The 288,358-nt window shown below is 36.9% G+C and overlaps 4 protein-coding genes across 15 annotated transcripts; 2 read left to right on the plus strand and 2 right to left on the minus strand.

Annotated features, from left to right (window-relative positions):
* Positions 1 to 28,093: 28,093 nt before the first annotated feature.
* On the minus strand, positions 28,094 to 33,644 carry ZFP36L2 (ZFP36 ring finger protein like 2). The gene is made up of 2 exons (XM_039357756.1): positions 32,155 to 33,644; positions 28,094 to 31,578 (listed from the first exon to the last, which is right to left on the minus strand). The coding sequence occupies exons 1-2, from the start codon at positions 32,203 to 32,205 to the stop codon at positions 30,100 to 30,102; spliced, it is 1,530 nt and encodes a 509-aa protein (XP_039213690.1). The 5' UTR covers positions 32,206 to 33,644; the 3' UTR covers positions 28,094 to 30,099.
* A 2,356-nt stretch (positions 33,645 to 36,000) lies between these two features.
* THADA (THADA armadillo repeat containing) lies at positions 36,001 to 172,536 on the minus strand. Of its 9 annotated transcripts, XM_039357747.1 has the most exons (39): positions 172,444 to 172,525; positions 170,006 to 170,079; positions 169,802 to 169,898; positions 168,995 to 169,089; positions 167,285 to 167,415; positions 166,354 to 166,502; positions 166,229 to 166,261; positions 165,221 to 165,269; positions 164,659 to 164,849; positions 163,884 to 163,978; positions 162,694 to 162,914; positions 160,119 to 160,810; positions 159,262 to 159,413; positions 159,025 to 159,180; positions 158,723 to 158,845; positions 155,838 to 155,961; positions 153,898 to 154,049; positions 153,425 to 153,638; positions 152,345 to 152,474; positions 148,373 to 148,509; positions 144,409 to 144,555; positions 137,973 to 138,130; positions 133,104 to 133,213; positions 121,092 to 121,224; positions 119,324 to 119,437; positions 118,857 to 118,979; positions 113,691 to 113,782; positions 100,849 to 100,938; positions 99,998 to 100,129; positions 88,766 to 88,934; positions 80,465 to 80,580; positions 75,067 to 75,152; positions 62,128 to 62,534; positions 61,765 to 61,886; positions 60,660 to 60,732; positions 58,392 to 58,536; positions 56,949 to 57,080; positions 39,063 to 39,226; positions 36,001 to 37,602 (listed from the first exon to the last, which is right to left on the minus strand). In XM_039357747.1, exons 3-39 carry the CDS (start codon positions 169,875 to 169,877, stop codon positions 37,276 to 37,278), a joined length of 5,760 nt encoding a protein of 1,919 aa, XP_039213681.1. In that variant the 5' UTR covers positions 169,878 to 169,898; positions 170,006 to 170,079; positions 172,444 to 172,525; the 3' UTR covers positions 36,001 to 37,275. The 9 variants fall into 9 exon arrangements, 8 of the variants coding, with proteins under 8 accessions (XP_039213681.1, XP_039213684.1, XP_039213683.1 ...); XM_039357750.1 differs by lacking the exon at positions 99,998 to 100,129 and having other exon boundaries at positions 172,444 to 172,526; XM_039357749.1 differs by lacking the exon at positions 166,229 to 166,261.
* Positions 172,537 to 178,403: 5,867 nt separating this feature from the next.
* On the plus strand, positions 178,404 to 232,242 carry PLEKHH2 (pleckstrin homology, MyTH4 and FERM domain containing H2). 3 transcript variants are annotated; one of them, XM_039357743.1, is made up of 30 exons: positions 178,412 to 178,609; positions 182,456 to 182,585; positions 195,715 to 195,777; positions 198,554 to 198,703; positions 199,312 to 199,395; positions 200,323 to 200,404; positions 201,828 to 202,010; positions 203,807 to 204,774; positions 205,661 to 205,736; positions 206,175 to 206,236; positions 207,425 to 207,566; positions 209,066 to 209,202; positions 210,756 to 210,866; positions 211,907 to 211,993; positions 213,771 to 213,929; positions 215,926 to 216,006; positions 216,413 to 216,592; positions 217,755 to 217,863; positions 220,041 to 220,153; positions 220,334 to 220,513; positions 221,290 to 221,387; positions 222,474 to 222,651; positions 223,356 to 223,511; positions 223,944 to 224,041; positions 224,936 to 225,077; positions 226,535 to 226,680; positions 227,634 to 227,763; positions 228,800 to 228,886; positions 230,056 to 230,193; positions 231,013 to 232,242. In XM_039357743.1, the coding sequence occupies exons 2-30, from the start codon at positions 182,463 to 182,465 to the stop codon at positions 231,181 to 231,183; spliced, it is 4,434 nt and encodes a 1,477-aa protein (XP_039213677.1). In that variant the 5' UTR covers positions 178,412 to 178,609; positions 182,456 to 182,462; the 3' UTR covers positions 231,184 to 232,242. The 3 variants fall into 3 exon arrangements, 2 of the variants coding, with proteins under 2 accessions (XP_039213677.1, XP_039213676.1); XM_039357742.1 differs by having other exon boundaries at positions 178,413 to 178,609; positions 206,142 to 206,236; XR_005558470.1 differs by lacking the exons at positions 226,535 to 226,680; positions 227,634 to 227,763; positions 228,800 to 228,886; positions 230,056 to 230,193; positions 231,013 to 232,242 and adding an exon at positions 224,257 to 224,366 and having other exon boundaries at positions 178,404 to 178,609; positions 206,142 to 206,236; positions 224,936 to 225,073.
* Positions 232,243 to 236,386: 4,144 nt separating this feature from the next.
* DYNC2LI1 (dynein cytoplasmic 2 light intermediate chain 1) lies at positions 236,387 to 268,919 on the plus strand. Of its 2 annotated transcripts, none has more exons than XM_039357741.1 (13): positions 236,387 to 236,535; positions 239,329 to 239,446; positions 241,334 to 241,368; positions 242,280 to 242,349; positions 243,721 to 243,809; positions 244,441 to 244,627; positions 246,423 to 246,491; positions 249,074 to 249,151; positions 251,027 to 251,103; positions 251,553 to 251,623; positions 252,117 to 252,214; positions 259,590 to 259,682; positions 268,203 to 268,919. In XM_039357741.1, the coding sequence occupies exons 1-13, from the start codon at positions 236,522 to 236,524 to the stop codon at positions 268,263 to 268,265; spliced, it is 1,062 nt and encodes a 353-aa protein (XP_039213675.1). In that variant the 5' UTR covers positions 236,387 to 236,521; the 3' UTR covers positions 268,266 to 268,919. The 2 variants fall into 2 exon arrangements, with proteins under 2 accessions (XP_039213675.1, XP_039213674.1); XM_039357740.1 differs by lacking the exon at positions 236,387 to 236,535 and adding an exon at positions 237,148 to 237,284.
* Positions 268,920 to 288,358: the final 19,439 nt, after the last annotated feature.

The following is a 288,358-nucleotide window of genomic DNA, read 5'->3' on the forward strand; positions in this document are numbered from 1 at the left end:
TCATCCTAATTTGAGGCAAATTATTGGGTTTGTAGGGGGTTCTTGGCCTATTTTTTCTTTTGAGAGTAGGCATCAGAGTTTCATTTTCAATGTGTGCCAGTGTGTACATAGAAAAAGTGACAATAAAGGTTATCTTATTTTATATTATCTAATATGAAACGCAACTGCAGTTAAGGAGTTGCTTCGTGAAGAAAGCAAAACACCCTGCTGTGTTTTCACAGTTTATAGTTCATAGTCCATGTTAGTAAGACTCTATAGCATAGAATTGGCCTAGACTAGCATTAGCACTGGGATTTAGATTAAGTTAGTTTAGATTAAGGCCAAAGAGTTTCAGTATAATTCTGATTCCAAATCAATTAATTGGGCACTATGCAATTTGTCTGTCATAGTCTAGCCTACTTTTATTGTATGTTGCCCTGGATTCTTGAAAAAATGAGATATTATGAAAGCAGGTATGAAGAAGAACTTGCAGCTCAAGACCCAAATGTGGCTTTTGGCTTATTTCTATGCCATCTTCAGCTTCATTTTATCCAGCCTGCATAAATGGCATAAAAAAAGAAAAAAGTAGGTTGTTGAAGGAGAAATATTTGCCAATATTCTAAGCTGAGCCATATTTAAATCCTGATTCACTCAATTAATGTTTAGATGAGGGAATAGAAGGGGAACTCATCATATTTGCAGATGACACTAAACTGGCAAGAATAGCCAACACCCCAGAAGACAAGCTCTGGATTCAAAAAGATCTTGACAAACTGGAACAATGGGCCCTGTCCAACAAAATGAGTTTTACTATGGAGAAAAGCAAAGTTTTACATTTAGGCAGGAAAAATCAAAGATTTAAGTACAGACCTGGTTCAAAAACAGCAATTGTGAGAGGGACCTTGGAGTCCTAGTGGACAATCACTTAACTATGAGCCAGCAGTGTGCAGCACCAGCCAAAAAAGCTAATACAATCCTGGTTATATAAACAGATGCATACAACAAAAAAAGATGTTGAGACCTTGGAAAAAGTTCAGAGAACAGCAACTAAAATGATCAAAGGCCAGGCGATTAAAACATATGAAGAACGGCTGCAGGACTTGGGTTTGGCTAGTCTAAAGAAAAGAAGAAACAGGGGTGACATGATAGCAGTATTCCAGTATTTGAGGGGCTGCCACAAAGAAGAGGGTGTCAAACTATTCTCCAAAGCACCAAAGGGCAGGAGAAGAAACAATGGTTGAAAACTGACCAAAGAGAGAAGCAACATGGAATTAAGGCGAAACCTCCTTAAAGTGAGGACAATTAACCAGTGGAACAATTGCCTTCAGAAATTGTTGGCACTCCATCACTGGAAATTTTTAAGAGACCAAACAGTCACTTGTCTGAAATGATATAGATTCTCCTGCTTGAGCAGGGGGCTAGACTAGAAGACCTCCAAGGTCCCTTCTATTCTATTCTATTCTATTCTATTCTATTCTATTCTATTCTATTCTATTCTATCTCCATTTGTGGCTAGAATGCTGTGCCCAAAGAATGCTGTGTCAGAACAAAAACTAAGCAAACAGAAAAAAACTAATATTGTAAAATGTGTGTACAAGTAGATATATGCCTATGTATGTGTCTGTTTGTGTGTGCCCGCACGCAAGAAAGACAAAGAGAGGGAGGGGGGAGGGAAAGAGAGAGAGTCTCTCCAAATTAGCTTTACATTTATGCCCCATTCTAAGAGACTTTCCCTTTGGAAAAACTTCCCAAACATAAAGCTCATGGCTATTCAGAATTTCTCATAGGGGGCCAATGGCTTATTAGAACAAAAGAGTTTTCAGTGCTCTTCTCAATCACCTTTGCTAGGAAGGCAAGACTATAATAGTACTACAAGTGTGGACAATAGCTGTTGTCCAGTATAACTGGATTGAAAGAAGGCCTCTTCAGGAGGCGAATATAACACTGCCTCTTTCACAGGAGGTGGCATCATGCCCTCCCTCAGATAAGCATTGGCCATTACCCAAATTTAGCCAGATATCCTGCCCAGCTGGCTGAAGGAACCAAAGAAGTCTAGATCCAGCCTGCAGGTGGCAGAGCTCATCCTACAGAACACCCTACCTACTTCTTCATATTCTACCCAAGCTTTAAGTAGCAACTGAAATATTCCCCAAATATTTGTCAGCACTTGGATAAAAGGGAAGTGCCAGTTGAAATGGAGAGCTTAAAAATGCTATCAGCTGCCAATTTCTCCATATTCTGAAGGAGTTTTCATTGGGAGAAAACACATTAACTCCACACAGAAATATAAAAAGTAAAAAGATTATTTTTAAACAGAACATAACAGCATAACAAAGTTGGAAGGGACCTTCTAGTCCAACCCCCTGCTCAAGCAGGAGATCCTATGCCATTCCAGACAAGTGACTGTCCAGTCTCTTCTTAAAAGCCTCCAGTGATGGAGCACCCACAGCTTCTGAAGTCAAGCCATTCCACACATTAATTATTTTCACTGTTAGCAATTTTTTCCTTACTTCTAGGTTGCTTCTCTCCTTGATTAGTTTTCATCCATTGTTTCTTGTCTTGCCTTCTGGTGCTTTGGAAAATAGCTTGACCCCTTCTTCTTTGTGGCAACCCCTCAAATAATTGGAACACTGCCATCATGTCATCCCTAGCCCTTCTTTTCACTAGCTTAGACAAACCCAATTCCTGCAACCATTTCATATGTTTTAGCCTCCAGCTGCCTAATCATCTTAGTTGCTCTTTTCAGCATTCTTCTCAAAGTTTCTACATCTTTTTTATAATACGGTGACCAAAACTGGATACAGTATTCTACTGTAAGTGTGTGGTCTTACTAAGACTTTATAAAGCAGTACTAATACTTCACATGATCTTAATTCTATCCCTCTCTTAATGCAGCCTAGGATTGCATTGGCTTTTTTGGCTGTTGCCGCACAGATCAGCTTTTACATTGGCTTGTCTGCATAGCAAACAAGAGAAAGATGCTGCTTTCGCTGTATTTCTTTTTATGCTTATAATTCTTTTTATGCTTATAATACCAAATAGCAGCTAAGAAAGATGGAGCTAAGCAATAGATCCAGTAGATGCCAGTGAAAATTAATAGTTTAGAGCAGGGTGTCAAACTCGCAATGTCACGTGACGTGTTGCGACGTATTGCGACTTTTTTCCATTGCCGGCAATGAGGTGGGCGCGGTTTCGGCATGACATATCCGGCCCACAGGCTGGCAGTTTGACACCCCTGGTTTAGAGGGAGAGTACATAGTTTTAAACAGAAACTCACTCTTCATTCCCCAATACTATCTAATTTTAAGACTATTATAAATATCTGCATCAAAAACAACTGTGAAATAAGTGTGAACATAAAGGGAGCTTGGTTAGCTAAGATCAAAGGCTTGTTTAATCCAGCCTCCTGTTTTTCTATGACCACTGTAATGCCTCTAGGAAGCCCACAAGCAGGGCACATGGGCAAGGATCTCTCCTGCAATGTCTCAGTCATGGGATATAAAATTTGTGCCATTAGCTCTGAAGACTACTGTGCTTCCATTATACCCTTTAAAACTTAAAAAAAAAAAAAAATCCACATGCCTCCAGCCTAAGTGGATGCAAAGTTTCTGAATGAAGCTACTAATACAGGAAGTCTGGGAGTGCAGTATAAGCCAGCACTGTTTTACAGTTTCCTCTGAGTTTGTCTTCTGCCCTGCAAAGTCCCAGCTGTTTACCAGTTTTAATTCTTTCCTTGGCACTAAGTAATGTATCAGATCAGGTGAATTCTGCCAGATCATGCAGCAATTTTCAGATTAGGGGGGCGGACTTGAGACCACCAAAGACGATTTCTCAGTTCTGACCTGAAAGAAACTTAAGTATGAAGATTCAATAAAGTGACAAATTTACTCCCTGAACTTTTCATTCAAGAGAGAAATTATTTTTGTATATACAGTATCATTTTCTTAAGATCCTAATTTGATTTTATGGAATGATACTTTTATTTAGTATTTTTCCATCATTTACTTTTGACAAGGGACAGATGCTTTCATTTTACTCAGGATACAAAAATGAAAGCAAATTAGTCTATCCTTTCTATTCTTTCTTTTGTGCAGTGAAGATAGAAGTAGAATGATCTTAAATTCATGTGTATATTCCTTTAGTGTATTACACTGTATATATTGGGTAACTTAGAGCAATATGCCATTCAGCATAAATACATCACAATTATAAAACATGAATTTATACACTACTGTACTTACCTAATAGACTTAATATCAAAGTATAATATTCCAAGTTATATTACAAAAGCCTGAGTAAACAATGTCAATTAAAACTCAAGAGCAAATGCATCCAAACATTTATTGTTAGGGAAAGAATTTCATACCAGGATGTGGTTCTCAAGAAGACACTATCTTAGATTAACCCATTCTGAATCATAATTTCATTAGTGATTTCACAAGAAATTTTAAGTACAAGCTGACTAATACAGGTAGTCCTTGACTTACGACTACAATTGAGTCCAGAACTTCTGTTGCTAAGTAAGACATTTGTTAAGTGAGTTTTGCCCCATGTTACAATCTTTCATGCCACAGCTATTAAGTGAATCACTGCAGTTATTAAGTTAGTAACACAATTGTTAAGTGAATCTGGCTTCCCCATTGACTTTGCTTGCCAAAAGGTCACAAAAGATGATCCCAAGATGCTGTGACCATTATAAATTTGAGTCAGTTGCCAACTGTCTGAATTTTGATCATGTAGCCATGGGGATACTGCAACAGTCATAAATATGAAAAACGGTCATAAGTCAATTTTTTTCAGGGTCGTAACTTTCAACAGTCACTAAATTGTAAGTTGAGGACTACCTGTGCAATAAAAAGATATCTTTAAATACTTATTTCTACATCTTTTAGAGCTTGATATGAAGCCCCATCTGCTTGAACAGATATGGGTAACTTATAATAGAGTAATAGTTACTAATGGTAAACAGTGTTTTGAGAAACCACACTAAGTGATCCCACTATGCTATATCATTAGATGACACCTATAATTCACAACAATACTGTAATCTATTTTGGAGATTATTAAGATATGGACGATTTATCTCAAAATGATCCATTCTAATGACAGATTGGAGGCTATAATCCTGATTCCTTAGAGGGAGTGCAGTCCCCAAAAAACTGTGCTCCTGAATTCCCAGACATTCCCAGACTGCTGTAGGATCAGTACTGTTGGCACCATGCTTCAGGTGACAGTTACATAAACTTCATAAAAGTGTTGACTAACAAAAGAAAGGAGTCTTATGGAACTTTAGAACTCAAGTTCCATAGAACTGAACCACCTCCTTCCACCCATTGTAAATCTGTTAGTGAATCTCTAGATGACTAATTCCCAACTTATTAAACCACTCCAGAAGAATATAATCAATGGTATAAAAACAAACAAACACTTCAAGACAATGAATGAAGCATTACTTCCATCTCCCTAGTTTTTCTTCCAATAAATGTCATTAATCAATACTTATACATACTGTTTTGGTGTTCTGTCAGCCCTGAAGCTAAATTGTGACAGCAGATTCAGAACAGATGCAAGGAACTTAACCATTAGCTGCACTATAACTCCCCTACCACAGATTACTGATTAGTCAGCAAAGCTTTCTCCCATTAAGGATGCAAGTTGTTGTTGTTATTGTTGTTGTTGTTGTTGTTGTTCAGACATGATGAGCCTTCTCAGCAAGATCAGGTTTTGATAGGAATGTGGCTTGGAAAAATACTTTAAATGCTGCAATAAATAATTCCAGGAAATCAGTTAATGCCTTGAATATCTGTTATCTAAATCTTGGTTACGCAATTCTCCTCTTTCTTAAAACACAGTCTGCATGTGGAGGAAGCCTTTGAACATTAGATATCTCTGAAAATGCAGGTGAAACTGTTATGAAAACAAGTGACCATTATTACAGCAGAGTTTCTTAATCCTCATCATGACTGGGGAATTCTGGGAGTTTCTGAGATTCAGAAACACTGATTTACCTATGACTATCTCTTGAAATGTACCACATTAATATTCCAGGAGCATTCTTCCCAAACATAACTAATGACTGCAAGTTGAACTTCAGTATAGGAAATGATGTTATAAGAAAACTAAGAGCAGATCATTTCCAGGTTCTGGCCAAATGGTAAGCCATACTGGACTGTTTTTTTTTCCGCCTGTACTTATTCCCAATACATTGCTAGTTGCAAGGAAGCCAATGCAAGTGGTTCAAATTTGTTCATTCTAATTTTACAATCTAGTTTGATATAAAATGCCTGTGGTAATGTACACACTTTAAAAAAATTAAATGAACATAATGCTAGGACTTAAAACAGGTAACAGTCAATCAATCAATCAGAATAGAGCTAGAAGGGACCTTGGAGGTCTTCTAGTCCAACAAGACTGGTAAGTTTTAAAAAGAGCATTAAAATCTGTGAAAAAAATATTTCAAATGATAAACACCAAGATGGAGATGCAGCGTGGGAATTAAGAGAGATATATATCTACCGTTTGAAATATAGCAGACCCAGCTGTCTGAGTATCACTTCTGTGACCCATGCCTTGCATCCAGACCTTCATATCCTTGATGTCCTGAATATACCTCCCTACAAGTGTTTCTGCTATAATAGAGTAAATGTCTTGGTAGAAATAATGAAGGTCCTCTGAAGATATAGAGAAGTTTATGTAACAGCAGAAGTTTCTGATGAAATAGTCTACAACCCACAGGAGTTCATGCTACAATAAATTTGTTAATCTATAACATGTAATAAGCTTCTTTGTTGTTGTGCTGCAAAAGAATATTGTAGATATTCTTCTGGAATCATTAGAGACTTATGCTCCTTACCTCCTAGAGCTTTAAACATAAGTGTTTACTAGCAGAGCGCATTCTGCTCAGACATATAGCAGAAGCCAGTCATGTGCTGCTTTCTAACACTGGTGAGATAAGATCCTAGCATCTGTGTTGACAGATTTTCTACCCTGTTGCATCCAGAATGTATAAAAATATCTCCCTCCCCCCCCATTCAAATCAGTGTGTCTCTCTTCAGAAACCTAGCTGTCTCCTCAAATTGGTAAGTTATTGCTGCTTAAAATTTGCTTATTTATGAATAGGTAACATTCAGAAAGTTACTCAATAATTGCATTATTTTCCACTGGACTTTTATATATATGGGAGGGAGGGAGTCTGGTCGCAGGGATGGATTGACAGCCGCCCACCAAGTGCTTGCACACACTCTAAAAGAGCACTTGAGGATCGTAAAACAACCAGTGGAGCCAAAGACAATTTGCCTGATGCTGCGCGATATGGATTAATACAATCAATAGGCCGATGATGTGCTCAAGGAGGCGGGTGCAGAGGCAGGAGGCTATATGAGCTGCCTTCGCAATCTCCTTCTATTCTAACTCTGATGACACCGGCAGTTTTTGGCCGGATGAAAGCTTAGTGACTCTTCTTAACCACCTTATGAGCTGAGGTGGCGCAGCAGTTAGAGTGCAGTACTGCAGGCCACTTTAGCTGACTGTGTTCAGCAGGTCAGCGGTTCAAATCTCACCGGCTCAAGGTTGACTCAGCCTTCCATCCTTCTGAGGTAGGTAAAATGAGGACCCAGATTGTTGGGGGCAATGTAAATATATCTATACATTGCTTACTGGTGTACACCGCTTAGAGAGTGCTTGCACTTAAAGCGGTATATAAGTCTCATAAATAAATAAATAACCACAGGCTTGTTTATATTAAACAGGCTGGTTTATTATATCCCGGTGTTCGTTTTTCTTTTATTTGTTAATATATATATTATACTTTTAAAAAAAATTAAAAAAAAATTCCCATACATAAAAGGCACCACAGACAGAATTAGCAAGATCCTCAACAAACACAACATCAAGATAGCATTCTGCACAAACAGAAAAATATCCACCATCCTAAGAAACCCCAAAGACAAAATTGAGTTAGAAAATCAAGGAGTATATGAAATCCCATGCACCGCTTGTCCCACCACATACATCTGACAAACCAACAGAAGAATAAGTGCTCGCATTGAAGAACATAAGAAGACCTACATATATATATATATATTCTGAGGTTTTCGCGGGTGTTTGTACATAGGTCTTTGGTTATTCGGGTTTTCTCCTGCTTCAAATTGGAAGTGTCTTGGCAACGTTTCGATGAAGTCTCATTCGTCATCTTCAGGCTGGTGTTTTCGGCTTCGTGCTTCTAGGAGCAATGTGTGATCGTAGCTGTTTCTTCCTTTTAACTGCCAGTGGGGGTATGAACTGATTGGATGAGAGCTTGGCTGTGTTCTGATTGGATGGAGGTGTGTTCTGATTGGTTAGGAGCTTGGCTGTGCTCTGATTGGATGGGGGGTTGGCTGTGCTCTGATTGGATGGGGGTTGGCTGTGCTCTGATTGGTTGGGGGAGTGTTCTGTTTGGGTGAGGGCTTTGTTGTGCTCAGGTTAGTCTGAGTTGCACAGGGATGTGAGATGGTGAGCTGCATTGCTATTATTTGGCTTCGCGTTCGTGGTCGTGCCTCATCTTCATGGTGGGTGTCAGTTTGCTTCATATATGGATTGGAGGGGTTTAAAGTGGCTAATGATGCAGCTGTGTTCTGGCTTCTGGTTTGTGGTCGTGCCTCATCATTGGTGTGGGTTTGGGTTTGCTTTTTGCGTGGACATGTGGTGGTGACATCCTGTGTGGCTTTTGTGAGTGTGGGTCTGGTGTCATTCTTTGTGTTAGGGACTCATTTGTCAATAAGGGCGGGTTTCCAAATGGCTGGTAGGTAGGAGGTATCATCTTGTTTGTTCATGCTGTGTGGGCATTTTTCTATCTCAATGGCTTCTCTGATTATTCTGTTATTAAAGTGTTCAGTTTGGGCAATAGTTCTGGTCTTTTTAAAGTCAATTTCATGTCCTGTGATTTTAAGGTGTTGGACCAGGAAAGAAGTTGGTTCCTCTTTTTTGACTGAGTTCTAAGAACTTCATGGGGAAGCGTCAAAAAAAAATGGTTACTAACCTAGTTTGGCTTGGAACAAGGCCATAAAAAAACCCTGTAGATGTCTCCTTCCCTTTGAAACAAATTAAATCGAAACATACTATTTCTGCCTGATCATCCATGTGTTTGTTGGAGTGGATTCTGTGTGCATGAACTCGACAATCAGAAAATGGAAAAAGATAGGCTAATAACTGTTGAACCACTTATGACTACATATATAACTCTTTGGTAAAAGGTATGCACTTAATGTCTATGGGACTATAATATCTGGTGGAAAACAGTGGATTGTTCATATAGAAAGTTGGGACAAAGAAGCCATGACACCATGTTTCTATATCCACACTTCATACAAATATCCATGTCCAGTCACTTCCTTAGCTCAACTTTTGTTTTAACTGCAATTTCAATTTTCTAGGAAATATTTAATTTTATATCAACCCATTTTTCACACAGGATACTCATTATGGGCAAATTGGACCTGTTTGGGCAGAAGATAATTTGTCCTGTTTCTTCTTTCCATTCTGCGGTCTCCTGTACTTAATCAAACTCACTGCCTATTATCTGAGGGGCTCAAGTGGAATGAAGACAAAAGCACTGTCCCCAGCTCTCCTCCATTCTGTTGCAAATGGTGATTCCACAAGAACTCAAAAGCAGTGAACTGAGTTAGTGAGCAAATCACACAGCAGCTCATTTGAAAAGCCAAGCAAAAGTCTACATGCCAAGACTGACTAAATGCAAATCATGTCAATGGAGTAACTGGCAGTTACTTCTGCTTGCAAGAAAAAGTCTTCAGAGGGCTTTTCTTATAAATGTACTGTAAGGGTGAGGAGGACATGCAGTGAATGTTAAAAAAAAAGTAGGGAATATTGACATTGATATATGAAGTATTTCTGTATTTGTTTGTTAAATTGATATCCTGCCTTTTATTTGGGAGCTCAGAGCAGTGTGCATAGACAACCTCCCTCCACACACCATTTCTCCCAGTTGTCTCCATTACCATCCTGTTAGTCAGGTTGGCTACAGAGGTTTCTCAGCCCTGGTCCAATTCCTTCAACTATTACAGCACACTCTACAATATACCAGCCATATTTGTACACATTATAACAATTTAAAAGGCTATTGTTCATTCTGGTTAGATATAGATTTGCCAATAAATGCTAGTAATCAAATATTTATAGTAGTTGATGTAATTTTTCAAACATTCCCCACCCCTCTGCATGTAAATACCATTATTTGTTACCATTGAAACTGTTACACAAAAGATGTTTAGCTTTAGCTTAGTCATTTCTACTGTGGCTGCACACACAGTCAGCTGGATATTCAGACTGGATCTATCAAATCTTTCCCAAGGACCTGGGATACTGTATGTTGTTGTTTGACAATATTAAAAGTATTGTCACAGGATGTAAGTTCTTTCTCTTCTATTCTGCTGTCTCCAAGTACTGCCATGTCCACTATCCAGACATTTTTGTCTTTCTTATACACAATTGTTAATTTTGGGGTGCCTGTCTGTTTGAATTCTAAAGTCCCAGAGCACTTTAGCTACTTCATTTTCTATTATTTTGTCTATTTTGTGATATCAGTCAAATGGTATTTCTTGCAGATTTCTGATGAGCCACTGTTGCTATTTTGTCATGCCTAACTACATGTTTGTAGTTAGTCTGTGCAGTCTTGCAGAAACTAAATAGGTAGTCCACTATTTTTTCAGCTTTTTTGCAGATGTGCCATTTGCTGTCTGTTGCTATCTTCTTAATTCTGGCTTTGTGTGCACTTGTTCTTAAGGCTTGGTCTTGTGTACCTGAATTAGCCCCTCTGTCTCTTTCTTCAACTTTCCTGCTCCTAGCCATTGCCAAATTCTTGCTATCTGCTTGACCTGATACTTTTTTACTGTACTGCCCATGTAATTATTTACCTTGCCATGCCTCTTTTCTATTCTTTATTTGGCCTTACTTATAAGTCTCTTTAGTATTCAGTAAGCCTTCATGGTGTACTTTCTTCAGTGCATCTTCTTCCCTTTCCTCAGACATTCTTCCAATGCTCTTTTTTCTTCAATTTTCTGATGTAGTTGCAACATTCCACATCTACCTATGCTCCTTGTACAAGTGGTCCTTGACATATGACCACAGTTAAGGACTGGAACTTCCATTGTTAAGCGATGCAGTCATTAACTGAGTCACACCTGATTTTATGTCCTTTTTTGTCACAGTGAATCACACAGTTGTTAAGCAAATCTAGCTTCCTCCATTGACTTTGCTTTTCAGAAGCCCCCTGGGAAGGTCACAAATGGACCCCAGGACCCCGCAACTATCATAAATATATGCCATTTGTCAAATGTCTGAATTTTGATCAAGGGACTGCAGAGATACTGTGATAGTTTCAAGTGGGAGGGCCGGTTGCAAGTAATTTTCTCTGCCTTTGTTGTAACTTTGAATGGTTAAACAAATGATCATAAATCGAGGACTACCTGTAAATGGAGTCTGTAAACGTCACTGTGTGAATGATGAAGGGCATGATTCATTGTCATTATTTTTCTGGTCTTCTGTTTTGATCTGTAAATATTGCAACTCAGATAATGTGAGGAGTAAATAATTATTTAAAAGACATCAGAAAGCTTTAAGGCAGTGGTTCTCAACCTTTTTAATGCCGTGACCCCCAACCAGTCATAAGTCGAGGACTACTCAACCGGTTGTAAGTCGAGGACTACTCAACTGGTGCAGCACCGTTTGCAGAATGGGACTTTTGGCGGGCTCAGCAGGGCAGAGACAGCCTGGACAATTCCTATTGGCTTTTGAAAGCCAATAGAATTAGACTCTATTCAATAGAATAAAAGGGAGTAGCACAGCTAAGGAAAAGGGGGAAAAAATGGCGGGCTGCATTGTTTGGCGACCCCCGTGAAATGGTCGTTCGACCCCAAATGGGGTCCCGACCCACAGGTTGAGAACCACTGGAGTAGAGCATATCTATATTTAGGATCATATGATATGAGAAGCTGCATTAAGCTATTCTAGCTTTAATAGTTGGAGAACACTTCTGTAAGGAATAAGGACTGAATTTCAGAATAAACTCAGACTGTCCTGTTGCAGGGAGTCTTAAGTAAAAGAATACAGTGAAATAAGTCAGGGTCAGTGATATCTGAGTTACTTTCATCACAAAATATCGTGTGACTCATGTAATTGATTTGAACACATCAATATAGTTTTCTTTGCATTATATAGTTTCTTCCAGTGTGTTTTTCAATTTCCCAGTCTAGTCTGCAGCCCTGGGCCTCTGAAATGGTCCAAAAGCCAATAGAATAAAAGGGAGTAGCACAGCTAAGGAAAAGGGGGAAAAAATGGCGGACTCTGTTGTTTGGTGACCTCCGTGAAATGTTCGTTCGACCCTAAATGGGGTCCCAACCCACAGGTTGAGAACCACTGCTTTAAGGTACAAACTCAAGAGTGATGTTTTGCTTAAAACCTAGTATCATATAGTGATGTTGCTAACTATGCTAGAAGGTGAACTAGACAAATTGATAGTGGCCATATTTCTTCCTTATTTCTAAGCAGTATTATGTTTAGTATAATTGGTGCTAAAGAAAAAAGACAGATTAGTGGCATCAAGCCCCTTTGAAGATGAAGCCAATACGAATTGCAAGGGTAGGAACCACACAAAAAAAATGGTTTGCGGCTGGATTTACTCTTCACAGATAAGACCATAATAATAATAATAAAGTTGGAAGGGACCTTGGAGGTCATATAGTCCAACCCCCTGCTCAGTCAGGAAACCCTATACCATTTCGGACAAATGGCTGTCCAGTCTCTTCTTAAAAACTTCCAGTGTTGGAGCATTCACCGCTTCTGGAGGCAGATTGTTCCACTGGTTAATTGTTCTAACTGTCAGGAAGTTTCTCCTTACTTCTAGGTTGCTTCTCTCCTTGATTAGTTTCCATCCGTTGCTTCTTGTCCTGCCTTCAGGCACTTTGGAGAATAGCTTGACTCCCTCTTCTTTGTGGCAGCCCCTGAAATATTGGAACACTGCTATCATGTTGCCCCTCGTCCTTCTCTTCATTAAACTAGACATACCTGATTCCAGTAACCGTTCCTTATATGTCTTAGCCCCCAGACCTCTAATCATCTTTGTTGCTCTTCTCTGTATTCTTTCTAGAGTCTCAACATCTTTTTTACATAGTGGTGACTAAAACTGGATACAGTATTCAAAGTGTGGCCTTACCAAGGCATTGCAAAGTGGTATTAATACTTCACATGATCTTGATTCTATCCCTCTGTTAATGCAGCCTAACACTGTGTGGGTTTTTTGGTAACTGCAGCACAATTCTGACTCATATTTAAGTGATTGTCCACTAGGACTCCGAGATTCCTCTCACAGTTGCTATTATTGATCAATGTACCATATATACTATACCTGTACATTTGGTTTTTCTTGCCTAAATGTAGAACTTTACTTTTTTCACCATTGAATTTCATTTTGTTGGATAGCGACCAGTGTTCAAGTCTGTCCAGGTCCTCCTGTATCTTAAGCCTGTCTTCTGGAGTGTTGGCTATTCCTGCCAGCTTAGTGTCGTCTACAAATTTGATGAGTTCCCCATCTATCCCTTCATCCAAATCATTGATGAAGATGTTGAAGAGCACACAGAGCACTGGGACACACCACTACACACTTTCCTCAGTGTAGATGCAGTTCTATTGAGGGCCACCCGCTGAGTAATGGCTGATCAGCCAGCTACGAATCCATCTGGTGGTGATGCTGTCTAACCCACATTTTTCTATCTTATCAAGTAGTAGGTTGTGATCTACTTTATCAAATGCCTTACTGAAGTCCAAGTAAATTATATCCACAGCATTCCTCTGATCCACTTATTTTGTCACTTGGTCAAAGAATGCAATAAGATTTGTCTGGCATGATCTGTTTTTGGCAAACCCATGTTGGCTTTTAGTAATGGCTTTGTTTGCCTCTAGGTGTTGCTGATTTGTTGTTTGATTATCTTTTCCAGAATCTTCCCAGGTATTGAGGTCAGGCTGATAGGTCTGTAATTTCCTGGATCTATTTTCTTCTCTTTTTTGAAAATGGGAACTACATCAGCTTTTTTCCAGTCCTCTGATAGTTCCCCAGTGCTCCAAGATCTTTGAAAAATATAGTTCAGTGGTTCTGAGATCACATCTGCCAGTTCCTTGAGAACCTTGGGGTGTAACCCATCTGGTCTTGTGATTTGAACTCGTCTAGGCTGGACAATTGCTCACTTACCATTTTCTTGCCTATCTTAATTTGTGTTTCTAATCTATTTTTAATGGTACTATTTTTAATAGGTTGGACTGTTTTTTCCCTTTGTGTAAAGACAGATGCAAAAAACGAGTTAAATAGTCCTGCTTTCTCCCTGTTGCTTGTCACCTTCTTGCCACTTCCCCCCACTAATGGACCAATCATTTCCTTCACTTTTTTCTTGTTTTTACATGTTGAAAGAAGCTTTTTTTTTGTTATTTTTGACTTTGGTCGCAAGCCTTAGTTCATTTTGAGCCTTAGCTTTCCTCACTTCATCTTTGCAGGCTCGGACTATTTGCTGATATTCTGACTTAGCTGTGTGTCCATTTTTCCACTTTTTATATTTGTCCTTTTTATCTTTCAATTGATCAGAGAGTTCTTTATGCAGCCATGCTGGTTTCTTTTGAGAACTGTTATTTTTCTTCTTTGTTGGTATTGTGCTAGACTGGGCTTTATTATCTCACTTTTTAAAATTTCCCAAGCTTCTTGAGTTGTTTTCCCTTTGAGGATTCTCATCCATGGAATCCTTCCCAAGCTCCCTCTAGGTTTATTGAAATTAGCTCTCTTAAAATCGAAGACTCTAGTTTGACTGTATTTTATTGCGTGTGCTTTCATAATGTTGAATTCCAATATTACATGATCACTTCCCCCCAAGGTTCCTGTGGCTTCAACACCTTCTATCATTTTATCTCTGTTAGTGAGGATTAGATCCAATATGGCTAATCCCCTAGTTCCCTTTTCTACTTTTTGGGAGACAAAGTTGTCTGCTAGGTTTGTCAGGAATCTGTTTGATCTTCCACTTGGTGCAAAGTTTGTCTCCCAGTTGATGTCAGACTAGTTGAGTCACAGGCTTGATCAAGCAGTGCATTTCAGCATATCCTAATGCTCATAACTGTTATAAGAATAAAGTAGGCAAGGAGGAAAGAATCAGCACTGTCACACAATTATCTCTAGTCGAGTACCCTCTGAAAGGAGCTTTGATAGGATACCAGATACTGCTGGACCAGAGTTCTCAGCTTCCCGTCCACTACTGACAGGCTGGCTCCTGGAAACTTTAGTTCAGCAGCATCTGAATGGCCACAGATTCCTCAATCTGGTGTATTATATGTGTTCCTGGAAACCAATATAGTCAGAATACAATGGTTGCTGCGCCCAGGAAACATGTTTCACCAGTTTTACTGGTTTCTGGCCTGTTTCCTGATACAATACTATATATATTTTGTGTATTTTTGAAGCTGTATGTGAGTCTGGCTGTCTATAAAACTGCTAACTTGTATACAGGGTGATTAGGACCAGCTGATTCTATCCTTTGAGATCAAATAAGTAACAGCTAGAGATAATGAGCCTTTTGGTTTATCATTTCTCACATGTGAAATGATATTTTAATGAAGATGTATCTCGTACCTACTTTTATGTCGCTTCAACACCAGGCAAAGAATATTAAGAATCAGCAGAATCGGTTCTATGCTTAGTTCTATGGGGTTTTGTGGATTTGTGGAATATTGGTTTCTTCAATTGCTTCAATTCTCATAAACTAATAAGAAAGATTGGGTTTGTGCAACACACAAAAAAAGAAGTTAAAATGTGAAGAACAGGCTTATGGTTCACTTGGTGGCACTTACTGCAAGGTGACAGTGTCAAGGTGATAAACATAAAAGGCAGTTACAATCAAATAGGTGCCCTCATTCTGTGTACTCATGATATCATAGGTCTTGTTCCAGAGCAAACAGTACAAAGTTAAGTTGGCAGCATTTCCACTAGTGCTATGGGGCAGGTGTTTCCCACTGATAGGAACTCACATTATCCTGCCTCCTGGCTTCTTCCCTCTGATAGTTTGTAAATAGAGATCTTGTTCCAATCTTGCCAAGGAGTGGCTTGCTGCTCCTCGCACACAGTGTCTGGTTGGTTTGAGTCCTCCCATTGGCCCTCTGGAAGGAATCCTGCTGGCTCCATGAAAGGAAGTATTGCCCAGGGAAAGGAAGACCCTAACCCAGCACACAAAACTGCTGCCAAAGTTCTAAGGTAGGGCAATGTCCGAAGAGTCAGCCTCTTCTCTCTGGCATTTGCTTAATTCTACAGCCAGCTGTAAGATGTGAAGGTGGAATTTGGAAGCAAAGAAAACTGGTCTAAATTGGGCCTCAATGGGAATAAATGTTTCCTACAGATCTTTGTGAAGTAAGGAAATCTCTAGTTGTGAACATCAAATGGCAGCCATTTTCCCATTTTCGTACTGAAGTGGAGTATTTCTCAAGACGTCCTGTTAAGCATTGTTGCTGCTCCTCACCCCAATCACTGGCTGCCAAAACTATTTCATTTAAGCAAGCAAAATGTTCAGAAGATACTTCTCTATGAGCTCAGGAGTAAGGAATGTGAAATCAGCCAGCAAAAACACTTTTCTCTGGAGGAGTTCCTGAGAATAGCACAATCATGCCAGGTTGAAGTGTAGTTGTAATGCAGCTGATCACACACAGGGACTGGCATTTGGCTGCAAAACAGGGCAAGCTAAACTGAAAACTTCTGCCTTATCCTTTGCACAAGAAAACTTTTGCAAAATGCAGTGGCCTTCTAATGTAATTCCATTATTAAGGACACACTTCTCTTTACTATTGCTGAGTCATGCACTAGGATCACATTTTCTCCCAATTCACCCAGCAAAAATCCAGACTCCTTAATAAGATTTTATTATGCCACATATATGTAGTTGAACTATTATTTTATTTCATTTACTATGGTCTGAAATCTCCGGATACAAGTAGTTCTGGCTTAACAGCCCTAACTGGGGCCAGAAATTGCTTCACTAAGCAAAGTGGTCATTAAGCAAAATGTCACATGACTACCCAACTTAATGATGACAATTCAGACAGTCCCACTTGAGGTCATTTATAGCTACAAACAATTCATAGCTATAGCATTTGTTTTAATTTTTAACATTTCTGACTCTTTCTTGTCCGTTTTTTGTGTGGAATCTCAACCAGAGCCTAGTTCACTTACAGAGTTCTTGAAGGTTTGATTAATCAAAAACATAAATAGTACACTGATCTTCATTGTTTCTTTCCTTGCAATTTCCCCAAAACTCAAACACTGTTCATAGGTGACCTAGTCAAGATACTCCAGTTCAGTGGTCAGAGATATTCATTTGTTTAAAAAAATATATACTTGTATGTTAGCACATCTTGATTTTGCCTCCCAATTGCAGCCTGCCTTATGTTAGGCTGCTAGAATTCATTGGACAACATGTCTCATCATCCCATTGTATCTGACCTAGAGGGCATCAATTCTAGTGGACTAGCCAGTCATATTTGCAAAGAGCATACCCATCATGGTCACAAGTCATGAAGGTCTTTATGTAAGACAATTGCATGATTGTTCAGCACTGTCATAATTTCAAATGGCTGCCGAATGGTCATAAGTCAAGGACTACCTGTATTATCGTGGATAGTGTTGATTGTTACCAGATGTATCTATGGTTATAACAACACATAACCTTAGCAAACTTTAAACAATTGTTCTGTGCAAGTAACACTGTCAATATGCTCAAACTCTCTCAGCAATTGTGCCCTGGATAAATTAATTTAAGAGACTGGAAAAAACAAAAAAAGTATATGATTTATTCTCCAATCAAGCCCTGACTTCTTTTCCCTACAAATATTTAAAAATATTTGGATCTAATATACAGTTGGGATAGAGTTCAGCTGTTAACTAATCCTCAGTCATTACACTGGCCTGTGCAAGGTCAAAGCATTGGACAAATATTTACTAATCAATGAGGTGCTGAGCTGCTGCTAAAAGCATGGCTACAAACAAAAGAGGCCACTTAGATGATAAAATGAGAAAGGGGATGCTAACTTCTTAGAACCCCAGCATGGAGAGCTTTTGGCTGCACTGGCAAAAAACATATAGATTCTCTCTAAGATATAATTCCTGAAGTAGGAAGGAAGACAAAAACTTACATTGCCTTGTAAGATGGCAATAGTTCTGGGGATAGCATTCTTGGTGTTTTTAAATCTGATTTTTGTTACTCGTGAGAAAAAGAGTTGAAAACATTACATCACTTTAAGTGGGAGAAGCCTCAGAGATCAAAGATATCACAGCCACCTCAATGAATTAGCCTTGAAAAAAGAGACCCCAGTACTAGTAGTGCAGAAGACACTGAAGACAAAAAGCCAGGCCCCAGCATGGTGACTAGGGAAGAGAAAGCCAACCCATGGAAGCCCATGATTTACTTCTTTATATTCAGATTCTCAGGCTTATCTTTGAAAGCTACAGGAACGCAGAATCAAGTGATGATGCAGGGAAAGACATAGAAGCATTCAAATTGTAGGGAAGAGCTATTAGAAATATAATGGCCTTCTTTGTGATGGAAAGATTTATTTATGTAACCCTGCATTCTGAGCAAAACTAATGCACCATTAGCTGGGAGTACTGAAAAACTCAAGTGTTTTAAATATTTTTTATTGCAGGACAAATCCAGCATAAAAGGTGTGGACATATTCTCTGTTGAAACAGAGGGCAGGATCAGAACCAATGGTTTATATTGCAAGATTAGTCTAGAAGATTTAGACTAGATATCAGAAGGAAATTCCTGACTGAACAAGCTTCTCAGCCAAGGAATATTCTACCACATAAAGTGGTCAATACTGCTTAGATGATGGTTTTCAAACAGCCTGAATGAGGCATTGTAGTGGATTCTTCCCCAAACAAAGTGTTGGTTTAGAGTAGTGTTTCTCAGCTTCAGTGACTGAGGAATTCTGGAAGTTGGTCCACACATTTAAAATCATTTAGACTGAGAAATACTGGACTACAGGTCCTTTAATGTTTATGCCAGCTAAGGAGCCTATGATCCACTTTGTCTAATGCAGCTTACTCTTAATTTTTGGTTGTTTTAGAGCTCATCATTGAACTCCATCTTTTGAATTTTAGAAAAGTGGACTTTGGGCTACTGTGGAAATATTCTGCCTTTGCCTACCCAGGTAACAACAGCTAGACTGTCCAACTCTAAAAAGCTAAGCTTAGTTAGTACATGGATGGTGGACCATTTCAGAGGCCCAGGGCTGCAGACTAGACTGGGAAATTGAAAAACACACTGGAAGAAACTATATAATGCAAAGAAAACTATATTGATGTGTCCAAATCAATTACATGAGTCACACGATATTTTGTGATGAAAGTAACTCAGATATCACTGACCCTGACTTATTTCACTGTATTCTTTTACTTAAGACTCCCTGCAACAGGACAGTCTGAGTTTATTCTGAAATTCAGTCCTTATTCCTTACAGAAGTGTTCTCCAACTATTAAAGCTAGAATAGCTTAATGCAGCTTCTCATATCATATGATCCTAAATATAGATATGCTCTATTCCAGTGGTTCTCAACCTGTGGGTCGGGACCCCATTTGGGGTCGAACGACCATTTCACAGGGGTCGCCAAACAATGCAGCCCGCCATTTTTTCCCCCTTTTCCTTAGCTGTGCTACTCCCTTTTATTCTATTGGCTTTTGAAAGCCAATAGAATAGACTCTCTTGAATAGAGTCTAATTCTATTGGCTTTCAAAAGCCAATAGGAATTGTCCAGGCTGTCTCTGCCCTGCTGAGCCCGCCAAAAGTCCCATTCTGCAAACGGTGCTGCACCAGTTGAGTAGTCCTCGACTTATGACCGGTTGAGTAGTCCTCGACTTACAACCGGTTGGGGGTCGTGGCATTATAAAGGTTGAGAACCACTGCTCTACTCCAACCAAACTGATCTTTTTCTTCTCTCACAAAAGCTGAATAGTTTCAAACATTTCTTTAAATTCTCAAGGAAGTTAATAAAGAAAAAACATTGGAAAATGGCATGTTAGAGAGAGGTCTATCCTAGGTTCTTTCCTTTTACAGCTAAGGTTCTTTCTATATTTTTTTTAAACAAAAGAAGTTCCATTTATTAAGTTGATGAATCTTTACTATCAAAAATGAAAATTACATTGATTAAAATAGTTTCAAACTATTTAATTTATGCATAAGTCTAATTTGTTATTGTCTTTTTAAAAAATTATTCATGCATGCATATTTTCATTCAATTAAATTTATAAGGTTTATAAGCCCCTCCAATTAGAACATACTCTACAACTCCCTCTCCATAAATTGGAAATATAACCAAGACAATATGCTGCCACAGAACATAATAATATCACTTATATAAGTCCTGGAACAAAATATAATCAGCAAGACCCAAGTAATAAGGTCCAATAGCTTAAGGTGGAAAAATCAAAACAAAACAATCTTTCCAGTCTCAGGGTATGTTTAAATAACCAGATGTTAATATAGCCAAAAAGGAAGGGGTCATTCAAGGCTGGTTCATAGGATGGGAGGCATAAGCTAATGAGAGAGAATATTTATGCAGCCACTTCAAATGGTGCACCTTGACCTTATCTGACAGACAGATACACCCTGAACTATGAAAGGCTTTAAACCAAGGGTATCAAACTGCCAGCCCACAGGCCAGATGTGTCACACCAAAACTGCACCCACCCCATTGCCGGCAATGGAGGAAAAGTTGTGATACGTCATGACACGTCACGTGACGTTGTGAGTTTGACACCCTGCTTTAAAGGCAACCAGTATTTGTAATCAATTGTTCCTGGAAGCCAACCAACTTCAGCAGTAATGTTATATTTGTAGCTAAAATGCAAAGTGCCCATAACTACTTAGGCCTCTGTATTCTGAAGCAGCTGGAGCTTCCAAATGCTCTTCACTGTGGTCTTTAAATAATGATTTAAGCTAGGAATTAGTCTCAATCTAGCCAACTGAACTATAATTTATTCAACAAACCACAGTTAACAAATGCAAAATGTCAACCCAGCCATTGTGTCTTGGGAACTAAAAACTTGCACATATCAAGGTTCTTTATGAAATATACTATGCCTGGTAAAACAACAAAGGCACAGGGCAATATAGAATGACCAAAATCTAACTGTAGCTCTTTTGGCATTCTGGATTCTATGAAGTGCAAAACAGGAGCACAGTATGGAGTATTAATAAATGACTGTTTCCTTGATTTATCTGCACTGAGTAGTTCTACCATCCATGTCTATTAGGGAGCAAGTAGAGTTTCTTTGACCTGGGAGAAAGGAGGCTGATCATCACTACTTGTACACAAATGTAAATTATCAAGTTTCATTGCAGTCACCTCAATGGGTAGAAAAACATTTTGATGGCTTGTGAATGACAATACCATGAAGGAATTACCTCTGGCTGGTCAAGTGCTTAATAGGAGGCCTTCAGCATTTCCCCAAGCAGAAATTTTCAGTCTTGAGTGAATAATACTTCTACTATCCTAATAAGTGTGTGTGCGTGCAGGAGAGAGGGAGGGAGGGAGATGGAGAGGGAGACAAAGAGACCTTTTTGGACTGGGAGCAGATTTGAAAATGTTATAGAAGTTGTCCCAAATGCCTACCAGAAAAGGACTGATCCTTTCACAAAATAATTATTAATTAAGTAGATCATAATTATTACAAAGCACCAATTTAACAATTAATACTATTTATCACCTCTTCTATACTTTTCCCTTTGCATTTGCCAGGCAGCTAAAACACAGTGCACCACAGTTGCCTCCATCTTCCCTGGATTAGTGATAAATACCGGGAAGGAAAGAAGGAAGAAAGAAAGGAAGGAGAGCATTTATATTCTCGTTTCTGCCCCTTTTGTTTTGTACAAATTATCTGAATGAACTATTTTAGCAATGATGGGCATGTAGATTGCCTAGAGAAGGAATGTCCTGTAGCCATGACTGAACATTGATGAGTTTTCTTAAAATACAACATAGGACTTTACAGTATTTCTAACACAAATCTTTTTTTCCAAAAAAATGATTTTTCTGAGTTTTGAAATAACTTTATAAATTTTCCTGCCAATGTTCAGATATTGTACTATATTCATGTATATTCATATGTTCATGGTTCAAAAATCAAACCAATGGCTAAGATACTGTGAATGATGTAGGCTTGGAAGTTATGGCCTACATATGTATGGCCATTTGATGTAGAAGGGGAGAAGAATAATGATTAATTGCAATCTGCAGAGTAGTCTAGTGTTGTTAGCAGTCTGCTGGCATATTAGATTTTTTAAAAGAAATGTCGGAAGGACAAATTGTAGTTAATAGTTCTTTCAATGCATCTTGTTTTGACCAACAAGAAGCAATTCTATTTAATTTGGATTAAGTATTCATTGCAGGGGTTTTTCCTGCAATCCATAACTAATATCAAACTGCATTTGAGTTCTTAAATATCTCTGCTGAATTCATCTCCTGAATAGTTTAGTTAAAATATTAAAATGCTGTTTGGATTCAAAAGAAAGAACCTTTTGTGTTGATGCTGATTATTAGTGACTACTTGGACACATGCATTTTACAACAATATGGAAGCAGTTTGCCATTGCCCTCTTTCAAGAAAAAAAAATTTCAACTTCTCCATCTAGTATATAAAACCATCTAGTGTATAAGCATTACCTGGTGCTTTCCACTGAGGTATAAAACATAGCTAACCTTATTTTGCTTTTTTGGAAGTCAACCAAGGTTGAGCAGACCAAGGTTATTGGAGCTGGAGTTCTCAGATTTACCCACTGAAACATGTATTTCAATTTTTCAACATCAGCTATAGCTATGTTGGAAGACCTTGTGCTCAGTTACCAGACATATATGTCACTGGGAAGGGTAAAGAGAAGAAAAGGATAACCTGCAGGAAGTAGATGGATTCAGTTACATTAGTGATGAGTGTACCATTGAAGATGTGAAAAAACAGGTTAGGGACAGATCATCATGGAAAAAATCTATGTGGTTGCTAGGAACCAAAAACAATTTGATGGGACATAATCAATCAATCAATCAATTCCATGTAGAAGTTAGAAAGCGTTCAATGGGAAATCCTAAACAACTATTTCTAGCTATTACTTTCAACATTAGTTTAGATCAGGGGTGTCAAACTGCCGGCCTGCGGGCCGAATGCATCACATGGAAGCCACGCTCACCCCATTGCCGGCAATGGCAAAACCTGCTCGATACGTTGCGTGATGTCACGTGACATCGCAAGTTTGACATGCCTGGTTTAGATGGACTGAAGGGCTCATTTGTTGACAGTGTAAATTTATTAAGCTTATATAAAAGGTAGGATCAAATATATTAGTGATGCATAGTATTTCTTTCATGGAATATGACACTTAGCAAGAAAGCAGAAATAGCAGGAAACAAGCCACAAGTCATCATATCCTATACAGGTAAGTCCTCAATTTACAACAGTTCATTTAGTGAGTATTCAAAGTTACAACAGCAATGAAAAAAGTAACTTATGACCATTTTTCACATTTATGACCACTGCAGCATCTCCATAGTCATGTGACCAAAATTCAGACACTTGGCCACTGACACATATTAATGACAGTTGCAGTATCCTGGAATCATGTGATTCCCTTTTGCAAACTTCTGACAAGCAAAGTCAATGGGGGAAGCCAGATTCACTTAACAACCCTGTTACTAACACCTGCAGTGATTCACTTAACAGCCGTGGCAGGAAAAGTCATAAAATGGGGCAAAACTCACTTAACAAATGTCTCACTTAACAACAGAAATTTTGGGCTCCATTATGGTCATAAGTTGAGGACTATTTGTATAACAGCTTTGCCCACCCTTTAAATAATTTGTCTAAATGCTCATGTACCAATTGCATTATTTTATTTGTCTATTTGATTAAATAATTTGTGTACTGCCTTTATTATTTTTAAAAGTAATTCAAGCTGGCAAACATATCCAACATACCTTCCACCTCCTATTTTCCCTGTAAGAACAACCTTATGAGATGGGTTGGGCTGAAAAAGAGAGTGACCAGCCCAAAATCACACAGCTGGCTTTCATGGTTAAGGCAGGACCTGAACTCATGGTCTCCCACTTTCTAGCCTGGTGTCTTAACCACTAGTCCAAACTGGCTCTCAAATACTGAATAATTGCTCAAATACTACAATTGCTCAACAATCAATAAACTAAAATTACAAAGCCCTAAATTAAATATCACTAAACTATTAACATTTAAAAATGGAAGCAACTGATCTAGACTAAAGAACAGAAGTAGACAAGCTGAAGGATCATCTATGATTTTTTATGGAATAAAAAAAAGAGCAATGAATCCATTTAATCAGAGCTTTGTTGTCATACAGGTTACTAGTTTGAATCAGTATATGGCAACTTTGTGACTTTAGCTAATAAGATTATAGAGAAAAAATATGAACATAAATGTTTTGTATTTTAATATGATTAGAAGAGGATAGTACATAGACCTGATAGGATTAAACAGGCTGGGTTTTCAGACTGAATGTTGAGTCTATAATTCACTATTTAAAATACTAGCTAAAAGGAAATAGTTTGAAGGTCCACGACTGCTTTGGTTCCGAAGTAAACAGGCTATCATATTATAACTGAAGGCAAGGGCATATTTGCCTTTATCTATTGTAAAGTTTCTACTCAGAAATTTTGAGAGATGGATTTAGCATTTTTTTTAAGTCCAGTTCTGCAATTCACAAATAGTTAGCCAAGATCCAACACAGCTGCTGCATTCCAAGTTTTCAGCACTTAAGACAGAACAAACCAATATAACTTCAGCACAAACTCTGGCCAATGTATGCGATTAGCCAAAACACAAAGCAAAAAGACTTTCCACGAAATAAGATTTGGCTGCATTGAGCTGTTTTTCTTCTTCTTTCTTTGAAGAAGTCTAAAAGGAGAAAAAAACATATAGTATCTGATTATAGTTATGTTTCCTTTCCATGCTTGCTTGAAAAAGTAAGTTGAATATGCTTTTCCAAGACCTGTATCCTTTAAACCACTAATCTTCATGTGAAAGAAGTAAAAGAAAAAACTGGAACAGAGTACAATAATCGCTTCTAGGCTTTGCAAAGGCAAATTATAGAAGAGATCTAATGTTTTTAATACCTCTACTATGAGTTTTATATGCTCAAGCTGAGACAATCTCTTGGTTTTAAAGGCAGAAGTTCACTGCAAATAGTTCTAGCTTTACAGGCTTCGTGGAGGAGTTAGCTCCAATGTCTGATCCAATAGATGGATCCCCTTAATTTTACCTCCTTTCTTAATAATCTTCTTCCAAAAACAAAACTATGATACTATGCTTCAGGAACAGCATGTTTTCTATTATGGGCCAGGCTGTGTAGTATGCACATATTAATATGATCAAGCTCCATCATGAATGTTTTTTAATCTCAAATAGGAAAACTAAATATGCAAAGTAAAACATTTATTTTCAGGAATATCTATGGACTGAATACACACACACACATTCTGAGATTTTATATGGCTGTGCATGTATGTATGTATAAATGAGAAAGGATTTATACAAGAAATTATTTAATATAGAAGATAGCTGCTGATACCTTAAGATACCTTAAGCTGCTGACTATTAGATGTTTTAGCACAGAATGAAAATAACTGAACACTCGAATATAATATGAAACAGCTGCTTCTCAGACTTTGTATCAAAATCAGGAAATGCTGAACTGTACTGCTATGATTCACACCCAAAGCCAATTCATCAGTAAAAGGACAAGAAAGGAATGAAAAAGCCATTTCATCAGTAAAAGGACAAGAAAGGAATGAAAGATAAGAGATAATATACTTCAGCATTATTTGACTGCCCCTTATTGAGGGGTAGGGAACAAAACTTAAAAATGTTTATAAAGAATTTTTTAAAATTATAATATACTTAAGGAGCCAGCCTGCTATCAAATCAAGATTTTCAATCTTGCCAGGCTTCCAGTTAGTGTTAAGCCTTGTTACTTCCTGATTTTCATTCTGTTTATATTACAATAATCTTGCATGGTTGTGGTAAAGCAGCCTTCCCCGATTTGGCCAGTCCTTGATTCCCACAAGCTCATTACAAGGTTAAATAACTTGGTATTATGGGAACTGGAATCAGCATATCTAGGTCTCTAGGTTAGGGAAGGCTTCTGAAAATATAAATTTAATACGAGAGAAACCTAAGGTACATATTAATTGAGGAAGCTTAGTGCACTGGGCAAGTAACAAAGGCATCACTTTGTTCATTTAAAATAGGTATGAAAATCAGAATCAAAATGTGGCCACATAGCAGTAGCAAACCAGCCTCACGGAATGGCTATGTTCCAGAATGGTAGGCCACAGGTCACATAGGCCTGTAAGAGATGACTACATGAGTTTTGCAAATAATGCATGTTTGAGAATGTTCAAAGGTACAAAGACAGCCACTTCTAGGCTGACAAATACTACCAACACACCAGGTTACACTTAGAAAGTCCTTTTTTTCTCTCTCAGCAGGTTTTTCTTTCCTAACAAAAGTTACCATAAAAGCCATTGATTAATCAGTCACCAAATACGTACTTATAAAAACCATAGCAAAAAAATATATAAATAAAAATCACTAATCTGAGTGACAGTGGGAACTGATTCTGTGACTATTGTGCAAATAATCTGTGAATGTTTCAGTCCAAGCTTTGCTGACCTAAGGAGCATGTGGCAGCAGTGCTGTAATTGTAGCTAATATTTGTAGAAGTCAACCTCATATCCCAGATAAGTTGTATTAACTTCATGTACTGTATAATCAAAACCAAAAACATATATGATTGTGTTGAAATAATCATTTAAACATTTATCCTGACAAGGATTGATGCATTTATAAACTTCTTCTTGACACTTATATTAGAGAGGGCTACCAGTTCTTCAGAACAAGTTAATTCTATTTAATATTACTTATTTATATTCTGCCTCAATATTTACAAATAACTCAAGGCAGCGAACATGTACAACACACATTCCTCCCATTTTCCCCACAACCACCACCTTGTAAGTTGGGCTAGAGAGTAACTAACCAAGGTCACCGGACTGATTTTCATGGTAAGGCAGGACTTGAACTCACGGTCTCCAGCATTTTAAAAGGGCATTTTAAAAGGTACGTAAGACTTTCTACATGTTACCATATTCCCTTTTATATATACGACTTAATTTTAAGGCAAAAACCTTTAAAGCAGAGATCCCCAAACTCTTCAGGTTATCAATCCTTCATGTTTCAGATTGTTCAGCTACCAAACATATATAAAAATAATTTTAATACTACTTAATAGTACTATGATATTCCTATCCACCCTCATGGGCTTACTGACCACTTTGTGGAACTCTGCTTTAAAGCAGGTTCTATACCTACTAAGTCTATACCTAAGAGTTTGGGTTATTTCTCTACACCAATGAGAAAAATGAGAACAGGGATTACAAAGGGAAAAGGCAGCCATACATGGGGCGCAAATAATCTAATGTATACGGCTCTTCCTGAGGATGGGCAATAGTGAGCAGAAGGTGCGGGGTTCCTGGCATTTTGTCTGTTGATGTGGATCAACCAAATTTTCAACTTTAAGGATGTATGGACTTCAGCTCCTATACTGGCAGGGGAATTCTGGGAGATGAAAGTCCACACATCTAACTAAAAAGGTTGCCAAGTTTGAAAAACACTGTAGGTATGTAGCAAGAACAATCCTGATGCAACAAAGACTGCAGTCCATTGTTAAAAAAAGCTGTTTTGTATTACCTTTCTTCCTTCTAATCTGTAAACATGACAAATCTCTGGGAGAATGATTATACCTACAAAGAAATGCTATCTTTTCTCCCTCTCTCCTTCCCTCCCCCAGTGGCGTATAGGATTGTGTGTCTTTTTGCAGCAGTACTTTGGAACCTTCTGGAATAGCTTATTGCCTTTGGCAAGCTTCCAGTTGAAATGGAGCAATTCTGCAGTTCAATATTAATCTGTAGCTAGATACCATATTGGCAGGGGAAATCTAATAAAGAAGTACCAACTTATAGACATGGCTTTAATAGCTTGGGAATTTTTTTCCTCAAAAGTTTTATTGGGAGAACTACAAAACATTTACAGTACAAAGTTTACAGTCTCACACTTCGAATTTGTAGTGAACTGACTCTCCAAAATATATTACAACTCAAGTTGACTTATCTTCTAGTTACATTCAAAACATACTTCTGTTAAAGTAGTCCAAAGAGTACATAGTGCTGAACCTGTACCTATGTACATTAAAAAGATACTGCTCATTCATTCATCACCCAGAGAAGATTTGGATAACTCCTGATTTCCTACACAACAAAAAAGTTACATGTGTTGGAATTTTAATAAAGATATAATCTTGTACAAAAAAGAGGTTCAGATCCAAAAGGTGGCCTCCATAATAAAAATGAGTGGTACAATTTCTTGTAGTTAAAAACCCATCCCTACATTCAAATTCTCAAGCATTAAGAAAAAATACTCGTTTGGTTGAGGAAGATTTTTAAGGCAAGCATGGACCCTTACAAAAGGCACTGTGAAACATAATACTGGGACCCCCCCACCCCCACCCTTTTTATTGCTACATATTCTGAAACTATCACAGTGTGATTGGTGAAGTTAGGCAACAGAAATACATTTTGGTTAATTTTAAGAATAAGGTTTGCCACTTTAAATTTGGACTGATTGTGAAGTAATTTTAAGCTTGGACGGGTTACAACCATTGTACATTCTTTTTTTAAAAAAACCACTGAAATTTCTCAAACTACTTCCACAGCATGAGTCAGATTTCCATAAAAAAGCCAATGCAATTTTTCAATTTACGTAAACAAGGAAAGAAATTAATGAAATAAATATTACATACAATCTCTTAAATTAAGAATTTTACTCATTTACAATAAAATAACCAAGTGAAGTTACAAAAGGCATATATTACTGTGAAAAGAACACTCCACATTTTGCCGATTAATAATGGCAATCATAATTTAAACATAATAAAAGAATATATATCTATTGCTTTTCATCATACCCGATAAATACAGTATGAACAAATTACCAATGTATACTTTTCACAAGATAATAAATAAGTTAAATAGGTTCATATTGAGTTGTGCAGTGACTTGCGCAAACAACTCAAGCTAAAAAAATTTTAAAAAAATCAGCAGTTATTCATCAACAATTACAAACTAAACTCAGTTGAATGCTTCCAAATAAAGCAACAAAAATTGTTCTAAGCCAAACATCCACTAAGTGGTGGCAATGGAACCAATATTAAACTTTGGAATGGAAGTTTTAGCATGTTATAATATATATAGATACATAAAAAACTAGAGTGTTATCAAGGCATATTCTTGGCAGGATGTTGGATTTTTCTTTTAAAAGCTTATACATTTAGTATATTTACTTTAAATCTGATTGAAAGGCAACAAATTCCACTCTTCTTCTATTCTTTTGTTGTATTTAGATCTGAAGGGACCTGGAATGCAGAGTTCATGGGCCTCCAGATTGATTGCTGATTCCTCAGGGAGTACGATTGGATAGATTTGTTTGCTAAATACTCTTTACCCTTTGTATCCTCCCCACAAACACTTGAAAATGGAATGGCTGTTGCTGGTGATGCACATTAAACTAGTCTGGGAGGGCTGCAGGGGAGAGAAAAAAGGAAATCCCATCCTTCCAAAGTCTTTAGGTTAAAATAAATTGTTCTTTTGATGACATCATTTGCTCTTCTGCAAATTGATTTTTGTTCATCTTGATAAAAGAAAAAAAAAGCTTCTTTTGCTTTCTCCTTTCTGAATTTGCTCAGCAATCAAAGGATTTTTTTTAATTAAAAAAAAAGGAAAGCACACTGAAAAATAAATGAGCAACAAAAATAGTCTGTGCGAACTTGGCTAGTTTCCACTCCTGATGAATAGGATGGGAAGTAAGACAGGAAAAAAAGGGCAGCGAGTAAGTACCCCACGGGGATTGCCCAGGGGAACAGGACCCCCTAAAAAAACGGGAGCTTCCAAAGGCCTCTCCCCCCTCCTGACCTGACCTCCTTAGTCATCGGAGATCGAGAGGCGGCTAAAAATCGGCAGACGCCTACCCGAATCCAGGCCGGGGGACTCGGATCCACTGAGGCTGCCTGAACTGAGGGAGCCACTCAGGTAACTCTCTCGGTCGGAGAGAGAATCCGGAGGGCTTGGAGGGGCGTCGAAGACGGGCGACTCGGAGAGGCGGCGCAAAGGCTGGAAACTGAAAGGCGGGGAGGCGGGAGGACCGGGCGGTGGGCAGCAGCTTCCCCCTCCAGCGCTCTGCTGCTGATGGCAGCGGTAGAAAGCCGCCGCGTTGGCGAAGCAGCCCTGCTGAGCCGCGGAAGGCGGCGGCGGTTGAAGGGTAAGAGGAGCGATAAGGCTGCCCAGCTCCTGGCCGGCCGAAAAGGCGAAGGCGTTGTTAGCGCAAGAAGCGACCAAGTCGTCACAGTAGGAGCCGCCTGAAGGTGGCGGCGGGGTGCGGGACCCACCGGGGCTTTCCAGGATCAGGGCCGCCGCTTCCAGCCCGCCCTGCGCCACTGCCCCGCCGTGGTGATGGTGGGTGGAGAAACCGGAGAAGCTGAGGCTGTGGTGGAGTTTGGGCCTCTCCCCTCCTCCTCGGGGGTGTGGGATGCTAAAGTTGGTGCCGTTGCCGCCGCCAGGCCCCAACGGGTGGTCTCGGGCGGAGGGGGCGAAGGCGCGGAGGTCGCCGGTGCTGCCCGCGTGTGGGGGGTGCAGGGAAGGATGGTGGTGCGAGGGGTGGCTGCTGTGAGGCGGAGGGTTGGGCTGGAGAGGGGGAGGAGGCGGCGGGGGCGGTTGCTGCTGGGCCGCTGGCGGATTAGTGCTGCCGCTGGCGGGCGCTGGGCGGCGCTCGTCCGCGTTGTGGATGAAATGGCAGCGAGGCCCATAGGGGCAAAAGCCGATGGTGTGGAAAGTGCGGCACAACTCCGTCTTGTACTTGGGGTGGCGGGTCAGGCTGCGGAGCTCGTGGAAGCCGTGAGCGAACTGGCACTTTTCGCCGTACTTGCAGGAACCGCTCTCTTCGAACGGCCGGCAGAGCTCTGTCTTGTAGCGTGTGGAGTTGATCGGCGCTCCCCCTCCGCCGTTTCCTCCGCCTCCTCCCCCACTGCCGCCGCCGCCGCCCTTTCCCGCCGAAGCCGCTGCCACAACCACCACTTGCTGCTGGTGCAGCTGTTGCATGAGGTGTTGGCTTCGTTCGCCGTTCTCGCTGAGAGACCGGTCTCGAAACTTGTTCTCCTTGTTCAGCAAGGCGATGGTGGGGCTGCTGCTGCCGCCTGCCCCGCTGCCAGGCTCCTTAAGGCTGCCGAAGTTAGAGGGTGCGGACAAAGAGGCACTAGGAAACTTCACATTGCCGTTAGCCAGAGCCTGAAGATTACTGGTCGAGTGCCTTCGCAGAAAGCCCGGCGTGAAATTGGAGCTGGGAGAGGTGCCCACAGGGCTCCCCACTGCCTTCTTGTCCAGCATATTGCTCAAGGATTTTTCGGTCTGGGAACCGGAAAAAAAGGGAGGCGGAAAATTAGAACGGAAAAACGTGCATCGTGATTCCCAAATCTTGGAAGAAGACTTGGCAATTTTCAGTACTCCCTATGAGAGCTCGAGCCGTCCAGACCCTTTCCCACTAGCTTCAGCCGCTGATCCATGAGTCTAGTTGTCAAGAATCCCTCCCACTGCAAGCAATTTAAAACTTTTCGAGGGGTGGTCTGTAGCCCCACCCACTCGAATCAATGCACTTTAAAAGTTCCGATTCAATACAGCTGGAGCCTACCGTACCAAGTATGAGGCTCAATGTATCTGTCGTTTTATTTTAAAACACACCCACTTACATACGCACGCTTTAGTAAGCAAAAAAGTTGCTTGGCGTCCGTCAAAGTTTTACCTTCCCTCGAAATATCTTGCAAAACGCTACAGATCTTGCAGCTTGTCTCTCTACAAGATCACTAAAAAGTATAGTCCCGAGTTCAAACGAGCTCAGTCCTAGGCTTGGAAAATTTCTCGCAATAAGTTTTAAAAACTATTCCGACCGCCTCTCCTTTAAAAAAACCCCACGAACTCATCTCTTACCTTGCAGAAAAAGTCGATGTCGTAGAAGGCAGATAAAAGTGTTGTAGACATTTCTAGATCCTGTAATGGTCGGAAATGCAGGAAGGACCGAAAGATCCCACTTTCCTCGGAAGCTTTGGATGCGCCACGACTGAATAGGAAAAGGCTAACTGCTTGAGATCGGAATTAATCTCATCAGTTTCCCAGACAGACTCAACCAAAGCCACAGCTATCTAGACTGCTGGAACTTCGCAGCAGCTGCACACGCCCCATATATAAATGCCGGGATAACAGCGGGGAGGGACTGAACACTGACCCGGCCGGGGTCTCCCAGCAACACCACCCAACGATTCCCCTCCCTCCCAGCTTAGCTCCGCCCTTTGTAGTCTACGCTCTCTCATTGGGCGCCGCCAATTTTCTTGAAGTACCGCCGTGAGGGGGAAGGCCTGTACGGTTAACAGCGTACGAAAGCTGATCGGAGCAGCTTCCCCCCCCCTTCAGTCCTTCCTGTACTAGGCACGCGCTGAAAGCTTGTTGACTCGCATAGAGAAAGCACTGTTCTCTATACGCGCTGCAATGCATGCTGTCATATAGCTATAGCGTATAGCTCCTCTCGACAGAAAATGTTTTAGGGTAGCCATCGTGTGAAGACTTACTTTCGCACAGTGCACTTCAGCATACAAAAGGCTTAATATAATTGGTGGCTGGTTCCCACAAGAACTGTAATAACGCCATGTGCTCAGGAAACTCCCATGAGGTTAACCACTGGCAAAGTACAAACGCGACGTACAAGTATAGCGTGGCTGTTGCACCTGCTAAGCCAGACAGGGCAGAAAGTCGGTGGAAAAAGAAAAGCTATAGGGCAGGACTTGACTGAACTAAAGTACAATCCTGTGTATATTTACGAATTGGTCCTTTTAGCTCCAAGTTAGGAAAGATAGACCTATGAATAACAATCTAGGTTCGATAACTGCACCCAGTACTGTAGCACATTTGTCTTGTTACGTCATTTAATGTGGGGAGATGGGCGGTTGACGTAAAGAAACCCATCATTATTCAATACTTTTCTCTCTGCCCCGAAATCCGCCACTCCTTGCACAGCTCGAAAGTTCTCAAGTAAACAAAGGCCGGCGCGGAGATTTGCAGCCCATTTCACACCCTTGCTGGGTCGCTTGGGAAGATCGTAGAGAAGCAGGACAAACTTCAAGGCTCCTGCGAGTCAATTGGGACGCCCCTCAACACCTCCTCTTCCTCTCTCCAAGGAGCTTTGTGCCACGCGACGGGTTTTGGAAACGAATCCCTTTCGAGCCATCCGGTGGGGCAGGAGTTCCATTGGTGCCCACAAGTACATGTTAAGATTAGAGAGCGAACGATGGGCGAAGAGAGAACTCCCTTCCCCTTCGCTGGGCTCACCTTCCCTTCTGAAAAGGGGATCCCCCCGCTCCCTCTCCCTTAAACCGCCCCACAACCGTTTACTTGGCAGACTTGGCAGCCGCTCAAGGTCTTGTGATGCGATTGGCCAAGCCAGCTCTCTCTCCTTTGACACACAGCCTCAAGCTCTGCGCTGCGCCGGGCAAAGAGCAAGGGAGGTGGGGCGGTCTGACGCCATACAGCTGCGGAGCCACGTTCGGCCGCTCGCTGCCGTCAGCCCCGCCCCTTTGAGATTTGAGCGTCCGCCTATGAGGTTGGTACAGTAATGGGTCTTTCTTTCCTCTCCCAAATTCATCTCAGGTCTCTGACCCAGTAATGAATTCACGCTGGCTGTTTGTAATTTGCCGATGGAAACCTGTGCATGTTTATCAGACAAACGAACAAAAATGGTAGATTTAAACGGAGGAGAGTGCTGGGGAGGTTTGCACTGAGTTAAGAGACATAATTTCTTTGTTGAAGTTTGCCTTTCCAAAGGTAAGCTCGCTAAAACGGCGAACTCTAGAATCAGCCTATCTGCAGTGGCTTATGGGAGCTATTCATACGCCCCCGCGTAGTTGTAATTCTTTTAACGTCAGTGAAAGCAAAGCGCCTCTTTTTTTGAAGGAAAAGTAACATCAATCTTTCAATCCCACCTCTTTGTACAATTAGCCATACCCTAAGCGAATATATATAGAAACTAAATGTAGTTCGACTGGCGAATGGCCTAAAACGCTGGTAGGAATATACGGCTTACTCTTCTTCACACAAACACACCCGTCTACCCCCGATCGAATTGATCGGCGCAGAAGCACGTAGAATGACAGCCCTGCGTTTTACTAAATGGCTGGCGGGCGGGCGGTATCAGTAAAGGGAGCGAGGGTGGGGTTCCCATCTCCCCTCCAGTTTGCGAGGACCGTCTTTCCAAATGTCTTTTGGAGAAAAGGGGCCAGGCCCTCCAAATCCAGGGCTTCTCGGTGGCAAAGCCGTGCCGACTTCAAGAGTCCCTTGGATTTGGGTTTTGCACCTTCGCCTCTCCTTCCACGACCATTAGGTGCCCAGCTTCTCTTCCTTCCCGCCTCGCCCCGGTGCTCCCGGCTTGAATTTTCTCTTCAGCCAAGCAGGCGCTAACCCGCCGGGCGTGCGTCGTTCTCGTCGGGAGGGAGGAGAGGGCGCCTTTCAAGTAACTCCTGTTGCTAAATGGCTGCGCAGAGAAATGTCCTCCGAGCCGTCTCCAAGGCAAGTGAAAGGTCAGTCTCCGAGAGCTACACTAGCCGAAGTGCGAGCGTTCCCCAGCGGGCGGCCACTAAAGCGCAGCAAGTGTGAAAAAAAGAGCCCGGGTTAACCTTTGAGCTCAAACGCCTGGGCAGCTAGGAGGCTGAGGCTTCGAAATTGCATCGCTAACAAGCTGTGGACGTGACAGCTTCACGTACAGACGAGAAGTAGTTACGGAAGGTGGGGATGCCCCCTAGTGCTTGCATTCTGTACAGTGAAAGCAAGCTTCCTCAATCGAGGAAGTGGCGAGTCTTATATCCAAGGTTGCAACGCTGGGGAAATGGGAAGGACTCCCCGGGTTTAAAATAATTCTTTGATTTTCGGTAATAAAACCAAACATCGCCGGGATTTTGTTTTCTGGACCCCCACCCAGTGATTATTCAACAGCGGTCTTTTGTTGTCTATTGTGACGTAAAAGGCTACTGAACTCATGCAATTCACTATATAAAATTGCAGTCTTAAAAGGATTTTCCTAAAACATTTTTAAATACATTTATCAGATATTTTGTGCATCTGGTGAGACAAAATAGTTATCCAAAATTGTTAATTCTTATTAGGGAATGTCCCCTTCTCCCCTTTTCAGTTTAAGAGTTGCAGTGAACAGATACCTATAATCAACACTTGAACAACCAATAGGTAAGATAGCACACTCTGATTAAATTCTTTACACAGAAACCACTCAATAATAGACTTTTGTTCTTTTACAGCTGTTGTTTAAGGTTTAAAGGTTTCTGATTGAAAAGTTATACAGTAACTCATAGTATGATGAAATGTGCATAGAATTAATTACAATTATTTGCTATTCATAAACTAAAGGGATATTAGATGATTTAAAACATACTTTAAATCCAGTGATAAGGATGGTTCTTAACATTATTTTTGTTTACTAATTAACCAAGACTAGAAGTTGCTAATGCCACTTAGATTTGAACCATTGTGCTCTTTCCTGTTTTGTTAATATCTGCAATGCCAAGTCCATGCAGGGAGTGCCAATTATATGAAAGTTTAAAGCTTAGAAAATTCACATTCAGGGAATCAACATTACTTAACCGAAAAGAGTGTGTGTTGTATAACAATGGTTCACTATCTTTTGTTGCACTTTATATGCTTTCAAGTAAATCCTAAGACATCTGTGAATATACTTAGTTTCCTTTTTATTTTGTTAAGTACATGTAATACGTTATCTTTTTTTTTACTTGTATCATTGGAAACCAGCTGGACATACATTAAAGATAGTTAGAAAAGTCTATTGGTCCATTACTCATGGGAACTACTGGTAGTAATATTTTAGGAAAATATTACTGATAATTCAGATAAGGCACTGAAGACTTCATTTTGCCAGCAGGCCTGGAGAACTCAAGAGTGGGATGGAGCCCATCAAATGGCTTATTTGACTGGATAATGAGGGGGGTGTATTTTTTATTATTATTCTAATTTGTGTTTTTATTGTTTGTAAGCCACCTAGAGTCCCTGTGAGCAAGTAGGCGGCTATATAAATTTTCTAAATAAATAAATCTGTTCTCCACAACCCTGATATTTTTTACCCATGATATTGGGAATCAGAAGAGTGTGTGTGTATAAAACAATTGTTCAGAGTCAAGCAGTGTCATATTAGTCCACTGAAGATATATTTATTAGCATAATATTCCAATTTCTCAGTATTATCTTGAACTTAAGAAAACATCATCAGGTAGTGGTTGTATAGCAAAACAGTATTATAGCACCACCTAATGCCTGTTTCAAGTATTTATATAAAACAAAGCAAACTGCTACCATATAATAAATTAGAGCTGAGGTATTCTGCAAAGTATGAAATAGATTTATTCATTGAATGATTAGGAAAAATGAAAAGTTATATTTTGAGAACTATAGGTGACTATCCTACATTATAGCATTCTAGTGCACAATTGCTTATATCCAGCTGAATGAAAACAAAGCATATTTGACTGCCACTCTGTAGTTATTCCCCAATCAAGTCTTAAAAATCAATCATGATTTTAAAAAAGTAAAAAAAAAATCTGCTTTGATATAACATTCAGCTTTATTTTAAGATTCTTTTACAACTCTGATGCAATTATTAGTGCATAGACTGTGATATACAAATAAAAGAAGCAATGCAATCTGACATATTTCTATATATGAAAACAGGAAGAACAACTTACAGAATAAAATCAGTTTCACAGATGACCAGCATCTGGGCAAAGTTAAATCACTTCACTCCTTGCAATAGCTATAAAAATTTCTTGCCCCAAATGAAAATTACATATTTTAACAAGTTGATCTCTTTCTGTTAATTTGAATGAAGACTTCAGTGGATTTATGTACAAGAAATATCTAACATTTCTAGATACAGTTTTTTGTATGGGTATGACACAAAAAAATAACTGCACCCTCTCATGTTCACAAAGCAGTTACATTTGGTAACTGACAAAGAGCAAGCAGTTGTGTTTCAAGTTTTTCCTAACTTTTGCAAATTCCATTTCCAACTTCAAGCAAACTTAGTATCTTAAGGCAAAGTGATATTCTTTCATTCTGAATAGCTAACTTCGTAAATTCTACAGACTGTGAAAATTCTGGAGTTGGAGGCATTTCTTTAAGAAGCTGTGTCACAAGTTGGGCCTGATCTGATGCTAATCTTGCCAACTGACAGAGTTTTCTTTGCTCACATGAACTAACATGAATCACTGGTATGAGCAGAAGGAGATGTTTACTGAGCTGACGTACCTCTGTTAACTTCTCAGCCCAAAAATTTGTTTTTCCTTTGTCAAACAGGTAATCATTTCCCATCTTCAGAAAAAGAAAAAAAAATTGTTTACAATTACCTAGATCAAATAAACATGCAAGAATGAATGCCCATATGATATATAAGCAAACAAAGCAATGTTAGATGTACAGTACAATCAGACTATACTGTAATCAAATCAATAAAATTCACATCACGTTTGAACAACAGAATAACATCAAGCACCCCATTGTTCATGAAACCCAGAAAAGAATGATACCCGTTCCTTATGACCAACCACAGCTATTTTTTTGTTTCATTCCTTCCTTTCCTCTACTCTTCAGCCTGGCAATCACTTATCAAATTTTGTCACCCTTTCCAGCCGTGCAATAAATTTAGCATATGAGGTGATTAAAGGGATTGAAACTAGAAGGCGGAGGTGGAGTTTAACTTCAGCATCTAATGGGCGGGACAATCAACAAGTCTCTCCCTCCCAGCTTTTTTTTTCTTTATTGAAAAAATGTGGCTTTCTGGTGGGGGGGGTTTCTTAAGCAAGGGAAAGGTTTTGGAAAACTCATCCTGAAGCTGCTACCTTTGCATACAGGTAGTTGCCTTCCGCAAAGCCTACTAAGAGCCAGGAGAGGAATGCTGTTTCCAGAGAGCCAGCTGATTGGGGCAGAGGCCCAGTCCACAAGTGCAGCTTCATTGGCCAAACACAGAGGTTTGTTTGGAAGCCTCTCAGCATTGGAACACAGTGCTAGGCCCTAATCTAGCTGGGCTTTTCTCCCTGCTAGGCTGGGTTTTCAGCTTTCAGGATTTGCAAAGCTTTTTGCTGCGTATCTGCCTCCTTTATGGGCTCATCTGGGTGGGAGGCCTCCAAGGACGCGCCCCCCCCCAGGTATCCTATGCTCATTTAAGGACCTTTGCATTCAATTAACAGTGGCATCAGGGAGAGCAGGGAGTGGGGATCATTAAGCGAGGCTTACATAACAGTTCTCACCACCTGTGTCCATAATGAGCAAGCTCCATTATGATCAAGAATTACCTGTACATTCCTGTAGCCATATACTGTATCAGATATTCATTTGAAAAAGAAAGCTACCAGCAATTTTTTTTTTTTTTTGCTTAATGTCATTGATATAGTGGGCTTTTAAAAACCCAACTGATTCAAAAAATCTCTGGATTTTGACCAAACTTACAGAATATGATATACATAGCCCTGCTGAGTTAGTTTAATCCAATATTATTTGATAAATCAGAACAGAAGAATCATCAACAGTTTGAGATTATAAACTTTGGTCATCCAAGTCTGGATGCTAATTATATTCATAGGTGAATGATAACTAATTAAAAGTGTACTGTGCTAATGACGAAAGTGAATTTTCAATGGAAAAAACTTTTAATTTTAATATTGATTCTAAACTAGTTTCATATTTTAAAATAACATATCTTGAGTAATTTAGTATTAAATCTGATAAAACATCTGTGAACTATACAGTACAGAAGTACTGGCTGACAGACTTACCACAGTTGTAGATTTTAGATCATTCAAATCATCTTCTTTTAACAGCCACTTCAGTAAGACTGAGACTCCAGCACCTGTCTGTCCCCATAACTGTAGCAGTTCACAAAGTAAGGAGAATGCTAAATCCAAAGCTAAGGCTGCATTTACTACATGGAAGTCAATTTCTGATAAGGAAAATTAAAAACAAATTTTGAACTGTCTTATTAGATGTTATTTAAATAGTACAATATAATTATTAAAATGCAAATGTAATAGACATCTATTTATTCTTAATGTTAAATTATTGTTTATATCAGGGGTATCCATCCTTGGCAACTTTAACACTTGTGGATTTCATTTTTCAGAATTCTAAGGAGTTCTGAGAGATGAACTTCACAAGTCTCAAAAGTTGCCAACATTAGATAACCCTGTCTTACATCATCAACATTTCCACATGTTTGGATCCAACTGATAAATGTCTGACTACTATGGTTCTTTTTCTTAGCTAAAGTCAATCCACACAAATGTTGGTACTGTTTACAATACACCATCTGAATGCTAACTACATACAATACATTTCAGAATGCATAGGTTAAAAATTGCATGATTTATTTATCTATTTAAACTGGGGAATAAATTTCTTTTTTTCACAGATGTGAAACAAATTCCCTGAACCCTTCCAAAAACAGATCTTGCCTCCTTCTGGAATAAAGTCCATCATCACAACAAGAAAAGTGTGATGTGGTTCTCAAGTTGACAGAAATGGTGTATCTCCCTGCACGCAGCAGTGCTGTTTGTGTATAATCAGTGAGAAAATCCTGGTTGTCAACTACACAGAGACATACATTCAAAATGGATAAAGGGGTGGGGGAGGGGGAGTGCCATTAAAATTTTGTAATAGATTATTCAGTATAATTATAAAATGTCCTGCTCATCACTTTTCAGGATTGTAAAGAGTATGAATTCTAACATTTAATTAGTTAACCTAGAAGGTATATTTTGCTTCTTTAACCAGGAATTATATAGAAAGTCTTCGGATATATATTTTATGCTTATTGATTTTATTTGAAGATTATTATTCTTTTAAAGTATTTTTTTTATTAAATTTTTGAAATTTTACAAAAACAAAACAACCCATCCCCAAACCTCCCCAACCCTCCCATTCCCTCCCCCGACCTTCCCAGAGCTGAACATAGGCTTAATTACAATTTCTTCAAAAAGTCTTAAAAAATATATATATAAACCATGAATAAATCTAAATACTAAATACATTAATTAAACAAATTATAAAATAATTAACAGTAATATATATATAAAAAAACACAAATACCAAAAGAATACTTAAAAGAAAAAAAGAATAAAGAAAAAGAAAAAAAGATAAAGATAAAAGAAAATATAATAAGAGTAAAAAATAAAATTAAAAAAAAAGAAAATAAAATCTATAAGATATTTTAAATTTTAAATATAAGTTATTGAAAAACTAGATAATATTTTTTAATATCCAACTTATATTGTATAAAATCTATCCATTTTTTCCATACCGTAAAATACTTCTCCTGCGATTGATCCTTCAAAAAAGCCGAAATCTTTGCCATTTCCGCCAAATAAGAAACTTTAAAAAACCACTCTTGCAAAATAGGCAAAGATTCCTTCTTCCAACATTGCCCTACTAGCAGTCTTGCGGCTGTAATTAAATTTAACATCAATGTGGTCTCTTTAGTATCACAATCAGTTATAATACCTAACAAAAACAATTGTGGAGTAAATTTTACCCTCCTTCTAAAAATTCTTTGGATATTCCACCATATCTTAATCCAAAAGGCTTTTATATTTTTACACGACCACCAAATATGATAGTAAGTAGCATCCAAACAACCACATCTCCAACATTTAGGCTGTAAGTCAGGATACATACGAGACATTTTTTGTGGATCAAGGTGCCATCTGTAAAACATTTTATAAAAATTCTCCCTTAAGTTCTGGGCTTGTGTAAATTTGACATTCCTCACCCAAATAATTTCCCAGGTATCTAGTAGAACTGGTTCACCAAAATTTTGTGCCCATTTAATCATACATTCTTTAATTAATTCTGCCTCTGAATCCAATTCTACTAGCACCCCATAAATTCTCTTAATATGAGTTCGTCTTTGGTCTTTTACTTGTTTAAGAAAATTTTCATCTTCTCTAAGTAAACCCACATTACGGTCTAACTTCCATCTATCCACTATTTGTCTATACTGAAACCATGAGTATATAATATTTTCTTGTGCTAGATCTTTTAAAGTATTTTAAGTTTCAGAACAAGTGCTTTTTATAAAAGACAGGAACTAAAGTGTTCTGAGTCATTCTTTTTAATCCATTTACTGTACATCTAGCCTCCCACACATGTACTCATTTACAAGAAGGCCTTTAATAGTGCCAGATATAAATATGTCTCTTGTACACTATTGTACACAAATCTTTTTTCTCATGAATATATGAAGAAATTACTTCCTATTTTACTGACTGGTCATATATAAACATTAAAATACACAATCTGTAGTGCTAAGAATGGGGTATTATTAATGAAAAAAAATCTATATAGCAGATAAACTTTTATTTGTATACTATGAGGAACTAAACTGATTTTAACACAAAGGACAGTGTTGAATGCCGATATTCTAAATAAACAAACTAAATTCAATTACAGTAATTTCTCCAACTCTTAATTATTTGCTCCACTATTAAAGGAAGCCCACTGTATTTGATGGTGAGAGGGTGAAATATTTCCTCATTGACATCTGGGGTCAGTAATCTAGATGGTCTAAGACTAGAGTCAACATACAGTTCTGCTGTGATTTAATTATGCTAGTTGGTGTCCAGAACCCAAGTTCAGAATTTTTTTTCTTCTACAGCATTCTCCTATATATAATGGAAAGTACTCGCCTAGTTCTGGTACTGACAAGTATTTAAGACTGTATTCAAGTTATCTAAAGTAGAATCTTACCAGATTCAAAATCTAAAACTGGTATTTTCACTGCTTGCACCATTATAGGCATCTTAGGCATTTCACCATTTTCATCCACCTGCCTTCCAATGATTGAAGCAGTTTTATGCTTTCCCAGAAATGTGCTCACCAATGCTGTCCTCATTATAATAAAGCTTCTGGGAAGCAATCAGCAATTTAGTTCTTTTCTTGAATGGCCCTGTTACTCGATACACTGAAGTAAGCAGGAATTCCGCAGAGGATATGCTTGGAAAATTTATCAGTCGCTTCTTTTATAACTGTATATAAAACCTGCCTAGTTAGCAGCAGAAGAAAAATATTTTTTGTATGTTTGACTAGCTGTTAAAATATTTATTAAATTTCACTGGAAAGGAATTTCTGCAGTTCTTGTTTATTCAACTTGCTTCCTTCTGAAGTCTAGTGTTCATTGAAAGTTACATCAGGAGGAAGTACTTCACTATGGTTTGCAAACTCAAATGCTGGACAACAATAATGTTTAAAACAAAAAAAACACTGCAAAATATATAGCTCAAGAATTTAGTTACCAGTTTACTTCTTTATATTTGATGCTACTCTGACCAAAAGTCATTAACATTTGTAAATTCAAGTTCCAACATCATTTCATTAATACCACAGTAGTCATAGGGAGAATATATATAGATGTGCTGAAGTACTTTCTATATTCCAATTCAGTAGCTTTTTATATCATAAATCAAAAAAGCTGGAAAGGACCCAATTGGTGATGTCCCAATCACTTCCAGAATGTTCTGCCTATTGAGTAAGCACAAACTTGTAGTAGAAACAAACTTCTGATTCTACAGGTAACAGAAATTGTTTGCTGTTGTCTCATCTATATCCAAAGTACTCACTGCTGGGTAGCCATGATAGAAGTATTAATAATACAAGCCTGCAAGTGATAATCATATCAAGTGTGTAAAAATGTCATGATGCCAAGAGCTTTGTGTACATGTTTCTGCACCTATATAAATAATAAAAATAATTTAAAACAAAATTCCACACTGTTCTGAATTACCTTTATTCGTAAAGGCTAGCTCAATAATTTTTAGGTCCTTGGTTATGTCTTGAATTACTATGTTTTCACCTGTCTTAGACAGTGAATCTAATTGTAAATTACCTATAGATAATAAAATATCAATAAAGCAATCAAGGGTAGAATTAAAAAAATCATCAAATGATTCAAAGAGCAGGTTGTGCAAAGAAGCAGAAAAAATAACCATAAATTAGCATGTATAAGAGTGTTGCACAAACTGACTACAAGCAACAATATAACATAGTCACCAAAATAATTCACTGGAACATCTGTAAAAATTATCATGTGCTAGTAATGAAAAATCGGTGGGAACATATAATTGAAAAAGAAATAAAAAATGAGCAGATTTAAAATAATGTGGAATTTCAGATACAGACTGATAGTATCTTAGTTCATAAGACACCAGATTTAACTGGTGAGCATGTGGATAACTGATGTAGGAATACCGGGGGATAGAATAGAAGACATAGAATTGGAAATGACAATGTAGCAAGATGTGAAAGTCACAGCTGAAAGATTATGGCCTAAACTGGCAGCAGTGGTCCCAGTGCTGGGTGCCATACCAAAAAACTTGGATGACACTTAGAAAATCTGCACACTGACAAAATTATCATCTGACAATTTAAAAAGGCCATTACAAGTTTGGGAAAAACTTGATGCATATGAAGGCCAACACCAGCTAAAGAATTGACAGCTGTGATTTCACATTGTTGTAAATAATAGTAAAACCACTGCTCAATGCTGTTCATATATATAAGCCAAAATACTGCAATACAGTTTGGACTGGACAAATGTGCCACTCTCACCAACAACGGGGAAATAGTGTAAATCAGGATGCCCTATGGAAGAGACTGCCTCTGTAGGAAAGCTGACCCTTGCATTGGCTGAGCACTTCTTTCAGAAGCTGCAGAAAAACAGAAAGATAGTTTGGGTGGTCCTGGAGCTGGTTTAGGAGCAGGCAGAGTTCTGAAAACTGCCATAGCTTCTTGTGCGCTGGTAGTTTCTGAACCAGGCTGAGGCTCCTTTGGGGGACAATGACTGGCTGGGAGTAGACCCAAGGACTGTGGGGACTCAGGATGGGATGGGGATAAAATGGAGGGGGGATGCTGTGTCCATGCAGTCACTTCATAAGGACAATGACCATGTCAGGACTTCAGCAGCTCTAACTTCGAAACCAGGTCATTAGTAGTTTGGAGACTGCATCACAACCTCAAACAGTCACTAAAACAATTAGACATAAGTTGAAGACTACCTGTACTGTAATATATCCCAACTCTATTTAATGTCCTGAAGGCAGGATAAGAAGTAATGGATGAAAGATCATTAGATCCAACCTAGAATTGGGAAATTTCCTGACAGTGAGAACAATTAATCAGTTTAGTGGCTAGCCTCTAGATCAGTGGTTCTCAACCTTCCTAATGCCGCGACCCTTTAATACAGTTCATGTTGTGGTGACCCCCAACCCCCCCCATCCAGCTGGCCGGGGAGGGGGGACAGAAAGGCCGCTCCACTGGCTCCGCCCAGCCTGATTGGACAAGTGCCCAGGCAGGGAGAGGAGGGGGGGGAGAGAGAGAGCCAAGAGGGCGACAGCACAGGCAGAGTTTAGTTCAACCTCCTCCACAAAAAGGGCCACAAAGCAGCGCAGCCTCCCCTAGGACAGGGGTAGGCAACCCAAAACACTCAATGAACCACTTGGACACGGTTCCAACCGAAAACAAAACACTGGGAGCCGCAAAACCCTTTTGATATCTAAAATGAAGATAACACTCCATATATCCTTTTTTACCTTTAATGTATGTATGTATGTATGTATGTATGTATGTATGTATCTGTGTTTGTGTGTGTATATATAAAATAAAGATAAACAAGGATATATGCAGTGTTATCTTCATTTTAGATGTCAAAACGGTCTCTCTCTGTCTCTCTTTCCTCTCTTTCCTTTCTCTTTCCTCTCTCTCCTCCCTTTCCTCTCTTTTTTCTTTCTTCTCCTTCTTTCCTCTTTTTTCTTTCCTCTCCCTTTTTCCTTTTTCTCTCTTTCCTCTTTCCTTTCTTTCCTCTCCCCTCCCTTTCCTTTTTTCTCTTTCCTCTCCCTCTTTCCTCTTTCCTTTTTTCTTTTTTTTCCCTTTTTCCTTTTTCCTCTCCCCCTTTCTTTCCTTTCTCTTTCCTCTCCCTCTTTCCTCTTTCCTCTTTTCCTCTTTCCTCTCTTCCTTTCTCTCTTTCCTCTCCCCTTCTTTCTCTTTTTCCTTTCTCTTTCCTTTCCCTTTCTTTTTTCCTTTCTCCCTTTCTCTTTCCTCTCCCCTTCTTTCTCTTTTTCCTGTTTTTCTTTCCTCTCCCTCTTTCTCTTTCCTCTTTCTCTTTTCTCTTTCTTTCTCTTTCCTCCCTTTCTTTTTCTTTTTCCTCTTTTCCTGTTTCTCTTTCCTCTCTTCTCTTTCCTCTTTCTCTTTCCTCTCCCTTTCTCTTTCTCTTTCTCTCTTTCCTCTCTTTCTCTTTCTCTCTCTCTTTTCCTCTGTTTCTCTTTCTCTGTTTCTCTCTCTTTCCTCTCTCTCTCTCTCTCTAATGGCAGCATCATCGGGGGTCCCCACTGCCCCCGGCCCGGCCTCTGCCATGTCCTCAGCCAAACGGGCGGGGAGGGGGAGCAGGACAGGAGGCAGCGGCTCCAGCCGGGATTCTGCGCTGCCCAGCCTTGCCCTCCGTCCATCTGATGGAGCCACAGTGGGGGCTGGTGCCGCACAGCCCCTGCCAGCCCCTCCGGCAGCCCGGCTGCTCTCCCCCAGGCTATCCGTCTTCTCCCGGTGCCTGGGGGGGCACCAGGAGGAAGGAGAAGAGGAGGGCGAGGAAACCGCCACCACCACCCCAGCTGGGACTCAGCGCTGCCCAGCCTCACCCTCCACCCATCCAATGGAGTCGCAGTGGGGGCTGCTGCCATGCAGCCCCTGCCAGACCCTGCGCTAGCCCAGCTGCTCCCCCCCCCAGCATCCCTCTTGTCCTGGTGCCTGCCCGAGCCGCCTCGGGGGCAGCAGGAGAAAGAAGGGGAGGAAGAAGAGGAGGGCAAGGAGATAGATGAGCGGTGTTTCGGTTCCTAACACCATCGGAAATATGTGTTTTCCGATGGTCTTACGTGACCCCTGTGAAAGTCATTCGACCCCGAAAGGGGTCGCGACCCACAGGTTGAGAACCGCTGCTCTAGAACTTATGGGTGGCCCATCACTGGAGGCTTTTGAGAAGAGATTGGACAAACATTTGTCCGTAATGGTATAGGGTCTCCTGTTTGAGTAAGGAGTTGTATTGGAAGACTTCCAAGATCCCTTCCAACTCTGTTATTCTATATTCTATAATGTAACATACTTCCAAATCACTACTTATTAGAGAATTCAGGTTCATGGTGGATTAAAAATAATAAAACAAAATAGGATTGCTATGAATAGCAACATCAATAGGCCTGAATATTTGAATTGAAAAATACTGTCTTGGAGAAAACTGACACCAGTACAAAAAGAACTGGATGGAATGAGAGATTTCTTAGCAATTTTAGTCCTAAAACAGGACTGCCTAGTAAATGATACCATAAAATTAACTTTTCTAGAGGATGATGATGATGATGATGATGATGACCCTATACCATTTCGGACAAATGGCTGTCCAGTCTCTTCTTAAAAACTTCCAGTGTTGGAGCATTCACCGCTTCTGGAGGCAGGTTGTTCCACTGGTTAATTGTTCTAACTGTCAGGAAGTTTCTCCTTAGTACTAGGTTGCTTCTCTCCTTGATTAGTTTCCACCCGTTGCTTCTTGTCCTGCCTTCAGGTGCTTTGGAAAATAGCTTAATTCCCTCTTCTTTATGGCAGCCCCTGAGATATTGGAATACTGCTATCATGTCCCCCCTTGTCCTTCTCTTCGTTAAACTAGACATACCCAATTCTCGCAACCGTTCCTTATATGTTTTAGCCTCCAGTACCCTAATCATCTTTGTTGCTCTTCTCTGTACTTTTTCTAGAGTCTCAACATCTTTTTTACATCGTGGTGACCAAAACTGGATGCAGTATTCCAAGTGTGGCCTTACGAAGGCATTGTAAAGTGGTATTAATACTTCACGTGATCTTGATTCTATCCCTCTGTTAATGCAGCCCAGCACTGTGTTGGCTTTTTTGGCAGCTGCAGCTGCTGGCTCATATTTAAGTGATTGTCCACTAGAACTCCGAGATCCCTCTCATAGTTACTACTATTGAGCAAGGTACCCCTATCCTATACCTGTACATTTGGTTTTTCTTGCCTAAATGCAAAGGACATCCCTCAAACACACCCCAAATATCAGAAAACAAGCACATAAACACAAAATTTAACTATTAGGCATGCTAAAAATCAATAATAACCGACTCTCTGGCTTCTATAGATAATAGGCCCATAATAACTACAAATATACAATATAAGGAATGACAGTTCATTAATTCCAATATAATTTACAAGTGAAGCATCTAATTTTGCAGTCTGTCCACTCTGTCCCATTTAGTTCTCTTAAAACTGACATTACAGCTTGATCTGGTTTGCCAAGAACAGTATACAAGTAGTTATCAACATGCAACCATTTGTTTAGTGACCATTCAAAATTATGACAAGTGCTAACAACCACCCCCACCCCACCGGTCCTTATAACTGGTCCTCCCACTATCACAAACTCCACATATTCACATGATCGCAAATCAGTTGTTTGGCAATCATCTTGCATTTTCAACTGATTGCAGTGTCCTGTGGTCACCTGTTTGCCATCTGCAACTATTTTTGCTGGTTTCTTGTTGGCAAAAAAACCCGCACCCACTCGCTTGGAAAAACTGGTTTGCATTTACAACTATGAACTTGCTTAATGACCACAGTGATTCACTTAATGACTGTCATAAAAATGGTTGTGAAATCAAGTCTGAGTTGACTTATGATCACAATGACCTATAATGGAAATTCTGGCCCCAATTGTGGTGGCAAGCCAAAGACTACCTGCAATTTGAACCAAATATTAAATCAGCAATCTTACTTACAAATATAGTTTTCTGAAATCTCAGTTTAAATCCAATAACATATAACATCATGCATAGATTGTATTAATTCTATAAGAGATACATTTATGCAGTCATTTACTCTACTGGGCTTAGGAATGTTGAGCCTATTGAGGCTATAAAATAGCATTATTTCAATTTTGCTTTAAAAACATTTAAAAATGGACATCAGTGTTTGCATCCTTAAAGCCTCTGTATATTTCCTGACATGGCTGATATAGTACCTAGATGGCACCCTCCATTTCTTTTTTTTTTTTTTTTTTTTTATTGAAAATTTTTACATTTTACAAAAACAAATCCCCTTCCCATACCCCCCCCTACCTCACCCCCCCCCCCTTCCCAAGCTCCCAAACCCTCCCCTGGACTTCCCAGAGCTGAGTACAGGCTTAATTAAAAAAAAAAAAAAACTTAAAACACTTTTAAAACCTAAACAAATTTAAATACAATCATCATTCTATATAAGCTCCCTCCAAAAACACAAATTTAAACATTACTTTCTTTGAATATCTATATCTATAATATAAAATCTAATTTATCCCTCTTTCTTTATCCTAAAACGAAAAAATAAACATACAAATCTTTGTTATACCATTAAAGCTAAATACTCTTAAAGAACTTAAAGTAAGTACATATTTCCTTCAATCTTCATAATCTTCTCTCCTATCCAAAAAGAAAAAAAAAAAACAAAAAAACAAAAAACAAAAACTTAAAAAACCTATAAGTCCTAAACAAATCTAAGCACATTTAATTAAACAAATTATTTTGTCTTAAAAATATTAATAATAATATTTAAAAACTAAAAACACTTTAAAATCCTAAACAAATCTAAATACAATCATCACTCTATATAAACTCCCTCCAAAACCACAAATTTTTAAAATTTAAAATATTAGAATCCACTCACTAAAATAAGCAAATTATAATCCCTTCAAAACACAAATTTAAACAATATTATCATTAAAGGTTCAAAACTTAAAACAACAAAGTTAATAAACACATTAAACATTTCAATCTTCACCAATAACTAATTCCATCCGTAAAAAACTACATCCTTATCAATCTCAATTATATTAGTATTATTAATTATTCACATACCAGTTTTTTCCATTCTCCATTCTTCCATTCTTCCATTTCCCTTCTCCATTCTTGTATCAAACTCGTAAGAAATGCTGCAAGTTCTGCCTTAGGAGACTGCTCCAAAATCCCTGAATCTCCCATCGACTCCGAAGCCAATAAGGGTTCCTTAAATTCCTCCTTGTATTGATCTTTACAATTGTAAGTTGTACAAGTTATCCTCTGCCCATTCCTCTCTTGTTGATGCCCCTCAGACTGAGATTTCCCAGTTTCCATTTCAGGCAACAATTCCACCCTTAAAGATTGCTCCAAAGACTTTGTAGGTCTAACATCTCCCAGAGATTCAGAAACCACTAAATATGAAACTTCCTTAACCTTCTTCTGTTGCTGCTTTTCTTTGGGATTATATACTGCACAAGTTGTCTTCTGCTCCTCAACCTGAACTTGTTGAGGCCTCTCACACAAAGATTCTCCAGTTTTCATAAATATAGGCTCTTCAAACTGTGATTCTACATTCTTTTCTTCCAAAGCTTGAAACTTAATTGATGGCGATGCACATACCCCCAGGACCGAAGTATAAAAATCTTTTGCTTGAGAAACAGTATTAAGTCTATAACATGTCCCCAGGTAATTCACCACCAGTCCAGTCGGAACATCCCATCTGAATAAAATTTTTCTCTTTTTAAGTTCATTTGCTAGAAAAGCAAACTCCTTTCTTCTTCTTAAAATTTTAGATGGGATCTCCTTAAAAATTATAACATCTTGTGAAGCAATTTGAAATCTCTTCTTATAATAGGCTTGCAAAATTTCATTGCGTAAAGATCTTTTACCAAAGTAAATTACCACATCTCTTGGCAGATTCTTCTGTGCTGCCACCACAGAGTTAACCCTAAATAATTTTTCAATTTCATAAAGTATTCCCTCTTTTTCTTTATTCAAAATCAATGCAAAGTCCTTTGCAACCATCTCCTTCAGATCTCCTTGCAAAGACTCTCCCAGGCCTCTAATTCTTTAGGCATATTCCATTTGTCCATATTGAAGCATAAGAATCTCATTTTCCATTTCTTTTTCCATACTTTCAATTTTCCCCTCCATTATGTCCACTTTTTCAGCTACCTCCTCCACATGGGAGTTCACCTTTTCAAGAACAGAAGCAACTCCTTCTAAAGCCAAAACAAAATCTTGTCTCAAGATCTTATTGTTTTCCTCTAAAATCTTTTTCATTTCTGCCCTAATTTGAATTATAACATCTCCCATCATGTCTTGCAAATCCTTCATAGTTAGTAGCTGACCCCCAGAAGAGGGTGAAACTGTTGATTTAGAAGCTGTAGAAATCCCTGGACGCTTTGGAGCCATCTTAAAGAAAAACCTTTAGTCCTTCTTAAAAAATTATAAAAATTCCTTCAAAAATCATAACTCCCTCCAAAGAAGGTCATTATAATAAAAAGAAAAAAGGGAAAAAAAGGAAGAGAAAAAGAATTAAAAAAAAAGTTTTACTCCTTCTTAAAAATTACAAAAAATTAAACAGAAAAAAAGTCCTTCAAAAAAGGGTCATTACAATAAAAAAAAAGGGAGTTCAAAGGAAAAAAAAGGGAGAAGAAAAAAAAAAATAATAATAATTAAATAAAAAAAGTCCGTTCCAAAAAAAATACTTAGAGATACCAAAAACAACCATTCCAATCATAAGGAAATAAAAAGAGAAAGGGAAAGGAAAGAAAGAAAAACACCAAAAAGCCTGCCGGTCAGCATTCTAACTTCCAGAAAAAAAAAACACCGAGGAGTTTGCCGATCGCCATTTTACTTTCCCTTTCAACAAAGAAAAAAAATAAAAAGAGAGAATAAAAATAGAAACAAATCTTAAAACTTAAAATCCAAATAAGTCAAAGAAAGAAAAACTAAATCCTCTACTCAGCTCTGTCCATTTAAAAAAAAAAAAAAACTCACCAGTTCTCTTTAAGCACGGAGGTGTTTGCGGCGGCTCGTTTTGTCCCTAAGGACAAAAACAGCTGGGAAGCGGAGACAAGTCTGAACTCCGTGGGAGCACTCCTTTCACCCCCCAAAAAAAAAAAACTTGGGGGGTGCGAAAGAGGCTCTACCACTATTCAGACACTCTCTACCCCCCCCCCTTTGCCCGGGAGGGGGATTTTGAACCGCTGAACAGCTGGTGTCTGCTGTTCATAGCGGTTCTTACACTTACCCAGGAGGACGGCTACAAAGTAGCCGCCATCACGCACGCAAAATCCACCGGAAGTTCGGCACCCTCCATTTCTTAACCATATTTCCTTCAAGCAACATGGAGCCAGGAATTCATTCGGCTTGCCTGAATTACATTTCTTACACAAAGTGTTTATGATGGCATCTGCCTTAGGATAAGGATCTTTCATTTAACCAGCTGTCATTTTTTAAGGGAGGCCATTTTATTTTTATGCTCTTTAAGTGTGACTAAAAATATCAATGCAGATTTTCCAATCCTTACTTTCATTTGATCCCAGACTTTTTTATCTGAAGTACTCAACAGAGCTTTTAGCACTTCAGTGTGTTTTACTAACCATCTTGTATTAACGGCAAAGTAACTCACAAAAATGTTCCTTCCAATTTGATTGAGCAGCATTTACTATTAATTTGTCAATAGTTTCTCACCGCAACAAAGGCTTATTTGGACAAGGATAAAATACAGATTTACTGCCCACTAGTTAACTTTTGAAATACCATTAGGGTATGTGTGATCTTGATTAGCACTGATGATCTTGATTAATTTCTTGATTAGGATATTGCTTTCTGCTTGGTTGTTTGTCATTTACACACTAGTCAAAAGAGATAATTAAAAAGCTAAGAAGGGAACAAAAAGACCAAAATCATCAGTGTAGCTGCCCACTCCCAAATAAATAGGGATTAACACCAGACAAGCAATCAAGAGAGAAAACGATATCTAACTAAGGAACTCATAAGCAGAAAACCACATCCCTTCCAATACTGGCAGGCTAAACTACTATATATAACACAGGAAGCAAACCTCACAGTCATCAGCACTGATGATGTTACCTAGTGGGGTAATAAAATGTCTACAAGCAAACAACCAAGCTCAGAGAACACCAAGGACTCCATTAAAACTTCTTCAGTAAAGCTTCTTCTGACATCAGAATCATGCCTTGATAGATTTGGCCTATTAGTCTGATAATAGTTAAAGAATAAAAAGAAGATCCCTGACTGTCTTTTCAAGTTCTCTAACCCTTAACTTATACATCTATTTAAATTTCCCTTTTAAATTCTTCTGTAGTCTTAATGTCTATTTGAGCAGAGAGTTTTCACACTTAAACACCCTTCAAAGATCTAGTACATCACTTGAAAGAAAGATAGGGAAATCTCTCATGTTAGACATAGGCCCTTGAATTCATCACTGCCAACTACAGAGAATGTTATCAAGTCATAGGGTTGCAAGTGTGATTTCTATACATCTAGTTGTTTCTAATGCTTTAAAAAAATGATCAGAAAAAGCAACTTAATTGCAACAACTTTTTAGTTTATCATGTTTCACTCTTGTAGCTGGTGCTTGCTTTTAACATTTTCTTATTCTGAACGACATATCAAAAATGAGCATAGGATCTATTGTAATAGCAGGACAAGCGGTTTGCTGAAGTGAAAGAGATTTATGAATCCTCTGTACCACCTTAATAATTTTTAATATATTAAGAACACACATTTTTGTATTTACTGCGTGTATCAACTGCTAAAAATATGAATCGGAAACAGAGAGGGTAGGATTTCTGCAACATTGCCAATAAACTCTTCTCCTTGGATTTGGATTTATTCACAAAAAGAACCAAGCACTGTCCATGTAATCCATAGGAGCCAGTCTTTAGACATTTCTGAAAGGCTAGAACAGGGGGGGTGACAGCCTCGCCTCTGGAGGAAGAATGTTCCAAAGGGGGGGGGGGCAACAGCAGAGAAGACTCTCTTCCTGGATCCTACCTGTTTAATTGACATGGTTCGCAACATAATCATCAATTTCATATTAGCAGAAACTACTTCAGTGCTATTCATTTTATTGTATGATTTCCCACATATGATAAATCAGCTTCCTCATATTCATTCAGTTCTTAGTGACTTACTGGAAAGTAAGAACCTGCCCTGGACACTGCTTACCTGATCACGTTGCACTTCTCAAATTTTGCTCATTATCATATTTTCTGTACTTTCACTAAAAATTCTGCCAAATATATTCACGGGCCCTCTTAATGAACTGGCAAGGAAGAGTAAAGGACATCTGGATGATAAGCATTCCCTTTTCTTTTTCCTTAATTGGTGGTGGTATTTTTATTATTATTATTGTTATTATTATTTCTAGCTCTTTCCCCAGATTAAAATAAAACTAAGAAAGAAAAACAATATTTGTACTTAAAATGATATTTTTCTGTAGCATCATTATCATTTTAAAATGGAGGATTGGGCCCAGTGGCTACACAAGGTGAAGATAAGTTTTGTAGCCAATCTCTCTCTTTCCCTTTCCTCTCACTTTGCAACTAGTACTCTTTGCAAGTGCAAAGGTCTCCCAGAAGTCTTCCATAGTGCAAAGAAAAAAATATTGGAATCAGGTAGAGGAATCTTGCTCCTAAAGGAGTCCTTGTGCCACAAGGTCTTCTTGCCCAGTTTCAAATGTTTCTGGATATGTCCTTGAAATTCTGGATAAGAGGCTTCAGGCATGTAGGAGGCAGTTATTGGAGAGGGGGGAGAAGGAGGAAGGGTGAGGTGTGAGGAGGAGGAGGAGGAGGAGGAGGAGGCTCTGAACAGCTCACAACAATCAAATAAAGGAATTAAAATAAAAGCAATTAAATAAGAAAGGACTTTACATATATGATTGGCTGTCTATGGAGGTTCACAGTCATCCAGATCATAGTCGTCTCAAAGGTCTTTAAAAAAGGAACTGGACTTTCTTTTTTCTTGAAGACATTTCACTTTTCATCCAAGAACTTCTTCAATTCTAACTAACTGGTGAGGAATGGAAAGGATTTATACTCTTTGCAGTCAGCCAGTTGTTAAAGGTCCTTGAAACCACCAGGGCTAAATCTGTCCTAGTGAACGATCATTTGACTATGAGCCAACAGTGTGGAGCAGCAGCCAAAAAAGCTAATACAATCCTGTGTTGTATAAACAGAGGCATAGAATCAAGATCATGCGACGTAGTAGTACCGCTTTATAAAACCTTAGTAAGACCACACCTGGAATACTGCAACCAATTGGGCTTTTATTCTCTCACTTTTCAAAATTTCCCAAGCTTCCTGAGGGGAAAACAACTCAAGAAGCTTGGGAAATTTTGAAAAGTGAGATAATAAAATCCCAGTCTAGCACAATACCAACAAAGAGGGGAAAAAACAGCTCTCAGAAGAAACCAGCATGGCTGCATAAAGAACTCTCTGATAAATTGAAAAATAAAAAGGACAAGTATAGAAAGTGTAAAGAGGGGCACATAATTAAGTCAGAATATCAACAAATAGCCCGAGCCTGCAAAGATGAAGTGAGGAAAGCTAAGGCTCATAATGAACTAAGGCTTGGGACCAAAATCAAAAATAACAAAAAAAAGCTTCTTTCAACATGTAAAAAACAAGAAAAAAGTGAAGGAAATGATTAGTCCATTACTGGGTGAAGTGGCAAGAAGATGACAAGCAACAGGGAGATAGCAGAACTATTTAACTCATTGTTTGCATCTGTCTTTACACAAAGAGAAAAAATAGACCAACCTATCAAAAATAGTGCCATAAAAAGCAGAATAGAAACACAAGTTAAGATAGGCAAGAAAATGGTAAGTGAGCACCTGTCCAGCCTAGATGAGTTCAAATCACCACCAGATGGATTACACCCAAAGGTTCTCAAGGAACTGGCAGATGTGATATCAGAACCACTGAACTATATTTTTCAAAGATCCTGGAGCACTGGGGAACTACCAGAGGACTGGAAAAGAGCTGATGTAGTTCCCATCTTCAAAAAAAGAGAAAAAATGGATCCAGGAAATTACAGACCTATCAGCCTGACCTCAATACCTGGGAAGATTCTGGAAAAGATAATCAAACAACAAATCAGCAACACCTAGAGGCAAACAAAGTCATTACTAAAAGCCAACATGGGTTTGTCAAAAACAGATCATGCCAGACAAATCTTATTGCATTCTTTGACCAAGTGACAAAATTAGTGGATCAGAGGAATGCTGTGGATATAATTTACTTGGACTTCAGTAAGGCATTTCATTCATACTACTCAATAAGATAGAAAAATGTGGGTTAGACAGCATCACCACCAGATGGCTTCGTAGCTGGCTACCCGGCCGTACTCAGGGTGTGGTCCTCAATGGAACCGCATCTACATGGAGGGAAGTGTGCCCCAGGGCATTGTTCTGGAACCAGTGCTCTTCAACATCTTCATCAACGATCTGGACGAGGGAATAGATGGGTAACTCATCAAATTTGCAGATGACACCAAGCTGGCAGGAATAGCCAACACTCCAAAAGACAGGCTTAAGATACAAGAGGATCTGGACAGACGTCAACACTTGGCACTATCTAACAAAATGAAATTCAGTGGTGAAAAAAGTAAGGTTCTACATTTAGGCAAGAAAAACCAAATGTACAGGTATAGCATAGTGGGTACCTTGAGACTCTAGAAGGAGTACAAAGAAGAGCAACAAAGATAATTAGGGGACTGGAGGCTAAAACATATAAGGAATGGTTGCTGGAATTGGGTATGTCTAGTTTAATGAATAGAAGGACGAGGGGGGATATGATAGCAGTATTCCAATATCTAAGGGGCTGCCATAAAGAAGAGGGAGTCAAGCTATTTTCCAAAGTGCCTGAAGGCAGGACAAGAAGCAACGGGTAAAAACTAACCAAAGAGAGAAGCAACCTAGTACTAAGGAGAAACTTCCTGACAGAACAATTAACCAGTGGAACAACCTGCCTCCAGAAGCAGTGAATGCTCCAACACTGGAAGTTTTTAAGAAGAGACTGGACAGCCATTTGTCCAAAATGGTATAGGGTTTCCAGCCTGAGCAGGGGGTTGGACTAGATGACTTCCAAGATCCATCCCATTATTATTACTATTATTATTATTTAATAATAATTTTGGTCACCATATTACAAAAACGATGTTGAGAATTTGGAAAAAAATTAGAGAAGAGCAACTAATATGATCAAAGGCCTGCAGGCTAAAGCATATGAAGAATGGCTACAGGATTTAGATTTGGCTAGTAGTCTAAAGAAAAGAAGAAATAGGGGAGACATGATAGCAGTATTCCACTATTTGAGGAGCTGCCACAAAGTAGAGGGGGTCACATTATTCTCCAGAGCACCAGAGGGCAGGACAAGAAACAATGATCGGAAACTGATCAAAGAGAGAAGCAACCCGGAATTAAGGAGAAACTTCCTGACAGTGAGGACAATTAACCAGTGGAACAGCTTGCCTTCAGAAATTGTGGGCTCTCCATCACTGGAGATTTTTAAAAAGAGACTAGACAGTCACTTGTCTGAGATGGTATAGGTTCTTCTGCTTGAGCAGGGGCTGGACTAGAAGACCTCCAAAGTCCCTTCAAGATCTATTTCTATTGTGTCATATATTCCTGCAAGGTATGGAATGACAATGTTGCAATGTTACACCAGTGATCAAACATACTGTGGGTATGACTGGCTGCAACACACAAAGAAGAGAAAACTAGCACTTTCACTGAAATCAGTCTCATAATTATTGATCACTGGAAAATAATTTCTTACCTGTTTTCCTAAATATATTTTCTTGAGACAGAGCTAGTCTTATAACTCCGGCAACTGTATCTCTGACTATCTGTTCTTCACTCTGCAACAGTTGAACAACACATCTCCAAAGGAACAATGTGTCAGGCAGACCTGAGTATTTGTAGAAAGACATGTTAGAGCTGGATTTAAATACATACTTATAAAGTAAACATAATTTCTAAAACCATTACATATTAAAGCTAAACAGATACATTCTCAGAATATCATGTGTCCTTTTCCCTTTGGACTTTTACCCTAATGGCCACGCAGTCCAAGCTATACTCGACTAGTTAAAGCAGGGGTAGTCAACCTTGGCTCTTTTATGACTCGTGGACTTCAACTCCCAGAATTCCTGAGCCAATTCCTGGGAATTGAAGTCCACGAGTCATAAAAGAGCCAAGGTTGACTGCTACCCCTGAGTTAAAGGCAGGCTTGTATTAAATATATCTCGATACAGGTAATCCCCTGGTTGCAATAGCAATTGGGATTGGAATTTCTGTTGTAAAGCGATGCACTTGTAAATCATGATACCATATGACCTCAACATTTAACAATGGCAATCCCAGAAGTTCTTGTTGCTGTTGTAACCCTAGGACCATAACAAGTCATTAAACAGAAGAGGCAAGAATCCCAGGAAAGAGGCACAAGGGAATAGGGTGTGCTGCAGGTGAGCTGGCAAGGGCAGCACGTGGGTGCTGAAAGTATGGGCGAGTTTGGGGATGACTGTGTTACTAGGGCTCCTTAAGAGAAAAAGTGGCAGAACTGGGGCGACTTGCAAGCGTCCCTGCTGGTTTTCCCATTGACTTTGCTTGTAGGAAGCCAGCAGGGGAGGTTGCAAATGGCAATCACAGCAACGTCATAACCGTAAAACATCAAGAATAATAACAATACATAAATTAATAAATAACATCAATAATCAAGAATAACCTCATCTCAAACACCTCCTCTTCAACCATCCAGAATGATATTAGTAGCACCACCAATCATCTCAGGTACAGGGTTCCAAATGTCCTTTAGAAGGGTCTGTTTTTTTTAAATAATTTCTTAAATATCATGAATAAAGGCACAGCTCTTCTGTATGGTGATAAGGCATTCCTGAAGGAAGGAGTTCCTGCACATAAGTCTGCCTCTGAACCTCCTCCCATTGCACCTCATATGGAGTGGGAACTCTTGGCAAGCATATCTTGGGTAAACAGACTACTACTTGGAATAAGCAGTCCGACAAATAATTATCCCAAATTATGAAGAATTCTAAAAGTGTGTACTACAACCTAAATACTACAGAAGCAAGTTAACCAAGAAGTAAGCACAAACTATAAAACTTGACTGTACAAATTTCACTGTGTATTTTATTCTTATGTTGTATTTAATGAGAGTGAAAAATAAATAACTTTTGTTTACTTGCTTTGCCTAACTACTTACCCAAGGGAAGCTTCTGATCAATCAGGAAAAATGGTGTAATGCTCACAAGAATCTCTGCAGCAGCCAATCTCAGATCTCTTTGTTGTTCATCTTCACAGCAATAGCTAACTAATTCAAGCCATTGTTTTGTCTCTGATTCCAAGTCCTATAAAACAATTGGTACTGCCATTAAAACTACTGCAATAGCAATATTCTGCAATATTCTGAAAAATCAGAACTTTGTGCACTAGACAATTTCTATCATCCAAATTAATAGTTTTGTAAATTAACTGCTAAGAGCCAGCTGATGTATTGATTAACGATCCTGGCTAGAAAGCATAAAACCATGAGTTCTTGGGCCATCTTAGGAGCCAGTAGAGTGATATAAGGCCAGTCACTATGTTTCAACCCTAAGGAATGGCAAACCATTTCCAAAATCCTTGCCAAGAAAACTGCAGGCAGTCACTAGAAATCACTACTAACTCAAAAGCAATAAAAAGTTTTTTTTAAATGCTAAGAGTTTATATCATTTATATTATATACAAGGAAAAAATGGAAGATTATTTCAATATACATTTAAAATATATACTGTATTGTATATTGTACTGTATATTGTATACAATATACAATTATTGTGGAGAGATGCACAAAGATGGAAAGATTCAACACTACCTACTAAATAAGAATGATTGGTAAAGTTGAGAGATGGTGCTGAAATGGATAGATCAACTTCTTTGATTAGAGAAAAATTATTATCTTCATTAATTGATGACTGGAAACCTCTTGTAGACTTTTTGTGCAAAAATGAAAAAAAAAATGAATTTTGATTCATGGGTTTGATGATTAGACAAAATAGATTATAGACAAAAAGTGTAATCTGATGTGACTCTAGAGCTTAAAATATATTTCTTCTTATAACTGCTGTGAAGAATATCAAAAGCCACTTCTTACATCTTTTTTCTTCCTTTCCTATTTTTCTTGAACTTTTTTGTTTTCTTGCAATTTTTGCTTTTTACTTTTTTATTTTCCTTACTTTATATTAGTTTGTGTTAGTTTTTATCTTGTTCTTTAAAAATATCAATAAATATAAATATACTAGGACGTAGTGGGTTTGTGGAAGGGGTGCTAGTACTTTGAATGCTGACTACACACGGAGCTATCCTTGAAGAGTATGCAGAAGCTTCAACTGGTTCAAAATGTAGCCGTGCAGGCAGTTATGCATGTTCTGCAATCTGCACATTATGCTTTTGCTCTGTGAGCTGCACTGGTTGCCAGTTTGCTTCCAGGTTCAATTTAAGATGCTAGTAATAACCTATAAAGCTCTATAGGGAGCAGGTTACTTGAGGGATCGTCTCTCCTCCATTACATCTAATCATCCCATCAGGTCTGGCAGGTGGGGCATGTTGCAGGTCCCACCAGTCAGGAAATTTAATCTGGCAGGAGCCAGAAAGAAAGCCTTTTCTGCCTTGGCAACAATCCCATGGAAAATAATCTCTCCCCACCCATGAACCCCTCCCCCACCACAGGAATCAGATTGGCTCTGACCCTGCTGGCTTTTTGCAAGGCCCTGAAGACACGATTTTGCCAACAGATACAAGGGAATGTGGTGGAACTGGTGCAGTAACTGAACTGATTCTTGTGATAAACGAGATTAGCTCAGCTGTAAGTTGTATGTATTTATGATATTTTTATATATTTTTATATATTTTTCTTGTTTTTAAATTTATTTTTTTAATTCAAAACATTTATATAACCGCCTTTTGTATAACTAATAAAATATTGTTCTTTCTATATTGTTTTTTATATATTTGTTTGCAAGTTATCCAGAATTATGTATTATATATATGAAATGGGCAATTATATACATTTGAATAATAAATAAATAGCCAATAATGAATATTCAACCTTTCCAATTCCATAGATTAAAAAAGAATTCTGTGCAAAAATCCAAAACCACTTGAGTGTCCATAAAAAAGCAATTAAATTAAATCACATCAACAATTAAAAATTAAACTGTAAAAGATAAAAGCTAAGACAAACTTTTAAAAAAAGTTCTGTGAAAATTTACACTACAATAATCCAGAAACCTTCCTAGATGTATTGTTATTGTGCATTAGGGTTGAATTTCTAACGTCAGGCTGTTTAGACATGAATCAATTAACTTAAATGCTTCAAGAAAACAAATATGATGTTTAAAGATTCTACAAAAAGTAATTTTATATTTATTTATTATGACTGCTTTTAATCATAGCATAACTGAGCAAACATTTGGTAAATAATTTTCCTTACCTCCTGCCAGTTTTGTATAAGATATACGAGCAACTCTGAGGCCAATTTAAGGGATATGCTTTGAATTTCAATGCTGTAAAAATAAATGTTAACACAGATACACCAAATTAAATCTTTAATAAGAATAGTGTGGCAATCAACAGGCAATCTGTCTGAAAATACAGTATTTCTTGCTAACTTGCTTTAAAAGCCTTATCTATTAAATATCTCCAGATATTTAACCCCCAAATTCCCAACTAGCATGATAATTTAAGAAATGTAATTTTTACAAATCTGGAGGCCACCAGGTAGAGATAGGGTTTATTACATAAGCATATTGCTTTGTCGCTGAATCCAGAATTAAGATTAATCTAATTCAATTTTTCATGGCTACTCGTGAGAAAGCATAAGTAAACAAGCTAAACAAGTTTGTCTTATGCATGAGAAAGATGTGCCTTAAATGTATGAAAACTATCCATGCGCTAAGTCCTGATAATGTTTAAATACTATATGTTGATGAAGATTCTCAGTCATCCAGGTAGAATTGTCTGGAAGTTGTATCATGGCAATTGGGCTTATATTTTGTTGCTCTGAAACATTTCGCTGCTTATCCAAATAGTTTCTTTAGTCTGGGAGAATCTAACGAATAGGTTCGTTAGATTTGTTAAATAAGTTTAGTTGCCCTGACTCAACTTCCAGACTTGAAATACTGTAGTTTCTGATTCAGGCAGTCGTCTACCTATAACCAAAACTGGGCCCAGAATCTTGGTTGCAGAACGAAAGTGTTGTTAAATGACACATTAAGTGACCATTTAACTTAGTGGTGACTGTTAAGTGAAGTGCCAGGAGAGGGTCCTCTCCCAATGACTGCTGCGTTTACTTAACGATTGATGCAAAAAAAGTTGTAAAATCAAATGCAGTTACATGGTATCTCGTTTAAAAATTGGGATGGCTTACAACTGTAATTCCAGGCTCAATCTTTGTTTTAAGTGGAAAAATGTATAAAATTACAGTTAATAAAATTCAGAAATAATGTTTTCCCTTTCTGTATCAAAATTCATTTTCATTAGCAGTCTGCAATCAGTAAATACAGATTAACCAAACACAAAAAGACAAGACAGTATACCTGCCAGAAGTATTTGCAATATTCATAATCCAATGCAAGAACTCTCTTGGATTCATTTTTACAGCATCTTCCATCTTTGCAAGCACACTTCTGAGGTCCATTTTATACAGAACCTCTAATATCTATTACAGAAAAAAAAATCAGCTACAGGAAATACTATTCTGAGCCTAATTGGAATATATAACGAGTTTAATTTGAGAGAGAGAAAAAGAAAATGTTTTATTATGCTCATAAAAAACCCTCTTTTACAACCCTGTAGTCCCTATTCAGGCACAGGCCAGCACAAAATGTTACTTTAAGTTCTTATTTTATTATATGTAAATTACTTGTCCTAAAGAAAAAGAAAAAAAAATAGGATATCACCTTGCAAAAACATTCAGGATGCTTTTCCTTTACAGCTATCTTAATAAGTGTTTCCTCCAAGCCAGATAGTAGATTCAACAGAACATTTCCTTTTTCTTCCATCACATGTTTTGCATTCACTTGATTCAACCATAGCAGGACTGTTTCTAAGACCAATAAGCGTACTTCACAAAAGTCTGAATGTAACAGGTATTCAACTGACAAACATGGATTCATTGTATTACTTTTAATAAGTAAATTCCTGTTTGCAAATCTAGGTTCTGAACACATAGATGTGAAGAGTCTGGTGATGCTCTGGAGAAACTGAGTAAGTCCTGGGACTGCAGGAGAATACTTGATACCCGTTGCTAGTTCAGAATCCAAGATAATAGTGCTAATCTTTCCCCAAAATGTGTTCATATCTGTTTCTGAAATGAAATGAAATAGGGTGGTAAAATGAGAAAGGAAGATCATGTATGGTTACCACACAAACACTTAAAGCATGCTCACCTATTTGAGACACATATAAATCAGATGCTCAAAGGGAAGTTACACATCAAATAAATTTAGCTAATGAAATGATTGTGAGCCTTAGTTGGTGTATCCTTTTTTCCAATCAGAATGCATCTACCATTGTAAAAAAAGAAACAGTTAGCATTGTCTGCTTACAGGTCTGCTATATTATTGGCTCCATACAAATAGCAATTGGTAATCTTTAGTTTAGTGTCCTGAATGAGCAGGCATCCCTAAAATCCTAAATCTTTCAATATCTGGTCAGTTGCTGGGAAATCTATGAAAGCCAGGATATTATATTGCTGAAGGTATTAGACTAGGTGTGAGGACACCCAGGTTCTAGTCCACCTTTAGTCTCAGAATCTTATTGGGTGACTTTAGACAGTCATGTTTCTCAATCATCTCACAAAATTGCAAGGAAAAATTGAAGGAGTGTTATGTATGCCACCTTAAGTTCCCGAATGAAAAATGTGTTATAAAGCTAATAAATAATATGCAGAATATTGATGTTGGGATCTGATAAACACAACTACCATTCAGCAGTTCATATGACTGAATGGACATTAAGAAATCTAAACTTTCATTAAACTTAGGGAGCATTTCTGACCCTTCATTCATTTTGAATTATTTAGAAATCAACTATTCTAAATTCACACCTATATTAATGGCAACCACAACAGCCAGATTGATTTTATCCTTATGCAACAATGTGATTTCCCCACTATCATAGAGGTAAAAGTCATTCCATGTGATTGTCTCACCCTCCAACATAAGATGATTACTGCTGATATAAAGATCAGCAAACATACAGAGTGGCGGTAGCATACTGGATCCAGAGAAAATCAAGTGGTGGAAGCTATAAAAGCACAATGTGGTCATCATTAACTGCATCACATTTCCTCCAATCACTACAGGCTAGATTGATACCATTTGAATTTCTGAGAGTCTATTATCATTGCTGTGAAAAATATCCCTAGACACTGCAAGACCAGGTTGTCATCAAAACACAAGCAGGTGTGGCTCTGGACAGAGCAGGTGCAGCAGAAAGTTCAGAAAAATAAGGTTCTTACAAAAAGAGGTATATGCAGAAGACCAGTGAAAACTGGCAAAAATACATCTTTGCAAGAAAACACACACCAAGGCAGGAAAAGAACACTACCTATGTGTTAAGGACAAAATAGTTGGCAATTGCAGAATAAGCTCAAAATCTTAAAACACTGGCAGGAGTACTTTGATGAAATCTCTAATGTCAAATTTCCACACCTACCAATTCCTGATGGCTTGGCTAAAAGTCGACTCAATCCTGTACTTTACAGCTGAAAAAGTTACCAAAGCTATCATGAAGAATTTGAAAGCATCTGTCCCAGACAATCTACCAGCAGACATCTGGAAACTGAAAGAACTTTACAACACAGCAATTGACTGACTGACAAACTTCTTCAATGCCACTGTGGACCCTGACTGGGCCACGAGTATCACAGGTCTCCTCTTCAGGACAAAGGCAAATGGGAAAACTACTGACCAATCAGTTTATCACACACAATTAAAATTTTTGAGTGGAACCTCAACCAAGTGACACTCTTGAAATCAGTATCATCAGTGCAGCTATTGTCAAAGACTTGAGTACCACTGATACCATTTTTGCAGCCCACATGGAGAAACATGGAGAAAAGTTTTTAATTATCTTCCATGTCAGATGATATGGCATGCATTACGTGACCATGGTGTGCCCAAGCCATTTATAAAATGGGTCTGGATTTTTATTTATTGCAGCCAATTACTATACATTGGCTTTTCCAAGAGCTTTCCTATGAAAATTAATGTGCACTAAGGCTCAGCATTATTACTATTGTTATTTATTCTCATCATGAATAAGCATCACATTAAATCTGGGACTTGCTTGACGCTGATGATGTCCTGCTCACAATTACCAACAAGGAAGAACTGCACCACTCTTTTCAAACATGGAACAATCATCTTAGCTAATTTGACTTGCGCCTTGTTATCAAGAAGTTATCAAGCAGTGAAGATCTAGTGAAGACAAACTTCTTCCATTACTTAGGATCTGCAAAGTGATGGCAGCAGTAATGAATGCACAAGGATGGATGCAATGTGGCTGAGATTGAAGGAGATCATTGGAATGCTTTGGGATAGGCATATAGCAATTCACTTGAGATCCAAAGTGTGTAACTTGTATAAAATAATGTACCATATGGCACCAAGTGCTGGCCAACCACCAAAAGTGCTGAGTGCACTTTAAATTTCCCTTTTATTTATGATACAATCTAGCAGCAGGTGGGTGTTGCACCAATAATAGAGAAAACATGGGGAACATGCCTATAGTGCTAGGGCCACATTTTACAAGCACCACCTTACACTATCACCTGCACTGCCTACCACTTTAACAATCCAATCAAGTGGTCAGATTCCACCACAGGCCATTGTGGTAAAGAATCTCATGAGTTGTAATCCAAACACATCTGAAGGAGACCATGCTGCCTAAGGCTGACTTAATGTATTCAGAACAAAATTACAGTATCATACATACTTACCTGATAATACAATCAATTGAACTGAGCAGGACTAACAAGAATTTTACACAACACCACACAGCACATTGCTATTTTACAATTTTATTAAATAAACCATATATATATTGCAAAAGTTAAGATTGTAGGGAAAGGGAGATATAAATAGGAAAAGAAAATGAGCATGAATATTGTGAAATGTAATAATTTAAAGCATAGCATTTAAATTCACATAAAAGGTATATTCTTTTTTAAAAAAAAAATCCATTGTGATTGCATAAGAATGCAAGCCATCTTTGCTATAAAAATTAAGAACTATTATTCTTAATTTAGTATTCTAAAGTATTTGGAAGAAGCTTTGATACTAAACAAAGATATTTGTGCTTAGTTATTTTTAGTTGTGGTAAAGGAAACATTTTCTGTGGAAAAAAATACTTTGATCTGAGACCATGTTTTTTTTATCTATTATCTTTTCTCCTTCAATGAAACACAGAGAAATTTCTAAATTAAAAACAATCAAGCCTTCTAGGCAGATGAACAATTTTTCATATCCACTGCAACAGCTGTCTGATCTTTGCACTTCTGATGTGATTACCATATTTCTAGCAAGCATGTCACAACATGGAAACCAGCAAAAGTATCCCCTAATATATGCTTACTAATATATGCTGGTATGTTCTCACCCTCTCATAACTTGAGCTCCATCAATTACTTTTCAAGAACCTGGGTCCTACTTTGGAAAATGGTTCTTTCCCCAATATAGGGGAAAAGACCACTTTTCAGAAAAGACTAATGCTTGCAATCTCTCTTTCTCTGACACATATACACACCAATACAGGAGAATATTTCTCTCTGTCTCTGTCTCTCTCTCTCTCTCTCACTCACACTCACACAGACAAACACAAACACACCAATAAAAGAGAATATTTGTAATTCAGGGTTAAACTGAGGGGTCCTTGGTACTCTCTGAACTTGATTGTTTTCTTGCAGACATTTCATTACCTAAACTAGGTAACCAATAAACAATATCTACTTACTTGGCTGAGTAAATCTGCCCAAATAACAACAGAGAATAGTAGCTAATATAAAATAATATTTTATATTGTTCCTAAGCCCAAATCTCTTAGAGGTTGCTAGACTATACTATAAGACGCCCCCCCCTCACCCCCCCACCAATGTAATAGGAAACCAAGGGAAAAAATAAAGACTTGATTTGACTTAGAGGCCCTTTCCAATTACAAATCACTTAAAGAAAATCAGAATTTTAAGACTCGTGATGTAACAATTGGTTCATTTATACCAAAACCTCCAACTGTGCATAAATTAGGAATCAAATGCTGACACTTACTGGAAATTATCACAGCCCTAAACATGCAATTTGTCAAAATGAATAGCATGCAGTCCTAAATAGGCCAATTATGTTCAAAGTGCTTGCAGTATTAAAAACACCATGGTAGTAGTAGCAGCAAAATGTATCAATATCACTGAATCACTATTAAAATGGGCAGAAAACTTTGAACGTGGTAGAAGCACTGACTACTCTTAGAGACACAAAATACAATAAATCAGAAGAAGCTGAGCAACGCCACAGTATTTGCTATATTTTCACTTAGAAATGAGGATAGTTATAAATAGATGAAATATATACAACTGTCATCCTTTCCTTTAGTGGCCAAGAGTAGGTGGGCTCTTTAATAGAATATTCTCCATATCTTTTTCCATATCTTTTCTTTGGTGCCAAAAGGCTAGAGGGATTTAAGCATGACATCAGACATCATGAAACTCCCATTAAAGAAGGAGCTGTTAGACATTCAATTTCTTTTAAAAAGGATCCAAGCTAAAAAAATTCTAGACATTAAAAGATGGCAAAAAAAGATTAGAGTTTAGATACTACCTCCTCAGCTAATGGCACAAATATACAATTTTTATACTTCCAAACTGCTGAGATGAGAAATATATGGGGACATCTGTCTACCAAACTCCTCCTGTCTTGTCTTCCTCCTTTCCTATTTTTCAAAGCTATCTAAAAGCCAAGCTATATGGAATGTATTAAGGTCTATAAGTAACTTTTACTGTATTTTTCCTCAAAGGTTAAAAGGACATAGCTCCAAGCTGATTCAGGATAATCACTTATCCATAGCTTCCTAAAAATTGTTTCTCCATCCTTGTTCTTATTAGCTCTACTTGGGAAAATATAGCTATTCTTTTCTCTTCTAGTGGGGATTTAAACTTCTTTGAGATAGGGCCATTTTGATCTCAGAAAAAAGACATAGGGGCTTGGTTTAGCAACTTTCTGCCACACTGCTTAAGTTACCTTCACTTTGCTTTTCCTTTTAAACTCCAGGAAAAAAAAAATTCTAAATTTGGTTCCTATTCAAGTTTTAAAACAGTATTATATATTTAGATAATTTTTTTTGAGAAACAACAGAAGTGTGCAGTTCTGTACAAAAGTTCTTTGTAAACAGGATACAGAAATGGATTGCACAAGATGGAGCTTAGAAAATAAAGCCTTAAAATAAGCCTTAGATATGAGAAACATTTGAATGATTTAGCTTTGATCTTCTATTCAAAGATTGTTTTTTAAAAAACCTGAATATTTACAATAGATCTGTGTTCCATGGAAATCCCATGTGGATAACACAGTGTACGGATGATGGAGCTACCAAAAAAGAAAGAATGGGTGCAGAGTATAAAAGAAATAGCTGCTGCCTTGATACAAGGCCAGTGGTGTAGCTGCCATTGAGAAACCCTAATATTTGGACTACCCACCCATTTATCCACATCCTTTTGAGGCTTTTCATGGTAACTCATTGTTCCCATGGCCATAGACACAGGGAAAGGGTCTGGACAGAGTGGTGGTTTCCAAGCCCTTGGCAAGCTGCAATTTGCTCCTAGAAGCACGAAGCCGAAAACACTAGCCTGAAGATGACGAATGGGACTTCGTCAAAACGTTGCCAAGATACTTCCAATTTTATGCGGGAGAAAACCCAAATAACCAAAGACCTACATACAAACACCCGCGAAAACCTCAGAAAGCATATATATACATCCTCGGTGTGGAGGGAGTCCTGTGACTGTCTTTGTCTCTCTTGGAGGCGGTTGCTTAGTACCGTGACCGCCGGGTCTTGTGGGATGGAGGTGAAGAGTGAGATGACATCATACGACGACATTACCTCATCATCCTCCACTTTCAGGGATCTGATCTTTTTCAGGAACTCCTCTGCCGACTTTACCGTGGTATCGTTGTCATCCACCAAATAGCTGATCCGGCTGCTTAGCCATTTGGCCAATCCCGAGGTTGGTGTGCCTTATACGACACAATGGGGTGTAAAGGCACCCCTTGTTTATGGACTTTTAACAGCTGTGTTATTAACTTAATCACTGCAGTGATTCCTTTAACTGGCAAGAAAGATTGCAAAATGGGGCAAAACAAATGTCTCACTTAACAACAGAAATTTTGGGCTCAATTATGATAATAAATTGAGGATTACCTGGGTGTGTGTGCACATGCACACGTGCACGCATATTCTTATGGACATTGCTTTTAAAGATAATATGTATTTATAATTGAATATTTAATTTGAATATTAAAAATGAAACAAATCAAGCTAAAATTTCATCTCTTTTTTTAAACTGTTGTCACATAAGCCACATAAGCAAAACCCCATTCTCTTTATATTTTTTGGGAAAAAATAGGACTTTCAATTATATGAAAAAGTCATGGTTTTTAGTTTCTGATGAAGACAATGCATCTGGAAACATTTGAAAAATGAGTATTTCAAAAATGAGTATAGGGGATTTGGTTGGCTGGCTAATAAATGCAGTTAAATACACAGGCACAAATATAATGTAGATAGGCTTAATGCATTGAATATTGCTAAACATTAGTTAATATACATTATTATAAAAATGACCATTCTTTATTGGCTAAAAACTGAACTTCACTGGACAATCATGTATCTCTTATTCGATTCCACAAGAATCTTTGGGCTACTTCAACATTTAATTTGTTTTGGCTTATTCAATCTTTCTTGGTCTAAAGCAGGGGTAGGCAACCTTGGCTCTTTTATGACTTGTGGACTTCAACTCCCAGAATTCCTGAGCCAGCCATGCTGAGGGGAAAGGGAGAGGTTTCCAAGCTGAGCCATGCTGGCTCAGGAATTCTGGGAGCCAGAATTCCTGAGCCAGCAAGGTTGCCTACCCCTGATCTAGTCCAACTCAAGAACACTGACATCCCCTAAACTCTGCTGAAGATGTTACCTAGCCTGGTAACCAACCCACAAGCTCAGAGAATGAACCTTCACCTTCAGATGGGAGTTAGCTTACGAAGACTACCCCATCCCTTCTTTTAACAAAATTCCCCCGAATTCCAGCCCGTCCGATGTCCGTTTATTTATCTATCCAAATGCATCCCACCAAGCCCAGAGGGTTTTCTTTCAAGTACGCCTGCACGGGATCAAAATCTTTAGCAATTTTCCCATATAGGAAAATGTCTTTACTTACAACCTTTTGTTTGGTGCCCATTCGAAGTTACACCACCATGGAAAAAAGTGACATATGACTGTTGCAGCATCCTGTGGTCACATGATCAAAATTTAGACACTTGGCAACTGGTTCATATTTATGATGGGTTATAGTGTCCTGGGGTCAGGTGACCATCTTTTGTGCTCTTCTGACGAGCAAAGTCAATGGGGAAGCCAGATTTACTTACTTACGTGTTGCTAACTTAACGACTGGCAAGAAAGGTCGTAAAATGTCGCAAAGCTCACTTACCAACTGTCTTTCTTAGCAACAGAAATTTCGGGCTTAACTGTGGGGTGTATGGCGAGCAGGACCTGTATTACTTTGCTACTTGCCACAGTGCTATTCTGCAGAATTTTCCATTTTATGGGTCACCCTTAAAAGAGGAAATTCAAGAAGCTGCACTTTTGCCTGCTGTTTGTGCCAATTTACCACAGCCTAGCACACTTCCACACAAACCTCTAGGTCAGTAGTGGCGAACCTATGGCACGCGTGCCAGAGGTGGCACTCGCAGCCTTCTCTGTGGGCACTTCTCTGAACTGATCGTGATGGGCTGTGGAGCCCGAGTGTGCCGGTCGAGTGGCTGGCAGGCTTTGGCTGCTGATGGACATTGTTGGCCCCCATGAGCTCGCTGGACTCTGTGTGCAAGGGCTGATGGTGTTAGGCAGCAGCTGCCCCGGCCCCTACCTTGCCTTGCCCTGAGGTAATGGCACCCCCACCCTGCCTCGCCTCACCCCGCAGGACGAGCCTCCTACTCACCATCCCACTTGCCAGAGACCCCCTGGATCTCCCCCAACCCTACCTAGTCCCCACAGGCGTTCCTCCCCACAAGCAACATCGAGGTGACCAAACCTACCTTGGCCACACCCACCCAGTCTGCCATGACCACCACAGCCACGCCAACTCAGTGGGCCACGCCTACCTGGCACCCGGCAATAAATAAGTGGGTTTTCAGTTGCAGTTTGAGCACTCGGTCTCTAAAAGGTTCACCATCACTGCTCTAGGTACAACTGCCTCCACTTATGTATCACTCGAAATAAAAATATCCAATCACACCTCCAATGTAGATTGAAGTACATCTCCTCTAACCAAACTGAACACATCTAAAGACATGTCTGGCTGTTCACCAGCTTTTTTTTTCACCATCTTTCACCCTGCCCCACATGACTAATTCCTCTCTCCTTTGGGTTTGCTTCGGGCTTCATCAAATCCTCCAGTTCTGAAGTTGACCTGACTTTCCCTTTGATCTCCTTGCAAATCAGGCTAACTTCTCATCCTTGAGCTGTAAAGACCTTCCCTTCTTCTATACCCCCGGATGAAAGACTGATCAGGTCATTTCAACCGCACAGAAACTCGTCCTGCAGGCACACATGTTCCGTGCAAGAGAAAGAGACTTGCAACAGCTTGTCCAGAACCTGTCACCAACACGTCACCTAGAACATGTTCACTGGAGTTCCTGCAGAAGGACCATGCATGAGAAGAAGCAAGCCATAGGTTGTGAAGGGATATTCTTCAGATGCAAATGGGCTTCAGGAACACCAGTGTTGGTTGTCAACTAGACAAGGAAGAAAACAATTTAGCAAGGATCCCAGCTTCTTCCATGACCTACCTACTTGTCTAAGACATGCATGCAAATTCAGTCACTTTGACTCCAAAGAGGCTTATACTAGAAACAGGGTTATAGTCTAATTCTTGACATGTTTGTCCATCAGGAAAAGAACTTCATGAGAAGAATAGTTTCCTTTAGGGCAGGGGTAGGCAACCTTGGCTCTTTTATGACTGTGGACTTCAACTCCCAGAATTCCTGAGCCAGCCATGCTGAGGGAAAAGGGACAGGTTTCCAAGCTGAGCCATGCTGGCTCAGGAATTCTGGGAGTTGAAGTCCACAAGTCATAAAAGAGCCAAGGTTGCCTACCCCTGGTCTAGAGATTATGACTATTTTTGCAAGGAGGAGTGAAATTTAGCAAATACAATCTTTTCTATTACCTTCATACTTGTTGAGGAAAGAATTGTACTATCCCACTTAAGAGGCATTTGGAAAAGACAGACTCATAGCATGGCAGAGGAGGAACAGCACATTGAACCTAGAATTCCGATAGCGATTATCCCCTAAAAACCCAGGGGACAAGGTTTAATGCAATATAAACAAGGGAAGGGAATACATTTTAAAATCCTACTCTGGTTCTCATAACACATACTGAAGCATTTTTCTAAAATTTTCTAAAATGAATTAGGCACTAGCAGAAAAAAATGCACAAATGGTGCTCACTGTATTGATATAATTAAAGTAATGTCCAATTAGAGGTATCAAATTGGCTAGGATTATTTTGATGCAACTAGTCTTCCATTCCCCAAACTGTCTCCATAGCTACCCACAGCTGCATCTTAAGGAAATATGAGCCAGTGAGTTCTCCTTCATCACTTCAACTTGGTACACTGCCATCTGCTAATGGATACATTATTAGGCTAGATAGTCTAATAGTATAATACTGCTACAGGTTTTGCGTAATAACAATTATCTCTGGATTTCTTGAGTAGCATTTATTTCTAAAAGGGTTATAAGCTGTGCTTTTCATTAGCCATCTCTGCACACTATTTATGGACATCATACTTGCCACTGGGAATTGCAGTGTAATTATAACCATAAGATTCCAAACTGGCCTAAATTTAATCATGCCACAAAAAAAATTTTGTACTGATCTAACATTGCAAAATAAATTTGCTATGGTAGAATTTAAAGCAAAATATTTAGGAACAGCCAATGATAGAAAGGTAGAAAAGCAAGGGAGTCATTTTCTGGAAAAAGTAATAGCTTGTAGGTTATCTATGAACATTGTAACTAATTAGAAATTGTCCATGTTTAATCAGCTACAGAACTCTTAATGTTGCATTTCATTTTGTGCTGATTAAGCTATTTCAAGTAATAGGGAATATCTGTCCCATCGAGAAAGACTTCTCATTTTTTTTCTTAAAAAGTCTTTTTTATGTTAGTTATATAGAGCAGGAAGATCACTGATACATTATTGTGAATATGAAAAGCAAATAGGACAAAATGCATTCTTCAGAAGATTATTTTCAATTGTTTGATTCTCTTTACACAAAAATAAATAAATAAACATAAAGAAGTAATATGTTGGTTCTAGGTTGAGAATCTTTTTGTTTTGGAAGAATTCATTTCAAAGATCACAAGCTATACAGTAGTATATTCTGTAGAAGGCTATTCCCATAACAGTTATCTCCCTGATGAACAAGAACAAGAGTCCAATGTGGGATTTCCGGTTTTTGCCGTAGCACACAGCCAAGGGATTGTGGAGCTCCACACCCCATGGCTAGTTTCGCCCTGTCAGGGGAACCTAAATGGGTCTAAAGTCACCCTGGAGAGGTGACAAAGAAAGAGAGGTGCCCTGATAATCACGGAATGATGGCAGTCATCTCGCTCCATCCAGGGGAAGCACTCTAACCTCACAGGAGAAAGGCTGGCCACACCTCACTGACCAGAGATCTGCAGGAACAATGACTTAAGACAAAGCAAATACATTCCAGGAGAAAATATATGCAATGCTCTGACAGATTCAAATGACAATTGTCTTAAATCATGATGAGATTAAAAATAACTTTGATAACATAAATGAACATATCTCTAACCTAAATTCACAATTAAACAACACTAAAAAAATGATGATAAAGAATGAACTAATAAATCAGGCAACAGAATACAAATCAGAGGAAAATGACTTAAATATGGAAGCCAGAAATGAAGAGAACTACAACTTAATACAAACAAAAGAAAATCTGCAAAATTTTGCTACAACAAAAGAAATAAAAAAGATGTTTTATCTTCCAGGACTTCAAAACAAACTTGAGGACAAAAAAGAAGATTTAATAAAAAAGATTAAAGAGCTGTCAGGAGAATCATTAAAGCGTGGGAGACAAAAAATGAATATTCTACTTGATTTGTTTTTTTTATCCCCAACAATATCTACAAAAATATAACCTGGCAAGCTAAACCTATTGATTTGGAAAGCGGTCTGGCAAAAGAAGAAGATTAGAATTAGATTTAAGAGATATGATTCAACTTACCAGCTGGAATACTATATGACTAAACACTTGTTTGAATAAGGTTAAAAAGTATAAGGTTTGGATATAAAGAGGCCCTATAATAAGATTGCTATATGTTGTACTATATGATTAAATACTTGTTTGAACATGGTTAAAAGAATAGATAAAGCTTGGACATAAAGGAGTCCTACCGTAAGAGGGATAAGATATATAAGTAGCATAATACTTTTATAATATATGAAATGTAAAAATATTGAGATGGTGTATTTGAATGAAAAGTTTGGATGTTCAAAGGTAATGAATTTTGAGAAAATTATGACTGATAAGAGTGGTTTCAATACTGAGGGGAAATTAAGCTTAAATAAAAATTTTGAAAACAGGACATATAATAACTTAATGACTTCTATAAATACAATTGAAATATAAGCTGATTAGAAAAGATGTTATATGTTTATGTTATTGTTATATGTACAAATACTAAAAAAATGTTTATACCCAACTCTGTATGTATTGAAAATATTAAGAATTATATTTGTTTAATGTAGACAAAAGGAGAATATTACTGAAAGAAGAGAGGATCAATGAAATATATTATCAACTAACATATTGATCAATTATAGAAAATAATTATTATTGTTTTTAAATATATGAACCCAGACAACACATTGTTCACTAAGCACTATTATTGTAAAAAATTAATAAAATATATTTTTTTAAAATAACAGGGGTCCAATATGGAAGAGTAAAAAGAAGAAAACAGTGGGATATACCTAGTATCCCAGTTATTTATGAAGTTATCTATATAGTTATTTATGGACTATGAAATGAAGCTAAAACTGACAGCTGTGGAATATAGCTTAAAAATGAACTAATCACATACACAGAGATGACAAAGCCAAAAATACTGTCAAAAGATGCTTTTGAAAAAATAATAAGGAATCAAGTCATTAAGAGCCAAATCATATGCAAAAGAAATGCCATTGGAAACCAGACCAATAGAAGCTATATACAAAGTGCAAGGAAGTCTCAGTCCCATCAACGGTTGCTGAATTTTCCTTATTATCATAGCATGTTTTGGCTGATAGATGGTCTGTTATTTGGACCATCTATATAAAGAATAAAGGAAAAAATAAGACCCTTTAAGTAAGTGAAATGAGTAATTATATGCAAAATGTGGATACTTTTCTAATACAGCCACTTGAGCATATTTATCTCTTCATTCCCATTTTTACAATAATTTGAGCCTTGGAATGCTTTATCTCTATTAAACTCTAGAAGACTCTGCCTTTCTTCACATTCTTTTTACTGGCAGGAAAGTGATGCATTAGCTCATGCTTACCTTTAATTTTTGCCTTCCCCAGATAATTATTCAACAGAACAAGGACATCAAGATATGCTGCTCTAGTCACCAGACAAGGATTTTGCCTAGAAACAAAGTCAATAGCAAAATTTAAATGACTTACACTTTAACATTTTATTTTTCTTCTTCTTGCTTTGTTCTGTCCTGTCTGGCCTCAATCCTTAATCAGAAACAAGTATATGTGAGTTGGCAAGGATTATTATTAATATGCTACTATGTTTCTCGTTTTATTTTTATTACAAAATTAGGAAACGTATATCTAAACACCTAAGATAAACAAAAATCTCTGCTTAAAGCACAGTGCTCTCCAACAACTGTCCTGTAACATTCCTTTGTTGTTCTTATTTATCATTACCATATAAGGTTACCACGTAAATGGAGTGAAGTACCAGACATACATATATGTCAGGACTAGATCACAGTTGTGTTCAGAAGATCCAGTTTTGGTATCCTTGTGGAGCTGTGTGAATAATTTGAAGTTATCAAGTATTTAGTTCAGTATGGCTATATCAGGGGTCTTCAAACTTGGCCCTTTTATGACACTGGGTGAGGAATTCTGGGAGTTGAAGTCCACAAGTCATAAAAGGGCCAAGTTTGAAGACCCCTGGGCTACACTGAACCAAGTCAATGGGGAAGTCAGATTCACCTAACAAATGAATTACTAATGCAGTGATTCTCTTAACATCTGTAGGAAGAAAAATCATAAAATGGGACAAACCTCACTTAACAGCAGTCTTGCTGAGCAACAGAAATTTTGGCTCAATTGTGGTTGGAAGTGAAGGACTATCTTTCCTTACTTCATATTTATAATCGAAGACAACCACTGCCAGCCCCAAAAATCAAAAGAGAGTAATAATCCATATAATGCAAGTAAATTAAACAATATAACAAAAGGAGACTGGATAAATTGCTCTAGTACAGTTGAATTATCCTTTTGATCTTTAAAGTCCAAAATTTCTAATGACAAGAGGAATGGAGCAGAATGAAGACAACCTGAATAAAAATGAAGAATTTAAATTTCTGGCCATCCAGTGCATCAGTAAGAAGTAAATAATAATAATAATAATAATAATAATAATAATAATAATAATAATAATAATAATAATAATAATAATAATAATAATAGTAGTAGTAGTAGTAGTAGTAGAGAAAAATCAAAAATTGGTCAGCACCAGGTGAAGATGAACTGCATGGGTTTTGGTTGAAACAGCTAACTGTTATACACCCACTCATTGCCAAGCAGTTCAATAATATACTACAAGGAGGAGAAATTGAAAAGTGGCTAACAACTGGGAAAACCTACCTAATAATGAAAAATCCAGCAAAAGGGGCAACGCCAGGCAACTACAGGCCAATTACCTGCTTACCAACAACTTTCAAATTACTAACTGGTGTGGTAGCTGATGCAGTACAACAGCATCTAGTTGAAAACAATCTCTTTCCACCTGAGCAGAAAGGAAACCGCCCCAATAGCAGAGGAACAAAAGATCAACTCCTAATAGACAAAATGATCTTGGAAAACTGCAAGAGAAGGAAGACCAACCTGAATGTGGCATGGATTGACTACAAAAAGGCATTTGACTCTCTGCCACATGATTGGATAATCAAGTGCCTAGAAATAACAGGAGTCAGTAGAAACATCAGAAAATTTGTGCAAAGATCGATGGCACAATGGAAGACACAGTTGCAGATCAATGGTGAGAGACTGGGAGAGGTTAATATCAAGAGAGGAATATTTCAAGGAGATTCATTATCACCATTACTATTTGTTATTGCACTGTTTCCTCTGTCAACAATACTGAATAACTCAGGACATGGCTATCAAACATCAAAAACATCTGCCAGACTATCCCACCTCCTTTATATGGATGATCTGAAGCTGTATGGAAAAACATCATCTGAAATAGAATCGCTGCTCAACACTGTCCGTATATATAGCCAAGATATTGTAATGGAGTTTGGCTTGGACAAATGTGCCACACTTACTATCAAACAAGGAAAAATAGTGAAAACTGAAGGAATCAAGATGCCCCACGAAAATAACATTAAGAGTCTGGATGAGGAAGATTACTACAAATACTTGGGTATCCTTCAAGCTGACAACATCAAGCACACTGAAGTCAAGAAAAAGATTAGAGGTGAATACATCAAGAGAGTGAAGAAGATCTTAAAGTCCAAACTCAATGGAGGAAATACCATAAAGGCAATCAACACCTGGGCAATTCCAGTCATTAGGTACACAGCTGGAATAGTGGACTGGACTCAAGCAGAACTAAAAGCAATGGATAGGAAGACCAGAAAAATAATGACAATGAATCATGCCCTTCATCCACGCAGTGACATTGACAGACTTTATCTACCAAGGCAAATAGGTGGGCGTGGAATGCTACAAGTACATCAGATGGTTGAAGAAGAAAAAATGGCTTTGGAAGAATATCTGAAGAACAGTGATGAAGATGCACTGAAATTAGTATATCAGGAAGGCTTACTGACTACTGGAGAGACCAAACTGGCCTACAAGAAAGACCAAATGAAGAACAGAATAGAGGCATGGGAAGACAAAGCACTACATGGCCAATACATTAAAAAAATAGCTGGGAAAGCAGATAATAACAAGACCTGGCAATGGCTAAGAGCAGGAAAATTGAAGAAAGAGACCGAGGGACTAATTCTGGCTGCACAAGACCAAGCCTTAAGGACAAATGCATACAAAGTCAAAATTGAGAAGACAGCAACAGACAGTAAGTGCCGCCTATGCAAAGAAGCTGAAGAAACAGTGGACCACTTGGTAAGCTGTTGCAAGAAGATTGCACAGACTGATTACAAGCAGCGGCATGACAAAGTAGCAACAATGGTGCATTGGAAGATCTGCAAAAAATATCATTTGCCTGTAAGCAAAAACTGGTGGGATCATAAAATAGAGAAAGTCATAGAAAATGATAAAATTAAACTGCTCTGGGACTTCAGAATTCAAACAGACAAGCACCTGCAACATAACACCCCAGACTTAACAATTATCGATAAGAAAGACAAAAAAGTCTGGATAGTGGACGTGGCAGTGCCTGGAGACAGCAGAATAGACGAGAAAGAACTGGAGAAGATAACAAAATACAAAGACCTACAAATAGAAATAGAAAGACTGTGGCAAAAGCAAGCAAGGGTAGTACCAATAGTAATAGGCCCCTTGGGTGCAATCCCAAAACAACTGGAGCACCACTTGAACACCCTTGGCATTGACAAATTCGCTATTAGTCAATTGCAAAAGGCAGCCTTACTAGGAACTGCTTCCATCCTGCGACGATACCTGTAATACCATCAAACATCCACATCTGCCTATCCCAGGTCCTGGGTAAGGACTCAATAGGTAGACAAAATGCCAAATGCAGTCTGAACATCTGGCTGACTGTGCGATGATCAATAATAATAGTAATAAAGTTGGAAGAGACCTTGGAAGTCATCTAGTAGTCCAATTCCCTGCTCAGGCAGGAAACCCTATACCATTTCAGACAAATGGCTGTCCAGTCTCTTCTTAAAAACTTCCAGCGTTGGAGCATTCACCGCTTCTGGAGGCAGGTTGTTCCACTGGTTAATTGTTCTAACTGTCAGGAAGTTTCTCCTTAGTTCTAGGTTGCTTCTCTCCTTGATTAGTTTCCATCCGTTATATATTAGTTATTATAAAGACAGCAATGGAGTAAAATGTGGGCAACTGGCTCAACAATGGATTCAAAGCAAACACAAAATCACTCCAAATATAGGATACATTGTTATTAAATCTTCTCCCCTGTTAAAGTGATGACATTTTCATACTGATGAAAACCTTATTGGCCTATATCATTTATACAACCCCACTGCCTCAATCTGATGTCCTATATTTATATATATTTGAATATTACTTTGAATTTCTTACTTTTAATGAAATGTGATAGGACTAGTTTACAAATAAATTTTAATTATTTATGAAAAATTGATTGTAAGTACTATATATTTTTGTAATGTTTTTTTGAAAAACTAGCTATCAGCTGTTGTTCATTTCTTATTGTCTTAAGTATGTAAGGAAATGTTGATTTAGTTCTTGGAAATATATAGAGTCTGACTAATGTTTATATACTGATTTTAAATTTATGAAGCAAATTTTCTCTTGGAAGGATTTAGGCTTCAAATACCTTGGGATTAAAGACATATATATTTTGTCTACACAGCTGGTATTACTGCAAGTTTTATTCCTCAGAGAAAGTGGTCTCTGTTATTGATAAAAATACACATTTTCTTTTTTTTTTTTTTTTTTTTTTAAAAAAAAAGCTCTTTCCAGAGAAAAATATACGTGGACTAAAAATAGGTGCCAGATTTGAAAAAGATTGAAATGAACTGTTCTAATTCACTGTGTTGAGCTAAAGCATCACAGATTTATATTCTAAGTGATGGTTTGCCTCTTATTAAAATAAAAGCCAAATCTCAACCCCAGTGTAATTCCACATAATTGGCAATATAGAATTACTCATTTATCAGAAATTTTAGTTGTCTTACCAAAAGACTACAGGCTTCCTGGTATAATATCCAGTACAGGCAACCACTAAGAAGGTTTGGTTGTTGTTGTTGTTGTTATTTTATTAATCAAATTTAGAACCCACTTATTTGCCTCATAGAAGGACTCTGGGCAGTGTACAACTAAAATATTAAAACATAAAAACTGTATATAAAATTTAAATAAGAGGCAAAGATCGTTCCAATCCAACATTCAAAGTTAATTAAAAGGCAGGGTAAGGCCACCATGCTATACTCATCTGTGAGTCCCTAGTAAGATGGCAGAACCAAGACATTTCCAAAAGTCAAAATGGCAGGGGCCTGCCTCCCCTCTAGGAGGGAGAATATTCCAACAAGAGCAACAGCAAAGAAGGCTCTCTTCCTGGTTGGAATTTAACTGATGGGTTCTGCAACATACCCTCCCTACCTAACTGGGTGGGACGGGCTGATGTTATGGGGTGAAACTGGTTCCACAGGTAATCTGGTAACTCCATACCATGCAGGGCTTTAAAGGTCATAACCAACACCTTGAACGGTGCCTGGAAGCAAACAGGCACCCAATGAAGCTCATGTAACAGAGGTATTACATGCATCATTCCTTGGATACCCAAGATTTCTTACGTGACCACATTCTATACCAGCTGAAGCTTCCCAATACTTCTCAAGGGTAGCCCCACAGAGAGCTCATTGCAAAGTCCAAACAGGAGATGACCAGGGCATGAGTGAACACGTTGCCTAGTTATTAGCAATTATGTGGTACCCTCATTTTATTACTATTTGTCTTACTGTGCATTTCATATTTGCTTTTATTTTTATTGTTGTGACTATAAATAAATTTATTCCATTTTTGTCTTACCTGTTTGCCAACCATAGCTTGCCACATACATTAGTGATAATGTTGCTCAAACCATGATGAAAATCTGAATTAGCCCTCTGTTTAGATTCCAAATAAGATTGTAGCAAGTGAAGGACCTATATTTAAAAGAAAAAAGAAAAAAGTTGCAGACTGTTGTAATATTTTTCAAATATCTCCTCCCCTGAATTTGGATTTTGCTAAAAAAATAATTCTTTAGTGAGAAAAACTTAGCCACTTGGAGAATAACCTTCCAAACATCTACAGAAACAAGTTGACACTGATCAAATGTAAAGATAGTTCCTTCATCACTGAACCATGATCTGTACATTGCTGTATCCTATAGTAGTCTATCTTCACTAAATGAACTATTTTTCACCATGTCACTTTTCCTTACAGGAATTATAATGGTAGCATTATAGCATATCTACAACAAGGTAATTTGCATCAGAAAAGGAAGAAAACCCTGTATCAGTGCTTATCAGAGAGGCAGCATGCATGTATAGTTTGTGTAAATAAGCAATCTTAGGAACATTTTTATAACATTATTTGGTATGTGCAGTGTAATATTTTTAATTACTATGGAATATGGAAATAATAAGAGTTGTATACAAACACTGATCTCTTCTATGACCGTCCCTTGAATCTCATACTTGGCATGAATGTGTATAACTAAATAAAAAATACAGGTGCATTCAATTACGCATTTGGGACATCCTTTTTTTTTTTGGGGGGACCACCCTCTCTATGTACAGTATATGGTAAATCTGCAAATGTGCTTAAAGGAATATAACATCTCAGTATAAAAGAAAAAAGGAAGAACAAATTAGTTGTCCTTTCTATATTAAAAGTCAGCAATATTAATAATTTTCAAAGAACGTGAGCACAGTGTAAAAATAGAAATTATCTGCTCCCATCTGCAGATTTTTGAAGAAAGCATAAACATATATTTGATTTTGGTAATTTGATTTATAATACCATATACTGGTTAGAGAGAGAATTGCAGAAATCACATCAAAGATAAGGGCTTAAAAGTATAGTTTTTATTGTTAACGTCTATCTCCTCCATGGTCGCACTGTTTCAAACTTATTTATTTACTTTTATTTTTTATTTATTTAGTTTACAGTATATGGCTACCCATCACAAGTATGTGATTCTGCAAGATTCAAAGTTCCTTTCAAAGTTATGAAACATAAGAGTTCACGCAAAATTAAAAACCTCATAAACTTTCTTTATAATGCAACTGTTTTCAAGAGCAATGTTTTCTAGACACTTTAAAACAATGTTTAGATGAAATACCAACTTATTGGATTTGTAAATAAGAATCAAGTTTGCTCAGTATACTTGGAAAAAGAGCAAATACATTTTTCTGAATTATAGTAAGCTATGATTTGATTTTTAAAACAACGGTGTTATCATTGTTACACTATCTAGATGGCATCATCATCTTCTGAAAAAAACAGAAAAAGTCACTTTAAAACTTGGATTTGTAGTTTCTCATGAAAGGTTAAAAAATTCAAATGGCTAAATACAAGGAAACATTCCCACAAATGGAGTTTTCAATAACAACAACCTCTTTTCTGGGACTTCCAGGGAAGAAATGGCAAACTGAAGATGGTTCTGCTAAAAGCTGACTTCTTACCCTTTAAGCAGTAGCATCTGAGAAAAGCCAGAAAGTGAGCCTTTTTTGTAGCAGCACCTCCCCTCTGAAACATCCCGGACCGCCCCAGGTGCATCTGGCCCCCACCTTGGCTGTGTTCAAAAGAGCTCTGAAAACTTTGCTCTTGGGTTCAAGTGGGTGGCTAGACATGTGTGACTATCTTAATGGTTGTTTTTCTTAGAGCAGGGTTTTTCAACCTTTTCACCCACTGTACCACTTTTAGGATATGGCAACATCTGAGTACCACCAGTTGCCTAGCAAGGTGTCAAAAACTTGATGACCAAAAAAAAAAAAAGGAAAAAAGTGATAAAGTACAGGTACTCCTCGACTTACAACAGTTCGCTTAGTGACTGTTCTAAGTTACAATAGCACTGAAAAAAAGTGCCCCCCAAGCCACAGCTGAGCAAGACACCTGCCTGCCCACCCGGTGGCGCTCTTCCTCCTGTCTGAGGTTTTCATTGTTATGAGCATTTCTGTTGAGGATTGGCAGTGGTGATGGGATGGGGGGTGTTTGGTTTTTATTCCCCCTGTCTGCTGGATGGTTGCAGCAGGTTTTGGTCACTTCACATGACCCTGGGACACTGTGACCGTCATAAATATGAAACAGTTGCCAAGCATCTAAATGTAAACCAAGACCCTGGAGATGCTGCAACATTCCAGCTGATTGGCACTTCTTCTGGGCTCAGCAGAAGCGCCAGGATCAGCACTGAGCTCCAGCTGGAACCTAGCGCTGATCCTAGTGCTTCCGCTGAGCCCTGACAGCCCTGCAGCTCCAGCTATCTCTCGCTCAGGCTTGTGCGGTGCTGCCACTGGTTCAGCTCATTCCCCTCCCCCGCTACCACTTTTCTAGGATGTTCACGTACCACCTGCCAGGTGCCAATGTACCACAGGTGGTACCCGTACCACTGGTTGAAAAGCCCTGTCTTAAAGCATTTGGTATTTTTTTTGCTTTAGTTATAACTCTTTTTATTGCATGTGCCCAGCATTACTGTAGAGTTGGGTGGCCATATAACATTTTTAAAGTAAATAAATGCACATAGACATTTAAATCCAAAAAGAGTTACACTGATTTTACATTTACTAAATAAGATTTTCTATATGTACATGTGGAAGAAGTATCTTTTTGCTTTTTTAAAATCCATAACAAATTATTTCAAAACATGCATGAGAGATAACTAACAAAAATGTGTTGGAATATAAGCACAAAGCCAAGTCTAAGAAGCGAATGAAATAAAATTTGTACTTTTTAAAACTATTGATGCTTTACTGCCCTTATCACCCTAAGGAAGGATTAATACAATAATCCTCCACTTACAACAGTTCATTTAGTGTCTGTTCAAAGTTACAACACCAATAAGAAAAGTGATTTATGATTATTTTTCACACTTACGATTGCTGTAGCATTCCCATGGTCACATGATCAAAATTCTTATTTTGATCAGACATTTGGTAACTAACTCAGATTTATGACGGCTGCAATGTCCTGGGGTCATGTGATCACATTTTGCGACCTTCTGACAAGCAAAGTCAATGGAGAAGCCAGATTCATTTAGCAACTAGGTTACTAACAAGTGCAGTAATTCACTTAACAAAAACAGTAACTGTGAGACGGACCTTGGAGTACTAGTGGACGATCATTTAAACGTGAGTCAGCAGTGTGCAGCAGCAGCCAAAAAAGCTAATACAATCCTTGGTTGTATAAACAGAGGCATAGAATCAAAATCACATGAAGTATTAGTACTGCTTTATAAAGCCTTAGTAAGGCCACATCTGGAATACTGCATCCAGTTTTGGTCACCATATTACAAAAAAGATGTTGCAAAGGTCTGGATACTCAAATATCTGAAGAATAGTTGCAGGATTTGGGAATGGCCAGTCTAGAGAAAAGAAGGACTAGGAGGGGACATGATAGCAGTATTCCAGTATTTGAGAGGCTGCCACAAGGAAGACGGGGTCAATTTATTTTCCAAAGCACCAGAAGGTAAGACAATAAATAACAGATGGACACTAATGAAGAAGAGAAGCAAACCTGTAATTAAGGAGAAAATTCCTAGCAGTGAGGACAATTAACCAGTGGAAAAGCTTGCTTTCGGACATTGTGGGTGCTTCAGGTTTTTAAGAAGAGACTGGGCAGTCACTTGTCTGAAATGATATAGGGATTCCTGCTTGAGCAGGGGGCTGGACTAGAAGACCTCCAAGGTCCTTTCCAGCTCTATTCTGATTAAATGTGGCAAGAAAGGTCGTAAAATGAAGCGAAATTCACTTAACAACTGTCTCATTTAGCAACAATGTTGGGCACAATTGTGGTCATATGTCAAGGTCTACCTGTAGTGGGTCTAACCCATATTGAATTGAGCTATTACATTCCATTTTCAGCCTTTGTTGAGTGCCAGCAATGGCCTAGATCAGTGATTCTCAACCTGTGGTCCATGGACTCTTGGAGGGGGCTATGATATTGTCACAGGTGACCTGCGAAGGCTTGAAGAAACATTATGATTTAAATCTTGAGTTAAGTCTTGGGGGTTTGTGATCCGTGGCCATAAAAGGTAGTTAAAGGAGGTTTGTGGTAAAGAAAAGGTTGAGAACTATTAGTCTAGATGTCTCTTCTCTCTTTTCATCTCCCTCCGTTTCTCTATGAACCAGAGGGAATGATGGGATCCATCAGAGGGGAGAATTTGAACGGGCAAAAATCTGATCCAAAGCTTTCTCTGCCCTCCTATTCCAAGCAGCAACTAACACTTCAGATGAAATTTATATAAAAACTGACTTTCTATTAATTAGACAAAAATTACATACTGTTCCACTATACTTGTAAAATCTCTGCTTGCATATCATTAGCTTGTATACTAGAGTCAAATATAAATAAATATTCAAATTTCTAACTTAAAGATTGAAGGAATTCTGTTCAGTTCAGTGATTGTTGAAAAAAATTATATGAATGAACCGAGATCACTCTATATTAAACATTTTTGACAGAGAAAATTTGACACCCTGAAGGATTCTACATGCTTCAGCAACTGAAATGAATACCACATACACAGTAAGTTGCACTAGTAAAGGTGAAACGAAAACAAAAAAACTTTGTTTTATCCTGAATTCAGGCAGGCTGATAGTACCACATAATATGGTATTTTTCTAAAGAAATCCCAATAGTTGCATTTGGCTCGTGCTCAGGATCTGATCAAATGTAGTATTTGATGAAAACAAAAATCATTTATATAAATAAATGGAATAGCTCCCTGAACTGGCTAAAGGAGAGTGATGAGAGTCAACACATTTGTCTAATATGGCAGACTTTTGTTTGTAAGCACTGTTATATCTGATGCTTACTAAATTGATAATTCTCTTGTTTCTCACTCCTAGGAACAGCATGAACAATCTTACCAGATTTTATTGATGGTCCATCTGGGAATAATCCTTGTATCAAAGTTTACAGTCTGAACAAATAATTAGTTAATGCAAGTTCTTCTGCTGTTATTTATTAATGCATTTCTTTTCAAATTATAAACTTACTAGAAAGAAAGCCTCTAATGAAACTCAAACTCTGGGAAACAAATGAGCCACATAATAACATTTACTATAACTCATCAGATTTTTACCATATGGATATGAACGAGTCTATTTATAAATTTTATTTCCCATCAGGCTAAGCATGTCAGCTTGTAATAACATATTAATGTTAATGTTTTCCAGTCATTTTCACAGTGGCATTTAAACTGCAAACGCCTAAGCCAAGGTAAATCTAAGGGCAAACTGAAGGCTAACTACATAATCAAAACCAGCCTTAACGAGTATTGTGCTAACACAGTGAAATAAATATTAAGGCTAACTTTAGTACATAACAGTATTTAAAACAGTATTTGTTTTAAAATTTCCACAGCATTTTTATTACATTTCCAGAACTACCTGAAAATCAAGTAATCTCATTGCAGGTGACCTCATTTCCCATTTGATAAGTGGCACATAAATTGCACGCATCTAATGCAAAGCAGAAACGGGGGGGAGGGGGGAAGCTTCCAAGGCTTTCAAACTTGAAAAAAAAACTAAAGCCAAGATTCCTTTAAAAATGTTATTATTAAATGTCTCTTGTTCTTCATAATTTTCTAAAACCAAGTTGAACACTGAGCATTTCTATTTGGGAAAGAAAAGTAATTTAGCTGCACAGTAGCCCTTACTCCCTTCCCATATGCACAAGTCCATGTGGGATACCATCCTTGCTGGTCTGCTGATAGTGATATTCTGCCACTATGCAAAGCATATACCCACATGTTAGGTTGCTAATAGCAGCCCTCTGTGTTACACACAATACCTGGCCATCTTTATAAAATGCACAAAATATCAATTCCCTAGCTTTATTGTAGCACACCTACAAAACAAACAGCAGAGACACATGGGATGAAAAACATCCTAGGACATAATCACGACATCATTTATAAACCGTCCTCAATACATGCATATTCCAGTTTGATTTACTCATTAAATGGATGATTCAGTGATACTTTTGTGCAGTAGCTGCTTAAATATTAAAGACTTAGAATACCTGACAACATAATAAAGTTTACCTACCTGTTGATACAAGACTCCATGTAAAAATTTAACAACAAAAACAATAAAAAGGTACATAGCCATAATTTTTATGTTTTCCTCTCCACTTGACATTAGAACTTTTTTTTTCAGCTTCAAAGGAAAGCTTATCTTGGTCAATAAAACTGAACTATAAAGAAGAGCAACTGCAAGGAAGGGGCAATGAAAAATATTTAATGATAGTAGTTTTTCTGCTTTGATCTCTACATATTATAACATTCATTCATAATAACAGCCTTTATAAATCACCTATGAAAAACTACAAGTCAAATACTTTTGCCAAGTCAAATACCAAAAATACATGATTAGCAATATTCTTATTTCAAAAGGCCAAGGGAGTTAACTGAAAATTCTACTACACAACTTATTACTCAAAATGCATGTTATTATGGGGAGGGGTGAAATGTCCACAGAGGATACAGCCAGATACCCTAAGACACCAAGCAATCTTCATATATGATTGGCTATTTTTGCATGTCATTTTTAAAAATTGTTTTGCCTGTAAGACAATTTCCTACCAACAGGACAGAGAAGGAAATTAATCATTATATTTGATTTTTCCATACTTTTAGTTGGTTATTTTTTCAAAAGCAGTTATGATCCTGTTCTGACCCATTTTTTAGAATTTGCCCCTTCAATGTCCAAGTGTAGCTCTTGGTCCCCCATACTGGACCCCAAACTAAGCTGTAATAGTAACTTTACACATTAAAATTGAACTCCTCTATTTTATTCCATGCCCTCACACATTAAGTTTCCTATGAGAACCATTCCTTATTATCGTGGGAAAAATAATCCATATGAACAGAGACACAGCATAAAATGCTGCTGCTTTCCTAAGCTACTGCCAAAAAATAAAAAGCAAAATTTTAAAAGACAGGAGAATGAGAGCATAAGCATATGTAGCCAAGAAGAAATTTAAATAATCATATAATACAAATAAAATCTAGGCTTAACTCAATTCCAAGTAAGAACTCTACCATTAATATGCATTCCATCCTATCTACAAATTATATAATATACTTTGCAATCATACTTCATGCAACTCTACAATGTAGAGCAAAGCAATATTTTCAGAATATCTGAAAAGATTTGGAATATACATCTTCAGGAAATTCAGAAAAAGGCAATATAAAGTGTCCAGGGTGATGTCATGATAAATAGAAATAGCACTTAAACTTATATAATGCTTCATGGTGCTTTACAGCCCTTTCTAAGTGGTTTACAGAATCAGCATATTGGCCCCAACAATCTGGGTCCTCCTTTTACCAACCTTGGAAGGATGGAAGGCTGAGTCAACCTTGAGCTGGTCAAGATCGAACTCCAGGATGTGGGCAGAGTTAGCCTGCAATAATCACTTAGCAATGGCCTTCCAAAGGTTGCTGAACTACAGATCCCAATATCCCACACAATTGGCCATGCTGGTTTGGGGTACTAGGAATTACTTGTTCAGTAAAAATGAAAGCTGAGATTTCCCTCAACCTTGACTTAGAAAAAGTACAAACTGAAATGACTCATAAATCTTTGGTGTATGCTGTAGTTATTTTTCTTAAAAGTAAGCTTATAGTTATATTGTCACTTTGATACAAAATACCTGCATTTAAAACTGAAGATTCATTTATTAAGTTACAGTTCATGCATATTTGTTCATGTATATTAATTTTTTTGATAAAAAATGTAAAAATAAGAATAGCAAAGGAGTAAAACACTGAAAATTAACAGTAGAAGTACAACAATATGAAATTAAAAAGATGAGCGGAGGGGGAGCAGGAAGTGCAGGGGGGAGATGGGGTTAGCTAGTTAGTCCAACAGCCACCTTCATGATCAAGTGCTTCCCTCTTTTATTTGAGAATGATCATGCATTATCTTTGGGACTTTTTGCAAGGTCAATTATTGAAATAAAGTCTGTATCCCATTTTTAATATCTTGACTACGGGAATCACCCCGATTTTTAAAAGTTAATCATAAGTCTGTTACAAGTTTTTATCAATTTGGATATTACTTTTTTGTGAATAAGTGTTTACCTCACTGAGGCTACATTATGCAAAAAGGCAAAACTCACTTGTAATAGCGTTCCATGAACTGCATTCTGCCGTATATAAGGATCAGTGCTATGTGGAAGGCCGGCTAACAAAGAAGATACTGTCTGTGGCACCAAATTTAGCATAACGAAGGGAACAAGGGCTCTTCCAGCCAGTTCACGTGAACGGTACACAGGAGAGTTACCACATCTAGAAGTCAGGAGACAGAAAGGCAGAATTTTTCAGATCTCATGCATACACAAGGTATCTCAAGAACAGTATTTATAATGAAATACTCAAGAAAATATTTATGCAATCCTCATAAATTATATATTTCATCTGAAAATGATTTGTGAAATGCATAAATGGTTTATACACATAGCACTTACCATTTTTAATAACCTTATGAGGATCATAACAATAGCTTTTTTTGGAACAGACTGGAGCTTTTTGTTGATTTCAGTTTGCATACATTTAGCATGCCACAAGGTGGCACTACTTGAATTGTATTTTAATTGTGTATTTTACTTATGTGAATTATACTCACCTGAAACCTATGCTTTTCACCACAGAGATATACTGTTGACTAATATAGAACGAATCCCATTCAAGGTGTCAACTTATGAAAAATGTTTATATCACAAACCCTACCTAGCAATAAATAGAAGACACCATAATAAAGACAAGTTCTAAAAAGGCATGGCAGCTGATCTAAGTTCAGCTAGGCGGATGACACCAATTAGAGGTAGGAAAAGACACAGCTCCCTTTTAAGTGATATTTTTAAGGATTTCCTTACAGCCAAAAGAATTTTGTTTTCTGTGAAATGGGTACAGAACAAGAATCCCGGTAGCCAGTATCTGCTGTCAGGCTGCACAGAACAAAAAATAACTCTGCTATTATCATTCTATATAAAGCCTATTTTCTGCCATATAATAATTTATTTATATAATAATACAGATAGTCTTCAGCTTACAACCGTTTGTTTAGTAACCATTTGAAGTTACAATGGCACTGAAAAAAAGTGACTTATGACCCTTTTTCACAATTATGGCTATTGCAGCATCCCTATGGTCACGTGATTTACATTTGGATGCTTGACAAGTGGTTCCTATTTATGATGGTTACAATGTCCCTGAATCATGTGATCACCTTTTGTGACCTTCTGACAAGCAAATCAATAGGGAAGCCAGATTCACTTATCAGCTGTGTTACTAATTTAACAACTGAAGCGATTCATTTAACAAACTTGGTAAGAAAGGTCATAAAATGGGGCAAAACACAACAGATTTCTCATTTAGCAAAATAAATTTTGAGCTACATTGTGATCGTAAGTTGAGGACTACCTGTATGAGCAATCTTCATTTTAATTATTGGACCATATTTCATTTAGAGAACCTCATTATTTTGGGCATATTTTCAAATCAGCAGATTTATAGGTTCAATACTACACAACTTCTGAAAATGTGGTCCTTACTGGTATGAGATACATGCTATTATTGATTTCGGCAGGAAAAAAAATCTGCTTACAACATAGCACATCAGAAAATAGTGACTAAAGTATGAGGTACATGGCACAATGTTAACACAGTGTTGCACTTGCTTTAATGTAGGCATTCTTCCAATTCATTTATTGGCTTATTTATAGAAGCACATACCACGTGGAAAGAAAATGAGCAGCTTAGCAAAAGGATTAATTAAAATAAATAGCATTTTACCACAACAGTGCAATATAATTTATCTTAAAGTGCTTCCATATTTAAGCTATATTATCTCTATTCATATTTAACAGGTTTTTGTAAATGTTTCTTTTCAAATACAATTAACTCTGACATGATTGCTAATGTTTAGTTTCTAATTAGCAGTAACTATACACTCAAGAATGCCATTTTTTCTCTTCACAATCATTTACAAATGATGATTTCCCAAAGGAATCTGGCTTCAGTTCAGGAGAAAGAATGGAAAATGGGAACAGTGCCAATGTTTGTGACTGCCAGATATTTTGTCAAAAGGTACTTTCCAAAAGCATGATTCAGAGAGCTTTTTTTTCATAACCACTCTAGAGCTACATTCCACTGTATTTAATTGCATTAGTTTCATTTCACTAACATAATCAAATACTCACAACACGTCAAGTAACTTGATTTAGTGTGTTTTATTAAAGATGTTTTTAAACAGAAGCATAAGCATTTAGAAATCTAAAATTATTTATTACATAATGGCAAATTAAATACAGGTGTGAATATAACAGTATAATGCATTAAGGCAAAACTAAAATAATTTCAAATTAAGTACTTAATACTGCAAACACAGAGCTATATAAAACAGGTCTATTCCATGTTATGAAATGCCTCTCACAAATATCAAATTAAACAATATATGGCACTGCCTGAATATTTTTCCTTTTCCCTCCATGCCACTTCTTTCTCATTCAGTTCTATTCCCAACCTCAATTTATTAAGTTTATTAATTATAAACTCTTTTCCTTCTAGGACTACAAATAACCAGGCCAAGAAGGCAGACAGCTTCTTTTTCCATGCATGTATTTTGACTTTCCCCCAAGAGAAGAAGTTACCATAGCCACATGAACAAGTCCTGTACACCTACAGACAAATTTAAATTTGCACCTTACTAGAAAATTGTTTTAGACACAATCAAGTACTAATTTCAATTGTCTGTTTGTTATGCCACCCATCTCACTGATACAGTGACTCTGAGCAGCTTACAATAATAGTTGCTTCTTAATGTCAGGCAGAGGCAGATATAAGATGTCGGGCTGTGCAATCTTTTGAGTTCATTTCCCAAAATGTGATTCCAGGCATACAAGGTTGTGAACACAGAGCCCCTATGCAACTACCTAAAGCAGCTTTATCTTTTCCCAAGAGTTAAATGACAAAAAAAAAAAAAAACCCTGAATGTGGGCTCTTCTTACTACACACATTTAAAATTTGTTTGGGTTTCTTTTTTTAAAGTATCCATAACTTTTTTTTTGGGGGGGGGGAGGTTGCTCGCTTTCTCACTGAACTGGATAAAATTTAGAGAGAAGCTAGATTATTACTGAAAGATGAAGTATGCCAAATTTCAAAGAAATAAGCGTGCATAGTTGGCACTGAGATTATGAAATGAAAGTTGGAGCCCCAAAAAAGTACAGAAACCAAGAACAGCATAAGCAACAAGTAAAGTCAGTTGGATACAGCACTAATCAGGGGACAACCTGTTGCAAAACTATCCTGGATATTTTGATCTGTATTGTATTGTCTGATCAAAAAAGACTCATTCATCTTAAAGCACAATTGTTTCATCTCTGCTAGAATATTAATTCCGTTAACTTACAGGGGAAGGAAGGGAGGAAGGATATAGCTCTCTAGATACAAGCCTTTAGTGAAGTAGACTGGAGAAATACATTTCATTATTTTCCAGCAAGGAATTCCACCTTTTGATTCCTCCTGTATTCCCCTCAACTATTCTTTGTCAGAAACTACCAGACATAAATTTATTGAGCAGAAGGGAAAGAAAGAAAGGCATTACTGCATAATAGTCCAGCAGATGTAAACAAGTCATAAAACTTGAGGTTGGGTTGCCTATTTTTGCTTCCTTGTTATTAAAGTCACAAAGAAGTCATTCAGCAACAGTGTATCTGATTCTGGAGTTCCTGTCCGTAAAACATACTATTTCCTTCTGGCAGTTCACAGTAAACATAGGAAATTGTTTGAATTGTCAAATAAAGTCTCCAAAGAATAAAAGGTGCTAGTAGCAACCATGATTCCTTCATGTTAAAAAATACCAACAATAAATCTAGACTTAACAAGACTGGATTACAATGAAATCTCTCTATGATCTTTCTTTTCACCGAAACTGACTTGGAAGGTTTTTCTTTTCCCCTTACCATTACTCTGAAGGGATTTGCCTTTTTAAAGTGAATAAACAAAGCAAATCAGACAGGCTTTATCATGCAACACCTGGAAATTCTTGAGGTAAAAGCACAAATGTTGTAATGAAGTAAATGCTCTGTTTGTATTGTCTGCATTTAACCTTTGCTTTGTTAGAATAAACTTTAAAGTATGTCATGCCTGAGCATGAAAAAAATGAACATATTGCCCACATAAGACTTTCCTGAAATCCTGGCAGCCCTAAATAATTCTTCTGTTGGCTAAAGACGTACGTTGCTTCTCCTAAGATGTCTACATGATCAAAAAATATACTATATAGATGAAATGCACACCCCAAAAAAATTCTCTATCCATATCTCTGTAATTTACAATTTTCAGTTTAATTTTCTTTATTCGGAATGTACTATCAACCTGATAAAAATCAGGTGAATGTCATGTGATAATTAATTAACTACTGATTGGAATATAGTCCCTACTTTCAGAAGCAGTAAGCATCTCCACATTTGCTACTGGACAACACAAATGGGAAAATGACATTTTGCTTATCCATCTAATTGTAAAGCTCACTCACTCTACAAGTTTTACTTATGGTTTTCCAACCAGCTGGAGAATCCTGGTCCAGATGAGGAAATCCTCTGATCCAAAGCATCTCTTATATTCTTATTTAGATAGTACAAATTTACAATACAGGAATCTGTAACAAGGTACAGAGTTTACTAGAGAAAAAAGAAAGAGAGAGAAGGCAGAACTGAATTTCTCACTGCCTTTGAACCTAGAAAATTGCTGGAACAGACCAACACTTCAAAATCTCATTTAGTAAAGCCAGAGTCAATACAATCTCTTTGGTCAAGGGTGGCAAGCTTTTTGTCTAAAGGGCCAAATCTAGTTCCCTTCCTACTCTGCAAGCATAACTGGCAGGTCTGCAAGCCAAGGAGGATGGTGCCAGTTCACAAGCAAGGACACCACTAATAGCCTGTTGCCACTGCCATTCCAAACACTCTGCCCCCATCCCTCTGCCCCACTCCTTGCTCCAGGAGCATAACTGAGGCTCAGCTGAGGCTTGGGCCTGAGGATCTGCTGCCCACCCAGCATTCTATTCTTAGCTTAAGGACCTACAAAAAACCCTGGTGCGGCTGTGAAATTCTGAGAGTTGGTCTACCCACCTTAAAGTTGTTGAAATTGGGAAACACTGAACTAGATGTTTATTGCATTTCACAGAGCTCATTTCTCCATCCCAATATGAGTTCAATTAATTTTGTTTTGCAATTTTTTAAAGCCACATGGAATTTATTACATTTTTTCTTTAATTATCATTGGTTTTCTTCATAATAAAGGATAATTCTGCCAACTTGAAGCTATTTGAAAAATAATATAAAACAAACAAAAGCAACTGCTTTCTTGTTACAGCCATTTTACTGATGTCAACAATAGAAATATAAAGTACATGAGAACCTTACTCAGTAATAGGTGACTTTAGGAAAACCATTATTTAGGGTGACCAATCGTTTCCATTGAGGAAAACCCCAGATATACAGATCCAAAGAAATGGGCAACAGTGAAGATGATTTAAGAGGATAGTCAAATTTAGTGATAATTCATTTTTCCCAATAGAAACAAAAGTTTAATAAACAATGGAATGGACTAGATGAGGTTGATTCTTCCCCAGTGGAAGATCACATAGTCTACATTTTGTTTCCCATTAGCTCATAAGAATTTTTTAATTTTAAGCAATAAACACAGAGAACATGTTATTTACTCCTGATTAAGAGCCTTGTAATTGCTCTTACTGACTGACAATCTTAAACATGTGTAGCACATTTTGTTAAGAGAACATAGAGCCTGCAAACAGATCCATCTTTTAAGATTAAATCCCAAAGAATCTGACTTGGCACTCTCCACTGTTATAACTTTCCCCTTCCCTTACATAAGAAGGTTTATCTTGGAGGCAAATAAAAATAGGTTTATGCAAATATTCAAGACAAATAGATGAACCATTGAACCACAGACATTCAAATCGAACTAATTAACCCCATTAGTTTTCAAGTCATTTCTGACTTGACTGTAATGAGCTAAAACAAAACGCAACAGTCACAAAATTACCATTGGAATATTTTATATACATACATACATACATAGGTACATACCGTACATACTGTACATACATAGTTGCACCTGACTCAGAAACAAATTATCTATTCTACCTGGCACAATCTTAATTTACTTTTGTATTTTTAAACAAAATAAAACAGAAATCAAGGGTAATGCTATTTGCACATTTCTCAAGGTGAGATATGACTTGCCTCCGCAAACAAATAGCTAATCAAGATACAACACCCAAACCCACAGTCCATATTTATATTTCTATCAATATTGACCAAGTTGAAAAGATGAAAACTCAATGTTTCAAGCATAACATCATCTAGTTTCAAGCCCCTTCATTAAATATTGGCTGTGCCACCCCTAAAAACTATTTAGATAAAACATTTTAACTTGCTTTAAAAGCAAAAAGACATAGTTTTAAATTGACAAATTACTAAGCATTTATTAACTTCATTTAATTATTTCCTTTACATATTTTAAAACCTCATAAGGCAGAAAATTAACAGTTTTGCAATGTTACTTTTGTATTACTTTTAATCAAATATTGCAAATGAGAACTAATGCCAAGTTGCCCTTTCAAAATATTTTTCTATTCTTTCTTAATGCAATTTATGAATGAGCTAGTGTGTGGTATAAGCCAGTGGTGGCAAACCTATGGCACACGTGCCAGAGGCAGCACGCGGAGCTCTCTCTGTGGGCACGCGCCATCGCCCCAGCGCACGTGGTCTCTAAATGTTCGCCAAAACCAGCCAGCCTGGAGCTGCTGTTGGGGAGGTGCTGCCTCCCCCCATGCAGCAGTGCAGACATACCTTGCTTATGGGCAGGCAGGGTGGGACCTCGCAGAGGAGGAGGAGGAGCTCGTCCTTCCTTGGGATGAGCTGCGCTTGGCGGACAACCTGTAGGTGCCAGCGGCGACAAACTTGGCTGTGTCCCAACTGCGGGGGAAGTCATAGAAGAGGCAGTGCTGGCCGGTTGTCATGGTAAGTGTGGGCTGGCGGGCAGGCCCGGTGGGCACAGGCGGCCGATCTCCACCCAAAGCTCTGACTCATAGGAATGGATGGAAAATATCCGGCAGCAAGAAGGGAAATTGAAAGACAGTGGACAGGGCCTTGCAAGCAGAGCGTGAAAGGGTGCTCTGCGAAGGTTGGGTTGGCGGGAGAACACTCCATGCGAGAGTTTGGGGCGGCAGGAGTAGAACGCTCCATGCAGGGGTTGGGGCAGTGGGAGAACGCTCTATGCGAGGGTTGGGGCGGCGGGAGAATGCTCCGTGCGGGGGTTGAGGCAGCAGGAGAAAGCTCGCGCGGGAGTTGGGGCGGTGGGAGAACGCTCCGTCCGGGGGTTGGGGCAGTGGGAGGATGCTCCGTGCGGGGGTTGGGGCAGTGGGAGAACACTCTGTGCGAGGGTTGGGGCGGTGGGAGAATGCTCCGTGCGGGGGTTGGGGTGGCGGGAGAAAGCTCCATGCGGGGGTTGGGGTGGCAGGAGAATGCTCCATCCGGGGGTTGGGGCGGTGGGAAAACACTCCATCCAAGGGTTGGGGCAGCGGGAGGATGCTCCGTGCAGGGGTTGGGGCTGCAGGAGAACACTCCATGTGGGGGTTGGGGCTGCGGGAGCAGAACACTCCGTGAGGAGGGAGCAGAAAGCTCAGTGCAGTAAGTAAACTTTAAAGAGAGTTTTAAAAGTATAGCAGTATTCGAGAAAATCTTGCCCCTTACATGGGATCAGGTTTTTTTTCTCCACTCCCTTTGGCTGTTCCCTGCCAGACCATCTGGGAGCAAAAAGCCAAGGAGAGAGGAAAGAAGGCTCCTTACGTGGGATGGGCGGGCGGGGGGGGGGAGAGTTTCGCTGCCAGATTGTTTTGCTTGATGCAGCAGAATGGGAAGGATTGTCATTCTGCAGTAAGTAAACTTTAAAGAGAGTTTTAAAAGTATGGCAGAGAAAATCCTGTCTCTTATATGGGATCAGGTTTTTTTTCTCCATTCCCTTTGGCTGTTCCCTGCTAGACCGTCTGTGAGCAAAAAGCCAAGGAGAGAGGAGAGAAGCCTCCTTATGTGGGATGGGAGGGGCGTTTCAGCTGCCAGACTGTTTTGCTTGATGCAGCAGAATGGGAAGGATCCACATTCTGTAGTAAGTAAACTTTAAAGAGAGCTTTAAATGTATGGCAGAGAAAATAATCCACTTTATGTGGGATCAGGATTTTTTTCTCCGCTCCCCCCGTCCCTGCACACCTCAGTACCTACCACGGCTACCAGCTACTCGAGCAGGTCATTAGGCCACCGCCCAGAGCTGCATTCCTGCCCAGCACAAAGGAGATGAAGCAGTCAGCTAGGAAGCCCCACTTAGGCTTAGAGGTGGTAGAGTACACCCAGGGCCAGCAGGCAAAAGACCACCCCAAGCAGGAAAGCCAGATCCACCTAGGCCCAGCAGAGATGAAGAGAGGCACACAAGCCTAGCTGGGACTGGAGGGCCATGGCGCCGATGGAGATCTGGCTTTCCCCGCTTGGGATAGCCTTTGGCTTGCTGGGCATGGGCGTGCTTTACCACCTCTACTGCCCTGCCCCCTGCTCACCTTGTCTTGCTTCGCCTCACCCTGCAGGATGAGCCTCCTGCCCACCGTCCCACCTGCCAGAGACCTCTTGGATCTCCCCCAACCCTGTCTGGCTCCCACAGGTGTCCGTCCCCATGAGTAACATTGAGGTGGCCCTGCCCATTCTGGCCACACCCACCCATGCTACCATGACCACCATAGCCACACCCACTGTGTAGCCACTCCCACTCTGGCCATGCCCCCAGCACTCGGCGATGCATAAGTGGGTTTCAAGTTGCAGTTTGGGCACTCGGTCTCAAAAAGGTTCGCCACCACTGATATAAGCTATAAATTATGACTTAGTGATGCATGTCACCTTCTTCCTGGCAGGAGAAAGTACATTTTAGCCCCTTTTCCAATGCTACCATTATGCTAAAAAAAAAAAAAAGGTTGTAGCAGGTATTCCCTTTGACAGCCACACAGACTACCCTAAACATTTGGGACTGTTAGGATTCTCATATACAGAATGAGAAACATCATATCAAAATAATAGGAAGTGATAGTACCACTCCAAGTTACACTGCAGTTCTGTGTCTAGTTCTAGTCAACACAATAAAAGGACACTGAGGAACTCTAATTTGTAGACTACATCATACAAAGATTAGTTAAAGGAAGCTGATATGTTTAGCTTAAAGAAAAGCTAAGCAGGGATATGATAGCAGTCTTCCAATATATGATGGAATGTTTTCCAGGGTAGAGGGGATGGAAGAATTCTCATAGTACTTGAGGGAAAGACAAAGCTAGTAAGTGGAAGTCAATAGGGAGAGAGCCAATCTTGAAATAAGGAGAAATTTCCTGACTACAAGAGCTATTAAGTGATGGAACAGCTCCATCACCGGAGGTTTTCAAGAAATGATTAGACAGCAATTTGTCTGGAATGGTCTAGGATTCCTATCCTGGGATGGATATTGAAGTAGAAGTCTTTCTTGATCCCTTCCAACTCTAGGATTTAATGACTCATAATATTCAGTAGGGAACAGTATTTTTTAAATGTCATTTATTCCCAATTGTTTTGGCCATTCTATATTTCTAATTGCATTCTTTATTTGCCATTCTTTCTCTCTTAAGCAACTGCTTGATCTTTTGGATCTTCCTTGTTATTTTGATATGTTTTTAATCTCTTTGTACACTGCCCCGAGTTACTCTGTGATTGAAATTAATCAGAAATTAATTGAATGAATGAACAAATGAAGGAGTGAATGAAATTATTGCTTAATGGAATTCAAAGGGGCCATTTCAACACCCTTCTCCATACAGGATTCCAAATTAAAATAACCACAATAGATGACGATGGAGCCCCACTTGAACACCATCCAACTAACAGGAGCCAACATCATTCTGAGTCACTCTTATTGTTGGGATTTTTTTTCTAATATGCAATTACTAAGCTCTTCCTTCTATTGACTCTTCCTTCTATTGATTAAAATTAGCAATAACCAATACATTAGTTTAAATGATTGCTTTTTAAACCAATTAAAGTTGAGCCCTATTTAAGAACTACAGCCTATCCATTATACAATGGAACTAAGACCCATATCTTTTGCTGAAGGCATAATGCCTAAAGCAAAACCTATAGCAAACAATGAATCAATCAAAATAAATGCATGGTAAATCAGAATTAGCAGCATTTAACAGAGGAGATAGAAATCCACATGTAGTAAAACTGCTAACAAAGGCAAGTAAGGGCATATAGTGTTTCATGTGCTAGAGATTTTCTTTCTTTCCCCTTTACCTCCTCACTGTGTCCTATTATTTGCTTTTGTATTTTTTATTTTATTCTATAATCTAATAAAATGTTATAAATTTAAAAAAGAATCATGTGATATTTACATTATGGTAAATGTGCTTATATATGGTATCTACAGTACTAGATTAACATGCAATTTTAATATCACACTGAATAAGAGTTGTCTCATTTAATAAGGAGAACCAAGTGATCTTACCACACAAATTACTGAGACTTGTGACTAAAATGATTTATGCATAATTCATTTAGAACACAGCAAATTTTTAATTCAATTTTTGCTAAATTAAAAATTCCATGTGTTGAAATGAAAGTATTCAAAACCTAATTAGAAATGGTTTATCCTGTGTTTTAAATATGTAAGAACACAGATAGAAAATCAGACCCTCAGGGTTTCCTACTGAACTAAGCTAGATTTTGACCATTTCTTTTCTTGAAAGGCAATGGGAAGACCATACAATTGGATCTTCATACCCATCATTGCTGTCCATAAAGTAATTGAACAGGCAGGTACTTTACTGTAAAGGTACTTTACTGTAAAGGTACTTTACAGTACTTTACTGTAAAATCACCAGTGGTGGAATTCAGCCAGTTTGTGCCCATTCGCACGAGTTCAGCAGAACCGGTAACTAATTTTTTGTTGCTCAGGCCCAGAATGGACTTCTGGAAGCAGCATCCACACAGAGAAATGGTTGTTCCCATATCTGAATCCCACCACTGAAAATCACCCTTCATTTAGCCTCTTAGGAGAATGAATCTTCTCTCACTTTAGCCTTTTGAAAAAGCACCTTTGGGATAATCATGACCTGGATGACTGAGAATCTCCATATATGTGCTACATTATACTTAACATTTACTAAAAAATAAATGTTGCAAAGGAATGAATGAAAAACTTTGCATAATAAAATTAATTGGGAACTTTCTTAAGGAAAACTAAGTATTAAAAATGTAACTTACCTCAAAATAAGAGGAACAAAGGAAGCCATGCTAAGGGCAGAATATGTGCCATCCATTGGTGATGGATACAGCTTACTCAAGACCAAAAGCAAGAGAAATAAGCTTGGGTGAAGCTTCAACTCTTTAGTTTTACTATATAAAAATATACGAAGTTTGTCTAAATTATAATCTTGCTTTTTCAATTAAATGTTCATATAGATAAAGGGCGAGATGTTTACAGTATTTCATAGTCATGGACCAAATTTATTTACTTTTATATCTTTTAAAATGCACACAAGCATATAACCCAATTACATTGCAATAAGAGAACATATTTTTAAAAACTACTTTTTTCTCTATAGGAAAGCGGAATCTCAAAATCACAGGTAAAAAAATATATCAATGTGAATTTTGTCTTAATATTTTAAAATAAAACTGAATTTAAAATTAATCTTAAAACCATTTTAATGCAGAATGTCATCCTTTTATGTTTAAAAATACATAAGAATGAAGAGAACAATTAATTGCTTTAAAAAGTGTTTAAAAGAGTTGTGAGCAATTTAAAAATTGACAAGGGAAAAAAATACTTCAGAACTATTCATTAAGGCAACCTACATTTTTCAGGCTTCCAGACAAAAATATCATCAGCTGTAATAAATACTGCTTAAAGAAACCACACTTTTATTCAGGCTAACAAGGATATCTAAAAAAACAAAAAGCCTTTTTTTATGAACAGCAGAGAAGTAACATGGTCATGCCAGGTCTGAAGTACTTTTTCCAAATAATTTTTGAAGCATGCCCAGCAAATCTTATCCTATCCTATTTTCCACTTCTAACAATTTGTTGTGATACATAACAATGAGTTTTCTTACCTGTCTGCTGTAGCGGTTATTTGTTCCAATTGACTGAGCAAAAATGGATAAAGACTTGGAAATCGAGTAAAGAACTCCCTCCCTGTCATTCTGTAGAAGAATATAAGAAAATCAGTAGTTTATAACAATGCACTATTTTCAAGAACTTTGTCTTCTAGATTTATAGGTAATTTGGTACAATCTAAACAATTCAAAAGTTCATGTTACTCAAAAACATGTGAAAGATACTATAAAATATGTATAAACTATTTAAAATATTATATGAAATAATTTAAAAAGTAACATTGAAGAATCTCTTATATTAGGCATTTATTTCATTGAAAAACTCACTTAACACAATTGTGGAATGTTAACTCATCATTCCAAATCATCTCACCTATTGATGAGTTACAGCATTCTAGAGTTAGGGGATCTGCACTTTGATCAGAGTTTATGATTTTAATGCTTCAGCTTTTAGAGGAAGCTCCCCTCCATTAAGTTTAATAAAGCAACAACTGAAGTGGTAGAACAAAGTAGTAGAACTATTATTGGATTGAAAATAATTGATAGCAATTGGAATATGGAACATGGCAGTACTGAATATTTCCCCCATTCAAAAGCTTCCTACACACAGAAATTCACGTCCAGGTACAGGAGAAACCTTTCCTTCAACACGATAATTTTACATATGCAAAGTACATTTCTTTCTACTACATTTATTCCTTGCAATATAATGCTTTTTAAAAAGAGAAGGACGAGGGGGGACATGATAGCAGTATTCCAGTATCTCAGGGGCTGCCACAAAGAAGAGGGAGTCAAGCTATTCTCCAAGGCGCCTGAAGGCAGGACGAGAAGCAACGGATGGAAACTGATCAAGGAGAGAAGCAACTTAGAACTAAGGAGAAACTTCCTGAGAGTTAGAACAATTAATCAGTGGAACAACCTGCCTCCAGAAGCGGTGAATGCTCCAACACTGGAAGTTTTTAAGAAGAAACTGGACAGCCAATTGTCTGAAATGGTGTAGGGTTCCTGCCTGAGCAGGGGGTTGGACTCGATGACCTCCAAGGTCCCTTCCAACATCATCATCATCATCATCATCATTATTATAAAACTTTGGCCAAAGCTTAATAAATCTAAATTGTTTCATAAAAAAGAAAAAGTCATAGCATAGTGGCTGGGAAATTCTAGGAGTTGAAATCCACACATCTTAAAAGTTGCCAAGGCTGAAAAACACTGAACTGTAGTGTAGATGGTGTTACTGGAGAAATATAATAGCTGTGCAATTTATTTTATGTGTGTGTGAACACTCCATCTGTGCCTGAGAACTGGATGAGCACTGCAGTAAAGAAAGAATGAAAACTAGAAAGAGATTAATTTGTTAAGTGTGCCAGGGGAGATACTTAGCATAATTTTAATTGAAAGTTCATGAGAAATAATAATGAACAAATTGGGGAAGCACGCTGAAACTTTGTGCCCAGCAAGAGGTGTACAGGTCAAATTGTGGTTTTTCAGCAGATCATTGAATAATATATATCAGTGAAAAGAAGCGTTAATTGTTTGTTGATTTAAAGAAAGTGAATAGGCTTGAAAGTGATAAAGTAAATAGCCTTGAATTACAAGTACTTTGGAATATGAAGATAAAAATTGAATTGATGAATGGAGTAGGAACATAATGGAAGTTAAACAATCAAGAAAATAAATGGAACACTTAGGATTTCCTGCCTGAGCACAGGGTTGGACTGGATGACCTCCAAGGTCCCTTCCAACTTTATTATTATTATTATTATTATCGATCATCGCACAGTCAGCCAGATGTTCAGACTGGATTTGGCATTTTGTCTACCTATCGAGTCCTTACCCAGGACCTGGGATAGGCAGATGTGGATGTTTGATGGTATTACAGATATCGTCGCAGGATGGAAGCAGTTCCTAATAAGGCCGCCTTTTGCAATTGACTAATAGCGAATTTGTCAATGCCAATGGTGTTCAAGTGGTGCTCCAGTTGTTTTGGGATTGCACCCAAGGAGCCTATTACTATTGGTACTACCCTTGCTTGCTTTTGCCACAGTCTTTCTATTTCTATTTGTAGGTCTTTGTATTTTGTTATCTTCTCCAGTTCTTTCTCTTCTATTCTGCTATCTCCAGGCACTGCCACGTCCACTATCCAGACTTTTTTGTCTTTCTTATCGACAATTGTTAAGTCTGGGGTGTTATGTTGCAGGTGCTTGTCTGTTTGAATTCTGAAGTCCCAGAGCAGTTTAATTTTATCATTTTCTATGACTTTCTCTATTTTATGATCCCACCAGTTTTTGCTTACAGGCAAATGATATTTTTTGCAGATCTTCCAATGCACCATTGTTGCTACTTTGTCATGCCGCTGCTTGTAATCAGTTTGTGCAATCTTCTTGCAACAGCTTACCAAGTGGTCCACTGTTTCTTCAGCTTCTTTGCATAGGCGGCACTTATTGTCTGTTGCTGTCTTCTCAATTTTGACTTTGTATGCATTTGTCCTTAAGGCTTGGTCTTGTGCAGCCAGAATTAGTCCCTCGGTCTCTTTCTTCAATTTTCCTGCTCTTAGCCATTGCCAGGTTTTATTATTATCTGCTTTCCCAGCTATTTTTTTATGTATTGGCCATGTAGTGCTTTGTCTTCCCATGCCTCTATTCTGTTCTTCATTTGGTCTTTCTTGTAGGCCAGTTTGGTCTCTCCAGTAGTCAGTAAGCCTTCCTGATATATTAATTTCAGTGCATCTTCATCATTGTTCTTCAGATATTCTTCCAAAGCCATTTTTTCTTCTTCAACCATCTGATGTACTTGTAGCATTCCACGCCCACCTATTTGCCTTGGTAGATAAAGTCTATCAATGTCACTGCGTGGATGAAGGGCATGATTCATTGTCATTATTTTTCTGGTCTGCCTATCCATTGCTTTTAGTTCTGCTTGAGTCCAGTCCACTATTCCAGCTGTGTACCTAATGACTGGATTGCCCAGGTGTTGATTGCCTTTATGGTATTTCCTCCATTGAGTTTGGACTTTAAGATCTTCTTCACTCTCTTGATGTATTCACCTCTAATCTTTTTCTTGACTTCAGTGTGCTTGATGTTGTCAGCTTGAAGGATACCCAAGTATTTGTAGTACTCTTCCTCATCCAGACTCTTAATGTTATTTTCGTGGGGCATCTTGATTCCTTCAGTTTTCACTATTTTTCCTTGTTTGATAGTAAGTGTGGCACATTTGTCCAAGCCAAACTCCATTACAATATCTTGGCTATATATACGGACAGTGTTGAGCAGCGATTCTATTTCAGATGATGTTTTTCCATACAGCTTCAGATCATCCATATAAAGGAGGTGGGATAGTCTGGCAGATGTTTTTGATGTTTGATAGCCATGTCCTGAGTTATTCAGTATTGTTGACAGAGGAAACAGTGCAATAACAAATAGTAATGGTGATAATGAATCTCCTTGAAATATTCCTCTCTTGATATTAACCTCTCCCAGCTCTCACCATTGATCTGCAACTGTGTCTTCCATTGTGCCATCGATCTTTGCACAAATTTTCTGATGTTTCTACTGACTCCTGTTATTTCTAGGCACTTTATTATCCAATCATGTGGCAGAGAGTCAAATGCCTTTTTGTAGTCAATCCATGCCACATTCAGGTTGGTCTTCCTTCTCTTGCAGTTTTCCAAGATCATTTTGTCTATTAGGAGTTGATCTTTTGTTCCTCTGCTATTGGGGCGGTTTCCTTTCTGCTCAGGTGGAAAGAGATTGTTTTCAACTAGATGCTGTTGTACTGCATCAGCTACCACACCAGTTAGTAATTTGAAAGTTGTTGGTAAGCAGGTAATTGGCCTGTAGTTACCTGGTGTTGCCCCTTTTGCTGGATTTTTCATTATTAGGTAGGTTTTCCCAGTTGTTAGCCACTTTTCAATTTCTCCTCCTTGTAGTATATTGTTGAACTGTTTGGCAATGAGTGGGTGTATAACAGTTAGATGTTTCAACCAAAACCCATGCAGTTCATCTTCACCTGGTGCTGACCAATTTTTGATTTTCTTTGCTCTTTTTTCTACCATTTTTGTTGTTATTACTAGTTCTTTCATTTCAACTTCTGTTTTATTTGCATCCACCTCTTTTAACCAAGCCGCATCCTTGTTGTATTTCTTTGGATTATCCCATATCTGCTTCCAGAACTGCACTGTTTCTTCCTTGTCAGGTACTGACTGATTCCTTGCAGTTTCTCCATTGATGGATTGGTAGAAACGTTTCTGATTGGATTGAAATTGGAGATTCTGCCTATAGTTTGCAATTCGAGCTTCATATCTACTGATTTTCCTGGCTATAGCTGTTATTTGTTGCTTTATTATTTCCAGTGCTTCCTTGATCTTCCTTGTTTCTAAGTGGTATTTCTTGATTAGGTATTCTTTGGTCTTCTTGTTCTTCAGCTTCTTTTCTTTCATCTGTTCTAGCTTGCTTGCATGTGATCTTAACTTGCTGATCTTATTTTCTAGTCTAACCTTCCATTTTTCTGGTGCACTGTTTGTTTGTTTTTCTTCTTTGTTGATTTTGCATCCCAGGTATTCTGTTATAACTGCAGCTGTGCTGTACATTAGTTGGTTTGTTTCTTGCAGTGAATTGGTGCTTATACTTGCTATTGCAGTATTTGCATCTTTTAATGCTTGTGCTAGCTGTTTCTTTGGAACAAGCTTCAATGCAGGTAGCCTTATTCTGTTGTTTTTGTGCTGTTCTAGATGCTCAGTTATTCTTTGTTTCAGTTCTTTTATTTCTTTAGTTAGAGGGTTTTGTTCTTCCTGAGGTAGAGGTGCCTGGTTTCCAAATGAGAATAGTTGTATATCTCTGCTAGATTCCTTCACTGCCAACCCCCCCTGGTTTGCCTCTACATTCTGAATTACTTCTGGTAAGGCTTTGATTTCTTTGTCCTGGGTAAACCTTTGCAGTTCGTCCAATTCTGTTTCTGTGAATATTTTATTTCGTGTTATAAATCGGGGTTGATCTGCTAGTCTCTGTTCTGTTATTTCTGATTCTGGATGTTGTTCTTTCCAGAACTGTTGCATTCGTTTTAGATATCCTCTTCTTGTTGGACTTGATCTGTAGTAACAGATCATTATTTCTTTGTTTTCCATCACTGTGTATCTGTGACGGGTAAACACCTTTTCTTCCAGTAGTTCTGCAGCTGCTGGCCCTGGTTGCTCAGCCAACAGTCCTGAGTCCTATAACTCATTTTTCACCAGATATCCAGAAACTCCAATATCTAGTGCGGACCTTGTTAACCCGGGCGACGTCCGAGCCGGTATGGCATTCTGCAATTTACGTCTCACCATATTTTTTATGGGAGAGACACTCTTTGTCTGACTCCTCTGATGAGACCTGTCCAGTATGGTTGAACCTCTAGCATAGCTCTCATATTCCTCAGAGTACACAAGCCCCACAACCACGTCAAGGTAGTGCCTCACTGGGGGTTATTATTATTATTATTATTATTATTATTATTATTATTATTACTACTACTACTACTACTACTACTATTACTACTACTATTATTTTATGGAGAAAAATATAAACAATGCGATTCTATATTGGTTGTGAACTAAATAGCAAATGAAAGATTATATGATACAATGAATGGTATAGCTCTGAAAATGAATATATTCAAAAATGAAGATAGCTGGGTCTGACAGGAGAAAATTGTGGCAAAAAATGGGAGCAAGGAGTTGAATTTGTATGCCTTGGGAAGTTGTGGTTACATTTGATCCTTGCTTCATGAGCCATCGTCCTCATTTAATGACAGCAACGGGGACTGCCAGAATTTCCATTCTAAACCTGATGGTCATGTGATGTTTTACAATTGCATTGCTTAGCAACAGAAATTCTGGTCCCAATTACCATTGTTACCCAAGGACCTGTTCAGTGACCAAAGTCATGAGGGTGCTGAAAAAATGGATCTGTGACTGATCTTTGAACTTATGACAGTCACATTGTCCATGTGGTAATGTGGTAACAATTCAAAACTGCCTGCATTTAAGGTAACTAGCAGAATGGGGGGGGGGACTAGGAGTAGTGGGTAAGGGCAAAATAAACCATTCAAACATCTTAAAGGAAGTTGAGAAACAGTCTCTCCTTGGTGCTAGACCTACCCAAGTCTTCTTTGAAAAAGCAATTAAGAGAATTATACTTTAACAAACAAGCATGCAACATTTTTGTTTTAAAAAAAACACTGAATTTTTGGAAGAAGCCAGTTTGGTGTAGGATATAAGGTACAAGCCTAGAAACCCGGAGACTGTGAGTTCTAGTCCCATCTTCTTAGGCATAAAAGCCAGCTGGGTGATTTTGGGCTAGTCACTTTCCCTCGGCTCAACCTACTTCACAGGTTGTTTGTTGTTGGGAGGAAAATAGGAGGAAGGTGTATTTTATATCTTCACTACCTTGAATTACTTATAAAGTAATAAAGGTAGGATTAAAATATAATAAATAAATATGTACAGGGGCTATAAAATATATATTTTAAAGGCATTCGAGTACAAGCTAAAACAAAATGCAAAAGTGTGCCGATACAAAGATAGGACCTTATTGTAGAACAATATATCCAGCTTAATTGTTTAAATAGATATTGCAAAAAAAAATTTTTTTATCAGCTATACCTTTGCAAAGATTAGTGATTGTAGGAGATATTCCAGTCCATACCAATTTAAGCACAATTTAAAAATAACAAAAATTTGAGGCAGACTGCAATATGGCAGCGGTAGAGTAATACAGGTAGTCCTCAATTTATAATCACAACTGAGCCCAAAATTTCCATTACTAAGCAAGACAGTTGTTAAGTAAATTGTGCCTCATTTTACAACCTTTTTTGCCACAGTTGTTAAACAAATCACTGCAGTTGTGAAGTGAATTATATGGTTGTTAAGCAAATCTGGCTTCCCCCATTGACTTTGCTTGTTGGAAGCCAGTTGGATGGCTTATAAATGGTGATCACATGACTTCAGAGCAGTGCAACTGTCATAAACATATACCAGTTGCCAAGCACCCAAATTGGAATGCATGAGCTTGATAATGCTGCCACGGTCATACAGTAAGTGTGTAAACCAGTCATAAGTCACTTTTTTCAGTGCCACTGTAACTTTGAACAGTCACTAAATGAATGGTTGTAAGACAAGGACTACCTGTAATAGTTAAGATTCTGTTGTGGGGCAACAGAGAAAATAATTTAGGCACCATTTCTACATTGTCACTTTAGTTACAGATTATTTTTGTGAATTATTCACAGACATAATTCAAATTTATTAAGCCAAGAAAAAGAATGTCTGAAAATCTATTATAATTCAATATCAGTAAAATGAAAAAAGAAAAAAGATTGATGAATATAGTGTTTGTTTTCCAAGAAACAGCAAGGCAACATGCTTAACTACCAGAAAGCAAACAACACTGCTTAAGTTCATTGACTTAGGAAAACACTGTTCTATACTGCATAGGTCTAAAATAAATACTTTGGGGAAACAGAGAACAAGCTATTGTACCTTGGCTTCCATTTTCTTTCAGACAGAAACCGATAGAGCAAACATTCCTAAGGGCTTACCTTGCCTGTGTTTCTATAAAATTAATAACTGAGCTGTCAGTCAAGGCATATATAAATACAGTAATGCTTTCTGCTTTAGAAGCTCTCCTATTTACAAGAGCAGCCAGCCAAGATTCTGAAATGACTGCATGGTCTGTTGGCTTTGATCTCTTTTATACCCTACTCTCCCAATATCTAGTTTGCTATTTATGATACCTTTGTGTATTTAGGCATAAGTAAAGCCACTGTGAAAAGCCAGCACTTCTTAATGATGAAGAAGGTAAATACATCAGGTAGTGCAAAGGATTGAAAAAAAAAACATTCCAGATACGTCATTTGTTAATGCAGGAGACGGATAGCATTATTTTTCTAATGTTAAAAAAATAAAGCTTAGCTGTGTTATTTAAGCATATAGTAGCTTCATAGTTGTAGAAACATCCCTCAGTATTCTCTTTACCATCAGCAGAGAAGGCAGCATATGACCTAACCTAAGTATAATTAAGGCTAGTAGCCTATAACTTCTTTAGAATATTAAAAAGCATTATGAAAAAGCCTTAACTAAGTTCACGATGGATAGTGAAGTTCAGCAAATAATGGGCCATGTAATTTTTATGATTGTGACTTCTATGCATTAAAACAATATAACTTCAGCCTCATTTGACTAACTCTGTGGTGGCAAACCTAGGGCACACGTTCCACAGGTGGCACGCAGAACCCTCTCTGTGGGCATGTGCACCTTTGCCCCAGTCCTAGGCCTTCAGCTGGGTTTTATAAAACCTTTTCGCTTTAGGCCTTCGCTGCCGTATGCAAAAAAAAAAAAAAAAGGTTCAATCAATCACTTAATTTCAACTTCTTGCGGGGAAAAAAAGATCTCGTAAAGTTGGAATTGATTGATTGAACTTTTTAGTCCCACCCAGTCTGCTGTTACCACCACAGCCATGCCCACCCAATTGGCCATGCCCACCTGGCACCTGAAAATACATAAGTGGGTTTTGGGTTGCAGTTTGGGCACTCGGTCTCTAAAAGGTTCGCTATCACTGGACTAGCTGATGCTTTCTTACAACAACTAGGGCAGGGGTAGGCAACCCAAAACACTCAAAGAGCCACTTGGACCCGTTTCCCACCAAAAACAAAACACTGGGAGCCGCAAAACCCTTTTGATATCTAAAATGAAGATAACACTGCATATATCCTTTTTTACCTTTTATTTATATATATATATAAAGGTAAAAAATGATATATGCAGTGTTATCTTTATTTTAGATGTCAAAAGGGTCTCTCTCTGTCTCCCTCTCTTTCTGCCCTTGATCTGCCAATCCTCTTCCCCCACTCTTTCTTTCTCTCTCTCTTTCCTCCCTCTCTCTTTCTCTCCGCCCTCCCTCTCTCCAATCTGCTACTCACCTGGCAAGCTGGTTTCAAGCTGTTCTCCAACAAGCTCAATGATAGGCAACCTTGGCTCTTTTATGACTCATGGACTTCAACTCCCAGAATTCCTGAGTCAGCATAGCTGGGCTAGCTAGCTCTCTCCTATCCTTCCTGCTTCCTGTTTCCTGCAGAGATGCAGCAAAGGGAGGAGCCACGCCCAATAAGCTTTTCAGCTCCTCGGAGAACACCGTGAGTCCACTCTCTTTTACACACATACCACACACACACACACACACACACACACACACACACACACACACACAAAGAGACAGAGAGAGAAGCAGGGAAGTGCAAGTGCCTCTCTCTGTCCCCCCCCCTCTGCAAATGGCAGAGGAGGCTGGGAGCCACAGGGGAAGGCTCAAAGAGCTGCATGCGGCTCCGGAGCCGTAGGTTGCCGGCCTGTGAACTAGGGAAATAAGTGTGGATCTTCTGTGATTAAACCTCAACTTCTATATCTTTTCAACATAGCACTGCCCGTCATTTATAAAGTTAAGAATATGGATTTCATTTACATATATGTACCAAAATAAGTGCTTGGAAATGGAGATTCAACAGAGATGAAATAAATGAATTTCTTAATTGATGAGACTTTCTTCATAGTATCAGACATGAAACTGTTACCAAACATCAACCTGATTAGGTGATTCTTTAGCTTTGGAAAACACTAGTTGTTGTGTTGGCTGGTGTCTAGCAAGCAAACATATTTGCTCTTTATATTAATCTCTAACATACTTTAAAAACAAGGAGAAAAGATATGTGAATTAGGAATTAAATTAAAGTATGTCCAACTCCATCCCAAGTTGAAAGAGTTAAAAAAAGACCAACAAAACTGCAGGGGTAATGAGCTTGAAGAAAGTAATTAATTATAAAAATATGATAGAAGAAATAGGAAAGAAGAGAGTGGAGGATATTTGGGCACAAATATATTTTCCAGCATTTGTTTTAAACCTATTTAGAAAAATAATTGACTAATCAAGGTGTAGAAAATGGTTTAGAAATTCAGTACCTAAGCTAGGTAAAGCATATGTTATCTAAACAAATAGACTAGAAGATGGAAACAAAATTCAAAATAATTATCATAGGTTAAGTGCTAAACGGAAAGATAACAAAAAATGCAAAGTTCTCAAATTTAGGGGAAAAAAACAAGGCACAGATGAACTTGACTTCATAATAAGATATATGAAAAAGCCTGGAATTATAAATCAGCAGTGTGACATGGCTGCCAAAAGACAAGAACCAAAATATTAGCCATTTCAGGGGAAATGTTAGTTCTAATATCTTCCACACTGCACAACTCCCAACTAAGTACTGTGTCAGGTTCTGCATACTACAATTTAGGAATTCCATTAAATTAGAATAGATAATAAGATGAACAACCAGGTGTAAAAAGTTTATAAATTTTTCAATTAAAAAAAAAGAAAATAAAAAAATGGACTTCTTGTTTCTATGTATTGGAGTTAAAGTATTTTAAATTTTTTTGGATGTATGTATAGTTGATTGATGTTCATTTAACTTGTATGGTTTTTTTTTGTTTTTTAACCTTGTATTCAGCTCTGGGAAGGAGGGGGGAGGGTTATGGGGGGTGGGAGGGTGGGAGGTATTTTATTGTAAAAAGTTTATAAATTTTTCAATAAAAAAAAGATGAATAACCAGGAACTGGTTAGAAATGAAGTCTGTGGGAAGATTGAAAAGAATTAGAAATTGGAATTGGAAAGAAAAGTCTTAACAAGAAGAGCAAATAAGCAGGGAGATGAGGAGTTCCCCTTCAATGGATATATTTATGTTATCATTTGTTGGCAATAGCTTTATTTGGATTTCTGAACCTCAGCATGGGTTGGACACTAAATAGCCCATGTTTTCTCTATTTTAAAATATGTTAAATCTGCAATTTACAATGGTTTGGAAAGGCATCCTTTATATATCAATGAGAAATAGGCTAGTGGCATGAATTCTTGTAGAAGTCTAGGAGACATTTTACATTTCTAGTACTCTGCTTTGTTAAAAAAATATTTATATCAATATTCCCTAAAGGGAATCAACCTCTTAATGGAATGATAATCAAAGTAATATTCTGAAATAAATAATATCTACTTGAATAAGGTTTCCTTTGTTAGACAGCCTGGATGTTTCCATTTGTTTGGAATCTACAGAAATAAAATTCACTTTTATGAATCAGTTCCTCCTTGCAGATTTCACAATTCCAAATTATTGCCACATTTAAAGTGACAAAACTAGCTTTATAAAATGCAATCTAAATTCAAGATGAAGATGCAAACAAAGGCTATCTAAGGAAACCAAACAAAACATAGTTGCTGTAGGTGCACTGCATTTGTTTTATTAAAAAATGTATCAAGGGAGACATCTAGTGGTTTTGAAATACAGAGGTGAAAAGCAATAATGTTTTCTTCAGCAGTGATTTTAGGCAAAGAATGAATTGTCAAAGATCAATTTAAAATAGTGTCAGTGCATTTGTTACATAAAGAATTCATACATTCCAGTAGGTTCTGGTTATTTCTCAAAAACATTCTGTATTTGTTAAGTGTGCAATGTTTGGCACAATTCTGCATGAGAGATAATAATGAGCCAAATCTGGAATGTATAATGTGGCTATATGCTAGGCAGGAAATAAGCAGCTGAGATTTCTGATTTTCAGCAAGACACCGAGAAATGTATAAAAATGAAAGAAAATAGACTGTATATTTCTCGTGTCAGAAAAAGCAAATGATAAAGTGAAAAGGCTTGAACTAAGCAATGTTTTGCAAAAATGTGGAATTGAAGATCAGTTGCTAGATAAATCAGTACATAAATACTGATATATAATGGAACTAAAACATGTGTGACAATAAATAGAATGCTTTGTGAAAAGTTCAAGAATGTCCAAGAAGACATAGATTTCAGATGGAGATTCAGAGGATTTTTTTTTTCAGATAATGATTCAGATAATTTTTTGAATGCATTATATGCAACATAAGCTAAATGCTTGTGACAAAAATGATAAACCTGTTTTTTTGAGACAGGTGTTTCCAAGAATACGTAACTGATGCCAAGATTAAGGAAGACATTTTTGTTGGTCCACAAATCAGATATGTCAACAATGGCAAGTGCTTTGAAGGTCTGTTAGTGGAGCCAGAGAAAATTGCCTGGAAAGCAATTCAAGGATGTCATTGAGAATTTTCTTGGCACCAATTTTCAGAGCACCAAACTACATCCGGCTGATTAACAAACTTCTTATACCATGAAGTGCAATGTGTCATTGACGATTCATTTTCTGCATTCACGCTTGAACTTCTTTCCCAAAAATCTAGATATAGTCAGTGATGAACATAGTGAAAAGTTTCACCAGGACATTGCCACAATGGAAAAACAGTAACGGGACAACTGGAATCCATCAATGTTGACTGACTATTGCTGGACACTACAGTGAGATGCATCAAACACCAAATACAAACTAAAATCAGCAGCAAAACATTTTTAGCTCTGTTGAATTCATGCAGCATTTTGAAAACTTTATGCAATTAAATATACTATAGTCATTAAAAGTTAATTTCATATTTCTTAAGATACCTACAGTATGTAACACAGACATTCTGAAATTATACTTGTGTTCAGTTTGAAAGAAACTGTCATACTCACTGAAAGTTTTTGAGAAAGAAATATTTCTGAAAAAAATTGTTGTCTGATGTAATTAAAGAGTATAATCAATACATCAGAATGTATGTAATGCTTGGGATCATTTCTGAAAAAAGACTCCATATCGTTTGGTAACATTATGTTTCACATATAAATTTATATGTAATCAAAGTTTATAAATTTGTTCTTAACTACAATACATTTTAGAGAAGTATTTCTTACTGAAATGAACATACCTGTTTTTCTTTGAGCTCTCATCCTTTCCTCTCTTAACTCCAAATATTCTTGTAATGAGAGTGCTAAAGAGAAGCGTAGATGAATTTCTCACCTAATATATTAAGAAACACAGCAAATATTAAGATATTTGTATTCAGTTTTTAATAGGCTTGTTTGTTAAATTTATATGCCACTCCATCTTATCCTGAAGAGCAACCCAAAGGACGGGTCAAGCCTGTCACCAGTTTGGAGTACTTTGTGCCCATAAGAGATATGAGTCCAGACCTCCTTGAATTCCGTTGACTCTTTATCAACCGCCAATTTGCCTTGACTGTTAATAGTTTAGATTCTTATAGTGAGCTAGCATGGATTAAACTTGTACTCTTTCGAACAACCTTGGTTCCTGATTTCTTGTGCCTGACATTCTTGATAAACAAGCAACACAGTAAGGATTCCCTAGTTTCTTCCTACTCCTAACACAACAGCATATTTTAAGAGACAAGGGGGAAGAAACCCACAAGCCCCTACACATTTTTAAGAATATCATTATCATCCACTTTCCTAGACAATGGATATCTAGAAAATGAGAGAGATGGGCTTTATCCCCATTTTTAATTAGAATCAGCATGTGGGAAAAGTAATATCACGTTGAATATATACTTACATTACAATACAAGATGCAATTTGCAACTCCCAAGCAGGGGAAGGGGGATTACTTAATCTGGACCAGTTATCAAGGCATACCCGATGATTCTCCTATCTTTGAGTACTATTCTTTAAATACGTACTAGATTACAGATGTACAATCTCCTGGCCTTCTGCAAAGGAATCCAAACTTGGTCCTGTGACCTTGCATGGGAGGCACAAAGAACCACACAACTATGAGGCTGGCTGGCCCCATGAGAAACCTTCCATCTGTATTAATTAATGCTAAATGCCCATTTTGAATTTTTTTACCTTCTTGAAATTTTATGTTATAATTTTAAGTTTTTAAACCTTAAATTAATTTTAATAATTTAATGTTAATTTTATACATTCTTTATATATTGATTATATTGTATATCAACCAGAGACCCTCTCTGAAGGAGATAGGCAGTTCAGAAATATGATGATTGATTGATGAGGGAGGGAGGGAGGGAGGAAGGAAGGAAGGAAGGAAGGAAGGAAGGAAGGAAGGAAGGAAGGAAGGAAGGAAGGAAGGAAGGAAGGAAGAAGCCTAATAAGAATAGTATACAGTTTTTTGTCCTGTGGGTTCTTAGCTATCTGAAGACATTTCCTGTTGTCTGATTTCTTTAGTTATTACACTGGATTTTGTAATATTTGGAGCATGGAGCTTTACCACAAAATATCATCTTTTATACAGAAATACATTATTTATATTTCGTTCTGTTTTATATTACAATTTTATCACTACTTTATAATACATCTGGGTAGATCTCTCTCAGGTTGCTCATTACAACTCATTGTGAATAGTAGAGATTAAATCTTTATAAAAGGGAATGGAGGTTTTTACATCAAAGTACATAAGTAATCCAGAATCACAAGCTTCTCTTTCCCTGTAGTTAAAAGATCAAAGTTTTGGGACCATCAAAAAAATGAAAAACTGTTTCTGATGCCCTGGAATGGTCTTCTGGCTTCTAATGTGTCATGAAGGTTTCAGATAAATTAACTTGTAAAAGTTCCTTTAAACCCTGTGGATTTATTTATTTTTTTTGTTTAATTCCAAATAAAATGGGGAAAATACACCAATTCAACTGAACGCTCAGCTGATAACTAGGGAAAATGTCAAGGCACTGATCAATCAAAGGACCTTGGGAGAAAAAATATGGATTTTTTTCCCATTTAAATAGCAAATCAAAGCAGTACAATTTTATTTCATTTTTTCTCAAATAAAACTCTATTGAATAAGAACTTCTCATCAGAATTTAAGAACCTTTTAGCAATACTACAAACATTTGGGGCAATGACAAAAGAAATCATATAGACGTTTTAAGTTTATAGTAAAGTACAATTAACTCATATTGGACCGGATATTCAAACTTCTTCACTGTTTACTCTAGGGCAGGTAGTACAAAATAAAACCAAACTATATGTTGCATTTATTTACTTTTGGGACTGTTGATTCAGCAATATTTGATTAGAATAAAATTCTAATATACATACAAGATTTTCCTGAAATAGTTTTCAAATCTGTCAATATCTCAGTTACTTGTAGTATCAATCAATATCTGATGTACTGTAAATGATACTATTTTAGATCTGACAAGAAAGCCACATTCTGTAGTTCAACTATGTAAAAGAAGACTTAATTGCTTAATATTGATAATGTGATTCTTTTACCCCTCAGATTGACAGGAGTAGTTTATAACTGGCCTTGGATAATTACTGTGGAGGTAAGTAACTAAATATAAAAAAGCAGATGTTAAAAGTTACAAACTGAACATAACTGAAGACAATAGCCTCATTCATTGAACAAATGCCCATGTATTGTTATCTATGCCAAAGCACCTGAAGGAAGGACAAGAAACAATGGATGGAAACTGATCAGAGAGAGAAGCAACCTAGAACTAAGGAGAAATTTCCTGACAGTTAAAACAATTAATCAGTGGAACAACCTGCCTCCAGAAGTTGTGAATACTCCAACATTGGAAGTTTTAAAGAAGAGACTGGACAGCCATTTGTCTGAAATGGTATAGGGTTTCCTGCCTGAGCAGGAGATTGGACTAGATGACCTCCAAGGTCCCTTTCAATTTTAGTAGTAGTAGTAGTAGTAGTAGTAGTAATAGTATTTGCCTCATCTGACAGTCAGTTTGCTCAATATAAAACATTGAAGGTAAATGATGCTACTAAAGGAGGTTGTCATGCAGGAATACAAACTAATTTGAGGGATAATCCACATGGAGCTCCATTTCCATCTGTCCTGTTTGCCATCGTTCGCTCCCTAGAGACTAAAATGGAAGATCTGTAACTTGAGCTGGCCACGAACAAGGAGTGTATATTGGAGGTGGTAACCCTTTGAGAGCTGTATGCAACAAAATTTCATTTTGATGTATGCCGATTGGTGTACTTTCAAAGTGACAATAAAGTTATTATTATTTATTATTATTATTATTATTATTAAATGCAATCAGTCCTTCAATAATTAAAGCAAGAATAGTTCTCCATTTCTGTATAGTGCTAAAAGCTAGGATATGCATATCTTGTTAACAAAATACATATTTAAGACCAATTTTAATTCATTGCCTTCTTCTCTCTATTCTGAAATAGGCATACTTCAAATCAAAATCAAGTTTCTCTATGAGAATGTTTAATTTTGTTCTCAAATTACAATCACCTTGAGATAATAGACTATCTAAATTGTCTTCAGATATGAAGGACATGTGCAAGAAAAGTACAACATGTTTTCAAGGTCTGGGCTCTCAAAGTTTGTTTTTTATATTAGCCTTTTTCATTTTAAATCATTTTACAGAAAAAAACAATTATATAAAATTCGGCTAGATGATACAGCTATCCAAAGTAGCCTACACTATCTAATGAAAAGACTGCTACATGGCAATAGTGTAATGCAAAACAAATTTGAATGTAAAAATTATATTAAAAGTATTTCTTCCTTTACAGGAATTTCTTGATATAATTAAGAAGGCAGCAAGTGCCTTCAGCTGTGCAAGATGTATAAGTTATTTGTAATCTTTGTCAATGACCTTATGGTTAAGAGTGCTGAAGAGGATATTGCTCGTTATTTTCTAAAATTTGTCCAGCAGTTCATATAAAATATTTAATCTCAATCCTCCTGAAAATAAGTACTGGATTGATTTCAGAAGTTCCACTTCCTTACGCCAATAGTAAAACAATAGAAACATTTATTTGCTCTAATAGTAAGACAATCCTTATGGCTGTGGAAAGATTTCCTTGAGGATATGTTTAAAGCAGTGGCATTTTCTGGTTAATTTTTATAACTGAATATATTTTATGTTTAGAACAGTCTCTGATTCTTTTATCAGATTTCTTATTTGACCGATAATCTGGGGGTTTTGTGTGTGTTAGGGTTAGGGTTAGGTTTATAAATCTCTTAATTGTAATTTCAGTTGTATGCATTTTCATCTTATTAATAGCTTATGGTAACGCACAACATTTATGACTATATTTTAATAACTCCCTAAAATATCTTGACATACTGATCCACTATATTTCCATCTGTTTTTAATAAATTGTTGACATTAGGGGTCTGATGCTTTCAGCAACCTATAGTGCATAATAGTCCCATATGAAGTAAATTGTAGAATAAAGATTGTGAATATATAAATAACGTGATCTCATTTAGACCATATATGAAAACATCTGGCCATGTAGTCTCCATATGAATGCCTGCAAGAACTCACTGGAGGTTCTATCCTGCACTTTCAGAGAACAGCATTCAAATCTAGCAAGGAAGAGACTACTCCCTTTCTCCATGGCCATACTGTATTTTTGTGTATGTTTAACGGTACAACCCCTTTCTGAATTAACTGAGAAAAACATAATCTGTTCATAGAAAAGATGTCACATTTCTTCTTGAACTGCCAGTTCATTTGCATTATTTTACATGCATAGAGAAGTAGGCAGCTCCTTTCTCTATGGACACAGAGCTATGTATAAGTAGTGTACATGTCTGGGAATATACAGAATATATGACACAGAGAAATGTTTATGGCCTGCATGCAACTTAATATGATTCTGAAATGCCAGTGAAACCAGTCAAAAAAATATTCTCTTATTTTAGACCAAGAGACTACACTGGCTACTATTACTATTTTAATCGGCTAAGTAACATTTGAAGATATAACAATTTTTTAAAAGTACCTGGATTTTAATTTCAACATATCACTTAGAAGCTGTATTCTATGTCATGAAATAATTTTTTTCAGTCAAATAAATGTTTAGCCTTTAGTATAAAAACCCTAAATAAAAATCAAATGAAAAGTTAGTGGATATAATAGCCAATTTTAGTGGTTTTACACGTTTCATAGCATGTGTCCTATGAAAGCAGGTTAGCTCTATACTCAGCATACCTTCTATCTAATTTATAAAAAATAATTAATTAAAAAAATCTGACATTATAAAGTTATAGAAAACCATAATCTCTGGTCTGGTCACCGTTAATACAATGCTTTCAAACTTAATATACTATAAGTAAAGGATCAACTTACTGCCCAGACAGAAGATGTAAAACCTAATATTGCTGCTTGCATTCCATCTGCCACATAAGGAATGATATGTTCACCTAAGCGGGTATCTTTGAATAAAGCTCTCAAGATATTTAATGCATGAACCTGGGGGGAGGAGTTAACATAAGAACTTTAGTTGAAATGTATCATAAAATTATGTATGCCAACTTTATTACAAAAAAAAAATCCAAATACAAATGGGGTATTAGTACAAATGGTACTAATCAGTACCCTCCTATATCTCACAATCATTCCACAAGACTTGTAATTTAAGGCCCTTGATATTTAGATTTGGCTCCTAAAAGTCTGCCTTCAATTTAATTAAAATTGGATAGAAGATGAGCAATTCTAAGCATAGAAGAAGGAATCATATCAAATTTAAATTCTGCTCACAGCCTCGTCCTCTGAATTAACAGAGAAAGAGACATAAAGATAGAGAGATGCATTACCTGAGAAATTATACTTGCGAGCCTATCTGAAGGTAAAGCCAAGTTTATCAAACTTTTCATGGTCATTTTTAGTAGACTTGCTTTACCTTTCTTTGGTTCTGAAGCTAATAAGGCCTGAAATAAAAAAAGAAATAAAATAAAATGATATAATATACATTTCTCACTTTTATTACATTTAAACATGACAACTTGGAAATTCCAAATATAAGCTTCAGGAGCAGCAAAAGAACATTTAAACATTTCAATCAAACAAAATGTAGAATTGTGATTTGCATTTTAGTGTTATGTTTATGCAGAATTCTCATGCAGTATCTTTTTAGGAAATTGAAGCAATTCGTTAAAAAATTCAAAAGTTCTTTAAATCTATTATATTTAGGACAAAGGAAATAGAAAATTGTACGGGAAAAATGTATCACCAACTCCATAAACGCTCATGTTGTTTACAGAGATTAATAATAAAATATAGCAATTAGAGACTGTTCAACATTTCAGCCATAAAAGTGGCATCAAAATAGTAATTGACTCAAATACTAAATGGAAAAACAAAGCTTGGAAGCAGCAGGCAAGTACACTATGAGAGAATCTACAAATTAGTCTTTGTGTATGTGTTCACATGTGCTTTACATTTCAGCATCTTTGATACTATTTTGTATCCTGTCTCATTTCAGAGAATAAGTTTCCAAAATCCATGAGCAAATAAAATGATAATAACCTAAGAGCAATTCTCCAATATAATTCTGAATTTCTTCTATCTTCAGTGTTATGATTATCTTTAAAACAGATTTGGAACTTAGAAAATGTAAGACTGATACAATGCTAAAGGGATCTTTTCTTTATTCTCTTTCTGCATACACTATACCAAATATGCTTCAGAAGGGCCGTCATCCTATAACAGCAGCTTTGCAGAAACACTCTCCTTTTGGACTCTGCAGTATATTTATATGAACATATGTGTTGGATTTAACTAAAGCGTGAGGGTTGAATATTAAAAGTATTTTCTCATCATGACCAGGCCTTTCTTCTAGATTCTTTGTTCTTTTATTTTATATTGTAGCATATATAGTATTTTGTATTTCATTTAATTTGCATTTCATTCTTTAGTCTCCATATAGCTTCCTCCTTCCGTTATGTATTCAAGATGGACAGTGATTAATATTTATATGTTACTTGTATGTAAGGGTGTAGGTCTATACATATGTTGTATATGAGAGGAAGCAACTAAATTTCATTTTAATGTGTGCCATTGTGCCCACAGGAAAAAATGACAATAAAGGTTATCTAATATAATCTAATCCATATAGATCACTTAAGTCCATAACTATAATTATCAGAATCAATTATAGTTTTGTGTTCTCTGAAGATTTTTTATACTTTATTTGTGTTTCAAAGATCTTTAATTTGAAGTGAATGGTATGTATGTAGTTATCAAGTTGTACATTGCTTAAATCCCCAGTAGAATTGTATTAGGCATTAGTCTTGAATTCAAGTCATTCTCCTAAATCATATTTGTAAACAATATGTAGGACTATAAAGCAAGTATAGTATTTGACAAAAGATGCCCATTTTGTGGGCAGAAAGATATAACTATATTTCATCTAAAATATTACTAATAACAATTCAAAGTTCTAACAGAATAAGAGAATTGGAAGAAATTCTAATACCATTAGATTAGAATCATCCAACCAAAAATTTCTTAGTATTTAACTAACAATACATTGTGATTCAGTCCAGAAACTGTGGTCATATCAAGATCAAATACATATGGTACCTGTATATAGAAAGGAATTCCAGCACTGCGTCTGGTGACACACAGTTTAGATGAAGGATTACTAGATTTAATTTCTTCCAGGACATTGTATAACCATTGCTGTGGCAATTTGTGTAAATCTTCATTATTACACCTATTAAGAGTAGGAAAACAAACCTATTAAGAGTAGGGAATGCTAGAAAGCAAAACTGAAGAAATGTGTTACAAAATGTTTAATATTTCGATGCAGAAGATCTAATATTTTGGAAGAATTGGATAAGTGAAGGAAAGTCATTAGTTTTCAAAAAGGATTATTTCAAATACACCAGACAAGAATTCCTTTGGCATTGCCCAACAGGATGTTTCTTATTTTTATAAATCTGCATTATTAAAGAGCATCAGGTGACAGCAATTTTGTCCCCACAGTTGCTATTCTCTTACAATACAATATATTTTCTTTAATAGCTAATTGGTAAAATCTAAAAATTCAGGACAGTGTATTTTGGAATGGCCAAATGTCATCCTTTCCTAATACAAGAGAAGAGAGTCCTTCATAACAAACTATGCTATAATATGCAGCAATACATAATCACACTGAAAATACGCCTTCATTCTGTAAAGTTTAACTGCTCCTATGTTTTCTTCCAATGGAAATCTTTCAACTGAGCATCTCTGGATTTCTCTTTTGTAATTTGTCATTTGTTTATTTACTTACAGAATATATATGGCTACCTATCTCATATAATGATCCTAGGTAGCTCATAACCATGAGTAAAAGCAGAGTTAAAACAAAACCACCATTCTCTCCCCACACCCAATACCAGAACAAACAGGCTCCCAGTTACATCCTCATGCTAGCCTAATCCTTGTGTGGGAAGATCCAGGTCTTCATGTTCATTATACATTTTCCTGTGTGCTTCCTAACGATTCCCCCAGTGTTTCTCAACTTTAATAAGATGTATGAACTTCAACTCCCAGAATTCCCATGTAAGTATACTAAATGGGAAATTCTGACGGTTAAAGTCCATGCATCTTAAAATTGCCAAGGATAAGAAATATTGCTTCCTGGATAACAACAGAACCTTAAAGAATTACAATGTTTTTCTTCCCCATCTTATATCACGCATAATCAAGGCAGTTTATAAATTTCTATTTATTTATTAAATGTATATGCCACCCATCTCACTATCCAAAGCTAATCTTCTTTTGTCTTAAGGGCTTCTACATACTTTTTCAAGGTTATTTATGCATTTCTCTACAATGTTGGACTTAGACTGTCTTCCTGAAAAATAGATTGTGGCAATAAATTAATTTTCTACAGAAAGTGGCAGCACTGCCTTATTACTGCCCTTTTCTAAGTTCCCCCAAACAGTTTGTATTACACACTTTTTGCTTTTTATCAATCTTTAACTTACTGGAGAGTACATGAATCAATAGACCTCTTGAAATACTAGAAAAACAGAAATATAATTTATATCTGTTCATGGGACTTATTACTCCTCTCTTACTATGGAAAGTAATCAAGACAGTACTTTGGCAGAAAAAATAGTAATAATTAAAATACAGTTATTTAAAAGAGCTTAAAATAGTGCTCCAACCTCAGTCAGAAGTTCTTTACATGTCAATATTCTGCCCAAATAAAATTTAAATTCCTGGAAGAAGCCATGGAAAAAAAATCCTGGTGATGAGTGTGGGACCAATAAAAGAGTGTTTGATTTAAGTCAGCAAATTGAAGAGGGAGAAGGTGAAAAATGAGCTATATTTTCTATGTTTCAATGTAGACTTTGACCCAAATCTATTATTTTTTCAGATATTTCTTCAAATATGGATGGGGAACCAGTTATTGATAAACTGTAAAACTCATAAATAGGCAGTACATATCATAATAACTAGACTAATGGGAGAAAGTAGCCAACACCATCTCAGGAACCAACCAACCATACACTAATAAGAAACGTCCATTAAGAAGTATTTTTTCTTGCCTTTATGCCTTATCTTTACACTACTAACATGAATAAAATTCATGAAAACTGATTTTTTTCAGATGGTCTTTGAAAAGTAATTATTGATGCCGTAATTAACAGTTTATTGCTTAATTTACTTTGAATATTGCTGTTCACAATGATTTATTCATCAACTAACTATGTTTTAAAATAAGATTTTGCAGATTATATAAATGAGTTCCTCATTAAATCTGATACGGGCTGGGACTCTTTTAATCTAGAAAGATACATGAGGAACTTCTCCTGGAGTTTAAATAAACCAGAGCTATGTGATATCAACTAACAACATTCTACTAACATTCCTGCTGAGTTCTCCTCTATCTTGAGACTTTAAATTTCAAATGTTTCTTTGAAAAAACTGCAGAAATGGCAACCAGAATTCCCAAAGAATGTAACATGAAAGAAAATACAACCAAGCTACCACACAGTTGAAAATAAGTTGCTGCACTTATCTTTGAACAAACATTTTAACTCCTGCTGAGATTAACAGAAAGACAAAAATATACTGGAATGAAATCTGACAGACCCCTAACATTGTAACATGGTAGTGCTTTGATAATGCCAGAAGTAATTTAATCTTGTTCAATTATCCATTAACTTCCACATTTTGGTGCAAGCAAAATTTTGGTTGTCCTGAAGTAATAAAAATATTAAGAACTATTGACTTTAAAAACAAAAAAAGACTACTCCCTTTAATTTGGCAACTGTGCAACACTCTAGACTGCCTCAAAAATTATTTCCATGGGAAATAACAAGTTTCCCTAAAAATCTTTAAAAATAACATGCTAGCCAAGCATGACTTTACCCAACTTAAGAGTCCAAGCCCATATCAGATTTAATAAGCAACTTGTTTATATAATCTGCAAAACCTCTCTTGAAAACATAGTTTGCTGATGTATAAATCGTTGTGTGGTTCCAATTCAAGAAATACTCATTGTGGTTTCTCAGACTATTTTAACTAGCAAGCGGAAAATTCAGTCGCCTACATATTCGAAATACTTTCTCTGATCATTTTCAATGAATACAATAAATGTTCCACACAATCTACATCCTTCCACCCCACCCAAGTATAGCAGGCTAAAAATAATTTAGTAGACTCCTTGCTTCAACTTAAACTTTGCTGTGTACCGTAATTATTTGAAATATAATGGTACATATTGAAATTACATTTGAATTACAAATTCAAATTACATTTGAAATATACTGGTTAACCAAAGAAATATCAAAGTCTAATTCTATTCTACACCAACAATAATCTCCTTCTGCAATACCTCACTGATATATTTAACTTTATATCCTCTAACACTATCTCCCCCTTAGAAAACTATCAGAGTGAATCTTGCACAAAGTATGGTACAAAAACACAAATGTCCCCTAATTGCATCTTGAGCCAAGAAATAAACATATGCAGACAAACTCTGCACCAAGTGGAAGATCAAACAGGTTGCTGACAAACCTAGCAGACAACTCTGTCTCCCTAAAAGTAGAAAACATAACTAGGGGATCAACCATATTGGACTTAATTCTCACTAACAGAGATGAATTGATAGAAGGTGTTGAAGTCACAGGTATCTTGGGAGGGGGGAGTGATCATGCAATATTGGAATTCAACATTATGGAACACAAGCAATAGAACAAAGTCAAACTAGAATCGTAGACTTTAAGAGAGCTAATTTCAATAAACTTAGAGCTTGGGAAGGATTCTATGGATTGAGAATCCTCAAGAGGAAAACAACTCAAGAAGCTTGGGAAACTTTGAAAACTAAGATTATAAAAGCCCAGTCAGTCTAGCACAATATCAATGAAGAAGAAAAATAACAACTCTCAAAAGAAACCAACATGGCTGCATAAAGAACTCTCTGATAAATTGAAAGACAAAAAGGGCAAGTATAAAAAGTGGAAAGAGGGGCACATAACTAAGGCAGAATATCAACAAATAGCCCGAGCTCACAAAGATGAAGTGAGGAAAGCTAAGGCTCAAAATGAACTAAGGCTTCTGCCAAAAGTCAAAAATAACAAAAAAAGCTTCTTTCAACAAGTAAAAAACAAGAAAAAAGTGAAGGAAACAATTGGTCCATTAATGGGAGAAAGTGGCAAGAAGGTGACAAGCAACAGGGAGAAAGCAGAACTGCTTAACTTGTTTTTGCATCTGTCTTTACACAAAAGGAAAAAACAATCCAACCTATCAAAAACTGTACCATAAAAACAGATTAGGAATACAAGTCATAATAGGCAAGAAAATGGGAAGTAATAATAATAATAATAATAGTAGTAGTAGTAAAGTTGGAAGGGACCTTGGAGGTCATCTAGTCCAACCCTCTGCTCAGGCAGGAAACCCTATACCATTTCGGACAAATGGCTATCCAGTCTCTTCTTAAAAACTTCCAGTGTTGAAGCATTCACTACTTCTGGAGGCAGGTTGTTCCACTGGTTAATTGTTCTCACTGTCAGGAAGTTTCTCCTTAGTTCTAGGCTGCTTCTCTCCTTGATTAGTTTCCACCATTGCTTCTTGTCCTGCCTTCAGGCGCTTTGGAAAATAGCTTGACTCCCTCTTCTTTGTGGCAGCCCCTGAGATATTGGAACACTGCTATCATGTCCCCCCTCGTCCTTCTCTTCATTAAACTAGACATACCCAAATCCAGCAGCCGTTCCTTATATGCTTTAGCCTCCAGTCCCCTAATCATCTTTGTTGCTCTTCTCTGTACTCTTTCTAGAGTCTCAACATCTTTTTTATATCGCATGACCAAAACTGGATGCAGTATTCCAAGTGTGGCCTTACCAAGGCATTGTAAAATGGTATTAACACTTCACGTGATTCTATCCCTCTGTTAATGCAGCCTAACACTGTGTTGACCTTTTTGGCAGCTGCAGCACACTGCTGGCTCATATTTAGGTGATTGTCTACTAGGACTCCAAGGTCCCTCTCACAGTTACTATTATTGAGCAAGGTGCCACCTATGCTGTACTTGTGCATTTGGTTTTTCTTGCCTAAATGTAGAACCTTGCTTTTTTCACAATTGAATTTCATTTTGTTAGATAGTGCCCAGTGTTCAAGCCTGTCCAGATCCTTCTGTATCTTAAGCCTGTCTTCTGGAGTATTGGCTATTCCTGCCAGCTTGGTGTCGTCTGCAAATTTGATGAAATCCCTATCTATCCCCTCGTCCAAATCGTTGATGAAGATGTTGAAGAGCACTGGGCCCAGAACAGAGTAGATGCGGTTCCATTGAGGACCACTCACTGAGTACGGCCGGTCAGCCAGCTACGGATCCATCTGGTGGTGATGCTGTCTAACCCATATTTTTCTATCTTATCAAGTAGTAGGTTGTGATCTACTTTATCAAATGCCTTACTGAAGTCCAAGTAAATTATATCCACAGCATTCCTCTGATCCACTAATTTTGTCACTTGGTCAAAGAATGCAATAAGATTTGTCTGGCATGATCTATTTTTAACAAACCCATGTTGGCTTTTAATAATGACTTTATTTCGTTCGTTGATTCGTTGTTTATCTTTTCCAGAATCTTCCCAGGTATTGAGGTCAGGCTGATAGGTCTGTAATTTCCTGGGTCCATTTTTTTTCCTTTTTGAGGATGGGAACTACATCAGCTCTTTTCCAGTCCTCTGGTAGTTCCCGTGCTCCAGGATCTTTGAAAAATATAGTTCAGTGGTTCTGAGATCACATCTGCCAGTTCCTTGAGAACCATGGGGTGTAACCCATCTGGTCCTGTGATTTGAACTCGTTTAGGCTGGACACGTGCTCACTTACCATTTTCTTGCCTATCTTAACTTGTATTTCTATTCTGTTTTTTATGGCACTATTTTTGATAGGTTGGTCTGTTTTTTCCCTTTGTGTAAAGACAGATGCAAAAAACGAGTTAAATAGATCTACTTTCTCCCTGTTGCTTGTCACCTTCTTGCCATTTTCACTCAGTAATGGACCAATCATTTCCTTCACTTTTTTCTTGTTTTTTACATGTTGAAAGAAGCTTTTTTTGTTATTTTTGACTTTGGTCGCAAGCCTTAGTTCATTTTGAGCCTTGGCTTTCCTCACTTCATCTTTGCAGGCTCGGGCTGTTTGCTGATATTCTGCCTTAGTTATGTGCCGCTCTTTCCACTTTCTATACTTGTCCTTTTTATCTTTCAATTTGTCAGAGTTCTTTATGCAGCCATGCTGGTTTCTTTTGAGAGTTGTTATTTTTCTTCTTCACTGATATTGTGCTAGACCAGGGGTAGGCAACCTCGGCTCTTTTATGACTCGTGGACTTCAACTCCCAGAATTCCTGAGCCAGCATGGCTCAGCTTGGAAACCTCTCCGTTTCCCCTCAGCACGGCTGGCTCAGGAATTCTGGGAGTTGAAGTCCACGAGTCATAAAAGAGCCGAGGTTGCCTACCCCTGTGCTAGACTGTGCTTTTATTATCTCATTTTTCAAAATTTCCCAAGCTTCTTGAATTGTTTTCCCCTTGAGGATTCTCATCCATTGAATTCTTCCCAAGCCCTCTCTAAGTTTATTGAAATTAGCTCTCTTGAAGTCCAAGATTCTAGTTTGATTGTGTTCTATTGCTTGTGCTTCCATAATGTTGAATTCTAATATTGCATGATCACTTCCTCCCAGGGTTCCTATGGCTTCAACACCTTCTATCATTTCATCTCTGTTAGTGAGAATTAGATCCAAAATGGCTAATCCCCGAGTTCCCTTCTCTACTTTTGGGGAGAGAAAGTTGTCTGCTAGGTTTGCCAGGAACCTGTTTGATCTTCCACTTGGTGCAGAGTTTGTCTCTCAGTTGATATCAGGGTAGTTAAAGTCCCCCATTACTATTGTGATGTGCTTCCTACATACCTTAGTTAGCTGACTAGCAAAAAGTTCATCTAGTTCCTCTGTTTGTTTGGGTGGTCTGTAGTATATACCTATGACAATGTCATTCTTCCCCCTTTTATACTGATCCAATATATTGACCTGTTCACCCTGGAGGAGTTCAAATTACCAGGACCAGATGGATTACACCCCAAGGTTCTCAAGGAACTGGCAGATGTGATCTCAGAACCATTGAACTATATCTTCCAAAGATCCTGGAGCAGCAAGGAACTACCAGGGGACTGGAAAAGAGCTGATGTAGTTCCCATCTTCAAAAAAGGGAAAAAATAGATCCAGGAAACTACGGATCTATCACCCTGACCTCAATAGCTGGGAAGATTCTGGAAAAGATAAACAAGCAATGAATCAGCGAACACCTAGAGGCAAACAAAGTCATAACTAAAAGCCAACATGGGTTTGTCAAAAACAGATGATGCCAGGCAAATTTTATTGTATTCTTTGACAAAGTGACAAATTTAATGGACCAGAGGAATGCTATGGATATAATTTACTTGGACTTGAGTAAGGCATTGATTAAGTAGACCACAACCTACTACTTGATGAGATAGAAAAATGTGGGTTAGACAGCATCACCACCAGATGGATTCATAGGTTTACCAACCACACTCAACATGTAGTCTACATGGAGCGAAGTATGCACTGGGGTACCTCAAGGCTGTTTTAGGACCATACCCTTCAACATCCTCATCAATGATTTACATGAGGGGATAGAACTCATCAAATTTGCAGACAACACCACACTGGCAGCAATAGGCAACACTCCAGAAGATAGGCTTAAGATATAGAAGGATCTTGACAGACTTGAACATTGGGTGCTTTCTAGCAAAATGAAATTCAATAGTGAAAAAGTAAGGTTCTACATTTAGGCAAGAAAACCAAATGCACAGGTATAGTATAGGTGGTACCTGGCTCAATAATAGTAACTGTGAGAGGAATCATGGAGTCCTAGTGGACAATCACTTAAATATGAGCCAGCAGTGTGCTGCAGCTGCCAAAAAAAGAAACACAGTTCTAGGCTGCATTAACAGAGAGATAAAATCAAGATTACATGAAGTGTTAATACCACTTTATAACGGTGAAATTGACCGGTTATATGAAGCCCTACAGCACCTTATAGAATCAACACCAAAAAATGATGTCCTTATCATCATGGGGGTTTGGAATGCTAAAGTAGGAAGCCAAAATATAATTGGAATAACAGGCAAGTTTGGCCTTGGAGTACAAAATAAAGCAGGGCACAGGCTGATAGAATTTTGTCAAGAGAATACGATGGTCATAGCAAACACTCTTTTCCAACAACCCAAGAGACGGCTATACACATGGACATCACCAGACGGTCAACACAGAAATCAGATTGACCATGTGCTCTGCAGCCAAAGATGGAGAAGCTCTATATAGTCAGACCAGGAGCTGACTGTGCTCAGATCATGAGCTTCTCGTTGCAAAATTTAGGCTTAAATTGAAGAAAGTAGGGAAAAACACTAGGCCACTCAGGTATGAACTAAATCATATCCCTGATAAATATACAGTAGAAGTGACAAATAGATTTAAGGAATTAGATCTGATAGACAGAGTGCCTGAAAAACTATGGTTGGAGGCTTGCAACATTGTACAAAAGGTAGCAACTAAAACCATCCCAAAGAAAAAGAAATGCAAGAACCCAAAATGGCTTTCTGAGGAAGCTTTGCAAATAGCTGAGGAAAGAAGGGAAGCGAAAGGCAAGGGAGAAAAAGAAAGATACACCCAATTGAATGCAGAATTCCAGAGAAAAGCGAGAAGAGATAGGAATGCCCTCTTAAATGAACAGTGCAAACAAATAGAAGAAAACAATAGAATAGGGAGAACCAGAGATCTCTTCAAGAAAATTAGAGATATGAAGGGAACATTTCATGCAAAGATGGGCATGATAAAGGACCAAAATGGCAGGGACCTAACAGTGGCAGAAGAGATTAAGAAGAGATGGCAAAATTACACAGAAGAACTATATAAGAATGAGCTTAGCGTCCCTGATAACCACGATGGGGTGATCACTGACCTCGAGCCTGACATCCTAGAATGTGAAGTGAAATGGGCCTTAGAAAATCTGAGCAACAACAAAGCTAGTGGAGGTGACAGTATTCCAGCTGAGCTATTCAAAATCTTAAAAGACGATGCAGTAAAAGTGCTATACTCAATTTGCCAGCAAATTTGGAAAACTCAACAGTGGCCACAGGACTGGAAAAGGTCCGTTTACATTCCAATTCCAAAGAAAGGCAATGCCAAAGAATGTTCAAACTATCACACCATTGCACTCATTTCACATGCAAGTAAAATTGTGCTTAAAATCTTACAAGCTAGACTCCAGCAGTATGTGGATCGAGAACTACCAGAAGTACAGGCAGGATTTCGAAGAGGCAGAGGAACTAGAGATCAAATTGCCAACATACGCTGAATCATGGAGAAAACTAGGAGTTCCAGAAAAACATCTACTTCTGCTTCATTGACTATGCTAAAGCTTTTGATTCTGTGGATCACAACAAATTGTGGCAAGTTCTTAAGAAGATGGGAGTACCAGACCATCTTATTTGTCTCTTGAAAAACCTATATGCGGGTCAAGAAGCAACAGTGAGAACTGGACACGGAACCACAGATTGGTTCAAAATTGGGAAAGTAGTCCGGCAAGGCTGTATTCTGTCACCATGCCTATTTAACTTATATGCAGAGCATATGGGAAAGGCAGGGCTAGATGATCAAAAGTTGGAATTAAGATTGCCGGGAGAAATATCAACAACCTAAGATATGCAGATGTTATCACTCTAATGGCAGAAAGTGAAGAGGAGCTAAAGAGCCTCTTGATGCGGGTAAAGAAGGAGAGTGCAAAAATTGGCTTGAAACTCAACATTAAGAAAACCAAGATCATGGCATCCGGCCCTCTCAATTCCTGGCAAATAGATGGGGAAGAAATGGAGGTAGTGACAGATTTTATTTTCCTGGGCTCCAAGATCACCACAGATAGGGACTGCAGCCAAGAAATTAAAAGACGCTTGCTCCTGGGGAGGAAAGCTATGGCAAATCTAGACAGCATACTAAAAAGCAGAGACATCACCCTGCCAACAAAAGTACATATAGTCAAGGCCATGGTTTTCCCAGTTGCAATGTATGGCTGTGAAAGCGGGACCATAAGAAAGGCTGAGCGCAAAAGAATTGAGGCCTTTGAACTATGGTGCTGGAGAAGACTCCTGTGAGTTCCCTGGACTGCAAAGCGATCAAACCAGTCAGTCCTAGAGGAGATCAACCCTGACTGCTCTTTAGAAGGCCAGATCCTGAAGTTGAAACTCAAGTACTTTGGCCACCTAATAAGAAAGAAGGACTAACTGGAGAAGAGTCTAATGCTGGGAAAGAGTGAGGGCAATAGAAGAAAGGGACGACAGAGAATGAGGTGGATGGATGGAGTCACTGAAGCAGTAGGCGTGAGCTTAAAGGGACTCCAGAAGATAGTAGAAGACAGAAAGGCCTGGAGGAACATTGTCCATAGAGTCGCGATGGGTCGGACACAACTTCACAACTAACAACAACAAAAGGCTACACTTGGAATATTGCATCCAGTTTGGGTTGCCAGATATAAAAAAGATCTTGAGACTCTAGAAAGAGTGCAGAGAAGAGTAACAAAGATGATTAGGGGACTGGAGGCTAAAACATATAAAGAATGGTTGCTGGAATTGGGTATGTCTAGTTTAATGAAAAGAAGGACTAGGGGTGACATGATAGGGGCTGCTACAAAGAAGAGGGAATCAACCTCTTCTCCAAGCACCTGAAGGGAGGACAAGAAGCAATGAATGGAAAATAATCAAAGAGAGAAGCAATCTAAAACTGAGAAATTTCCTGACAGTTAGAAATTAATCAGTGGAACAACTTGCCTTTAAAAATTATGAATGCAACACTGGAAGTTTAAGAAGAGATTGAACAACAATTTGTCTGAAATAATATAAGGTTTCCTGCTTAAGCAAGGGATTGGACTAGAACAGGGGTGTCAAACTGCCGGCCCTTGGGCCGGATGCATTATGCGGAAACCATGCCCACCCCACTGCCGGCAATGGAAAAAAAGTTGTGATACGTTGCGACACGTCACATGACGTTGCGACCTCCAAGGTCTCTTCCAACTCTGTTATTCTGTTATTCTGTTCTGTTCTATCTCCAGCTCCACTTCCTGAAAGAGCAAATTTATAACAGGGGTTTTTGATCATTAGCTATCCCTGATTGCTAAGTTGCAGTGGTGACAAAGAGAACATTTATTTTATTTATTTACAAACATAGTTATATGTTTTTTTGTGTTATATCTGTTACACTATTCCAGTGTGGCTAAGGTGAGATTATCTTGGAAGATATAACTCAGTGGTTCTCAACCTGTGGGTCAGGACCCCATTTGGGGTCGAACGACCATTTCACGGGAGTCGCCAAACAAGGCTGTCCGCCATTTTTTCCCCCTTTTCTTTGGCCATGCCCCTGGCACCCGGTGATGTATAAGTGGTTTGGGGTCACCACAACATGGGGAACTGTATTATGAGGTCGCGGCATTAGAAAGGTTGAGAACCACTGATATAACTGATGTAAAATGTGATATTAAGGTATTAAATTTAATTCACAACGGAGTTAAAATCTGTCCCTTACAGATATATTTTTGGCTTTCAATGTATACAGAAAGACCACTTGCTTTTTGCTTTAATTATCATTTATTTTTTCACTTACTATAAGTTGAAGACCACAGAGTTCAAAATGGCTCTGAGTGATTTGCAACAAGCAACAAAAGCATTAAAATAAAATCATAGTATTTGAAACAACATTTCCTAATAGCTCTTTGTTCTCAGATGAGGACTATCTTCAAAGTCTTTGGAAGCACAACAATGGGGGAACAGTCTAGATATCAGGGAACAATTGGTTCCATGGGAGAAAAGCCATCTCTCTGAAGGCTTGGCTGATTCTATAGATGACATTTACCTTGGAGAAAATTCAAGGTGAGGAGGTACTTTGGTTAAAGAAGACATTATTTGGTGCAGGTAAAATGCACCAAAATTTGTCCTCAAAATTTCTGCAAAAAGGACAATAAATCCAGATAAGCAATGGCTACTTTCAGATAAGTATTAAAAATAAAGGAGTTCATAACAGATAGAACACTTTACCTTGAGAATACTTCAGTAAGTTTTATAAAGCCAGCATAAGCTAGCTCAAATGCTCCTCTATGTCTTGACTTTAAGAGATGATTCTTGAAATATTCCCCAATATCTTTTACCTGGCATGGTGGAAGAAAGAGAAAAATGTATGCCATGTATACAGAAACACTTTTGACGAATGAACTATGAATACAGGTAAATGATTAATCATACATACATACATACATACATGTATGCATACATTCTTCAACCTACTCAGACTTTAGAAGTGTATGTGAGAAAAAAAAAGAATGTAAGTTCATGGAATAATGTCTATGGAGATTCTCAATAATCCAGGTCATAATTGTCCCAAAGGTGCTTTTCAAAAGGCAAATGGACTTCGTTTTTTTCTTGAAAACGTTTCTTTTTTCATCCAAGAAGCTTCTTCAATTCAGAACTGAACTTTTCAAAAGTACATTTGGGATAGCTCATGGGAGAAATTTAGAACTACCACTGACAAATGCCAGTATGATTTCTATGTGCCACTTCAGACAGGTGGTGATATCAAATTTGATGTTTCTCCACATCAAAAAAAAATATATCAAACATTCCTTCACAAATGAACAGGCAATAAAAAAAGTATTATTGCCTTAAATTCTCATTGAATAGACTTATTTTATAAATATTAAAAATAGAATATTCCACAAAGAGTAGCCTTTAAGTGTTTATCACCTTTCTTCAGTGTAAAGTAGCTCAGCTAAGAAACACATGATAAATTTGTATACCTCTGTTTTAGTAATGTTGTTTCCATTTATTTTAAATTAATTACATTAACAATTGTTTTAAGGGAAATTGGAATATAAATAATTTGAATTTTAAAAACCTAACAGTAGCAGTAGTAATGCTATAAATGTTGAAATGTATATTGTAATGCAAAAATTTAGGAATGGACTATGTCCTTGAGTTATTACACAACTTCACTGAAAGTTTTCTCTTTCATTGTCTCTTAGTACTCTTGCTGCAAACATCAGCAATGTATTATGCACAGGTGCAATATAGGTAGAGCCTTGTATAAATAATATTGGTGTAAATATATTCCTTTGAGTCAGTTTTTGACTCCTGATGACTAATGCATAGATCCCTGAAATTTTCTTGGTGAGATTTTTGGAAATGGTTTGCCACCGCCTCCTTTCCAGGGCTGAAACAGAGTGACTAATTCAAGGTCTTCCAGCAGATTTGGTGCTTACGGTGGGACTAGAACTCAGTCTCCTGGTTTCTAACCTGATGCCTTAACCCAGTGATGGCGAACCTTTTAGAGAATGAGTACCCAAAAACTGGCCCCGCCCCCGCTCGGCCCCCACCCTGCCTCTCCGCAGGGCCACTCACTGCCTCCAGGGCCCGCCAGAGATCACCCAGGCAGCCCAGCAGGGCCATGGCGGCCATGCCCTCTGCCCACGTCCTGCAGCATCAACTATGCATGATGGGGTGTGAGGGCAGAGTTTTGTCTACGCTGCCTGGCTGCCATATCCTTGGCTGTGCTGCTCCACACGGGCCATGCTCAGGGGCAACTCTCCTCTGGGGGGGCTGCTAGTGAGGAGGGGTCGCGGAGGGACAATGGCACATGTACCACAGAGAGGGCTCCAAGTGCCGCCTCTGGCACCCATGCCATAGGTTCGCCACCACTGCTTAACCACTACATCAAATTGGCTCTAATAGAGGAAGCCTTAATCAAATAAACAAGGTTTATTTCAGAATATTACTTTGATTATCACTCTATTAATAGGTTGGTTCCCTTTAGAGAACACTGTACAAAAATTCACAATCTCCTGAATTCTAGCCCAGTGCTAATTGATGGTGGTTAAGGCATCACTACAAACTAGCTCTAAACAATATTTACAGCAAGTAAATTAAGATGATTACATTTCTACCTCCATAGTCACATAACTACAATTCCAAAATATAAAGCTTCTCTACAGATCACATGCTATGGTGCTGGAGAGAAAGCAAAATATAATGTGGTATACATGGAAGCAAAATATAACGCGCTCTACATGGGGCTACCCTTGAAGAGTGTTTGGAGGCTGCAGTTGGTTCAGAATGCAGCCGCGAGAGCGATTGTGGGCGCGCCAAGGTACGCCCACGTGTCACCTATCCTCCGCGAGCTGCACTGGCTTCCTGTGGGTCTCCGGACGCAATTCAAGGTGTTGGTTATCACCTTTAAAGCCCTTCATGGCATAGGGCCAGGTTACTTACAGGACCACATACTGCCGCACAGTTCCCAGAGACCGATGAGGTCCCACAGATTGGGCTTCCTTCAGGTCCCGTCGACCAGACAATGTCGGCTGGCAGGCCCTCGGGGAAGGGCCTTTTCTGTGGTGGCTCTGACCTGGTGGAATCAACTTCCCCCGAGGTTCAAACTACTCCCACCCTGCCGGCCTTTAAGAAAGCCATTAAAACTCTCCTTTTCTGGCAGGCCTGGGGCTGATGTCCCCGGGGGGGGGATATGATCGGACACGCTGTATAAATGTATTTATTTTATTGTTTTATTGTCATATGATTGTTTTAATTTTGTACGCCGCCCTGAGTCCCTTGGGATTGGGCGGCATATAAATTTTAGAAATAAATAAATAAGATGTTAAGAGTTGGGAAGAAGCTGTCCAGGGGATTAATATGCACCTTGAAAAGTTCACAAGAGACTAAATGTATTTCATGAATCATTACTATATATACAAACACTGTAACCTTATATAGAATTTCAAATATTTGAACATTCAAATTACCAAATTTTAATATTCTCTGTTTTCTGATTGCTCATGCAAAGGAACTATGGTATGCATTTCTATACCAGAAAAATTTGCATATGCAGTTGTCTTATGAAATGAACTCGGGAACAGAGTTAAATAAGATCTATGCAACCATACATTCAATGCATATAACTGAATGGACAAAAATATTCAACATTATTAGGATTGTTTTATTTATAATTATTCAGATTTATTATCTTCAAGGAGTAATCAAGGTTTTAGCATGATAAAGTGTTAAGAAATGTAAGAGATTTCCAAAAACAAATGCTGTTGACCAAACAGCAATAATTATGGCTACGTTTTCAGGCAAAATGCATGGCATTGGCTTTAAAAGGTAAACGTAACTCTTTAAAACCAATTCCTGTTTGACTTGGAACAGAAAAGGAGCTTAATGGTATATTGATGGTCATTTCTCTGCACTTCCAAAATGTTGCAAGACTGCACACACAGCTGTGAGACAGCTGAAAACATCTGTTTGAGACAATGTGTAAATAAACATGTTAGAATTATTTCCAAAACTCTATATTCAGCACGACATCAATACTTCTTCAGTCTAAAATGGTATTATCATTTAGAAGAACTACAGTTTTATTTTTGAACTCTCATCATAAGCTTCCCCTACAAAAAAAGGAAAAAAAAATCTATATCACGTATATCAGTCTCTAAGGCTGGAAACTGACTTGGTTAAAACCATATGGGAAAGGGAAAGGGTCATCAATTAAAAACAGAAATCTAATAAATCCAAAATATTTCCAAATGAAATACTTGTGGTAAGCCAATTTCTTGTAAACACTGCAGTCCATTCTCTTGAACAGTCCCAGATGGTGTGCTTGCCTTCATGGTCTTAAAAAATTGGGAGGGGAGAGGTTTAAAAACAGGTCTGAGCGAGCATAATTCTGTCATCTAGCCTACAGAGAATATGATATCCTCAATCAATCAATGTATTTGTTATCCAAAATTACAGACCATAAAAGCCTTACTTGAAATGGTAATTTCATCAAATCTCACCTTTCTGCTTGCCAAATGGAAAACATAAATGCAGAAGTAAGTAAATGAACTTTAATATATACACATAAGCACTATCCTAAGTTATTCCTAAGCCCATATGGCTGGAACACAGAGGAAAGCATCTATATTCTATTAAAACACTCATCATGACTTTTAACTGGGTGAAATGGTACATCATAGGGCAAAATATTTTGAACCAAGGTACCTCAAATGGTCTAACTTACAGAATGTGTCGAAAATCTGGAACCCATGACTTCTACATTTGTGGCTGCTTCAGTGCTACTGGTTGCTGCTATGCTGCTGATGTAAACATGTGATCTTCATTTTTAATGTTATCTGAGTTTCCATAACCAGTCTTGCAATCTCCCTGTTCCTCTCCAATTCAGCAGCAGACACTTACCAGTGGGGTAAGTGTCTATGCATCCTTCCTGGTCCGTGTCACCCTCTCCACACACTCCACCAACTTATGCAGCAGGCAGGCAAGAGGCAGGGTTTCAAAGGTCCCCAGCTCGCTTCCTACTAGGAAACTCAATGGAGGAGCAGGCAGGGAACTGGAAATTGCTTCTGCTCTCACTGCCTTTTTGCCTATCATGGTCATTCTCTGTTAAGAAAAAAAATCTCTGAAATGATGACCCAATGGGGCATGGGTTGTTAGTTTGTTTGTTTTTTTTAAAAAAAACCCTCTTCCAAGAGAATTCCATATTGGTAATAAAGTAAAATAAACTGAATTAGAATGTCAGAATTTGCACTGCTATAATATTCTTACTTCAACACTATTTCTCTTAATGTAAGTATTCATGAGCTGCCCTAGAACATTGCTTAAATAAGTTCTTTGAACTAATTAAGAACGTCAAATTAAGAGAAAGGAAAAAATTAAAAAGATCCCCATTTTAAAATAAGCACACTGCTGTTACTATTTTCCCCAAACAATTCTTCCTATCTATTTTTCATCAAGATATTGCTATTATTTGGAACATGCCAGACAGGGAACTATAGAACTGTGACAGGATAAATGATTCCAATAATTCATCCAGTAAACACTGAAATTCTCTGGATGAACAAATCGTAACATCTTAGGATACCCTACCTGATCCACTGTTATCAGTGCATCTGAACAACTAGGAAGAATCTGTTCAGGTAGAAGCTGACATAACTTCCCTAGAAGTAATGAAACCTCCTTCATGCTTCGCCAGCAACATACCAACACCATTTGAGCTGTGACATCACTTGTATGTTGTTCTTTACCTTAAAAAAATTAAGACACAAAGCAAACGTCTTACAACAGCTCTAACAACCTTTTAAAAATCATTCCACCAAGACTATTTAGCAATGTAATCTTTGAGTAATAAGGGTAAATCAACATCATCCATGAAATAAGTAAGATTAAATACATTGTCAAGACAACTAAATAATTTAATTCAACCAAATAATAAAATGTAAGTTTGCACAGAACTCAGTCTTGGCGTTTAAATGAACAAAGTTGACAAAACCAGCCAAGTAGAATTAGAATTAGAACTAGATGTGACAGGTTTGAATATTCAAGAAATAGAAAGTAACTAGCCTAGAAAACAATTAAGAGATTACAGCTTGGGCTGTAGCTCAGAAGCAGTGCATATAAAACCTTGCAAAATTGTTGGCCCTTAAAACAATTAATCTAGTGATCTTTTGGCATCAAATTATGGTCTAGATATTTCTTTTAGGTGACTTGGTATAAGAAAGCTTCTGTGTTTCAAAATCCAGGCATATTTTCAAGAAACAGGATTTATAACCATCTCAAGTGAACACACATTAACCTTCAAGCAACATCCTCCGAACATATAGTGGCATGTTATGAAATGTAGTTCTGTTTTTTGATGGTATATGATCTCACACTACAAAAGCTCATTATGTATTGATTGTTATGCTGCTCAAATGTTAGCTTTGACCAGATGATTGATCTATGCTTCCTCTATTTGGCATTGCACAGACAAAGTCCTGATACTGAATATAGAGTTTTCATTCTCTTCAACATCCATGTGCAGAGAAAACCGAAAATAGTATTCACTTTGTAACTGACCCATATGGTTCAGCAGTATAAGCTAAATAAATGCCTCCCACCACTCAATTTATTTCTGTAAATTAAACATCTACAAACCTGGACTACCCTAATCAAACCCACTCCCTCCTCTTTCCTTACCAAAAGTGTGTCACATCTGTTGTGCATCACATCTGTTGTGCATCAGCACACTGTGTTAAAAATCTGCAATGTACAGAGACAGACCTAGTGCATGGAGTCTCATGTTTAATTAGGGAAAATATATTGACCCACAGTATACAAATGATAAAATAGACTAGCTCTATAGGACAGCCCTGTTAGCTTATGGTAGCAAAATATCAGGTGTCTGGTAGTACCTTTTCTAACAAGTTTTATTTAAAAGTGTAAGTTTTTGTGAGCTGCAGCTTACTTCATCAGATTCATAATACTACAACCTTAGGCCTTTTGATGCAATTTATAAAAAAAGATACTATAAAACGCCTCCTGATTTTCAACTACTGAAAGATCATTATTTTTATTACTAATAACTGTTAAAATCTATGTGTATAAACATGAATCCCTATGATTAAACAGGGAAAATAGCAAAATTGACTCCTTTTACAAGCTGTTCCCTCTTTTTACTGTTTTATTTGTTTGGAATACAGATTCTGATAAATCTGTGGAATTCAACAACTCCATGTACTTAATGTAAACAGCAACATAAAGAACATTTCCCAAAATGGATCTATATTTTAAATATCCTGCCTGACCCATTAATCAATAAAATAAATAAAATGCAGCAGATTTTTATCCTTCAAACAGGACTTCTTTTAGACTTCTGTCACAATGTCATACTACTCTACTAATAATTAATAGAATATATCACATAATTTGGGTAAAAATACATTTTTATTATAGTAATACAGCTGCCCATCTCATAAAAAGTGACTTTGGGTAACATGCAACAATATCAATAAAATGACAAATACATAAGTTATTATAAAAATATTTAAAAAATCATTACTAAAAATGAAAAATACTATTTTAAATACTATTTAAAATTAAATCTACAACCCATATGAAAAAACACCCTCACAGTTACAACTGTTGCGTCACCCTCTCAGTCACATGATTATAATTCAGACGCTTTGCAAATGGCTCCTATTTAGAACAATTGCAGAATCCTATGTTTACATCTTCACAAATTGTGACTTTCCCAATTGGCTTCCAACAAGCAAAGTCAATGGTGTGTGTGTGTTTGTGTCTGTGTGTGTGCCAGATTTGTTTAATGACTTCACTTCACTTTTGTGACTCACTTAAAAACCACAGCAAAAAGGTCATAAAATCAACAGAGATTGTAAGTAGAAGATTACTTATATTCTTCAAGGGCAGCCCCTATATAAAGTGCATCTGGAAATGATTAGTGATTGTGAGCAGAGCTTCCAATTCAAGAATGGGTGAAACTGTGCAAAAGAATTCCTAGCCAATGCTACCACCTGCTCTTGAGTCATGAGTCTAGGAAAAAAAACCAGATTGCACATCGAGTCTGCCTAGGGCAGTGCCACCCCATCCAGCACCAAAGATGGCATAGTCCTAGAATCAGTAAGCCTCAAAACCCAATTAGTCTGGCCAGAATTCAGCCAAAGCCTGTTGTCCTCTGTTTAGATTATCACAGCCTCCAGGTACCAGGATAAAACTTCACATCACTGATTAATTCACTTGGGACAAAGATGTATATAGTTGGGTAACATCAGCATAGTGAGGAGACTCCACCCTAAGGCAATGGATGAATTCACCAAGCGGCCTCATGTAGGAGAGAAGAAGAATAGGAATAGGAAAAGGGAGAGCACCAAAGAGGAGAGAGAAGAGCACCTGTGGCACCCCACTTAGTTGGGACTTGAGGGAGGGACCTCTCCTCCTTAATCACCACTAACTGAATCAACCCTGAAGAAAGGAAGCAATACAGCACAACATTATGCTATCCACCCCTAATCTTCCAAGTCAATGAAGGATATTCTGTTTGATGGTATTAAATGCTCCTGAGAGGTCAAATACAAGGATTGATGCAGGACCCCCATCTTACATGCCAGGAATCATCCAAGGTGCAACCGATGCTGTTTTTATCCCACATCTGGGTCTGAATCTTGATTGAAAAAGATATAGGTAATCTGCTTCATCCATGGCCTTTTGAAGCTACTGAATAATCACCTTCTCAACCAACTTCCCAAAAAGGAAAAGTTAGTTACTGGATGAAAGTCGTCCAGTATATTGGGGTCCAGGTCTCACACGGACACAAACAAACAATGCAGGTCACTTTAACTATCCACATTTGCTTCTAAATGTTTAACCACTGGCATCTATACCAATTCTGAGGTATTATTAATGCTTCAGTCCATTTTGAAGGATTCTTTATGACAAGTAAAAGTTATAGTCAGCTTAGCCATTTTAACTGTTTTCTACCTAGTGCTTTAGTTCCCTCTAGTGTCCATTTGCAATCTTCAACAAGCCTAATACCAGTTTAGTTCTGCTTCAGTCACTTCCCATGGTATATTATTTAATTATATGCTTGTTTTTCATATCGTACAGCAAAAATAGCCAACATTCCAAATCTCTCTGATCTCCTAGTTCATTTAAAACTTTCTGAAATCAATCTTTTTAATGCTTTTTTTCCAATTGTATATTATTTTACAATTTATCTTAAATCTCTGTTTAAAATTCCTTAAAGTTGAAGAAATAAGCTCACTATTTTAAAAGTCTTTAATATATATAAAGTATTAAACTGAGCATTTCTGAATGTTAATTAAAAAGTGAGTTTAGCTGGTTTAGTTTCTGTTTAAAAGGCTGACTGCTGCTCAATTGGCTCCTGGCACTCAAATCCATGGGAGACCATTGTTTTTTTTCTTTCATGAAGAGCTGCCATCTAGAATATAATCTCCCTTTCTCTCTTTCTCTGGATAGATTCTTTACAGCAGTGCTGTCTCCATTGATCATGGATACCTCTTCAAACAGTCCTTATTCACCTAGAAGTTCCCCAATATTCAAATATTCATTTCCACTGGAAACATTCAACACATGCACAAGAATATAGTTCATTAAACAGTTCAGCTATTCCATGTCACTATTCTGATTAATATTGACAGGGAGCTCAGAAAGATGCATGCAGTATTATGCATACTATATCTATAACTTCTTTGGCTGCAAAGATAAGATAAAAGCTTGCAGAGTGTTAGATTTCAACTTTTTATTTTCTGGGAAGAAAAAAATCAAACAATTGTATTAGACAGTGTTTTTAGGCCTTTCACATTCATTCCCATCACAATATTATTGACAAAATACCTCAAATCTCTGGATATTCATGGTCAGTGGCTTCTTGTAAATAATAAACTTAGGAGAAATAAGTTGACATTCTACTCTTTTATTCAAAACAGAAATAAAGGTGAGATATAGGATGAGTTCAGACCACCTGAATGCCAAAGAATTAGAATCACCAGAACACCAACAACAAGAAAAAAATTATTCTACAATCTTATCTAAACTTTCAGAAAACACCTAAAAAAATTTACAATTCTATTTAATATTATTTAATATACCAATGATCATTCTATATGCATCAGCTAGTCTGTGCAATAAAATATAACAGTAATTTATAACTTCTCCAGAATAGAATGGATGCATCTGAATCTCTTCTGTTCCAATTCTGAGATTCTATAATGCTCCAACACCAATCTAATTCCATGAGGCTCCAAGATAATGCAAAAAAGATAAATACTTGCATTGTTAACATAAAAGTGGAGGCATTAGATATGTCTCAGAAACATTAGCGCAACATGGAAAGGAGCTTGATTTGCATCTCTAGGAAAGTATCATGCTTCTCCTCATAACAATCAAGCTTTCCTACAAATCACATTTACTGTAATTCAAAATAATAATTTAAAAAATGGAAACAATGTTTTTCCCTTATTAGATTATGGAAAAAGGCTTTTTTCCAAATATTATCTTTAAACTGGTCTTAGATTTAGACTGGACTAGCTCTAGAATACTACAAGCTGAACCAAAGTTCAGATTTAGGTCCCTAAATTAATTTGCAATTACTATGCAGATATTCCTCAGATATTAGTGGTAATTGGGATCAGAATTTTCACTGCTAAGCAATGATTTCACAAAGCACAAACTCACAAAACTTCACGGCCTAGTAATGGCACTCCCCATTGCTGTCAGCAAGCAAGGTTTGTGGATTGTTAAGCAAGGACCTTGATGTTGATGGTTGTCATGTTTTTAATTTTTTAATGCTTTTATATTATAAGTCACCCAGGTACGAAATAGGCAGCAAATAAATTTCATAAATAAATAAGGAGTTCCTCACAACTTCCTACTGGCTTCCAACAACCAAGTGAGTAGGAAAGTCAGCAGGAAGTTGCAAGTCCCAGAGGGGTTTGCAAGCAGGCCAGCAGGCAGGTAAGTGGCTGCAGCAGAGCAGGAGAGGATGAATGAGAGGCCAATACAGTCCAGCATGAATGTAGCAAGGCTTGGGATGACTGCTGTGCAGTGAGAGAGAGCTTGTGGAAGAGGCCAATGTGGTATAAGCACCACGAGACTTGAGATGGTTGCTTCCAGGCAAAGGAGATTTACCCAAGTAGCTTGCTACTTTCTCTGCTGGCTTCCCCAAATCATATGACTGTGGGACACCGCACCCCACAGTCTTAAGTGCAAATCAGTTGCCAATTACCCCGATTGTAATCATGTGACTGTGGAGAATGTGGGACAACCAGAACTTCAAGGACCAGCCATAAGAATTCAACACTCATTCCATACCATTACAACTCTGAACAGACACTGAATGGGTGGTTGTTAACTGAGGACTACCGTTATCTCCAGCACTCATCTGGATGAGTCCAATATTAAACTTTTATAATAAGAATAATCATTTTGAGATTTACTACTGTTAGTATAAGTAATTTTCTCAGGCAAATTTTCTCAGCTTCCTTTAATAGTAATCAATATAGTGCAGTACTGCAGGTCACTTTAGCTGACTGTGTTCAGCAGGTCAGCGGTTCAAATCTCACCGGCTCAAGGTTGACTCAGCCTTCCATCCTTCCGAGGTAGGTAAAATGAGGACCCAGATTGTTGGGGGCAATGTAAATATATATATATACATTGCTTACTGGTGTACACCTAGAGAGTGCTTGCACTTAAAGCGGTATATAAGTCTCATAAATAAATAAATAAATGCTTTAAAAGGCATTGAATCCAAACAGTTTACAATTATGCTGAGAAAAAAAAGAGAACAGAAGAAGCAGCAAGCAACCAGCAGTCCCCAATGACATTTCTCTGGAATAGCTATGGCAACAGACTAATCTTAAGATTAAAGATCAGTTGGATTCAAATAAATAAATGAGAAAACTAGTCTTGGTTTTTGTGAATAACAAGTTATTGGAATAAAAATTCCAAGATTATCCTCTAATCTTCATCATAGTCTTTCTTGACACAAACTTGTTTCACCCTTAATTACCTTTAATTTCAGTACAAACGTTTGGAGCTCTCCCATCACCACAGTCTGGTCCGTAATATTCTTTTAACAATTTTGCTTCTGTGAAGTAATCATTTGTATCACATGGCTGTATCTCAAGTAGAATAGACTGCAATCTCTCTGATGTTTCTGTGACCAAACAGAAAATTTACTTTAAAATATATAATGACTACACAAAGTCAACCTGTTAGGATTGCCTCATCACTGTGTGAAGTTCTTGTTAGGGTTATGTAATATAACTCTTCTAATTCAATCAATGCAATTTCCTTAAAGTTCCTGATCTCTTATTCTTTTGCTATAAAGTTAACATTGTCACTCTCTCCTTTGACCCTAATGATCAGTCCATTTTTTCACCTTCAGCTAGCCATAATTTATTACATTTCAAATGGAAGCATTATGTTCCTCCAGACATGATATACTTCTACTCCTTCAGAAACAGCCAGCTCGATTGATGGAAGAAACTGTAGGAATGTAATATGAAAGATCTGGAAACTACAAAACACCTGAAGGCAGGGACAAGAAGCCAAAGCACCTGAAGGCAGGACAAGAAGCAACGGGTGGAAACTAATCAAGGAGAGAAGCAACCTAGAACTAAGGAGAAACTTCCGACAGTGAGAACAATTAATCAGTGGAACAGCCTGCCTCCAGAAGCAGTAAATGCTCCAACACTGGAAGTTTTTAAGAAGAGACTGGACAGCCATTTGTCCGAAATGGTGTAGGGTTTCCTGCCTGAGCAGGGGCTTGGACTAGATGACCTCCAAGGTCCCTTCCAACTTTACTACTATTACTATTACAGGCCATTAACCCTGCACTCTGTGATCCCATACAATGATCTACTCCAAATTTTTCCCTGGTTTTGTCATCCTTTCCCTCTATTGCTTTTAATTAAATTTTCTTAAGGCCAGACCCATTTTTCTAGTTAAAACAGTAGGTTATTGTTACTTATATGCACCACCAGCAGATGTGCATTTTACATATGCTTTGGGCAGACCATTTGGAGCCATAGGTTTATAGATAGCTCTGAGACTAATATTTGGCAGTCTTCTGTGTAACTTTAAAACTTCTCATAAAAGTTCAATACAGTCTTTAGGTGAGAACCATTTGTCCTATTCTAAACTGCTAGAGAAAGAAAAAAATAGGTGTGTCCCTATCCATTGCTTACTTCATCAAAGAAAAGGCATGGCAACTTTAAAGAAGGAATGGCCTCTCAGTCATGATAGAGCAGAAATAATTAAAGAAATGAATGTGTAAGAGAAAAATTGGAAAGGATTTGCCAGTCCTGGTTTCCATTCTTCTTCTTCTGTGTATGTTTGGAAATGTGAATGTCAACCACATGTGGGCCTATCAACTTTCTATCTTGACCATGCTTAAATTTGATCAAGGCACTGACTATACCAGGCAAACATTATGCTTTTATGTTATCATATAAATACAAAACATGAAACCAATCCAGTTCAGTTTTCAAACACATAGCTAGTAATGATTTTACTCCAATGGCTTGCATGGATTTTTCTGGAAAACAAGTTGTAAGTTTCAGATTTATGTCCCCTTCTTTTAAACTTCCTTTAAACCTCTTCCTTTAAATCCCTTCCTTTAAACTCAACTGGCTCCTGCCCACCTACCAGTTCGAAAGCACGCAAATGCAAATAAATTAATAGGTACCACTTCGCTGGGAAGGTAACAGCATTCCATATGACTTTGGCATAGAGCAGGGGTAGGCAACCTTGGCTCTTTTATGACTTGTGGACTTCAACTCCCAACATAGCTGACTCAGGAATTCTGGGAGTTGAAGTCCACAAGTCATAAAAGAGCCAAGGTTGCCTACTCCTGGCATAGAGCCATGCTGGCCACATGACCACGGAAACTGTTTTCAGACAACACAGCCCCCTGGGCCAACAGAGATGAGCACCATACCCTAGAGTGGGCATGACTGACAAGGAAACCTTTGTCTTTTTTTAACTTTAAACCAAATAAATCAAGTTTTTTGACCAAACCAAATCAAAGACTGAACACTTATGCTAATAAACTCTTCAGCCCATCACTCCTAATAAACATCATTCTCCTCATCTAAAATGAAATAGCAATTTGTCATAGCCTCAATGTTATTATTTCCTCGGTCCACATAGGAAGATGTTTGGGGGCTGAAGAATCAAAAGAAATTGTGAGAATATGTATGGCACGTGAACACAGTATGTGTTCCGCAAAATTTATAATCAGATGCTTTAAGAAAGGGTTTTTCAAATTGTTCTGCAGAACCTTGATGTAGCAACAAATGTTCATTTGAATGCAGCCAACTATCTGTCACTAGAACTTTGTCTATTGATCAGATGTCCCAAGAATTTTTTTTTACAAATTCTGAAATCTGAAAAAGTTTGAAACCTCTTGACTTAAGAGATTCTCTGAAATATACAATATAATCAGGGATGCCAAATTTTTGCATATAGCTGTATCAAACAGAAGAGGGGCTTATCCATTTTTTTAATGGATGTAAGTATGTTATATCTAGGGGGTTTCTAGGCTATTTCGGTCACAACTGAGAAGCTTATAATTATGTCTCTGCTAATTATATGGATGCTTAGGGCAAAAATTTATAAATCATTATTATTAATCAGCTACAATTGCAAATGACTTAGTGTCATGAAACTTCCAGCAAACAAAAGTTGATTTGAACTAGGCAATGCTCCTACCACAAGGTTCCATTTTAGGCCCAGTACTCTTCAATATCTTTATCAATGATTTAGATGAGGGAATTGAAGGGGAACTCATCAAATTTGCAGATGACACCAAACTGGCAGGAGAAGCCAACACCCCAGAAGACAAACTCAGGATCCAAAAAGATCTTGACAGACTTGAACAATGGACCCTATCCAACAAAATGAGTTTCAATGTGGACAAAAACAAAGTTTTACATTTAGACAGGAAAAATCAAAGGTACAAGTACAGACTGGGCGAGACCTGGCTTAAAAACAGTAACTGTGAGAGGGACCTTGGAGTCCTAGTGGATAATCACTTAACCATGAGCCAGCAGTGTGCAGCAGCAGCCAAAAAAGCTAATACAATCCTGGGTTGTATAAACAGAGGCATAGAATCAATATCACGCGAGGTATTACTACCATTTTATAAAACCCTAGTAAGACCACACCTGGAATACTGCAGCCAGTTTTGGTCACCATATTACAAAAAAAATGTTGAGAGTTTGGAAAGAATTCAGAGAAGAGCAACTAAGATGATCAATGGCCTGGAGACTAAAACTTATGAAGAACTGCTGCAGAACTTGGGTTTGGTTAGTCTAAAGAAAAGAAGAAATAGGGGAGATATGATAGCAGTATTCCAGTATTTAAGGGGCTGCCACCAACAAGAGGGGGTCAAATTATTCTCCAAGCACCAGAGGGAAGGACAAGCAACAATGGTTGAAAACTGATCAAAGAGAAAAGCAACCTGGAAATAAGGAGAAACTTCCTGACAGTGAGGACAATTAACCAGTGGAATAGCTTGTCCCCAGAAATCGTGGGCGCTCCATCACTGGACATTTTTAAAAAGAGGCTAGACAGTCACTTGTCTGAGATGGTACAGGTTCTCCTGCTTGAGCAGGGGGCTGGACTAGAAGGCCTCCAAGGTCCCTTCCAGCTCTGTTCTGTTCTGTTCTATTCTATTCCTCGGTCACTCTGAGACATATATTGGCCATATACTCAATAGCTGCATGTTCTTGAGAAATAATAAGCATTCATATCTCAATTTTACAATGACCCTGAAAATACAGCATCATATTGACCAGAACCAACATATATAGAGATAAGAATACTGGAATGCACAGTTCTGGGGGGCTCAGAAAAGGAAACTATTTGATTCAGCAAAGAGACATCAGGTTTGATAAACAAAATACATAAAAGTCATTGAAGTTAGTGCATTAAAAAAATCAGGAATCTTAGGAATATTCCTGCATTACCCAAGTCAGTATCCATTGGAATAAGACCTTCTGGAGATGAACTCTGAACTACAGGAGATACTACAGCAGAAAGTTTGTAGGACATCAGAATAAGTTTTCTCACTACTTCCTTCCATTCACTGGTCAATGTCATATGACTGTAACAAATAAATTGAACAAAGAACAATTGAACAAAAAAAAAATTCACTGTGAATCAAGTCACCCTAAAATTAATTATAAGTTTAAAAATAAAATAAATATGATAAATTAATGCTTATTCAATATAAACTCATCACATATAAATTACAGCTTAAAACTACAGAATTATTTTACTGCATGCAAGATTATATTATAATTTATTACATGTCATATTTCTTCTCAATGAAGGTTATATAAATAGATGAATCACTGGAATCCCAAACACAAAGAGATATACTAAAAAGGATACTTCTCAGTATCTTCTCAAGGTGTCTTATTATCTGAAGTACAATCTAAATTTCCCCTCCTCTTAGTAAGCATTCCCATATTTCATCTATATTTCCTTTTGGCACTATTGAAACTCGTGGTTACATCCTAGGTTAACAGGATTAATCCGATTAGATGCAACTGTTTTTCACTGAGGAAGAAACATAGAATTCTCTTCAAAAGATTCATGTAGTTCAGTCTGGTTATATCTTTAATACAAGACCACCATGGAATCCAGGCCACAGTCTCAACTGGAAAATTGGAAAGCATTCCAGAAGGCAATAGAAACTATTTACACAGTGTTGCCATGAAAACCACATACTTAATGGAACTGAGCTCAAATAAAGAGCATATTTGAGTTCAAATCAAGAGCATATTTTTTTATAAGTTTGCCCAAGCAAACTTCTATTACAGGAGTCATTGAGAGGCTATGCAGACCCTACAAATTCTAGATCTGCCCACAAGAATCTCTCCAAATTTTACCCACAAACTTTACTTATTGTGGCAGAAAGACAAAATGCATAACATGTGGAAAATAATTACACTGAATGAAACTTACATTCTAATTAAAATTTAATTTCATATAGCATTTGTTCTTGTTCCCCCTACTTTTTCCAAGGACTGTTGCCAGCCCACCATTTCAAGACCAAGCAGTCCTTCAGCTTACTCTACAGCAGACATGTCAAACACAAGGCCCGCCGGATGAGGCCCAGGGAGGGCCCAGATTTGGCCCCCCGGGGCTGTCCCAGAAATGGTAAGGGACCGGCCCCTGCTGCCCCAGCCCTGGCCCACTGCAACCCAGCAGGGTGCCTTGGAGCATGTGCAGGAAACAGAGAGCCATGCAGCAGCAGCTCATTTGCTTTAGCCTGCCCCTCCCCTCCCTGCTTAACCCTGTCAGGCCCAGTCAGGAGTGGAAGAGGAGGAGGCGAAGGAAGCCGAGGTGTTACAAAAAAGGAGAGCTTTCCCCATTCTTCCACTCCGTTCAAGTGCAGCTGAGGAAAAGGAGGAGGAGAAAACGGAAAGGGTGTGTGTGTGTGTGTGTGTGTGTGTGTGTGTGTGTGTAAGAGAGACAGAGACACAGAAAAAGCCAGGAGGGGAGGAGGAAGCCGAGGTTTTACAAAAAAGGAGAGCTTCCACCTTTCTCCCCCCTCCTCTTTTTTATTAACCTTTGTGTGTGTGGTGTTTCTGTGTGTGTGTGAGAAAGAGAGAAAGAGAAAGAGGGAAAGAGAGACACAGAGAGAGAGACAGAGAGACAGAGACAGAGAGAGATTGAGGCAGCAGGGAGTTGCAGAGTAAGCAAACTTACAAAAAGGGGATCTCTCTCTCTCTGTCTCTCATACACATGCACACATACACAGGAAGGTGGTGTGCAGGTGACTAGAGAGCAAACTTGCAGATTAGCTTTGTGGTCTATTCTTGCCTCCTCCCCTCCCTAAAATCCAGGCAATAATAAAACTCTTTGGATTGAATGGAAAGTTAGAAATTGGTGTGAATTGAAATTCAAAGGCCGAGTCAACTCCCCCACCCAAATTATTTCCTTCATCTGCTCTTTTATAATTTAATCCAGCCTTACCCAAACTAATATATTTTGGGTGTCATGAACCACAGTTCCCATCATCCTGTAACTATGCTGGCTAGAAATGCAATGCCTTATTTTCTCTGCATTATGCGCCTAGGAGGCAGTAGGTCTGTGGGATTTAGATGTATTTAAACATTTGTTTCTTATGCCTAATTTATTAAATCAACATCTAATTTGAAATTAAAAGTTTCTGAGAAATCCAGGGTAGTTTACAAGCACTAGCACTGCTTAAAACAATATTAAAAGTATGTATTTTAAGAAAGAAAAATAGTAGTAGTAATTTACTAGTGCTGTTTGGCCATAAAATGTGTTGTTGTTTTACATATGCCTAGCTCAACAGTGTGTTTGGAGTTGCCTCTAAATGGGTGAGGATTGCACTGTTCATATTTTCCTTGGGAGAAAGTTCTATAATGGGAGTGCTGTCTCTGAGAAGGCTCTGCTTGTGGCCACTGTTCTATAAACCAAACCAGGGGGACCATCTGGTCTAAATGGATGGTAAACATAGATGATTAGGGGGCTGGAGGCTAAAACATATGACAAATGTTTGTGGGAATTGGGTATGTCTAGCAGTGAAAAGGACTGGTGGTGACATGATAGCAGTGTTCCAATATTTGATGGGCTGCCACAGAGAAGAAGGGGTCAACCTATTTTCCAAAGCATCAGAAGGCAAATAATAGATGGAAACTAATCAAGAAGAAAACCAACCTAGAACTAAGCACTTGTGAAAACAACTAACCAGTGAAAAGGCTTGCCTTCAGAAGTTGTGGATGCTCCATCACTGGAGGCTTTTAGTAGAGATTGGATATTCCATTGGCTGGAATGGTGTATGTCCCCTGCTTGAGCAGGAGCTTGGACTAAAGACCTTAAAGGTTTCTTCCAACTCTTATTCTTTGAGACAAGTGCTGCCAACCTCTCCCCTCTCCTCGTCCCTTCCTGGGCACAGAGAGAAGGAGGGAAGGAAGGAGGGGAGTGAAACAGGAAAAAAGTAAGGGAAGGAAGGAAGGAGATGGGAATGAAAAGGAGGGAGGCAGGGAAGAAGGGGAGGGAGGAAGGAAGGAAAGAAGGAAAGAGAAGGAAGGAAGGAAGGAAGGAAGGAAGGAAGGAAGGAAGGAAGGGAAGAAATAAAGAGAAAGAAAGAAAGAAAGAAAGAAAGAAAGAAAGAAGGGAGGGAGGGAGGGAGGGAGGGAGGGAGGGAGGGAGGGAGGAAGGAAGGAGGGAGGGAGATTGGAATAAGAGGGAGGGAGGGAGGGTCTGAGGGAAGTCCTGCTTTAGCACTTGGCCACCAGCAGCCCTGTTGCCCTTTTGCCTTCCCCTGGTGGTCTCCCATCCTATTGCTGAGGATGCTTTGATTACAAAGCCAGGTTTCCTCACATGGAGAGGGAGTGGGCCTCCCTCTGACCCACGCACTTTGTCCTCCTGCACCCACCATGAGCAACCTGGCCAAGGAGAGTGAGCACAGCAGCAGCAGCACTGAGGAGATAAGTGCAGCTGGGCACCCCCTCGGGGAAGTGCGGCTAGGCTAGGCAGGGCTGTGGGGTCCTGGTGCCGTGGGAGCTCAAGGGCCAGGCTGGGCAATTGACCTCTGCTGCCTAGGGCTCTAGGCAGTCCATGCCACTGTCCAGGGGCCCCGTACACAGCCTGAGGCTCAGTGAGGCTCCTCCAGTGGACCATGCCCTGGTACTCGCCCCCTGTCCCACCCACTCTTCCCCACCCTCAGATGCGACTCATTCCTGCCCAGGCCTGCACAGGTGCCTGACATGAGTGACATGGAGCTGACCATGCCCACCCAGTAGGCCACGCCCATGCCAGCCACACCCACCCGGCCCCCCAATGGCAACCACGATGCTGATGCGGCCCTCAATGAAATTGAGTTTGACACCCCTGCTCTACAGCAACAAAGAAATCAATGAATGTGATTGCAATTCACATCAGTATTCAATATTACTCACTTTAATTGACACAAAGCCCCAGTGATACAGTGCACTCTGCCATACATTGGGAATGAAGCAGCTGCATGGAGTAAAGACCTCTCAGCTTGCAATATTTCTCTTTCAAGATTTTCCAACAAGTACTTGATAACTATAGATAAATAAAAGGACAGAAGGGTATAAGTCTTTGTAAATACCAAATCCTTACCAAATCCTAGTTTTATATTAAACAGACAAGCAAATCACACAAAAGCATAAAAATGACACTAGAGCCACTTATAGAGATAAAACTAGACCAGCATGATTCCTTGGGTCAACAATGGCAGAGCTTCTAATGTATTGCCTTCCCTCGAAAAGTTGGGATTCATTCAGAGAGGTATCTGCCTTGAAAATAACCCATGTTGAACAGTATAACACAATCAAACATCAGCACAAGAAATGTTTGATGACATTTTGTGTTATGTCATAATCTGTTTTATGATAATGTTTATGTCATAAAATGTTTTATAAAATTTAACAGATTTCAATTCCATTGGAGTCATAGATCGGACGCATTCTTTAAATTAGCCCATTTGGTTTAAAAAGCTTTGCCCTATGGTGCACCGATTTGCCCAGTTACAGGTTACAGGAATCAGTGTTTTAACAGGATATATGGATTGACTAGAGAATATACAGACAGAAAATAAAAATGAAAAATGCTTAAAGCTGTACGTTGTCAGACCAAATGTCTGTAAAATCAGCGTAATTTGTTGTAGCAAGTTTCCAAAGTCTAAATATGTAAAGTGGTATCAGACTGGATATGAAGGCCAGAGAATTGGGGGTTAGGCCATTAGAAAGAAAGATTGTTGCAGACATTTTTATGCCTTAGAAGTTTAGATGAAAATTCCCAGGTCAATAAAAATTTCAAAAAAGCAAATATACAGAAAGCTTCTAAGAGCTCATACATGAACGAGTTGGTACCTAAGATTGAAAACACAAGGACAAAGTTTAGGTTAAAACAGAAACATATTACATCTGAATATGAAGACTTTCTCTGGACATAATGCGATCATCTTTCAATACAGGATGGAAACTTTAAACTACAGAATGTATAATAATGACCGAATAAAGTGTTCTTCTCTAACGAGTCGGCAAGTAGATCTTCATTTGGCTGAAACATGCCCAGAGGTTGATAATTTTCTGAAAAAATCTTCAACAATTCTTTTTGATGTATTAAGAAGTTCAGTAAATAGGAAGCAGTCACACAATCATATGGCTTGGAACTTTGGCTGAGCTGCATAGCTACCTGAAACAATGGTTGTAGTTTTTCAGGATCCTGAAATATGCAGAAAAAAAAAGTTTTAAATACTAACTGGTGAGTCTAAATTGTAACCCGCTCAGTCATCTGGATATATAAACAGAAATCTTGACTTCTGATTAACATAGTTAAACAATGTCTAATCAGTGCCAGAAGAATTTTATGTGTGGTAATTTTGAAACTGTCAATATCTAGTCAACATGAGTGAATTGGATGATCACATAAATTTCATAATAGATAATAAATAAATAAATAAATCTGTGAGCTGTCCCTGTACCTGAAAATAAGGCAAGAAAGGATGAAGTTTCATTAGCAGATCAAATGCCAAGGTCTTTACTTCGTTAAAAGTGCTGGCAAAACAGTGCAACAAACTTTCGGCATGAGAACTGTCCACTTCTTGGGTTATTTGGAATAATTCTTGACTTTGGCCTATTAAAAATGAAAATATTTACAAAGACAGCTGATTTGGAGCATGGCTGGAAAAAAACAACAATCAACCATGAGCAATATCCCTAATGGATCTTATTATCTGGAATTACTTACCATATTAAAAACCCTAAATTTACATTATTATATGATAGACTATGGTGAGAAAAAGCTTTCTTATGCAGTAGGGAAATGCCACATGGTATCATTATCAATAATAGCAACATCAAAACAATATCTCATTGTTACACCGTTTCTGCTTTCAAAGGAGCCTAATATAAGAATTATAACCATCTTCAGAGTCTTTCCATGTGCACTTCACCAGAATTAGTATTGCTTACTTGACATCTATAACCACAGCTACATATGCATGTTCAGGCTTGCAAGTTCATTTTTTAAAATATCAGCTGCTGATACTGAAATCAATACGTATTTATTGCAGAAAGATCTTAGCCTGTATGAAGCCATCTGTCTTCCTCTTTCAGGTAGATGCCTAACTAACAGTTAAGGAAAAGCCTAAAACTAGGCTGTCATTGAAGATTCACAGCTACCCAGCTAGAGTTGTCCAGAAGTTGAGTCATGACAACTGCACTTATTTTCTTTTTGGTTTGAAACTTTTCATTTCAAGTAGTTTCTTCAATCTGAGTAAGTTGTTAGGGAAATCCATTTATAGCTTCCAGGGTGGTTTTCATTTCTCAACTAATTTGAACAGGTTCATTAGGTGAGTTGCTAAAAGTAGTTGCTCCTAAATCCTTTCTCCTCAGTGGGTCATTAAGTGTGGCCTCCCTGCTGAACCGGTGAAGTGGGTCTTTATCATCCTGGGGACTGATGCTTGAGCAGCATAAAAAATAGGGGATTGTGTCTGAGGCCTCCATTTAACTGAGGGAAGGATTTTCCACTTTGACATAAATGGATTCCTTCAATCCTCTCTCAAACCATCTCAAACCATGGACAGGGAAGGTAGATTGTTATCTATCTTTCAGGGAAGGTCATAAATGGCTTATCATGTGATTGCACCTCTCTGCAAAATCATAATTGTGAGTTGGTCATGAGAGCACCTGGATCATGATCACATGCTGTAATAACTGAACTTGAAGACTGGTTGTACATCTATTTTTTTTTTCAGTACCACTGAAAATTTAAACAGTCATTTTTAAATGTAAGCCAAGGACTACTCGTGTACCTTAGTGGAAATATATCTGTAGACTCCTTGTTCTGAATGGATCTCAGCATGTACTTTGTTTCTCTAACTGAAGCATGTCAAGTCAAAAAGAGAGCCATAAAATAAACAATAGCTTCTTTCTCAGATTTGTTTCTGATGAAAGCAGTCATCACTTTTAAGTGCATAAAAGAGCAACTTAAACCATACCAGCTATGTTATTTAAGGAAGGGACCCTCCAGCATGTTTATAACTACAGGTAGTAACATTATATCATCCAAACATAGTTCTTATAATCTAATACAGGGGTTCCCAACCGGGGGTGCTCATACCCCCTGCGGGTGCAAGATGATATTGCAGTGGGTGTGAAAACTTGGGTTTTCAAAATTATAGTGTATATGCATAATTCATTGCCATTATTTCAAACTTTTGTAAGGGGTGCGAGAATGTATCAGAAGCGTTCTAGGAGTGAGGGATATAGAAAAGGCTGGGAGCCGCTGATCTAATATAAAAATATTCTTATCCTTTAACAATTTTATTTTTGATATGAAAAAATATTTTAAAACTTACATTAACTTAAGTATTTCCTGTAAAATCATTTTAATATGATTCTGTTCTTTAAGGTAACCTACCTTCTGAATTAGGAAATATGTCAGCTATTGTTCCCAAAAGAGTCAGTGCAGTAAATCTGCTTGAATGGGATGAACCAGGAAACAAGGATTCAAAAAGTATACTGCAGATGGAAGAGATGAAATCCTAAAGATAAAGCAGTAATTACATTTTTACCTGCGATAATGATCAAATACAATTTTCCTTTGGAAAGAGGAATACATGTTTTTAATCTATGCATATATGTAGACTATTGTGGGGAAACTCTCAGTTAGGCTGGAGAGAGGGGCCAAGTGAGCCAAGGTTGAAGTCATTGTAAACTGCAAATGGTATAAGCATGACCTCCCCCCAAAATTCATGAAGTCTTATCTGGAGCTCCCAGGAGAAGGCAAGCAGTCTGCTGAGATTCTTGTGACATAGGTGATAAACAATGAAGTTTCAGCCTGAGGCTATTCATGAGTAGATCTGGTTGCTTATACCTAATAATACCATATATTTGAAATCTATGTGTGAAAAATTCTTGGTGTCCTGGTTCACTTACACATCAACCAAATCATCCCTCCTTATCCTCTGATCCTATAACACAATAACTAGGTCAAGGCCTGCTATTCTGGAGAATACAAATTATCCATGAGTCTTCCATGGTTCTCTTATCAGCCTTTGTGTCAGCAGAATGTGGACAAGCCTTCACTGAGTCCACTGGCAGAGCACGCAATAGTGGTCACAGTTAAGGCGCCCCATCTCATCAGAGTTTGAGAGGTACATTCTGCAGCTGCCAAATTATGTAAATTCTTCAGTGCAGTGCCCTACTCTTAGAAAGTCCACAGCTCCGTCACTTTTTCTTGGAGGAATAAGTATCTTAGACACTATCCCACAGCTGATTTCAACAACGTGTGCCTTGGGGAAGATGGGTTGACCACTATTTTCCTAGCCTAGCGGTAGCTACAGTAGATTACCAGGTACATATAAAATGCTGCTCCCATCATTAATGTTGTAAGCAAGTTTTATGAACTCAGCCATTGAGTGAACAGCTTATGCATTTTAACTTTTCCTAGTCTAAGGTAAAATTAGCTTCTCTACTCAGCTGTCCCATTCTGATAACCTGAAGGTTCTACCTGGTCCTCGAAAGATGGATTGCCTAAATCTTGATTTTAGAACTAGCTAACTAGAAAGCTTAAGCAATAGAAAGAAGACTTTTTCACCAATTTAGAAAAACTGACATGTAAATTCCTGCACAATAAAAAGGTAAATTTTGCAAAACTGATTTTGAAATCCATTCACTTAAATTAGCCATCTATATGGAGTACCTATATATTTTGTTCTTTTCTTTTCAAAAAGCCTGAATAAACAGAGCAGCAAAGATGAAATTGCAGAGTATACAGGGACTCTGCAACTTACAACCAAAATTGTAAATGGAATCTTGGTTGTTGAGTAAAGTGGTTGTTAAGCGAGACACCCACATGACTTCTGCACTTAACAACAATCCCAACATTCCTGGTTGCAATCATTAAGTGACCTCCCAGGTCACTAAATGGACAGAATGAAAAGGCTGCCTGCTTCAGCTCTTTCACTTTCAAATGTTCCTGCAGCCCACCAAAAGATTTCAGCTTCCCTCCATGCATGGAGGAAAAAATCCTTGAGAGGTTGTTTTCAGCTTCCTTCTGTCCTGTCCTCCCCACTCTTGCAACCTTCCCTGCCGGCTTCCCCTTTGATTTTATAGGGAAGCCAGCAGAGAAGATTGCAAATGGCAATCACATGATCATAGGGTGCTTTGCAATTGTTTGTAAATGCAAGCCAGTTGACAAGTGCCCAAAATGTGGTCACATGACTGAATGGGGGAAGGGCTTCTGCAACTTTTACAGTAGCCAGAAGTGCTTTACTGAGGCTATCATGATGTTTGATGGTCACCTCTAGTCAGTTTCTTTCTTTTTACCTTGTACTAACACGGAGTTGGTCCTGACACAGAAGTGCATTTTTTGTTGAACAATTTCCTCCGATCAATGACACATGCTTTCTATTAGAACATACACAAATACTTATATGGTATATTTTTATCTTTTAAGCATGATATAATTCAGCAATTTTTGGTGCTAACCCTAAATAAAACTTCAGTTTGCATGCACCATAGCAGTGTTTCTCAACCTTGACAATTTTAAGGCATGTGGACTTCAACTCCCAGAATTCCACAGCCAGCATTGCTGGCTGTGGAATTCTGGGAGTTGAAATCCACATACCTGAAAATTGTCAAGGTTGAGAAACACTGCCAGAGAGCCTTCTATGATATCACAGCATAACTAACAAGCTGACTGCCTGTCCTGCATTATGTGTATATTCTATCAATACCAATCTATATTTCAGCTGTGAGCACCCAGATTTCTTTTCAAGAAAAGAGTACAAGAATTAATATCACTTTCCAGGAATAAAAATGAACAATAAAAACTTACTAAAAACATCACATTCATAGACAAGAATTTTCTATACTTTTCAATTTCAATGTGCACAATTTCAATGTGCACATAATACACATTGTTTAATGGTTCAAATCTACTCCAGCAATATAGTTGATTGATTCTATCCTGTGTCTTCAGGCCTGTGAAAGCTCAAATGCTTTGTACATGTAGCATAAGACCCAGTTTAGTTTTGTACATGTAGCATAAGACTCAGTTTAGGACAGAACACATTATGAAATATTTTAAAAGGCAAGCACAGTCAATACTGAATTAAGTTCATTTCCTTTATGTTAGAGTAAGATAATTTTACATGACTTTTTTTTCTATCTCATACCTTAATTTTATAAATCACAGAAAATCAACTGCTTATTTTACTTTCCTCTTCTGTGGTTACTGAAATATTTGAAATTTACACAAAAATATTAATTATTTAGATTAGAGCAATTTACAAAACCTACTTGATACTGTTGCAAAGTTGTAGGTGGATCCCATATAAGTGATTGATTAATTAGACCTTGTTTAGACTTCAATTGCTGCATTTTATGAATTGCCTGGGAGCTTTCATATATCCGGCAGAAGAGCTTTTTTTAAAAAACCAAAAACAAAATAGAATTCAATTAAAAAGATAAAAAATGGCATTACAAATTAGTTTACATATTTAAAAAATCAATAAAGACTTCATGGAATTTCATTTGTATTGCATTTCCTTATAGCATTTTGAGAAACAAGAGTATGTTTTACATTCACATTTTAAAATTACCTTTTTCAGTAACGAACAAATCTGTTGCCTCACTGCTGCTGATTGGTTGTTCAAGTTGTATCTAATAAAAAACTGTATCAGTTGCATTTCTTCTATGGAAATTACTTCTGTGCTACGGTGACTTTCACATAGTAAACCCAAAGCATCTATTCGGACCTTTAAAATTAGAAGCAAATTTTTAATTATCTGGTTTCTCTGAAACATTAACTCTAACATTTCAAACGTTGAGAGAGGTACCTCATCGTGTTGGTGAACCAAACCTTGTTTTATACAGCTCACAGGCACAAGGCCGTCTTGTAGTATGATTGCAAACTGCAAGTGCCCATGAGCCCTGGCCGTTCTCAAGCATGCCATCAGGGCTCCAAGAGCTCCTCTGGTTTTGAAAGATCCTTAATAAAATACATAAATTCCAATTAACAAAGATAATGGTTAGTCACTCATTTCCTTCTCAGCTAAGCATGCCCATAAAGATCATTTCCGCCAAACAGATTAATCTAGCTTAATTTGTATGATACACACAGATGTGACTCCATATTACAAGCATTATCATGGCATTTAAATATTAAGGCCATATAAATATAAAAATGCTTTATTGGAAAGGAACAGCTTATAAAGCAATCATTTGAATTTGACCAAAGACATGGCTATTCTACTGACTGGAAGACATTCTATGAAATAATATGAAAGTCCTTCATAATATGAAAGTCAAAGTTTCAATAAAAACAATAAAATCATGTTTTTATTAAGGTTAGGGAAAAATATGGTTATCTTTAATAATGTTTATGAAGAAAACTAATCCAACGGGGAAATGACCAACTTTACTTAGTTTGTAATAAAGAAAATAAAATTTGTATTATTAATTGAAATATTTCAGAATAGAAATTTGAAATATTTCAGAATAGAAATTCGAAAGTATGTTCCCAGTCACCAAGAGCCATATTTACTTATCCTTTAAATATCTAAGAACTTGGAATTCTACTCTCCCCCAAATTCCCTTCAAAAAATAAATTTAAAAAAACACTATCACCCCAAACTCAGCCTATTTATGGACACATTATACTACAACATGTTCAGTATGAGATAAAAGGTCTTACCAACATTAGACTCTGTTGAAATTTGAAGGATTTTAATCATGTAGTTCACACTTTCTGGGCTACATTTTAGCAATTTTGGTAAGTAATAATCTGTTACATAGGTGGCTTGTTCTGGATTTCCATCACATAAGATCAAAAGCAGAGGAGAAACCCATGTCTCATGCCAACTATCAATCCAAGTGCTTCTTTCCAAAGTGGATATAAGATGCCTCTTGTGATTCACAAACATGATTTCCAATAAATCACTTGCATAAGGTGCAAAAGACTGATCATTCATTACACCCAAGATTTGTACAGGAATTGTTCTGTCAATTTCCAAAAGATTTTCAATGCCAATACACTCCACAAGATATCCAAGTGATGAATATTTGCCTTTAACATGCCATTCTAAACCTAGCAGGCTTTCAGTTAATTCTGAGAAGAAAGGGTCTGGTTTTATTATGGATTCTTTCACAGCAGTCTGATGAATTTGAAGCAGATTTTTAAATATTAGCTTGGTCTGGTACCTAACTGCATCTAGTGGATGTTCCCAATGTGCGTACACATAGTCCAACATTTTACCAATGGTTTCCGAGTTTCCATTGAGATTGAACTTCAGAGTTCTTGAACTTGATTGAAGACAATCCATTGCTACATTGGTCCAAATAGCTAGAATTCTGGATAGAGATGCTGCCATTACAGACTCTTTTAACCTTGGAGAAACAGAGTAAACTATAACAGAAATACATGAACATATTTTAAAACAAACTGAGTATTAATGCTCAAGTGTCAAGGGTCACAGATGTAGATTTTTTTCCTCCTTATTCCACCTCTTATTTACATTGATGTGAAAGCTTTTGATTTATAATAAAACCATTTCTTATACTTTAATTATTTTTTTAGCTGTGCTCAATGTTTGATTTTTTTTTCTTTCTTCTTCACAATTTCTTTCTCTTTCTGGGTTATATATTTTAGAATATATGCAAGCTGCTCTTCGGATGCAGAAATATTTCTAAGTAGTAGGGAAAACTATAATGGGAAATGTGAATCTAATTTACACTGTTAAAAACATAAAAGCAATGCCTGGTACCTTCTATAAACTGGATGAAGGAAAACAAATTGATGCTTAATGTAAGTTGGTAATGGTGCTACTTGTAAGTAAAAAAAGGGAGTTCAAACAATAGTTGGACCATCTTAAGTGCCTCTACAAAGTAAGTGACAATAAATAAAGTTAAAGAAAATACTTTTCGATTTCATTTAACTATATAGTGCCACCCATTTTGTGTTTTACAGCTGAAAGAAAAAAAACTTTGGCATATTCAATATAAAGTCCTTTACACAGCTTGAGAAAAAAAAAACCTTCTGACCAACTACATGATATTTTCTACAAAAATCCAATATCATTGTGCTCATGTAACAGTAATAAGGACAGTTTTTATGGCACTACAATAGCTGGGTGATTCCATGAAGACCTAGTTGGTCATTAATGCAGAACCCAGCTTAGAATGAGAAAAAGGGCCCATCTAGAAAGAAACAGAAATGCAAAGTTTGTTTTGCTTAATACTCTATACACATAAACAAAACTCTCTAAGTCATTAATGTATTGCTTTGTCAGCAGTCAACTTTAACCTGTCTGCCCACTCATTTATCCATTTAAAAATTCAACTGGCAAGAGATTGCATAATACTGCACTACTGCTTTATTGACATAATCTACCCTTTGTCACCTTATCTTCTTTAGAAAGACTAGAATTTGACACTTAAAAAAAAAAAAGAACTGAAATCTGGAAGACCAACTGACTCCTCCCTTGTCCCCAATGTAGATGCCCATATTCTGACAGCTTTTCTAACAGAAGATCAGGACAAATATGTTTGAAAAAAATATAATAAATGGTGTATATATTTTTCTAAGGTTTCCCTTTAGCATATGATTCTACATATTTCTAAATTTTTACCCAGTTTAGCAAATTATCCAGTCTAAAAATAATTTCAAATTGGTTTCAGACTAATTTCAAGTTCAATTCTGGCTGAAGATGAAATTTAAAAATGCTTATGCAACTCTCTGTTCTATCATGGCTGGGGCATTATATTGTATACAGCTGCTAATGAAAAATATTAATGTGTAGATACAGCTCTCCCTCTCTTCTTCCTTACTCTCTGACTGCCTAAAGTACTTCAGAAGATTAGGGAACTCTGTAGAAAAGAAGTGGTAGAAAGGAAAACAATAGGCCAAATCAGCCTCATTGTCTTAGTTAGACAAAACCATTTCCCCATGAAGTTAACAGTGCTTAATTCCAGATAGGCAGACACAAGACTGTAGCCATGGGGAGGCATTTACAAATAATTTCTGCCTATTTTCTCTACAATAACAATTTTATGACACTCTCTCTAGCCAGCTTTCATGCAAAAGGCAGTCTAGAACCCACAGAGTTCTGGTTTCTAAACCAGAACTTCAATTACTAAATTCACACTGGCTCTAAATATTCTATTTAATGTTATATTTCATTATTCATAGGATTTACAGTGCAAGTTGAGCCTTGTCAATGAAGAATCTGAGTTTCATTTATATTATTAAAACTATAAAAAATAGATTTTACCGTGTGCTTAAAGTCAGCAAAACAGAGGCTATATCCAAGAGTAGTTTCTCTGCATTCTCTTCCATGCTGTGATCTTTCCAATCTAACATAGCAAGTGCTCCATGGCAAAGAAAAAGGAGGACTGAGTCAGAAAGTTCAGCAGTACAAAGACCACCACAGCTGACCACAAACCACTTTGGCACATCAGAACAATTTAATAAGCCACAAATCAAGTCACTGATCTGCAAAAAAAGCAATGGAATATAACTATCATATAAGAGGGGAAAAAAAATAAAAAGTATGGTTTACCAGATCACTGGAAGGCAAGAATTTACAACAAAACTGGCAAAATGCAAGTTATTTCTTATACACCTGACAATGAATGGAAATTATGAAGCTAAATTTCAAATAGTACATACTGTATGTTTCCAAAGCTGTCCTGTTCTAGTATTTATGATTGCTATTTGTCTCAATTTTTACTCCCCAAGCACATGCCTTTTCAAGGTGCATTATAAGCTATCCCCAAATCTGTATAGGATTGCATTTACTCATTGTCAAAATTCAGATCCATAGGTTGAGTAAATCTGTGGGACCAAGAGGTGGCGCAGCAGTTAGAGTGCAGTACTGCAGGCCACTTTAGCTGACTGTGTTCAGCAGGTCAGCGGTTCAAATCTCACCGGCTCAAGGTTGACTCAGCCTTCCATCCTTCCGGGGTAGGTAAAATGAGGACCCAGATTGTTGGGGGCAATGGAAATATATATATATATATATATATATATATATATATATATATATATATATACACACATACATACATACATACATACATACATACATACATACATTGCTTACTGGTGTACACCGCTTAGAGAGTGCTTGCACTTAAAGCGGTATATAAGTCTCATAAAATAAAAATAATAAATAAAAATAAATTATAGTTGCAATTTTTTAAAAATCAACTGATAATTGTCCCTGTGAATTCACTGGGATTAACTTCCAAGTAAGTTTTATCTTGTCCCAAAGCGGTTTATAGTTAAATGTTATCTGATTGCACTGTAGCAGAATTTACATAAAATATGAAACTTTTAACTAATATAGAAATGGCTACTCTTTCAGTTACTTCTCTTTCTTCAATTAACTTAATATTTCAAATACACATTCAAAATTAATTTTATGCATATTTTTACTTTTTTCAAAAGAAACACACTAACCAAGCAAGGTAACCTCTCAACAGGTTCAAACATAGTCTTAATAAAAAGAACAACAGCCAATCCCGCTGAAGTCTGGACTGTTTGCAGAAGGTCTTCTAAATAAAAGAAAAAGATACTAGAATTATAAATGGTGTTTAAAGTACTTGAGTACTATCTTGCTTTTCTGAAATAATAAGGTAATTCCTACTATATTTTTTATATTGCCTCTAACATGCTAATTCTCATAATCATACCAGTCACTAAGCAAAAAAGCGCTCCAGTCACTAAGCAAAAAAGCACACGACCGTGCCAGACTTATGATATCACTTCTATTGTTAAGCAATCACAGTGGTCGTTAAAAGAGACATCACATGACAGCAACATGCAATTTCACATCTGCATTCTCCATTAATTCTGCTAGTTATGAAGACTGATTTTCAAAGGTGTCTTTTATTATAACCATTATAATTTTGAACAGTCACTAAAAAGATAGTTGATACGTAAGGTATTCCTGTATCCTTTTTGCAAGTAGAATTGCATTCATAGAAATTTTTAAATCCAGTCCAAGTTAAAAAAAAATAAGCAAGAGTGACATTATTTTAATATAAAGATTCTTATTCCTGAGTTTAGCTTTCTCTCTCTTTTGAAATAAACTTATGAAGCAAATTTTAAATGAGGGGGTGAAAATCATTAAATAAATATCTCATATTCTTCAGACTTGTTATTAATGGCCAATGGCCAATGACCAATAAACAATAAAATAGTTTTAAAAACTTAAATTATTAGAACTATTTACCATTGTTTAAGAAGCATATAAAGCTGTTCAGAAGTCCACACATACATTGCCAAATGGGAGAATCCAATTTCTTCCAAAAACATCTCTGTATATTTTCCAGAACTCTCTGAATCAATGTCATGGAAACTTTAATTCCCATAAGCAAATCATGCATCAACCGAGTTTGAGCAATGTGATTTCCACTAAATTTCCTTTAAAAAGATATATATATAAAACAAATTACTATTTCAAATCTGCTTCTGAGGTCTTTTAACCACCAAAGTAGATTTTGGGAGCAAACTTTCCCAACCTTGAATAAAAGTCCAAAATTGTTGGGAAGAATATGCAGAATATCTAAATAGATTAAATACCAGAATTCAAAAATGTTATCACTTAAATTTCAAAACTGTTTTGATAAACTTTATACCACTAAACCAAACAAAGCAAAATTTTAACTTGAGGAATATGCCGTATATAAATATCAGATTGCTACAGCTAAAAGAAGGTATTCTCCCAAATAATCTTTAAGTTTGCATTTTACATTTTTCACACTTTACATTGCAGCTTGAGTACTGGCACTTACCGATTTTCTTCTTGTATTTTAAGTACAGATTTCAACAGGAATTGAAGAGCTATGGAAATATAGTTTTAAAAAAACATATAAATTAGAATTGAGAATTGAGAGAGCTTTCAATATCCTCATCCTTAACCTTCAACTGTAATATCCATACTGAATTCAGTGAAGCGTTCCGCATGTTGCTCAAGTACTGTATATACAGATAATCCTCACTTATCAACTGCAATTGTGACCTGGAACTCTGTTGCTATGGAGCACATCACAGAAAACATCACAGAACTGTGCTGCCTTACAATATCAGTTCCACTTAGTAGTGGTTATGCAAATCATCACAGTTCATTAAGCATAACATCATGTGATCATGACTTGCAACTTCTTCCGGCTTCTCTATTGACTTTGCTTGTTGGAAGCAGCTGTGAAGCCTCCAAAAGTTGTGGGATGCTGCAACCACTGTAAGTATGTCCTGGTTGCCAAGTGCCCAAATCACGATCATATGACTGCAGGGATGCTGCAACAGCCACAATTTTGAGGACCAGTCATAAGTCTCCTTTCTTAGTGCCATCTTAACTTTGAACAGTCATTGAACAAATGGTTGTTAAGCAAGGACTACCTGTAGTAGGACAGTTATACAGCATCTGAATGTCTGAAAGACTGCCTATTACTATAAATCTACCCATTATGAAGAGATAAAATCCAATGTTGTATAAGCAGACATAGATCATGCAATAGCATTTCCTCTTATACGTATTTTCCTTCCACCCACAATCTCTACCTGTGTCTCCCTACAGAATTTGAGAACTCTAAAACTGGCTGCAGGAAGACAGACAACTGATTTTCAGAAAGGAAATCCTTCCAGTATTTAAAAACTGTAATATCTCAAGATATAGAAAATGCTTTTAGCAACTTAGCAACAGAAAAATGCTTCCTATAGAGACTACTATGAAGCATTTTCATCTCATATTTTTCTCTCATTAACAGAACATTCCAACCCAAGAAGAGGTACCAAGCATTTACCTTCTTTGAATAGTATAGTCACACATGATTTACCTGAAAAATTCAAGTACACATTTTAGCATCTTATATTGACTAATCAAAAAATATTTTTTTAACATATAACATATTTTAAAAATGAATCATACCTATATTTATAAGTTCCACACAAGAAGCAAGATTATCTATAGTTTTTCTAATGCAGGAGAAATTTGTAGTTGCTAATTCTTCCTTAAGGCAGACAACAAAACTCTCTGTAGCTTCTGCTATAAGCAGTTCTGGAAGGTCATTCAGGCAACTGTAAATAAAAAAAAAGCATTGCCACATTAAAATGTAAATATTAAAAATTTTAAGTTAAAAACCATATAAATGTTTCTGTCTGAGCACCACAATCTCTTCAGCACTATTTTGTGTTACTGGTTTCGATACGAGACTTCAAAAGAAATCAAAGGAAAATGGAACATATACAGAAAAAGCAGATCTTCAGTTAAACATTTCATTTCATCAAATGTTTCCTGTCTTGCATCTTTGAAATTACACAGCCCATTACACTTTTCCCAAAAATGTAAATATTAGAGGATTTGAAAATATAATCAGTAATTTATCTGAAGGCAAGCAATTTGCTAGCTAGAGAGACATTCCCTAAAGATGGACTCTAGCACGTGTCCAAAAGCTCAGAAGACAAAAACCTTGGACCCAGATTGGATCCTGCAACATTATCCTGGGACACGTATATTCACCTACATTCGTTATTTGCTGAATATCACAAAATTCTTTAACTAAGGTTTGTATTACTACATCACACGTAATATCTCTACCTTTAAGATTTAGTGAGTACATTTCAACACATATCAATAAAGACTGAAGGTAAAGAATAGGATTATAAAGTCAAGAATGCTTAGAACATCTCAATGAATATGACTGTTTTAATCATTTCTAAAATTTATATCTCATACAAAATCTTTTATGTCATATAAAGTCCACCACCATTTATATCATTCATTTTCTCAATATCCATGTTCCCCTGAAGACCATCACAGAAACATGAAGCACTTTCTTAGTATAACATTTAACTAATACCTTGCTAGGACTTTTTTCAAAGGGTTCTTTATATCCAAAGATAAGAATGTTATCCCCAAAATATCTAAACAACTTTTAACCATGTTATTACATGAAGACGTGGAGTCCATCTTCTCCAGTAAAGGCACAATCTACAGATGACAAAAATAAAAATAATGTAACTTGCATTTTTTTCAAAATATACATAGGTGTTTGTGTGTTGTGTGTAATGTATATATCAGGTTTATGTAAAAGTCAGTAAGAAGCACAGTATGTATTAACAGAATGCAAAACAGAATGTATAATAGAAACATAACCTGCAACAAAACATTAGAGTATGGGAAACTCCAGGTCACTGTTCTACCCTTATTTATTTCAGAACCATTTTAGGATATTTATTTCTAATCCCTTCTGTGTAAATTTCCATCTGTCTCCCAACCCCTTGGATATCATTCTTAATTTTATTGAACATAAAGTCAGGATATAATCTTTTACTTTTTAAATTCTTAATATTAATTTAACACTTTTATCAGAATTCTTCCAAGCATGAAAATAACCTTATGTTTCTTACTGGTTTCATCTTTTCCACCAGTCACTATAATTCACACAAATTAACAAATTTGATTTTGCTATTCATATTTATCAGCCTTTCCCAAGTAGATATCCTTCAACTTTGCTGAAGCAACCATTTCAACAGTGACTACTATGGAAGCTATAGTTCCAACATACTTGGAAAGTGCCAGGCTGGGGAAGGTCAGACTACATAATGATTTGGATAATCTTAAAAGATGAAATACTGCTCCTTCTTGACTTTTATTCTTGCAATTCATGAATCAAATGCCTTGCATTTTCAGGCATATAGGTAATTCTATTAAACATCTCTAATATGAAATTAGCTGCTAATCAGCATAGAAAATAACTTACTTTCTTACTGGGCTAATTTGTCTATCTCACATCCTAGGCAGTTCACAGCAAATAATAATATTAAAATACATCATATCCTCTCCCCCAAGGAAATAGAACCTCCTACATTGTTAACTACTTGACTCAAACCCATCCTAGACCATGTTTGGAATAAAAACCAAGATCTTCATGGCCTTTCAGAAAGCTAAAAGGAAACAGTCCCCTTGAATCTTGGATGGGAGACTATTCCAAATGATCTTTCCAAATAGCTATGAAAAAAGCACATTTGAAAGTTTCCACTAGGTGACAACATTTAACAGTAAGATAATATATCTTGCAATAGTAACAGTACATAAGTATGAACTTATAAACAGTATTCACTGTTTTAAAGTAACATTTGTATCCACCACTCTATTTTAAATTGTAGAGTAATAATTGGATCCAACAATGGTGTCCCACAAAGAATAAAAAACAGATTCCTCTCACTTCCTGGCACCACTAATGTGCATTCCAGATTAAAGACTGGGAAGATTCTTAAGTCAATACTGAGATAAAAAACCAACAGGATGCTCTATGTCATCAGCAAAGTCTAGTCATGCAATGCTGGATGTAGCTCTTAAATTAAACAAATACATGATCTAGCATTAAATAAATGTTAAGGAATAACAATTTGATTTTCTCATTTGTAGGAAGGATAAAGAACATGGCCAAAGTGAAATTCATGTGCACAACTGTGCTCATTTTTTATTTGTATGTAAATAAGACTATATAGCATGCATTTAACCTAATTCCATGTTATTCTTTTTACTAGTATAATTAAAATCAAACCTGTTTGATCAAATTAATTTGCTGAATGCCATCTGTCAACTGTGCACACTGCAATAATAGAGAAGCCAGGTTTTGTCCTTCATCATCTGCAAAAGCTGCGCATTTAGAAAGCAAAAATGTTTTAATAGTTCAATAGTCTACATGACAAAAGCTATTCCCTACTCCTCCCTTATACAGGGCTGCATTCAAACAGTACACCTTTTCATGACCTTATTTTCCTGAACAGTTTCTTGAGAATAAACCCACCTGAACAGTGTAGAATTCAGCACAAATCAAATAACTAATCACTGCTATTAATGTTGAGGATATAAATGATCCAGATAACAACAGCATAGGTATTGTTGAGCATGTATGCTCCCTATGACATCACTCCTTTGCAAACAGCACTTCAATTCAGATAGAACAGAACTGATTGTCCAAATGTTACCCTTAAGAAATAGAACTTAAGTGCAATACAATATTGAGCGAGACTTGTTCATTACTAATATAAATAGCCCATTCAAAGCTGAATGACCAACCTGCTTCAGAAAACCAGAAAGTCGGAAGGGCATTTCAAGCAAATCTTTAATACAGAACATTTTTTTAACATCACACATTTTATAATTTCTCTAATTTGCTTTTCACTGAAGAAAATCTTTTTTTTCAAATTGGGGTAGAAAAAGCATATAGACATGTAGACGCAAAAGGGCTGATATTCTCATCTTTAATTCAAAATGTACCCACAAGGGAAATTAGTTTAAAAAAAATCATTATAGCACCACTAAATTATATCTACAGAGACAAATTAAGCAACTTAATTATACTTACAGCGAAGTCTTTCAAGCTGTTGGTATTCAAGAACAAAGCTATCAACCTGAATTTCTTTCTTCTTCTTTAAAACCATTTTGGTAGATTAAAGAATTACCTATTAAAGAATAATATATTTGATATATTAGGACATTGGTTTAAATACAAAATTTAAAAATGAAGTCTTTTTAATTCAGACTTATACTTTGCAAAATCTTTGTCTACCTTATTTCTATATACTCTGGAGAAAAGGGTTTAGGCAAGATTTTCATTCAGACTTCATTAGCCACTATTTCCACCTGAAATACACAAACTCAATCAAAACAAAATCCGCAAAGGTCCAGCAGTCAGAAATTTAAAGCCAAGATTCCAGATGAGGAATCAGCATCTTACTTCTGAAATATTTTCCTGAGAGTAAATCCACATGAGCAATATTGTAACAAAACTAATCAATACAGATTACCTAATTTCAGGTTTAACAAATACTTATTAACAAGTTCCCCCTAGAAGGAAAGCCTACATGTTATCTTGTTTTATTTCTCTATGTACAGTTTGGAAATATCATGTTTTATGATTTATGCCATAGCATTTCATTTCTACCTTTTTTCTACATTACTATTTCTTCCTGTTTCATGATATAGAGCACGGATGTCAAGCTGGCAGCCCATGGGCCGGATGCATCACACTCAGGCCATGCCCACCCTGGCTCCACAAAGGCAAAAAATGTCATGATACGTCACAATCAAGTATAGCACTGGTGATGTAGAGGCTATCATTTGATATAAAGATAGTCCTCATTTAATGGGAATAATTGGGACCAGAGTTTCCATCACTACGGGAAACAGTTATAAGTGAGACATCACATGACTGCATAACTTAGCAAAGGCAATCCCAGCACTTCCTGCTGCCTATAAACAAAGATTAGCACTAAACAAAGATTGTTAGTCATTAATTGAGTCCGTGGTTTACAAGCAGGCTGTCAGGCAAGTAAGTGGCTGCTGCCAGCCAGAGGAGGGGGTAAGATAGCCTGCAAGGCATAGCAGCACTGGGAGTGGCGGCTGCTGGGCAGGGAAACGTGTGAATGGCTTACTGGAATGTGACTTTTCCCTGCTGGCTTCCGCATGACTTTGCTTGTGGGAAGCCAGCAGGGAAGGTCACAAATGGTGGTCACATGATTGCAAGATGCTGCAAGCAACCATTGTTAAATGTGAGCTGATTGTCAGTCATAAGTACAATTCATTCAAAACCATCACAACTTCAGTCACTGAACAAAGTGGTCATTACACAAGGACTACCTGTACTATCTGACGAACACCCCAAATGCATGCACAAAATACATTACAAAAATAATGGAAAAATAATATAATTATGACCATGTAAAACCAAGGGATAGAAAGAAACTAGTTTCCCATCAAGCAACCTTGATACATAACGCAGGTACCAGAAAGAGATGCAAAAATATTAGATATTATTTCTGTTGTGGCTATTGTGCTGGAAACACAGCAAAGGTTAATTTCTCTTGTTATAGTCTCCTAGTTCAAATGTTCTTGAATTCATGTGAGTTCTACAAGAGACAAACTCTACTTAAAACAAAATGGAGCAAGGCTGCTGACCTTAACCAAAAGCTAGCAAAGCACCATGTTGACTAGCACCTGACTTCTCTCCAGAAATATATGGAATAAAGCCAATGTTGGAAAGTAGGATATAACATGTCAAGAGACTATAAAGCTTTAAAAATATTTCATGCTATCATTTGAGAAAGGCAGTTGTAACTGTTTCAATGGTAGCCACTCAAAAAAATGACGTAAGGCTAGCAGTTCAGTTATTTTCCGATTATTTCATACATATCTTAAAAATGTTTGACATTTCTGACATTCAGTATAACCCAAAAACCCATTCTAAACCTTAATCTTCCTGATCCCATTCTTTGTGATAAAGTGGGGGTGGGTTGTGTTAGAAGCCCCTTTTCCCATTTTAGAAAACTTGGGGGATTTTTTGTTTTTGTTTCTTAGTTTATCAGAAACTGTGGTTTCTGTGCCCCATATAACATCAATCTTGTGAACTCTCAAGTTTCCTCTTTCGACTATGTGTTCAAAATGGAGTGGTGTGTGTGCGTAACATGTGTATGTGTGTGTTACGTGTACGTATGGGTAAGATACATACTTTCTTTTGAGAGCAGGCAACAAAATTTCATTTTTAATGTGGGCCAGTGTGCTCACAGTAAAAAAATGACATTATCTTATCTTCTTCTGAAGGTAAATACTTTGTTTTGGTTTGTGTGCTAAACTATCATGAAAAGGACAGCGGTCATTTACGCCTCGTGGCTCCAAATATGCCTGCATTTCTTTTTGTTGACAGCGTATTGGATCCATTCCAGGCTATACCAAAGATGTCCCGCCGCTACAGATGTAACCGTGAAAGAGCTCCGCACTCCATACACTTGACTCTTGTCAAAGGCAAAGGCTACATTCAGAGGACATATTGCAGCTAGGCATCGTTTGCACGCTTCACTGATCCAGAGTTCGAGAACCTCACGTGCTACAGAGCGATGAGCTACTCTGCGGCACAGTACATCAGGCGAGCACTTGCTTAGAACAGAACCCATATAAAGGAAAGGCGTGTTTCGCTCACATCCCGTTCAGCAAGCGCCCCCCAACACTTACCCTCCGGACAGGCCTTGCCATGATCTCCTTCTCTCTACAGCCGGTTGCTAACTCCGCCTCTCCGCCGAAAAGGGCGGGGCATGGGCGCAGTTGAAGAAAGGGCAGCCCAGCCGGCTACGTCTTTTTCTTGAGACGAGAGAAAGGGTCGCGTTGAACGGCGTACGAGCACGCGACTCCTCTGTTTAGGCTCGTCCAGCCTCCACGGCTCTCTGACGGCTTCACCCGCCAATCAAAAAAGAGAGCGAGAGATCGGCTCTCGCGGTAGGGATTTGAAGAAGGGGTGGGATTTTGGGCTGTTGGAGGTTGCCTTGTTGGGGTTCCGCGCTTGCTTATCACCCCGCAGTTTAAATCTCAATGGGATTAATGATGCAGTACTACAATATAGTACTGAGGGGTCCTTGATCTTCTCTGAGCTTGGTTGTTTTTTTGCAGATGTTTCATGATCACACTAAGTAACATTAGTACTAGTCATTGATGATGTTACCTCGTTTGGGTATTTGAAACATCAGCAAGAAGACAACCAAGCTCAGAGAGTACAAGGATCCCCTCATTTCAACCCTGAGCTACAAATATTCTCCTTTATTGGTGTAATATTAATGCTGCGATCGAGAATATTAATTCTGCGCTTGTTGCGATGGCGTTGAGTTTGTAACGAACCTCAGATCAGATCCTGTACTTAATATAGGTCAGTCTCCTTGGTGCAAAGTAAATCCTACAAACCGGAATGGATCTTAAAAGAGCAAGCAGCCTTATGTTTCAATGAATTCAGCGAGGGTGCCGGCTAGAGCACCATCCTGTTTCACCCATTTGGAACAGCCTTTTGCTGGCTGTATCGCACATCAGCGCAAATCACTTTTACTGAATAAAGTACCATCATTGAAGTTTGTAGAGCAGTGATGGCGAACCTTTTAGACACTGAGTGCCCAAACTGCAACCCCAAATCCACTTATGCATTGTAGAGTGCCAGGTGGGTGTGGCCCATTGACTGGGTGGGGCCCATTGACTGGGTGTGGCTGCAGTGATAACAGCAGACTGGGTGGGACTAAAAAGTTCAATCAATCAATTCCAACTTTGCAAGATTTTTTTTTTCCCCCCGCAAGAGATTGAAATTGACTGATTGAATTTTTTTATTTTATTTTTTTTGCACATGGCGGTGGAGACCTAAAGCAAAAAGATTTCATAAAACCCAGCTGAAGGCCTAGGACTGGGCAACGGCATGCGTGCCCACAGAGGGGGCTCAGAGTGCCGCCTCTAGCACCTGTGCCATAGATTTGCCACCACTGTTATAGAGAATAATAAACTACTTTTTTATGTAGTATGATGACCGGTTTCACAAAATACTTGGCCACGAATGAGCAAATGTTTTGGCTTAGTGAAGGTTATGAATCTGAACACTAGATATCAACCGTGGTTCTTGCTTAATACTGTTAAGTCCTATTGTATTATAACCCAAAGAGACTTATTTTCAATTAGTTCTGGTATTCTGTCCAAGGTGGATAAGATTCTTGTAACCCTCTTTGTTCTCTTGTATTTAATAGATATTTTGTTGTTGTTAATTGCGAAGTTGTGTCCGACCCATCGCGACCCCATGGACAACGTTTCTCCAGGTCTTCCTGTCCTCTACCATCTTCTGGAGTCCATTTAAAATAGATATTAGGGCTCCCTTTTAATGAGGTGCATTTTGTTTTTCATTTTAGCCATTAAATAAAGGTATACATTTTAAGCCAACTTATTTACAACTTAGTTAAGGAAGTGATGCTTAATTAAGATGTAAGAAGTATTATTAAAATGGAATGGAACCAAGCCACACAAGTCTGCAAATGCCTATGTCAACTGTTTCTTATTTACCTTTACCTTATTACCTTATTCCAGTGGTTCTCAATTATTTTCTGTCATGCCCCCCCTAGGAAGAAGAAAACATTTCGCGCCCCTCCGCGTGACTGTCTATCCAGTCGGGTCCTTTGCGTGTGTCACGTGCGTCCAATATGACAGTATTTGCCGAGGTCAAACGAGCCCCCCTTTACGGAGCCTCGCGCCCCCCCTGGGGGGCCCGCCCCACTATTTGAGAACCACTGCCTTATTCAAATGTCTCAGTAATAGTTTGTATTATTGTATTATTCTGGTCCTGCCTTAGGCATAAAAGCCAGCTGAATGACTTTGAATCAGTCACTCTCTTTCAGCCCAACTCATTGTTCTTATGGGAAAATTAGAAGGAGGAAGAAGTATTAGGTATGTTTGCTGCCTTGAGTTATTTATAAAAACAAAAGTAGGATTTAGGAAATCTAAAATAAATGGTATGGGAGGAAATCATTCTTTTAAAGAATTCTCATTCAAAAGTTTCATTTCTTGTTTTATTACAACTCATAGACAAGTTAATAAATGTTTATAATTTTTTTCCAGGATAGTTTTACAATTCAACTCCTAAAATAGCATGATGTGATTCTGATTTCTGAGCATTATAATACCATTTAAACAAAACTAAATAGATTCATTTTGTAAGATTATTCATTTTATTATGTGTTTCAGAGGCTGTTTATTTCACTTTTAATCTGTATTGAAACCTATTGAGATATTCACTTTATCGAAGTAGGAAAAATAACTTTGTAAAAAAGTTGGCAAGAAATGAATATTTTTGATGATTAATTTTATGATTTCAGGATTTCTCCACTGTGTGGCGCCAAAGTACTATATTAAGCAATTAAGTTGCCAAATTGATCATTCCTTTTGAGCATTTGTGTAGGTGTCATTTATTACTTGGCATTTTGTCAAATACCCAAAATACCACATTATGAGAAGTCAAGTTAAGAACAATTGTTCTACTCTCTTCTATTAATTTGTGTAATAAATTTCAATTTGTCATTATATATAACAAGCATTCTATTAATAAATTCTTAGTATAAATAAATGGCAGATTAGGGGTAATAGATTTGTACATCACTTCTAACGTTCAGGAAGGAACCAAATACATTTAAAAAAAAATACAGTCATTTGATATCCAGCTACAATTTTTGGATGATCATTTTTCATTAGTGTTTGATCTGGATGTATTCATTTGTGTTTTAATATTTTAATTATGAGGCGTTATTTGTTAAATGGTTCTTTTATACTCATGTTTTATTATATACCCCTCAAAATATTTGAATAGGATGATACAAAAAATATTCTAAATAATTAAATGACACAATAAAAAGGTAATCCTTTGTAAGTCTATAGAATTTTAATCTTCCACTTTAAGGTAGCTTTCTATAGCTTTTTTAAATAAAGGAAAACAGCAATTGTACTGTACCTTTACCCCTATTATGTTCAAATAATATATCAGTCAATCTTACTTTACTGCATGATAGATACCGTAAACATACATAACAATCAGAGCTTTGATCATATGAGTGGCTGCCATCTTGACTTTTTAACTGTTTTCCCTGGATATCTAATGAAAAGCAAAATAAAATATTTTAAATATTTAATTATTTGCTTAAAAATGGTTTGCAGCAGCAGTTTAAAGGCATAATTGGGATTCATGTGTAATTCATGTTTTTCTTCTGCATTCTGTCCTGCATGAACAATTGTCCAATATGACACAAATAGGAAAAGATACAATTAAATGTTATTTGTGGAAAAAATGCCCTAAAAGCTCTTTTGAATTCACCAAGCCTATGCTATTTATTTAATCACAATAGCTACAAATGTATATTCAATTTTAAAACTGTTATCTTTGGGTATCCGCACAATCCATTTGAGCCTTTCACACTATTTATTGCACATATAAATGCTTGCAATGTGGAAGTTAAAGTGGAAGATAATTTGTTCATTGTATATAGATTTTACAATTGGATTATACAAGATGGCAGTACAAAATATTCTTTAGTATTTTATGTATAAACACTGTATGCTTTCTATCCCATAACAATATTCAAAAGGAACTTACTTACAGAATTGTCTATTATCGATTATCTTCCCAGAACATGCTAACTTTGGTTAACAGAACAAGCTATATAACTTTCTCACGTTAAAAGGAGAAAAATAAGAATAAATGAAATAAAAGCTGTAGTGTCACATCCTAGCCTTATAAACTTAAAATGTATAACTAGCAGAATCAGCCCATTCCCCTCCCCCTTCCTTTGTAGAGAATCAAACTAGTCTTCCAAGAAATAAAACAACACTTTTAAAAGAGAGAGAGAGAGAGATTGTAAAAGTCTCTTGCTACATACTAAGTAAACAACTCTCACAAAGATATAAATTGAGTAAGTCTGCCTGAGAAGATATATAACTGGAATGTCTTGAGTCCTGCCAGTTGGCAGGGGAACTCTATTCTGAACACTGTGATTCATGGTTTAGTGCAATAGGTAAATCTAACTAGTAGTGTCTTATTCATCAAACCAAGATTAAATAAGACAATGTAATCACAGCCAGTATTAGAACCAGTACAAAAAATGCAACATTTTAAAAATGCCAAGTATGTGAAGAAATTATCAGGATTTGGGGGGGGGGTGTTGTATCCTAGTGGGTGATAGGGAAAATTTATGACATTTTACAGGAAGAAATGAAACAACAAATAATTATTCCCCAGTGGGTTGTGCCTCAAGATCAAAGGAAAAAGATGCAGTTGGGCATGTGCAGAATGATGCACATATCATTTTGCCAAAAAGCTCAGCTTTTTGCAGATAACCCTGCTTAGGACTTCTCAGAGTAAACACTTCCACACAAATATCACGCTCAGCTCTAAAATCCTTGGAACATGTTTTATTAGCATCCGCACTAATGTACTTCATTGCTTCATTGAATTAGTTAGTGCTCTCTCTATCCAGAAAGCCAATTAAAGGGTACAAAAGAGGAGGAGGGGATTGGCTACTTAGCTGCTCCTGAGAAAAATTGGGAAGGAATGGGCCTGGTACTTTAGGGTGTCCCAAGAGGCAAGAGTACAGGAGGAGAGTGTCTGTAGCCCCACATAAGCAGTATGGTATCATAGGGATACCCTTTTGTGCAGAAGAGGCCTTACCAAAGCAGTAACATTTTGATGAAGTAAGACCAACCTCTGAACCTGGACAGAGTTCCCTTTCTCATCTTCCCAATCTGCCCAACCCTGCTACCTTTATCTGAGGGCTTTCTCTGCAGTTAAGCAGCTGTGGAGTCCTTGGTATTCTCTGAGCTTTGTGTGTGTGTGTGTGTGTGTGTGTGTGTGTGTTTTGCAGATGTTTCATTGCTCAAGTGAATATAGGGTTTATTCTCTGTTTATTATACTGTAAGTTGCACTGATGATGCTACCTAGTTGGGTAATGAAACATCTGCAAACAAACAAGCTCTGAGAGCATCAAGGACTCCACCACTCAAACCTGAGCTACAAATATTCTGTTCTATTGGAGGTGTTTTACTGACAGCACATCCCCCAATTTAACATGTTGGGATGTTTCTGGCTAATGAGACTTTTCAGTTTTTCAGGTATTCTATCAGTTGTTAATAACTGGTTTTGATGGTTATAATTAGTTGTTTTACTGTTGTTTGGAGTGTCTTTTATTGCTCGATGTTATTTGTTCTTTCTTGTTCTATGTGCATGTTATCTTATTTAATTGTATACCACCCTGGCAGCTTGCTAAACCATGATTGGCACTCCTCTAATTCCCATGCCTGAGCTGAGATTTCTGAAAAGTCGAAAGCTTTTGCTTTTTCGGAAAGTAAGACCATGGACCGATGGGACCTTAGGGTTAATTTGATACATCCACATCTATGTAGGTCGATAGCAATGGGCTTAAGCAGGGTTATTTTGCATAGTACGGCGCTTTTCAGCGAGAGGCATCCAATTTTGCCTCTGCGATTTCAACATACAGGGAGGCCCAATGCTAAGCTCGCCCCACAACTTGATTTCACTCTGCTCGCTTCTCTGGGCGATGGATGCCCCTACCCCACCAAGCCTGCAGCCTAAACGCCACCCTCATTGCGGAGAGGCCGGAGTGGACTGCAAGTCCCGCCTAAGCGGCTGTTTGAATGGCCAGGAGAACTGCCGCTCAGCCCGGGCCCATAGCCCCTTGTCCTGCCGAGCGAGGAGATGGTGCTGCCGAAGCCTATAGCGCTGAGCGGGCTGTCCGGGAGAGGCGCTGAGATCTTGGGGAGAGGGGCGCGGGCCCGTCACTAAAGTCATTAAAGAGCCGGAAACTTCACGACGACGTCGCAGGTGTGCCTTAACTTCGGGGGGGGAGAGGGACGGGGGGTTGCGGGACGGATAATGACCCTCGTTTTTTCTCTTCTCGGGGAAAAACACTGAGCGAGCTAAGACGGCACGACGAGGAGCCATAGCCTGCTGAGAGAAGGGAAAGCAGGAGCCGTCTTTTCCCCTAGTCCTGCCTCTTCTTTCCCCCTTTCCTTCTTTAGCTCAGCAAAAAAAAAAAAAAAGGGGGGGGGGAGAGAAACGGATTAGTTGAGGAAGGATGGGAAGCAATTGTACTCCCAGAGATGTCCAAAGTTGTTAATATTTCTAGTGACATCATGCTTTGAGTCACTCCAAACTAACTTCTACACCACTACTAAAGTACCTGAAGGGATGAGAGATGATCAGATCTCTGAGTGCTTTTTCTCCTTCATTTCTTTTTTCTTTTTTAGAAAAACTTGTTAACAGGCATCTGAGAAGAAGGGTATTTTTTTCTTTCTTTTTAACCCACTACAGGTATGGCTTACCTATGTGTCAAGTTACATATATTTGATATGATTATAAATTCTGTAAGGTGTCCATAATGGAATGAAAGAGAAATCAATTTCTTAAATTTGATGCCATGAGGTGTTGGGTTCAGATCTAAGTTCTAGGAAATGATACTTTCACATTACAGGAACCAAAAGCATGAGGAGTAGTTGTCCCGAGGAGAAGGCACTCTGTGTTCAGTGTTGTCATTCATCACCCCCCATGCAAGAGCTAAATCATTTTGAGGCTAAGTTTGGGTTTAGACCCAGTGTTAGAAAAAGTACTATTCTGGAGTTTTATACTTTTTGAATAGCAAGTGGCTTTTTTTTTTATTTCAACTGTCACTATCCTACAAATAGGAGAAGAGCCAAGGGAAATGTGGCATACATGGGAATATATACTTACCAGGAATGGATAGAGGCTAAATAATAATAACTTCAACAATAACAACTGAATTGCATGAATTGAATTGAACTGGATTGAATGGTAATGCTAAATCAGACTGTTTCAACAATAGTATCAACAATATTACATTTTTCCTACTTGCCATACATTGTCCTACAGAAATACAACAAGGAGTGGAATTTATTGAGAAACTACAAGCTCTGTTCAGAACTGGTACACAAAATAAATCCCTGGGCTAAGAATCCATAGTTCTCAAGATGTGCCTTTTATAACTGGCTGTGAATAACAGGGAGCATTTTTTCTTTTTCTCTCTCTTTTTTTAAAAGCCCCCTGCCCTTGAGGCCTACCCACTCTTGCTCCATATCCTGAAAACCACTTTGAAATTCTTTTGCTCTTCATTCTGGCCAGGCTCCCAGAATGCTAAATTGTTTTTGAGTTGGAAATATGGTCAGTAATCTTTTCCCTTGTGATAAGTGGAAAAGCCTTGAACTGCAAGAAATTTTTAAAGAAGCTCAGTATAGGAAATGATCAGCATGTTCCAGAATGATCATTCTCTGAAATAGGCCTTTCTAATCAGTGTACAATAGTGGAATCAGAAGGTTTCAGTACAAATTTATAAAGTAACGCATCTTGCCAGTAAAAATATTGCAATAAAAATAGTAATGCATTACAGTATATATCCTGATGATGGAGGAAAGATGGCAATTATAATACCATAAGCCTAATGTCTCTAAAGGTGACTGCAGTGTTGTTTAAATATGCCCAAGTATAAATAAATAATAATACATAATTACACAAATAATGGAATTAGGTATTAGGTAATAGCCACCAATCAGTATTTTTATTGCTGCCTATTAGGCAGCCTACTCATGGATAATGGTTGGGTTTATCTATGGTATAGTGCTAAACCATAACATCATTTGTTTGCTATTGGCTTAGTATGATATATGAAACTATCCATTCTGGAAAATAAAGAATGGTTTACAACATTAATTAATGCAATGTATGAACCCAGGCAATTTTATTTATCAAATTTAGAAACCACCAATCTCATTCACAGAGCAACTCTGGGCAAACAAACTTTATTCGACACACTATAACATAGTATGATATGTAAACATTATTTGCGGTATAGGAAATACTATAGCCAATACTTTTACACCAGAAATTTCTCTATGGATATACTGTCTTTACTGATTTATTATAGCCATATCTTGTGTTTCATCTTACAGTTAAAAGTAGCTTAAACAATTATTTCCTCTATATTATCCCCATATTAAACCTGTAAACCAGACTAATGTGTGAGATAATGGCTGGGGTGATATAGGGTGCTAAGCCATAATGTATAGGATATTTTGGTTTGTTTGTTTTGTATGGGTTTGGCTTACCATATTATGTAACAACCTGCAGCTAACACATCATTTTAAAGAGATGGTTTCTTGCTGTAAATGAGGGAAATAATTGGCGATAGAGAAAAGACAGTTCTCCCTTTTTATGCTTATTTACTTTATGTGTTGGGAAAGTATTTTGGGCAAAACCTAACCTCCCTGAACTCTGTGGGTGTTTCTTGCGATTTAAAAAGAACAACTTTTTATCCACTTCAGTGAACAATATTATCTTTTATATGAAAAGACAATGTTGATTTCACTGATATTTTGAATTAATTATTTCATAAGTGCTTTATATTAGTTAATATATTCAACAGTGAAATTTTAGACTCTGTATCATGATGTTAAAGTATGGGAAATAATTTCTTTAAATAAAAACAGTTATGTACCTACCAAACAGAAAGAAAATTAATTTACATTTAAATAAAGATACAAGTTTAATTCAAAATAAGTTAAATAAGAATCAGTGGGATTGTGCTGTTACTTTATACTTTAAAATGAAAGAAACAAAAAAGGCACAGGAGGGAAAATGTGTGTAGGTTCATAATGCTGAATCAGAACACTAGCAAGCCAAAGTGATGAACTCATTTATTTTTCCCTTGAGGAATCAAATAAGAGATGGGAAATCATTGACTCACAAATAAGATCATTCATTCCACAAATCTAAACAGCATATATTGTGCCAGCAAAATTTCCGTAGTCCTTTGCCTTCTGAAAAAATGTAAAGCAAATAATTTTCTGGAATTAGAACTAAAAAAACTATTTACAATAATGGAAATCAGAAAGTTATATGAGCAATACAATAGTTGTAATCTACACAGAAGCTGAAGGTTGAGAATAATTTTGTTATTACACAATTGACATTTTTATATTTGTATTACATTTTAACAATAATAAAAATAAATAATTATTTAAAAGGAAAACAACAAAAATTGAGAAGAGAGAAGTTGATCATCTTTAAGTTGTATCAGCAAAATTAGTTTAGATTTTATTTTTAATCATTTCAGAAAGTTTTGCTATATTATTTGTGGTCAATTATTTGATTTAATGTAAGCTTTAATACATATCTAGTTAAATAAAGCCCATTTATTTGACTGGAGCCCACTGAGTATGTATGATTGCTACCTTATATCCTTAACATTTTTTAAGTTCTTATGAGTCACTAAGATGTTCTATGAATTGTTCCTATAACAGATTTCTTAATTCAAAAAAAGGGAAAGATGATTTGCATTTAAACAATATGATGTATAATTAATCTTTATCCATGAATTGCTGTATTATTGCAATATAAATGAGTTCATGTTAACTTGACATTTTACAATCAGAATTGGGATTTTTTCTTGATCTAGTTGATATGAATGTACAATTTTGCAAATATAACACCCATCATAACTTTATAGTATGCATAAAGATATAATCTTATGCTAAGTATTTAAATAATCAAAACATACTTATTTGACAATTAAAATACTTTTAATTTGTATAATATATGTAAATGTATGTATATTAGCAGTCAAAAAACTTATTGAATATTTGCTTTTTTTTTTCAAAGCCTAAATATGGCAGACTTCCTAGAGCCAGAAAGAATAATAAACTGGAAGGAAAGATGCATGGTTATGGAATCTCAATTAATGAAGTTTCGCCTTCAAGCCAGCAAAATTAGAGAACTGCTTGCAGAGAAGGTAAGTCTTAGAAAGTGCAATATATATTTTATATAGTTCAACAACATATGATTGGTTTGCTAGATTGCTTAATAGATATCTATTGACTAATTACATTTGCTTAAATAGATATCTTTTGATTAGTTAGCTTAATCTGGCAATAGTGATCACTAGACATGTATGTATGCTTTTATCCATTGTAGGAAAATATGCATATGTCCAAAAATGCTTCTCTAGATCTTCAAAGTTATGAGCTGCCACAATCACTCAGAAGGTACTCAGCCAAGGTGTTTTGGAAATACCCACACATACCCACAAAACTCTTGTGATAGTTCATCCCTGCTTAGTTACGTTTTGTCCAGCCAACCCAAAATAAGTGCTGTTTAGCCTCAAGATGAAAATCAGCAACCACACAACCCTCAAAATTTGGAGGTTAATAACATTCCACAGCAATATTTATGTGCCACTGTACATTTGTACATACAGTATATATAAGGGTAAATAAAAGAATCCAAGGTAATCTTCAATATAAAAAATATGTCTCTTATTTCAAAATAATCATTATTGGAAGGGAAATAGATTGTTTTCTTCACTAAAGAATAGCGTTTGAACATGCTCCCCTTGCATCCTTTTGAATAGCCAAATATTAACTGGGATACACATTTTATAGCCAAATATTAACTGGGATACACATTTTATAGTGTTGTTATTAAATCAAGGAATCTGGACATATGGGTGGTGAATCAGTGATCTTGAAAGCAAAGAGATTGATGATTCATTGCCCTTTTGTATTACCTGCAGTATTTTTCCTTTTTGAGGAATTTGGATATTGTGGGGATGGAATATATGCAAATGATGAATTTGGCTCATCAGTTACACATATAGCAGGTACAGAGAATATCAATGTGTAAAAAGACTTTTTTTTAAGAAGATACACATAAAAATGCAGAGCACATTCTGGCACAATTGGTTATGCTTACATTTTCAGTATAGCTAGAGTTGGATTGGATTATTGCATATATATCTAACTGGTTGCTCTGACAGGGAATACTTAAAACATACCTTAAATGTTTACAAATAATCACTATATTTCCCTTGAACCTACTTTTTAAGAGAAAAGGGCATGAATTTGCAATAGTTGTCTTGTGAAAAATGCCTGGGAAATATATATTGCTGCAAGATAAACGTAAACTTTAGGTTCTAATAAGAAATGAGATAGGTTATTCTTGTGAATAAATGTATAAATTAAGAAGAAAGGAGAAAAAGGAAGTAAGCAAGAGAGCTGCAGGTTAAGCATGGAACAATTAAGTGTGAAAGGAGAAAAAGAAGATGTACCACCTCCGTATTCTATATATAGAAATGTGCTGAAAGAATGTCAATATTATTCAGTGTTGGTGAGGGCAGAGTATCCATTACTTGAGATAGCATCCTTGTTTAGGGGATAGGACATACGCTAACACAACCTCTATCCTCCTGTAAAAGCAGTACAGAGAGTACCAGAGGATTAACCAGATTTTTTCTCCCTGAGGTACAAAATGCGATCAATTGAATTAGTTGTAGGGGTGGTGCTGCAGAGTTAAGTGGGCAGTGTAAATTTCTAATAAATGTGCTTTTTTTGAAACCATCAAAAGTTTCAAATAGTTTAATTATTCATGAACAGTGTGGTTGTTCATTAGGATTTGTTCAATATATCCTGTTCCATAGAAAGGGTTTTATGTACTCATTTGAACTACAGTGGTGGTCTATTACTATTCCCGTCTGATGGGATTATTGGGGAGAATTGCTGCTGTAACAATGGGCCATAAAAAATCAGCAAAAGATTAATAAGAAAGTAATAAAGTTTCCATATAACTGCAAAAATATTCTAAATATTTATTACAAGACCAAAGGAAACTCATGATCTGCCTACATATAGATTAAATTTATTTTTTAAAAAAAATATTGAGAAAATAAGCCTTTTGTTGGTGTGTCATTAAACTGAATAAGCTGATTAAGGCTGTAAAAATGCATCTAAAGGAATCATTTTACATTTAGTCAAATCTAAATCAGACACAGTGTTGGCTTTAGAATATTATTTTTTCTTAATTCATGACAAACAGGCATAAAAAACATTAATTAATTTCCTCAAAACAAGCATACACATTAAAACAAAATTCTTCTGATTTTACTCTGTTGCCTTTTTTGTCATTTTTATCTATAATTTGCAATCTAATTTTTGCACAACTCCCAGCATTAGTTGTTAGTGTGAAAATTAATTTTGTTTTCTTTGAAAGAAAGGTAATACTTTCCATTTATTCATTTACTTCATATAGTTATATTTATACTTTCCAAGTGAATCTTATTAAGCAGTTTAATACATATGTTTTCCTGAATTGTCAGGATTGGATCATAAACATCTGATAAGCTGGAGAGGTGTGAAAACTAAGTGAATGCCTTATGTCACAAGCACTCCATTCTTCTCTCTTTTTTCACTTGGCAAGTTATGTATTATGCTTCATAGTTTTGACATGTGAGGTATTTAATAGTACAACATTGTGGCCCTGAAAATGTGGGAGCAGGGAACAGGAAGAGACAAAGAAATATAAATTAATAGTAGGTCTTGGCAACTGGATCTGTTGGGTTTTTTTTCATTTTGTATATCAGAGCATACTTTACAAATTTAAATGTAAAGGAAAAGATTTTTTAAATATCTAAGCCGAAGTTGTGACTGTTTAAATGGGAGAAATGTTAATGGGGATTCAGGGTAGAATTTAAGAATCATGGAGTTCATTTTTTAATCGCTTCATTTTATTAATGTTGAGTTTCATCCTAAGTGTTACAGATACAAAGAAAATATTCTGCTTAAGGAAATGTCAGAATTTTGTGTAAGCTGAAGCACATTTGGCATTTAACAATGGAAATATGCACCACTTGTGCATTTTTAATAAATATTTTTTACAATTCATCAAGTGCATGCAATAATAAAATGGCAGCATCATCTTTTATATTGTTGTATTTATGATTTGGGTTTAGCTAGCTAGGTTTCGGATTTTCAGTTCTCATCAATCAAATATAGAAAGGCCAGAGTCAAGGGACTGTGGGAGTTTGGCTCCAAAATATCAGAGGTATCAGGTTCTTACCAGGGCTAAGCATTAGAACAGGTAACATGCAAGATTCTTTAGAGTTCAAATGTAAAGACGCAACCCATGAGGGAACATTCAGAATTTGAAAGCAGACAACAAACAACTTGTAATAAGAATTTTCTTTAGTTTTATCTATTTTAGTCACATCATGCGCAATTAATAAATTCTAACATGAATAAGGTGACCAACTTTTTAACAATGAAAAGGAGGACACAAATAAATTGAAGAAAAAAATATCGTAAATAAAAGAAACATTTTATTCATTGCAACAATAATACAGAATACACTATAATATGATAAATGCATAATAAAAAAAATTTGTAAAATAACATTTTATATTGTAATTATGCTTACATGCCACGCCCCTGCCCATGGCCGCCCTGCCAGCACTGCTGCCCCACTGTGTAGAGCGGGCCTCATGGCTCCCAAATCACCAGCTGCATCAGCTCCGGCCCCAGGGGCCAGCCTGCCATCGACACACCCCACCTGCAGCCGCCCCGCCAGCACCATTGCCCACCCTGCACAGCCCCGTGTAGAGCAGGCCCTGCTGCTCCCACAGCATGGGGGGCAGCCGGCCACTGCTACCCCTCACACCCCCGCCCGCAGCAGCCCCATGCCTCTGTCTCTTGCACCCGCAGCCATTATTGGCCTGGCAGAGCCAAAGATCAAGAGAAAGTTACCGTGGCATCGCTGCTCCAGTCTCTTCCAGGTATCTTTGGGACTAACTAGGAGATGGTGTAGTTGGGTAGCAGGGAGGGGTGCAAAGTTCCTGCCAATTCGCCGTCGCTACAGACAACTTACATGTGCAAAGTTTGCCGGACGGGTGTTTTGGCACGCTCAGCAGCAATTCCTATTGGCTTTCAAAAGCCAATAGGGGGAATAGCACAACTCATGCAAAAGTTGAAAAAAAAACCACCAAAAAAAGGTGCCGGAACACTGTTCTGAGCGTTCTATGAGAAAAAAAATCCCTGCAGATTAGTCTTCAAATATCGAAAAGGAGGACATGTAGGAGGACACTTTTAGAGGGAGGACAGAACTCACAAAAGGAGGACTGTCCTCCCTAAAGGAGGACGGTTGGTCACCTTAAACATGAAGAAAAGTATAATTTATTCAAGGGACACGAGACAGTATTTATTTTCCAACCAAAGTTGAATAAGATTTGACTTCCAGGGGAGGCATGGAGAATCGAAGATGTCTCCACAAAAGTAGATCTGATGACTACAGAAGAGACCAAGAACTGGTGAGGAAACTGGTTCTTCAGAACCGCTCCAGTTAAGGAAAGGATGGGAGACTTCAGGACAGCAGTCTTCTGCGGGTTTGAGAGCCAGGAAATGAAGGGATTAGCCATTTCCTCATAACCACAATGGAGCCTTTTAAACAACAGTCGGTTTGCAAGCTTCACTGTCTAATCACTTTCAGAAATTATCTATTAACTATTTTAACATTATTAGAGGCCTTCAGAAAGACAAGTTTGAAAAATCACCAGGTAAGTTTAGCCCCAGCTGTGAACAAAAGAAAAATTACAAGCTTAAAAGTTTAAAAAAGTGTAAATTCAAATTTAACAAAAAAACTAAATAAGATATTGATCTAAGAAAATTACAAATGGATTAAGGTTCAGTTAAGCTTGAAATATTGACATTAGAAAATGGAAAATAGACTTAGTTTGTGTATCTTGGCCTTAAACAAATATAAGCAAGTTTATGATTTTTTAAACTTGAGGGGACTAGAATCTAAGTAGAAGGGAAAAAAATACAAGGCCAGCTTTTGGTGGCAGTTAGCTGAGATTTACAAAATGACACAAAATGTTCTAACATTGAAAATATTAAATGATATCTTTGGAGATGAAGCAAGAAATTAGTAGCTACAATATCAACAGTGTCAATAATAATTCCTGAGTCTATGGATAAAATATGTCAGTGAGGGAATGACAGATGTGCAAATTTTGTCTATCAGGAGAGAGAAAGTACCAAAAATAGAAGTATAGATTACAGACCAAGAAAATGAGTTAGAAAATGACTTTTTATTGGATAAACAAAAGAAACTGGTTGAAATTTTAAAAATTAAAAGAGAAATGCAAAGGAAAAACCAAGAGAATGACCTGGAAAAAAAATTCTTATAGGAACTACAAAAGGTTTATTGAACCCTTGAAAAACTCTGAGCAATAGGATAAGGAAAAATTAAAAAGAATTCAAATCCTATGACAGTATTTGAATGACCTAAACTTAAGGACCGATAGATAGGAAGGAATATAAAATTGGTTTACTGGATCAGGGTTAAAATAAGACATTTATTTTCAAAGTTTTGGCAGCCTTTTACAGAATTGTTGCTGACAACAGAATTGAAAAGTTGATGTTTTATGGATTTGCTTATAATAATGGATGGGATATGAGAGGAAGAGATATCTCTTTCTAACGTTATAGCCAGTGAAGGGTTACTAAATTAGTCTATTGAAATGAAGATGGGAAATCATGTCTGTTTTATAAAATATTCTTTTTCTCTTTTTATTTTTTCTTGCACTTTTTTATTCTTCTTATTTTTTTAAGTTTAGTTTGTTTTAGTTTTTTACAATTTTAATCAAAATCCTTAACAAAAAGTTATATACAAAGTTTAATATGATTTTAGATGTTCTAGAAAGAAGATTAGTACTAGAATAAATGCATAGGAAGAGAATAATCTTTAGCAATTCTGCTAGTTTTAAAGGGATACATTGTATATCTTCTTGCAACCTACCCAATATGCAGGTTGCTCTTATTTAGTGACTTCCCCTGTTCATAGTTATAATGGTGATGAAAAAGTAAATCTACAACCAATCCTTCCATTTACGACCTTCACAGGTCTGTAAAGCAAAGGAAAGCCGAAGTAAGATTATAAGCATAGTTACAATTTCATGTAGCAACCACTTTGCTTAACAACCAAGTTGCCAGTCAGAATTATGGTATGTCTAGTTTAATGAAAAGAAGGACTAGGGGTGACATGATAACAGTATTCCAGTATTTCAGGAGTTGCAACAAAGAAGGGGGGGTCAAGCTATTCTCCAAAGTGCCTGAAGGCAGGACAAGAAGCAACAGATGGAAACTAGTCAAGGAGAGAAGCAGCCTAGGACTGAGGAGAAAATTCCTGACAGAACAATTAATCAGTGGAACAACCTGCCTCCAGAAGCGGTGAATGCTCCAACACTAGAAGTCTTTAAGAAGAGACTGGACAGCAATTTGTCTGAAATGGTATAGAGTTTCCTGCCTGAGCAGGGGGTTGGACTAGATGACTTCCAAGGTCCCTTCCAACTAATAATAATAATAATAAGCCAAAAGGAATGGCCTTTAGAAATGATCCTTTTAAGAATAGTATTCAGGGATGAAAATAGCTTGCATATGTGACTTTCATAGACTTTGTTTTTAAACTGCCAGTAATATTAATGTGCATCAGCTGGGTATGTTAATTTATTTATTTCTCGGTTGATTTTGTGTAATTTTATTTAATTGTTTTAGAATAACATTTACTTTGATGACTTACGATCTAAATAACAAATATGGATGCAATCAAAAAGACGGCATCTCAGCATTCCTTCTCCCTCAAACTAACTCTTCATATTTTTCTTGCAGTTTATTTTAGTTAGCATCAGATTATCTTTTCTCATTGAGAACAGTTTGGCATTGAAGGAGAACAATATCACTTATTCACCACATGAAAACTGGAAAAGTGGTGGGTTAAAATGATATTTCTGTTTAAAGGAGAAGACTCAAAATGGCAGAAGAAAGGCATCTGTTGTAAGGCAGGGGTTGGAAGAAAAGTGAGAGGATGGACATGTTTATACTATATTGCTAACTATAGGAAAGAACTTATGTCTAAATTTAGAGAAAAATGTTTGCTTAATAATTAGCGGGTGTGCTGGAATAGTTGAACTTTGGCATATTTTCCTCTGCTTTTTGGAAATCTGTTTTGCATCTTTAATACTGTACATGCATTGTCCATAAGTATAAATAGCTGAACCCACTTATATTCTGCTGCTTTAGCTGCTAACGATCAAGTCTCTATGTGGATAACACTTACGTCACATCCTGCCAGTCTCTAATTTTTATTTCAACATAAGGGCATGTTATAAAAATATGACATTGGACATTTCTTCAAATTTTATTCTACCTTAAGTCCTCTGCAGGCCTTGTAAATTACTGCCCACTTGACTGCCCTTGATTTGTATGGATTTCCATCCATCGATTAGGCAGGAAAGTTTATCAGTTCAATTCTTTTGGGTCATAAATGATTGATAATAGTCATATGTTTGGTATTTTCTATTGTAATTATTGTATTGTGATCAGGGACATTATTGCAAAGCTTAGGACAGTGGTTCTCAACCTGTGGGTCGGGACCCCATTTGGGGTTGAATGACCATTTCACGGGGGTCGCCAAACAACGCAGTCCGCCATTTTTTCCCCTTTTCTTTAGCTGTGCTATTCCCTTTTATTCTATTGGCTTTTGAAAGCCAATAGAATAGACTCTCTTGAATAGAGTCTAATTCTATTGGCTTTCAAAAGCCAATAGGAATTGTCCAGGCTGTCTCTGCCCTGCTGAGCCTGCCAAAAGTCCCGTTCTGCAAACGGTGCTACAAGTTGTCTGCATCGAAGGCGAGCTGTCTGGAAGTTTCCACCCCTCCCTGCTGAGCAACTACTAAAAATGTAAGTAAAAGAGGGCCAGGGGTAGGAGGTAGGAGGCCGGCGGGCACAGGGAGGGTTGCTGGTGCGCATGGGGCCCGACGGGTGCCTTACCTCCCTTGGGCTGGGCCAGCCGGTGGTCGGCCTGCGCCGTCTCTGCCGCTTGCCAGCTACGCCTTAGCCGGCGCAGGGGGCAGCACCACGCATGCGCGGCGCTCCCAGGCAGGGAAAGTCCCCAACTTACGACTGGTTGGGTAGTCCTTGACTTACGACCGGTTGGGTAGTCCTCGACTTACAACCGGTTGGGCATTAAAAAGGTTGAGAACCACTGGCTTAGGAAAACAAATTGGCAAGATTGCTACAGATCACAATAGAGAAGTATAAAAAATATTTTGTTGCCCAAAAATATTTTGGCTGATTTTATAATATTCTACTGCTTTCCAGTCAAAGAAAAAGATACAAAATAAAGTTGCACAGTACTTCAGATTGATTGCAAAAAGGTGTTTTGGAGCATGTGGAAGCATGAATATAGCTCCTGTCTGGAACTCTTTAAAGCAGCTGTGTCTTTTCCCAGGATTCCATGGCAGCTGCAGAGAGTAAAACATGGAGTCCTTGGACAAGATACAGCCACCATGCAGATAGATGCTATATCTGCAATCCAACATACCCTGAAGCACATTTTCCAAATATTTCTGAATCATCGTATAGTCCTGAATGAAAAAACCCTAATAACCCGTTGGCTCAGTTCACATATAATATTGATAATAGATTTAGTGCAGTGGGCAATAAAGAGGATAACTTCTCAGTGTTTTATTTGTTTTCATAGAATCCCAGTGGATTATTATAAGATTATTTTGAATATAATCATTTTAAATTTGACTTGCTTTGGTACTGACCAGGATTTATTCTAGATTATGATATTGTAAGCAGGAGAATAAATTAATATTTAACTTGATAAAGGTTTTGTAGAAATAGGATGCAAGGTTAATTCTTCCCTTATATCTTTCCAGTGCTTTTTTACATTTTAGTGCAAATTTTTAGTGTTTGATTTTTTCTTTATTTTTATTAGCATATATCTAATCCTCACTTACCAACTACATATTTGGTGATTATTTAAAATTATGATGGCACTGAAAAAGGAGATTACATCCGCTTTTGAAAATTGCTGCCATTGCAGTATCCCCAATCACATGGTTGTATTTCAGGTGCCTGGCAACTGCTGCACATTTGTGATGTTCGTACCATCCCACAGTCACAATATTGGATTGTGCAAACTTCATAACTGGCTTCCAACAAGTAAAGTCAAAGGGGAAGCTGGCAGAAGTTGGAGGTCATGGTTACATGACATAGTGCTTAACAGTTGTAGTTGATTCGACTAATGAATCAACCAGAATTGACAAACTGGCATTGTAAAACAGGTGGAATCACATGACAATTATGACCTCAGTGGAGTTGCCAGTCCCAATTATGGCTGATAAGGGAAGACTAATTGTACTGTACAATAAGATAAATACAATATTTAAGAAAGCTTTAAACACCATATCATGCTCTTAGTTTGACAACAATATATTTTGAATAAATATTCAAACAGAAGAAAAACTTAAATCAAAATTCTTTGCCAACCATTTGTTGAAGAATAAATTATTTCCACCAAGTTTGATCTCCCACAAAGTGAAAAGTGGCTGTACTTCTCGAGTTTTTTTTTCTTGGTCTCTTCCCAAATTAAATATTATTTTTGTTGGGTTATATAAGCAAGCCATTCCATGCCTGTGATGATACTTATTGCTTTAAAATGTTTTTAAAAGGTGCTACCCAAAATCCTTCTGATTTTAAGAAATCCATGGTGGCCCTAAGGCAGCAAATGAAAGGATAGCCCATCTTCAGGAAACTAGAGAACAGTTTATAAGCCTCCAAGCACACTTGGCAATGGTCTTTTGTCTCTTCTATTTCCTAAACAGCAGAGCATTTACAAAATGGGCTTCCTTCAGCAGACCTAAAGGGCAGATTTAAAATCATTTTGTATAAGAAATGTATCTACCATTGTTGATTAGGAAACAGAAATTGCTGCTTGTGATTTCCTGTAATATACCTCTTCTACAGGTATGTTACAAATGTATCTCACCTTTCCTGTTGTGTTTTCAGATCAATCCAAGCAATTTTATATTTCTGAACTGCTGTCAGACAAAAATGACTTCATCACATTTAATGTTGTAGAATTTTATGTGCCACATATGGTTTGCCACTTTTGTGAATTGACCATTTGATTGTTAGCTGATCACAATCTAATTTTTTTTCTTGTCTGAAGTGGTTTTAGATTGTAAATGTCTGTGTTCTCTCCAGCTGAAAAAACATAGACATAAAAGAACAAGTAATGGAGAATGATAGGAATAAAAATTTATCTTGTTTAAAATGGAAGATGATTATGTGGCTGGTTTGGTGAAAAAGAAACATAGCAAGAATATAAATCAAGAGAAGATTAAAGATAAAAATGTAATTGGGAAATTATTAAAAGCAGAGTAATAAAAAAAGCCTAAATCATAACATCTGTGGTAATTACACAGGAAGATGAGGAGAAAAGATGGTCAAGAAACAACTTAATAAAAATATATGGCTTTCCACATTGGTATTACCATTCAAAATCAGGTATTTCTGATCTAACTGATATATAAACAATTCCATTTATGAAGGCATAATTAATACCTGTCTCTGGTTATTAAAAGCAGTTATTATTTAGCAGTCTACCAGTATATTTTGATTGTTTTGCTTTGTGAGACAGGCTAAAGCCAGAGACTACAAATATAGAATAAATATATTTATTAGGCTGGTTGGCCAGAACTGGAAATCCTGATATTGTTTATAACTCTGCTTAGGAAATTAATTACATGACTTAAATAATAATACCCAGCAATGATTTTATTTGATCCATTAGCTAAAGAGGTATAAAGCATAAAGAACACAACACAAGTAGATTTGAGCTTGAAAGACTTTCATCCACCTGTTGGCATTAAGCTACTCTAATAGAATCAGCAGACTTTTTCAAAGTCTGCCCAGAATCCTTAACAATTTTTAGATACGTCTGATCAGTTCCTATAACAAGGCAGCTATCCATAATAAAACTTTTGTTGGAGTTTTTGGGAGGGGACACAGTTTGAACACTTTGTATGTTTTATTATTTTTAAAGAAATAGGTATACACAGATCTGAGTGTATTCAAATATATTTCTAGTCCACACAAAACATTCTGTACAGGCTGCCAAAAAGCTGACTTAAGCGAAGCATACTTTGAGCTCCTGCAAAACTACTTAACATATTTACTTAACACAATCACTCTTTAATCCCAGGTTTCTTTTATTAATTAGCTGAGGACTATTTTCTGACTATATACCTTGTTCAGTGTTTTAGCTGGATCCTGCTTTGGACATTTTTCATTTCTCTACCTTAAACTCTAAATGTGCAGTTTAACTGCATGACTCATTCTTATTTACAGAACTACAGGCACTGGAGTGATCAAATGAACAAAATTTGGGATTATAAATTTGGGAAAGCTGAATCATGCAGAATGTCCATGGAAATTCTATTGTAAGAAGGGGGAACACATGATCTTTGATTCTCTGGGATTTTTTATTTATTTATTTATTTATTTCCATTTATATTGTTTGGCTGCCCATCTCAAATTCATGACTCTGGGCAGCTTACCCCAGTTTAAAATGCAACAACATATAACAATAACAATATTACCATCAGCCTCAGTGGGAGACTAGACCAGGAAATCAGCTCCACAGGAAGGATAAAGGTACTTTTATTGAGGTTGCTGTAAAAGAATCTTGCAAGTCTGATTGTGCTGTACCTCCTTGTCTTCCTGCTTATAATTTAGTACTTCTCTGAGCTACTTTGAAATGTTATCTCATGGACTGCTTAAGCAACAGAGCCTGTCAAGGTCATCTTCCTTTAGCCTCTACAAATACATATATAAACAGCAGCTAAGGTAAAAACTTAACAAATGACAAACAAAATCTGCACAGCCATAAAATGGGCCATGTCAACCTCAGTGACACAATCCTATCTTTAAGGCATTGTGGTAGGCCAGCAGAACTCTCCAAATAAATTGTAAATATTTGGGAACTCCAATGTCTGGGTGTTTGGGGATGAACTTAAAATGCTTTCCCTTAAGATTTAAGATAGTGTCTTAAATTCATTTATTTTTGCAATATTTTTAGGCTACTTCAATTACCTGACTCTAGAAGGTTTACTGCAAACTATATGGAATCCCACAATTAAAATAATCCCAAAATCTAAAAATGGCATCAGATAAAGCTCTAAACTCTGAACGCCTTTCAAAATAGGACAGTGTGTGGGCCATCTAGAACTTGAGGCAAGCAAGCTGTTACAAAGTGATGGAGCTAAAAAAGCTTTCTTTAGCACCTAAGCCTCTTCTCTCTCAGAAGGAGGAAATGTAAAGCATCCTCTCAGCTTATAGAATATGCTCCAGTTCTATCCAGAGGAGTTAGCCCCTTAGGTAACTAGGAGCCAAGCCATATAAAACTTAACTGGTCAGCACCAGGACTGAACTGTACCCAGAATCCCATGCCTTTTGCATTTCAAGTAATTGTAGATTGTAGATTATTGAAGATATAATAGGAAAACTATATATATGCCAGTAGGCCTATGCACGCTCTGTGTATATCAGAAATAAATGCCATTGATGTCCTGCAACTTCCAGATTCCAAATAAAGATATTTATTAAAGTCTAAGCTAAGGACCAAAATATGGAAGCATTTCAGGCTGCAAATACTAGGTGCAGTAAGTACCGACTTCCTCAAACAGTATCTCTTTGCACAAATGCTATTAAGAACCTCCATTGTCAGCAGCACTTTTTCTCTAAATCTAGGAGGTACACAAAGGAGTAATCTTTAGCAGAACTGTGACAAAAAGTTTTCACAATGTAATTCTGCTGGAATTCTCCCTTCCCCCCATCTACTATTAAATTAAACAGAAAGCTTTAGTGTCATATGTTGCTTAACTCTCAGCCTTTTTGAAGGAATTCATCTAATTATCTAATCCACTGGAAAGCTTCCATAAACGAAAGAGAGATGGGGACTTTCCTAAAAATTAAGCTTGCCCCCTAACAGGCGCAGAGAAAATTAGATGGATTCTACCCTCTGGGTGATCTAGTATGGGCCTGGATGTATATTTTTATCCATCTCTGCCTATAATTATTCATAATAAATACTTTATATAATATTGTTTTAAGGATTATTTAGGCAGTGTATTTTAACCTCTTGAACACCTTCAACTCCATATAAAACCTATTCGTGATTATTAATGCTTTCATTGAGAACTGTCACAAAAGATGGCATCTTATATTTGTTATTCCTTTATATAGATGCAGCAACTTGAAAAACAAGTTACTGATGCAGATCGTCAAGCAGAAAAGGCTTTTCAGCAGGTATGACTATAATAAGGAATTATATGTAGTAGCAATGTTCTGAAGCTATATGTAAGAAGAATGGGGTACTGTAGATACATGGATCTTCTGATATAAAGTATCAATAATTGCTTTTTCAGGACAGTTTCACAGGGAAGTTGAATTTTAAAAAAGATAATATTAACAATGAACTATCTTGATGTCTCAGGTTTATAATGCCTTTATGGCCATGGATACAGGTAGTCCTTGACTTATAACAGCAATTCAAAGTTACAGTTGACTCCAAACAAGTATTTATTATCCCGTTTCAAAATGTCAGTGGCTGCCCCTCCCAATTATGTGATTACATTTTGGGTGCTTGGCAAACAGTCCACATTTACAGGAATTAGGTTACTGTGGTTTACTTTTTTTTACCAACAACATTATTTGGTGGTGGTCATTAAGCAAATCACAATGGTCATTACAATGAAACCATTGTAACGGGTAGGATTTTTTTGCCAGAAACGAAAAATATCTGTTTCTGGTGAAAAAAGTAAATCACAGTAACCTAATTCCTGTAAATGTGGACTGTTTGCCAGATGAATGATCAATGCAATTTCATAATTCTCCAAAACAGTAACAATAAAAGATTGCTTAACATTTAAAAAAAATAAGTACAGCATTAATTCAAACCATATTTTCAGTATGCTATGCTTTAAATTGTAGTAGAATTTATCTGTAGATTAAGGTTGCCTTATGTGCTGTTTGTGCACAATTCGGGTAGTCTTTGAATTATAATGGCAGTTGGGTCCAGAATTTCCATCGCTAAGCAATGTGGTTATAAAGCATGAAATCACATGACTACATAGTTTAGTGACAGCAATCCCTGCAGTCCCTGGTGCTACAGTTTAACAAAAGTCATTAAACAAGCACCTCTTCACAACGTCCTGGGACTTCTAACAATCAAAACCATTGAGGAAACCAACAGGAGACCCAAGCAGCTCACAAGCACACTGCCAGGTAGGTAAGTGGCAGCTGTTGGGTAGAAGAGAAAGCAAAGAGGTGCTCAGGTAGCTGGAGAGGCACAGCATGAGTGTGGTGGGGCTTGGGGTGACTCCTGGTGAGCAGGAGAGAATGCACAAGGATGTGTGAGGGACTGGAGGGAATGTGCAATTGGTGAAGGAGATGTGGCGGAAGCATCCTGAGATTTGAGAGCATGTAGTGGCAGGGAGGTAGGTGTGGTGCAAGTGCAGCAAGGCCCAGGAAGGCTGTGCGAGTGGCAGAAGAGGCATAGTGTGAACATGGCAGGGCTTGGAGTGGGTGCTTCCAGTGGAAGTGGATGCACAAATGTGCACAAGTGATTGGAATAGTGCTGCACAAACGCAGCAGGGCTCAGGAAGGGTGCACAAGTAGCAAGGGAAATGTTGCAAAGTTCAGTGAGACTCAGGTAAGTATTTTGACTTTTCTCTGTCCTGCTTTTAGCACTGCTATGAGAATTCAGAAGTAAGATATAATACATCAGAACAGTTTATATTGTACAGGTAGTTCTCAACTTACAACTTACAAGCACAATTGAGCCCATAATTTCTGTTGCTAAGTGAGACATTTGTTAAATAAGTTTTGCCCCATTTTTTGACCTTTCTTTGCCACAGCTGTTAAGTGAATCATTACAGTTGTTAAGTAATGGGAAATCTGGCTTCCCCATTAACATTGCTTGTCAGAAGTTCTCAAAAGGAGATCACATGACCTTGGGACACTGCAGTCGTTATAAATATGAGTCAATTGCCAAACAATCTTAATCATATGACTGTGGGGATGCTGCAATGATCATAAGTGTGAAAAATGATCTTGCCACTTTTTTCAATGCCGTTGTAATGTTGAATTACTTGTATTAAAGCAATAACTATAAAAAATTAAAACAATATTTATGATGAACACATATTTAAAACTGTAAAAAATAGTTTAACATTGAAAATGCAGGATAGAAAGCGAATAATGTCAAATGTCAGTAGCAAAACAATTCATAAGAACACAATTTTAGCCAAAGGCCTAGCTGAAGGGAGGAGTATTCTATGAAGTTTAAGTATCCTATGAAGTTTTGTAGGAACCAGAAGCAATTAAGACTTCTCACTGCAAGTAAAAAAAAATGCAACAAATGTGTTTCTTTGTTAAAATTTCTTGTGTCATCATTTTTAAAATAATGTCCCATTTAATCTTAGTACCTGGGTAAATATGTAAAAGAAAAAGCATTCTGTTAGACATCAGTATGACTTACAGGGTTTTGTAATTTATTGTATTGTATTGTGTTTACCCATTGTATTGTATTTAAAATAAATGTAATATGAAATCATTTTGACAATAGGGGTTTCCTGACCTTGGGAATTTCCTGACCTTTCCTGGTTTCCCACTGCCCAAAACAGTTCTTGAAGTCTAAGTAATCCTTGAAATGGTGTATATTAACAAATTCAAAAGCAGAAGGATGGATAGATGAGGATTTTTTGATGTTCTGTTGTATAAATAGAATACTGTGGATCCAAGCCAGTGTCTTTACTGCAGTTTGTTTGTCATTAAATCTGGTTGTTTGAATTATAGGGTTGAACAATTGTTAAGCTCGGAGTAACTGATACATATGAAAGAAATGAGCAAAATAGCAAATTGCTAGAGATATCAGTAAACTAGGATTAGGACTGGCTGAGGAATGTACTGTATATATGCTTTAAGTGATCTCAGAAGAATAAAACATTACAACATTCCAAATTATGCATTTAATTTTGGAGTTTTACAAACTTTGTGTACACAGCTGTGTTTTAATTTCTAGGTGCAGATTATGGAGGAGAAGCTGAAAGCTGCTAATGTCCAAACAAGTGAGTCAGAGACACGCTTATATAAGAGATGCCAAGATTTGGAGATTCTAGTTCAAGAGAAAGATGATGCTATCCTGAATCTGGAACAACAGCTTGTAGAGCAGGTTGGGAAAACAACATTTTTCTTACCCAATTATCCATATATATATTAGCATGTACAAGAGATATAGAGAGAAAGAAGGGACTTATAAAAAAGTAATATCCCTAGATTTTCGTCAGCAAAACGCTTGTTAAGCAAAAGAATAGATTCTGTAAAGATAACTATTAATATGTAGCAAATTTTGGAAAGAAGTATAAATTGTTTATATACACCATACAGCCATTTGTCTGGGAAGATATGAAGATTCCTGAAATGGATGAGCCGTAATTGTATAATTAAGCAAGCTATTTAAAATAATGATGACGGCATTTTTCAAGAGGCCTTTCAATGAAGATCAATCCATCAATAGCAACAGTTTTTACTGCAGTATTTTTACTCATTTTATTAATGCTACTTACGATTTTTAACTTTGTATAATTTATATGAATTTTATGGCTATTTTATTACTTTTACTGTGTTTACTTGCAAAAAGAGGCAAAATAATTACTAATAAATTAAAGCCTAAGTGCAGTCCTTAGCCTGAAAAAGATTGCGCCTTCTGTTTTAGGTGAATAAAGTGCATTGTTATGGACAAGAATGCAAATTACACAAAAGCCCATCTTCTTGTTTCAGAAGGAAATCAGAATACAAGAAGCTAAAATTATAGAAGAAAAAGCAGCTAAGATTAAGGAATGGGTGACTATCAAGCTTCATGAGGTAAGTTTCCTAAGTAACAACTCTTAAACCACTTAAATCACTTGTATAAGAATGATATAGAAATAATGTCACCCCATGTGCTAAACAATAACACTCAGCAGCCCTGGACAACAGAGCCAAGATTTATACATATTAGATTGTATATGAGCAACAGAAATCTCAGCCTTGTGATTTAGGTATAAAGTAAATAAAATATGAAGATAACCCTTCCTTTTACAAACTGCAGTAACATTGAGGGTTTCTTCACCCTAAAATTCACAGTTCCTTTGCTAATAAAATGATACCTTAAAGCTCAGGACAAGTTAAAGCCTTAATGAAATAATTATATTAGTTCATTAGGATCTATTAGTGGATAATTGCCAGTTCTATGTTATCTGGTCAATAATCTGTTTAAAAGTTTTTGTAGACCTGTTCACAAGACTAAGGCTGTGAATTTTAGGGTGAAAAATGAAAAAATGGCTTGCTTTGAAATATGCAAAGTTGCCTATAATGAGAGTTTATTATTTGTGCTTTCAATTTTTTCAAGTAATTTTTTTCTGTTGATTTTGTCTACAAAATTTTATTTTATTTCTGTGGAACACAAATATTCTATTAACTTTATCTTTAAAAAATAATAATCATAATATATAAAAACTACTTAAAAGAGAAGATCTTTGAAATAGGATCTGAGGTTGAGTTCTATAGTCTTTCATTCATATTACTCCTAGATATACCAAAACTATTTGAGTTAAATATACTGCTTAGCACTGCAATTATTTGTAAATTACTTAACTGTAAGCCCAACCAAGTTGGTGAACTTATTGCCAGGAAAATGGATGTGAGATTGAAAATAATACCATATGAGATGTAAGGAAAATATAGCTTTCCTTTAGATACAGTCTTTTTCAATACTGTACTTATGAATGGGGCATTTATCTATGTTTTCAGCTAGAAACAGAGAATCAGAACCTCCGTACGATCAATCAAAACCAAACTGAAGAGATTAAGCTGTTGCAGACTAAATTACAAGGTAGGGGGTACAAATTCTCAAAACACAACTGTGTTCCATAATTAAGGAACTTGGGGTTAACTCTTTGAGTATGTCTTTATTATAGATTGTATACAGAACTACAGCAAGCACGAAAACAGTTGTGCCTAGAAATTCCAAAGTAGAACATTATTCCACAGTATAACCATCTATAACTTTGTAAAGGTTTTGCTAAAGGGTGGTCTAGTGGTCTACAATGTGCTGGAGGATGAAGGGATAATAAAAACTGAAAGGCTTTTTTTATTTCCATTTGAAGTAATTTACAGTGTTTGGGTTTACTCCATTGCATTTTGTTTGCTTTTGGATTGAAGTATTATGTAACCCAGTCATCGTGGTTTCTAAATTACAGATTATGGTGAACCCAATCTTTATTTCTGAATTACCTCTTTTCTCTAAAGCTATGGTAAAATACACTATGAAACCAATATTAAACTTAAGAAGGTACATAGTATTAAACAGAAATATCATAAATATAGATAGTCCTCAACCCATGACCATTTGTTCAATCACCATTCAAAGTTACCACAATCACATGATTGCGATCAAAATGCTTGACAATCAGTTTACACTTAAGTCAGTTGCAGTACCCCACAATCATGTGATCATCATGTGCAACCTTCCCTACTGGCCTACTCATTGATTTGGGGGAAAATCAATGGGGAATCTGCCAAGGAATATAATAAATTGCTAGGTAAGTCTCCTCCACCCACACCCTGCCTACAGCCCCTCTGTGCTTCACTGGGCTCGCCGCTTATATAGCCCTACTTACTCTTGTACACCCTTCCTGACTTGCATCACATCCACACATATCTTCTCTGACCCAAGCCGCACTCCTGTATCCCCTCCCCAACTCCTGTGGCATCTCTTACGTATTCCCTGTCACTCTTGTATATCCTCCCTAATCCTCATCATGTTCTTAACCCCCACACATTGCTTTACTCACCTGCAGGCCTGGGACTTGCAACTTTCTGCTGGCTTCCTAACTGACTTTGGTTGTGCGAAGCAAGCAAAAAGCTGCCTCACCTAACAACTGTGGAATTCAGTTAATAACAGCGATTAGACCTGCAGGGATTGCTGTCATTAAGTGACATGATCATGTGACATCAAGCTTTATAACCATATCATTTAGTACAGGGGTGTCAAACTGGCAGCCCGCGGGGTTGATGTGTCACGCTCAGGCCATGCCCACCCTGGCTCCACAAAGGCAAAAAACGTCGCGGTGCGTCATGATATGTCACATGATGCAATTGAGTTTGATACTCGTGATTTAGCAGTTCTGGTCTCAATTGCCATCATAAGCTGAGGACTACTTGCAATATCAAAACTTCAGCCTCTCAGCTTTTAAAATAAATAATCTACTGTTGCATCACATTAAATGCTGATATTTAAATTATTACTTGAACAGAGCTTCAGGGGAAGAAGTCTGTTTCTTCATCACAAAAACCGGGAGAAGGCCAGCGACTGAGCAGTTTGACTTTTGGATGCTTCTTAAACAGAGCAAGAAGTCCTCAACAAGTTCCTAAACCTGAAAATGCAAGCAGTTCTGCTTCAAAACAAGTTGATCTTAACGAAAATCACAAAAGTCTAGGTATTTTAAGTTCTAGAACGCTATTCTAACAATTCAGTCCTAAGAAGGTGTGCTAAGGAGTAACTTCCATTTAGTTAAATGCAGTGCTTTTTTTGTAAAAAGAAAAGGTGCCGGAACTCACACATGTCATACAACCCGCCTTGCCTACCCTACAAGGTTCCATCCCAAAAAGGTGCCGGAACTCCGTTCTGGGCGTTCTATGACAAAAAAAGCCCTGTTTAAATGTAACTTGCTTCCAAGATAATCCCTACTTATATTACAGTCCTCAAACAATCCTAAATGCTCGGGATTTGAATATGTAAACTTTCTTTTTCTCTGAAATTAATCTATATTAATCCTACAAATTAAGGGTTTTCCACTGAAAATCGTATGCCTGGGATGAAAAGAGTCAGATCCCTCAATTCCTAAGGGAATTGGTTTGGGAAAGAGTGATATGCAGTACTTTATTAAAAGCAGGAATGCTAACTAGGTTGTTTAAATGTTTAATTAATAGCCTATCATTCATTTGATTGTTCAATATAGCATATACAGTACTTCAACTTGTTTTTCTCCACAACAAAAACTTGTGAAGTAGGCTGGGCTGAGAAAGAGTGACCAGTCCAAGGTTACCAGTGAACCTCTTATGACAAAAGAACATAGGTGGACTAAAACCTGAATCCCTTAGTCCAACACTTTATTAATACGTCTGATTTGACTTTCTTATTTGTGTCAGTTATACTGAAAAGTCTTACGTTGACAGGAAAAACAGCCTTATGTTAGTTTAATGCTACTAAATAATTATGTTGTCCACAACATTGGGAAAATGTCACATCTTGCAACTTTGTGCTAGTATAATTATCAGTAAGCATATGCTGCAAGTAAGCATATGCTGCAGACCTAGAACTAGATTCTAATTACCTAACCGTTTAAAATAATAGAACCAGTGTTACAATCAGTGTCCTTACTCCTGTTCAGGAGCATTGAGTTGGTCAATCAGTATTTAAAATATTACACCATCACTAGTTACTGATAAACTATGTTTCCAATGTTTATTCTTAATGCAAGCATAGAAGATATTCTTCCATGGCAGATATAAAGTAATTAAATACTTTTCATCATTCATCAAACATGTTTTTCATGGCTATAACAGTACTGAGTTGTTATAGTATTATATGAAAGCAGGATTAGTCTTCATATGTAGAAAATAATGTAGCAGAGTGGATTGTACTACGTCACCTACAAAGTAGAATTTAGAACATTTTCTCATTTAAAATAGTAACTAGGAAAATGTTATACTTCATCTGGGGAAAAATTCTGGCCTTTCCCACTCTGTGCTAATTTTTACTTGTTTGGGGAATACTTGTCTCTATTAACCCAGAGGAGCATTAAACCTGATGTCTTTACCTGCATTCTTATGTTATACTGTCTTCTCTGCTACTTTGTTCTGCTGAATTTATAGGTAGCCATTTCTTAGATTGCCTCTGTCAATTCTCCTGTCTTAATATGCTTAAAAATAAGGTTTTTGCTCAGCAGTGATGCTGCTTTATTCATGGATCTTGCTCTGTTTCTCTCCCTGCTACTATTTTTCTTTTTCTTACTATAGAAAATCAATTAAGAGGAGTTGGAATATCTCTACTATCTTTTGATTACTGTTATTAGGAGTCTTCTATATGAAAGCATTATTATACAATCCCATATGTTATTTGTATATACTGTTACAATTTCCTTGTCTGAAAGCAAAATAGATTTTAATTTTTATTATTTGTAGATGTGTGTTACAATTTTGTCCAATGTTGTCACTGTCTCCTGGTGTATAGAGAATGAAATTCAGGAAACAGCCCTTGCTGGACAAATACATGGAAATAATAGAAGTCTGAAACCATTGCAGCAAAATACTTGCATTCCTGAACAAAGGATGGCAGCAAAGTCGAAAGATATAGATAATAATATATCAAAGAATTCTTGCATTAGAGTCAGTGACTGGAGCTCTGATGAAGAAGGAAGCAAAGGAAGATTGAAATCCAGATGTGTATCTACATTTTCAAGTCACACATCTGAAGAAGGCACAGGGTACAGTAGAATAGGGAGCGAAATGTATTTGACAGCATCAGATGATAGTAGTTCCATGTTGGAAGAAGAAAGTTTTCAAGCTCAGGGAAATGTACATAAACTATATTCCTGGCAACAAGAGTCTTCATGGAAAAATCAGAACCATCTAATTGGAAAGAGCAACTTGAAATCATTCAATGAAAAAAAAATTCATGATAGCTTTTCAGATGAACTGAATAAGAGATTTCAATCCCACAGGCTAGATTATTCATCCTCTTCTAGTGAAGCAAATACTCCAAGTCCAATTTTGACCCCATCTTTGGCTCCTAAGCATCCATCATTGATGCTGACAGCAAGCTCTCAGTCTGGCAAGCTGCTTGATTCTCCATCTAATCTGCCACCGCCCAAACTGAGGACTCCAAGTGCTTTTATTCTGAGTACAGCATTGGCCAAAAAACATTTTAGCCAGCCTTCCTTGTGTTCAGACAAACTGTTTGGCAAAAACAGGAATGCTATAAGCATGATACGGCCTTTTAAGCCTCAGGAAACAGACATTGATCAGATAGATGGAGATAACACAGAAGTTTTTGAGAAGATGGAGATTAGTTGTAATGAGGAATCATTTACTTATGATTGCTGTAAAATGAAAGATATAGAAACCCTGGATTTGAGTGAGTCAGGGAAGATGATTAACAGTAAACCTCCTACTCCTCCACTCCATCGATTCCCCTCTTGGGTAAGTGAAATAGATATAATAATATTCCAGATTAATTTAACTACTCAAGTTCCGTTGTTATTTTGTTTTAAAAGTATGGGTTTTCCTTTTTTGATGTCACACCACCATAGCAGATAATTTTTCCCACAGTTTGTTCTGAAAAGATTAGTGGCAATTCTTCTCTATTAAAATTAACTACAGATAGTAGATGGCAGCAGCTACTTGACTTTGGCTGTTCTCAAAAAAGCTAAACTGGGTTCAACCTAATTAATACTTGAATGGGATATTATCAGGAAATCCCGGCACTTGGATTTATAAAAACTACCCAAGAAGGCACACCATTTCTGTGTCATTGCTAAAAAAAAACAACCCTCTATAGCAGGGGTCCCCAACCCCCTGTCCATGGACCAATACTGGGCCGCGGCATGCCAGCAACCAGTCTACACAAACAAGGAAAGCCCTATCCACAGGATGCAGGCAGCACACAAAACCATGCCCCCTCCTGTCCGCGGAAATATCTCTCTCCACATAACCGGTCCCTGATGCCCAAAGGTTGGGGACCTCTGCTCTATAGCATGTCCATGTGATTATCAGGAAGCAAGCTTGACAAAAGACAAAAGATAATCTTTATCCTTTACATGCAGGTAGTCCTTAACATACAAGCTAACAGTGGTTAGAATGCAGTATCACAGGCTAATTCTGCCGACTGCTAGTAGTTTGACTGTCATGGGCTCAAGGTTGATTCCATCTTTCATCCTTCTGATGTCAGTGAAATGAGGAGCCAGATTGTTGGGGGCAATATGCTGACTCTATAAACCGCTTAGAGAGAAACAAACTGCTTATAATAGAAACATAAATGTAATGTTGCTAGAAATATATAATATAATAGCAATTCTTTGTTCTTCAGGAAAACAGAATTTATGCTGTAGCCAAATCAGGTCTGTGCTTTTCTGAGGTCTTCAACATGGACTCCTTCAATAAAAGTAAGTTATTACAATAGTTATTTAAACTGAATTGCTGAGGCAAGTCCCTTTGGATACTGTAAGATTTCCTTTTCAGTTAGCATAATCAGGGAAGAAAAAACTTTACTTGACACTCTTTGAGATTTCAAAGGTCCTGAACATCTAAACATGACTCCCAAAGAAAAATTTACTTTTTATTGCATTTATTATAGCCAGCATTAGTAAATATTGGCTGTAGTTAATTTGTATGTGTGTATACTTTTGAGTTTTCTATCTGAAATATGTATTTTTTAAATAAAAGATATAACTAATTTTATATAAGTTTTTCCCAGGCTATCTATTCAGCAAATTAACTGATTTTTTTAAAACTAAAAAAACTACACACTCAGTACTTTTTGAATTTATTTTAAAAAAACTTGGTTTCAGATTCCTCTTCTTCATCTTCATATTCTCCATCAGGACTCTACACATCATTAATATATAAGAACATGACTACACCAGTTTATACCACTCTTAAAGGGGTAACCATTTTTTTTACAATTATGCTTGGAGAAATATTTAAAAAATGTGTCTTATGTTTATATTTATTCAGAATAAGCTGCTTCCTCCCTCCCTCCTTCCCCTCCCCTCCTCGACCTGGAAAAGTAATTCTTGCTCCTTTGAAAAAGTAATAGAGTAGCTATCTTAGTAATAACCAGGATGTATTTCTGTTGCTCAAACATGATGTATCTCAGTTGCAAGCACTTCTAGCTCTAAATTTTATTCTCTCTCATCTAAAAACTACCTTGCAATGGTACAACATGCTGTTATCTACTTTCCACTAACTTGGAGCTACAGTGTATTGGCATGGAATCAGAATGTGTGTTTTATTTAATATGCCAAATATAAAAGCTGAAGTAGAAAAAAAATTCAGAGCCAGAAATATTGACTAAAAGAATGGAAATGCAAAGAAACTGATATTAAATAGCAGTCTACAATAGTATACTCAGTGCTTTTTTTGTAAAAAAAAAAAAAAAAGGTGCCGGAACTCACACACATCATACAACTCGCCTTGACTACCCTACAAGGTTCCAGAACTCCATTCTGGGTGTTCTATGACAAAAAAAGCCCTGAGTATACTTAGATGCAAAAAATCTTTATCTAGCGATACATGAATAATAGCAAGGAGTTAATGTCTTTCCATGTCTCTTTTTGGACATAGGTGAGAAGGAGCCAAGTTCTAAATATCATACAGCACAATATTCTGGGACATGCCTTAATAGTTTGGAACCTCTTGTATACCAATGAAAATGTAACTCTCAGTGTAGATTTGTATAGGCCACGGGTGTCAAATTCACCACGTCACGTGACGTGTCGCAATGTATCACAACTTTTTTTGCATTGCCAGAGCTGAGTGGGCGCGGCCTCCGTATGATGCAACCAGCCCATGGGCCGGCAATTTGATGCCCCGATATAGACTATATCTAGCGAATATAACTAAGTCATGAAATAGATTAATTTTTTAATACAGCAGCAAATTTAATCTTCTACCTATAAAAATATTTTAAAAGCAAACCGTTAATGATCAAAAATTACTATTTAACCATAGTCTACTCTAAGCAATCTCTTGTCTAAAAAAATCCTATATGAATACTATATATCATTATTATGCTGGGTTTTTTTACTATTGCAGTTAACAATTTTAAACAATGGCTTGTTGATTTTATCAGAAAGCAACACAAATCAGTAACAACCCATTCTTAGATGATTCTTCTGGGTCTGAAGAAGACGGTTCCCAATCCAGTTCACGGACATCTGAATCAGATTCTCGAAGCAGAAGTGGTCCTGGTAGCCCACGAGCTATGAAACGAGGTAGGCAGAATTTATAACAAAACAATTATTATAACCTTTAGGACAGATGAAATTAAAAAGGTGCTATTATTAATGGAATAGATTAAACAGATAGTTTTCATTACAGGTTGAAAAAAGGAAAATTTCATTTAAATTGCGGCTTTACAAAATGAATTTCTAATACCAATTTGTGATGTAGGTTGGGCTGAGAGACTGTCACTGGCACAAAGTACAAGTGAGCTTCCATGGCTGTGTGAGGATGTGATGCCAGTTCAGAATTTACTTACAACACCATGCTGACTCTCATTTTTTAAAATTAGAAGTGCTTGATGATATTTCTTTTTTTTTAGAAAATAATATTATTACAAAGATACCAAAGTATTTAGATCAACAATTCCACAACAGTACATCCCAACTCACAATACTGCTGTTCATAGGAGAGATGTGAATGTAGCCTCTTATGCTAGTCATTCATAAGGCTGCTTGCCAGTTATAGAAACCACATGCTCATAAGGAAGAGATTCTCTCTCTGCCACAAACACAGAGAGATATCCCAGCCTCTCCTTCTCTTCTAAAATATGCTTCATATGCTTTATTGTTTTGAAAAAAAAATGTCTCTTGGGAGGATCAGTTTACCAAGGAGGACTGAAACATCTAAAGCAGTGATGGCAAACCTTTTAGAGACTGAGTGCCCAAACTGCAACCCAAAATCCACTTATGTATCGCCGAGTGCCAGGTGGGTGTGGCCCATTCGGTGGGTGTGGCTGCAGTAGTCATGGCAGATTGGGTGGGCATGGCCGGGGTGGGCATGGCCACCTTGAGGTTGCTTATGGGGAGGGACACCTGTGGGAGCCAGGCAGGGTTGGGGGAGATCCAGGGTGTATGTGGCGGGTGGGATGCTGGGCTGCCCAATGGCGGCTCCAGGCTGGCTGGCCTTAGGCCAGTGATGGCAAACTTTTAGAGACCACGTGTGCTGGGGCGATGGCGCGTGCCCACAGAGAGGGCTCTGCGTGCCACCTCTGGCACGCATGCCATAGGTTCACCACTACTGGTCTAAAGCAGTGTTATTCAACCTTGGCAGCTTGAAGATGTGTGGACGAACTCCCAGAATCCCCCAGGGGAATGTCACACATGTTGGGATAGGGGAAAGACTCCAGGACAGGAAGCACCTGGAAAATATGTGGCAGCAGCAGAATCTTCTCCACCATTTAAGGCCGTAGGTAGGGTTGTCCCAACCCTTCAAAGTCAGAAGGTCAAGAAACAAACATGGCACAGATCTTCATTGTTGTGGGTAACATAACAGAAACTTGAAATTCTGTCATAGTTGCTCTCTGCCTTATCTTCAATCAAACATAATCAGGGTAGTGTTATTTTGAGTTTCTTCTTATGTTTTCTTTTCCTCAGGAATGAGTATTCTGTAATTCTAATTTCTTCTATATTTCATAATGCAATGTAGTCTATCCATGAAACCCATCAATTGGATTCTTAATCATATTAATATTCATTTCTCTTGCACTCAGGGGTCTCTCTGTCTTCAATGACTTCAGAAGGCGACTATGCCATTCCTCCTGATGCCTATTCAACTGATACAGATTACTCAGAACCGGAACAAAAATTGCCTAAAACCTGTTCATCGTCTAGTGATAACGGAAAAAATGTAAGTACGCTCCAGCATCTTTCTATTTCAATCTGGCTCCAAGCATCAGAACTGTACGGCTACAGAGGCTTGGCTGCAAAGCTTTGGAGAATCACTAACGGCAACAGAGATGCAAAATATCCATTACTTTACCTAAATTATGGGATTGCTTTGATACCCAAGTGGTTATGGTGGCTTTGTTCCATCTTTCAGAAGATGGTGGTGGTTATTTTGTATATGGCATGATTACATTTTACTTATAACTTAACATTCTTTTTTCTTTTTCATGTTGTTAATCATATACAATATATGAATCTATGTATAAAGAACTGGACAGAGGTTACATGTCTGTTGATTCCAGTGGTCCTGTCAGTAGTTTTTGAGACCATTGATTATGATATAACTGAATCAACTCACTGAAATTAAAGTTAAACATTGTTTTATGGTGGTTATGGTGGCTTTGTTCCTTCTTTCAGAAGATGGTGCTGGTTATTTTGTATATGGCATGATTACATTTTACTTATATTATACTTTAACATTCTTTTTCCTTTCTCATGCTGTTACAATATATGAAACGGTGAGTTTTGTGAAATTTTAGGGTTTGGTACAACTGAACTTTTTTCTGAATGATATCCAGCAAAGTAGCACAATTATAAATCAGTTTCTAATGATGATACGAAGTAGATGAGAGCAAGGAAACTGAAAGCTAATCCTGACAATACAAAGGTACTGCTGGTCACCCTAAATAATGATTAGCGAGTAAGGGTTTAACCTGTGCTGAATTCATTTACATTCTTTTGAAAATTGATTGCAATTTAAGCAGGTTGCTTAGATTCTGCCTGAACTTAAAGACACAAATTTGGGTATTGGGTAGGATAGCATTTAGCCAGTCAATTCTGCTAATGATATCCAAATGGGACATTATGATACATGGCTTAATTATATTGCATATAGATTACTGTAATATGTTCTATCAGTGGATTTCTTTGAAAAGAATTTAGAAACTTCATCTGACCCAGTCAATACTCTGAATCTATTGATTTGGGAGTAATTCTATGGCATCTCTGCATCTCCTGTGCAACCATACCATTATTAGCAATCCTATTGTTTTATAAATCAGATTTTGATCTATGAACAGAGTTGTGGCTATTTGAAAGATTGAGTTGTCCCATATAAATTTTGTTCAGCTTTAAGTTTGCATGAAAGGCCTTTTAAGTTTTAGCACCATCAGTGATCTATAGTATTTTAACAAAATAAGAGAGAGGGACTTTTTTATCAACTTAAAAAATGTAAGCCTAGATGTTTTACTGTTATTCCTCTGATCATAGAAAATAATATTCATAATAAATTGGTCTGCTTAAGATAGATTTCATTGATTAGGTGTGCTGCATTTTTAATTTTTATTCTTAATTGTTTTTAGTTAAAAAATATATGTTATGAGTCTATGAATAATTTTCCTAATTTTGTATTATTAGCACCTTAAATATAATTTTGGTTGGAAATACTGTTCGTCGATTTATAGTACATTAATCACAAATAATTTTAGCATTTAATTTTTTTCTTTGAAACTATAGGAACTTCTAGAGAAATCTGGATACTTGTTAAAAATGAGTGGTAAAGTTAAGACTTGGAAACGACGATGGTTTGTACTCAAAGGGGGTGAATTGCTTTACTATAAATCTCCGGTAAGCAAGTAAAAATTATAAGATTAGATTATGTTTCTCTGTGTTCTTTACTGAATCATTATGCAACAATTTATTTTTGAACTGATCTAAAGTATAATAACTGATTACCTGAAATCTCTTTTCTCTGAGAGTTTGTTCTTCAGCCATATTTACGAGACAATATATGTAATAAATTTTAATTTGAACCGAGTAGTAAACAAAGAAATGTTTTTCACAACCCTGAAAGCTGCATAGAATTAATTCTTGCGCCAAACATTTGCAGCAGAAGTCTGATCTAGCAGTTTTGTTATCTGTTCTAAAAATCTTGTTACTACTCAGTGCTTTAATGTAGTATATGAAAGTTTAGTGACTCTCAGTGCTCTTGGAACCAATTCAGTATAATTTCTTCTGGACTCTGCCCTCTGATGAAGTTTAAAAAAACAGGGCTGTAATCCTCACGCACTCAAGGATGACCTTAGGACATTCACTGGCTACATTTAGATTATCATATTTCAATTTCTTTCTTCCTCACCATCTTATTTTTTTTGTCTGGTTATCCCTTTCTCTACTCCTTTTGTGGTATTCTTCAATAAAGTATGGAACTCTTCTCTCCTCCCCGTATTTTTCTATTCATCCAAGTCGCCTAGGAATCAATGGACAGTGACTGTTATGAATCAAGATAATTATTATGGAATAATAATAATATCCCTTACCTTGATGTGGTTGTGGGAATTGTATGCTCTGAGAAAATGAGAGCTATGCCACTACATAGTTACTTTCAGTCTTCTCAGTTACTTCAGAAGATTGTTGTAAATGCAGGTTGGAAACAAAGGGATTATGTTTAAACCTCCCAAAATTCCTTATAAATAATTATAAGCCTATATTATTTTAAATGCCAAAATATATAAAATATAAAAAACTTCTAAATGTATCCATCAGTCCAAAAGGAGTTATGATGTCCAACCATCTGAAAATGAATTTCAGCTTTTTGCTTTGATATATGGTTGATGATTATTGGTACTGCACATGAGAGTCACTTATCACATTTTTTTGTCCCATAGAGTGATGTAATAAGAAAACCCCAAGGTCAAATTGAATTAAGTGCATCCAGCCGTATTGTAAGAGGTGATGGAAAACAAACAGTTCAGGTATTTCCTTAATTTAATGTGTTTCATGGGACAGCAGAATAGCAGTCATGTGTACACCAGGATGTAGTTTTCCCTTTTTCTTCCAACTGACTTGTGATCATATTACAAACTATTCATGAAGAAATAGATACTGGTAAACATCTTGGACAGTTACAAGTTTCCAGATTTCATTTGTGGTTATAGGAAAGTAAGATTTGACTGAAACAAGCTTCCCCATTAGCAGTGCTCCCTGAACAACCCATTGGGATACACAATTATATGTATTTATATGGATAGTGCTTTATTAGAAGTGCTGCTTAATGAATAATAATAATAATAATAATAATAATAATAATAATAATAATAATAAAGTTGGAAGGGACCTTGGAGGTCATTGAGTCCAACCCCCTGCTCAGGCAGGAACCCTACACCATTTCAGACAAATGGCTGTCCAGTCTTTTTAAAAAAACTTCCAGTGTTGGAGCATTCACCGCTTCAGGAGGCAGGTTGTTCCATTGGTTAATTGTTCTAACTGTCAGGAAGTTTCTCCTTAGTTCTAAGTTGCTTCTCTCTTTCTCAGGCAAAACAAAAGGAATCAGTAATAGGTAGGAACCATGCTGAGAAAAAGAGATAAGGTATCTGAATAGGATCTCAGACTTGAATGACACCTTTGTTCCTTCCTAACCATTAGGAAAAACATGCTGGGCAAAGATGGGGTATTTCCCTATGTGTCTCAGAAAGTATGTGTACATTCTGGGGAAATTTGTACGGTGTATATACAGGCATATTTCAAAATGAAGTTGTGAATAAAGAAAAGATAGGCAACTCTGTTTCCACCTTCTTTCATACTCTTCCAGAAGTTTATCTTTGAGATTATTGATCATTTGGCACAAGGGATGAAAATAGACTGACCTTCTTTTCCAAATCTACCCTCCATCCCTTTTTATTCAAAGAAGAGCCAGTAAAGACCTTTCCTCTGAATCTGACCCTTAATACTTTCAAATGTACCTGCATGAGTTCCTGTCCTATTTAGGCATCTATGGGAATTTTGAAGACAAAACATGAATGTATGATCTAAAACAGTTATTAAGAAATTCATAATAAATGGTTTTGATAATTTTAAATTCCTAACAATTGCCTAGATTAGAATTTTGGACTAGGAGTAGAACTAGGTAGACCAAATTAAATTTTCAAAGTTTATAGCAGGATCCTGGACAATTGACACCAGCCTTAATTATAAGTAGTCCTCAGCTTATGACTACAATTGGGACTGGAACTACTGTCACTAAGTGATGTGATCATTAGGTGAGTTGCACCTGATTTTACTATTTTTTTTGCCACAGCCAATCATGTAGCCATTAAGTGAATCTGGCTTCCCAAATAACTTTGCTTTTTGGAAGCTCCCTGGAAAAATCATAAAGGGCGATAACATGACATTGGGCCAAAGCAACATTGCAAATACATGTTGGTAGCAAAGCATCAAAACCATGATTATGTGACTGCAAAGATGCTGTCTTAAGTCATGTCATTTTTCTTAGCATCGTTGTAACTTTGATATGTCATTGAATGGTTATAAGTCCAGGACTAACCTGTATGTCATATGGTTTTAATGAGGATAAAATATGATTGAGAAAAACCCATAAAGACCACCTTGAATTCCCATCAAAGATTTAGATATAAAAACATTAATAACCTTCATTTCAGACTATATTTATTACAATGTTTTATATTGGTACCAATCAGGTAAAAATGTTCCAGTTACCTTCAGTCAAAGTGTTCTGTTTCTATTGCTCCTCAGCTGACTACAGAAAAACGAACTTATTACATGACTGCAGATTCCCCAAATATCTTAGAAGAATGGATCAAAGTATTACAAAATGTCCTTAAAGTACAAGCTGCAAGCCCACTTTTTATTCAACCAGATGTTAAACCAGCAGTGAAAGGCTTGCTTACTAAGGTAAAAGACAACTTTTTTTTCTTGATATTTCTATTTTGTTTTTATATTTCAAGAGTTTTTGTTTAGAAAACTGGGTATTTTAATTTTATTAATTACATCAAAAAATTAAATTACTGTTAAATTTCAGGATTATTAATTGGTAAAAATTAATAATCCAAAAATTGGGATTTTTTTAAAAAAAACAAAGGGTTTTATAGGCCTATGGCTCATGAAAGTTTCGCTACTCTTAAGGAGCAGAAGGACACTAAAGAAATATGCAGGTTTGGGTGTGTTTGGGAATTTTTTGCTAGGGACAGCAAAGCCTTATAGGATTTAATTTTATTTATGTCCTTTGGTTTTTGGTTCCTATATTTCTTGAATGTAATGAATAGAATATTCAGAAACTACAGTACTATATATGGCTGCTCTGGTGGTAATAACTTTCCTATCCTGTTTCACAATATAGCTTTGATACAGAAAATGGTAAAATTGTTTTTTAAATAAACAGATACATAAATAATTCCCATAAAGCTGGGGATTAGTTTTTGTTTTTCATTACTACTTGGGTAAGTTTGGAATACTTTAGGTTTTTCCTGTTAATTCTGGGGGCTAAATTAAGTACCATTTAATATGTCTTTGCATTTAATCAGGGACCTTTTTAAAATGCAGATAATATCAGCTAGGTATTGGGATGTCAGCAAGCACGGGTACAAAATGTAATGCTTCTTTTTCTGCCTTTATGAAGAAAATTTCTCATGCTCTTTATTTCTGGAGGAAAGTAGCCACTGGTTTGGTATTAAAAATTCATTGCTCTTTTTAGTTAGCTATTACTCTTTAATTCATTTTAAAAGTTAGCTAATGAAATGCCAGTTTTTGGAAAAGTTTTAAGATTAACCTAGCGCTTGAAATCCGTCTTTGTGTTCCAAGCAGACTTGCAAAAAACAGGAGTAAAATATTACCAGGAAGGTATATTTTTTAAAAAAAATACACAAAAAGCATTGTAATGAAAATCTATTTTTATAAGGTTCCCCAATTATAACATGAAACCTAAACTCCCATGATCCTCCTCCTTCTGTTGCAACTATATTCAGAAGTTTTTTTTCCATTTCATCTGAAGTTAGAAAAGGTATACCAGTAGTTGTTGAAAAGAACTAATGCAAAGCTTCTATTAATGGGGTTATCTATTTTCAAATGACCACAATTAAATTTAGATTGCTTAAGTTTCGACAGGACTATAAACCTTTAATTAATTGATTTAATACTATCATGTTAGTGTTAATTCTTAGAGATGACATGGATAGATTTTCTTCAGAATAGTCTGTCTTCAATTTAGGTCTCTTAGATATATAGTTCTAATCAAATCCATCTACACTGGCACTTGCTATCCTCCTTATTTTTTTGCTTTAACTTTTCCAACATAAAGGTAATTGGGTCTCCACATGATGTGTCCAAAATGATAGTCATTAAGTCTGGTCATTAATACTATGCATGAAAATTCCAGTTTGATTTATTCTTTGATCCATTTGGCTGCCCATTACACCTTTAAAAATTTCTGTAGTACATGACGTTCAACTGCATTGATATTCTCTCTGTCCTGTTTCTTCCAAACCCAGTGTTTGTTTCCACAGATTGTCATAGGAAAAAACTTTGCCTAAAGATTCATCTAAAATTGAATTGAAAACTACTGATTTGAATCATGTCAAGGCAGGAAAAAAATCCAGAATGAGGCTAAGGCACTTATTTCTTGTATGTTCAAGTGCAGCTAACTATTTATATTTCGTATCAGTTTTATATGTACTATATATGAAAGTTCAGCTATAAAAGTAACTCAGTTATATAATTGTTTGCCTATTTTTTGGTCATTGCTTCATCAAAATTTTCATAACTACAGCACTTTGTGGAAGAATTGTAGCTTTGTTGTTACAGTACTGTAGCCCAGTACTATAATGTTTTAAATACAGGATAAAAAAGAATCTTTCATTGCCTTTCTGCGTAAAATATTTCATTTTATTTGCAGGTGAAACATGGATATTCCAAAACAGTGTGGTGTATGTTGGTTGGGAAAACTTTATATTATTTCCGCAGCCATGAAGACAAGGTATTTTTTTTTTTATGTATTAAGCAATTATAAGTTACCTTGGTGAGCCATGATTTTATATCAGGTTTTATATTAAGATATATTAAGATTTTATATCTTAACCTATTTTTTTCAGAGACTTCCTTTTGTTTTATGTACTGTGTACTTTATATTTAAGTTTGTTTAAAACAAATTCCCACGTCCACACGCATAGTCTATATGTGTAAGAATATATATCCAGACATTTATTCAGATTCTCTTATTTTCAATCTACTGTAAGTTCCCAGAAATCATGTTTTCAGTAAAGTCTGTCTAGTTTCAGTCATGGAGTGAAAAGTATGCTTAACTTGATCATAGCAAGATTAGCAAGATTAATGAACTAGATTTTAATATAGCTCTGTTCTAATATAAATGCCTTTATTTCTAGTTTCCCTTGGGCCAGATAAAGCTATTAGAAGCTAAAGTTGAAGAAGTTGATCGATCCTGTGATTCAGATGAAGATTATGAAGCCAGTGGTCGTAGCTTATTATCAACACATTTTACCATTGTCATCCATCCTAAGGAACAAGCACCCACATATCTTCTAATAGGATCCAAGCATGAGAAGGTAGCAAATGTTCCATTGTCCCAAGATTTTGCAGCCAGCTTTCATTACTTACTCACAGAAAAAATACCTAAAAACCTGTATATTGAGGGGTAAAGTCACATCTGGACCAAGCTAATAAATAAAGTGGAACTTAACAGATTTAGAATAATTCTACATAATAATTTACATTAGGGGCAATTACGTCCAATGAGCATTATGCTTTCCCAAGGAGAAGTTGAAAGTTGCAGAAAGACAGAAGCCAACCAAACTATCATTTATGAAGATAGATTGTATAATTCATAACTAAGCTATTTTGGATAAAGTAGAAGCAGAATCTATACTTGGGAGTGGGTATACATGACCAGAGGAAGACAAGCTTTTTGTAACTGTGTTTTACTTTACATTTGAACAGAATGACCATGTGAGATACTAAACTTGCTAAATTATCTTAAAATGAGTTCAGACTTTTTTTATTTGGATAATTGACTAAAGTATGCCATACATTGAAAAGTTTGCAATAGTGGTGAATATCTGTTTTTAAGATTTTTAAGACTTTCTGAAATTAATTTTTTAGTTTTTATTTTCAGCAACACATTTGATGCATATATCTCTATCTAAAGTTTCCTTTCTTCTGCCATTTTATATTTTGTCCACATACATATACTTATGTGTTGATAATTAAATTGCTGTTTGGAGGGAGAGATAACAATAATATTTTCTTATCTGTCACTCAATTTTATATTTTCTTCATTGTTGCCAATTTGTTTGTACTACAAGTTGTCTAACAGATAATAATGTTGCCTGGAATATTTGTTGAGAAGATTCCATTGTTGAGAAGAAAATTCCATTAAGTTTAATTGAGCTTATTCCCATATAAATTGTATATTGAAAGACTAATCAGGATATAATTTAAAGATTTAAGCTGAAAGATTAGGTACTAGAAATTTTATTACACACTAAGAAAATGTACTTTATTTTGCATTTTGTGATGTAAATTTGTATTGGATAATCTCAGTTGAGGTTCTTGGTGGAAATAAACATAACTAATACTTTGATTAAATTGAATTGTAGAACTGTAATATATTTTTTAAATTAAAGTTATGTATAAATATTTTGATCAGCAGTTTTTCATATTTTTTAAAAAAAGAGTTTTAAGTGAAACAAATTATGTTTGATTTCATAGGATACTTGGCTTTATTATCTCACCGTTGCTGCTGGAAGCACAAATATAAATGTTGGGACAGAGTTTGAACAGCTTGTCTGCAAACTGTTAAATATTGAAGGAGAACCCAGTAAGCCAATATCTTTTCTGCTACCAATCCTTGTTATCAGGATGTACAATCGCTGCTGCTTTAAGAGTGAATGGATTCCTTAAAGCAGCAGAATCATTTTTTCAGGCTGATTAAATGAAGAGCAGAGAAGTACTTGTATGAATTTCCAAAACACTTTTTAAAATCAGTTGCAAAGTGTGTGCAGCCCCATTCGTTATTTTTTAAAAATGTCATAAATACAAGAAGACTTGTTGAAAGCCTCTATAGTACGGCTTATAAGCAACAAACTTGATTATGGAATTTTTGTCAAACTGCATAATCCTTAACTATTGCTTTAGGAAACATCAATGGCTATCAGTCAACAGCTGATGGTATCTCAGAGTCCATAGAATTAAATTGTGATGCAAGTTCCACATTGTTATCTTATATGCATGTGCAGAAAAGGAATAGAACTTGCATTGTGGCATCATGTTACTTATTCATAATTTACTCTCTTTACCTGCCCCCATGCATGTGGCAGCCATTTTCTTTAGAATTAATGTTGGATATATCTAAGTATGTATTTATAACAGTATATTAATTTTTTAGTTATTGTAAATATGTTACATAGCATAAGATGCTACATCTAGAAACATCGGGGTAATTCAACCAACTTTACTTGATGGTCTCTAATTATTCAGAATCCTGCAGATTGGAGAAAAATGCATTATTCTTTTCTATAAATCGTTTATTACAATAACAGAGGAGCATGGAGTAATATTTCTAAATGAATACTTAATATATATATATGGAATGCTGTCAGTACGTTTCTTTTAGTTTTCACATAACCATATTAGGGTTATTTAAACTGCCTTTCAAGTTAGCTGTCATAGTTTGACTTAGTAGATAATCTGCAGCCCAATTAACTAATCAAATCTTTAAACTTTTGACATTGTCAGTAGCACTGTGATATTTACTAGACAGGAGTGCAGCAGCAGCATATTAACATTTTCAGTAAAAGTGATATATTGCTCCCTAGAACTTTAAAGTAGTGCATATTAAGTTTTATCCACTTTGCAATTGAAGTAAGCATATATACTTTTGTGGGCAGTGCTCATTTGCAAGAAATAACATATAAAGTATTAAACAATGTTGTGATGAAATAGTATGACAAAAAACATGGAAATTAATTTTGTGCGCTTCAAAATAGTCTGTACTGATATAATGCTGGACTATAAGTATTTTCATAAAAATACACATATATGCTAGAGTTTATGCACATATTTGTATAACACATAAGCATGTTATCATAGCCCAAGTAATTTGTTATTTTCTTAATTCAGTTCTTCATAATCGATAGCCAGTTACTGTTGGTGATCTGGAATGTATGTGGTTCCAGTTTTTTTAAAAATGGTCATTATTCCATGAAATTGCAAATCATTCTCTCACACAAAATCTTGCCTAAACTCTTGCAAGATTCCAGGGCAAATCCCTAAAATCTTGTGATATTTCTTGATTTCAATATATATTTATGTATTAATTAATTTGGTGCACTGTTAAAGGAGATCAGCTTCTCTAAAGGATATATAGCAGTGATGGCGAACCTTTTAGAGACCGAGTGCCCAAAAACTGGCCCTGCCCCCACTCCACCCCCTAGCCTGCCTCCGCTCCACCCCCACTCCGCCTGCCCGCAGGGCCACTCACTGCCTCCAGGGCCCGCCGCAGATCGTCCAGGCAGCCCAGTAGCACCATGGCAGCCAGCCCCTCTGTCCGCCCCCGCAGCATCAACTGTGTGTGATGGGGCGTGAGGCCAGAGTCTTGTCTACGCTTGCCTGGTTGCCATGTCCTTGGCTGCGCTGCTCTGCTTGGGCCACGTTCAGGGGCGACTCTCCTCCAGGGAGGCTGATGGTGAGGAGGGGGTCACAGGGAGGCAAACTGGAGCAACGGCACGTGTGCCCACAGAGAGGGCTCTGAGTGCTGCCTCTGGCACACGTGCCATAGGTTCACCATCACTGATATGTAGCATTGATTAGAGAAAATCCAGTTTCCTTTATAAGGCAATTGTGTCAAATGACATTATTTATTTTAAGACTTTGCAAAGTTTTCCGCCAGAATACTTTATTAGGTCAATCTACTATTACTATTACTTTTACTTACGACTTTTAAGTAGTACATGGGTATGTGTGGTAATTTGTTCGGGCTCCCTTTTTAATTTCCAGCTTCTCAGATCTGGAGGCATCCCACTCTTTGTCATAGCAAAGATGGAATTACTTCTCCTCTTACAACCCTTCCATCAGAGGCTCTGCAAACAGAAGCTATAAAATTATTCAAGGTAACCATGATGCAAATTTTCCTTTTCAATAAGAACTTTTTCAGAATTTTTCCCTTAAAATATCCTGTTTAAATATTCAGTCATTTAATCATAGTAACTCGTGATGAAATCAGAGTTGATGTAGCACTTTGAAACTTAAAATACACAACTGAAGTTCATCTGTGTTATGTTTTTTTCTAGACATGCCAGTTGTTTATTAATGCTGCTGTGGATTCTCCTGCTATTGACTATCATGTGTCTTTGGCCCAAAGTGCATTGCAAGTCTGTCTCACACATACAGAGCTTCAGAATGAAATCTGTTGTCAGTTGATAAAGCAAACAAGAAGACGACAGCCACCAAATCAAATAGGACCAGTTCAGGTGCTAAGCATATTATAGCAAATATGTCACTCCTGCACTCAGGATGGATGGTATAGTTTTTTTTTAATAAAAGTGGGTACTATCATATTAGAACCCTTAAAAAATTGCAATAAAATGTGATAAAAATAGACTATTTTTACTCTCTTAATTTTATCACTTCTCTTAAATAACAATTAACCTTGATTCATCTCCAAAGACATTTCATTCCAGATACGGTAATTCCTTAATGTTACTTTCCTTTCCAGTTGTTATATACTGTTTTCTGTATTATCTGTCATTAAGCTAGAGTATAGAAAAGCTATGAAACAGCAAAATGAACTGAGCACAAATGTACTGTGTGAATTCAATACTGCCATTTAAAAATTCTTTTGACTTGAGTCTTGGTTATATTAATTCAACTTATATTACATTCATTTGAAGAATGTAATTACACTGGAAAATTTGTGATGAATTATACTGTTATATAATATGTAACAAATAGTTTTGGATTGTTAAACCAACTGACAAAACAAATATGTATTATATTTCTAAAACTAGATTTGGGAGTTTATCTGAATTTTATGGGAGTTTTCCCTTTCCCCTTTCTACTGTAGTCTCCTGTCTATTGTCTGATTTGTTTATCTTTGCTCTAATCTTACAAAAGTATACACAAAACTAATGTCTTTAAACTGGATTCTCAGTGGTTTGGTGTCTATTATTTTCATAGGCTTTGCTTGAAGACAATTTGATCCTGGGAGAAACTTGAGACAATGATTCTGCTTTTCTTTCTTGATTAGGCCTGGCAGCTTTTAGCACTCTGCGTTGGACTCTTCCTCCCACAGCACCCATTCCTTTGGTTTATCAAACTGCATTTGAAGAAGAATGCGGATTCTAGGTATATCTTATGAAGAATAGTGTCACTGAAATCTAAAAATTGCTTTTTATTATTGAAATAGAATGTAAGACAGAAACAAAACATTATCATATATAATAATTTAATTATTATTGTGACCTCAGTGAAATAATCTCGAATGCTGTCACCAGCATTCTTTTTTTTGGATTTAAAATCCAACTAGGGCTCCAAATTGGAAACTTAACAGGCTTGTTGAGGCAGGACCAGCTTATGGCTAAGGCTAAGAAGGCACTGGCCTAAGGTACGGAAGCTAAGGGTCCCCCAGTGCTTCCTCCTCTTCCAAAAACAAAGACTAATTTAAAAATGAAAATCTTTGCATTGACAGGTAGCACCATCAGTCATTGTGGCCGAGGGGTGCCATATACCCTTGAGCTGGTACAGCTTTTAAATTACTGCTTTGCATTTCACATATGTATTTCACAGCTCTGTTTTAAGAGATTAGGAAAGGTATAAAATATTTAATAATATATACCTTGAAAATTTAAATACTAGAATGAAATTTGGCTGACTTTTTCTTGACACCATTCTCTGTTAAAAGAGAGGAGACATTCAGTAAATGGTTAATCCATAGTTCACAAGAAAGATGGAGGCATTCCATTCATGTTTTGATTAAGGCTATGAACCAATAGATTTCCCAGTTTAGCTATACCTTTTGCCCTGTCTTGTAGCCTTTATGTTATTCTTTAGTTTGAACCACACATTTCTAAAAATAAATTTATTCTGACTTTTTAAATTCATAATAAAACTTGATCTCAATTCTCATTTTTCCTGCTTCGAACTAGCTTTAAAAAAAGATATACTTGTTCTCATTGCTTCAGCAAGCAAACAATTTAAAAGATAGCTTACCAAAAAAAAAAAAAAACAACAACCCCAGTTCTTTAGCACATTTGCAAAGTACTTATGGAGGATGTCCTTATGCCAGTCTGGAACGCTGTATATCAAATCTAAATTCATGTATATAATTGACAGATCTGTACTATGACATATTAAACACTCTTAAACATTAACATGACCATTTGACATCAGTTTTAAAATATAAAGCCATAAAGACTTGCTTTGTGTTTACAGGACTGAATTTGGAAAATATGCAATTTACTGTCAACGATGTGTAGAAAGAACACAACAGAATGGTGACAGAGAAGCCAGACCATCAAGAATGGAAATTTTGTCAACACTTCTAAGAAATCCCTACCATCACTCCTTGCCTTTTAGCATTCCAGTACATTTCATGAATGGCATATACCAGGTAAAATTAAGCATAAAATAATGTAACATTATAATGGGAAGGTAAAACTACAAATGCCACAGATATTTAAAGATTTCAAGGATTAATTGTCTCCTTATTGATAAACAGATAATTTTCAATCTGAATACATGTTTGTGTGTGCACATTTTTATTCATTTGACCAGATAAAATGAATATAAATTTTAATTAGAAAAACAATTTGCAGCAATTTATAATAAATTATTCATACTGGCTTTGGTCTTATGTGTATTTGTTATGGTATTGAAGGTTTCTGAATCACATTGGAGGCTAGTATGGTCTTCAGAAGACATAATGATGATTATGTGTGGTGCTTGTAGTAGGCATAATTTCTTTCTTCTGAAGCTTCCAATCAGAGCACTGGTGATATATATACTAGATCAGAATAAACATTAATAATATGGAAAATGCAATTCTAGGACTCAGCTGGTGCTATTTTGGAAAAGATGTCTCTTTCATTTACCCATATTTTTATTTTTACATTTTGTATAATTCTCCTTAGGTCTATATTTATATTTTCTGTATGATTTGGATCCATAGATGTCCATCTTAGTGGGTAGAACATCCTTGAAGCCAGTTCTCTACATGTTACTTTCATGCTTTCAGCATGATAGTTGTTACTTTAAAATCTAATATTCAAGTCTGGTGCAAAATTAATTGATGTAAAATTTATGTGGCCTGCACAGGTTGTTGGGTTTGATGCTTCCACCACGGTTGAAGAATTTTTGAACACACTTAATCAGGATACAGGAATGAGAAAACCTAAGCAATCAGGATTTGCTCTATTTACTGATGATCCTTCCGGCAAGGATATTGAACATTGTCTTCAAGGAAACATCAAGGTGAGCAACTATTTTAATGATGAAATATATGTTATTTACAGAGAAGAGAATTAAGATTGGAACTATAGTTTAATGTGTTAATTTTTTCCTTGATGCAAACAAAATAAAGTAGTTTAATAAATATGAAGATTTTTGTATTGTTCAGTTAAATTTTGTTCATAGTTTTCATAAAGTATTAAATATAATATAATTTGAAAAGACTATCTGTAAAAATGTTCAGTGCTTTCAATCTAATATGAGTATAATACTCTGTCATGGCTGTTTTGCGTGACATTGTTAAGGGCCAGTAAAACAATTCCCCCTTGTTCTTACTTTATTCTAAAAAGATGTTTAGGCAAATATCCTTTCAACACAATAAAAGAATGTTTAATCAAAATGTACAATATGGGGCAACTTATAGAATAAACATGTTCTTCATGGCTTTCCTTCTAGATCTGTGACATTATTTCTAGATGGGAGCAAGCCTCTAAAGAGCAGCATCCAGGAAAATGTGAAGGGACAAGAACAGTTAGGCTTACTTACAAAAATAGGTATAAAATAATGAATTTCTATCTATCTTCTATCACTATAAAACTTTGCACTTTTGAATAGATTACCTTGTTTTCTGCATGAAGCTAGTTTTTAAGATTCTTGACTTTGATCGGGCTTTCAGCAATATATAGTAGTTATTAAAATGTTAAAGAATGCACGTTGAAAGTGCATTATACTTCTGATCTCTTATCTCTTTTTCTCTTTGAAAAACTAGAAGGGAAGAAACAGGTCAAAAGATCTAGGAAGACCCACCAGAATCCTCCTTTCTTAGCTTGCATATCTCCTAATAAGAATGTGTAAAAATTCAGAAAGAGGAAACTAAAGGTACCATCTTAATTGGATTCCATCGGAAAAGGTCATTTCCACATTGAAAGCAACTTGTAGGCAAAGATAGTAGTACACCAAGGAGAAACAAAGAGAAACTGGTTCTCCTGTCTACAATCTTCTGGTCTTGTGTTCTGAGAAAGGAGATTTCCTGCTGAACACGGCAATTCAGATTATTATCGTAACCTTGTTTTGGATGCCTTTTTTTAATCTCATAGCCTTATTTCTTGTGATTTTCTTACTGCATGGCTACCTTATATTTTCTTTTCCTATAAAAGTTTTATAATACTGACATTTAGCTAGAGCCTGTGTGAATATCACATTAAAAAAATGTTTCTTTCATTGCATTGTGCCACTGTAGTCTTAAATTTTATCTCTTTTGATATTTCTACATAGGACATAATTTTCCATGAATTCAGTTTAAAAATGATCAGAGTTCTTTTTAGTAGTCTTTAAAATTACTAGAACTGACTTTATATATATTTCAGTACCTTATAATTTATTCCCTGCACATACTGCACATACTATGTGATTATCAGCATTTAACATATCACTGTTTTCTTTCACAGGCTCTATTTTTCAGTACAAATCCGGGGAGAGACAGAAAGAGAAAAGCTACTGTTAATGTATCAGACAAATGATCAAATTATAAATGGGTTCTTCCCCGTAAATAAAGATCTGGCACTAGAATTGGCAGCACTTCTGGCCCAGGTAATTATGTTTGTGATTTTCCAGTTGTCTGCCTTTAATGTAGATTTCTTTTATGATATAAAGCATAGATAAATCAGTTACTCTTATGTTCTGAAATGTTAGGCTATATGCATGGAATAATTCTTTATTTTATCTGAACCAAAGCCTTATCAGATTGGTGAAATTCAATATTTTATTTTCTGGTAATAGCCTAACTGTGAAAGTAAAACAGTGATGTTGGTGAATTGATCCTTAAATATCTTTCCAAATGACAGGTTTTAATGTTAATGCTAGGCAACATTTTCCAAATTTGCTACCAGTAATAAAGGTTGTCCAGTCCCACATTATGTATAGGAGGATTTAATATTTTTTGTTTGTTATTATTATAGTTTATATGCTACTCCATTTTTAGAGAATAAAATTGAAACCTTGCTTTTTATAAAATATGCTTTATGTATATTTTTTGTTAACTTAGTTTTTAATGTTTAGGGAATGTGTCAATTCTAGCAAAGATGAGAGGTATACATTAGAAAATTATCTTAGGCAAACAAAAAGAAAAAGGATTATGAAATGGGAAGGTCAGTTTGATAAGGAAAATAAGCTCCTTTTTATTATTTTATGGAGTGCTTGAGTAGTTTATGGGGAGCACTAAATTCTTTAGGCTGTTTTCAACAAACAAGAGAAAAAAATGACATTTTCCAAATAGCAAAATACTGTAATTAGGAAGAAAAAGTATTTTCCACAGAATACTTTTAATGCAGAAACATTAACATGCCATAAATTAATTTTCTGTGATGCACTTGAATATCGTTTAATATGATAAAATATATCAGTGCCTTTTGAAATAAGGCTTAAAAACAGACATAATTTGCCTTGAAAGGAAGTTTTTCTTTCATAAATAACTGGAGTGGTAGAGATGATTCAGACTGAACATTGGTATGAATAGAAGTGTGTTTCAGTCCATATCCAGACCAGTATCTCTTGACTGCTGATAGTGATTGAACTATATGGTCATGATACAAATGGCCCAGCAGTGTTTCTCTATGGATATGCAATATGTCAACATGTAGTGATCCATATGACAAATTCAATGTTTGTTGGATTTGAAAGCAATATTCTGTCTTATGTAGTCCAAGAGCAGAAGAATATTGTAGTGCCTTCATCTGAGTTTAATTCTGCATGAAGAAAATGATGGCTACTGTTCACACACACAACACAACCATACCACAAATGCAAAATGTTTATAGTTAATTCTACTAGCACTGATAATTTCTGCATCTAAAACTTTCAGCTTCTAAAAATAACTCATGGAGTTTCCAACAATTATATTTATTAGGATTATTTAAAAGATTACTGAGAACATACACATTACATTATGGACATTAGATTGTAAATGCTTAAGTATGCTGAGATACTAAGATGCTTTTGTAATCACTTTTTTCATTCACTGTTTTTTTCTTATGTTGCTTATCTACAAGGTGGAAATAGGAGATTTTGAAAGACCTTTCTCAACTCCAGCAGGTCAAGTAACTTCCCTGTCAAAATCTAATCAAAGTTTAAAACAAGTTATAGAGAAATTTTACCCCAAAAGATACAGAGATAATTGTTTAGAAGAACAGTTAAGGTATGTTATATTTTTTTAAAAGTTGTAAATAGAACTACATAAAGATCCCGTTAAATGTTGCAGTAATTTTTATTTCTTAGACAGAGACTAGACAAGTTGGATAAATTATTTTAACACAGAAATTAAATGTACATGATTGTTTTTATATTTAATATTGTTTCATTTTGTACATTTATAATAGTAATTATTGTAGAAGTTGCCTGAAATCTCAGAATATAGGATAGTAAAAGAAATAATGTTGTGCATCCAAACATGACATACCTTGTAAACTGGAAGAATACTGTACATGTGACTATCTGTTCCATTTTCTCATCATACAGAGATTCTTTTCATTTCTGTTGCCAGTAGGCTGGAAATTATCTCATACCATAATCACATTAATTAAATCCAAAATTAAAAAAGTTACAGAACAATGCTACCTCATCATATATAGATATATATACAGTGCTTTTTTTTTTGTAAGAAAAAAGGGCCGGTGTTCTGGTGCATTCTATGACAAAAAAAGCACTATATGTATGTGTGCAGATAGATAGATAGAGAGAGAGAGAGAGAGATAGATAGATATGTGTGTGTGTTTTATATATATATATATATTTTTTTTTTGTTTGTTTTCTGAGGTTTTCGCGGGTGTTTGTATGTAGGTCTTTGGTTGTTCGGGTTTTCTCCCGCGTAAAATTGGAAGTGTCTTGGCGACGTTTCGACGAAGTCCCATTCGTCATCTTCAGGCTGGTGTTTTCAGCTTCAAAGCTGAAAACACCAGCCTGAAGATGACGAATGGGACTTTGTCGAAACGTCGCCAAGACACTTCCAATTTTACGCGGGAGAAAACCCGAACAACCAAAGACCTACATATATATATATATTATATATATATATATAAACAGTCAAATAATAATTCATTTATATCATAATGTTTTATTTTGGATTTTCCCCCTCATACTTCATGTTAAAAGACAGCTTTACCAGAGATTATCAACCAAATGGATGGCTCTTCGTGGGCATACTGCTATAGATTGTGTGCGCATTTACCTTGCTGTGGTACGGAAGTGGCCTCTCTTTGGTGCCAAGCTGTTTGCAGCAAAAGTAAGTAAAATATTTTTCACTTTCTTCTTTACCAAAAAAAAATATCTTTGCCTGTACACTGTTTCTTGCACTTTATACCCTTGCCATTAAAATAATTAAAGCATTTAGTAATTAATATCTTATGTGGGTTTTATAAATGTATTGAATGGAGCAGGAAATATTCAACTGGTAAGGATCATGATCATAGTATCACATAATAAGTAGGTTCAAACTACAGAAGTCATTTAAGTCAACATTTTAATCAATTCAGGAATGACTATCTATGTTTGAAAACCTCCATTGAGGGTGAGTCCATCGTTATTCTAGGTAAACTATTTAATTGCAAAATTCAATCTAACCAGTGTAGAGTACAATTGCCCCCATGATCTCCTAATGCAATCCAGTGATATAAACAAAACTGATTACATCCTGCCTTATCTGCCCAATTCTTCAGTTTTCTTAGCAAGGTTTTTCAGAAGTGGTTTGCCATTTCTTCCTTCCTACGCTAAGAGAGAATGACAGTTAGCTTTGTACCTAAGGTGGGACAGGAAGCCAGTCTCCCAGTTTCTGGCCTGCTTCTAAATCACTACACCACACTGGCTCTCTTACCTGCACTATATAAATTATATATATAATACTATATTGTTATGATTAGACTAGAACATAAAAAGTCAAGAACCTAATTGAGCATAATAGAATATTCCAAATGCAGGAAAATCTGATTATCATAAAAGCAGAGTTGGAATAAGCCATTGAGGTTACTGAGGCAAGAATCCAAATTTGAGCATTTGTGACAAGTCATTATCTAGACTCTGCCTGAATACATCCAATAAAGGGGAACCCACCACATCTCTGTACTATTGTTTGTGTTTTCAGAGGAAACGCCTATATACTTTTGTTGCTTACCTTCAGGTAGTTTCTTTTTATGTAATAATTCATTATTTCAGTTATTAATTAAAAGTGTAGAACAGTTCATTATTGTATATAATATGATAACTCCAGCTAAGTATGTACCGTGTGTATATTTATTTTGTTGTTGTTGTTCGTTTGATTTTAGCTTTTGACAGTATCCACACCAGAGAGCACATTGATATGGCTTGCTGTTTCTGAAAATGGTATTAACATTCTTGAATACGATTCCATGGTAATGAGAAAATAGTTTGATAACTTTATAAATAAATGAATGGTATATACCTGTAAAAGTTATTTACACTATTAGACCAGCTTATATAAAATCAGAATTCAACACACTTATAACCTGTGTGCTAAAGAAAGTATCCTGTACAATTGGTTGTCATTGATTTAGCTTCTCTCTATTAGAAAATTTTCCTGAAAAGTTGCTTTTTAACTAGTACTAATATGGCAATTATAATTTTTAATATAAAGGAGGAGGTATATTCAGAATTGCAATATTGTTGTCAGTCTTTTGAGGTAGACTAGACAAGGAACCCTAATATATGAATGCTAATATATACAGTATTACAATATGACCACTCACCCCCTTTACCCTACAGAGAACTCAAGGTTAAGTCTGAGATGTTTTCTCAAATTATATTTTGGCTTTGGACTAAGATTGTTCTTATCTAACCATTGTTTTCCTATGGCTCTTCCTCCTATTCTTCAAGGTTATTGACACACCCATTACAAAAGGTTATTTCTAAAAAGTATATCTTAGACCATAATGTCAAATGCTCGTTCTAAAAAATAAGTCTCGTTGGAATGGATCTAGATTTAACCATACTTAATATAGATCAATTAAAATCAAAAAGGCTGAATTTAGTTAGATATTGTCCCCCCGCTTTCATAGGATATTCCTATAGTATGATTAAGTCAGGATCCAATCCACTGGTGCAGTGCTGGGATTCAGCCAGTTCGCACCAGTTCGGCAGAACTGGTAGCTAATTTTTTATTGCCCAGGCACAGAATGGACTTCCAGAAGCAGCATCCACACAGAGAACCGGTTGTTCACATATTTGAATCACACCACTGCACTGGTACATATATTTCAATAAACATTATGATTATATGCCGGTTTATCTATAAGCGTATTCTGTGTTTATGTGTGATAAGTATAATATGCAATTAACATGTTGCAGAGTATTTTGGTTGAATTGATTCTGTATTGGTCACTTTAGTAAAAATGTTTAGAATGCAATCCTGACAGATTATTACTGAAATGAAACATTCCCTTATAATCATTCTAAAAGCTATATAATTTCAAAGCCATGTCTATTAAAATAAGTAGAAATTATTTTCCCTCTTTATTTCTTTTCCCTCTCTTGCATGGAACATCATTTCTATTGGACTTTTAAGCGGTTAATACTGACATATTTATATAAGAACCTAGTGACTTTTGGAGGTTATCAAGAAGACTTTATGTTGGTGGTAAATAACATGAGTACAGAAGAGAAGCATACTGAAAAACTCTTGTTTACTTTTGCCAAACCAAAGGTTAGTATATTAACCAAAATTGTTTACCAGCTTTAAATGACATTGCATATGTAGAACAAACGTAGACATCTAACACCCATAGAAATCTCCCTGCTTAATTGACTTTTGTTTTTCAAAATGCTTTTCATCTAACATGTAAGATTGGCATGGTTCAAAATAAACCATTGGCACCATTTTATCTTCAAGAACTTCTCTAGTTTCCAGATGGGTCTCATAGATATTTAGATGGCTGAAACTAATCCTTTGCTTAAACCTAAACAAAATATAAAGGTAAGTGGAAGGGTTGTAAAAAGCATGCAGGAAGCACTAGGATTAGCCTTTTATTAAATGTGTGTTTTGTGATAGGCTACAATCATTATGACAGCAATATATAAAGTTAAATGAGAAAAGATAGAATCAAGAATGTTTAGAAAAATATCCTCAAACAGATTCTGAGTTGTCTTCTCCCTCACAGTATTTAATATAAAAATCTTTTTGACCTATAACAGTGTTGCCTGATCTTTATTGAACTATCATTTTCATAATGCTAGAAGCATGTTTTCCAAATAGGTGAAGGCATTTCCAAGAAGAAGAGTTAATGCTGTTTCTGTAGCTAGTTACATCATCTGGCACAAAGGCACCATATCCTCTCTTTCATATCCTTTGATTGATGGACACACTTTGACAACAATATTATTAAATGCATTGGAGAAAGCTTTGAATTGGAACTTAAAGACACTCTACTTTTTGCCCCCAATTCAGTATAGTCCAATTAAACAATAAAGGTCTATTAAAGGTGTTCTCAATGTATCATTATTAACTGCATGCATTTTATTTCAGATCCTTGAGATTACTCTACTTATTGCCAGCTATATTAACAATTTTCATCAACAGAAGAAGATAGTTCATGAATTTTCTGCTCCACAATCAAGAAATCCAAAATCTAATGATATAGAATGTCATTCATTTTTACTGCAAAACAGGCCAACCAAAGGACCTACTTTATTATGAAAAGTTCAAATATCTATGAATAGTGATGCTAAATATATGTCACTTATATTAGGTTATTATTTTGAAAGAGCAGTCTGTTGTAAATTAGAAATTAACAATATCTGTTGCACGTTTATTCTTCTACCAAGCTTGGGACTCTCAGATGTGAACTGTAAAAATTCAGATGACCCCTAGATAATATAGAAGAATGATCCTTTCTGCCTTGGCAGCTATCTGGATTTTTGCATCCTAGAGGTAGTAGTCCTAGCTGAAAGCTGTGGTACGGGAGAAATTGTATTTTTCTTCATAACTATTAGAATATACAAAGTACAAAATAATATATATATAGTATATGGTAATCCAAATAGAATTATTCTGAATAAACACTGTGAATTGGGTAACAAAAAATAATCAGAAGTTGGAGAAATAATAAAGGAAACATTGGAGAAATAATAATAATCTTTCAATACAAAGATTCATACAAGACCTCTGTTTTACTCTTTTTTTCTAAATTCTTTCATTTTTTTCTAAATCACTCCTAGACTTAGAACTTTTAAAAAATGTGACTGCATCCACATATCATACTAAACCATCTCTTGTTTAAATATGACAGAATTCTTGGACTGAATATAATAATTATAATTCTTTAACCAGGTCATAGTTTGTTTCTTCTCATTTAACTGCACATTTACTAGATGTGTGTTGTTAGATTAAGAATTTGGCAAGGCAGAAAACATATTAGGAACAACCCAGATTGTGGGAAGCCTTCCATGACTCATCGTTATAATGATTAAGCCAACAGCAAATAGTTGTTTCAAACTGTAATTTACTTCTTTAAAACAAGTTAATGGTTTATTTTCTGATCCTATTTGCATATCACTTTAAGCTAAAAACAAGTAATTATAGGTTGGAATGATATGTGAATATAGTATGCATACAATAACTCATTTAGGGTGAAAGAGTGCTCCGTCATGAAGATGTATGCTTTCAGTCTTAATTGATCTAGACATAACCTTCTGTAAGCTATTTATTGAGAAAACTGTTTAGCATTGAAATACCTGATAAAACTTCATAAAAAAATCTTATTATTTCATTTTGGTACATTCAAACACATCTCTTTCCACCATTTTTTCCTTCTGTTCTCCTTTATTGGCTTTCAACTCTCAGGATAGAAGTTTTGCTTTAGGGACAATATCTGTTGTCAGTACTGTAAAATACTATTTAATTGTTACACCTGCAAATTAACATAATGTTATATCATTTAGTGATGAACATACATGTATAAATGTAGTTTTAGTTTTGTTTAAACAATGTTACTCATAAATTAATTCTAATTGAATTTATAAACAATACTGTTTAAACAAAAGACAACTCTGTCTGAGTAGTTTAATATTAGTTAACAGTACAGGACTACATGTACAATTATTAACAGTTTAAAGCAGAAATGCACAATTCTTAAGACACATAGGATCCATTTTGCTTTTTTCTGAATGCAAAAAAGTACACTTTGAATTCAAGATAACTGATACAAAAATCAACTCTTTATTACCATTTCCATTTTTTATTTGTGTAGCAGATAATTGGATGAAGAGTTGTAGGGTAAGGAAGGGAGAGATCATTTTGTTTTCACCATTAGTAAATCTTTGCCAATCTATTTCAGTCACCCAAAAAGCTGACTGTTAGATCTATTGGTGAACATACACCTGACAGAACTGATTTAATTATTGACTCCTGAAGCAATTCACAGATCTGTTGTTCATTTTTTACAAGTTTACAAAACTATTTACCACTATTGTTTATTATTTATTAAAATATTTTTACCCATTTATATTCTCATATATATGAATGCAGTGTCTGAATGTTGATAAATATATATCAAAATTTTAAACAAAGCTTGCCATTCTTCAGTTTTAAAATATGTAGTAAAATTTACAGAAAGAATAATTTTAATAGGTTTACTAAAGAATTTAGTGGAGCAGAGAATCACATGGTTGCTTTAAACTTTTTTTAATGTGTCTTAGTGGCTAAGCCTGACATAATATCCTAGTATGCCGTAGGTAGTCACAACTTCCATACTTTCAATGCAATCTAACTACTTGCTGGAATTATTTGGGATATGAAGGAAGTATCCTGCTGGTGGAAAGGAGCTTATAGATAGGACAGGATAAAATATGTACTAAAAGCTACAGACAACTTGGGTATTATAAAAGCCACTACTATCCCAGGAGGGAGTTAGTAATGCTGATTTTTCTTCCACTAAAATAGAAAGGAAATTCAGAAAAAAGAGCAAATGAATATCTCGGCCAGATGTGGTCCACCAATCATGCTCCAGTCTAGTATTGTCCTGCTTTAGAATTTTGTTTGCATTTGTTCTGAACGTCTAGAGGTTAAAAAAAAAAACAGTTTGGTTCTTTAGTGGGAAAAAACTATTTCTCATAATCCTAAGTATTGATAGATGTTCTTTGCTCATTTTCATCCCCTCTCTTCTGGTGCCTTAGAGTATCGAGTATCACCCTTCACCTCAGTGAAGCTGAATGAAAGAATAAAAGCTGAATAAAGCTTTTCTTCTTTAATTGTGTCAGCACAATAATGGTTGCCTCTAGAGCAGGCATGTCCAAGCAGAGGACCATGGACCACATATAGCCCCGGACAGATAGTAATGCAGCCCCACAAGATTGAAAACTGAACATTATAATATGTATTTATATCCATTAACTATATTATACACTTTATATGCAGCCCAAGACATTTCCTCTTCACTCAGTGTGGTCAGGCAAGCCAATAGATTGGACAATCATTGTCTAGAGCAGGGGTATCAAACTCACAATGTCACGTGACATGTCATGACTTTTTTGCCATTGCTGGCAATGGGGTGGGCATGGTTTTGCTATGATGTATCCGGGCTGCAGGACGGCAGTTTGACACCCCTGGTCTAGAGGATAGTAAAAATGATTATAATAATAATAATAGTAAAGTTGGAAGGGACCTTGGAGGTCATCTAGTCCAACCCCCTGCTTGGGCAGGAAACCCTACACCATTTCGGACAAATGGCTGTCCAGATTATAGCCTGAGAACTATTTCTCATTTCACACAGTTTGCCACCTATGCAAAATGTCTCCCCTTGTTAAAAAAGAAAGTACTGATTTAAAAGAAACAATATATAGTTACATAACCAACTAGCACATCTATAAATAAAATTCTGTAAGTCTGTATATGTAGGGGTTTTGGCATAGTATGCTGCTAATTAGGACAAATTTTGAGAAATTTATTTTTGAAGTCTTTTTAGCCTTTTAACAGTGGGACCAGCAAGTTCATTTAATTAGCAGACCCATTTTCATCCTGGAAAGTAAAAACTGCATGAAATTCTACCACCTTGGATTTTTTACCTATTTTTTTTATTATTTTCAAGGTACTTGGGCAAGAGCCCAACATAGCTCTGTATTTGCTGCTATCTCCATGTAAAATTAATAGTGGTACCCTGATACTCTTATAGACGTTATGTATAATCACATTTCATTTACTGTGCATTTTTTATTAAAAAGAGACACATGTTTGCAACTATTATTCTCACTGATTCTGTAAAAGTTATGTGCAGGATAAACAGCTTACTGTGTGTGCAACATTCACTACTGTAGGAACCTGTAATGTTAAACTGGATTGCACATCTGAATGTACATCTGCCCCTGTGTGTTGCTCTAGATGCATCCCCCCCCCCCCTCTCTCTCTCTCTCTCTCTCTCTCTCTCTATATATATATATATATATATATATATATATATATATATATATATATATATATATATATATACTGGTACAACTAGCCATACATAACATTTATCTTCAAATGTTAAATATGGGTCCCATCCAAATATAATGAATACTGAAAATATATGCAGTTTGTATAAACTTAATCAAGAAATGCTTTAATGGGTCTGGTATTTCAAATTGTTCTTAAAATTAACAAAATGTTAATTTATATTAGAATATTTATATTTATTTAATCTAGTCATGGTTTTATAAGGTATTTTTATATAACTAAACCATTTTAACAAATAAAATAAATGAGAAAAAAGTCTGTATTTTGTCATGTAGATTCAAGATTAGATAGCACGCCATGTTTTAGAGCAGCATTTCTCAAACTTGACAACTCTACGGCCCACTGGGAAATTGTGGGAGTTGAAGTCCATTAAAGTTGCCAAGTTTGAGAAGCACTGCTTTAGAGTCAAAGTATTCTTGATCTCATTGCTCCTTATTCGAAGCATACTGTCCAACAACCATACTGTCCAGCAACTGGACTTTTTTTTATTGAAATGTTTTGCTGCTTATCCAAGTAGCTTCTTGGATAAGCAGCAAAATTTTTCGAACCAAAAATAAAAGAAGTCCAGTTGCCATGACTCAACTTCCAGACAACTCAACTGGATGATTGAGAACCTTCATCATCATACTGTCCAGCCTAAACATTTCACAGATTGGCTTTACGGGCAATTGATTCTGTTCATTTGAGGAAGTAAATCCAAAAGGTTTGCTTCCAGATAGTCTGCATAGTGTTTCACTGCACAATTTTAAAAACATGCAAGAAACAACCAGGTCTTAACAGCTTCTAGGAGGGGTTTGATTGACTGGCTTTCAGAGGTCCAGAAATTTAGTAAAGTAGAATAATCTTGAAAGCAGGACAGGCAAGATTCCTGTACAATTCCAGCAGTATTCTAGTATTTGAAAGGCTGCCACAAAGAGGAGGGGGTCGACTTACTTTCCAAAGCACCAGAGGGCAGTGCACGGATGGAAACTAAACAAGAAGAGAAGCAACCTGGAATTAAGGAGAAACTTCCTAAAAGTGAGGGCAATTAACCAGTGGAACAGCTTGCTGTCAAAAGTTGTGGATGCTTCATCACTGGAGGTTTTAAGAGGAGACTGGCTAGTCACTTGTCTGAAATGATACAGGGTCTCCTGCTTGAGCAGGGGGGTTGGACTAGAAGAGCTCCAAGCTCTTCCAGCTCTATGCTGATTGATTCTGATTGAAGATAAATTCGATAGCGCATGCTATCGAAACATTTTCCCTAATGATCTTAAATTCTACGCTGACCAAACTTTTAATGACCCGTATTTTACAATCTCTCAGTGCATTATTAAAGATTCTAGCACATTAACGCCTTTGGACGAGAGGGCAGGCAGGATTACGTGGGCTATGCAGAAAAGTAAGCTCCGCGGTTTCCGTGGTGGCGATCAGAAAGATTTCTCTTCCCAAAGAACTGCAATTCCCATAAAGCTCCGCTCGCAGGTTAGGCCCTGTTGCCATGGTGATCTGGGAGTAGGGCAAGGCCTAAAATTCTCACCGCCGTTTTTGATGAAGTGGAGAAGAGATGCCTGGGGCCAGGTAAAGAGAAGATCGATTGGGTTGGGTTTTTATTAGGGCGGACACGTGTCGTGTAACTCGGGCTATTCCTGCTATGGGGAGAGGCAGAGAATTGTGCGTCCTGCGCCCTATATCAATAATCGCCCGGACTGTTTTGCATTACGCGTTAGGATATTTGCTGCGCTCAGTTTTGGACAGAGTTTCAGGAACGGCTCCAGATTTTGAAGGACCGCAATCCCATCCCTCCTCGCTGCCCCAGCGAGAGAGAAACCGTTGGCAAGTGTGATTCTATGGCGCTGTTGCCCTGGTTATCAGGAAGTAGACCCAGGCCTAAAATTCCCGCCGTTTTGGATAAAAGTTGCCACTTTCGGTTGCCTTCTATCTTGGAGGGAGAATGAAGCTCGCTGGGCCGCTGTTTGTCCCTGCGCCAGAGGGGAAAGGGTGCTGCTGGCAAAGGGGCCATCTTGACGGCGCACAACGCTGTCTCGGGGCGGCGGCAGGGACCACAAATGAACTTTTCCATACTCTCCCGCCCTAGATGTGAACAAGTAGTGGCGCTACTCGAGATCACCGAGTAGGACCCCGACCTCTGAATCTAAAGTTGATCCCAACGGTCAGAGGCGCAAAGCGTGAAAATGGAAGCGACCAGGAGCAGTGCGGTTGTGCAGCCTTCCCGGGCGCTGCTCATAGATGCTGTTAGCCAAGTGGCCACTGTGCTTTTGGCAATTGAAAGGTCCTACTTATGAGGTGGGGAGGGGATATGCTGTCAGGTTAGTTTGGGTCAAGCACACATGCACTTGCAATTTAATGAAACTCAAATATGATCTTATTAGCAGGAATTACAGGTAGTTCTCATCTTACAACAGTTCATTTAGTGACTGGTCAAAGTTACAATAGCACTGAAAAAAGTGACTGATGACCTGTTTTCACCCTTACCACCATTGCAGCATTTGATCAAAATTCAGGCACTTGACAACTAACTCATATTTATGACAGTTGCAGTGTCCCGAGGTCATGTGATCATCTTTTGCAACATTTTGACAAGCAAAGTCAATGGGAAAGATAGATTCACTTAACAGCTAACTAACTTAACAATTGCAGTGATTCACTTAACAATTGTGCCAAGAAAAGTCATAAAATGGGGCCGAGGACTACCTTTATCTACTAATGAGATGGGGGCAAAGTCCCCACAGAAGTCAGTGGCAAATCAGTTCCATGCTGTTGCCATAGAAATGATCTGGACATACAGTAGATATAGAAACTTTTTCCATGTAAAAAAAAATCAGACCAAGAAAAATCAGCATTATTCCAACCTTTAACATAGCCTATGTTGTTGTTTTTATCCATTTAGTCGTGTCTGACTCTTGGCGACTTTATAGGCAAGTGCTCTCCATGCTGATATAACACATAGGTTGTACAATTCAATTGAAAAACAAAGTGAAATCATTTAGGGAGAAAAAAAAAACTTATAATAACATGGTTGCATTAAGATGCATACTGTTAAAGTAATACTTTGTTGAAGCTCTTATTTTTATAACAGTGTTCAGTCTTTCAGGGTAGAAGCCTATCAGCATGGCACTTCTTGCATTGGGAATCCTTCCAGAAGTGCTCCAGATATATCAAATTGCAAGGGCATCTGCTGTGCACAGCCCTCTTCAAGTCATCCCCATAGACTTTCTATTGGATTTGGGTCTGGGCTATTTTTCTGTCAAAAACCTGGCATTTTAACAGGAGTGTGTAGACTTTGTATATCCACTGCATCCATGAAGTCACAAGGAGTAAAGGTTAAAAGTGTGTTTACTTTTAGAACTACCATGGTGGAGTACAGACCAGTGCGTACTTGTTAGAATGACATCCTACTGAATTCAGTCTCATTTATAATGATTCTCAAGGCAAGATGTGCCATGTTGATAGGCTTCTACCCCAAAAGATTGAATGCTGTTATAAAAACAAATGCTTCAACAAAGTATTAGTTTAAGAGTGTGCATCTTAACACAACCATGTTATTGTTTGTGAACTTTAAATTGACCCAAAATGTAAAGTGTTCTCCTTACAAGGCTTAAAACTAGATAAAGAATCTAAACAAACAAATGAAACAAACAAACACATTCTTCTTGTTCTTTTATTTATTGAGAAAAAATATAATGTAGTCATTTATCATAAACTTTATTCATAAACTTCAACCAGCCAGTAACCCATTGTGAGTTAGTGATCAGTAAAAAGAGGCATTCCTGCCTTTATCCTACAATAAAGGAAAAATGTATTAATGTGAAAAAAGCAAAATTGAGTGCCAGTCTGTACAGTTTAGAATTCAAGTTTCACAAATTACTCTCATGTATTTTAATGATTTTTAATGACTCTCAGTGCTATTCTGACTTTAATGTAAGTACATATTTACAGTCAGTAATTCATATCATAGCCAATTAATATAGATAATTTTTTAATTTAAAAATATGCAATTATTTGGTATTTATTAGTATTCCCAATTTCAGTGAAGAAAGGAATGTTGCCAAAGAAGCTTCTTAGCTGAATTATTTGTGTGTGTGTGCCTTTGAATCAGTGTTGACATCTGCTTAGCAAAATTTTCTTGGCAAAGTTTTTTGGAAGTGGTTTGTCATTGCCTCATCCTAGGGCTGAGGGAGAGTGAGTGACCCAGGATCACCAGTTGGCTTCGTGCCTAAGGTGGGACTAGAATTCACAGTCTCCTGGTTTCTAGCCTGGTGGTTAACTACTAGCTTAGAACTGGCTTCCTTAACTGCAATTATTGGGACATTATTCTGTTTGAAAATATTTGTATTTTATTTTCTTTACTAGTGACACTATATGGGATATTGCTAAAGCGGAAGTTGAGAAAAGAGAAAACAGTGAAGATGACAGAGACACTCTGGAATGTTGTGAAAGATCGTTATTCTTTTTAGGAAATAAAAATGGGGTAATGATCAATATTCCAATTTTATTTAAGCATAATTCTATGTGTTTTAAATATATAATAAAACAAGTAGTCCTCCTTTAGCAATGGACTTGTTTAGCAACCTTTTACAGTTCCCATAGTGATGAAAAAGTAACCTTGTGACCAGTTTTTGCATTTTGCTTTATGTAAGTCCATAAAGCTAAGGGAAGCTGAAATAAAATTGTGATGTTGTGCTTAGTGATCAATTTGCTTAACAACTAAGTTGTGGTTGCAAAACAAAGACTATCTGCACTAAATGTGTTTCTTACTTGTGTGCTCTAGAGACAATGATTGCCTCCTGTAACTTTATCCAGCCCATATCTGCACATATTTTGGGATTCAGTTCCCAGTTTTTCAGATTTTACATTTGTGGGAGATGTCTGAATAATTTTGGTAGACATCAGGTCTGAAAAAGCTGGCCTAGTAAACAAACTTATATTTAAATTTGAGCTACTGACATATTCTGCTATCTCTCAGTAAGCAAATATATTAACCTATAAACAACTGATAGAATTTACAATTCTGACATACTTACCAAAAATAAGTATAACTGGGGCTTATTTTTTTAAGTAAGGATATCCAGAATGAATGGAATCAGCATTATAAAAATAAAAGTTACTCTAAAACCTAAGCAATCACATATTTATTTTTATAGAAAACAAGGACAACACATCATGATAGACTAATTTCTCCAGTTTAATCCTTATAGCAGTGATGGCGAACCTTTTAGAGACCGAGTGCCCAAACTGCAACCCAAAACCCACTTATATATCTCCAGGTGCCAGGTGGGCGTGGGCCACTGGGGGGCATGTCTGTGGTGGTCATGGCAGACTGGGTGGGTGTGGCCAAGGTGGGCGTGGTCACCTCAATGTTGCTCATGGATAGGGACGCCTGTGTGGGGTGGGCAGAGTTGGGGGAGATCCAGGGGTCTCTGGCAGGTGGGGCAGGAGGCAGGAGGCTTGTTCTGCAGGGTGAGGCGAGGCAGGGCGAGGGTGCCATTGCCATGGGGCAAGGCAAGAACTGGGGCGGCTGCTGCCTGACACCATCGGCCCCCGCACACAGATGCCAGCGAGCGCATGGGGGCCAAATGTGTCTGTCAGCAGCCACAGCCTGCCAGCCCCTCGACCAGCACACTCTGCAGCTCCACAGCCCACTGCCAGCAGTTCAAAGAAGCTGCCTCTGAGCTGGATGGCCGGCCGACAGCTGAGGAGGCGATGCAGTGGGTCGTGCCTGGGAAAAGAAGAGCATGTGAGGCTACGAGGATGGGACTAGGATATGAGGCTAGGAGGGATGGGGGGAGGGAAACCAGCCGTGTCGGGATGCATCTGGCCACGTGGGACCTCAGCGAGTTAGCAGGCAGCTGGTTGAAGAGGGGCAGTTGCCGTCTCTGGGGCATGATGCGCCTGCCCACAGAGAGGGCTCTGAGTGCCACCTCTGGCACGCGTGCCATAGGTTCGCCACCACTGCCTTATAGCATAAAATAATAAATTATGTATTGAAGATTATGTGTATTACATACATTCTTTTTATTTCCATCTCATCAGTTTAAACCACTTACTGTAGAAACACATTATTTGATTAACCTTCTATATACAATTACCAATGATTTCTCACATGAATGTAATTGGTAGACAGATAGCTACTATCATGCTTCCAATACTTTGAATAATTAATAGTAATAATAACAGCAAAGCTACATTCTGATAAAAAGTTGAAACCAACTTTCCAATAATCAAATGACATTTAATTTGCTAAGTTTATAATTTTCAGATATTTTCTTAGAAATTATTTGAAGAATATTTTACAGCATGTAGATGATATGCATGCATCACTGACATTTCAATAATATTCTTTGTTTTTAATTTCTAGGGTAAGACTAGTATTATATTGAGGTGCCTTGACAGGTATGTGTTTAAACTTTGAAAAGTATTTCATATTTTCAAAGTATTTATCAACAATATCTTTATAGGAATACAATACAATAAATTATTTTCTAAGAGCACATTTAGAACAAACCATATAAAGAGCACTGTATGGTTAATATCAGATCAGATATGTTTGTGCACAAGTATTATAGGACTTATCACTTACACTTAACATGCACCTTAACATTTGACTGGAGTGATACTTCAGTGTTATGATTTTTTGTGGTCCCTCAGAGTTTATCAAAAATTCAAAATGTATTCCCATTTCCCACTTGCTTTGGATCTTATCTTTTCTGATTTCCAGCAAAGTAGTTATATCAGTCTGTGCTTTAAAAAAGCCAATAGCTTTTGTGGCATTTTAAATACTAACATATTTATGACATCAATATATCTTGCAAGAATTGTAAGATATTTGACTATTTTTTGAAATGTTGCTTTTTTATTGTTAAATTGTTGGTGAGTACTATTAGTTCTTTACTGGCCAGAGACATTGTACCTGCAAATTCTATTTCTGCTGTGTATTCATTTTGCCAAATTTTCTACTTTTTGAAACTCCAAATATAAAGAGTAAACATTCCTAAATATACATATGATTTATGATTCCTTAAGTTTATATTCTGATTTATTAAATCTTTGTTCTTACTGCATAATTATTAGAAATAATCTACTGGAAATTGTAATATTTTTAGTTTAATTATTCCATAAAAATTTCATTCCAATGTAGTCATTAAAATGTTTTCCCCAGCCAGTTTTTCTTCTTTGGAATGTAAGTGGAAAGTTTTGTGCAAACTACTGATTTATATAATATTTATAATATTATAATAATATAATTTTTTTTAGCCTGTCAGTAACTTTGCAAATTTGCTGGGTGGGGTATCCTAATATTTTAGGGATGAAATTCCAAAACCAACCCTAGCTTTGGAATATACTTTTGGAAGAAGAGCAAAGGGGCATAATACAGTAAGTGGCAAACAGTTCTGCGAATGCCATTGTATTAATCTTTAGGCTTGAGAATTACAGCATGATGTATAGTGAGCAGTGCATTACATCTCCTATCCCAAAAGTCATGAGCACTATCCAGTGGAAGCCTTTGGCCATTTTACATTAATATTGTAATGAGCTTTGAAAGACTTGTATTTTCAGTAAATTGCTTTGCCGTGCTTGGAAACAATATTATGTATTTGCATCATAGGTCTTCATAAGTAAGTTTGTAGTTTTCTTTTTGACCATATTTCAATTGACAACAAACTAGTGAAAACTGACAGCTATTGTCTGATACAATCGTGAAGTTCCCATGTCTGGAAAGTATTGCCTCAATGCAGATTTATAGTTAGTAGCCTTATTGTTTCTTTCTGCCTTCTGAGTTTATGAATATTCGGTATAGATTGTGGTGTATATATATCATCTTTCAACAAAATATAGTTGTCTTCAATAAAGTAAATAAATTGATTCCCACTTTATATTACAGTTCTTGTATTCATCTGCCCATATTTGTTTCTTTTTGTTTTTGTCTCATGTATTTTTTGCATTTATAAGTCACATTTTCAATTGTTGTTCACTTAATCTACAGTTTTGGTTTTGCCTTCTTTTATTTTTAGAGTATGTAAAGTAGATTTTTTATTTGGCAAACACTGAGTGCATCTCTCTTCCTCATCAACATCATATAATATGTAGTGGCACAATTTCAATTTCAGTAAATCCCCAAAGAAAAAGAAAGAAATGCCAGTCATCCTTGTCATCTATTATAATGTGAGAAATGTATCCAGCCATCTCAGGAATCAGATGAAAGTCTGCTAATAACAGAACAAAGTCTTCTCATAGGAGTAGTGAACTAATATTTTAGCTCTCTGATCCTCATATTAGCTATATAATGAAGAAGGAAAGCATTTTTGACTTCACTTCCTCTACTTCCTAATGCTATATATGCCAGCAACAATATGTTTTCTGTTAAGTAGGTTCCAGATATGCTTAGGCAGTTTAAGGTTAGCTGGAACTATATTCTCTGTCTTTCTTGGCATTAAAGCAATTTCTATATGTTGACTTCAGCATGAATGATGGGGTTTCTGATGCTTATCTGTAATGTTATTTGTTTGTAAAGTATTTTGCTATCTATATCTGGTAATCATAAGTTTGGTATATTTATGTTTAATTGAAGACTATTTGGATAGAGCCAAAAATGTCTTAGGTTTTATATAAAAATCCTACTGGTGTCTTATGATTTTTGACACCTGAGAAATTATATAATTTAAAACACAGCTATATAAATTTTGAAAATGCTACTAATGCATCAAGACATTACAATGTTAGGGTTTTTTCCTATTACATTTTCAGCCTAAAGATATTGCTCACTTTTGGGAATTAGGTGGTGGAACTTCATTGTTGGATTTAATCCCTATACCAATAATGACAGTTAACATAAGGTAAGCAATGAAAGACTTAATTATCAAAAGTAATTTCATTTTACAGAAAGTATTTCAATTTCAACTTTATTTGTATTTAAGTGCTCAGTCACTTTTTCTTGTAGATAGTTGTTTAGTTCCATAAAGCTTGTGCTGTCAAGTTTTCTGCCAATGTTAGAAATTGGAGAGTTGTGTAGTCAATCCTGTCTAAATAGTGAAAGGTGCTCTCCGAGCTTGCTTGTGAGATTCTAGCATCATCAAAGGAGTTGTCAATTTTTCTTATAATACAACTGACTAACTATGTTAATTTTAGCTATTTGTGAGAGTAATTCAAAATATAGTATGGTTTATATTCTTCAATTGGAAAGAATCTATTTTTTATGTCATTTACTTTTTTATCTTTGCCAATACTACTACTTTAGATACTTTCAAACCATTTACTAATCCATAGTAAGAGGTTTTATCAATCCAACTAATAAAACAGCATAGTAAAAGATTCTATAAATTTTAAGCCATTTTCAAGGGAAAATTTATTCCTTTAATGTTTGGATAATTTGCTTAGACTTTGGGAAAGGATGTTTTGATTCATGTTAAAGTTCTCATGGGTGAAATATTAAGGTGATATCTGAAAAAATAACCTTTCTTTTTATAGGACATTTGCTATTATTCTTGTCTTGGATCTTTCAAAACCAAATGAACTCTGGCCAACCATGGAGAGTCTTCTACAAGTCACTAGAAAGCATGTAGACAGAATTATATCAAAACTGGTACAAAACAATTCCAAAATAGCTACTGATATTAAGCGGAAAATGTGGAACAGTGTGCCAAAGGATCATCCTGTAAGAACTAGTATTTTATTCATATATCACAATCTTATACAAAGTTAATTGTTTTGAGAATCATAAACAATTACTTTATATTTTCACACATGAGTGAAAATTTATTAGATATAAAAGAAGTTGTTCAATGGAAAATTATAGCAATTTAATGAAAATTTAGTAGTAGCAGAAAGGAGATAAGGTTTCTTATGAGTTAGACATCTAATGCTATTGTTATGGCATGTTACAACAATCAGGAGCTACGATTTTACAGAAGCACTTTGATATTGGTTTTATAATCTCCTTTTCAAATGAGGGTAATAACTTCTATACATTTTTGCTACCTCAAGGAAGCTATAGTTTTAAGGAAAAAATGTAGTTCCAACAACCCTTCAATACAACTCTATACTTTGCACTTATTCAAGTGTCTATCATGAAGTCAGTGTCTTTTGATAACATGACAACTAATTAAATATGAATTTTTAGGGATGTTAATACCAGCCCTTGACACTCAATTGGTAATTTGCTCCCTTGAAGAAAGTAAAATAGATTGCCAAAGCTGTCACTGAAAAAATACCTGGTGCTTTTGTCTTGTATAAAAATTTTGCATATACTATATGAAGAATGAGGTCATTGCTCAGTGTGGGGTTAAGTATCATCACTATGCTGATGACACTGAGGATACTCAGTTGAACGTCTCTGCCCCAGGCCATTTAAGTAATGTTGTCAAAGTTTTTTTTCAGTGCCTAGAGAATGTGTGGGTCTAGATGGGGAAGAACCAGTTTTGATTATGGCATTTAAAATATAGATGTCAATGTTATAATGCACATCTAAATCAACGGTGCAGCCACATCTGAAATAGTCCTGGTAACTGTATCTCAGAAAGTATGTAGTAGAACTATAGAAGATTCAGAAGAGGGTAATTAAGATGATCAAGGGACTAGGGCAACTTTCCTTTAGGGAAGATTATGACTTTTAGGGCTTTTAGGGCTGAAAGGAGACAAATGAGAGGGAATATTTTTGAGGTATACAAAATATGCATGGTTTGAACAAATTAGACAAGAAGAAGTTACATGCCTATTCCCGAATTACTAGAACCAGACATTACTCAATAAGACTTAATTTTGGAAGATTCGGGACAGACAAAATCAAATATATTTTTACACAAGTACCTGAACTTTGGAATTTTGTTACCATGAGATGTGATACTGGCTATAAGATTGGCTGTACTCAAAAAATAAGGTATGGACCAGTTCATGGAGGTTATGGAGATCAAGAGCTATTAGCTTGATGGAAGTATGACTTGATCTGCTGCGAGATTATTGGGCTTCCTTGAGCAACTGGCTGGCCACTGTGAGGACAGTGCTTGACTAGATGTACCAAAGATCTGATCCATCACAGTACTATATATGTTCTTATGACAAATATATTTCCTATCTTGCTTCATTTATTACATTAATTCCAATTCACCAACACTCTGGATTGAGAAGAGACCCAGCACCCTTCCACTTTTTCTATTATGAAAATCACACATGTAAGTGCAAAAGTAAGATGTCCTGGACAAGAAGAAACCCTTCCCACCAATCTCAGAACCTACTCAATTTCTTCCTGTTTAGCCTCTGCTCCTTGTAAATTCCTTCACATGTTTCACAGCAATGGCATAGTGAGTTCTGGCATCCCCATTTGACCACTATAAATTTTATTTATTCAAAGCTTACGTTAAGAAATGACAGTTGTCTATATACTGTGGAGTTTTACTTTTTCAGAACGTTGTCATGACATTTGTAATTGATAATACAATACTGTTTTTTATTAGGATCGTGAGCTAATTGACCCATTTCCAATTCCACTAGTTATAATTGGAAGTAAATATGATTTATTTCATGTAAGTAATGCTCATTTAAGCTTTTTTGCTATATACAATTTGGTGAGCTTGGATTTTTATTTTTTAAAATAATTTCATTATGTATGTTTCTTTGTACTAAGTGTTATTTTCCCTTTACTTTATTGATGCCAAGGAATGTAATATGTACAGTTACCATTGGGAATGAATGTTAAATATGTAATAAGTTTCTGGCAAACACAACAGTATCTATTTTAAAAAGGTACTGAATCATTAGTACATTCTTCTTTCTGTAGCAAATGTACATACTTTTATCACTCAACAATTGATCTGGAATACTGATCTGTTCCTCTGATCAGAATTGAATGATAGTTTCACTTTCTAAAATCCTGGCACTGATTTTTTTGAAGAATCACCTTGATCAGCTTAAGAAGCCCTGGAAAATGAGATACATTAATAATAAGATAAGACATAAAATGAGATAAATTAGTAACAAAGACCTGTTCTCTAGGAATTCCTTCAAAAAGGAATCTTTTAAGCCTCAATATGCTTTATAATTTGTGTGTTTCTTAAACTTTTAATATTATACAATCTCAAGGTTTTAGTTATATAGCTTACTTATCTTATTTTAATGCATTTAAAAAATAAAAATAAACATTCCTTTTGCATTCTTAAATGTTATACAACTTCTAAGCATTATTTGGTAGGGTTCAGAATATTTTAGAAAGCTTTCACTCTTTGGTACATTCATGCCAAATCACCTGTGTGATTTGCATTTCAAACCCAGGTTCCTTTGTTAGCTTGCTCTAGAAATCATATTCCTTCAAGATGACTCAGCCATATTCCAAAAACAGGCTGAACAGACCCTGATGAGATATGATTTAAAAAGTTTTAAACAGACAGACAGCTGAAGTTGATCAGAATTATAACTTCAGCAAAAATAGTGTAATTTTGATCAAATGTCCATTAGCGAAAAATCCATAACTTACTAACTTAAATTATACCCAAACTATAGTAAAAAAGAATAATTATTTAAATAAGCCCAATTAAAGCACAATCATTTTAAAGCCATGCTATCCCTCTTTTATTCTTATCTGTCCTTTGATTTAATACTGGTAGTCTCTGAGTTATGACTATTCGTTCAGCAACCAAGGTTACAGCAACACAGAACAAATGGTATTTACACATGGTCCCCAAAGTTATGGCCATTGCAGTACCCTGCAGTTACATGATTAAAATCCAGGTGCTTTGGCAGCCCATCAACACAGCCACAGGGGTACTTCAAATCCCCTCTATCTGCCCTCCCCATCTCTACCTTTTTGGCTGCTCTATATAACAGCAATCCTTTGCACCTTAAGCACACCGCAGCAAACTACCCAGCATCGCAGCACAAAGCCCCAGCCACCCCCAGCACCCTGCACTCTGCAGGCTTTGCCACATCTACCTGACCTTTACCATCTTCCACTGCAATGAGGCTTGCCCAGCCTGGCCTTATGTGAGGCAGCTATTGGCCATGCCAGGCCTTCTTCCCAAGGCCACTCACACTGTTCTCCAAATAGTATGCACCCCACATTCTCTTTACCAAGTTTTCAGTTACTTCCACAATTCCTACTTTCCTTCCCTGGCATCTGTATGCATGCACACATCTGCTCCCTCCTTCCCTCATCTTTCTGCTCTCACATGCACCCCATGGCCTCCCTGTGTTCATATCACAGCATTTCCTCCCCCAACTTGTGCATGGGCCTGCCTGGGGCTTTCCACCTTCCTGCAGCACTCCTACACTGCTTGCTTGGGAGTCCTACCCACTTAGCAAGCAATAATACATCTTTTATTATGACAACAACTGGGACTGGCTGGATTGCTGTCGGTAAGTAATGTGGTCATATGACATCGTACTTCACAACTGTTTCACTTCATGATGGCAATCCCTGTCCCAATTGCCATTGTAACTCAACAGTTACCTGTACTGTAATAGAACAGCTCTTTATTTATTAAATCACGTTTTTCTGTTGTTTAAGTTAGATAATTCCAATTTATTTGTAATACACCAAGCAATTGTTTGAGTTTCAAATATTGGTTTGTACTCCATAATTAAACTACAATTTCCTGATTCATGTACATATATTTATTCTTAGCCCAATAAATCAAGACTTATTGGACTAGAACAATTATATCTAGATCACATCTTAGTTAATGCTTGAAAACTGGCACTATTTTTTAGCTATAGTAGTTTGAACAGTTCGCCATTACTGGAAACGTTCACCATATACATTGGCATATTCATTAGGTTAATTTATTTCTAGTAATAATAATAAATTTAAACATTTCCATATATGCTTAGGATCAATAAAAATAAAAAGAAAGATAAAAACATGTTCAATTTATTATACCAAAAGTTAATACAAATAATCCATCTCTATAATTCTGCTTTCAGATATGTGGATAATTTAAAAACACCACCATGGTTACTTGCCATTTTTCAGAGAAATAATAATATGGTTTTGTTGGTACTGAGATGAAAGTAATATTTGACCTAACTTAAATAGTTATGTCTTAGCTTAAAAATATGTAATGTAACACTATTATATACTGTAAAATACCTAGGCTATTATTTATTTTTTTAGGAATTTGATTCTGAGATGAAAAAAATAATATACAAGACACTTCGATTTGTTGCTCATTTTTATGGTGCATCCTTAGCGGTATGTATGATTATATTTCCAAAGTACAATCCAGCTGATACTAAATCCTTTTTAAGTCTATTGGTTTCACTGAAAATATAAACTTACTGTGTAGCAGGAATGAAAAAAGTAAATCTCATCTTACAAAATACATATTTTAAAAACAGTCCTATAAATGTCAGATACAATTACATATAGAATGCTATTTAATATTGAGCTTGCTTGGTTTAAAAAAGATATGCCGTAAGGCAGGGGTGTCAAACTCAATTTCATTGAGGGCTGCATCAGCATTGCGGTTGCCCTCAGGGGCCAGGTGGGTGTGGCCAGGGTGGGTGTGACCTACTGGGTGGGTGTGGATGGAGTAGGTGTGGCTTACTGGGTGGGCATGGCCAGCTCTACATCATTCGCGTCAAGGGTGCCTGTGGGGGCCTGGGCAGGAGTGAGACAGATCTGAGGGTCTCTGGCAGAAGGGGGTGGGACCGGGGCAAGTGCCAAGGCGTGGTCCACTGAAGGAGCCTCACAGTTCCTCTCAGGCCACGCGGGAGGGTGGCTTATGGAGCTAAGACTGAATGTGTTTCAGCATAGATGGCCACCACAAAATTTTACATTGGCTCCCGGCTGGCCAAGGCCAAGGCAGTGGGGGCCATTCCCTCACTGTTTCCAGGATGGCTTCGCGGGCCACATGAAAGCATTTCACGGGCTGCATCCAGCCCCCGGACCTTGTGTTTGACATATCTGTCGTAAGGGAACATAAATGAATGAGCAATTCAGTTATTTGCCAGATGGAAAAAATTGGCACATTTTATTTACAAAATAAAATACAACCAAAGGAAATATGAAAATAAGTTTGTAACACTATGGATAATGAAATGGATAGTATAGGTCTAAATGGGTAGTATGGATAGTATAGGTCTAAATCTAGAGTAGGACTTTTCAACCTTTTCACCAATTGTACCACTTTTAGGACATGGCAATATTCAAGTCATCAAAACTTGATGACCAAAAAAAAAACCCCTGTTCAAAGTTGCAATTGCACTGAAATGACTTATGACCATTTTTCACGCTTACGACCATTGCAGCATGCCCAGGGTCATGTGATTTATATTTGGATGCTTGGCAATTGATTCATATTTATGATGGTCACAGTGTCCCAGGGTTATGTGATCCCCTTTTGCAATCTTTTGACAAGCAAATCAATGGCAGGGCTGCTGGTGGCCAAGTGCTAAGGCAGGACTTCCTTCCCTCCCTCCCTCCCTTTTTCTTTAAAAGGGGATAATATTTAACTCTTTAAAGGAGATAGAAATGAACCAGTCTTTAAATCTTATTTGTGTTAAGAATAAATGAGTTCTTAAAATCATAGAAATATTATATCTGCATCAAAGTACATGTAGTCCTCAACTTACGACCACTATTTAGCCCAGAATTTATGTTGCTGAAAAATTTGTTAAGTAAGTTTTGTCCCATTTTACAACTTTTCTTGCCATATTTATTAAGTGAATTACTGCAGTTGTTAAGTTAATAACACAATCGGTAAGTGAATCTGGCTTCCCCATTGAATTTGCTTGTCAGAAGGTCACAAAAGGTGATCACATGAGCCCAGGACACTGCAACTGTGGTAAGTATGAACCAGTTAACAAGCATCTGAATGTAAATCACATGACCATACAATGGACATAAGTATGAAAAATGGTCATAACTCATTTTTTTCAGTGCCATTGTAACTTCAAATGGTCACTAAATGAACTGTTCTAAATCAAGGACTACTTGTATGGGCCATAGAAATCAGTGTATGTTCGCTCATGATAAAAGAGGGGCAAGTTTTGAATGGGCTGGGAATGACATTTTACTATGTTTGCTGTGAAGAATATAACCCAAATTGTTATGTTCTTTTCTCAGTTTACTAGCAAATCAGAAGCTCTGTGGTTGAAAACACGTGCACTTATTAACCATTTGGCCTTTGGTTTTGACAGAAGGTAAGTTACATGATTTTATACAAATGGCAATCCTGTCCAAAATGTTCAGTAAGTAAACGTAAACAGATTTTTAAGGCAACTCTTCCATTTGATCAAGGATTCTTGCCCTCAAATACTGGTCAACCAATTAAGATTTATGAAATAAGCAAAGTTGCAAGTGTTGGAAATGTTTTAAAATAAGGCCTTTGTATAGAGAATATTTTCCTGCTTTAAATGAGCAAAGCATTTGTAACAAGTGGGCATTTGTTAAACAAGTAGCACTGTGCAATCCCAGGAAAACCACCGTTTCTTTAAAGAGCTGCAGACAGGAGTTATATTTATGCCTTCACACACTTCAAAGTACTTTTTGGAACAGAATATGAAGAATTGCATAGTCCTGCTCATATAGGCTGCAAATTAAACTGTTGGACAATGTTTATAACTAATGTATTCTGTTTGTATTTTTAAAGCAAATCCATGTCAGTGGATCCAAGTAAACCGCTTTTTATTCCAGCAGGAATGGACTCCCTTAGTCAAATAGGTTGGTAATCTTTTTTTAATTTGGTTGACTCTAGTATAGTTATTGCCCATGCAGATTTAAGAATGTAGAGAATACAGAGATGAAACAGACAAAATAAAAGTGGTTCTGAAACATCAAAGAATGCATTTATGTATAATGTCATTGAAGTAGATTGCAAAAGTTTTGAAAGATTCAAACATTTTCTCCAATGCTATTCTAATTATGTAAATTACAATATAATCCTACAGATATCTTAGTCAGTAGTAAGTCTTACCGGTACTGAGTTCAGTAAGAATTACGCTCAGATGTTAGCAATGGTACAGCAGTTTCAATGTTGTGAATTGCCTCAGCCATCTAAATGTTCACTGGATGATTTGAATCAGCTAATTCTCTAAGCCCAGCCTACCTTACAGGCATCTAGAGAAAATAGGAAGAGACAACAGATGGCAGATGGCTTACGTCTCTTTTAAACTGTTGAGTAAATATTATTACAAATATTTTTAATAATTGTTAGGACCCCCTCCTGCTGCTGATAGTGACATTGGAAAGTTGAATGCACAAACACCTTTGGATTTATGGAAAAAAGTTTTTGCAAAGATATTTCCCCCAAAGGTAGGCATATTTCTAATTTCTATATTAGAATAAATTGATTTTTATTATTAAATATTAATGATGCATTAAATTACCTCCAAATAACCCAAATTGTTAATTCCGTTCACCACAGCTTGGGCCAATAAAATATGACTGAATCCTATTAAGAACAAAGGAACTTAAGTCCTATGGAGACCCAGCCTTTCAGATGATGTTCTACTAGCAATCAGTGTTGCCTAGATGATCACAACCTAGGGCCCTCATCATAAATTGCCATATATATAAATGAGCTGCAAAGCAAAAAACAGATACTCCTATAGGAGTATCAACTTCACTCTTGACTGAATGCCTTCTTGCGTTTTGCTTGAAATATTGCAGAGATAAAGCTGCTTTTCTGCCTATTACTTATAGACATGGCAAAAAGCCCATCCTGCTTTGAATTTTGTGCAATCTAATAAACCAATCTATGTGATATCCTAATCAGGACTCTCTAATGCTGTGAAGGAAGTTACCATTTTTTGCTGCTAAAATAATCAAATTAGAGCCTGCTTCCCCTTCCCTCCACCTCTGAATACAGATTTGTCCAACAAGGACACCAACATCTCTGGGTTGTTTCAGGCAACTCTTATTAGTAGAGCTAGAAGGTGGCTCGGGTGCACCACAAGTGAGTTTGGATCCTCCCCCTCCCCATTTTAGCTACTTCAGCCAATCAGGTAGGCAATTGTTCTACTATTCAGAACAGTGATGAATGCTGCCTTTAGGAGAACTGTTGCCATGCAACCATTACTCTGAAACCAAGCTCTAGATTCTTATATTTCTTTTAATTATCAGTCAGTCTCTAGCTTCCTATTTTTAGGAAGTTTAGAAGGTGGTGTTTGGTAAGCTCTCAGATCCATCTCTCTTGTCTGATTTTTTTCAATCAATATTAGTGTAAATTTAGACCTATAACAATATAGAGAATGTTTCTTACCACTTTCTGTGATTAATTTCTTTTGACAAATAAAGTTATTTGTTCATCTTGCTTGTAGTAGATCTATCAAGAGTTTTGAAACTATTACCTGTGAGTTATTGATGAGGAGATTCCAGACCTTAGCTGGAATGTATGGCTTTTGCCTATTTGTAGTCCTCTTTGGAGTACCAGACTCAATAAAGATGGGCACCCTTTCAATAGCTCCTGAGACTCCCAATATATATAAATGTGTTTAATAAATAAATAAATAAAGCTCAAAATTGGGGTGTCCTATTAGACCAGATTATTATCATGCTGTAGTTCCCCTTGCCTAAAGGAGGCAGCTAGGGAAGAAACTTTTCATTAAACTGGAAGATCTGTGAAATCATAGGACAGTCTCAAATGAGGGCTCCTTGGAACTCTCTGAACTTGGTTATTTCTCTTCAGACTCAAACTAAGTAACATCATCAGTGCTAGGGTTTGCTTTCAGTTTATATTCTAGTAGTTTGCCATCTTAGCATTGCTGGGGGTGATCTTAAAGTTCTTTGGTTGGGCCATTTACTGTTAGCTTGTTTGGCAGTTCCTTGATTGGGGTAGTAGTAACTGTGAGAGGGACCTCGGAGTCCTAGTGGACAATTACTTAAATATGAGCCAGCAGTGTGCTGCAGCTGCCAAAAAGGCCAACACAGTGCTGGGCTGCATTAACAGAGGGATAGAATCAAGATCATGTGAAGTATTAATACCACTTTACAATGCTTTGGTAAGGCCACACTTAGAATACTGCATCCAGTTTTGGTCACCACAATGTAAAAAAGATGTTGAGACTCTAGAAAGAGTATAGAGAAGAGCAACAAAGATGATTAGGGGACTGGAGGCCAAAGCATATAAGGAAGGGCTGCTGGAATTGTGTATGTCTAATAATTTAATGAAGAGAAGGATGAGGGGGGACATGGTAGCAGTGTTCCAATATCTCAGGGGCTGCCACAAAGAAGAGGGAGTCAAGCTATTTTCCAAGGCGCCTGAGGGCAGGACAAGAAGCAACGGATGGAAACTAATCAAGGAGAGAAGCAACCTAGAACTAAGGAGAAACTTCATGACAGTTAGAACAATTAACCAGTGGAACAACCTGCCTCCAGAAGTGGTGAATGCTCCAACACTGGAAGTTTTTAAGAAGAGACTGGACAGCCATTTGTCTGAAATGGTATAGGGTTTCCTGCCTGAGCAGGGGGTTGGACTAGATGACCTCCAAGATCCCTTCCAACTTTATTATTATTATTATGGATCATCGCACAGTCAGCCAGATGTTCAGACTGGATTTGGCATTTTGTCTACCTATCGAGTCCTTACCCAGGACCTGGGATAGGCAGATGTGGATGTTTGATGGTATTACAGATATCGTCGCAGGATGGAAGCAGTTCCTAGTAAGGCCGCCTTTTGCAATTGACTAATAGCGAATTTGTCAATGCCAATGGTGTTCAAGTGGTGCTCCAGTTGTTTTGGGATTGCACCCAAGGAGCCTATTACTATTGGTACTACCCTTGCTTGCTTTTGCCACAGTCTTTCTATTTCTATTTGTAGGTCTTTGTATTTTGTTATCTTCTCCAGTTCTTTCTCTTCTATTCTGCTATCTCCAGGCACTGCCACGTCCACTATCCAGACTTTTTTGTCTTTCTTATCGACAATTGTTAAGTCTGGGGTGTTATGTTGCAGGTGCTTGTCTGTTTGAATTCTGAAGTCCCAGAGCAGTTTAATTTTATCATTTTCTATGACTTTCTCTATTTTATGATCCCACCAGTTTTTGCTTACAGGCAAATGATATTTTTTGCAGATCTTCCAATGCACCATTGTTGCTACTTTGTCATGCCGCTGCTTGTAATCAGTCTGTGCAATCTTCTTGCAACAGCTTACCAAGTGGTCCACTGTTTCTTCAGCTTCTTTGCATAGGCGGCACTTACTGTCTGTTGCTGTCTTCTCAATTTTGACTTTATATGCATTTGTCCTTAAGGCTTGGTCTTGTGCAGCCAGAATTAGTCCCTCGGTCTCTTTCTTCAATTTTCCTGCTCTTAGCCATTGCCAGGTCTTGTTATTATCTGCTTTCCCAGCTATTTTTTTATGTATTGGCCATGTAGTGCTTTGTCTTCCCATGCCTCTATTCTGTTCTTCATTTGGTCTTTCTTGTAGGCCAGTTTGGTCTCTCCAGTAGTCAGTAAGCCTTCCTGATATACTAATTTCAGTGCATCTTCATCATTGTTCTTCAGATATTCTTCCAAAGCCATTTTTTCTTCTTCAACCATCTGATGTACTTGTAGCATTCCACGCCCACCTATTTGCCTTGGTAGATAAAGTCTGTCAATGTCACTGCGTGGATGAAGGGCATGATTCATTGTCATTATTTTTCTGGTCTGCCTATCCATTGCTTTTAGTTCTGCTTGAGTCCAGTCCACTATTCCAGCTGTGTACCTAATGACTGGGATTGCCCAGGTGTTGATTGCCTTTATGGTATTTCCTCCATTGAGTTTGGACTTTAAGATCTTCTTCACTCTCTTGATGTATTCACCTCTAATCTTTTTCTTGACTTCAGTGTGCTTGATGTTGTCAGCTTGAAGGATACCCAAGTATTTGTAGTACTCTTCCTCATCCAGACTCTTAATGTTATTTTCGTGGGGCATCTTGATTCCTTCAGTTTTCACTATTTTTCCTTGTTTGATAGTAAGTGTGGCACATTTGTCCAAGCCAAACTCCATTACAATATCTTGGCTATATATACGGACAGTGTTGAGCAGCGATTCTATTTCAGATGATGTTTTTCCATACAGCTTCAGATCATCCATGTAAAGGAGGTGGGATAGTCTGGCAGATGTTTTTGATGTTTGATAGCCATGTCCTGAGTTATTCAGTATTGTTGACAGAGGAAACAGTGCAATAACAAATAGTAATGGTGATAATGAATCTCCTTGAAATATTCCTCTCTTGATATTAATCTCTCCCAGTCTCTCACCATTGATCTGCAACTGTGTCTTCCATTGTGCCATCGATCTTTGCACAAATTTTCTGATGTTTCTACTGACTCCTGTTATTTCTAGGCACTTGATTATCCAGTCATGTGGCAGAGAGTCAAATGCCTTTTTGTAGTCAATCCATGCCACATTCAGGTTGGTCTTCCTTTTCTTGCAGTTTTCCAAGATCATTTTGTCTATTAGGAGTTGATCTTTTGTTCCTCTGCTATTGGGGCGGTTTCCTTTCTGCTCAGGTGGAAAGAGATTGTTTTCAACTAGATGCTGTTGTACTGCATCAGCTACCACACCAGTTAGTAATTTGAAAGTTGTTGGTAAGCAGGTAATTGGCCTGTAGTTACCTGGTGTTGCACCTTTTGCTGGATTTTTCATTATTAGGTAGGTTTTCCCAGTTGTTAGCCACTTTTCAATTTCTCCTCCTTGTAGTATATTGTTGAACTGTTTGGCAATGAGTGGGTGTATAACAGTTAGATGTTTCAACCAAAACCCATGCAGTTCATCTTCACCTGGTGCTGACCAATTTTTGATTTTCTTTGCTCTTTTTTCTACCATTTTTGTTGTTATTACTAGTTCTTTCATTTCAACTTCTGTTTTATTTGATCCACCTCTTTTAACCAAGCCGCATCCTTGTTGTATTTCTTTGGGTTATCCCATATCTGCTTCCAGAACTGCACTGTTTCTTCCTTGTCAGGTACTGACTGATTCCTTGCAGTTTCTCCATTGATGGAATGGTAGAAACGTTTCTGATTGGATTGAAATTGGAGGTTCTGCCTATAGTTCGCAATTCGAGCTTCATATTTACTGATTTTCCTGGCTATAGCTGTTATTTGTTGCTTTATTATTTCCAGAGCTTCCTTATCTTCCTTGTTTCTAAGTGGTATTTCTTGATTAGGTATTCTTTGGTCTTCTTGTTCTTCAGCTTCTTTTCTTTCATCTGTTCTAGCTTGCTTGCATGTGATCTTAACTTGCTGATCTTATTTTCTAGTCTAACCTTCCATTTTTGTGGTGCACTGTTTGTTTGTTTTTCTTCTTTGTTGATTTTGCATCCCAGGTATTCATTTATAACTGCAGCTGTGCTGTACATTAGTTGGTTTGTTTCTTGCAGTGAATTGGTGCTTATACTTGATATTGCAGTATTTGCATCTTTTAATGCTTGTGCTAGCTGTTTCTTTGGAACAAGCTTCAATGCAGGTAGCCTTATTCTGTTGTTTTTGTGCTGTTCTAGATGCTCAGTTATTCTTTGTTTCAATTCTTTTATTTCTTTAGTTAGAGGGTTTTGTTCTTCCTGAGGAAGAGGTGCCTGGTTTCCAAATGAGAACAGTTGTATATCTCTGCTGGATTCCTTCATTGCCATCTCCCCCTGGTTTTCCTCTACATTCTGAATTTTTTATTATTATTATTATTATTATTATTATTATTATTACTTCTTGATTGTTGGCCTGATGTTAATCTTGGGTTTAATCTATGCTGATCTGGGTCTTGATTGCTGGGAGGGGAGGTGTTTTGGTCTTTTTATTCCCTTTTTTGGCTGGTTGATTGTCTGTTTTGCACAGTATGTAGATATTGTATATGTCTATGTTTCTATTGATGGCCAATTTGTCAGAGTGCCATGCTTTCAGGAATTTTCTAGTGTTTTGGGACTTGGCTTAGTTTAGGATAGTCACAGTTTCCCAGTTAAAATTAGGGTTAAGTCTGTACATATGTTGTAAAATTTAAGAATTTTCATCATGTCTACAACAAAACCACCAAGCTCACAGAGCATTAAGGGCCCCTCATTTCAACCCTGAGCTGCAAATCTACTTTATTGTACAGTCTCAAATATTTTGTTTCTGGAAAAGATTATTGAGATGGTGAGCCATCATTGTTGCAGATGTTACACTTGGGCTTTCAGCTAAAATGGAGTAGCAGGCTTACTCTCCTTCATGGTAATGGCCAACGGCCAAATTTAGTTCAGCTTGCCTGTCCATTCAACCTAGATCCTCAGAACCCCATCAAGCAACTGGATTTTAAAAATATTCCATTGATTCCAGTGGGATGTATATTTTTTTCAGGTCTAATTTCTGCATACTAGGAGAAGTAGATTGACTGAGATTGTGGAAGACTGTCAGTATGCCTTGTCTGTTGTATAAAAAATGTATGTGCATATATTATATACATTTATAAACATAGACTCTTTATTTTCCAATAGAATTCACTATCATTCTAATCATAGTTGTGTATATTCCACCACCACCACCACCACCACCACCACCACCACCCCCGTGCCAACAAGAATGAAGCCCTGAGTGCTCTTTATTGCATTCTCAATAACTTGCAAACTACCCTTTGGAGGGGGTTTTCATTGTGGTAGGAGATTTCAATCAGATTGACTTGAAAGCATACCTCCCTAATTTTCATCAATATGTGGATTTTGCTACTAGAGGTGTGAATACTCTGAATTTAGCTTATTCTAACATCAAGAAAGCATTTCAGGCTGCCCCTCGCCCTCATTTTGGTTCTTCAGATCATCTCTGTTGCTTATGCCAGTATATAAGCCTTTGTTAATTAGAGAGAGAGACCAACTATGAAACAGGTGAGAGTGTGGCCGGCAGGAGCTATGGAAGCTCTACAAGATTGTTTTAGGCCCACAAATTGGAACATATTTAAAGAGGCTACAATGAATGGACAATATACTGATGTGAACAAGAATACTTCTACTGTGTCTGCTTATATTCAAAAGTATATGGAGGATGTCAGCGTTCTTAAGACTATTGTTACGTGGGCAAATGAGAAACCTTGGATATCTCAGCAGGTCCATGCGATGTTGAAGGTGAAAAACTCCCAGTGTGGGATTCAAATACCTGAACAACCAGTTATCTGTGTGGCTGCTGCTTCCAGAAGTCCATTCTGGGCCTGGGCCTCCGAGGCTCAGAATGGACTTCTGGAAGTGGCGTCCACACATTTCTGGCAGTCCGTTCTGGGCCTTGCGAAAAAGAGCTTAAGGCATCATCCGGTTCAGCAAAGTCAACAAAAAATTAGCTACCGGTTCTACCGAACTGATGCAAACTGGCTGAATCCCACCACTGCAAACACTGCTTTTAAATCAGGTGATGTGGCAGCACTTACCAAAGCAAGAGCTGATTTGTGACGTCCTATAAAACAGGGACTATAGTCAGAAAGTACAGAATTTTTTTCAAGATCCTATGTACCCTAGATGTATGTGGCAAGGTATTCGGGTTATTACTGACTATAAGGTAGCTTCCCTGACATGTAAGAATGACATGGATTTTCCTAATAAGATAAATATGTTTTTGGGACAGTTTGAGGCCTCAAATAACATTCCAGCAAGGAAGGCTGTTCCTTTCCTGATGAACAGGTGCTCAAGTTTCAAGGCATACTTGAGTTAAGCAAGTAAATAGCATTACTTTTTGTATTTTGTATTTTATATTTTTAGAAAGTAGGCATTTTCAAAGAAGCTAGGGACCCAGCTCAGGATCCACAATATGCCGAATATGAAGTTGATGCCATGCGAAGTCAAAAAAATGAGGTATGTTGTTATACTATTATTGTGGCCATATTTTTTATAATAAAATCTGGATAATTTATGTGGTGTTTCTCAGCTGCTATAAATATACCCAAAATCAGTGAAGTTGAACTTTCCTGCTCAGAAATCCTCTTTTAATCACAAAGGAGATATTTTTTTCCAAATCCCTGTAAATAATAATTTCTTAACATAGCATACAACAATTTGAGTTACTATAGAAAGAAAGCAGATAAGGATTTCTGGGGTGAGGAATAGTCAGCTAGCACATCTCCAAAGGAGCAGCGAAAACTTCAATGTCACAACTGAAGGACTGGCAAGGAGACAGATCCTGCAAAATCTCTCTAAAATATATTTATCCTTGGGTAGCTTAATACAGGGATCTTCAAACTTGGCCCTTTTATGACTTATGGACTTCAACTCCCAGAATTCCTCAGCCAGGTACACTGGCTGGGGAATTCTGGGAGTTGAAGTCCACAAGTCATAAAAGGGCCAAGTTTGAAGACCCCTGGCATAATATTAGTAGTTTCTAGAAAAATGTTTATTTATATATATATTAACCCAAATACATCTTTGCAATCTATGTGGAAAATCTGTCCCTTCCATTAAGGCAGTGGTTCTCAACCTGTGGGTCGGGACCCCATTTGGGGTCGAACGACCATTTCACGGGGGTCACCAAACAATACAGTCCGCCATTTTTTCCCCCTTTTCCTTAGCTGTGCTACTCCCTTTTATTCTATTGGCTTTTGAAAGCCAATAGAATAGACTCTCTTGAATAGAGTCGAATTCTATTGGCTTTCAAAAGCCAATAGGAATTGTCCAGGCTGTCTCTGCCCTGCTGAGCCCGTCAAAAGTCCCATTCTGCAAACGGTGCTGCACCAGTTGAGTAGTCCTCGACTTACGACCGGTTGGGGGGTCGCGGCATTAAAAAGGTTGAGAACCACTGCATTAAGGTGATAGAACCATAAATAAGAATAATCCATTCTGAAATCCACATTGGGTAACTGGCATGATAGTACAGTCTGATATTTAGAATTGCTAGGCCATACCTTTCTTCCGAATCTTGCAAATTCTTGAATTTCTTTCTTGGTATTTTAATAGACTACCCTTATTTGTTTATGCCGTTCATTCAGTATCTTATTCTCAATAGGGATTAAAATAATTTGAAATAGAAATTTTAGTCTTGGTAGAGTATTCACTTTAACTGCTATAGCTCTTCCTAATCAGGACAAATTTTATTTTTTCTATCTTCAAATATCAAATATTATATGTTTCCAAACTGGGAAATAATAATTCTTGAATTGTTATTTAGCCTTTTTTTAGCAGTAAAGTTAATGCCAGTTAGCCAATTCATAAATTGCTTTTCATCTTCTATTAAACTCCATATCAAGATCTAAGTTTTCTCTTTATTAATTTGAGACGTTTTCATCAATGTATATAGTAATGATGGCAAACCTTTTAGAGACCCTGTGCCCAAACTGTAATCCAAAACCCACTTATTTATTGCCGGGTACTGGGTGGGCATGGCCCATTGGGTGGACGTGGCTACAGCGGTCATAGCAGACTGGGTGGGCGAGGCCATGGTGGGTGTGGCCACCTTGATGTTGCTTGTGGGGAGGGACACTGGTCGGGGCTGAGCAGGGTTGGGGGAGATCCAGGGGGTTGATGGCAGGTGGGGTGATGGGCAGGAGGCTTATCCTGTGGGGTAAGACAAGGCGGGCAGGGCGGGGGTGCCATAAACTTTCCCACCTCCCACGTGGGCAATGCCTCTTCTGAGATAAGCCCACGTGCACCTTCACACGTCTGGCAACGTGGAAGTACGAGCATTCAGAGAGAAACTCCTCAAGAAGAAGAGCGCGCACATATTCCCCCACCCAGCTGGGGCTTTTCCAGCCCCGTCCTCTGCTTTCAAGGCTCCAAACAGCCTGCTTCCATTGAGACTGTGGCTTCCTGGAAGATGGGGACCAGAGTCAGCTGCAGCAGACAGGGGATAATAAAAGCTTAAAATAAAAATAGAAATCTAAAAAGAGCCAACACTTTCTGACCAAGGGGGCACAGAAAGGGTGGCATTTGTGGAAGGGGGCTACACAGCAACACCGGTTTGACAATGGTGGAGGAGACGAGGTTTAGGCCGTGCACTTAAAGGGGGTGACCCCCACTACGCTTGGTTGGTTCTCCCAAAGAAGTTCCTGCACCGCTTTGAGCCCCGTGTTCTCATGGCCCGCAGCGGTTTGTTGCCAAGGCCGTGTTGGAGCCGGTGCCCCCAAATGGAGAAAGTGAGTGTCCCACCAGGCCCAACACACCTGCTAGCAGCAGGAGCCTCCCGGTTCCTCTGCTCACCGTGATGGGAAATAGTCCCAGAAATGTCGCCAGACAGCCCAGATGGAGCGGCACCACCTGCGAGACAGTGTCTCCCAGTCCTGGTAAAGCCAGGCCACGTATCCAAGCGCCAGAGGCCAGCTGTCTGTGAGCAGCAGCACCAGGTAAAGCCCAGGCAGCACTGGGCTACGAGAGAGGCAGCGGGTGACCCTCTCCTCTGCCTCGCCAGCCCCCGAGCAGCAGCAGCTGTGGCATTCTGAATGTGCTTAGGAGTCTGCCACTCCAGCTGCTCCTGTCTGTGGACAGCCCCAGCTGAGAGGAAGTGGTGGCGCCCTGCAGGGCTGGAGCAGTCAGGGTTTGGGAAAGTAGGCCCACGCGAAGCAAGGTAAGTCACCGCCTGCAAGAGCCAATCCAGGCACTGTAACTGCCTGCCCATACCTGCCTTGGGCTCCCTTCATGGCCATCGGCCCACCACGCCATATTAGCCATGACTGCTGGCCAACGCTGCCTCTCCTGCGACCTCCCCCGCGGCTGGGACAGAGCCAAGTTTGCTGCCGCTGCCTGCACCATCCCATCCTCACCCAGCGCCAGGAAGGAGAAGACCCACTGGAGGACGGCGGCCGTTTGGAAGCATCGCCAGAGCGGCAGGCATAGCGGGACAAACTGCAATCACATGGCCAGTGTGACAGTGTCGGGCTCCTACAGGTTTCCTACCAAGCGCAGCTGCAGCTTATCACAGAGGGACAAGCTCTTCCTCCTCCTGCCCTGCCCGCCCGTAAGCGAGGCGCGGCTGCACTGCTGCAGGGGGGAAGGGGCACTTCCTCGATGGCAGCTCCAGGCTGGCTGGCCTTAGACCAGTGATTGCAAACTTTTAGAGACCACATGTGCTGGGGCAATGGCGCATGCCCACAGAGAGAGCTCCACATGCTACCTCTGGCACGCGTGCCATAGGTTCACCACCACTGGTATATAATATAGCTTTCATCAACGTTGTTAAAGAGGCTCTACAATGAACAATTGTTTTAAAGGTGTGCTTATTTGTATGAAATAACAATGCATGAATATCTATTTATATAAATAAATGTCAGATTTGAATTCAGTGTTGCAGAGGGACTATTATAGTCTCCTAACTTTGATTTGAGTGTTCCTAAATCCTGGACTACATTAGCATTAAATCAAAGCTAGTTTTGTAAAAATAGGTCCATATAACATATTTTAAAATCATAAACAACTGCATATTTTCTATACAACTTTCAGAATTCTGAATTTCCGCAGTATATTTAAAGACCAAGTTTAATATAAATGCATCTTAGGGATCACATCATTAGTAGTGAACCAAATTATTATCTTAATGATATAATGTTTATTTATGGAGCTGAAATCATTTGCAATTAAATACATACTCTAGGGTACTTCCACTAGATGACAAATAAATTTGGAATGACAGATTTAGGTCATTAATTGTGATACTGATTTGTGTATGAATATATGTACATTCCACTGGATTATGACTTTCATAGAGCTCAGATATGTTACTGAATTTATTTTGTCTCTTAGAATAGAACATTCAGTTTAATTGCTTGTCATATACGTTCTTGCTTTTCATTCATTCAAAATGTGATTTGGTGCTGCTTTTATTAACAAAATAGGAAAAATAGGATAGCAGTAAGATTAATTTTCAATACGATTTAATCTTTTTCCAGGAGTTTCTTAGTTGCAGTGTTCATTTCTTTTAGAAAGATTATTATCGTTATTAATGCCATTGAATATTGCTACAGCTTTTGTTGCTGGTACTATTGCAGGAAAAATATGGTAATAGACAAGTTTCTGTCAAAAGAAAATTATCTGCAGTTATTCTCCTAAAATTTCCATTTGAAGTTCAGTTATTATAAGATTATTGTAACATTTGAACTGGCTTTTATGAAAACATTTTGGGATTTTTATATTTCATTTGATTTTAAAAGCTGCCAGATAACCCTGAATACATCTGTAAGAAAACAATTCCCTAGCTACATTCAGTTTTTAAATGCTTTAGGATTTCCCATAATTATATAAAAATTGAGAGCGAAATGGCTGTTATCTTAAGAATAAGTATTAAATGCTTCAGAAAGCTAATCTTTTCCCACCTTTTTGTAGTCCTTTGTTCCATACATTCTTTTAAAGATAAAACATTTATAGAGAGAAGAGCATTTATGCTAAAGGTATACTGTCAAATATAATGCTTTGTATTATGTTTCTTGGAGGTATTCATGCATGGTAGCATTTTAGTTCATGCATTCTTCCATGATCATTTCATGTTGCTCTTTAGACTCAGAATGTCTATCTATAGAGTTTTATATACTTCTCATATTGCTGCTGACATTAGGGACCATGAATTGGAAGCAGTACCATGGATTTCTATTTCTAACTAAATCTTTCTCAAAGTCAAAGAAAAAAAACTGTCCTAGAATGAAACTGTTTGAATTTTCTTTGCATTGATGCTCAACTGCCATGAAAAATGCCTACCATTATTCTCAAATACACCACATGTCCATGTATATCACTTTACTACTTTCTTACGACTTTTTCATTCGGCATATATGTTTTTTCAATTGATAATAAGACTGGCATTGAATTTCAATGAAGTTACCTTGTAGTGACAGTGAAGAGGCTCAGCTATTAGAAGATACTTAAAATCACAGGATTTAAGATTTTGTTTACTTCAGATTCTCTTAATGCAAATAAGTTGATAGAATAAACCTATATTGTCAATATTATGCACTTCAGTGGTATTGTGCAATAATTAATATTTTTATTTATATCATTATCAGACTGTGATACTAAAAAATAATTTTGGTAAGCTGTACTTAAAATAAGGAAATTCCCCATTCCTAATCCTAACTGAGAATGGTTTACAATCAGTTAACTCAGAATTAAGACTTATTTGATTAGCAGAGATCACAGCTGCAACATAATCATTTTTCCATTTGAGAAACAATTCAAACTAATCTTAGTGCTACATCCTGAAATGGATGACACTAGATTTAATTTCTAGCTACTTTAAAAACCAATTATAGCTCAGTTGTTTAGTACTTAGTACAATTGTTGATATTTTTCAAGTTGTTTGCACGGTTGTTAGTATTCAAGTCACTTTCCACTTTATCTGATCAGATAAGTAAATATGCACCTGGAGAACAAGAAGGGACTGAAAAGGTATGCACTCAATTTGAGAAGTTCATTAACAATAGTGCAAATTTTACAGAAAGATATGTCACAAACTAAATCATAATTTATGAAATACCCATAATTATAAAAATGTTTTCATTTTATTTTATTTTTTTTTATTGAAAATTTTTTAAAATTTTACAAAAACAAAACAACCCAACCCCAAACCTCCCCAACCCTCCCATTCCCTCCCCCGACCTTCCCAGAGCTGAATACAGGCTTAATTAAAATTTCTTCAAAAAATCTTAAAAAAGATATAAACCATGAATAAATCTAAGTACATTAATTGAACAAATTATAAAATAATTAACAATAATATATGTATAGAAAAACATAAATACCAAAAGAAAAATGCTTTAAAGAAAAAAGAATAAAAAAAGAAAAAGATAAAAGAAAATATAATAAAAATAAAAAAGAATAAAGTCTATAAAATGTTTTAAATTTTAAATATAAGTTATTGAAAAACTAAATAATATTTTTATATCCAACTTATATTATATAAAATCTATCCATTTTTTCCATACCACAAAATACTTCTCTTGCGATTGATCCTTCAAAAAAGCCGAAATCTTTGCCATTTCCGCCAAATAAGAAACTTTAAAAAACCACTCTTGCAAAGTAGGCAAAGATTCCTTGTCCAACAAAAAATGTTTTCATTTTATTATAATGCCAAATGGTCACGTCCGCATTTATATTTTTCCATTTTGAAAATTCAAAATCAATTCACTTTTTAACTGTTGACTCACTAAATAAAAAGCTATTTCCATACCTCGGTATAGCCTGGGTAAGGGCTCTTTGAAACTGCAAGTGATTGATATGAGTGCTCTTATAGTAATAAACTTCAGTAATTTTCTAGCAAATCTTGGCATTGGAATGGCATTCAGAAACAGTATGAAATTAAAAAATAAAACTACAGTTTGCTTAATGTAAAAAATGTACCTGAAAACTCTTTAACCATGGCTTATTCTGTGAATTTCTTTTTCATCATATTTATGATTAAAATGTATGAATATATCACTACAATTTTTTATTATTATTATTATTATTATTATGGATCATCACACAATCAGCCAGATGTTCAGACTGGATTTGGCATTTTGTCTACCTATTGAGTCCTTACCCAGGACCTGGGATAGGCAGATGTGGATGTTTGATGGTATTACAGATATCGTCGCAGGATGGAAGCAGTTCCTAATAAGGCCGCCTTTTGCAATTGACTAATGGCAAATTTGTCAATGCAATGGTGTTCAAGTGGTGCTCCAGTTGTTTTGGGATTGCACCCAAGGAGCCTATCACTATCGGTACTACCCTTGCTTGCTTTTGCCACAGTCTTTCTATTTCTATTTGTAGGTCTTTGTATTTCGTTATCTTCTTCAGTTCTTTCTCGTCTATTCTGCTGTCTCCAGGCACTGCCACGTCCGTTATGATTATTGTGATTATTATTCCTTATGATTATTATTCCTTATTATTAACAGATTTGTATCCCACTTTTTATTCTTTTAATATTTGGTCAGCTCAAGGTAGCAAACATACCTGGTACTTTTGCCTTTTTTCCCCCAACACAGCAATCTTGTTGAGCTGTGAAAAAGTGATTGGCCCCAAGTCACCAGCTGACTTTCATGCCCAAGAAAGGCCTAAAACTCACAACCTCCTTTTTTCTGGTCCAGCACCTTAACCACTATGCCAAATTGGTTCTCCCTGATATTTTCAGTGCAGGGCTTCTTTTCTTCTAGATGTTCAGACTTATCTTTCATATGTTATGTTTTTCTGTTTTAAAACTTACATTTATGTATTATTTTGTTATTACACTGATTTAATTTTAATTTAATTTATTAAACTTGTATGCCACATGACTCTCAATTATTCTGGGTGGCTCACAACAGTTGAATAAAATTAATAAAACATTAACATACATCTTTATTGATATCAGGTGGGTGTGCTGGGTTCTGCATCGTATTATTACTCATATTATTGATATAAGATTCATACTTTCAGTATCCAACAGTTCAAATAAAATTGATGTAGTGATAAACAGGCATTTCAAATACTAAAACAGCGATATACTAATTTTTAAAGATTTCTGATATATTTTTAATATGTACATGCCATCACTTTTATCAGAAGCATGAAATTAGTGATTAAACTGGTCAATAAGTTATGTGAGGGAGATAATCATTAGAGTTATCCTTGTTTAGAGGCATTCTTTTTGTGGCTTTTTTCAAACTATTATTTCAGATCTATATAAAAAAAATCCAAGTTCGGGTATTTTTTATGTGGAAGATATCCAATCTATGATTTGAGCTAAATAGACAATATTGGAATTTTCAACTATTCCTGAAGCATCTGTTTCTCCTTGTCCTGTGCCACTTCTATGAATAAGCTCTTCCCACCACCAAGGCCAGTCCCCTTGAGCACCTGTCATATATGCAGAAAGCTACACTCACAAGTTTATGTGTACTAGACAACTCGTAATCTGTGGGGTTATCCTTTCAAATATATTTTTTTACTTAAGTAGGGAAACAGAATGACCATAGGTGGGCAAAAAAAAGTAGTGAGATTGGGAGCAACTTCCAATTTCCTGCTGCCTTCACCATTGGTTTTCCTTGTAGGAAGCTAGCAAGGAGCACTGGAAATGATAGTTAGGTAATCATGGTGGCACAACAGCCCTGAAGCAGCCACAACTGCCCAAATTCAATTCCGTGGGAATCATGGGTTCCTGGGTTTGGGGTGCATTCTTAAGTTAGCCATTTGAAGTACAGTACATTGATTGCCCTATGATGCACCAATTTGCCCAATGAAAATTACAAACAATCAGACACAAGAATTTTAGTAGTATATAGATACTTGTAGGATACAAAGGGAAAAGTTTGGGTCTGATTCAATATGTGCAGTAGAATATAAGATGAGATGGATAGTTGGATTCATAATATTCGCAAGCTGAAAAGTGCAATGCAGTTGTTGAGATCTTGAGATTTAATGTTTCATTCTATATTTTCCTTTCAGGAATTAGAACAGTACAAAAGAAATGCTGCTAAAACCTGGAAAGAAATAGAATTTGATTCTTGACTGTATCCAGCTTTCAATTTAAACCTATATTTCATTCCTTTAAGTGGATCCAAGTAAGATTGATAACAGCTGTTTAATATATAAATGAATTAAAAATATTGTACTTATTGTTGTTGGCTACACTGAAGTAAAAGTTTGAGTAAATAATTCCTGTAATTATATAACATTGTGGTATGTTGTTTACCAGCTGAGCTATAAACATCCATAAATTTTCTACAAATCAGCACATGCAATAAATATTATGTTTTAAACCAGGGGTGTCAAACTGCTGACCTGCGGACCGGACGCATCACGTGGAAGCTGCACCCACCCCATTGCCAGCAATGGCAAAACTGGTCCAATACTGTCCAATAGTTTAAAACATGCCTGTTTTAAACTATTGGACAGTGCTAATACATTTAGTTCTGTTTCTTGCAGACTGTTTTTGTTTAAATTGAGGAGTGCACCGATTTTACTGATCTTAGCAAAAGTATACTTGAAAATAAGAAAATTCATGTGTAAGTTTTCACACAATAACTTAAACCAATTAAACTGCATTGAAAAGTATGCAGATTTTAAAGAAAGTTTTCAGGTCAAGATAAATTTCTCATGCATGTATAAATACATATATATGACATTTTTCGTAACAATTTCAATAAAAAGTAATTGTCCATGGCTATGCTTAACTGGTTTGTAAGATACAACTAACATCGATTACATCGATCCACTGGTTAACTGAGGACATAAATTTGTTTTTTCGATACAAGTAGTCCTCGTTTAGTGACTATTTGACAGTGCTGAAGGAAAAGACTTACAGCTTGTCCTCGAAATTGAGATCATCATAGCATCCCCCTGGTCACATGATCACAATTCAGGCACTTGGCAACTAGCTCACAGTTATGCAGTCACATGAATTATTTGTGACCTTCCCTGCCAGCTTTCAACAAGCAAAGTCGATGAGAAAGCCAGCAGGTGGTCAGAAATAGTAATCACGTGACATCATGCCTAAGGACCACACAGGATTTGTTTAACGACCTCACTGGAACTATTGTTAAAAGTGAGTGCACTCACGACGACATTGTTTAGAACAGAGATCCCAATCCCAATTACCATTGGTAATCAAGGACTAACTAACAAGGAATCTGTTTCTATTGTCCAGCTGCAGTTTCCAATTTGAAGGGATGTCGTTCAAAGGTATGTGTACATCTAAAAATATTAAACTTTGTTTCAAAATCAAATAAATATGTAATTACCAGAACATATTAATTCCAATAAAGCCTTGTCTTATTCCTTTCCTGGCTTGGCACCAATCTATTTTGCCATATTCCATCTGGACTGCAGCTTATCCTATATATACAGTAGGTTTTTCCATTTCCATTTTCTGAAGGGCATTCCACCGCTTATTAAGGTTAACACAATTAAAGGCCTTGCTATAATCTGTAGAGCTCATATTTAGTTTTCTCAATCCAGTTTACATCAAAAAGCTTTCTTGTTTCTCAACCTATTCTGAAAATCCAGCTTCAATATCTGGCATCTCCCTTTCCATTTAGGAATCTAATCTGTACTGAATGATCCTAAACATTACTTTGCTAGTGTGTGACTTAACAATATAATGTAATTGGCACTCTCTTAAGTCTCCTTTCTTTTGCTATTGTATGTTGACTGATCTCTGTTATCTTTGTGTTGTTTTCCAGATTGACTGACATAGTTTAGTTAGAATCTTTACAGATTTTTCTTTTGTTACTTGCCATATTTCTTGAGATATTCATCAGTTCTCATAACCTTGAGATTTGGTAATGACCAGACTACCAATCAAACTTCATCTTCTAATACATTTGAGGTTGGAATCTCCTGAGTTCTGTCGTCTTTTTGAAAAAAAATTCTTGTTTTTCCAGTCAGTTTCATCATCAATATTGTAATGCTGCATCTTGCTATTCTAACAGGTCCCTTTGTTAAGTTTCTTCTTGCCTGGCAGCATCAGCAACTAAATGTCCTGAATGGGTTAATTTAGCCACAGTATAAAGATGTTTAATACTCCAGAAGATTTTCAGCTCTTCCTCACTTGCATATTAAGTGCTATCTGACCTGAAGGACACCTCTCCTAACACAATATCATCACTTTATCTTGTCTAACCATGTGCTTTCTTTAGTAAAATACAGGTCTGGTTAACCATTGCCTTCTCCTCCACAGTGTGGATTGATGCCTTGCTGTTCTCATTCAGCATCTTCCAAAGCACTACAGTGTGATATAGGCTCCTGCTTGCTTTAGCTGGGTGACTTTCATGACTTACACTTAACATGCTGCTCAGAAAGTTATATATAGATAAAGTATGTCCTTATCAGCTATATGTTAATTGCTGAGTGGAATGGTATTCACTGGCTTTGAGCCGGTGCAGTATTAAAAAATTCCAAATTTGTAGCAGAGGACAAACCTCTTGTACCAATTTCAAGACCAATGATGGCTTGGGGGGGGGGGCTTAAACTTTTAAACATTCTAACAGCAGCTGATGAACTGTAAAAATCCTTACATTGTTCTTATGAACAAGTTCTGGAATCAGCAATAACATCTGATCAGCTATTTTCTCCAGATATGCAGCAAATTGATAGAGCTAGGAAACTCTGGGGGTCACAATCCCCAAACATCTCAAGTATATTAAACTGAAGAAAGGCTGGTTTAAAAGAAAAACTAATCATGATTTTTTTTTCTATGATTCAATTGGAATTTACCTTCCCAACTTCTAGTAGAAGGAATACTACAAAAAGACCAATTTCTGTCTGGATATTAAAAGAGAGTTACCTCAATTTTTCCAGATATAAACTCTTTAAAAGCTTCTTCTGGCCAAGTTTTTTAAAAATATCTGATATTTTGTAACTCCTGATGATTTCCCATTCTTTGAAATCTAAGGGCTAGTGAAATGGGGTGCCTGCTGACTGCATGCTGGACATGCTGGATGTTGAATATGCTGTTGGGAAATATGTGTCTTAGTAGCTTCCACAAGACCAGAGCCAATACCCATGAGGGCATTGATGAAGTTCCTCTGTAACGGTTCATATTTGGGAGGAACAACTGAAACATCAGCACCATCATCCATGCATGCTACGTGACATGCAGCCCACTAAGGCACTCTAGCACGTAAGGGAAAAATTCAGTTGGGCATCTTTTTTGTTAGTACTTATGGCCAGAACAGATATTTTCCCTCTCTATACTTGTGTTTTTTATTTTTATTTTTGTAAGTGAAGAACTTCCATAATTCTCTTAAATTTCCTTCTGCCAGTTTCAATCCATTTCTCTGATCTATCAGTTTGAACCCGGCCTGAAACTCTCACTGAGCTGTAAAGCCGCTTCTTACATTCAGTAACAGGGTCCCATGCGATGTAGAGATATGGGCTATTGTAAGTAACGCCTAAACTAAACTGGAGTGGGGGGGGGGAATGGGGAGGCTGTAATCTCAAATCCCATCAAACCCAAGCTGAGCTCCAATGTGGCCTTTGCTAAATTTCTGCCAGGTAGGGGAGGGCATGTTGAGTTCCTCTTGAAATTAATGAAGCTTGTTAGATTGCATCTCTGTGACAGATGAAAAGTATGATTGAAAAATGTTGGCTAGAGGTAGGTGGTAGGTATGTGTACCAGGTGGCAAGTCTAATAAAAAAAGGACAGAGTATTTAATTTGTGCTGGAAAGGTAGTCACTATAGTTACCCAGATCTTATAATATCGGTTGTGATTGAAATCACAGCATCTCTCCACATCAGAAATCCCCCTCAAATACAGAGTCCAATTTCACTTTAGTTACATGGTTGAGTCTCAACCCTTAGTAAAGACTGCTTGTCTAGTTGTTATGTACTGGAGAAGAGAAGGAGTCCTGGAAATCTACAATTTTTGTACATTTCAAAATGAAGCAGCTTGCTATTTAGACATTTTTCAGTATACACTTAGTTCATCACTGAATCCATCACTCAGTAAATTACTAAACTATAAGCAATATTAGCATTATCAGACCCTTTGGTTTTCTGGAGTGATGAAGGCACAGTTTTCACTTCACTTTGGCTATAAATTTACTACAATAAATTTTCAGATAAATCCTTCCTTAGCTTGTCACCTACACATGTAATCTGACTTTCATATCAATAGTATCTGAGAAGTGATTTACACAATTAAGCATAATCATAGGATTTGTCAGCATAATGATAACTGATCCCAACTATTGATGCTCACTATTTAAATGATTGGACAGTTTCCCATCCTCAAAATCAATAATCTTCTATTTGAAGTCATCTAATATTTTAAACATTATTAGTCCAATTCCAGTTCATGGATAAAGATATTCAGTATCCTTGTTTGCCCTTACTTGTTAACACCTGGATTCTAGACTGAACATAATAATTTCTAAGTTTATACCTATACGTATAAATCAGCACATCCAGTACACTCCAAAACTCCCAATCTTTAAAATAATGTTTCCATGGGGTACTATGTGCTAGGCTGCATTAACAGAGGGATAGAATCAAGATCACATGTAGTGTTAATACCACTTTACAATGCCTTGGTAAGGCCACACTTGGAATACTGCATACTGGATGTTTTTAAGAAGAGATTGGACAGCCATTTGTCTGAAATGGTATAGGGTTTCCTGTCTGAGCAGGAGGTTGGACTAGATGACCTACAAGGTCCCTTCTAACATTATTACTATTACTATTATTACTATTATGATATCCAACAATGTCCTATGACCAAGATTCTTTTATCATATTTACTTGTAAATATTGTAAGCCCTCTTAGTTCAAAGGCCTACATTTTCAATGAAAAATCCTTCCTTTCAAAGGGGGCACATTTATAGTTAACTCTTCGGGGTTTCTAGGATATGAATGCAATGCCCCCTGATTAGTTAAGATCTGTCCCAGAAAATATGTCCATAAAACTGTAGATATGGTTGGAGACGAGAGGATGGGTGTTGGCAACGTAACTGTATCTCCCTGTCAGCAAGTAATTGTTCCTATTAGGGTTTTGTTATTTTTATAAATCAGATTAATATTATCTCTGAAGAACATTCTTACTTGATTCGGCTACAGTACATTACAATACATTTAAGAAGAACCTATGCTCTATCATGCCATTTCACTAGCTCTTGTATAAGCTTTTCCCAGCCTTGATTTGGTTCATGATATTCTCTGTAGTTATGTTTTTCTGCAGTCACCTGAGAGGATCTTCAGTGTTACCACTGAAAGTAGATATCCCTGACCTAAAGTTTATGGTCTGTACGCATTGTCTAGTTTTGCCTATCCTGTTCCAGGATTTCTAATTCAACTGTGGTTTGAAAGATTAGCACAGATTTAGAGCATAGATTTCTGGCAATCCCTTGACAACATGTGAAGCCACATCTTCAGTGGCATCTATAATAAACTGTTGTACCATGACAATAAATATACACCTGCAGTGACATCAGCACACAGGTACAGTACTTCTCTGACAGAATTCAGTAAGCTGCAACTATAGCAGGATAACATCATTACATATTTGCCTCCTCTTGTCCCTTCCCCTAATATCTTAGCTAAATTATAAGTTATACTTTTAAGAAATATGGTGACACATTTTATACTAACCTATCTGTGGCTGATGCTGCATTCCTGTACAACTCTTACTTAGGACATTCAACAAGATTTACTTCCAAATAAATGTCCTTTTAAGCACAGTGTTAAACTACTTTATGAATGAAGTTTAATAACAATATTATAAGATTTGGAGCTGGACTAAATGACATTTAGGGACCCCATCTAACTCAGAAATTCTAAAAGAGTTTAATGGGCTTGAATCCTACTAGATAAGTCTGTCAATGCACATCTATTGTTAGTTAAATTACAGGTGACATGTTGTCATGGAAACTAAATCATAGGCTATAAGCTCTTAATGGCTGCCTTTACTGATGGCCAGCAAATACAGGATGCTCCTGTGCCTTTTTCTTTCCTATCTCATAGATGGACTAGATGTAAATATAGACACTTGTCAGAAAAATAGAAGTTTGTAACAAGAGGCAGAACTGGTCTGGATGCAATTTTGTATTTTATATCCTATAAAAAAAGCAATCTGAACTTTAGTAACAGCACTTCCTCCCTACAATATGCTTAAACTCTATAGGTGTATATATATTTACACCAATATTTTATAAGACATTCATAAAAACTTTTGTCCAAATCAACCTTAGGAAAGCACTGCAACTCCAAAGTTTGTTGTAAAGTTTCTCACCAAGCACCTTTGCAGGATACATCTCTCCCACCCCAACTTACATCATTTGTCCTTCAAATCACATTATTTAAGAAAACTGTAAGAATGATTGCTTTCTTGGAGAGAATATTAAATATTGGCACTTTTTCTTGCAAAGTATCAGATTCTTTTTTTTTTAAGTAGAACATTTTGAAAAGAATAACAGCAGTTGAGGCCAAGTGCTGGTTGCAGGTGGTCTGATGGTGCTCCAAGCTGCTGTATGAATCTCTCTGATTGTATGAATCAGGGTGTCTACAGGATATGACTAGAAATGCCAAGGTAGTACCACCAACCTTATCCTACATCCAGGATTCAGATCAGAGCTCTTTTGATCAACACTGCCATGTTTTAGCTAAGCCCTTTTTTCCCAATCTTTGTGACATGCAACCCATCCCCTGCAGCTTCAGCGAGATAATTGACTTCCAGAAGCAAAGGCAAGATAAACATCTATCCAATACATAATTTCCAAGATGGCTCCAGGAACAAATCTGCCAATCATTCACTATCAGTATTCCTTCCATTCCCAGGCTATTTCAATGGACCAGAGAGCTGGTAAGAACATCAGCTCTTTCACCAAATCCTTGTCTTGAAAATGGGGTCCGTGGCCGCCCTCTTCTGGTGCAAATGGGGCATGCTAGTTCCATTGGGGTGGGACGGCTCCTCAGATACGGGACTCATGCCATATGGAACTTAAAAGGTAATAACCAACATCTTGAACTGGACCCAGAAGCAACCTTTGCTAAGGGGAAAAATCCTTTTTTGTAAAGTTTGGCCTGAGATTAGAAGACAATCTTAGGGCCTTCTTCCTCCCTAATCCTAACCTACCTCAATATGTCTACCTTCTGCCTAAAAACCTTCTGCTTGGCCAGGAAAGGTGGGGGCATCTTTCCTCAGACAACTCTTGCTTGAAACAGAGAAATTCTTCTCTGAGAAACAGCTGTCAATCTTGTGAATGCCAGGTAATATCATAAACATGGTATGTTTACAGTTGGTATCCTGTGATGTTGAAAAAGACAAACTTATGCACTGACAGATTAAAGGTCAGATCTAATCCTCACCATAAAAATCTCTTTAAAATGTTTAAAAAACTCTGATCGCTATTTCTGAAAATGTAACAAGGTAAGAAATGTAATGGCAGATGACATCACCTAGCTAGCCATGGCAGATCTCAACAAAGCTACAGGTTTGGACCTGATTCATCCATAAATTCTACACTAGACAGAGAAGTCAGAAAAAAAATCTCTGGGAAAACAGAAGGGCAAGCCACTTCCATACTGTTGCCAAGACAATCTATGGAGTTATCAAATGTCAAGAGAATCTACCTTTAGCAAAGATAAATACTGTATCAAATTCATTGCTTTTATGATTTGAATCAGCCACTAGATGGCAGCAAGCCACCACCGGTAGAAAGCCATATTCCTGCATTTGGTCATGGTTGGAGCCATACAAACCTAAGATTTACTTCAGAAAATTGTTATTGTGTAATCAAATTTTATCTTAACAAATACATGTCCTAAATAAAATCAAATGCAGCAAAGAGCCTGACAATGATTATTTGTTGTACTTTTATTTGAAAGGATTATTTGCTTTATTTTTCAGTAACAGAAAAATTAAAAGAGCTATTATGGGCTATTATAGGGAGATACTGATACGTCGTAAATAGCTGAGTGCTGCTGGTGGAACAGAAGCAAGTGGAAAGCTTGCTTTCATTCCATATCAAGGATTTGATGAAAGAATGATCAAAGTTTTTCATATAGAATTTGGACGTATGTTCAAAGTGGGCAGAAATGTTTTCTATTAACTCAATGATAACCACATAAACCATAGATGTATTGATAAGTTCTTATTAGCAGATTTTCCACAACCAATAGTGAGCAATGATAGATAATGTTTTGTAGCTGAACAGTTTCAGAAATTTCCAAAAAAGAATCAGATATATTGCATTAGCACCATGGAATCAATACATTACATCAGCAAATGGAATGGATGAAAGGTTTGTTTAAGTTTTCAAGAGTGTTTTAAGAGCAATACCTGGAGAAAATATCATATTGAATCATAAACTTTCAAATGTTCTATTTGCATATCAGAGTATAACATATTGAAGAAATCAAACACCAGTGATATAATTTAAGAAGCTGATCCAAGCTGAGCAATTTTCTCATGCTAAGATATGAGATGTCTATTGGAGACACTATACTACCAAAAGTCTATAGAGCAGGGTATAAGTAGACAACCAGAAAGATCAAAGAAAGAATACATTTTCATTTATTGACTTACATCTCCCCAAAGCTTACACAATCACAAGTTGTCTCATGGTCACCTGTAGTACTGGACTCACAGTGTTCCAGTTGGTTGTTACAGATGTTACCCTACTCACATATGAAATCCACCATGAATCTTAGATTTGTAAATATAAGTTTGTTTCCTGAAAGGGAAGGGTATTGATTGTTGATTATTATCTTTTGCTGGTAGCTGCAGTTTTCAGAAGAAAGAAGAAACAAGGATATCAAGTTATTCTGGATCTAACTTTAGATACCCAACAAGAACTGTTTGATGGACTGACGATGTCAGACATTTTAGGAAAGAGCAATCTTGTCATGCTGGAGTTAGTGGGTGGGGGAACCATTTCTGAATGTTTTCAGAAGTTGGATGGTAACTTGGTGATGCTTTAGTGGATTTCTGCACTGAGGAAAGAAAGGATTGATCTAAATTACATATAAGGTCTCTTCCATATCAAATTCTCAGTGATTCCACTATACAAACATTAACTTACCATTTACTGGATGAGGCATTGCATGCTAATAATCTCTACAATATTTCTCTGTTAAAGGACATTCCTTTTTTTTCTCAAGCATGATTATAAAAAATTCTGAATTACAGTATTGCAAAAGAAAATCAAGTACAATCTATTAGAAGGTCATCTTGGTAAGCGTAAAACAAGGACCATCTGGATGTGGAATAGTACAGTTCCGCTTTTAAAAGATAATAATAATAATAATAATAATAATAATAACAACAACAACAATTTGTGCAAAGATCGATGGCACAATGGAAGACACAGTTGCAGATCAATGGTGAGAGGCTGGGAGAGGTTAATATCAAGAGAGGAACATTTCAAGAAGATTCATTATCACCATTACTATTTGTTATTGCACTGTTTCCTCTGTCAACAATACTGAATAACTCAGGACATGGCTATCAAACATCAAAAACATCTGCCAGACTATCCCACCTCCTTTACATGGATGATCTGAAGCTGTATTGAAAAACATCATCTGAAATAGAATCGCTGCTCAACACTGTCCGTATATATAGCCAAGATATTGTAATGGAGTTTGGCTTGGACAAATGTGCCACACTTACTATCAAACAAGGAAAAATAGTGAAAACTGAAGGGATCAAGATGCCCCACGAAAATAACATTAAGAGTCTGGATGAGGAAGAGTACTACAAATACTTGGGTATCCTCCAAGCTGACAACATCAAGCACACTGAAGTCAAGAAAAAGATTAGAGGTGAATACATCAAGAGAGTGAAGAAGATCTTAAAGTCCAAACTCAATGGAGGAAATACCATAAAGGCAATCAACACCTTGGCAATTCCAGTCATTAGGTACACAGCTGGAATAGTGGACTGGACTCAAGCAGAACTAAAAGCAATGGATAGGAAGACCAGAAAAATAATGACAATGAATCATGCCCTTCATCCACGCAGTGACATTGATAGACTTTATCTACCAAGGCAAATAGGTGGGCGTGGAATGCTACAAGTACATCAGATTGTTGAAGAAGAAAAAATGGCTTTGGAAGAATATCTGGAGAACAATGATGAAGATGCACTGAAATTAGTATATCAGGAAGGCTTACTAACTACTGGAGAGACCAAACTGGCCTACAAGAAAGACCAAATGAAGAACAAAATAGAGGCATGGGAATACAAAGCACTACATGGCCAATACATTAAAAAAATAGCTGGGAAAGCAGATAATAATAAAACCTGGCAATGGCTAAGAGCAGGAAAAATGAAGAAAGAGACCGAGGGACTAATTCTGGCTGCACAAGACCAAGCCTTAAGGACAAATGCATACAAAGTCAAAATTGAGAAGACAGCAACAGACAGTAAGTGCCGCCTATGCACAGAAGCTGAAGAAACAGTGGACCACCTGGTAAGCTGTTGCAAGAAGATTGCACAGACTGACTACAAGCAGCGGCATGACAAAGTAGCAACAATGGTGCATTGGAAGATCTGCAAAAAATATCATTTGCCTGTAAGCCAAAACTGGTGGGATCATAAAATAGAGAAAGTCATAGAAAATGATAAAATTAAACTGCTCTGGGACTTCAGAATTCAAACAGACAAGCACCTGCAACATCACACCCCAGACTTAACAATTGTCGATAAGAAAGACAAAAAAGTCTGGATAGTGGATGTGGCAGTGCCTGGAGACAGCAGAATAGACGAGAAAGAACTGGAGAAGATAACAAAATACAAAGATCTACAAATAGAAATAGAAAGACTGTGGCAAAAGCAAGCAAGTGTAGTACCAATAGTAATAGGCTCCTTGGGTGCAATCCCAAAACAACTGGAGCACCACTTGAACACCATTGGCATTGACAAATTCGCTATTAGTCAATTGCAAAAGGCGGCCTTACTAGGAACTTCTTCCATCCTGCGACGATATCTGTAATACCATCAAACATCCACATCTGCCTATCCCAGGTCCTGGGTAAGGACTCAAGAGGTAGACAAAATGCCAAATCCAGTCTGAACATCTGGCTGACTGTGCGATGATCCATAATAATAATAATAATAATAAAGTTGGAAGGGACCTTGGAGGTCATTGAGTCCAACCTCCTGCTCAGGCAGGAAATCCTATACCATTTCAGACAAATTGTTCTGTCAGGAAGTTTTTCCTTAGTTCTAGGTTGCTTCTATCCTTGACTAGTTTCCATCCATTGCTTCTTGTCCTGCCTTCAGGCGCTTTGGAGGATAGCTTGACTCCCTCTTCTTTGTGGCAGCCCCTGAGATATTGGAACACTGCTATCATGTTCCTCCCCCTCGTCCTTCTCTTCATTAAACTAGAAATACCCAATTCCAGCAACCATTCCTTATATGTTTTAGCCTCCATTCCCTGATCATCTTTGTTGCTCTTCTTTGTACTCTTTCTAGAGTCTCAACATCTTTTTTACATCGTGGTGACCAAAACTGGATGCAGTATTCCAAGTATGGCCTTACCAAGGTATTGTAAAGTGATATTAACACTTCACATGATCTTGATACTATCCCTCTGTTAATGCAACCTAGCACTGTGTTGGCTTTTTTGGCAGCTTCAGTGCACTGCTGGCTCATATTTAAGTGATTGTCTACTAGGACCCCAAGATCCCTCTAACAGTTACTACTATTGAGCAAGGTACCCCCTATACTATACCTGTGCATTTGTTTTTTCTTGCCTAAATGTAGAACTTTACTTTTTTCACCACTGAGTTTCATTTTGTTAGATAGCATCCAATGTTGAAGTCTGTCAAGATCCTTCTCTATCTTAAGCCTATTTTCTGGAGTGTTGGCTATTCCTGCCAGCTTGGTGTCTTCTGCAAATCTGATGAGTTCCCCATCTATCCCCTCATCCAGATCGTTGATGAAGACATTGAAGACCACTGGGCCCAGAACTGGGGCATCCCACTACACACTTCCCTCCATGTAGATGCAGTTCCATTGAGGACCACATGCTGAGTACGGCCGGTCAACCAGCAACGAATCCATCTGGTGGTGATGCTGTCTAACCCACATTTTTCTATCTTATCAAATAGTAGGTTGTGATCTACTTTATCAAATGCCTTACTGAAGTCTGAGTAAATTATATTCATAGCATTCCTCTGGTCCACTAATTTTGTCACTTGGTCAAAGAATGCAATAAGATTTATCTGGCATGATCTGTTTTTGACAAACCCATGTTGGCTTTTAGTAATGACTTTGTTTGCCTCTAGGTGGTCACTGATTTGCTGTTTGATTATCTTTTCCAGAATCTTCCCAGGCATTGAAGTCAGGCATTGAAGATAGGTCTGTAGTTTCCTGGATCTATTTTTTTCCTTTTTTTGAAGATGGGAACTACAGCAGCTCTTTTCCATTCCTCTGGTAATTCCCCAGGGGTCCAGGATCTTTGAAAAATATAATTCAGTGGTTCTGAGATCACATCTGCCAGTTCCTTGAGAACCTTTGGGTGTAATCCATCTGGTCCTGATGATTTGAACTCGTTTAGGCTGGACACGTGCTCACTTACCATTTTCTTGCCTATCTTAACTTGTGTTTCTAATCTGTTTTTTATGGTACTGTTTTTGATAGGCTGGACTGTTTTTTTCCTTTGTGTAAAGACAGATGCAAAAAACGAGTTAAATAGTTCTGCTTTCTCCCTGTTGCTTGTCACCTTCTTGTCATTTTCCCCCATTAATGGACCAATCATTTCCTTAACTTTGTTATTGTTTTTTACATGTTGAAAGAAGCTTTTTTGTTGTTGTTGTTATTTTTGACTTTGGTCGCAAGCCTTACTTCATTCTGAGTCTTGGCTTTCCTCACTTCATCTTTGCAGGCTCAGGCTATTTGCTGATATTCTGCTTTAGTTATGTGCCCCTCTTTCCACTTTTTATACTTGTCCTTTTTATCTTTCAATTTATCAGAGAGTTCTTTATGCAGCCATGCTGGTTTCTTTTGAGAGCTATTATTTTTCTTCTTTGTTGGTATTGTGCTAGACTGGGCTTTTATTATCTCACTTTTCAAAATTTCCCAAGTTTCTTGAGTTGTTTTCCCCTTGAGGATTCTCATCCATGGAATCCTTCCCAAGCTCTCTCTGTTTATTGAAATTAGCTCTCTTAAAGTCCAAGACTCTAGTTTGATTGTATTCTATTGCTTGTGCTTCCAGAATGTTGAATTCCAATATTGCATGATCACTTCCCCCCAAAGTTCCTATGGCTTCAACACCTTCTATCATTTCATCTCTATTAGTGAGGATTAGATCCAATATGGATAATCCTCTAGTTCCCTTCTCTGGTTTTTGGGAGACAAAGTTGTCTGCTAGGTTTGTCAGGAATCTGTTTGATCTTCCACATGGTGCAGTTTGTCTCCCAGTTGATGTCAGGGTAATTAACGTCCCCCATTACTATTGTGATGTGCTTCCTACATACCTTAGCTGACTAGCAAAAAGTTCATCTATTTCCTCTGTTTAATTAGGTGGCCTATAGTATACATCTATGGCAATGTCATTCTCCCCCCCCCTTTATATTGACCCAAATGCATTCAAGACAGTTTTCATCATTGTTGTGCTCTATTTCTGTAGAGATGTAGTTATTTTTTATATAGAGAGCAACTCCACCTTCTCTTTTATTTGGTCTGTTCTTTTTAAATAATTTAAATCCCTCCAGCTGTGTGTTCCATTTGTGAGTTTCATCCCACCATCTTTTGGTAATGGCAACATCTATATCATATCTGCCCTCATTTACCTGAATTTCTAATTCACCCTGTTTACTGTTCATACTCTGTGCATTGGTGTATAGACATTTGAGTCCTTTATGACTGACCCTGTGTTTACTTTCTACATAACCTGTGTGGTGCCTGAGTTCCTCTATTTTCTTAGCACCTGTTTGGTTAGTGCACTTTGTGTGGCACTTGCTATTAAAAGCTTGATTTTGCTTAACAGCAAAGTGGTATTCTTGTCCACATACACATCTATGTTACATGCACTGCTAACCCTATAATTTTTTGATTGCCGGGGACAGGGATTTTCTGTATCAATTAACTCACTGTCCCTGTTGTTTAGTTTACATGTTCCTCCAGAAAATATGTGAGTTTATTGCCAAGTAACTCAGTTTAATGCCAAGTAAACTCAGTTTATTACCAGCTTACTGTCAAATAAATTATAATAAGCATTCATAATAGATTTTTGGAAAAATAAACTAAGATAAGATAAGATAAGATAAAATAAGATAACCTTTATTGTTATTTTTTACTGTGGACACAGCGACACACATCAAAAATGAAATTTAGTTACCCGCTCTCAAAGTGAACACATACGACACTCACCTAAAATATACTATATACAACATATATATACTATATACAACATATATATACTATATACACCATATGTATAGACCTATACCCCTACATATACATAACATGAATATTAAACACTGTCCATCTTGAATATACAACAGAAGGAGGAAGCTTGAGAGTTCACAAGGTTTATACTGTATGGAACAAAACTGTGGCTAAATCTGGATGTTCTGCTTCGGATACCACGGAGCCTCCTCCCAGAAGGTAACAAGGAAAACAGGTTGTGAAGAGAATGGGTAGTGTCCCAGACAATCTTATGGACCCTGCTCAAGCAACACTTCTGTGTTATGTCCTGGATGGGAGGGAGGGAACTGCCAATGATCTTTTCAGCCATCCTCACTACTCTCTGCACCGCCTTCCTGTCTGAAGCAGTGATGCTTCCAAACCAGACTGTAATGCTGTATGACAGGATGCTCTCGATTGTCCCCCTGTAGAAAGTGGTCAGGACCGGGGAAGGAAGATGTGCTTTTCTCATGCGATGCAGAAAATGCAGGTGCTGCTGTGCCCGCTTCACCAATGTCTAGCTGTTGAGTGACCAAGTCAGCTTACTTGTTAACTGCACACCCAGGAATTTGATGCTGGTAACCATTTCCACAGGTGAATCATTAATGCACAGAGAAGTGTGACTGTGCCTGCCTTTTCTGAAATTGACAATGATCTCTTTGGTTTTTCTGATATTTAAAACTAGTCTGTTCTCCTTACACCAGTTCACCAACCCCTCAACCTCCTTGTGGTAAGCACCCTCGTTATCATCATGAATAAGGCCCACTATTGATGTATTATCTGCGAACTTCACAATATGGTTGGTAGCAAACCTAGTACAATAGTTGTGGGTCAACAGGGTGAACAGCAGTGATAAAAGGTAAAAATAAGAGGAAGTGGATAGAAAGTTTCCTAGGAGTTGCTCCATGTGTGTGTGTGCACGTGTGCAGAAAGCAATTTCATCAGTTTTGTCTTGTAGTAAATTGTTATTTTCTCTTTAGCAATTTGGCAATCTTGTTCCTCCCCCCCGCCCCCAATACGCTTTAGAAATTCCCAGCACAGAAAGCTTGCCTCCTATGGAATGAAAGCGAATCCCCCCCCCCTAGACATAGACTTACTTACTTACTGTACATTTAGTTATATTATATTTAACATAAAGGTAAAAAGTGATATTAAAAAGTGAACTAGCATTTCAATAATTTTGAAATTACCCAACTTTCTCTTTAAAAAGATGAAAATTAAAAGAGATAGACCTAGACATTTTCAGTCTCAAGTGGCATCATTAAACTGTCTAGATGGTGGTCTCTCTCTGATTCTTAATTATTCCTTTTTATTGTATTTAAGACTTTTTTTTTTTTAAAAAAGATTTTTTTCCTTTTGCATAATGTTCTGTTATGATTAGAATCTCTTTTCTAATTTGCTAGTTTCCAGATTATATTGGCAAGTCAGTTCTTTCTTTTTTAAAAAAAAAACCCTCTATTTTTAAGGATTAAATTCTAGGCTGACTCTCTGTTGTGAATGCAAGGTGATGGGGTTCTTTTCTCCATTTTTTTAGAAAAAAGGGGGAGCAAATAGAAAGGAAGAGAGATAATTGGGGAAATCTCACACCACACGGAAAATTCTGAATTTAGAGGACGAAAGATGTAAAAATGCCTCCTTTATCTTCCCCTTTAGTTTTTCCTTTCTTTTGTGAAATGAATCAAGACTTGACATTGCTTAAACAAGGTTTTAATATTTTAAAATTCCACCCTCTAAATGTTCTGTGAAAGGGACTAAGCAGGATGGGTGTTATGACAAGAGGAGATACACGTACAATAGAATTTGGGGGAGAGCAAGGCTACAACAGCTATTTTGGCATTTGAAAGCCGAAAAGCCTTGCAGAAAGCAAGTGTGCACATGCTATCGAGTTAAAAAACATCTGTCAGATCTTATTTATACATACTATACGAGATATCCTTGCTCATCCTGATGTGCACAAAAGATACATAGATTCTCTTTTATCAGTCAAGAATTAGGGATGTGCAGCAGCATCCGTGACCGTGGTCAATCTGTAAAACTCATTATCATATAACTAATAATGCAACAATATTCATAAACTTTCCTGTACACTGAACTGCATCCTGGGATATCTGCAGAGAAAGGTCAAGATGAAAAAGATCAAGATGCCAGTTGCAACTGGGCAAAGTCTCACCCTTTTTCATGCAATGCAAGCACACATGTGCATGTTAAAAGAGGGGGGGTTAACTAAACAAGTGGTTGCAGTTACCGTTTTCACTTTTTTAATACATCCATACCACAGATGCCCCTAACTACAGTGTCCAGAATTCTCATACAGGTTAATCTTTAACAATACTGGCTAAGTGTATTGCAAACATAACTAACAGGCGGGTTAGCAGCTGCCTCCACCCCTTTTCTTCTCAATGTTTCTCATGGTATGGTTCTCTTTCTTTCAGTCTTTTGAAATTACAGTTAAAAAATAATGGAGAAGTCTGAGATTGGGTAAAATTGTTTCTACTATCTAAAAAGGCAACCTCAGGGACACAGAGCTATTTCTGACTCTGTTCTGGAAATTAGCCTTAAATGAGAGTCTCCTTCACAGAGAAGATGGTTCTTAAGCAGCCATTCAAATGTAGGTATTGACCAAAGAAAGTATCAGTAATCTCATGCCTCATGGGATGGCCACATTTCATGAACTGGGCGCCAGGCCAAAAAGAATCTGAGAAGAACCAAACAGAAGTCTAAAGAAAGAACAAGAATAACCAAGGGAAGAGAAAAAGGCTATAATAAAAGGAAGAATCATAATATGAAGAGGAGTTAGAAGAGGAAGGAGCAGAAAAAATCATTAGTAGCCTAAAGAGATTTAAAAAGATAAGCTTAAGAAACGTATTTACAATTTTATATAGAAAATATGCAATCCAGAAAGTGTTTATTTTAATTAATGCTTAAAAAAATCTAAGATTAGATTTACGCAGACATATATGAAATTAGAGCATGCAGGCAGGTTTACGTAAATAGATTATTTTTATGTGAGAAAGTAGTGTAATGTAAGTCAGATTTTATTTTTTCTAGTCCAATATGATTTGATCTTTAGTTTCCTAATCAGACCAGTCTTCTCTAACTTGCTCTTCAGACATGTTGGGACTTCAATTTACATAATATCCTGAACACATTATGGATATTGTAATCCCACACATCTGAAAACACCATATTGGGGAAGAATTCTGAAAGGGTCCATAAATGTGGGTGAGAGATACCTGATTATTTCAGGGTCATTTGCAAGAGATGCCATCTTATTGTGAGTATGAACACTGTCATCTGAGATTCGGACCAATAGACTTGATTAAAGTTGAGGAAAGCCTAAGGCTGAATTTGCTCTTTGCTTAATAGGAAATAAATGAAGAATGGCTTCTGTCATAAATCATGTGGTAGCCATATCATTTATAAGGATCTCATTAACTGGATCAGTTCCACCCTGTGAAATAATTCTATAGTGCCACAACACTTCTAAAATGAAGTATTAAGATCAAAATTTCTACCTGTTTTGGGCTAAATTTTAGTACTTATTGTTAAAATTATACACATAATATCTGCTTGTTTTGATTTAGGTTGTCCTAAGTGGAATTTTTGGTACTGTCAACAAAGATTTTTAAAAGAGTCAGAAATGATCTCAGCATGTGATGTGGACTTTTGCTGTTAGAAAAGGAGATGCTATTTGTTTATGAGATTGTCATAATATATCAGCCAGGGAAGGAAGGAAAGAAGTGTTCAATAGGTATTTAAAAAAGATTTTATAGTCCATTTGGCTGATACAACAAAGAAAAAAACTTGGAAAGTCTTCTCTCTAAATCTAGAGAGAATAACTTATTTGAGGCAGTTCTTTTTTAAATTCCAGGGTGGGTGAGAAGCAATAAACGTACATGCATTCCTTTGACATGTGGCTTGAACCCCCCCAACCAAAGACGAACAACAACAGTTCACAGAGTGTTAACAACTATTAATTAAGGAAGCAACATTTAAATGGAAGGTTGAGATATTTTTAAAAAGCCATTTAACCCTTTCTAGAGCTTGCTTTCATAGGCAACTGAGGGAAAGAAGTATGCTCTTCTCATAGAGCCATTTGAGCAGGGGCTACTTTGAAATGGCAGCTTGGCTTGGTATTTGAACATAGAGTGCTTGTGACAACAAGGAAAAACTGTTCATTTAGGCCAGGGATGTCAAACTGCCAGCCCACGGGCTAGATGCATCATGCCAAAACTGCGCCCACCCCATTGCCAGCAATGGGGGAAAAGTCGTGATACGTCGCAACATGTCATGTGACATTGCAAGTTTGACAACCCTGATTTAGGCTGATTTTTTTCCCTTAAAAATCAAAATTTGCAACAAGGTGCAGCTGAATTTCAAATAATTTGGTTCATAGATTGCATGAAAAATTTATATTACTCAGCATTACAAGAATTAGATTTTAATAAGGTGGTGTCCACCATTGTTGGCTGAACTTGATAGATCACCAGATCTGGAGGGCACCAGATTGAGGAATATTTTCCTTAAATATTCTTGGACAGGTGGTTTGTCAGGAGCTGAATGTGGAAAATAGGCCTAAATATTCCATTAACTTTCTGCTCACAGCCTTACTGAAAAAGGGATAAATGGGAGGAACCTGTGCAGAAACCCTTCCCCACCCCAGATTTCCAGAACAGAATGTAGTGAGCACTAACACAATTAATAGACTTGCCAGTCATTCATGATGTAATTCAGAAGCACTCTACCACTGCCCCACATTTTTCTCAAAAGCTTTCAGCATGTGGCCTACATGCTTGTGAGCCTGAAGCATACAGAAAACACTTTCAACCAATTATTTCTTGCAAATTTGTCCATCTCAGCTAGTTTACAGCTGAGTGTATAATGTAGAGAATGTCAGCCAATTAAAAGCATGTGTATTTTGTGTGTGTGTATGAAGAATGATTATTTACAAAGTGAAAAGCTACAGAAAAATAATCAATAATATAGAAAAAAGGAGATAAAAAGAAAAATAGGAAAGATAGGAAAAAATGTGTACGGTATACGTCAAGAAAAGAAAAATGAAATATTTAAAAAGTGACTTTGTCTTTTTTTGCGGCAGTTACAGAGTTAATACTGCTTTCACCCTCCTAAATTACAATAACCCAGTTCCTTTCTCCCCATACACAACCCTTTTTAATCACCGTATCTAAAGTTCATCAGTTCATTTTTATTCATTTTCAGCAGAAAGCCCATAAAGTATTTTCAGTCTTTTATACAAGTAGTTATTGCTCCTTCCCTAAGTAACACATTTATTTATTTATTTATTTATTTATGAGACTTATATACCGCTTTAAGTGCAAGCACTCTCTAAGCGGTGTACACCAGTAAGCAATGTATATATATATTTACATTGCCCCCAACAATCTGGGGGCAATGTATATATATATTTACATTGCCCCCAACAATTTAGCTATTTCTACAAGTTCTGCTACAACAATTAAACGTTTTCAGTTACCGTAACTGAGATATCTTATGGGAAGGTCCTGTGAGGGTGACATGGCAACAAGTTCTGTAAGACTAGCATGCCAGCATAGTTGCTATTGCTGTTCAAATGACAAAGTTTATGGCAACATGAAGCAAGGTTCAGTGTAATTTTGGACATTTATTATTCAGAACATGAAAATTAACGGTCTGGTTCTGTTTTCCTAATTAAGAATTATATAGCAATTTTATATTCCATGCACTGGTACAGAGGAGGAGAGTTTTATAGCC

The sequence above is a fragment of the Crotalus tigris genome, unplaced genomic scaffold, assembly GCF_016545835.1.
Source record: "Crotalus tigris isolate CLP2741 ecotype Arizona unplaced genomic scaffold, ASM1654583v1 scf7180000018941.1685476, whole genome shotgun sequence".
NCBI lineage: Eukaryota > Metazoa > Chordata > Lepidosauria > Squamata > Viperidae > Crotalus > Crotalus tigris.

Excerpts from the sequence above, each read along its gene's own strand:
- DYNC2LI1 (XM_039357740.1), top strand. The coding sequence starts at position 237,205 with ATGCTGTTAGCCAAGTGGCCACTGTGCTTTTGGCAATTGAAAGGTCCT. Across the intron at positions 239,447-241,333 it reads TTTTAGGAAATAAAAATGGG|GGTAAGACTAGTATTATATT; the intron begins GTAATGATCAAT and ends TTTAATTTCTAG. Across the intron at positions 241,369-242,279 it reads ATATTGAGGTGCCTTGACAG|GGATGAAATTCCAAAACCAA; the intron begins GTATGTGTTTAA and ends CTAATATTTTAG.
- THADA (XM_039357747.1), bottom strand. The coding sequence starts at position 169,877 with ATGGTTTTAAAGAAGAAGAAAGAAATTCAGGTTGATAGCTTTGTTCTT. Across the intron at positions 121,225-133,103 it reads CTTACTGAAGTATTCTCAAG|GTGTAATAATGAAGATTTAC; the intron begins GTAAAGTGTTCT and ends TACTCTTAATAG. Across the intron at positions 60,733-61,764 it reads ATTGCAAATACTTCTGGCAG|CATTGAAATTCAAAGCATAT; the intron begins GTATACTGTCTT and ends TTATTTTTACAG.
- ZFP36L2 (XM_039357756.1), bottom strand. The coding sequence starts at position 32,205 with ATGTCTACAACACTTTTATCTGCCTTCTACGACATCGACTTTTTCTGC. Across the intron at positions 31,579-32,154 it reads ACATCGACTTTTTCTGCAAG|ACCGAAAAATCCTTGAGCAA; the intron begins GTAAGAGATGAG and ends TCCGGTTCCCAG.
- PLEKHH2 (XM_039357742.1), top strand. The coding sequence starts at position 182,463 with ATGGCAGACTTCCTAGAGCCAGAAAGAATAATAAACTGGAAGGAAAGA. Across the intron at positions 217,864-220,040 it reads AAATATTGAAGGAGAACCCA|CTTCTCAGATCTGGAGGCAT; the intron begins GTAAGCCAATAT and ends TTTAATTTCCAG. Across the intron at positions 230,194-231,012 it reads TTACTTTTGCCAAACCAAAG|ATCCTTGAGATTACTCTACT; the intron begins GTTAGTATATTA and ends ATTTTATTTCAG.